Below are 288,358 nucleotides of genomic sequence, written 5' to 3'. Positions count from 1 at the left end.
TGGCATATAAAAATGCAACTGATTTCTGGATATTAATTTTGTATACTGCTACTTTCCTGAATTCACTTACCAATTCTAATAGTTTCTTGGTGGAATCTTTGGGGTTCTCTATGAACAGTTTGATGTCATCTGTAAAGAAAGACAGTTTTACTTCTTTTTTTTTTACAATTTGGACGCCTTTTATTTCTTCTTTTTGTCTAATTGCTGTGGCTAAGACTTCCAGTACTATGTTGAACAAGAGAAGTGAAAACAGACATCCCTGTCTTGATACCAATCTTAAAAGAAACACTTGTAGTTTTTGTTCATTGAGTATGATGTTGGCAGTGGGCTTGTCATAAAAGGTCTTTATTATTTTTAGGTATGTTTCCTCTATTCCCACTTTACTGAGAGTTTTTATCATAAATCAGTGTTGGATTTTATCAAATGCCTTTTCTGCTTCTATTGATATGATCATGTGGGTTTTATCCTTCATTTTATTTATGTGGTGAATCACATTGACTTTTGAATAGTGTACCAAACTTGCATGCCCGGAATTAATCTCGCTTGATCATGCTGTATGATCTTTTGGTTGCAGTGCTGTATTTGGTTTGCTAGCTAGCATAGTGTTGAGGATTTTAGTGTCTATGTTCATCATGGATATTGGTCTATAATTTTCATTTTTTTGTAGTGTCTTTAATCTGGTTTTGGAATTAGGATAGTGCTGGCCTCATAAAATGAGTTTGGGAGACTTCCTTTCTCTTGAATTTTTTGAAATAGTTTGAGAAGAGATGTGTTAGTTCTTGGAATGTTTGGTAAAATTCACCTGTGAAGCCATCCAGTCCAGGGCTTTTGTTTGTTTGTTGTTGTTGTTGTTGTTTTATTACTGCTTCAACTTCACTCGATCTAATCTGTCTATTCAGATTCTCTGACTCTTTCTGATTCAGTTCTGGAAGATTGTATGTTTCTAGGAATTTATCCATTTTGTCCAGGTTCTCCAGATTGTTGGCATATAGTTGTTCACAATATTTTCTTACAATCCTTTGTATTTCTTTGGTGTCAGTTATTTCTCCTTTTTCATTTCTGATTTTATTTATTTGGGTTCTCTCTCTTTTTTCTTGATGAGTCTGGTTAAAGATTTGTCAATCTTGTGTATCTTTTCATAGAACCAGCTCTTGGATTTATTGATCTTTTGTATGATTTTTTCCTTCCTTCTACTCACTTCAGGCTTTGTTTTTTGTTTTGTTTTGTTTTGTTTTTCAAGATCCTTTAAGTGTATAGTAAGATTGTTTATTTGAGCTTTTTATCGTGGGTGTTTTTTTTTGAGATAGATCTGTAATGCTATGATCTTCCCTCATAGGATTGCTTTCTTGGTGTCCTACAGATATTAGTGTGTTGTGTTCTCATTTCCATTTGTTTCAAGGTGTCTTTTGATTTCTTCCTCGATCTCTTTTTTGACACATTCATTGTTTAATAACGTGTTATTTGGCTTTCATGTCTTTGTGTATTTTCAGTGTTCTTTTTGTGCTTGATTTCTAGTTTCATAGCATTGTGGTCAGGGAAAATGCCTGATGTGATTTCAGTCTTCTTAAATTTATTGAGACTCATTTTCTGTCCTAGCATGTGGTCTACCCCAGAAAACATCCCATGTGTACTTGAAAAGTATGTATATTACTCTGTGTTGGGGTGAAATGTTCTAAAGATATCAATTAAATCCATTTGATCTAGTGTGTCATTTAAGACTGATGTCTCCTTGTTGATTTTCTGTCTGGAAGATCTATCCATTGAAGTCAATGGTGTGTTAAAATCTCCCACTATGATTGTATTTCTGTAGATCTCTCCCTTTACGTCCATCAAGATTTGCTTCTCCCATGATTTTCCTTAGCTGGCCACCAGGGAAGGGGGTTGCACAATGTTAATTTATTATAATGCTATTATAATGAAGCAGAAATCCTGTAGGATCTTCTGTGAAGACGCATTCATGATTCACCACAATTCAATGCTTTTCCAGAAAGCGGGACCAAACTGTCTTAGAGCAGGGTCTCTGTCCTGTCTCAATGTCCTTTATCTTATTCCTAGGGTACCTCCAGAGTTTCTTCCTTCCTGACTATCTCCTGCCTCATGATTGCAAAAACTAAAAATGGATGCAAGGTAACTTAAGAAGAAAATTAACTTAATGGGAGAATATCTGGTGGTTTTTAAATTGATAGAAAAGCTCAGTATCCAAGTTCAACAATCTGTCAGGAGCCAGTGGAGGCTGGGGAACTGAAGACCCAGCGATACTCACGTCTCAGGAGCAGTCTGATTGCATGTAGACACTGGCTCTATCATCACTGGGACTTGTGGCCACTGCAACTCCACTCTCATCATATAACGGGGTAACAAGTAATGTGTGTGGAACAACATTCAGAATGGGGTATAAAATGAAAAGTCCTCTAGGAGTATAGAAAAAAAATCCCAAAGCTTCCACAGCTGTGGCTGGGGGCTGAGGAAGCAGAGGGACTGGTTAAGATGTACTTTGCATATCAATAACAGCTGGCTAGCTTCATAGCCATGCTAAATAGTTTGCCTGCCTGCTTGGGGTGAGAGAGATGGGTGTGAATTGAACCCATGATGTAGCCCGGAGGCAGTTCCCCAATTGTTGGGCCTGTGCCTTGCATGAGAGCAGGAAGGTGTTCGCTCCTTGTCATGGGACCATGCCTGCCCAGACTAACAATGGCAGCCAGAAAAATGCAGAAGAGACCAGGGAACGGGCAGATGTGGTTGATTGTGGGAGGGGTTGGAAATGGGGTTATGGAAGAGGCACTGGGATTTAAACTTGGCAAGGGAGTCATTTCTCATGTTTGGCCATGTGGCTTGGAAGGGGAAGAGAGTAAGAGTACCATGAGAGGTTCTCTCTCTCTTGGGTGCTTGGCCATGTGGGGGGTAATAGTGAGGGAGGAGACATGCTGTCTATAGTCAGGGATTTTTGCCATGTGGTTTGAAAGAGCAGTGAGAAGAGAGAATCTGGATTTTACCTGGACTTTAAAGACCTGTGCCTTTCTTGAATTTCACCACAATCCAGAGTAACACGGTGCATGCTTTTTTGGACTGTTATAGGGAGGCTGATGGCAGTATATTCCAGATTCTGCACAGATAAGGACATGAGAAATTTCTGGGGATGCTTTTGGCTAGTAGCCTGATGGGGAGCATGGGAAGTGCTGGCTCTTGTGGGGAAGGAGGGATCTGAGCTAAAGTGCTCTGAGCCCCTGCAAGGTTGGAATGTTGTAAATAAAGATCTGCTCCTGCCAGCATTGCTTATTGGGTCATTCGCCAAGGCACCATACATACGGCCCCGGTCTGCTTGGTAACAATCCCTGCTGCTGCCACCAACAATTGACTTTGAGCCTTTGTATTACTCTCTGCTGAGTCAAAACCCCAGGTAAGTGCTATTGACCAACTGAAGTCACATATTCCAACCGTGGTACCAAGGGCAGAACTAGGGCATGCATGCCCTAGTTTCAGCTTTTAAAGTGGAGATGGGGGTGCCACCATCAAGACTTACACTTCGAATGGTAAGAGTGCTTATTTAAAAAGCAGTCAATGTCAGCAAATACCTATAAATGGATCTACCTGCATAAGCCTGGGTTCTCCAGAGAAACAGAATATATATTGACCCTTGAACACAGAGGTCAGGGGCACTGACCATACCCTGCAGTCAAAAATCTGCATATAACTCTTGACTCCTCAAAACCTAACTAGTAATAGCCTACTGTTGACAAGAATCCTTACTGATAACATAAAAGAGTCAATTAACACACATTTGTATATTATATGTATTATATATTGTATTCTTATAATATGGTAAGCTAGAGAAATGAAAATGTTATTAAGAAAATTATAAGGTGGAGAAATATATTTACAATATTTATTGAGAAAAATCCATGTGTAAATGGACTACACATTTCAAACCTGTGTTGCTCAACTACACACACACAGAGGGAGAGAGAGACAGAGATGGATGGAGAGGGGCAAATTTATTATAAGGAATTGTTTCAAGTGATTATGGAGGCTGAGAAGACCCAAGATCTGCAGTTGGCAAGCTGGAGACCCACGAGACCTGGTGGTATAAGTTCTAGTTCTGAAGGCCTGAGAACCAGGAGATCTGATGGTGTAAGCTCCAGTCTGAAAGCTGGAACACTGGAAACCCAAGAAGAGTCAGTTTTTCAGTTCGAGTCTGAACTCAGGAAAAGACCACTGTCACACTTTAAACAGTCATGCAGGAGGAGTTTCCTCTTAATCAGCCTTCTGTTCTATTCAGGTCTTCAGTTGATTGGATGAGGCTCAACTATTTGAGGGAGGGCAACCTGCTTTATCCAATCTACTGATTCAAGTGTTAATCTCACCCAGAGACACCCTCACAGATACACCCAGAATGTCTGGGCATTGACCCATTAAATTATCCATCACACCAATATTGTGGCTACACAAGATTTATATACATTATCTTCTTATTATATTTTCATTAAACTTCTCTCTGCTGGAAAATATTTGGCTACCATTATATGACTATCCTCCTATGCATAAATCAAAAGCACTAGCTTTTTCCCTAAAGGGAAATAGTTCAGGGTCTTACCAGTTACCACAACAGATCTTGGTCCAGGATCTCTGGGTCCTTGTATTTCATCTCTGATTTTCACCACCCCATCTCTACATTCTGTAAACTATAGAGGCATACTGACACCAGCTTGTACTAGGGCTTTTGGAACCTGGTTATTAAACACAGCCATTATTCAAAATTAAGTTACACACACTTACAACAAAATTAATTATATTAGAAATAAAAATAGTAAATACCCCAAACTAATTATTATATGATAACCTATGCTCTTGAGGTCATTCACCTCTGTGTTGTACCTGTGTGGTAGAAATACTGTAACATGTTCTACTGAGCACCTCTTCTCAACTCTGTTCAATAATATCCTATTAGAAGAATAAACTCAGACACAGTGCAAGTATTTATACAACAAAAATGAGCAAATACTATAAACCAAGGCTTTTTTGAGGTGATTTAATAAAAATGAGGACAAATGCCAATAATAGTGATTAAACTTCAGGATGCATCAGGTCTACACCTGTTTACTGTGAGTAGTACAAAAATTGAGGAAATATTCTCCCAGTATTTGAAAACTATTATTTGATTCAGTGGAGGAGTTTTCATGCCATTAACCAATGAGTGGAGTCTGACATAGATCTTCATTGATTACTTCCACCTTATATGTTAATATAAATGAAAATATCAAACAACATTTATGTCAAAACTACTTCAACTCCATCATCTTTAATCAGAGATTAGCAACAGATACAGGAGTTTGACAAAACTCAATAAAAGCATTCTCTGGTGAGTCAATGTGTATACTGAATTTACATAAAAATCATTGCATATTTATTGTTATTTGTAAATTGTGTGAGATCATTTTTAACTCACTAAAATTAACAATAAACTTATATATGCTGTGATATTGTGGTTTATGATAAGAAATATATAATATTTGGTCTTAGTCCTGTTTCTGGTGCAGAACCAAAACCCTTAGAATTTCTTACAGGATGAAATCAACAAAGGTGTCTTTTGTTATATTAATGAGATGAGTTTTGGCCTCAACAAGGCTTAGGGGTGTTACCAGGAAAACCAATCTGTGATTTTAGAGAGTTGGACCTTTTTGTCCCACCAACTGCCCACCTGACATTGGGGGAGGAAAGACAGCCTAGAGGTTGACTCCATCACCAGTGACCAATAATTTAATCAAGTGTGCATGTGTAATGAAATCTCCATAAAACCCCAAGGGACAGGGTTCAGAGAGCTTCCAGGTTGGTGAACACCTGGAAATTCAGGGAGAGTGGTGCACTCGGAGAGGGCCCTCCTCACATACCGTGTCCTATGTATCTCTCCCAACTGGCTGTTCCTGAGTTATATTCTTTTCTAGTAAACCAGTAATCTGTTAAGTAAAATATTTTTTTGAATTCTGTGAGCCTCTCTAGCAAATTCATTGAACACAAAAAGGGGATCATAAGAACCTCTGACTCATGGCCATTCAGTCAGAAACACAAGTGAGAACCTAGACTTGCAATTGGCATCTAAAGTGGAAGGGGGCAGATTTGTAGGACTGAGCCCCTAATCCATAATCCAACATAGCGGTCATTGGGCCCTCTGATCTATAGCTTAGATTGGAAGGCCAAATCTATAGTTAGTTAGAAGCATAGGTGAGAACCTGGGCTTTCAATTAGTATGTGAAGCACAGGGAAGTCTTGTGGCACTGAGCCCATAACCTACGGAATCTGATGCTAACTCTTGGTCAACAGTGTCAGAATTGAGTTGAATAGTAGGACAGCGGCTGCTGTTGGAGAATTGCTTGGTGAGGAGGGAACCCCTCCTACATCTGAACTGGTGACCAGAACCTATTTATTACATATATTTTGTGTTCTAGAAAGCTGGTTGTTGAAAATTTGCCAGGACACTAATGTCTGTGGATTAAATGATGTTAACTACCATTAACACATCAATATGAATGGGTCTTTCTCAATATAGGAGTAACTGAAAAGATAAACCCCAAAAGAGTAAATACAAGATGACAGTCTTTTTATAAAGTTAAAAATATTTTTAAAACATTTTTGAAAGAAAACATAAACTAATATAGTAAACTAATGTCTATTTATATCCTTTAGTCATTTTTATTTTTTTAATTGTTGAGTTGTAAGAGTTCTTTATATATTGAGGATACTAGATCTTTACCTGATTTGCAAATATTTTCTTCCATCCTGGGTTGCATTTTTATTTCCTTGACTGCTGCATACTTGCTTTATCCTTTTTGAAACTTGGCTAAGAGTCTCCCTGAAGGGAGATTTGCTCTAAAGTCCAAGTTTCAGAGGTCAAGGAAGTCCAGAGTCTTAGAAGAGAGAAAACAGTTAACCAGTTTGTCTAAGGGAAGAAGCAGTTTTCAGGTGGATGATAATTAATTAAACAAAAGTTCAGAATTCAATCAGGTGCCAATTTTGGCATCTCTGGAGATTCAATTAGCCATGATTAAAGCCACGGACTGGAAATGTGGTGCCTCTGCACATTAATGCCCCAGAGTGGTGTCTGGAGTGCCTGGTGTGGGTGGGAGCCTGTCCAGCAGCATAGGCCAAGTAGCAGGTGCAGCAGGAGCAGCAGGAGCCCTAATGTGCAGTGACCATGCTGTGGGCTGTATTTTCACCTTGGAAAGGGGGCCACCTTGCTCTGCTCATGCCTAGATAAGTCTCTGAAAGAACTGTGGCCAAGGCTTTTTCTGTAGTTTGCCTAAGGAGCTTTCCTGCTAAGTGGAATCAATCTACCTCCCTCGGGAAGATGGTGTTTTAATACCAGATGTCCTAGGCAGGCAGCAGTTTCAGGAGGGCCATTTCCTAAGAGATATCTTGAAAACACCCAGAAATTGCTGCCAGAAGGGTGGGATTTTTCAGACAGCTCTAAATGGGGAGCTAGAATGCCTTTTCTATGGCAATGCTTCTGTCGTTTTACATATGCATTGAACACCATGTGCCATGGCACCTCCTAGACACATATTTACTGAACAAATGAATGGTCACTATTATAGTCTTCATTTTATGTATGAGCAAACTGAGGCTCAGAAAGGTTAAAACCACATAAATACTAGGACTAGGAGGAGCTAGGACTGTCTGAAATCAGATCCTGAGGTTTTTTCTTTTTTTCATAAAACAAGCCTTATTTTGAAATAGCTTCTGTAAGGGAAGTCTGATCTTTCTCTGTTGCCTTGGAATACCTTCTCCTTATCTTTTACCACCTACCCTTTTGTCCATCTCACCCTGCCCCCCTTCTCCCTGTATCAAAACAAAGCTTTTAAAAGCAGCTAAAACATTGTCTCCTCCAGACAGTCTTCCCAGATTGAGCCTCTTAAACTCCCCTGTCCCTCAGCTGCCTGTCAATCTTGCCATTCATGTTGTTGACCTGTAATGTAGGCATTACAGTCTCTGTTATATGCACTCCCTACCATGCACATCAAAACTTGAATATTCATAGCAGAATTGTTCATAATAAGCAAAATGTAGAAACAACCCACATATCCACCAGCTGGTGAAAAGATAAACAAAATCAGCATATCTATATAATGGAATATTATTCAGCCATTAAAAGGAATGAAGTACTAATTCATGTGTGGAAGTCTTGTATTTGTCCCTGCCACAGGTGCCCCACGAGCAGGGCTTAAGACTTCTTCTGTGTTTCCCTTCTCTTCCCAGTTCTGCTGCCCATGGACTCTGGGGAACAAGAGCCAGCTACCAGGGAGGTCTCTCCAGACTTGGCCACCTGCAAGGTCAACCACAATATGGTGGATACAGGAAAAAAGGAATTTCTCCTAAAACAGAACACTGATCCTCAAAGGATTTAGTCCACAAAATAACACAGGATGGGAAAGCCCTGAGCCAGCTTGAGTAGGACACCTTCCTCACCATTCCCTCCTCGCAGATAAATGTTGAACCAAGGGTCAAGGCAATTTCCATACATTTTATTGGTCCTCTTTCTTCTCCCCACTTCTTTTGCCCCCTGGTGAACATCCAATTATGATGGGGTTCCTGAAAACCAGTGACTCACAAGAAGCAGCATGTATATGGAGGGAACACTGAACAAGGAGCTTGACTACCTGGGCTCTGCTTTCCACTCTGACACTTCTCAGTTGTATGTCCTTGGGCAAGGAACTTCAATTTCCTCACCTACAAAGTACTAGAGTATAAGATCCTTCGGGGCCTGTCTTGCATACTTTATGAACTCCACAGCACTTAACACAGTGCCTGAATACAGCAGGTGAACAGCATGTTCTCGCTCATTTAAATGGTGCGTAAAACTGACCTCACCTGCCTTACAGGGTTCTTTTGAATATCTAATGAGGTCATGCAAGTGAAAGGCCTTGAAAGGCTTTACAGTTGTCATGGATGGAAGAGGCTAGCCCTGACCTGGTCAAGCAGTAGTCAAACACTGGCCTGCTTTTATACCCTCTGTCAGATGTTCGTAGCAGCTTTATGTGTCTTTTATATTTTTGCAGTTGCCAAAAATTTGAAGCAACCCAAATGGCCATTGAAAGGTGGACGAATAAACAAATTGTGGTGTGTCCATATAATGGACTGCTATGCAGTAAGAACAAGAATAAACTACTGATGCAGAGTACATACTGTATAGTTTCATTCATATGAAATTCTAGAAAAAACAAACTAATCTATAGTGACAGAAAGTACATAAGTGCTTGCCTAAAGATGGGGGTAGAGGGAAGGGTGGATTACAAAGGGGCACAACGAAATTTTTGGGTATGATGGAAATGTTTGCTGTCTTGATTATGGTGATGGTTCAGTGGTGCATGCATATGTCAAAATTCATCAAGTTGTGCACTTTAATTTTGTGCAGTATCTTACACTTTAATTAGAGCTCAATAAAGCTGTTAAAAAGAAAGATAAGTCAGGGATGATTTTCCTCCTGGGGCTGTCTCTCCCCCTCTCCTTCTCCCCTTCAAGAGAAAAGGTTCTGAGAGATAGGCATATGGTTATCCTTTTTGGGGGGTGAAAAGGGTGGGGAAAACTCTCTTGTAGAGTTTCAATCTGTTTCTTCCTTAAGTTTTTTTGCTAGACAACTGCAAGGAAACAAGCTCATTTCTAATTTACTGTTCTCTCTTCTTTCTCCCTTCTGAAGGTTTTAGTTGATTGCCTTGGTATATTTTTGGATGGAGGACAAGATTATATGGTGGCTGCATTCCAAGCGAGTCTTGGATATGACCTTTATGACCATAAATCATCTATCACCCAGTCATCCAATTCTCCTACACACCAGCCTGACTTTATCATCTGCATCTCATGCAAGGTGGCCATCATGGAGAATATGGCATCTTAATGACAATTTTCTCTGAAAACATGGCACTGCAATGATAAGTTTCATCAGAGACTAATCCAAATAAAATATCTAGCTTCTCCAAAAACTTCAGGCTCTTTGGGAATGGGAACTAGAGAAGAGTAGATGTTATAAAATCTCTTGGCTCTAGAGACTGCTCTGCTAACCCAGAGTCAATCTCTGGGGCCTAACAACCAATTTCAATTTCATTTAATACCTGCTGAGTTTCTCTAGCCCACGAGTGCCTGAATCCTTTCTCAGCCTGCTGCTTGGTTTTGCTAGTGTTCTTCTGATTTACCAACCATGCATTCCTGCAGAGAGTAATTACACAACAGTTTCAACAACCTTCATCACTTGCAGAAATAATGCCATGCTTACTCTCACACCAAGCTAAGAAGGCAGGGATGAGTACCTCATTTAGCAGATGAGGACAGACAGTCAAGGGACTCAGTCCTTTTTATGAAGAAAGACAGCATGAGCATTTATATCACTTATCTTCCTGGTTGGGGCTTTTCTCCTCTAGTCTAGTCCCTTTTGCTGCACATATGGGCCTGGGAGAAGGCTAGTGGTAATGAGGCCTCTGCTCATTAGTGTGAGTACCATAAGATAAGTTGGAGGCCACACTTCCTTTATCAGCCTAGTTCAACATCTGAAGCCTCAGGATGGACAACCTGTCTGCTGCAAATTCCACTTCAGCTTCCAGGAGATGATCTGCACTTCTAAACAAGAAGGCTGATTTTCTGAATTCTTTTATCTGTAGACCCCTCTCTACCCCACTACAGCTCCCTGAGGAGCTCTGGAGCTTTCTGGATAAAGAGCAGGATAAGATAAATAAAGGGGAAGGGGGGCTGACATAACAGCAACTGTATTAGGACTGTGAGTTTGTAAATCCTAGCTCATCTCTCAACCACACTGGATCTTCAGCAAGTTATTCTCTTCAGAAAGGCACTCTGTACTTGCCTGTTGGGACTACCATAACAAATAGCTTAGACTGGGGGTTTAAACAAAAAAATTTTTTTCTCACAGTTCTGAAGCCTGGAAGTCCAAGATCAAAGTGTTGACAGGACTGGTTTCTTCAGGGCCCTCCCTCCTTGCCTGCGGTCTTCCCACTGTGTCCTTGCTTGACCCTCTCCCTATGTATACAAATGTCTTGTATTTGTCTGTGTCTTAATATTTTCTTATAAGGACACTAGCCATATCGGATTATGGTCTACCCTAACAACCCCATTTTAACTTAGCTCTTTAAAGGCACTATCCCCAAATATAGTCACATTCTGAGGTACCAGGGGTTCGGGCTTCAACATACATCCTTTGGAGAAACACAATTCAGCCCATAATAGTCACAAAGTCCCAGCTGGGTGGAAGGATGTCTAGCTTCCTACACTGGATAACTTACTGCCCTAGGTGAGATCACATTTCCCAGACCCTGGCCCTACACTCAGAGTGACAGCTGAGATCACCAGTGAGTATTGGTAGGAGGCACCCTAACCTGCCCAGGCTGCCCAGAGGCTTGCCTCAGGCAGATTCTGGCCCACTGTTGCACATAGGCCCTACCTCTGGCCTTTTATTCATTTTTTCCTCTCTTTTTACAAAACCCTCAGATAACACTAAAATAATAATATAATGGCTAACGTTTATTGATGCTTACTCTGTGTTAAACATTATGCTTATATAAATATCGAACTCTATTATTATATCCATTATACAGATGAGAAAACTGAGACTTGGAGAGTCATTTGTCAAAAGCCACACAGCTAGTTTACAGGATCTTGGAAATTATATCCTTCACTACATAGATGAGGAAATTTGGAGCCCAAAGGGCCTGTCAGAGAGAGTCTGACCCCATTTTGGACAAAGGAATTTTGGATGCTGATGGGGGGGCTCTAGAAGAGAATGGGGGGTTTAAAGACCCCTGACTGTCCCATAGAAATTGCCTGTGCAGATCTTAGTGTGGTGAGTGAGCTTAATCAAGGAATGACTAGTTCTAGGGCTCAGGGTTCGGAGGGCAGAGAGAGTGAGAGGGATTAATTGCAAGCTTTCTTCCGGACTAGGGAGACTAATTAAAATTCAGAGCACTACACCCTAAAAAGACATCCCAAAGGTAGAAAAGAGGTGGGAAAAGGTCTTGAAGATGACTCAGAGATGAAGAGGGTCATGTGTTAGAACTGAGCCTGAGATGGTGGAGCTTTGACATGAGGTCTGGAAGGCACCTTTTTAAGTTCAACAGAGGAATAGAAGAGGAAATGCTGTTTTATACAGTGGTTCAAAGCAAGTGCAACTTGCTTTGTCATTGAGTTTGTGCAATCTGAAAATATAGTCAAAGCCCTAGAATTTTAAACTTATATAGGCCTTTGAGATAGAACTTAATAAGAGTTCAGATGAATTATTCATGGGAGATGTTTTTGAGCAGCAAGTGTCCAAATGGGATGGCAGGGGAAGGACCCAACGTATTCGACAATAATGACCAGATCTAGTTTCTAGAACCTGCTCTGTTGTTAACTAGTTGTGTGTTCTCTGACCAGTAGTCTAAATCTCTCTAGGTGTCCGTTTGCTTCTGTGCAAACTGAGGTGTCAACCACATAACGTTTAAGGGCCCTCCCAACTCCAAGACTCTAAGATTCTGTGGTCTGTGGGCAGGGAGAGGCAATCAGAGTGGCCAGGATTGTTGATAAAGGAGGTGGGCGGTGCTCAAAGCAACCTCCATGGGTTTTGCTTAGAGAATGCCTTCCATGAGAGCACTTTCTCCAAAGAATAACCATTGGGTGATGATCAGAGACCTGAAACCATTTGGGAGGGACTACGGTATGACCCAGTAGGCAGCCCTTTATAGACCTATTTAGTGGTATAAACTGGAAGGCAAAAATGGATGGCCACCCGGTGGGATAAACAAATTTTAGAGCATGGCAAACCTGGGTTTGAATCCCAGGTTTGTCATTTACTCATGCTGTATCTTTGAGCAAATTATGTAACTTTTCTGTGCTCAAATTTCTCACCAGTACAATTGGGATAATAATACATTCCTCCCAGAGCTGATGGTAGAAATAAATTGGATAATGTATATAAACACTCAACACAATTCCCGGTAAGTTGTAAATTCTCATTACATGGTTATTTCATATTATTATTATTAGTTCACAGCAAATACAGTGGAAAGACGAGACAGTCCAATTTAGCTAGGATGGGCTGTGTAACATTCCTTCTCTAGGCTGGGCCTGTCTCCTTGGATGATGTTGCAGATTTCCATGAAACTAGAATCTGAGGCCTGTCAAGTAGCATGTCAAGTAGCAAGATGGTTATTTAGTTAATTAAGGGTCTAAGAAAGAACTGAGAAGCTGAGATAGGCATTCCAGAATAGAACTTCTCGACTAATGCAAATAAATCCACAGGGCAACTGAAGTGTAATTATATTTTTTTTACTGCAATATTTATGGAAATCTTTTATTCTTCAGTAGACATACATTCAAACTCAAATGACTTTAAAGGAACAGTTGGGAGAAAATTAAATGTTCTAACTAATTAAATAATGAAACTAATTCTAATTATGCCATTGATATCCACTGAGCTACAGAAGATGTTGCTTATGGAAAAAAAATACCCTAGCAATTGATGTGATAAGTGCTGATGCCATTTCTGATTTCCTTAATAGAGTCAGACTATTTGTAAGAAGTAAATGAATAGTAAGTGAATATCAATAACAATAAACAATCTTCTTGTCTGAGTGAAAACTAGCTCAGAAAAATATTGAAAGCTGTTGCCATTGTACATCCTGGAGGTTTTATTTGTGTCTCTGGAAAGAGGAGTTTCATTGCTAAGAAACTGCCTAAAGAATTTAACCATTGGCCTCCTTCTCTGTTGAATAACTTAATATCCCCTCGTATGTCTCCAGCATTGGTTTGGAAAGTGATGTTGGCTGTGTTGCTGGAGAACAGGTCCACTGGCTTGGAGCTCATGAAGAATATAGCACAGGAGCTCCTAATGCAAACTGGGGACCTGCTTAAGTGTTCTTGATATTCAGAAGAAAACCACCTGGTGGATTAGCCAATATGGACATGGCATTTATTACTCACATTACAAGGGAAGGCACTGACGGTGGCAGGTCAGTGTGAGAGACTGTACCTTGTCCAGTCTGAGGCTTGTTACAAGGGGTCCCAGACAAAGGAGGCATGTGTCTCTAAAATGCATACTTCAGTGTGTAAAAGGGTCAAGAAGCAGTCACATAGGGCAAGAAGGTACTCCCAAAAGGAGATAAGGAGGGAGTTGTTAGGTTGGAGTCACTCAAGAAGCCAGATGGATGCAGCAAGCTAAGGAGCAGGGTTTATTAGCAGGGAACAAGAGGGAAAAGTGGGGTCAACCTAGGGAGGTTAGGACTCTCTCGGTTGTTCTTAGTGGAGGGTTTTTAAGCCCAAAAACCCATGAAGGGTAACTGGTTGGGGTGTCAGAGTCTGATTGGCTAAAGCTGGTTGCTGGGTGCCATTTCTGCTGACCATTGTTCTTAATACATCTTGTCAGGCTTAAATTAAGTTAAAGCTGCATCCTGTTATGCTGGATAGGCTGACCCCAGACCCCAATCTTAGCTGGGCTTCTGTTTGTCCTGGGTAGGGTCAGCAGGCAGTTTCCCAGGCAGGCATTTTCCCAGGCTACAGTTCCCCATGGTACAGTTTTCCCGCCTGGTGATTTTCCATTCCTCCTAGGCCTACCTAGGTCTGTCAGGAGTTACAATCCTTTCCCGAAACAATGCACATTCCTTAGGGCCAGCTGTGTCATGGGAGGGGGAAGGGCATGTCCATTGACTCCGCAAAGAACTTGAACAGAGCATGAAAGACACTGGTGACAGCAGAGACAGGCCGGGGCTCCTGATTCCAGCATAGAACTTGGTAATGAATTAAAAGGGGGGAAAAGACAGAATCAACTGCATGCTACTGCTTAAAGTGTAAAAGTAGGTTGCTAAAAGACAAATACCAGTTCTCAATGCAAAATGTCTGGGGCTCAGTTGTCCCACTATCCTATAACCCCTCCCATTTCTCCTGGCTTCTGGTTGTGTCTCTGTTCCAGGCTGTCCTTTGTTGTTATCTTGCAAACTTTTTGAGCTGACCTTGCAAAATTTTTAGCTTTGGGACCAGGTTCTCCCTTCCTTACCACATAGACATTCCTTCTTACACAAAGGATGCATCCTGTGTGAAGCTATGTGCTCCTGGGCTCCAGGAGCAAGATATGGAGGAAGTCCCTCACTCCCAGGGAGACATAGTCTGGAGTTGGCCACCACTAGATGGGCAGGAGAAAGTCTGAGGAAAACTGCAGTCATAACAGCATGCCAATCAAATTTTTAAAGACCATGGCCTGTGATTTATATACTGGGAGGTGATATATCTTATGGATAAAAGCATAGATTTTAATTCAAACTCCACCTTGAATTCTGCTGTTCAGATTACTTTAACTCTCTGAGGCTCAGTTTCTTCATTTGTAACATGAAGATAATAATACCTTCTTCTGTGATCGTGGGAGGAGATAATGGGATAATCTATATACAGTTCCTGGCTCATTGTAAGTGCCCTACAAAGGGTGCTGATGGTTCTCATTATTCACCTAATTTACCTGGTATCTTGCATGGTGCCTGGCACACAATATTTGTCAAATGTATTTGTTTGACTGTCCCTGGGATCCAGGAGGCTCATGGGGACAAGGCTGGTGAGACATGGGCATCCAGGTAATGGGGAAGAAGCAGGCTCCCTGCACAGCTGAGAGGTCCAGCTGAAGCTGCTGGATGGATGCTGCTGGCAGTTTTAATGGATCTACTGAGAAAACAGTATGTTATAGCTAGATGGGAGTTTATCAGCATCCTGCTTAGTTTATAACTGAGAAAATGAAGGCTCTGAGAGGGCCCTTAGTGATTCACTGTCACATAACAAGGATACAGTGATTTCAGATCCAGATTCCTGCTCAACCCATTGCTCATGGTGTGCACAGCTCATTAAGGTGTGTGGCAGCCTTTCACTGTGACAGGTCTGACATCTCCAACTATTCCTCTAACCCAAACTGGACAGGGCCACCCACCTGTGAGGCTGACTGCCTCAGTCCCAAAAACCTCCCGAAGAGTCCAGCAACTCTTCCCAGCATATCCTAGAAGCCTGTGAGGCATACAGTCTTGTTTAGCTGTGACAGAACCTTCCATGCTGTGGACCTGGAGGAGTGCAAGGCCATGGGTGCAGCTTCCTGGGATGAGCTCCCTTGCCCTTCCAGCCTCCCCATTTGGGCTGTCTGTCCTACCATGTCTCACTGAAGGTGTGAAGTGCTACTGAGACTGTGATGTGAGTTCTTTAAAGTTCACTTTTTAAATAAGGACATGAAGTTACCTGGAATGTTGGGTTCTCAGCTTGCTGAGCTCTGCAGCTCTTTGTGAGACTGGCTGCTGCTTTCAACAAGAATAGAGCCATCATTCTGCAGGAAGGTTTAATAAACCTTTAGATGGTAATTGGGTTTTTGCCTCTCAGGAATTGGAAAGGTGCTAATCTAGTGACTCATGAGCTGCATATAAGAAAAAAACCCACCCCGGAAGTGAAACTGCATCATGTTTTCTGAGTGCCTCATCTTATTTCTGTAGAGAGGGCAGGCTGTGGCTTAGCTGTGCAGGGTAGAGCCCCAGTTGTCCTGGCAACCCTGTTGGAGTGATCATGTACCTCTGCCTCCCCTCTAAATAATGCAGTGTGTAGAAACAAAAAGGGATGGACACCAACCACATGTCTGGGGCAGCAAACCCCATCCAGACTACTGGGAAGGGGAGCTGGCCTGTGAATGGGTTTACAAAGGAGACAGTCATGCCAAAATCAGGGTTAGAACTGCCCAAGGTTGGGTGAGTGTGCAAGTGCGAGGGCACATGTGTGCCTGTGTGCTTTCGAGTTTGGGTGTGTGTGCTCATGTGGGTTGGTTGAACTATGTGGGCCGTAGTGAGCATGTGAGCGAGCATGTGTGCATGCACACACATGCTCCCTGATGTGTCCAGGCCTGCAGGTTTTCTTTTGGCTTGGGCTGTAATTATTTCTGCTTTCTCCATCCATGGCATATTTTTTTAACTTTTAGGGACTTGAGATAAATCCGGAGATCTGGCTTTTGTGTCTCAGTACCTAGGGCAGAGGGCTGAGCTCAGTCTTGCTAATAGGGAGGAGTTGGAGTGTCAGTTGGGCCCCTTTTGGAGAAATGCAATCCCTTTATCTACCCATAAAGGGCAGACAGTGGGATTCAGACCTCACCGGGAGGGTTAGGATCTGAGACTGCCCACCACCCAGATGCCCTCAAAAAGCCTCCTCTGTACCCCACTCCCCCTGCTTGCAGCTCCTTTGTCACCTTGCTGCCTTCCCTTTGCTTGGGCCCATCTTCCTCCTACTCCTGACCCCTGGCTTCTTCTCGTGGTATCCTGCCCTCTATAGAGTCCCCAACTTTGGTGTATCCCTAGGACCTCTGGAGCTGAGGAGGGCAGAGATTCCTTTCCACCAAGATTCTCCAAGTTCTCCTCCTCCACCCCTGCTGCTCCTAGCCTGAGTCACAGTCCCCCCCAGGCTCTCCTCTCCTTCCCCTCCCACTCCTTTCATTAACTTCAATGAAGCTAATAATCCTGCTGGCAATTCCATTGTCTCCTCTTAATTCCAATTTCCTTTTGTCTCAAGAGGCAAATTAGCAGAGTGAAATGGTGACACAGCCTCCCATGTATTAATTAGGGGAATATTATGAGGTGATATAAACACACCTTCAGCATTAGGGTGCTACTCCTACCTCCCTTTACCTTTTCCCCTCCAAAAATCCAGCCTGGTATGATGGTTATTCCAGGGTTAGAACCTGCTAGTTGTCTCACTTCCCCTTGCTCCTTCACCCTCTTATCAAATCAGTCACAGTCACACACTTGCCTCCTGACTATGCCTCAAATCTTCCACAATTCTCCCCTTCCCACAATCACTTCTCAGTCCACATCATCATCTGCTCACACTGGGTCCTGGTGACAGCCTCATATTTGGCCTGCCTGCCTCTGGCTTGCTCTTGTCAAGTACTTTCTTCATCATACAACCAGATGCAGGACAAGATGCTCCTTCTGGGTACTTGTCCTGAGTGGGTACCACACAGCCATCGCTGGCACATCCTCCTTGTCACCTGCGGAGCTCCCTCTTCCCCTCTAGTTTCTTGGGCACCTTTCCTCTAAGAGACCCTCTCTGACCTGCAGGACTGGGCTGGGGAGCGTTCTGTGTTCCCATAGCAGTGTGGGATGATCCCTAACATCCTTTGGCTATGCTAGATTACAGCTGCGCCATCGGCCTGCATTCCAGGTGAGTGAGGCTTTTGGAGTTGGGGTGTGGTTTAGGGATGACAGCTACAAATTGGGAAATAACCAGAAGAGTTGGCTAGGTTCTTTATTATTATTAGGCCTTTCTTTATTATTATTAGGTTTTTTATTGTTAATGAAACTGGACTGAAGAGAATGACTTGGCCTCAAAACATAATAAACTCTCTACTCCTTCCCTTCAGGGCTGAGTTTGCCCTCCAGTCACAGCAGCACTGCATGACATGTGCAGGCCTCAGGTGTGGGCAGTCCCCTCAGAGGTCGTACTGAGAGGAGGAAGGAGGGGTGTGCCTGAATCACCATAGGAAACTCCAAACACACACAGATCTGCCAGACTGCTTTCCCAGTCTGAACAATCAGATAGTCACTGCTTCTGAGGACAGAATAAGGGAGAGGAGGTGGGGAGCAAGTTCCTGTTCATTGTTAAAAGATAAACTGAGGAATATTAAAAAGTTTGAGTTTATTTGAGCAAAAGTTGTTTGGAATTGGGTAGTCAGAAGTGGTTAGGACTGCTCCACCAATGAGAACATTGGGCAAGACTTTTTATAGAGAAGAGGTGGAAGCAAAGCAAGGAAATAATTTGGTTGGCTATAGCTTAAGTGGTTGCATTATAGTTGGCTGTTTGTGATTGGTGGTTCTTAGTTTTGATTTCTTAACCTTGAGGCATTATAGATCTAGATTTTAGTTTGCTTAGAAGTTCTAAAGAACAAAAATTAAATTTAAAGATCTAATTGTCTTTATTGAGCAATTCATGAATTGGACAGCATCCTATCTAGTAAGTAGAGAGGAGCCCTGAGATACTGCACTGTACGGAAGGCTTCTATAGGAAGAAACTGAGTGGGACAAGAACGTTATTAATAAAAGAAAAGAAATGATTATTTCAGGTAAGGATATCTTCCCTTAGGAAAAGGCGAGGGTCTTGTAAGGTAGATTGTCTCAGCTTCCTCTGGGGGATGGAGAGTATTCTGGTGACAGACTACCTACCTCACTGATACTGACCAGATAATTCCAGATTGACCTATTAAGATTACATTCTTGGAGAATGTTGAAACTGCTGTTAGGTCAGGTATTAACTCTAGGTTCTGTATCACGGGTTTAGCACAAGTGACTCCATTTTGGGCCTGTAATTTTTCTCCTTAACAGTAGGCTACTAAGGCATTAAAGCCACCTCACTCTAATGGCCTCCTTGTTTAATTAATTCAACACCAGTACTTATAAGGATATATAGCTTCCTTTTTTAGGGGTTGGCAGGAGTGTGGTATAGGAGAGATAAAGGATGTTTCTCCCTTCTTGCACCATCTCTGGTTTACATCAAATCCCAGCACCCAGCCCAGAGTCAGGCACATTGTGTATGATTGATAAAAGTGTGTCAAGTGTAGGGGAAGTCTTACATTTGTTGGCTTCATCAAACCTTACAGCTAGAAAGAATCTTCATGATGAGGAAACCGAGTCCTGAGAACCAAACTGACCAACCAAAGTCACAGAGATAATCAGTACCCCTTTCAGCCTTCTTACTATAGGATTCCACTTCCTGGTCCAGCTCCAGTTGAGGGCTGAGGTCAGTAGGTGGGTTGGCCATGGGAGTGCTGCACATAGAGGGAGCTTGGGCTGTAGTAGGATACAATATCCCAAGTGCACTATGTCGAAACCCATGTGTGGGATGATGTGGGGTTTGAGATGGGGGCTGGTCAGGAGGAAAGAGGACTTGAAGCCAGAGCTGTAGGAAGAGGGTCTGGTTAGACTGGAGAAAGAGTGCATTTTTGGAAGGGCTGCTGAAGGAAAGAAGAAGTATGTCCTGGATATTCCCAGCAGATGGAGCATAGACCAATGAGGAACATATTTTGTTTAGTACACTGAATCCCACAGATAATCCTAGACACTGGGTTATATGCACAATGGTGAACTGGTTTCTTTCTTTTTTTTTAAAAGATTTTATTTATTTATTTTTAGAAAGGGAAGGGAGGGAGAGAGAGAGAGAGATAGAGAAACATCAATGTGCAGTTGCTGGGGGCCATGGCCTGCAACCCAGGCATGTGCCTTGACTGGGAATTGAACCTGCGATGCTTTGATTTGCAGCCCATGCTCAATCCACTGAGCTATGCCAGCCAGGGTGGTTTCTAGTGTTGAGAAGTACAAGCAATACCATGTCAGAAATACCCAGTGCTAGTATTCACTGTGGGGTAGGAAAGCACTGAAGAGGACTCTTTGACTCTGTCTGGGGCCAGGTGAAGGGTGGGGTGGTCAGAGAAAGTTCAAGGAGTTTTGGTTCAATAGAGAATTTTCTAATAAGTAGTGCTAACCAAAAGGGAAAGGGCTAATCAAGTGACAGATCCCTTCCAACTCTGCCTGCTTTGGTTCTCAGCATGGAAGTAGAGATAAGTGATATTTAGGTCTGACCAGCCCAGGCCCTGCTCACTCAGCAGATAAGATGCTTCCAGGAGCTCATTTGCATCTGTTGCTTTATTTGATCCAATACTGCAAAGCCATTCAGTCTCTTCCTTTCTAAATTCTCCAGTGGTCCATTTTTATCCTCATCCCTGCCCTGCCCTCATTTTGTTCTCTCATAAGAGATTGCCATCCAAGACCAGTTCTTCTCCTGGGAACAGGACACATGACTTGTCCCCAGAAGCTAACATGTCCACCTTTAAGATGCTAGAATTCAGAGAGGAAAGCGATGCTCTTGCTTTCTAGATACCAAAGCCCAGGAGACCATGCCAGACCCACTTGTCACCAGATCTGCCTGCCTCCTCATTCCTGCCACCTCTGCCCTGGCCCTACCCCACTGAATACACCCACCCAGATTGAATGCCCTATTGAATTTCATTGGCTAAATCTTTGACAACAAACCTTTCTTTGCACATGATAATAGCCACCCATATTGTGGTGCTTTCAAGTGTATTTCTTCCAGTTATTTTAACAACTTCTAGGTAGGAAGAGAAAGTTCTGTTATTCCCTTTCACAGAGGAAAAAACTGAGGCTTCTTGAGTTTATAAACTTAGAAGCCATGCAAAGGCTTGATCCAGATATGATTGCTTCAAGGAGAGGTTTAGGCTGATTCAACCTTTTGAAATCTTCAGATTATATTTTAGGTCCCTACCTCACTTCTTTAGAGTCTCAAATAATTTATACAGCTGTTCCAGAAGGGCTCCTTTTACAAGATCCCATATTTGGTGGTTAAAAAAAATGACCACACAAAATTCTGTATATGCATACTTATAGCAGCTTTATTCATAATTGTTGAAACTTTTAAGTTGCCAAGGTATTTTTCAGTAGGTGAATGGATAAATAAACTCTGGTACACCCAGACAACAGAATATTATTCAGTACTAAAAAGAAATGAGCTATCAAGCCATGAAAAGACATGAAGGAACCCTAAATGCAAATTAATGAGTGAAAGAAACCAATCTGAAAAAGCTACATTCTGTATGAGTCCAACTATATAACATTCTGGAAAAGGCAAAACTATGGAGACAGTTAGATTAGGAGGTAGGGAGGGGAAGGATGAATAGGTGGAGCACAGAGGATTTTAGGGCCATGAAACTACTCTGTATAGTACTGTAATGGTGGATACATATTAAAGTGAACCCTAATGTAAACTATGACTTTGGGTGATTATGATCTGTCAATATAGGTTTATCACTGGTAACTTACATACTACTCTGGGGAAGGATGTTGTTAATCAGGGGAGAGGCTACACATATGTGAGGCAAGGGGCATATAGGAAATCCCTGTATATGCCCATCAATGTTGCTGTGAACCTAAAACTGCTCTAGAAAAAAAATAAAGTCTAAATAAATGACTCAATTTCTTAACCACTCCTTCCATTGAGAGGTGGAGTCCATGCTCCCTCCCCTTGAATCTGTGTGTGATGGTTGGTGACTGCTCTGGCCCATAGAATAACAGAGGCAGAGATGTTATGAGGCTTTTGAGGCCATAAAAGGGCACGTAGCTGCTGCTTGGTTCCTTGGAACAGTTACTCCTTGGATGTTTTCTCTGGGGGTACTGTTTCTTGGAACCCAGCTAATAGGCTGTTTGAAGCCCAAGCCAGATGGAGAAGTCCCATGTAGGCACCTGGTTGGAAGTCCCAGCTGAGTCCAGCCTTCAAGTCTTCCCAGTCCAGGTACTGGACACAGAGTGAAGAAGCCTCCAGCATTCAGTCCCGAGCTGTTTACATCCACCACAACTGTTTGAGTTTCTTAGATAAGGCCCCAGATTTCATAGAGCAGAGATAATCCATTCTTGCTCTTCCCTGTCCAAATTCCTGACCCACAGAATCTCTGAGCATAATAACATAATTTCTGTTTTATGCCACTTAGTTTAGAGTGGTTTGTTACATAGCAACGGATCACCTGGACATCATGGCAGACCAAAAGGGTATGGGAACTTGCTTTTTCAGACTCCAGTAAAGTTTTTCCTTTTATCCACCTTGAATTTATTTTTGTGTATGGTATAAGTTGGTGCGTGAGTTTCATTTTTTTGCATGTGGCTGTCCAGTTCTCCCAACAGCATTTGTTGAAGAGGATTTTTTTTACTCTATTTTATGTTGCTGCCCCCTTTGTCAAATATTAATTGACCATAGAGACTTGGGTTTATTTCTGGGCTCTCTGTTCTGTTCCATTGGTCCATGTGCCTGTTTTTATGCCAGGCTGACAGTGACCAGAGGAGAGAGGGGAGGAAATTTCAGGGGAGAATGGGAAGGGTTTACAAGAACAAATATAAAGGACATGTGGACATGAGGCGGGTGGAAATGGAAGGGAGGTGGGGAGGGATGGGTGGGTGGGCTGGGATTGGAGTAAAGGACAGAAAACTGTATTTGAACAATGATTAAAATAAAAAAATGTTTTTCCTCACTTGCAGGCAAGGTGTGGGCTGCTGGGGAGCAGACACAAACGGGTCCTTGGCATTGATTGTCAGGCCTGGGTGCAGTGGCCTGGGCATTTTATCTTTCCTTCCTGCCAATCACTTGGCTAAAATGGGGAGTAAATGGTGTCATTAATTGCCCTTTACCCTCTGTCTGTCAGAAGATGGCTGCTCACTGGTTTCAGAGCTTAGCCTTGCACAGAATGGCCTAATCAATATCTGCCTCTGAGCCAGCTCTTAGGGGCTCTTAGTGTGTCATTTATTGTTGAAAATGACTGTATTGAAGATAATTGCAAGTGACAAATGTCCACTTTGACATTCAGCTTTCTCTAGGGCAGGCAGGGAACTGTGCCTCTTGTGTGGGTGTGGATGTGGTGTGAATTGGTGTGGGGAGGGATTGGGCAGGACACACAGTCTGGGACCGAATGCAGAGGATGTTAGGAGTGTGTGTGTGTGTGTGTGTGAGAGAGAGAGAGAGAGAGAGAGAGAGAGAGAGAGAGAGAGAGAGAGAGAAGAAAAGAGTTGGAGAAGGGCTATGACCTACTCAGTCATCCCACTTCTAATTCCTGTGTGGCATCAGACCAGGCTGTGAAATATGAAAGGGTCAGGGCTGCTTTGGGGTGTTGCTTTTTTTCCCCTCATTTATTTTTTTTCGTGGGGCCTAGGGACAATGGAACTACTTCCTTCCCAGTTCCTTTCTTTAACCACCTCCCCAAAAACCGGGTAAGAAGAAAATGCATGGTCAGTGCTGATGACACACACAAGGGAATGAGAAGGAGAAAAAAAACACTGACCTAATGGGGCAAGAGTAGAATCTGAGTGAGCAATTAGGTCACTGATTAGGTTGTGGCTGCATTACACATTTTGAAAATCACATTTTTTTCTCATGCCAGTGGTAACATATCACAATGTTGTTCTGCTCCATGGGCTTTTTTTGTTTTTCACTTTACAGTGTATCTTTACATAGACTGTTCTATGTTGGTACATAGAAAGAGGTCCATTTTCAATGAGTGTACGTAAAATTTCATTTTAAGGATATACTACCATTTATTCATTCAGTCAGCTTCCTATTGGTGGATATTTAGACACATGTTTCTCAAACTTTACAGTGCACATGCATCTCTGGTGATGTTGAAATGCAGGTTCTGATTCAGTAGGTCCAGGGTGGCACCTGACATTCTGTATTTTGACAAGCTCTTCTGGTCCATTGACCACCCTTTGAGAAGGGAGGATTGAGCCCATTTTCCATATTTTGCCATTATAAACAATGCTGCAATAAATATTTTTGTAGGTCTCTTTTATGACGTGCAATACTATCTTAGGCTAAATGCATAGAAATAGAATTTCCAGGCCAAAATGTACATGCCCTGGTAATTTGATGGGTTTTGCAAACTGCCCTTCCTAAAATGTCCACTCTGCCAGTACTATATAAGAGAGCTTGTCTCTCACACCCCTGTCAACAGAGTGTGTTATTAAATAAATGTGTTTTCATTTCTCCTTAATATTTTTATTTTCTTTTTATTAATTTAGAGGAAGGGGTGGGGGAGGGGAGGGAGGGGGAGAGAGAGAGAGAGAGAGAGAGAGAGAGAGAGAGAGAGAGAGAGAGAGAAATTACTTCATTAATTTATGTGTTTTTTGGTTCCTTCTTGTATGTGCCTTGACTAGGGACCAAACCTGCAACCTTGGCATATCAGGATGACACGCTACCCAGCCACAGCTAGATGTTATATTATTGGTGCACAGATATTTGGGGCTATTAGATCTTCATGGTGAGTTGTACCCTTTATATAAAGTGTGTTTTTTTGTTCTGTTTAACACTCCTGCCTGTATGCCAGCTTTAAATCTGCATTTGCCTGGTGTGCCTTTACCCATGCTTTCCTTTATAATCCTGTATATATTTATTTAGGATTTTTCAAACATAAAGTTAATTTATCAATTAGTTCACTTACATATACATATTCAAAGTCACATATTATATAAAAATCTTAATTTAGACCTACAGTTTCTTCTACCCTTACTATTGCATGAAATCATTTTGTTCAAGTTCTTCACATGCATTTTCAAGATTATGGTTTTCTTCTCCATTACTAGATAGTGCTCTGAGTCACTTACCCCAATTTTTCCAAGCACATCATCTTCACCCCCTTCTAAAAGTTACAATACTACAAGTTTTGTATTCATATGTGCTGTCACTACGAAAGTCCTCCCAAGCTATGAACCCTTGTTCCTTAATACTCAGTTGTTCCATCATTTGTCCTGTAGCTGTCTTTTTTATGAGTTCCTCAGTAGAGCTACTTACAGTGCTGCTTTTCCCCTTTCATTAAATTTATATTTTTTTACCCCACACATTGGAATAGATTCAAATGACAAGCATTCTATGAGGCTTGTATTCTAAAATATTGAAAGAAAAATGCTTCAGTCCTTTTCATCAATAGCTTTTGCTCTCAGACTATTTTGAATTCTTTTAGCATTTTAGACATTTTCTCTATATTTCCAAATAACACATTCATTGCTATTTTTTAATGTTTTAAAGTTTTAGATACTATCGTTTGACTTCCTATGATAGAATATGTGAGTTTGGTTCTTCCACTCTTCTCTTCCCTATTTTATCCTAATATAGATATATTACAATTTTTTGGATGAAATAAACATCAATGTTTATATTATTGTGATTCTATAAATATTATTTAGAGTCAAGCCATTGGTATATCATAGTTAAGTTTTCTTTCTGCACAAATTTCTGTTTTTTCTATAGTTACTGACTTTCTTTTTCTTTTTTTGTTTGTTTCGCTTCCTCTGTGTTTATCATTAATTTGCCCCCAACTTTCTGATAGAAGCATCATTCTTGTCTCAGTATGTTCCAAATTTCAGTAAGAGCTCTTCTTAGAGGCCCCTGGCTTCTTACTGCAATCCAGATGGGTCAAAGCATTAGCCTGCTACCCAGAAAGTCATCTGGACACTCATTTCACCTTCCTCAGGGACCCCCTTGTCTCTCAGTGTGTTGTATCTGCTATCTTCTGGCTTTTTGTTGTTGTTGTTGTTGTTGTTTATTGTTTTGGTGGAGCCATCTTCCATGAGCTTTCAGAGAGGAAAAGTTTGAAAATCCTCAAACTTTGGAGGGTTTGTATCTCAGAAAGTATTCTTATTATACTTGCATGGCTGATTGATAGTTTAGCTAGATATAGAATCCTGAGTTTGATATAATTTTCCCTTAGAATTTGAAGACCCATTGTCACCTAGCTTCAAGTATTGCCTAAAAATTGCTCTGATACTGGGTCCTTTGGATGTGACCCCAATCTCCCTGTCACCCTTTGTGCCAGTGCATCATTTGTCTGGATGCTTCTAGACCACCTTTCTATACCTAGTGTTCTGAGATTTTATAAAGTCTATCTGGAAAAAGTCTAGCCATTGTTACTGTAATGAGAACGGTTTGTACAACATCAATGTAAACTTGCAGCCAAGGAGAGTGGACTGGAATGCATATGTGTGAACAATGATAACTTCACTGCACTAGTCAGTGGGGAGGTAGATACTGTTGAGTGAGCATGTGTAGCCATTGCATTCAAAATGACTGAGCGAGTAGAGCAATTAATTTGCATTAAATTTTGCATTAAACTTGAACATTCCTCTGCAAAAACTATTGAGATCATTCAGAAAGCTGTGACTCTGGGCAACTGGTGATTGGCTGCTTCATCATGACAATGCACTTACTCATGTACCTCATCTTGTGCAGAATTTTTGGCAAAACATCAAGTCATCCAAATGACTCAGCCCCCCAGATTTGATGCCCAGAGACTTCTGGCTTTTCCCAAAACTAAAATCACCTTTGAAAAGGAAAAGATTTCATACAGTCAATGAGATTCAGGAAAATATGATGGGGATTCTGATGGTGATTGGGAGAACTGTGTGAGGTCCTAAGGTGTCTACTTTGAAGGGAACTGAGGCATCATTGTCCTACGTATAATGTTACTTGTATCTCGTGTCTTCAATAAAGGTCTCTTTTTTCATATTACATGGCTGGACACCTTCTGAACAGACCTCATAGCATAATGTGCTTGGATATCTATTTTCTTGCATTTTATTGAGTTCTCAGTGATTTATTTTTTATTTTGACAGAATTTTAAGGTTTTATTAACACAAATACAATGTGTACAGAATTTGTCTATTTACTTTCTTCACTGTGCAGAATGGCATTAGGATAGGTGATGTGATGGCAGCTGGGCTACTCTTTCCACATTGGCTTTGCAGTTCTTTAAGGAGACATTGTAAGCAATCTCAGCGCAGTAAGATGTGTGGCACATCAGCAGCACTTCAAGCTCCTTGACATTGTGGACCAGGAACTTTTGAAAACCACTGGGCAGCATGTGCTTTGTTTTCTTGTTGCTCCCATAACCAATGTTGGGCATCAATATCTGGCTCTTGCATCTTCTGTGCACCCTATTGTCGATGCCTCTGGGTTTCCACCAGTTCCACTTAATTTTGACATAACAATCTGATTGGTGCTGAATGAACTTCTTGGTCCTCTTTTTGACAATCCTGGGTTTCATGAGGGGTCTGAGGGCAGCCATGGTGCTGAGTGAGGGATGGTTGCCACCTCCATAGGTAGCACCGAAGAAAAGAAAGGAAGCTGATGTGTGAGGAGTGTGTGACTTGACCTCTTCAGTGATGTTTTTAAATAACAAGCCTGATCTGATCTTTGGCTTAAACTCAAGGTTGCTAAAGTTTTTTAGGATGCAAGCTGGGTCTTCAACACAGCTTGAAGACTTGTATGACCTGCCTCCTCCCTTGCCTCCCCCAAGACAGTGCTCCCTGAACTTACTCTCTTCCAGCCATGCTGGATTTTGAATATGCTGTTTTCCCCTCTGCCTAAGTATTCTTCCCTCAACTGCCACCCACCTAGTTTACCTGTGTCGTCCTTCACTGCTTATCTCTAATCCCTTGCTTCTAGGCCAGGTCAGGTTTCCTATCACACTTTACAGTAGCTCTCTGCACATAAATTTAGTGTCCTCCACTAAAGTGTAAGCTCCTAGTGTTTAGCTTGGAGGTGGGGTGGGTAGAGCTAGGTTCTGTGCAGCCAGGGAGTACGTGTCTTCTTTAGTGTTGTGTCCCCATAGCCTAGCACAGTACTTGCACAGAAAGACTACTCGAAATATAACTGTAGGGTGAATGAATGACTGAATGAATGAGTATGCCTTTAGGCCATAGAGGTTGCCTGGCTCAATATCTAATTGTTATGGATGAACACACTGAGACTCATCAACATAAGGGGAAGCACCCCCAAACATGCACACATACATTTAAAAAATGTAATGCAAATAACATTTCTCTGAGATGGTTTCTGTCAGTCTCATTTTACAGAGGAGGAAATTGAAATTCAGAGAATTAAAATAACTTGCTTAATATCACACAGCAAAGCAACAGAACTGGGATCAGTGCTCAGGTCTCTCTGCCTGCAGAGCCCATCAATTTCTACACTTCATGATGCCCTGAACAGTAACATTCAGATCATACTCAGACCTGCCAGAAATCACGAAAGTGAGCATATGCATTAGTGTCTGCCATTGTAACAATTCCTAAACCTCATGGCTTACAACATTAACATTTCATTCTCACTTATGGGTCTGTAGGTTGGCTGTGGCTCTGCTGGCCCTGGCTGTGCTTGATTGAGGGTCAAGTTCAGGCCTGCTCCATATGTGTTCTCATTCCAGGACTAAGCTGAAGAATCCTCCATGCTCTGGGGCATTTTGTTCTCATGGTAGAAAGCAGAAGCTCAAAGAGGGCTGCCCTAAATATTTGCCCCTTCTAGAGTTTTGGACTTGGATGCAACATCCACCCACATCCATTGAGCCAAAGTAAGTCACAAGGCCAAGCCCAACATCCAAGGTGTGTCAAGCAACTCCTCCCATGGGTGTGGGAGCTCTAGAGAATGAACAGTTGCTGAACAATAATACAGTTTAGCACAGTGAGAGACATGGTGATCTCCATGGACAATAACAACATTGGAACCCATTTTTGTAGGGGCTTTATACCCTGACAGTGATACCTCCGGCAACTCTTCAATGCCGCCCACATATTAAGGATGTACCATGATTAAATGCACACTTGCTGTTAGAGGCACCCAAACCTCACTGTGGAAGAGACACTTAATGATAGAGTAGGCATCTGTTTGAATTGGTTCTGTGCCCATGTAATTGTGAAGTATTTTAAGTACCACCCCTGAATATTTGTAAATACAAATTGCACATTTAACCTCTTTTCTAACCTGACACTTTACCCTCTTCTATAGGACTGAATAGTTTGGTAACCAGGATCTTCCATACCCGTCAGGGATCCCAAAGGCAGAATGTGTTGAAATAAAAGCAGTAGACCTTAGTTAAACTCAACGAAGAACATCCTGTCTGCCTATGTGACAGATTACAAGAGGAAGTTCCTTTATTTATTCATTTAACAAGCATTTTTTAGATCCCTTTAACTGCTGGGTACTCTGTAGCTACCTGGGATGGGGGTGAGGGGTGTCACATTGCACAACCAATGGCAGGGCTTGAAAGAGCCTGGTTTCTATCCAATGAAATGTCACAGCTGGAGGGGGCCTTAGAGGCTTGAGGACCAACACTTTCAGACAGAGCAAATGTCATTTCACCAAGCTAGTGCAGTGGCAGGGCTTTACTGTCTTCAGAAAATACAGAAAATCCATGTTGAGAAAGAAGTCTTGGGCAGTAAGAGGGTAGATGTTTGGTGGCTGCTCTGGAGGGTAGCATTATCTGTCTGTGGTCAATTTTGTACGAGCTGGCTTCCCTGGGGCTCAGAGGTGGCTTGAACTCCAATGCCTTGGGCAGAGGCTGGACCCACCTCCACCGCCCTTGATGAGCCTAGGGGTGGGGAGGGGATGCCACCTTTGCAGCTGATTTAATCACACTAGGATATGAGAGTGAGAACACACATTCCTTCTATCTGCTTAATCCAAACCATATGAAAAATAAAACTCTCTTGGGGCCTCTGTTAATAATAAGTGGCTTATGCTGCCGCCTCAGGTGGCGGGGTTTGTTCACCTTTCATTCATTCCTCATCCTTATTCATCTTCCCTTCCTCCAGTGCCTGTGGATGGCAGGAGGAGAAAATAGAAAGGTGGTGAATATATGTTGAAATTGATGGTTAAAATAAGGATTTGTTTAAGAATTTATTGCCTGGATTTCCTTATGACCATCGTCCTGGAGTCTAGGCATCTAAGCTCTGACCCCACCTGCCTGGGCACCACAGGGAGGAGAAGGGGTTGGTGGCCAGGTGAGCAGTTCATGGTGGGAGGATTAGAGCACCTTGGCTGGGGGAATCCAGTGTACCAGGATCCTGGGCTCTGGTGTACAAATTCCACCACCACAGGGCACTGCTCTGGAGGCTTGGCATGAGAGAGAGCACTGGAGAAGGTGCCCTGATTCTGCCAGATTTTGTCATTTAAATTTAGGTAAATCATGTCATCTCTGGGCCTCCATTTTCTTAGCTGCACAACACGAACATGGATTTGTCCTCACAGGACGGTATGAGGGTTAGAAAAGATAAAGGCAGGGAAAGCACTTGAAATTGCTAAACTGGGAACTGGTGTTGGGGATGGGGATTATCATTATTACTGCCAGCCCTGCTCCTCTAACATGAAGGTGGGGACAGGGGTAGGAAGGGGACCCCTCCTTTTTTCCATGTGGGCTAATGTGGGGTCCTGAATTGGAGGGGACCAGGACCCTGCAGGTGAGGTTGCCAGTGACTCCTATGTCTGAGGCCCTAGGCTTCTAGTGGTGCAGGGCCCTGAGCTGCCACCTGCAGGCCTCTCCAGCTAGAGCATATTAGTAAAATCTCTGCATGGTGTTAGCTGTCTCTGTGGGGCCCTTGATTGCAGGCTTTCTCTTGGGGACAGGAACACAAATGGCTGGTACAAAGAGCTGCACCTATGCTCTCAGGGCAGGTGAGGTCAGCCTCTCCCCACGTGTAAAGCTAGGGACAGCTCTGTCACCTGCCTTAGCCATGCTGGTCTGGACTTCTGAATCACCTGCTTCCAGATACCCTCCTTTGGATGGAATTGAAGATATGTCCCCTTCCATCCCAACCCAAGAAATGTATCTTTCCTACCTGGCTCCTTCTTTTCTCTGCTCTGGACATGAAGAAGAAGATTCAGATAACTTGTAGCTTTCCTCAGCTTCACAAACCCCTATCACTCCCCTCCACGACACTGAAGTTTAGAAGGAAGACAAGACCTGGCCCGCCCAGTCCCTGGCCCCAGCCCTCAGCCTACCACCAGCCTCCTGTCATAAGCTTTGAAACCGGGTGGAGTGTTTCAGAGCCTACGTTTAGAGAGGAGAAACTCATGACCCTAGAATAGAAACACTACATTGAAGTAGGTTAAACTTCAGCCCTGACTTTTAATTAGCCCTTTTTTCAGCTCCCACACTTGAAGAGTACCTGCTATTTCTTTTCTTTCACTCACAATACACTGTAAGCCAGGAGCATTTTTCTGAGCTCCCAAACCTCTCATCAGAAGTCAATCACTTTGGAAGCATGATAAATACTTCTACGAGCCTGACAGGGATGTGGCTCGGAAGTGAGGAGCTTTCCTAGAGATGATGAGGAGACAATGGTGAGGGCAGGGGCTTCACACAACCTCCAAGCTTTTAGTCAGCCTGTGCCCCTTCTCGTCACCCTGAACACAATCACCTCTCCAAGTGAGGACAGGCATCTAATGAATCCCTAGACCATGTGCCTCTGGAAACAGCAAAGAGGGAGCGAATGGAATGCTGCTGCCCTGCCTGCTGGGCTATGTTGGGAGCTGCTTAGAGCAGAGTGGTAAAGTGGACAGTGTGGGCATGGCTGGAGGGATAACACCCCACCCACACATAAATACCAAGTGCAGTGGCAACAAGTACCGTGAAGGAGGGTGTAAAGCTGGGACTCATAACCTCGGGAGCTCAGAGAAGGCAGATATCATGAGGGTAGGTAGGATGAGGCAGGGTGAGGTATGGGTGGGAGGTTCCAGGCAGAGAAAACGGCCCCGAGCTAATGCCCTGAAGCAAAAGAGAGCTGGGAGCCCCCAAGGAATGGAACAAAGTATTTCTAACATCTGTCCTTTCCTCTCTGTTCTGCCTCAGGCCTGGCCACAGCATTAGCCTCTTACTGACCTTCTTGACTCCTTCCCTTACTTCCTTCCAAACCACTTTATTGATCATCACCAGGTTAATCTCTGGAAAACAGAGTTTTGATCATAATACCCACTTATCCACAAGCAGTGGTATGTCCCAGTGGCCCACTGAGACAAAGCCCTGTGTACTCCGGTTCTCATCATTCCCTTGCTTTACCATCATTTTCCTGCTTGTGACCTCAATTTAACCACACCAAGTCACTTCTGCTCCTGCAAATATATCCTGTGCTTTCCTTCCCCCAACACCTATACCCTTGCCTGAAATTGTCCCCTGCATTTCCATGAAGGCTTCTAAACCTCCTATCCACACTCAGACTCCTTCCCAAATGCTGCTCTTCCATGTGAGACAGGATATTAAGAAGCTAGGGGAATTCCTTGGCAAGTGGGATAGGGAAACTGAGCCAGATAGCTGAACACAGTGGCTGAGCAATTTACAGTGAGATACAGAAGGTCACCTTCCTTCTAGGCCTCAGTTGTGTTTCAGCTCCAGGCCCATAAAAGAAGCAAAATCAGATGGCTGATGCCAGGACCAACTGCAATGACTAAGGAGCCCCTGCTCTGTCACTGACCAATCAGAGGAGACACTGACCCTGAGAGGGCACTGGTGGAGAACTGATGAATATTCTGCTGAAACCCTCCCCTGAGACTTGTCCCAGGCTAATCCTCTGAACCTGTCCCCAAAACTCCCTTTTCCCTGACTTCCCAGTGAGCTAAGGCAGCCCAGTCTAGGCTCTACTGTTGCTTCTTCTATGCTAAGCCCTTCCTTGTTTCACTGTCCCCAGCTTTAATAAATGGATCCTCATAGTCACCTGCACTTGTGTTGTGAAATCTTTCCTATATGGAGTCAAGAACCCACACACTATAGCTGGCCCTAGGCAGACTCACTCAGGGCCAGGCCCCTGCCCAGTAACACATGTAACCTTTTGACACAGATGCCCCAGCCTACCAGAATGTGGATCCACCTGAGGCACTGCCACTGCACAGCTTTTGTAACTGATGTGCTGTGGCTGCAATGATGAAAGCCAAGAGTGGCTTAGGTTAGAGGTGGGGGAATGAGGGTAGGCCCCTTCCAGGTCTAAGAAGACCAGTGTATTCATTTTGCCTTTGCTTTCCACAGTATAAGCCCTGAAGATCTTCATCCTACACCATCCTGACCTGTCTCCCAAGCTTCTGAGTGAGGTCTAGGGTTGCTCTTCTTCTTTGAGCTGAGTGCCTGGAAGGCCTTAGTGCAACTGCTGCCACATTCACCTCTTTTATCTTGAATTTTTGGGTCCTTTATGTTGAGGCTTCTCTCCCTCTCTCTCTCTCTCTCTCTCTCTCTCTCTCACAGTTGGGAATCTTAGGGGAGGTCTCAGGGGAGGGTTTCACCAGAATAGTCATGAGTTCTCCAGGTTTGCCCTTTCAGGGTCATGGTCTCCACTGATTGGTCAGTGACAGGCAGGGGGTCCATAGTCATTCATTGTAGTTGGTCCTGGCTTTGCCCACTGGTTTTGCTTCTTTCCTGGGCCAGAAGCTGAAACATAGCTGAGGCCTAGATGTCGTCTCCAGGAAGGAAAGACCAGGGGAGGAAAGGTTACCTTGGAATGAGGTCCTTGCCAGTTTTGCTCCCTGTCAGGCACTGTGGGCTTCTGCCATGGTCACAATATGTATCTGGCTATAAATTGCTCAACTACTATGTTCAGCTGTCTGTCTCAGTTTCCCTATCCTACTTGTCAAGGGATTTTCCTAACTTCTCACTATCCTGTCTCAATATGTGCAATATGATATTATGGGAAGAACATGGACTTGGGGTTCAGAGAGACCTGGGTTGAAATCTAACTCTGTTGTCTGTAGATGTCTATTCTTATTCACATTATTTAACCTTTCTGAGCCTCTATTTCCAGAGAGACATAAGACCTCCCTTTTAGGTATGTTGTAAAGTTAAATGAGATAAATGAGATCATGTAATGGGCTAAAAGCATAGTAGTTAACTTGTTCTAGGATCTGCCAAGCTAGAGGTGGTGTTCCTCTCTGGAATAAGCCTTAATTTGATTTTTTAAAATGGTACTGGGTGGAAGTTTGGTACTCTAAGGGATAGAGCCCTGGCATTCTCCCCTACTCCCCTGCTCCTTTATTCCCTGTCCAAGACAATTAAGCAGTAGTTAAGCATTACTCACACTTTTCCCCTGCTAACGGTGGGGTTGTATCATGTTTGACCCATTCCTGCATTGTAAGTTGGTGTAGCTCACCTGTAGAATGGGCAGACCCTGAGGGCTGTGCCCATCACTCGTATCCAGCCTCTGTCATCCACCTTGAAGAGAAAAAGCACATTGCCCCTTTAATGATGCACCTGGGGCAGAACTGTGGAGATTGAGTAGCATCCCTCACTAAAGTATGTGAAATTTCTGAGAAAAGTCTCTTTTTGTTTCAGAAATTATGCTTGATGTTCGATGTTCTGGGGTCAGACAGGCCTGCATACAAATTCTAACCCTATGATTTATTAACTGTGAAAACTTGGGCCAGTTACTTAATCTCTAAATCTTTGTTTTCTTTTCAGTAAAGCAGGGATAGTTATTATATACAAAAATGTATTTAAAACAGTTAGGATATTGCCTGGTCCACTGAAATATCCATTTATTCACCCCGCATATTTGTTGTGGGTACCTACTGCACATCAAAAGCTGTTCTAGGCGTGGGGACTCATGGACAATAATTTCTGCTCTGTGATGCTTACATTCCAATAGAAGTGGGAGATGGACTACAGGCAACAGCAGGGTAAGGGGAACTGGGGTGCTGGCAGAGGTGGGCTGCAATTTAAATGGAGTGGCCTGTCTATCATCCATCCATCCATCCATCCATCCATACATCCATCCATACATCCAATCTCTGAATCTTCTTTCAGTTGTATTCTTTACTATTTACCCTAAGACTCTGCCTCGTTTTAAAAAATGTAAACTGGAATGTCTTTTCAAATATATATTTTGCCTCATTTACTATCACACCAGATGTATCAAATATACATGTGCAATCTTTTAGAGTTTGTTTACTTAGGGTAAAAGATCTGACTTCCCTGTTAAGCCCAAAATACTTCCTAGAAACCAGCACATGTGGGGAAGCTCGGCTGGTCCTCATGGATGAAGAACTCATGTAATCGAGGCCTTAGGAACTGAGGCTTAGTCCTTAGCTTCAAGCTGGTGGTCAATCCCATTCATTTCTTTCTGCACAACAGTGTTGAGTAAATGATAAAACAAACAGACAAACAAACAAACAAGCAAACAAGAACAAAGACTGCATGTAAAATTCTGAGTCTGAGATCTTATTTCCCTAAGACTTAGTGAGGGCAGCCAGAAGGATAGCCAGTCTCTGCTCTCTGCACCTTTTTCGCCTCTCTCTATGTCTCCCTGGGGACAGCCACACCAAGACAACCAATTCCTTTGTATGCCAAATCTCTCTACTTGGGTTAAATGTGTTTTTAGAAAGTTATGCTCTATGAGAAGGGACATGCTCTTCTGAAAGAACTGCAGTCTTTATCAGAGCAGTCTATAGCAGTCTTTATCAGTCTTGCTATAGCTTTTGGAGTTTAATGAGTAAACTTAAAGGCTGGATGCAAATTAGGCATAATATTAACTCTAGCTTCCAAGAGCACAGAGCACAGGAGAGAGTTTAATAGCAGTGAGGCTTTCTGCTGACCAGAGGAGCCTATTGCCAGCCTACAGACACAATGTGGTAGCTTTTTGATGGCTTCTACCAAGCCCCGTGGAAGTAAAGGCACATATCGTGCAGAGACAGGAGCTCTTCTCGTGCAGACCTGAGGCAGATCACCAAGATCTATCTATCCAAGAGACCTGCTCTATGCAGTACCCCATGTTCTCAGGCTGGGCTAGACAGTGAGTGGCCTCAGGCAGCAGACAGGCAGCGTGAATTCTTGATAAGTTGCTCAGCTCCCACCTGCCTGCTATAATCCTACTCCTCAGACTGCACTTGACCTCCCAGGTCCCAAATTCCACTAGCAGTGGAGAGTAATATTTCATACCTGCCTCTGTAATCATCCTCCTCCTGCCAGCAGATTAATTAAAATGCACATGCAAATACATTTGTTACAAATACAGCATTATTCTCCCCATGCAAGTGCAATCAATAGATAAGAAAATGATTTGCATGATGGCAAACAATAAAGGAATTCTTCATCATGTGGCTTTTGGGGTGAAAAGTTCAAAACCTCATGAGTGTCATATGTAATCTAAACTTGTCTGGGGGTCTGACACAGTGCATTCTTAGTTATGCTCCTCCACACACAATTGCTCTGAGATGCAGGACATTCCCCCCACAAAGCCCTTCTTGTTCAATACCACCCCATATTCTCTGCCCCCTTACTCCCACTCCTCAGTACACATACCCCATGTTAGGGCTAGGTCACTGTCTTGCCTTAGTCTGCACTTTGCTTTGAGAGTGCTTCCCTTGTAAGCTTGAGGATTGAAAAGCTCCCTGTCCCCCTCATGCCCACCCATGCTTAGCTGATTAGAAGCTCAACACTGAAAGGGGTCTCTGGGACCACCTAATGATACCGCCTCACTGTTTGGTTGGGGAGACTGAGATCCTGAGGGGAAGGATGCATTGTCCAATATGCCACCAATATTAGTCAGTGGTAGAGTTGGACCCAGCCCCCAAAGAAACAGCCAGAAGAGTTGTAAGGTGATCAGTGAGGTGTATTTCTTTCCCTCGAGTCATCACTGTTGTACTCTTCACTTGGCCTCAAAATGCTCTGAGTCTCTTGACAGATCCTTGGTATTAAACAATTGCTATTTGCAGGGGCTGGAGAATTACAGAACTCAGAGAATGCACGACTCCTACCCTAAGGGATTCTATATTGGAGATTGCTAACACTTCCTGTTTATAAGAACCCTTCAACATCAGAAAAAAAATTGGGGGTCTTCTCTTCCCCCAATTTTAAGTACATATTAATCAAGAAGATAGAAAATAATAGAGTGCTCTGAATCCAGTAGCAGTACATACATTTTAAAAATGGCTTGGAGATCTGCTCATGTACTGATATGCCAAGGACTTAGAGAAAGCAGCCCAGGAGTTCTGGCCATGATAGAGACATAGGTAGAACACTCCACTTCCTCCCACAATTGAAAAGAAAGACAACAACAAATTTAAAAACAAAAAACAACCAGAATGCCAGATATTCAAACTTCATGGAAGTCTGACAACCAACAAGTTAAAGAAACATTTATCCAGACTGGTAGGAGGGGTGGAGACAGGCAGCCAAGGTGGAGAGGACACACAGCCAAATAGATGGCTGGTGGAGCAGTTGGTGCTACATTGGTGGGCCCATAAGCTGGGAAGAACAACTGGGAAGTGAGACAGATTGCAGAACCCAGGGTTTCAGCATGGGAAACTAAAGACTCAAAACCTCTGGATTTAAAAATCTGTGGGAGTTGTATCAGTGGAAGAAGCTCTCAAACCAAAGGAGAGCCTGTGGGAGAGGCCCACGGGGTTCTAGAATGTACACAAATACACCCATCTGTGAATCAGCATCTGAAAGGGCACAATCTGCTTGTGGGAAGTGAGCGAAGTGACCAAAAGTAGGGCTAGAGCAGAGCCAGCAAGTGACATTGTTTTCTCTCTCACCCCTCCCCCACAGACAGTGCCACAATGCAGCCCAGACCTGGTGAATACCAAAGACTCTGCCCCTTACAACATAACAGGCATGCCAAGATAAAGAAATATGGCCCAAATGAAAGAACAGGTCAAAACTCCAAGTGACAAGGAGATAGCCAACCTATCTGATGTAGAGTTCAAAACACTGGTAATCAGGATGCTCACAGAAATTATTGAGCTTGGTCACAAAATTAAGGAAGAAATGAAGGCTATACAAAGTGAAATTAAGGAAAATATACAGGGAATTAAAAGCAAAGGGAAGGAAACAGGAACTCAAACCAAGGATTTGAAACAAAATAAAGAAATAAACATCCAACAGAACAGAATGAAGAAACAAGAATTCAAAAAAATGAGGAGAGGCTGAAAAAGCTCTGGGACAACTTTAAATGCTCCAACATAGGAATCATAGGGGTGCCAGAAGGAGAAGAACAAGAGCAAGAAGTTGAAAACTTATTAGAACAAATAATGAAGGAGAACTTCCCCAGTCTGGCAAAGGAAATAGACTTCCAGGAAGTCCAGGAAGCTCAGAGAGTCACAAAGAAGGTGGGCTCAAGGAGGAACACACCAAGACATATTATAACTACATTACCCATGATTAAAGATAAGAAGAGAATCTGGGAGACTTCCAGCCAAGATGGAGGCATAGGTATATATACTGTGTCTCCTCACACAACCAAAATAAGAACAACAACAATTTAGAAATAAAATAACAACCAGAACTGATAAAAAAATTGAACTGTATGGAAGTCCGACAACGAAAGAGTTAGAATAGACATATTCATCCAGATTGGTAGGTGGGGTGGAGTCAGATGGCTGGATGGAGAGGGGTCATGGCACAAAAAGTGGGGACACCAGGTTCGCCAGGCAGCAGCTGACAAACCCCAGGCGTGCAAGACAGCAACAGGTGTAGCCTGGGAGTGCAGGTGGCGGCTGGCAGACCCCAGGCACAGGGTGGCAGTGAGCAGACCCAGAGAGGTGGCAGATTGTGGAGTGGGGCTGGGCACGCAAGGTGGCTGACTGACCAGGTGGTCCAACATTTGAGCACAGATAAACCAGGTGAAACTGGGGAGAGAGACAGACCACACAACCCAAAGTCCCAGTGCCAATAAAGCCTCAAAACATTGATTGAAAACACCTGTTAGGATTGAGGCACAGGGAGAGACTCCCAGCCTTACACGAGAGTTTGTTGGAAAGACCCACAGGGTCCTAGAACATACATAAGCCCACCCACACGGAATCAGCACCAGAAAGGCACAGTTTGCTTGGGGGAAGCAGGGGAAGGAACTGAAATCCAACAGAGAGTGGAGCAAGCACCATTGCTCCCTCTCAGACCCCAAACCCACATACAGCATTACAACCCAGCTACTGGGTTGCCCCACCCTGGTGAACACCTAAGGCTCTGCCCCTCATACTTAACAGGCATGACAGGACCAAAAAAATTTCCCAAATGGAAGAACAGATCAAAGTTTCAGAGAAAATACAACTAAGCAACAGGAGATAGCCAACCTATCAGATGCACAGTTCAAAGCACTGGTGATCAGGATGCTCACAGAATTGGGTGAATTTGGTTGCAAATTAGATGAAAAAGTGAAGGCTATGCTAAGTGAAATGAAAAAAAATGCACAAGGAACCAATAGTGATGAGAACAAGACTGGACTCAAATCAGTGGAGTGGATCAGGAAGAAGAAACATTCAACCAGAAAAGAATGAAGAAACAAGAATTCAAAAAAATGAAGAGGAGCTTTGGAACCTCCAGGACATCTTTAAACATGCCAACATACAAATTATAGGGGTACCAGAAGGGGAAGAGGAAGAGCAACAAGTGGAAAAGTTACTAGAACAAATAATGAAGGAGAACTTCCCCACTCTGGCAAAGGAAATAGACTTCCAGGATGTCCAGGAAGCTCAAGAGAGTCCCAAAGAAGTTGGACCCAAGGAGGAACACACCAAGGCACACCATAATTACATTAGCCAAGATTAAAATGAAGGAGATAATCCTAGAAGCAGCAAGAGATAACGATACAGTAACCTACAAAGGAGTTCCCATCAGACTGTAAGCTGATTTCTCAAAAGAGACCTTAAAGGCAAGAAGGGACTAGAAAGAAGTATTCCAAGTCATGAAAGGCAAGGACCTACATCCAAGATTGCTCTATCCAGCAAAGCTTTCATTTAGAATGGAAGGACAGATAAAGTGCTCAGATAAGGTCAAGTTAAAGGACTTCATCATCATCAAGCCCTTATTATATGAAATGTTAAAGGGACTTATCTAAGAAAAAGAAGATAAAAAGCATGTATAGTAAAATGACAGCAAACTCACAATTATTAACAGCCACACCTAAAACAAAAGCAAAAAGAAACTAAGCAAACAACTAGAACAGGAACAGAACCACAGAAATGGAGATCACATGGAGGGTTATCAACAGGGGAGTGGGAGGAGGAGAGAGGGGGAAAAGGTACAGAGAATAAGTAGCATAGATGGTAGGTAGAAAATAGACAGGGGAGGACCAGAATAGTATGGGAAATGTAGAAGCTAAAGAACTTATAAGTATGACACATGGGCATGAACTGAAGGGGGGAAAGTGCGTGGGAGATGGTGTGTAGGGTGGAGGGAATGAAGGGGGCTAATGGACAACTGTAACAGCATAATCAATAAAATAAAAAAGAAAAAAGTATATGAAAAAAAGATAAGGAGAGAATCTTAAAAGCAGCAAGAGAAAAGGAGACAGTTACCTACAAAGGAGTGCCCATAAGACCATCAGGTGATTTCTCAAAAGAGACCTTACAGGCAAGAAGTGGCTGGAAAGAAGTATTTGAAGTCATGAAAGGTGAGGAACTACACCTAAGATTTTCTACCCAGCAAAGCTATCATTTAGAATGGAAGGGCAGATAAAGTACTTCCAGATAAGGCCAAGTTAAAGGAGTTCATCATCACCAAGCCCTTATTATATGAAATGTTAAAGGGACTTATCTAAGAAAAAGAAGATGATAAAAAATATGAACAGTAAAATGACAGTAAACTCACAACTATCAACAACTGAACCTAAAAAACACAAACAAAAACTAAGCAAACAACTAGAACAGGAATAGAATCACAGAAATGGAAATCACATGTAGTATTATCAGTAGGGAGGAGGAGGAGGGAAGGAGTGGGGGAAAGGTACAAGGAATAAGAAGCATAAGTGGTAGGCACAAAGTAGACAGGGGGAGGTTAAGAATAGTATAGGAAATGGAGAAGCCAAAGAACTTATATATACAACCAATGAACATGAACTAAGTGGTGGTGGGGGGAAGATGCAGTAGGGTGGTAAGGTACAGAGAGGAAGGGGATAAAGGGGATAACAAAACAGGGACATTACCCAAGTAGTAGCATAAGCAATAAAATATACCTCAAAAAATAAAAATAAAAGTTCAGTGATTATTTTAACCACAAAAAAATAATAAAATAAAAATGGCTTGTATATGTAACAACATATTTTTTCAGCCCAGAGTCAGTGCTTGGAGTGTCTTTGGATTTGTGGATTCTTCAATGACTCTGCTGTCCCTGGGACTGTATCGTTTAGAACTCCTTGGGTAGAGGAATCTTTCATTTTAGAATCTATAGTCCCTGGAGTAGAGCTTGTTGTCTGGTTTCTTCAGGTAGCTGAGACAGGTGGTAAGCAGCCAATACCCTCTTTATTCCAGTTGTCCTGAAACAAACTTCCTGTAGGTGAGTCTTGAGGGAGATGGGGTTTGGAGAGACATGGGAGGGGAGATTTCCAAAACATCAAGTCATTTCTCAGAAGGATATGAATCTTGACTCCAGAGCATTATGCAAGTGGCTTATAATAATAGTTACAAGCTGCCATTTATTAAGTAGCTACTAAGTGGTAGAAACTGAGTAAAAGGAGATCAGATAGGTATAGACATGGATAAGGATATGCATATGGATATAGTTCTAGATATAGATAGATATAGATATGTGTCCTTCATATAAATCCCAGGGTCTCATGTTCATTAGTTCCTGTGTTGGGTCATGTTTTAAGAAGCAAATTCTAACAGCCAACAGTAAGTAAACAGGAATTCTAATCTTTATTGGCCCCTCTCAAACAGCATTGAAATGAGAATGTAGATGAGTAAAATCTTTCAGAATTCCCTTTCCTTTTCCCTTCTCCCACACTCTCAGCCCACTTCAGAAGCTCTTACTTGGCAGATATTCCAGCATGCTCTCTGGTTCTCAGCTTCAGTGGTTTTGCTGCTGCTTTTTTCCTTCCTGAGGTCTCCACCAGGCAGAGAGAGTGAACGTCTCTCACACTAGGTTTGGTTTCTCCTCTACTTGTCCACTGTGCAGATGGTCCACACCTGAGGCTGCCCCATGAGGAAGAATCTGTCTTCCTGCCTCTTACCTCAGTAGAGCTGTCTTTCTCCCCCTTTATTTGTCCAAAGCTAGACAATGGTGACCATTGAGAGAACTCTTCTGAGAGATTAGGGAAGGGAAGAGCTGAGCAAAGTTCCCCACAGCAGAATGGGGTGGGGTGGCGTGAGGATGAGGAGATGGAGAAAGAAGGATGGAGACTGGGAATATTGACAAATTTACACATTGATAAATCTGCTTCTGGTTACATACATCTTATGATTTAGTCTTCACCAAACCCCACTAGGGAAGTGGAGTGAGCCTTCTGTTACAAAGGAGGAAGTGAGGTGCAGAGAGGTTAACTAGGTTGCTAAGAGATTAAGGAGACAACATGCCAAGTTGCTGCTGCAGTGACCCTTAGGCAAGTTCTCTACTCTCCTCTCCAAGCCTCTGCAGCACTTTGATTGCAGGAATCCTGTTTCAAACAATTCTGTGGTTCCCTGATATGGTCTTGAGCATTTAATGATAATCCCTTGACCATTTTTCCAGTCCAGGTCAAGTTTTATTCCAGACATGTGGTTTTCCTAGGACATGGATTTTCATGCTATGGACTCATGCTATGGTGGGTTGTTCTAGAGAGAAAATACCATTTTTCTTCAGGTAGTCTGTATACACTCTGGCCATACCAGCTCGTTCTCCATTTTGAAATGTGACCTTGTTACTTACCCTGCCCTAGAAGGTACTCACAGCTCTGCACCTGCATCCTGTTCCAAATCTGCTGGGTAGGATGGCAGGTGGTTAATGATGGTCATGTTGCTGGACCCATACAGGAGAGAGGAAAAAAGTGGGTGCCTAGTATAGGCTGAAGTTCATGTGTTGAAATCCTTACCCACAGAATGTGACTGTATTTCGAGACAGGGTCTTTAAAGAGGTAATTAAGTTAAAATGAGGCCACTATTATAGGCCTGAGTCCAATTTGACTAGTGTCCTTATGAGGAGAGAAGAGTAGAGTGCAGATATGGTAACAGCGGGAAAGTGGCCATCTGCAAGCTGAGGTTCAGAGAAAACCAATGGTGCACATGCTTCAATCTCAGACTTCCAGTCTTCAGAACTTCGAGGAAATGAATTTCTGTTCCTGAGCCACCCAGGCAGTGCTACCTTGTTATGGTGGCCCTAGCAAACAAATACAGGACCATTCCTTGAATTCGGCAGAGGGCCCTGTCTTAGAATTGATTCCATGGGAGTCTGAATGGGCTAAGAACAGCCCTAGGGCCTGCAGGTGCCCTAGGCCACTGAGCAGCACACCTAAAGCTCACTACCTGGAGGGCATTTTCCTCCTGGCTACAGCAATATCTATGAGAAAGCTTGGCTCAGAGGGGGCTGCCAGCCTTGTGAAGAGCCTGAGGAGGATCTCATAGACCAATTAAATTATGGTCCACAGACAGCAGCATAGTTTCCTGGGAGTGTGGTAGAACTGGACAATCTCCCTATTCCAAATCTCCTGAATCTTAAAAGGAACCTCATGGGATTACTGTGCATTCAGGTTTGAGTGGCACTGCCTCTGATCCACAGACCCTTGGATCTCAAGACAGCTCAAGTCATACCAACCTATGTTCCCCTGTGTATCCTCTACACACCTGGAGAGTACTCTGGGCTGCATCAGGATGGCTCAGGTCAGAGGAGCTAAGGCCCTGATGCTCAGTTTGGCTACACATTGGAATCTCTTGGGGGAGCCTTTAAGACCCTTGGTGTTGAAGTTTCATTCTAGGCCAAATAAATGAGAAGTTCCATAGGAAGTAATCTATTGACTTATAAAAAACAGCCCCCAAATGTAGTGGCTTAGAATAATAGCCATTTCTTTAGCTCACAATTCTGTAGGTTAGTGCTTTGGGCTGGGATCTGCTCAGCATTTCTTCTGGTTGCTGCTGGGCTCACTCCTGTGTCTTTAATTGGTCAAAGATCAGAAGAGAAGCTCTGTTTCTGGGGCATGTTGCTGGGATGAGGGGCAAGGGTGAGACTGTGGCATATTTGTTTTGCCATCCATTCACATGGCAGTGTGGTAGGGGGAGAGAGAGAGATCAGTCTAGACTCAGACTGGCACCATGTCACTGCCACCATTTTCTATTGGGTAAAGCTAGTCATAAAGCCAGCCCAATTTTAAAGGATGAGGCAATAGATCCCACCTCTTGATGGAAACTGCTGCAGAGTCACACTACAAATGGTGCAGATACTGAAAGGGGAGGAGAACTGTGGCCATTTTTGTAGTCTACCACATTGGACTGACAAGGCTTGCTGCTTGACCAAACTTTGGTCAGGCTCCTCTGAGCTCTCTTTTCAATAGGCCTTGTCCTTGGCTCTGTCCTTGGCCTGCCAAGCAAGAATCCTGCAAAGCCACTTCAGGGGGAAATCCCCCATCCTTTATATCCAATCAAACTCCTCTTTCCCCATTCCTGAAACCTAGTCAGGAATGGGGAATGGGGAATGAGGAATTTTTCCATTCTCTCCCTCACCCTGCCAGTTGGCTATAAATACCCAGCTACTACTATTTTATTCAGAATTGAGTTGAATCCTCTTCACTATTGCAGTTGTCTTGAATAAAGTCTTTCTCACCATGTTTAAGAAGTGTGCAGTGCAATTTCTCTTTATCAGGACTACTGAGGTGAGTCCTCCTTCCTTCCTCCTCTGCACTCTCATACAGCTGCTCTGACTTGTCCTGAGCCCCCTCCAGCTTTGGATGGTGAAGTTGCCCTTTTAGAAAAACAGATTAAGGCAGTTTGCTGAATGGAGCATCATGGCAACTTGTGTTGAAATCCCAGAGATCTATTTGTGATCTGAAACCAAAAGAGTGTTCCTTGGACCTCTCTTAAACTGAAATATCTCATCTTATAATGAGCATAATAATAACTACCTAGCCAGGTTGCAGAGCCTGAGTAAAATAGCTGTGAAAGCATTTAGCTCATAGGTGATCAGTCAATTGTGTTTTCTTTTCTTGTAGACAAAACTCTCTAATTAGGATTCAGTAGGGAAAAGGTCAATCTGAATAAACACAAAGTCTAACTGTAGATCTTCCCCCTCAAAAGTAGCTGTATTCTCTGAACCACTGAGTAACCATACTACATATTCTCTGCCAGAGGGAGCTCCTTAGAGGTCTGTAAGAACAGAGTGTCACAGCAATTGGTGGTAAATGGAGATTTTAATTGTCTGCAAGTAGTTGTTTTTTCCCTTCAATCCTGCATATATTTTGTTGCCTATTGCAACAAGTAGGCTTTTAACATGTTTGGTGAAATGGGAATATTAGTGCAATCCCTTTTCTCATAGGTAATACTGGTAATACTTCAATAATGCCAGCTGCCATTCACTGAGGGCTTACCAGGTTCCAGGTTCTTACTTATACTTCCTCACTTAATGCTCAATTCAACCCCAGGAGATGGGAATTATCCACCTTTTAAAGGTAAGAAAATTTGGGCTCAAAATTTTATGTGACATCCTGAGGCCTATAAATGAAGCCGTGAAGAATCTGGGTGCTGAGTTTAGACACCTCTCCTGGGTAGTTCTGCAGGACTTGCTAGCTGCACTTCTGTCTGAACTCCCAATATGGCTAACCAGGGGCTCCAAATGATGACAGTCACTGTGAGTATGACAGGAGATGGTAATAGCCTGCTCCCAAAAGCCTCTTTGTGTGCAGAAGAGGGGTGCATCTTATTATTAAGGTAGGTTTTGGAATGTAGGGAGGGTTCTCAGGTCTGCCCATTGGGATCTCTGCAATATTGTCAAGGGACCTGTCATCTTGAGTCCTGCCTCTCTCCCTCACCAGTCCTGGTGTGTCCTGCCTCTGACTTAGCTTTCTCCCTATGTGCTGCCAACACCTCTCAGCTTACAGAGATTTCTCATAAACAGGGCCTGACATTTTGAAAGTCTGTGGTTGGTAATAGGGCTTTTTGTTAGGGTGGCCAGTGCTGTGGGCTGTGAAAGAATTCACAAAGAGAAGAAAATGCGGGGAGGGCTGTGAAAAATTTACAAGGAGAAGAAAATGCAAAGAGTAAAGTTTTATTCACTTTCCAAGAGAGGAAAGGGGTATGAAGAGATACACCAGGAGCAAGAAGTTGGGGCCGTGAGTTTTGACTGGGTGATAAAGGGGGATGCGGCTGGGTAGTCATGGCAATTAGTTGTAAAACAGGAGGCTGTTTTGTAAAACAGGCTGATTGTGCATGCTTCAGTTTGTCCTGCTGTTACCTTTGGGTTCAGGGTCTAAGTGTTTGGGTCTGTCTTGTTGGTATAAGTTTCTAAAACACCTATGTGGGGGATGCTTTTGGTAATCTCTCCAGTCCTGAGAGTAGTGTCTCAAACAAAAGTTGATTATGCCTGGAAGGGTCAAGGAGAGAGGTAATGAGCTCTGGTAAAGAGGGCCTGAAAGGGGCCCTTTTTTGGTCCTTTCACTTTTGTTCTGCTGGACACAGGCTGTGCTGAGGTGCATTTCTCCTCAGCTTGATTATTTCTGCCCAAATCCCAGGCTCCTCCAGACTGTGGGCCTGCTGTTAATTTGTATCTGAAGTTACCACAGGGATGGCAAGACCCCCTCAGAAACCAATGCTTCCCAGCAGGGGCTACTTCTGGGGCACTGCCAATGAGTTGGTTGCGGGCAGTGGGAAATTCTCAGAATTGAGGTTCCCAATGGGAGTGCATGGACTTTCTTGTTGGGGGTTGTGGGGTTGTGGATGGGCTTCACAAGATTCCCAAATCTCTTAAAATTGAACATAAATGTTTGCTGGTGAACTTTTCAGTGGAGAGGTTCTGAAATTTTCATTGGAACTCAAGAATCACTCGTTTGAAAAACAAGGATTAGAAAACTGGGAACAGTTAGAGGCAACAAGAGTGCTGATTCCAGAGAAGAACAAGAGGATGAAATAGATCTTTAGCAACTCCAAAGTTTTGTCTTTGTAATAAATCTTTCCTTAACAATGCCATTTCTTGAGACAAATAGTGTGCCTTGTGCTCCACAGGTACTGTTTGAACCCTTGTCATGGCCCTTCAAGGAAAGATGAACTTTCTCCAAATGGTTGTCTCTATGCTGAGAAATGGTGAAAGGATTCTAAAGTTTTATTACTTCTACAGTCTTCAACAATCCTATTTTATAATGCTTAAGACTTTTTGTAAGAAAAGTACTATTGTGTACATTACTTTTATGGCCTTCCCAGCCCCCTGTAAATTGTAGAGGGTACATGTTAGTTCCTGCATGGTAGAGCCACATAGACTTGCCAGTAGCAGCAGCCCCAGGCTGTCCAGCTTGGCCTGCCAGGCTCCCTGTGCTCAGGCTCAGCCCATGATGCCTCAGCGAAGCAATGCCTGGCTGGAGGTGGCAGCTCTGCTAGAGGACCTCTGGACAGCTCTTCTGGTTCAAGATTTCTGTAATTCTAAAAAAATGGTGTGGTCACTGGGGAGTTTCAGCAATCAGTGATGTCTGTTATTTTGTTTTGTATTTTCTTCCTAAAGTCCTTCTCTTTCCTTCCTCCCCCCCTCCTTTGAAAAAAAAACAAGCTTATTTCACTTTATTTGTCTTGTATAAAATTATGTGGTGGTCACAGCTGGAGCCTTGGTCTTCTGCACAGAAATTCTAGTGTGGGTCTTTAGAAGATGTTCAGTTAATTCCTGACAGGAAGACTTGGTGAACACAGTCTCTGTTCACAGGTTGGGAGTGAGATGTCTGTAGCTCTTACAGATGGCATTGAAGGTGGCCTTGGTGAAGTTGCCCAGGGTGGCAGTGCAGTCCCTGGTTGAAGTATAGAAGTTGTTGATACCAGCCATTATCATCAGCAGCTTCTTGGGCACAGGAGCTGAGATGATGCCAGTACCACTGGGAGCAGAGGTGAGGTGCACCAGTACAGAGCCACCACACCTTGTCACCTTGCAAGGGATGGTGTGGGGCTTGCCGAACTTGTTCACCCAGTAGCCTCACTGCACAGACACAATAGAGAGCTTAGCCAGGATGATGGCCCCATAAATGGCAGTGACTAGTTCCTTTGATCACTTAACACCCAAACCAACATGTCCATTGTAGTCCCCAATGGTGATAGATGTCTTGAAATGGGTCTTCTAACCTTCGTGTGTCTGGTTTTGCAGGGGCATAAGCTTCAAAACTTCATCCTTGAGGGATGTCCCTAAGAAAAAGTTAATGATCTCAGCTTCCTTGATGGGCAGGGAAAAGAGATAGATCTCCAGCCTGGCTGGTGTAGCTCAGCAGATTGAGTGCTGGCCTGTGAACCAAAGGGTCTCCAGTTTGATTCCCAATCAGGGCACATGCCTGGGTTGCCAGCCAGGTCCCCAGTAGAGGGTGTACGAGAAGGCAACCACACATGGATGTTTCTCTCCTTCCCTTCCCCTCTGTCTAAAGAAATAAAATCTTTTTTTTTTCAGAGAGATAGGTCCCCTACAGGGACTTGATCTTCATGTCTTTGACCAGACAGCCCAACTTGGTGACTGCTACCTCAAGCCCTAAATACCAAATCCTGTACGGAAGCCACTGGGGTCTCCCATTTCAAGGTCCCTGGAACCGCCAAGCCCTGCTTGCAGCATGGGCATCATCAGCCATTTGGTGTTTCCTGAGGAAAGAAGCCCTTTTTTCCCTGAAAGACTGAAAAAGAGAGTATCATGAAATAAAAATAGAACATGTCTTTGTTACAGCCCAAGTATCATAAAAGCATACACTCTGATCCAACATTAGAAAGATACAGATAGAGGTGACAAACATCAGCAAACACTGGCTGGGCAATGCCACCACCATCCATTGGCAAAAGCTACTACTGCATGCCCAGTAGGTTGATAGTTCAGTTGATATGTTCATCTCAGGTCTCGTTTGGAAAGTTTGAGGAGCTAGTAGGCAAGGTGCAACATTTTCCAACTGCTGATTTCTGGGAAGGTTGAGTTGCAGTCTGTGTGTGTGTGCACTAGGTGTTAGTGAGAGGAGTGAAGTGGGTAGGATGTGAAACAGAAGAATGCCCACACTCTCAGGGCTGTGCAGGGGTCTGCCAGCCCTGAGAGTGGGGGCCTCCTTCTGATTTGTCCCCTAGAAGCCTCACTTATCTCACCTTGTACATGGGCATGTAGGATGGGGCTTGGCATCCTTATTAAAGGTCTCTATCTCCATTTTTGGCTCACAACACTTAACAAACAGAATGATTATTTAAACATCCTTCTCCTAGAAGGAGCAGTTGGAGCACAGGGTGCATATTGAGTGAGCGTACGCAGTGGTCTGTCCTTCAGCTAAAGACTGCTCACTGCTCTGGTGGCTGTGAACACTCCACACAGATGTCACCGTTCCTACAATTAGCCATATTTTGTTTAATTTTTACTCCTAATGGACTGCTAGTTGAAGGCCAGAAACATAAGGAACACTCGTGTCTGAACTCAAAACAACATGAGAATTATTTGCCTTACAGTCATCTTGATCAAATCAGCAAGCTGCATTTAGCTAATCAAAATTCTGATATAGCACCTTGAAGCCTCTCTAGTACTTAAAAAACCAATATGAAAAAAATGCATTTCATTTTGGCTTTTTATTTGTTGGGAATACATATTATTCATGAAGGCTTTGTTTGCAGAGATATGCTTGAAAGTAGCAGCCAGAAATCTTCTATCCTACCTTGTTTAGAAACAAAATATAAAACACTTGAGAAATAAGCCAGTTTAATTTTTAAAGTGTAAAATGTAGTAATTTCATCCATCAGGTCATTAAAACAGTTTTTCATGCTGCAATACCAAGTTAAAATTTAATCAGCATTTTAATACACAGTCAGGTCCCAAACCAAACACGTTAGACTAAGATGATGTTTTAAATTCTGGAGGGGATTCCTGAGTCACCTTACTGTGAAATGACAAAGGAAACACTTCTGTGAAAAGAAGTCATTGGAGATAGACAAGCCTAACTTGGATGTCCTTCTGGGTTGCTCTATGAGCACGCCTGTCAGCCTCAGTTTTCCCATCTGGAACAACAGGGCTATGAAGATTAAATGAATGTTTATGTAAAGAGGGTGCTTCTTTGATGTGATCTTTCCATGGATGGCAACTTATTGTCAGGTAGGTTTTGGTTCAACTGTCTTCCTCGACAATCAGTTTCATTGCTCTTTCCTCACCCTGGTGCCCAAAACTGCCCCAACACATTATCCTGCTTCATTGCCTTCATAGCATTTATTGCTGTCTGGCATGATCTCATCCATTTATGTGTTCCACTGTCTGCTGCCTGTATTAGAATGTACAGTCTGAGAGAACAGGAATCTCTTCTGTTTTCTCCATCTTTGTCTGTCCTGTATTTAAAGTAGTTTGATTTTCAGGAACTACTGTATAGGACATATGGACAAAACCAAGGGGGAGGATAGAAGCAAGGGAGGGAGGTGGGTTTGGCTGGGGTGGTGGGGAGTGGCGGCGGGGAGTGGCGGGGGGGGTGGCGGGGAAATGCAAACACCTGTAATTGAACAACAATTAAAAAAATTTTAAAAAGTAGTTTGATGTGCAACACATGCCAAATAAACACTTGTTGAATGATTGCTGAATGACTTTCTAACTCTTCCCTCTTTTGTAACTGGCTATGAAAGTCACTTCAACTCTCTTTCTTAATTTCTTCATTTGTCACAGAAGCACATTGATCTAGATCAGCAGTTGGCAACTGCAGCCTGTGTGCCATGCCTGGCCCACCACCAGTTTTTGTGAATAAAGTTTTATGGGAACACAGTTTCCTCACTTGTCTGCATATTGTCTGTGGTTGTTTTTGTGCACCAATAGCAGAGTGGAGTAGTTGCAGAAACAGTATAGCTTTCAAGCCTGAAATAGTTACTATCTGGCCCTTTATAAAAAAGTTTGCTAATTTCTGGTCTAGTTGAACTATGTGAAGATCTTTGTACCCCTGATGCCCTTACTCTTCTGTGAAACATCTGCACAACGTTCACTGCTCTGTTTGATTACAAATAGGTGGTTTACTTTCTGGAGCTTCTTTGAAGTTTCATATTAGGTTGTGAATTGACTTTGGTTGTGGAGTTTAAGTAATAATTTGTTCATTTCTCCATTACACTCTAGCTTTCTCCCCAAACAGATTTGAACCGTGAATGTTATAATGGCAACTACCTTGAGATTTGCTGTAACTTCTTATCATCACGAACTTCAGTTCTAAAATGTGATAGTCTTGATACTGTGCTTCAGGCTACTGAGCATGCTTGGCCTTGGAATCGAGAAATGTTTCTAGCTCATATTGCCCCAGCTTCAATGCACAAAATATCAGCTGAGACCTGGAGGTGGAGAAGGAGGGTGGCAGGTTCTTATTTCTCTGTGGAGACTCTTCCATTTTTAAGTTCCCTGCCCACGCAGTTCCACAAAGGACTTTGTTTCAGAAGTAAGGCAACGTGGTATACTTGGAAGAACACGGGGTTGGGCTTCAGAGAAATTTTTGTTCACATTCTATATTTGCCATTTGCTATTTACATGATTTTGGACTGGTAATGTAATCTTTCTGCACCCTAATTTCCTCATCTGTGAAGTGGAAGTAAGTTGATTACAATCTCATAAAAGAGAGTGAAAAACAGCGGTCATTTAAGAAACATTATTTGAGCACCTGCCATATATCAGGCAGCAGTAAGCAAAGCACATGGTGCCTGTGCTCTTGCGGCTCTCAGGTCCTATTGGAGGGAGGGAGACAAACAAATATTCAATATAATGGTGAACACAATGAAGAAAAACAAAGCAAGGTAAAGGGATGGAAAGTAATGGGAGGGTCTTATTTTACTTAATAAAACAGTCAGGGAAGCCCTCTTCCAGGAGGTGACATTTGTGTATAGAGACCTGAAGGGAGGGAAGGAGACTCAGGAATACCTTGAGGAATGGCATGGGGCCAAAGAGGGCACATGCAGAGGCCTGGTGTTCAGAGAAGAGCACACAGGCCTGGGTGGTGGGGCGCAGGGAGGGACAGAGGAGAGAGGTGGTCAGACGTGAGGCTGGAGGAGCAGCCAGGATTTGGATCGTTCAGGGCCCGGCAGGTCCTGGAGAGGATTCTAACCTAAAGGCTGTGGGAAGCCCCAGGAGGGTTTTGAGCAGTGTTGTGACATGATCTGACTCATGTGTTAAAACAGCTCTGGCTGTTGTGTGGAGAGTAAACACTGAACTGTTTTATAAGTCCCTATTTTAATTTCTTGCACATAGAGGATGCACAATAAATTGTTGTATACCTGCTATGGTACAACCTGTCTAGAGGGAATTATCTATAGTTGTAGAGAGAGAGTGTGAGGTCAGTTGGGAAAGAGGTCTGACTGCCGAAGGGTGACAGAAAGAGAGCAACTGTCTTTTGGGAAAGTGATTCCCACCCCAGCAGGCTTGGGGGTAGGAAGTGGGAGATGGCTACTCTTACCTCTGGCCTGCACTTTATCTCCTGGCTGATGAAACTATCCAGTTGTCCTCCTTGTCGGCCTCAGAGGCAATTAGAGGAACTTGGCTAGGCTGCACTATTCACCATGTTTAAATTGCTTCATAAAATGGGAGATGATTGCAAGTGCCTTAGAAAGATCATCATCATTAGTCTCTCAGATCTGCCCTCTGGAAAGCCTTCTTGGAGCCACTTGGAGACACATAGGCAGCACTTTGGGCAGGAGGAGGTTTCTTGCTGGGAGAGCTGTGGGGGTTCACAGAGTATCATGTAAGACTGAAATCATTACGTGAGCTTAAAAAAATCAAAACCTAAGGACAAGCAGCCCTGTGCCCTCAGCTACAGCAGCACCCAAGGGGTATGGGGCTGGGGCTAGGGCTGAGGTGGGGTGGGGTGGTTATGACTCTGGCCACAAACTCACTCTCCTATGGGTTCAGCTCTGTTGGCCAAAGTCCAAGAGGAGCCAATGCCCAACCCCTGCCCAGAGAGGATTGCCTACACTCAGCCTCCTGCCTCCTTGCAGGTCTCATTTCTATGTCTGACTTCAGAAGGCTAGAACATATAGGTGGGAGTTTGCTATGTCTCCTGCCCATGCAGTTCTTGCTGGAGTGAGTGGGGAGGAATTCTAGGAGGGTGGCTGAAATTTCTGATTTGTCTGGGACTGGGGGACTTTCCCAAATGTGAGAATTTCAGTGCTAAAACTGGGGAAGTCTTGGACAAACCAGGACAACTTGGTCACTCTAGAGGGCTGCCTAAATAGACTAAGGGCTTATTGAGAGTAAGAATTGCATCCCGTGGTTGTTTTTATAATCACTTCATTGAGATATAAAGGACAATGGACAATTTCAGGTTCAGTGGCTTTTATTCACAGTTGTGCAACCATCATTACAATCAATTTTAGAACATTTTCATCATCCCCAAAAGAAACCCATACCCATTTGTACTCGCCCCCCATTTCTGCCCCACTCTACCCTCTGCCTCAGCCTTGGGTCAGCATTAATCTGCTTTCTGTCTATAGATCTTTCTCTTCTGGATATTTATATAAGTGGAACCATACAATATATGGTCTTTCATGTGTGGCTTCTTTCACTTAGCAGAATGTTTTCAAGGTCTGTTTGTGTTGTAACACATATCAATGCTTCATTCCATTTTTACAGCTGAATAATGTTCCATTGTATGGATATACCACATTCATCAGTTTTTGAATGTTTGTATTGTTTCTACTTTTTGGTTGTCAAGAATAATACTGCTATAAACATTCATGTCAAGTGTTTGTGGGGACTTGTAGTTTCAATTTTCTTGGGTAGATATCCAGGAGTAGGATTGCTGAGTCACATGGTAACTCTGTTTAATCATTTGAGGACCTTCCAGAGTGTTTTTCAAAGCATAGTCATCATTTTACATTCTCACAGAAGTTTATGAAGGCTTTGATTTTTCCACATTTTCACCAACACTTGCTTTATGTCTTTTTTATTATAACCATCCTAGAGTGTGTGAAGTGATATTTTATTGTGTTTTGATTTGCATTTCACTGATGGCTAATAAGAGGGGTAATGTTTTATTCATGCTTATATCTGAGCACTTGGTACATTGCCTGGGGCATAATTAGTGCTTAACAACTGATGGTTGAGTTTTAAGTACTAGAATTAATCACACCAGACTTCCATAGCTAGAGGGAGCTTGGGTATACACAGAGTGGGTGGGTCTTAATTGGTTTTGAGAAAGAGCCAAAGGAATACATATTCAGGATCAAGACCGAGACAAGGGGGCCTTTCTCACTGGTATGTGACACAGTTTTGTTATCTAAAGACCATGTGCTTTGATGTCACACAGATGTGAGTTCAAATCTCTCTGCCCAGGCCTCAGTTCTCAGTCTGTGTGGAAAAAGCAGCAAAACAGGTACTTTTTAAGCTAGAAAGACACAAAAAGGCCAGATTATGGAGAAACTTGTGTGATAAACTCAATTTAGGTTTTATCTTGATAGCCCTTGTGAAACACTTCAGGTCCTATAGGTAGGGCAGTGATTCGGGTGGGTTTGCATTTTAGAAAGAGTATCTGGCAGCAGCATGGAGAGTCAGCATGAAATGTGCACAGGTGTTGTAAGAATGAAGATAATACGTGATGAAGTCTGGACAGAGGCAGTGAGAGAGGAGAGGGGGTCATGGAGTGGTGGTGGGTTAGACATTTCTGGAAAGTGACTCTTAACACTCTGAGGGTCATGGACCCCTTGCAAAACTGATGAAACCCAAAGACCTCTTCTGCAGGAATAAAGTGCACAAGATTTAGCATGCAGGCTTCAAGGTGCCAAGAACACTATTCAGAACCCAAGACTGTCCTCATCTCAGCTTCACCTGCCTTGCTGGTAGCTGCCCACGAATCACTTTTCCTCTCCCAGTTTTGCCTTACCTGATGTGGAAGTTGCCTTATCCACAACTTCTTCCCTTGTCCTGAGGGTCTTTGCCTCCTAGTAGTACTCAGGAACATTCCCCAGGGTTAGGACCCAGGTCTGGGAAACTTCCACCCAGGTGAGGATGCAGGGAAGTGAGTCAGTATGTGACGTGAGCTGGCTGGTGTCAGGAAACTGAAAATTAGAAACTGCATTGTTTGGCTTGTGGTTTTTATAGAATGTCTGTGAAGAAAAAATACAAAAATGTATTTTTTACCTTATAAGTAATGCATGTGATAGAGGTGGTCTGGAGAATTATTGCCTACTATCTGGCTTTGTATTTGTTTATAACTTTCTCAAGAGTTTGAATTATTTCAGAACTCAGATCCAAGCATTTTGCTAAAAAATTTGGTTTGGTTTATAGGCATCATATCTCTCCAGAAGTAATTATTCTCAACATGCTTCCTTGGTTGTCCCTGCTGCTCATTGCTACCCACACTAAGGCTGGGATGAATGAGATTTCCCCAACATCCTGAGACACTCATTTCTGCCAAGAGTGGGGTGGAGTTCAGGGGACAATAAGTGGTCATGTGGAAACAGCATCTGGATCCCTGCTGTTGTCTGAGACTAACCAGGGTGACCTAAAATGCTTTAGGCAAAGCAATTGCCCTTTCAGAGGTAAAACCACTCAGAAAAGATAATAGTGGAATACATTTTTATAATATAAGGGGACTTTTCTCCAGGTTGTATTTGTTACTTATAGACAATGATTCTCCAAACTGACCATCAGACCAAGCAGGGCTGGCTAATAATCACCTGGGAGCTTATTAAAAATACAAATAGCAGGCCTCCAGAAATTGTAATTTATGGGGGTCTGGGATAGGACATGGGAAATGTATCCTTATTTCTTTTTTTTAACTCATTTACTTTTTAAAAATCTGTTTTCAAATAATTTTTATTTATGTTTTTGTTCCCCACTCCCCCCTCACCCCCCAGCTAATTTACTAAGGTGATTCTAATGTATTTCCAGGTTTGGAATCCATACTTTCAGGTAAACATTAGTGTATTTCAATTCAATTTAATAAATGTTGATGAAGAATTTAGTATGTTTAGGTGTTTTACCCAATAAAATGAAAAAGATGCAATTTCTGCTTTGTTTTATAGTCTGGTAGTGGAGAAAGACAGGTAAAAACTAATTATACTCTAGTTTGAGAGATGCTATAATGAACATACATACCAGATTCAGAGGAGGGAGTAATTAAAGTGGGCTGGAAGTGACCAGACAGGAGACAGAGCCAAAGAGGACTTCATCTGGTCACAGAATTCTCTTCATCTCAAAGCTTGGTTCTGAATTATAGCTGATATCCCATTAAGCAATGACCCAAAGAGTGACTGTAGTCATTCTAATGAAAATCAGGGTGACACAAGAATCACTGATTGAGCATGGTTCTGGAAATTCTTGCCAATGTACTGTGCATGACTAAGATTAGGTACTATAAATGAAGAAAGGAGGAAATGCATTGTTACTATATATGGAGGATCTGTTTGTGTAGTACAAAACTCAAAAGGATAAGTTGAAAAACTACGAAAAGTAATACAATTTGGTAGCTAAAAATGCATACTGTACAAAAATCTATTGTGACCAAAAGCAGATTAGTTGTTGCCTGGGAATGAGGTGGAAGTGTTAGGAGGGAGAGATTACAAAAGGCCATGAAGAAATTTGGGGGGTATTAGATATGGTCACTGTCTCAGTTGTGGTGATGGTTTCATGAGTATGGGAAAATATCAAATGTATCAAATTCTCATCTTAAATATGTGCAGTTTATTTTAATTCAATTATATCTCAATACAGCTGTAAAAATGCAGTTCCAAATATCAATAACAACTACTTAGAAAGTGTAGGGGAACATCCCATTTATTATAGCCAAAACCCATAAAATATCTTGAATAACTATAACAAAAAGGTGAGAATTTATGTAAAGAAAAGTACAAAACTTTACCAAGAGTCATAAAAGAAGACTTGAATAAATGGAGAGGTACACCCTGATTGAATAAAAAGACTGTCTTAAAGATGTCCTTCTTCCTAAATTGCCACATAAATTTAATACAATGTTGCCCTGGCTGGCGTAGCTCAGTGGATTGAGTGTGGGCTGTGAACCAAAGTGTCGCAGGTTCGATTCCCAGCCAGGGTACATGCCTGGGTTGCAGGCCATAACCCTCAGCAACCGCACATTGATATTTCTCTCTCTCTCTCTATATATATATATCCCTCCCTTCCCTCTTTAAAAATAAATAAATAAAATCTTTAAAAAAAATTTAATACAATGTCAATCAGACTTCCAGCCAAGATGGAGGAGTAGGTAGGCACACTGTGCCTCCTCCCACAATCAAAGGAAGGACAACAACAAATCTAAAAACAAAAAACAACCAGAACTGCCAGATAATTGAACTGTATGGAAGTTAAACAACCAAGGAGTTAAATAAGAAACATTCATCCAGACTGGTAGGAGGGGCAGAGATGGGCAGCTGGGGTGAAGAGGACACTTGGCAAGGCAGAAGCTGGAGGACTGGGGTGAGTAAGGTGGCCACTGGTAGAGCAGGAAGTCCCACATTTATGTGCAGATAAACAGAGAAGAACAACTACAGAACAAGACAGATGGTGCAACCCAGGTTTCCAGCTTGGGAAAAGAAAGCCCTAAAACTTCTGACTGAAAAGACCTGTGAGGGTTGTGGTACTGGGAGAAACTCCCAGACTCACAGGAGTGTTATCCGGAGAGACCCACAGGGTCCTATACACAAACCCACTCACCAAGGAATCAGCACCAGAAGGGCAAAATTTGCTTGTGGGAAGTGGGGAAGTGACTGAAAGCTGAGAGCCCATCATGTGGCATTGTTCCCTTTTAGACCCCTCCCTAACAAACAACATGACAGTGCAGTGATGAGGGTTGCCCCACCCTGATGAATGCCTAAGGACTTACTATGTAATAGGCGCACCAAAACACACAAAAAAAGGCCCAAATGAAAACAGATCAAAGCTCAAAAAAAAAAATTACAATTAAGTGATGAAGAGATAGCCATCTATCAGGTGCAGAGTTCAAAACACTGGTAATCAGGATGCTCACAAAAATGGTTGAGTATGGATGGTCACACAATAAAGGAAAGAGTGAAGGCTATGAAAAAATGAAATAAAAGAAAATGTACAGGGAACCAACAGTGCAGGGAAAAAAACTGGGACACAAATCAATGATTCAGAGCAGAAGGATGAAATAAACATTCAACCAAAACAGAATGAAGAAACAAGAATTCAAAAATATGAGGAGAGGATTAGGAACCTATGGGACTACTTTAAACATTCAAGCATCTGAATCATAGGGGTGCCAGAAGGAGAAGAACAACAGCAAGAAATTGAAAACTTATTTGAACAAATAATGAAGGAAAACTCCCTCAATCTGGCAGAGGAAATAGACTTCCAAAACATATAGGAAGCCCAGAGAGTCCCAAAGAAGTTGGAACCAAAGAGGAACACACCAAGGCACATCATCATCATTAAGTTACTCAAGATTAAGGATAAGGAGAGAATCTTAAAAGCAGCAAGAGAAAAGGAGACAGTTACCTACAAAGGAGTGCCCATAAGACCATCAGGTGATTTCTCAAAAGAAATCTTACAGGCAAGAAGGGGCTGGAAGGAAGTATTTGAAGTCATGAAAGGTGAGGACCTACACCTAAGATTCTCTACCTAGCAAAGCTATCATTTAGAATGGAAGGGCAGATAAAGTACTCCCCAGATAAGGCCAAGTTAAAGGAGTTCATTATCACCAAGCCCTTATTATATGAAATGTTAAAGGTATTACCTAAGGAAAAGAAGATAAAAAACTATGAACAGTGAAATGACAACAAACTCACAACTATCAAAACCAAACCTAAAAGACAAACAAACAAAAACAAACTAAGCAAACAACTAGAACAGGAACAAAATCACAGAAATGGAGATCACATGTAGGGTTATCAGTGGGGAGGGGAAGGGGGTACAATGGGGGAAAAGGTACAGGAATAAGAAGGATAAATAGTAGGCACAAAATAGACAGGAGTGTGTTAAGAACAGCATAGGAAATGTAGAAGCCAAAGAACTTATATGTACGACCCATGAACTAAGGTCGGGGGGAATTCAGGTGAGAGGTGGGGTACAACATGGAGGGGAAAATGGGGGGAAATGGGACAAGTGTAATAGCATAGTCAATAAAATATATTTATAAAAAATTAAAAAATAATAAAACAATGTCTAACAAAAGGACAAAAAGTTATTTTCTCCTTAAGGGTTGGGAGAAGGAGTGGGGAACTTGACCAAATAAGACAACTGTGTGCATTAGTCACATCTTTTATTTTCTGTGTTCTGATGTTTTTACATCTGGGGTTCACTGGCTCTGGAGGGATGTCCTCTTCCAGGATTAGCCAATTCCTGGATGTTGTCTATGAATATATCTTTCCAGTGCAAACCAACCAATCTAATGCTTTACTACAATGCATTGTAGTAAACTCCCAATCACCTCCTTTATTTGAACTCTCATCTTATCCACCACTCTCCCACTATTCTTTTTCTTGATCACCCCAGGGCCAGGTACTAGATAACTAGGGACAGCCCCTATGTCCTAGAGCCTTATGAAATTATTCACACTAGCCAATCCTAAGCCTGCTTACCTTGCCTTGCCCAATCCTTCCCATGGAAACCACAATGAAGGCTCTTGCCTGTAGGTCCTCCTCTCTCCTTCTGCCACCTGACTGACCCCAGTGCTTCCCTGTGAGGTCCTCCATGGTGTGGTCTGCCCTAGGCCTTGGGATCTCTGAATATAATAAAGTATCTTCTCAATGGCAGTTGTTTCCTAATATTTTTAATTTAACCATGCCTAAATAATAACAAAATATAAATTAAAAGGCTATGGTTGGCAGAATTCTAACAACAGCTCCCAGTACCAAGATACTTGCCTTTGGTTATTCAACCAAACACTAACCTTCTGCTGTGAAGTGACTTCACAGATGTTAATAAAGTTCCAAATCAGTAGACCTTAAAACAGAAATTAATTGAGTGGCCTGAACCAATCAGGGGAGCCCTTTAAAAAAAAAGGTTTCCCTCTCTGGTGGTAGAAGACAGTCATAGAGAGATATGTTTCTGCTGACTTTGAGGAAGAAGCAGCAGCTGCTATGCTGTGTGGGAGACAAGGGGCCACATACTGACCCATGGAGGGACCCAAACTCAGAGACTGAAAGTAACAACAAGGGATGGTCTAAAATTAAAACTTTTTACCTAAAAGGGAGTCGTAGTAGGTAGTCATGTTCTAAGGTGGTATTTTTCCTTAGCAACAGTCAATCTTCACCTTAACTAAACCTGTCTGTTGTCTTTTTAGTATCTAGGGTAACATACCTGAAAAACACACCTTTGCAATAACAAAGTAATTTCCTTTTTTTCCAGGTCCCTCAAAGCACAGTCACCTCTCCAGAGCAGAGACCACAAATCCCCCCATAGTTATGATTGTGTTAATTGTTGACTGTTAAATATCTGGTATAGCAGAAAAAGCATTTGATAAGGTACAGCACCCCTTTATGATAAAAACACTCAGCAAAGTGGGAATAGAGGGAGAATTCTTCAACATAATAAAGGCCATATATGAGAGACCTACAGCCAACATCATAGTCAATGGGAAAAAATTAAAATCTTTTCCACTAAGATCAGGAACAAGACAAGAGTGTCCACTCTCACCAGTTCTATTCAGTATAGTACTGGAAGTTTTAGCTACAGTGATCAGACAAGAAGAAGAAATAAAAGGCATCCAAATCAGAAAGGAGGAAACAAAACTGTCACTATTTGCAGATGGCATGATAGTGTAAAGAGAAAATCCTATAGAATCGGCTAAAAAACTGCTTGACCTAATAAATGATTTTGGAAATACAGTGGGATACAAAGTCAATATCCAGAAATCAAAGGCATTTTTGTACACCAGCAATGAAACAGCAGAAGCTGAAATCAAGAAAAAAAATCCCAATCGATATAACAAAAAGAAAAAGAAAAAGAAAATATTTAGGAATAAACCTAACCAAAGAGGTAAAAGATCTGTATTCAGAAAACTACATAACACTAAAGAATGAAATCAAGAAAGATAAAAACAAATGGAAACATATATCGTGTTCATGGATTGGAAGAATTAATATCATCAAAATGTCCATACTACCCAAAGCAATTTACACATTCAATGCAATTCCTATTAAAGTACCAATGGCATATTTCACAGACATAGAACAAACACTTCAAAAATTTATATGGAACCATAAATGACCCCGAATAGCTGCTGCAATTTTGGGAAAGAAGAGTAAAGTAGGAGGGATCACAATACCTGATTAGTATCAGGTATCAGGTACTATATTACAAGGCCACAGTAATCAAAACAGCCTGGTACTGGCATAAAAACAGGCACATGGACCAATGGAACAGAACAGAGAGCCTAGAAATAAACCCAAGTCTCTATGGTCAATTAATATTTGACAAAGGGAGCAGCAGCATAAAATGGAGTAAAAATAGCCTCTTCAACAAATGGTGTTGGGAGAACTGGACAGCTACGTGCAAAAAAAATGAAACTCGAGCACCAACTTACACCAAACACAAAAATAAATTCAAAGTGGATAAAAGGCTTAGATATAAACCGTGGCACCATAAAAATCCTAGAGGAGAACACAGGCAGGAAAATCTCAGATATTTCACGCAGCAACATTTTTACTGACGTGTCCCCTAGAGCAAGGGAAATAAAGGAAAGAATAAACAAATGGGATCTCATCAAAATAAAAAGCTTCTGCACAGCTAAAGAAAACAGTATTAAAATAAAAAGAGAACCTACTATATAGGAAAACATATTTGCCAATGATACCTCAGAGAAGGGTTTAATCTCCAAAATATATAAAGAATTTACATGACTTCACTCTAAGAAGACAAGCAACCCAATTAAAAAATGGGCAAAGGACTTGAATGGACATTTCTCCAAGGAGGACATACAGATGATCCAGGGACCCATGAAAAGATGCTCAATATCGCTAGCTATCAGAGAGATACAAATGAAAACCATGATGAGATAGTACTTCATGCCAGTCAGAACGGCCATCATAAACAAAGCAACAATCAACAAATGTTGGAGAGGATGTGGAGAAAAGGGAACCCTAGTGCACTGTTGGTGGGATTGCAGACTGGTACAACCACTATGGAAAACAGTATGGAACTTCCTCAGAAAACCAAAAATGGATCTACCTTTTGACCCAGCAATTCCACTGCTGGGACTATATCCTAAGAACCCTGAAACACCAGTCCAAAAGAACCTTTGCACCCCAATGTTCATAGCAGCACAATTTACAATAGCCAAGTGTTGGAAATAACCTAGGTGCCCATCAGTAAATGAATAGATCAAAAAACGATGGTACATTTACACAATGGAATTCTATGCAGCAGAAAGAAAGAAGGAGCTCCTACCCTTTGTGACAGCATGGACGGAACTGGAAAACATTATGCTAAGCAAAATAAGCCAAGCGGTGAAAGACAAATACCATATGATCTCACCTTTAACAGGAACCTAAACAACAAAACAAAAAAACAAGCAAAGTATAGTCAAAGACACTGAAATAGAGGACAGGCTGACCGTGACCAGAGGGGAGAGAGGAGGGAATTTTAAGGAAGAATGGGAAGGGTTTACAGGAACACATATAAAGGACACATGGACAAAAACTAGGGGGAGTGGAAATGGGAGGGAAGTGGGGAGGGATGGGTGGGTGGGCTGGAATGGGAGTAAAGGACAGAAAACTGTACTTAAACAATGATTAAAATAAAATTTAAATTTTTTTTTAAAAATCTGGTATAAATATCCATCTGTGTAACAGGTATGTGTCATTTTACTTTTCATCTAATCCCAGAGGTTTCTCTGCTATGCTTTCTCCTGCCTCCCTAGTCTATCACCAGTAGATTTCATGCAACCCCCTTATACCTTCTTTGATTGTAATGTATAAAGTCAGGTACAAAACTGCCATTTTCCGGAGCATTTTTCAGTCCATTGAGATTTTTCTCCCCAGCAATTGTTGTCAGTTTGGCTCAAATAAACTCACAAAAATTCTCTACGGGTTTGAGTGTTTCTTATACTGACATTTACTCAGTGTAGTCAGCAGGATTCCAGAGAAGCTCACCCAGGACCACCTGCAGACCCGGACCTGGTGCCAGGATCCAGTAAAGGGCCTGTTGAAGCCTGCAGGCTCCCTGACAGAGCTTTGTTGGAAGTGTATTTCCTAAAGTGAGAGTGTGTTTGCCAAGAAGAGCCTATATTTCTTTTTTAAAAAGACTATTTATTTATTTTTAGAGAAGGGGAAGGAGTGAAAAAATATCAATGGATTGAAATATCAGGTAAACTTAGGTGAATCATCTCTTGGATCTAGGACCTTCCCTTGCTTGTGGTAGTGGGCCTGACTTTATTTAAGCTGTCTTTAGAAATTCCTTGAGGTGGAACTAAGGTTAAGGACTGAGAGAACCCAGGGTAAGGTGGGACTGGAGAAAAAACTGGGTGGCTGGTTTTAAGTTTGGCTTTTTGACTGGAATTATTTAACTGCAAGTCTGAACAAAGCCTTTGCTGAAATGAGAGCTTGAAAGCATTCAGCTCTGAAGATAAGGTGCACTTCCTGCCTCCAGCCCAAATCTTGGGTGTCGTTGGGCTCTAAGAATCTTTCTGGAGGTGTCAGGAGGCATCCCATGCAATGTGCAAGAAACCCATGGGAATTTCATCTCAACTGTAATTAAATAATTGACTCATCCAGGGATGTGCATATAAAAGTTGGTCACATAGTGGATGTATTAGACAACCTGGAAGAGAACCTGAGGCACAGAAGAGGGTTGATGCCACTCGAGGAGTGAGAGCCTTGTGGAGCTCAACCCATAAGCAGTACACTTTGACCCACTACACAAAATCCCTAGAAATTTTTTTTTCAAATTGCAGATATCTGAAGGACTAAAATTAAAATGGTAAAATGTGCATCCAAGTCTGGAAACCCCCAGACCCTGGCCCTCATTAATACTCCTGGTAGGAAAGCTATACTTGCATGTACTTTACAGAAATGGGAAGATTTAACAAAAAAATGATATCAACTTAAAATGGTCAAAATACGGTTTTCTTTCAGCACCTAAAGTAATATTTTTGCATGCAAAATTAGAAAAATGCTGGCTCTGAATGAAATTGGATGAATGGGGAGAATATTTGATTTGGAAATTAGAAGCTTCTGAAAGAAACACAGATAAATCCCTTTAAAAATAAGAAGTTATTAAGAAATTTTAGAGACTGTCTCTGAACTAAAGACAGTTTTTGAAGCTAAAGTCTGTCTTTGAAATGACAATTCCTCATCTCTAAGAACTCTTATCTGAGATATCTCTTAAATGAAAATTTTCTGAAATGTAAAATGTTATAAAAAGTTTTGAAAAACAGCCATATCTGAGCAAATTGGTAAATTCTATAGTAGTTATTGACTATCTAGATACTTTGAAATAACGTGAAGTCCTGAAACATTGCTATGGGAGTCTTGAGTTTGCCTGCTTTTGGCTTTTGTTGCAGAAAGGTTATAGAGTAAATTTAGGGCTCTTAAGGAATGTCTTGTGCTTTGTTGGAAGTGTATTTCCTAAAGTGAGAGTGTGTTTGCCAAGAGGAGCCTATATTTCTTTTTTTAAAAGACTTTATTTAGTTATTTTTAGAGAAGGGAAAGGAGTGAGAAAAATATCAATTGGTTGCCTCTCGCACAACCCACAAGGGACCCAGCCCACAACCCATGTAACAACCCCTGGGTTCTATTGCCTGCCACTGGAAAAACTGTGGCTCTCTATGCCAGAGGTTGGCAAAAAGGAAAGCAATTGTATTTTTAAAAGATATACAGATTAGGGAGTTCTGGCCAAGATGGAGGTATAAGTAGAAACCCTTTGCTTCCTCGCACAACCAAAAGGAGGATAATAACCAATCTAAAGTCAATAAACAACCAGAAATGCCAGAAAATCAAAGTGCATGGAACTCTGACAACCAAGGAATTAAAGAAACAGTCAACCAGACCAACCAGACTGGTAAGATGGGCAGACGGAGAGAACCTGCAGCATGGCAGCAGACCTCGAGGGCAGGGCTGGCTGAAAGGACCCACATTGAGGCAATATACCCTCCAGGCAGGGCTGACTGAACAGGAAACTGAGACTCAGAGCTGTCTGTAGACTTCAGCAGGGGTTGTAATGGTGGGAGAAACTCCCAGTCTCACATAAGAGTTCATTGGAAAGTGGAGCTAGAGCCAAGCAAGAGAGCTGCATTGTTTTCTCTCTGACCCCTCCCCCACAGACAGTGCCACAATGCAGCACAGAGGGTTGCCCCACTCTGGTGAGTACCTAAGGCCCTGATCCCTTACAACTTAACAGGTATACAGAAGCAAATAAATATGGCCCAAAACAAAGAACAGAGCAAATCTCCAGAAAAACCTGAGTGATGAGGAGATAGCTAACCTATCTGATAGAAAGTTCAAAGCCCTAGTAATCAAAATGATCACAGATCTGATTGAGCTTGGTTGAAAAATGAAAGAACAAATGAAGGATATCCAAAGTGAAATAAAGCAAAATATTCAGGTAACCAACAGTAATATAAAGGAAATCAGGACTAAATAAATGATTTGGAACAAAAGGAAGAAATAAACAACCAACCAAAACAGAAAGAAGAAATGAGAACTCAAAAAAATGAAGAGAAACTTAGGAACCTCTGGGACAACTTTAAACATTCCAGTATTTGAATTATAGGGATGTCAGAAGGAGAGGAACAACAGCAAGAAATTGAAAACTTATTTGAACAAATAATGAAGGAAAACTTCCTCAATCTGGCAGAGGAAATAGACTTCCAAAACATATAGGAAGCCCAGAGAGTCCCAAAGAAGTTGGAACCAAAGAGGAACGCACCAAGGCACATCATCATTAAGTTACTCAAGATTAAGGATAAGGAGAGAATCTTAAAAGCAGCAAGAGAAAAAGAGACAGTTACCTACAAAGGGGTGCCCATAAGACCATCAGGTGATTTCTCAAAAGAAATCTTACAGGCAAGAAGGGGCTGGAAGGAAGTATTTGAAGTCATGAAAGGTGAAGACCTACCTCCAAGATTGCTCTATCCAGCAAAGCTTTCATTTAGAATGGAAGGGCAGATAAAGTGCTCCCCAGATAAGGCCAAGTTAAAGGAGTTCATTATCACCAAGCCCTTATTATATGAAATGTTAAAGGTATTACCTAAGGAAAAGAAGATAAAAAAACTATGAACAGTGAAATGACAACAAACTCACAACTATCAACAACCAAACCTAAAAGACAAACAAACAAAAACAAACTAAGCAAACAACTAGAACAGGAACAAAATCACAGAAATGGAGATCACATGTAGGGTTATCAGTGGGGAATGGGAGAAGGAGGAGAGGGGGAAAAGGTATGGAGAATAAGTAGCATAGATGGTAGGTAGAAAATAGACAGAGGGAGGGTAAGAGTAGTATGAGAAATGTAGAAGCTAAAGAACATATGACACATGGACATGAACTAAAGGGGGGAAATGTGGGTGGGAAAGGCTGTGCAGGGTGGAGGGGAATGAAGGGGGGAAAATGGGACAACTGTAATAGTATAATCAATAAAATATATTTAAAAAAAGAAATGCTGGTTACTTTTTGATTATCATTGGAAATTGAAGTTTTTTAAGAGATAGAAATTTTAATTAATTTGGAAAGAAATTGTATGGTTTTGGTAGTAGAAGTCATAAAGTATGAAGATAAATTTTGAAGGACATGGGACAAAGTGATTTGTTCTAAAGATGGTTATTTCTGAATGGGTAAGAAGGTTTGTGAAAATGTGAAAGTTATAAAAAGGTGTGTAGAAGGTTGTAGAAGTCTGTGAAAATTTTGAGTTTATAACCTTAAATGAAAGCCTTTTCATTTCATTGGCTAAAGCTGCTCTTTCCTTCTCTACAAAAAATTAGGAATGCATATTACATGAATGTTCTTGATGTGCATGGTTTTGATGTAAGGTGTGTGTGCATTACATGTGGTGTGTTTTTTTTCTGCTTCTAGCTGGCATAACTAGGGTGTAATATTTTATTGGCCTAAAGAAATTAAATACTGATAGAAATTAAGAGGGATCCTGTAGTCTGGATAAATATTTGACATTAAAACTGGTTTAAGTTTGATTGATGACTTTTAAAGTTATTACCATAAAATATATGTTTTTTTAACCAGGATTTACAAAAAGTTTGTTATGATCTTTTGGTTAAGTACATTTGACAAACCTTCCCAAAGTTTAAATATTAAGAGACTTTTTTTAACCAAGAGATGACTTGGGGTTATTTCAGTAGGCCTAAGAATACTTCATGCATTTATTTTCTGTCCTTACAAAAGTTTTAAAATTTATTAGACCTATTTAAGATGCTTAAAATTAGATGGGAAGCTTTGCCATTATAGTAACAACAACAACAACAACAACAATAATAACTATATTCATTTTGTTATTAAAACAAATCTCTTTGCTTTTGCCTGGGAAAATTAGAGATTTACTTGGACAGTAATGCCCTAGGGATATACAGAGAGTCTCTCCCACCTATTATCTTAGGTACTAAAAGCTGATTTGAATGAAATTCCACTCTAATTCAACATGGGGATGATTTAGTTTATGCTCTAGGAAATTACTGGACTCTCAAAAGGACACAACAGAACAGCAAAGGACAAGGTCTGATTCTGTCTACACCAGGTAGAATACTTTGCTTATCTGCTATGTAAAGATGGGCTCTGAATTAACCCTGAACGACTCAGAGGAATCTTATCTTTTCCTCTTTCAAAAACAAGAAAGCAGCTTAGAGGATTCCTGAGTTTGACTGGATATTGTGTAATTGGATTCCAAATTTTTATTAATGGCCCAGCCTCTATATGTCTCATTAAAATAAAATTAACCTGACCACCTTCTTGTTCCTAGGAATGGTTTATAGGAAACTCCTAGATAATCCTGACTTAATTTGGTATACAGATGGATATTTGGAAGATAAACAGGAATGTCACTGAGCTGAATATGCAATAACTTCCATGGTGGACATAACTGAATGCCCTTACTTACCTGAATAAGATCTGCCCAACTAGCCTAATTACTCCTTTTCTAACTAGGACTTGTCAATTGGCCAAAGATCAAATAGCCAATATTTACACTGATAACAGCTATGCCTTTGGTGTAGCTCACAACTTTAGAATGTTGTTGAAGCAGTGAGGCTTCGTAATTTTCTCAGGGCAGCCCGTAAAGAATGGATAGTAGATTGTAAAATTCTTACATGTCATACAAACAGCTATATGTGGTGGCGGGGGCCACATGCCATGGAACCAGTGAGCTTGGAAGAGGACTTCAGCCTTGGGTGAGGGTTGCAGCTCCACCAATGCCATGATTTCAGCCTCTGACACCTGAGCAGAGAATACAGCTAAGCTGCACCCTAGACTCCTAATCCATGGAACTGTGAGATAATAAATGTGTGTTTTATTGCTGCTGCCCAGTACGTGGTGATTTGTGTGGCAGCATACAATGGTGGTTCAGAGGATGGCCTCTGGGCCTCGGAAGTCAGACTGGGTGCAAATATCAGCTCTGCCACTTATTGGCTGTGTGACTTTGAGGAAACTGCTTATTTTTCAGATCTCTCAATTGGAAAGCAGAGAGAAGTATAGTGCCTCGTAGGTTAGTTGTAAAGACTATATGAGTTAGTGCATGAAAAGTGCTTAGAATATGTCTGGCACAGAGTAAATGTCTTTAATGGTTGCAATTTTTATGCCTCTAAATTTAGATGGAGGAATAATTAGTCAAACATAACCAAGGATAAAAAATGTGAAAGATTAGTAAGAGGGCTAACTCTATCAGATATTAACAAAAACTTATGAAACTACAACAGTTAAATCAGTAGGGTAATGGTTTAAGACTAGACCATTGTTCAACAGAAAGAACTGATAACCAGATATACACAAGTATCCATTCATTAAACAAATGTTTATTGAGGGGGTGCTTGTGGGGGGGCTGTGCTGGCAGAGCCACGGATGAGAATAAGTCTACCAAGTCATGATCTGCTTGGGGAGGTAAGGTAGCCAACCTCTCAAAGGAGAAGGGCCAGGAGCCTTTTCCTCAATGGGCTTTTATTGGGTTCAATTTATACAGGAATACAGGTAAAGCCCATCAATCATTGTCAGGCAGTAAGGATCAAACAATAGATAACACGCAAAGAAATATGAAGGCTTACTCTGAGTCAGGGTCAAATAGCCAAATGGCCATAAAACATTGGGGAAACAAGCTCATTTTATGCTTGAACCCTTATCAGAAAATTGAGGGCATTCTTAGCAAAGCAGTTTTCACAGGATTTTATGCATTCTTTCTTAGACCTGATCACCCTGGGGAACCACTCGTTTCTGTCCATGGCTGCAGCACCCTCTGGCATTATTTCAGGCTTAAGTCAGGTGGGGGGTGGGGCGGGGAGTAAGGCAGCCAAGAGATTAGGAGACTTCTTACAGACAGAATGAGGACTCAGGCTATGTCAAAGCCAAGGGGTGAGGGTCTATCACCCCCTTTTTCTATAATCCCCCAAATGGCCCCCATTGCTACCATGCCATCAGTTCCCTGATGGCCCCATTGCAAACTGTGCCTGTCTTAGGTCATCTCTCTCTTGAGGAATCTTACCCAGCATTGGCTAACCAGTCATCTGCCTGGAGCCAAGCAGGATGAAGTAAAAGGGGGCAGAGGCAGCACCCCTGTCAGGAAAATAAGCTTTGTCTCCTTAGTGGCTTATGGTCCCAAGGTCTTTTTACTCAGCCTTAGCCATGGGGGATTACAATTTATGAAACCAGGCAGGGCAGTTCCCAGCAGGTGCTGTTCTAAACACTGGGGATGTATCAATAAAACAAAGAAACAAAATAAGCCAAAATAAAACAGATAAAGTCCTTGTTCTCAGGGATCTCAGATGGAGCCAAACAATAAACAAATACATAAACTTATGTGGGGGATAAGCACTGAAGGAAAGAGGGATGAAGGAGATGGAGAGTGTTATTTCAGGTAGGGAGTCTGGGGAGGCCTCTTGCTAAGTGAATAAGGAGTCACTCAGAAAATGCGATGAGTGTCCAGGAAGAGGGAGAAATGAGTGCTGAGCCTCTATGGCAGGTGCAGGTGACCTGTTGAAGCTTGGTATGTTTGGAACAGAATGAGAGTAAAAGTGAAGCCAGAAAAGGCCTTCTGTGAATTTTAACTAGAGGGTTGCCTGATAAAATACAATAGTTATGTTTTAATTTCAGAGACACAATGAATAATATTTCAGTATAAGTATGTCCTATGCATTATTTGGGAAATACTCTTAATAAGAGGTTATTTGTTGTGTCTCTGAAATTCAACTTTAACTAGATGTCCTGAATTTTTTCTTCCTGTCTGAGGAAGATTTGTTATGACATAATGTTAAATTTAAAAATCAGTGTTATGAACTGAAAGTGTATGGTTCCCCTCCCCAAATTCATATGTTAAAATTCTTACCCCCAATGTAATGATATTTGGAGGTGAGGCCTTTAGGATGTGATTAGGTCAAGAGGCTGAAGCTTCATGAATGGGATTAATGCCCTTATAGAAGAGACCCCAGAGTGTAACCCTGCCCCTTCTGCCACATGAGGACACAGCAATAAGATCAGAAAAAAAAACTTTTTAAAAAAATATATTTTATTTATTTATTTTTAGAGAGGGGAAGAGAGGGAGAAAGAAAGGGAGAGAAACATTAATCTGTGGTTGCCTCTTGTGCACCCCCTACTGGGGAACTGGTCTGCAACCTAGGCATGTGCCCTGACTGGTAATCCAACCAGTGACCCTTGGTTCACAGGCAGGCACTCAATCCACTGAGCCATATCAGCCAGGGCAAAAAGTTCTTATTAGACAACAAATCTACCAGCACCTTGATCATGGACTTACCAGCCACCAGAACTATGAGAAATAAATGTTTGTTGTTTGAGGGATATCAGTCCAAATAGACTAAGACAATCATGATTCAAAATTATGTTTACAACAAATTCTCAAACAAATTTAAAATATATAGAAAAATGTTTGGCAACTAATGCATTACAATGTTAACCCCCTTGCTCCTAGATTATTGTCTAATGAAAAAGTAATATTTTAATTTCTTTCTTCTTTATAGGTTTCTATAAATTCTGTGTGCCCAATTTGTTTAAATCAGTATTCCAAGTTCCTAGAATAACACCATCGGTTGACACAGAATAAATAATGGTGATTATTGAATTACTGAATTAGTTGTATGTGTTACTTTGAAATCAGGAAATCTTTGGTTAACTGTGGGGAACAGAGCTATAGATAAATTCGCTCAGAAATGTATGGGTGAAATACATGGCACCCAGAAAGAGGTTGGAGGAGAGAGTTTCGGGGGGGAACCCTGGGTGCTGTCTGCCATGTTAATCCCAGGAGGAAGAGGTTGGGTCCTTCTGTTTGAGGCTTGCATATAGTGGGTACAGGTTCTGCAGTGCTGGCTGGATGGTACGATTGTGGAACCTGAGACCACTCTAAGGGACCTGAGACACTGTAAAGGATTCTAAGCTGAAAGGGACCATGAGGGAGAGGAATAAATGACTGTAGACCCTGTTTGGGGTTTAATGACCCGTAAAACTGGGGGCGTCCCTTTGAGTTTGCTTAAGTAGGTAGGCTGGTAGCTGCAGGAGGCCTGCCTGGGGCTCCATGTTGCTTTGTTGCTTTGAAAATGGGCTGAGCTAGTTTCATTCTCCCCTTGCCCTGGGTTAAGTATTTGGGAGAAATGGGGCCTTTCTATTCTTTCAAGAGCATTTTAATGGATTCCAGGTTAGTCCCTGAAAAGTATTTGGCTTGAATGACTTGTACACCCCAGATATTCAGAGCGTATTGTTAACAAGCATAACGCTTCAGTAATTCATCCTTTTGTAGGCAACCACAAGTCTCCAGAGTTCCACACTTTAAAGTCTGTGTGTTCTGGCCCATGTAAAAAACAGACAGAAGAACAAGGAGCAGGAGAGGAGGGAAATCCACACTGATGTCCTGCTCTGAGGCTTTAAGGGAGATGACCCCTACACATTTATTGGTCAGCCAGACAGTGCTGATGGGGCTTTTGGTTTCTGTTTTTGTGGTTGTCTTCTACTCCAGGCTGCTCCTCATTCTTCCTCAAATTCCAGAGCCAGTCCAGTGCCTGGAACCTTGCAGGCTGGGACCACACACATTTGTCAATCCCAACTGAACCCTCCAGTTCAGTCCTGGCACTGTGCAATTGGGAACAAAGCTGGAAAAGTCCTCTTCTTAAAAACTAGATCCTCTGCACAACAGAGCCAACTGTCACCAGCATCAATAGTCCAGAAGGCCCTATGCCCTGTCTGATTCTTTGGGAGTAAACTCAGGCATGTACCCACAGCTCAAAAGGGTCTTATCTTTTTAAAGAAGATGCGGAATTGCGTTTCAGAGACAGACCAAAACCACAAGTCATGCAGCCACATGCAGCTGAAGTGTGCACAGAGAACTTTGACCTCCAGGTGCACGGGGGACAAAATTCTTGCCTGGCCCCTCCCCTACAAGTGAAAGGAAAGGAGCAAAACCTGACATTGAACACCAGGATGCTTTCAAAAGTGAACGGTCCTTGTCCAGGTAGATCTGGTGCTGATGCCCCTTCACCATAAATGCCCAGCTCCAAGGCCCTCCAGTAAAAACTTGTCCACCAGCGCTTCTACATACCTGTTCCCCTTAAACCCTTAACCCTGTCCCCACCAACCCTGGATTGAGGAGTTCGGATTTTTCTAGCACAACCTTCCATTCTCCATTGAGTAGCACTATACAATAAATGCCGCTTTCTTTTACTGCACCCCATGTCGATGTAATTGGCTATAAGCAGTGCCAAACGGGAGAAGCTCCAGGCCTTGAAGTGCCTGGGTGCCAGAGGTATCATTTTGGGGAAGAGAGCCGGCAGGTGGTTTAAGTTAGAACTGTCCATTTTTCCACTCAGGAGTTGTTGTCAGCATCCCAGAAGCACTTTTATTCTGCTAAGCGGGACTGAAATCAGCTTTATGGCCCCCCAACTCAGAGTCCCTCATTTGGGTCTGTCTCTTTTTACTTTAGTGATTGATCCTTGACAGCAGGACCACATGGGTGACCTGGAGAGTTGGAGAAGGTTCTGTATGGGCAAGCTACCAGCCATCACTTTCTTCTTCCTTGGTCCTTTCATCACTCATTAATTCAGGTATTCTCTCATCTATTTGCTTATTCAGCAAATGTTTATTAAGCACCTTTTCTGTGCCAAGAGCTCAGCCAGGCACTGGGGAAGAGATGTGGTCCCTTGGGGCTCACCTTACCAACTGTACCTGCCTGTTTCTTTGCCCTCATTTCATATCCATCCCCTGCCCCCGTGTTTACTAGGTGCCAACACACTTACCTTCTGACTGTTCCTCCAGGACACCAAACTTGGGCCTATATCAGGGCTTCTGTGTTTGCAGCTTGACAAGACTGGCTTCTTCTCTTTATGCAGCTCAGAGATACCTCATTACCTCCTTAAAGAGGTGCCTGCAACCATCCTTGGAGGACCTTATTCCTCCGAATTCACTTTATAGTATTTGTTTAGCACTAGATTGTTTGCTTGCCTCCCTTTGAATGTTAGCTGGGTGAGAGAGAGCAGGAGCCCTTTCTGCTTTGCTTACAGTGGTTTCTCCCTCCTGCATGGAATGGGGCTTGGCAAACAGTAGGTGCTGAAAAAATGTTGGTTGAACCAACTGGTAAGCAGGTTTTCATTACCTCACCTGGCCTCTAGGGGTGCTCTGCTCACCCAGAGGGACACACTTTTTAACTTGAGCTTGGCCCATACATGTGAACAAGGTTGGGAAGGAAAACTATGAAGCAAAGAGAAAACCTGGTATATTCAAAAACTGACAAATTAATTAAATGTGTATCCTAAAGTAACCTAAAGCCTCATGGGCACCTTTGCCAACACTGATCCTGCTTCATTCTGCTGGCAGGGTGTTAGATGAGCTGCCCCTGCTCCCACCACATTCAGAAGGACTTACAAGCCCTGTCCAAGCCTGTTGCCCAGCCTCCTCACTAGGTGAGGGTCCAGGACATGCTTTCTGGCCCCTGGTGGCCATATGTATCTCTCTGCAGGAGTCCTGGACTCTAGAGTGGACCCAGGCTTTTGCTGTGAGCATAGCAGCTTTATAAGAATAAATCCTGCGCAGAACAGCAGATATGTCCACTGCTTATTCTAGAGGAGTCCTTCCCTCTGGCCCTTCTGTTCTCCTTGCACATCTGGAGCATGTCCACTAGCTGAGCTTATGGATGTTTATTTCTTCTTTTCCTTTGGATGAAGGCTGACTTTTTTCCCCACCTGGTCCAAGCCGGTGCCTGGCCTGGCTGCACCTGAGGCCTCATGGCCCTGAAATGAAAGATGTCAAATTCCTATGTAGAATCTTGGAATGTTTTCTGAGTTTCACTTTACTCCTCTGTAAAATGGAGGTGATAACATCTGTCTCAGTAAAGTTTTGTGAGGTCCAAAGAGATACTGTGCAGCACCTGGCAAAAAGTGGGGAAAAGGCAGATATGGATATTGTTATGAAACCTTGGGGTCTTCAGCCCCATTACCTTGTGCTCCTGACCTGGTTGGTAGGGGGTTCTGGATTCTCATAATAGCAAGTGTGTTTCTGTCCACCCTTGGGGAAGGCACTACCAGGTGCCATCCTAGGCAGGCAGCATGGTATGAAGCAAGGACATTAGACTGGGCGTCAGAACCTGGGTTTGAGCCCGATGCTGGGTGACCTTAGCCAAGTATTCCCCTATGTGATCAAGTGTTTCCCTTTTCAGCTCTGCTGTGCCATATTTTGCAGTCTGTGTGGTCTGAAAAATACAGGAAGCTGGAGAACTGCTTTCAAGGAGTAAGAAATGAGATATCCAGCCTTGCTTAGTGAGTGAGGGCTGCAAGCAATGCATGCACTGACCCAAAGGTGATTTTAGTAATGAGCAGATAGAGGGTTTACTCCATCTATGGAAATACCTTCAAGAAATCTCTGAGACTAAATCCCTATTGACAGCATTATCCACACTGTTTTACAAAGCTCCTGAGAACATGAAGGGGGTTCTTTGATTTGGTTATGAAAAAAACATCAGCCTCAGCAACCCTAATGGGGAGACAGCTATGGAATGTCCCATACGCATGAGGGAGAGAGGCCAGGCTGGTTTGCTGGGTGGGCGGGGTGCAGGCTCTCTTGTGTCCATCTGCTATCATGAGCAATGAGCACCCTTCTCTGGCTGGTTCCTACAGCTGTCCTGGTCTTCAGGAAGCAGAGTGTAAGCAAGAGGGTTAAACATCAATTAAAGCCAGGTGCTGTTGGTGACAGGGTGGGATACCCTGGGAAAACACCTAGCCTCCAAGCCCCACTCCCTTCTTCCTTCTGTGAGCTGGAGATAAGGGTGGTGTGGTCATCCTTGCCTTGCCCGAATATGGCCAGTTAGTGCGATCAAGAAGGTAACCTCCTCATTCAGGAAAAAGATCTGTAATGACTGGTGTAACTCCTGACCAAATGACACCCACAATGGTTGCAGGGAGAAGGGACCTGAGAGACTCACTGACTTAGTTACTATTTATGTATGTATGTATGTATTTTTCACACTTTGTCACAGCTTTGCAAGCATTTTTTGCCTTTTATGCTTGATTATGCAAAAATGAATAGAATGTGGCTTCTGCCCCCTAGGACTCACATTATAAGTCCCCATTTGATTAAGTCTCCTCTTAGTGTAACAATTCCAGTTCTGCTTACCATCCTTCATGTGAAAGGTTCTGAGTCCTCTGAGCATGTGGCTTGCCTTGCAGTCTCCTAGGCATGCTGTGTGTTTCATCTCACTTAGTCCTCATAATGACACCCTCTGGAGTTGGCATTTGAAGCATCATCATTGGGTAAGGAAGCTCCGAGATGTCTCTGATGGGGGTGGAGCCTGTGCAAGTATGAGGATGAGGCAGTGCACCGCCAGAGGACCTGGAAGGCTTCACAGTAGGCATGTCACCTGCCCGGATGTTCATGGACGAGTTGAAGGTCACTGGAGGCACAAGAGGCCATTGGTATTTCAGGTAGAGGGAAAAGTTTGCTCAAAAGCTTGGAGGTGGGGAACAGCCTCCACTGCTATGGAAATAACATGTAGTTGTAGTTGCAGTTTAGAGAAATCAGGATGGCCCTTCTGTATGTACCTGGCTAAGGAGCTGAGACTTCATGGTGGGTGGCACCGAGTGTGTGTGTACGTGTGTGTGCAGTGGAACTTTTCACTGAAGCCTTGCTATGTATTATACCAGCATGTCTTTTGTCCCTTTCCTCATTCCATGGGCTTCTTCCATCAGTGAGTCCACACTCTGCATGGTGTCCTCAAACCATGGAACACAGTTCTTCTGGTCAAAAGGCTTGACCTCATTTTCACAATCCATGTGCTGCCTGCAGTCATCAGTTCTCCTTATCAATGTTCACTCTAGGTGTTGTAATCTGAGGAGCACTGTCCTTGACTGGAAGATGGAAGTGATAAAGGAGCTGAAGAATGCTGCTTTTTGTTAATTTTAAACCATTAGCTCTAGGGCCACAGGAGGTAAGTGACAGCTAACAGTTTTTGAGTGCTAAGATATTTGTTTGGTTGTTTTTAATGTATCATCCCATGTAGTCCTCCCAACAAACCCACAGTGTAAGAAATATTACTCCCATTTTAAGGATAGGAAACAGGTTCAGAGTGGTTAGGAAAATTGCCCAAGTTTGTATAGCCGGTGCTTAAGAGGTGGATCCAGCCCTTCTCTGTTCCTGTGTAAAAAACCAGGAAGAGTTCACTCTGACTACATCCAGGAAGGCCTTTTGTGTCCCGTCTGCAGCTCATCAGGCTTCAGCCTTCCTGACACTGCGCATAAAGGTCTGTGTCACTCCTTTGTCCTCCTTCTGTGCAACCAGGCTTCTTCTGCATCAGAGTCATTTGCAATTGTATTGTCAGAAGTTCGTTTTTGAAAGTCATCCTTCCAGAGCTGTCTTCCTTGAGAGGATAAGGTCGTGAGATTTGCCTATCTTTTTTCTGAAGGTGTTGCGATCTGCATTTATAAAGACTAAGGTACCTGTCAGACCAAGCCCAGCTTTCCCCTCCGTGAAGAGCATAAACTTTGAGATGACTTGGCTATTATTTCTCAGGGTTTCTCATCCCCTTCCTTCTCCAAGCACTATGTCTTGTTGGAGCAGCATTAGGTTTAAAATAGATAACTCACCCTTTCCCCCAACCTCTGCTTTCTGAAAGTAAATTGCTGAGGTGAATCACGAATGTTTTGAATGTTCACTGCTTTTACCTGCAGTGATAGTTCCTGTAATGAAAGGTATTTGTAAATAAAATTGGTTAGGTGACTAGGCTGGAAAAAAAATTCTGTATTTTTTTAATCCTCACCTAAGGACATGCTTATTGATTTTAGAGAGAGGGGAAGGGAGGGAAAAAGAGAGGGAGAGAAACATGGATCAGTTGCCTCTCATATGCGCCCTGACTGAAAACCAAATCCGCAACCTAGGCATGTGCCCTGACCAGGGATCAAACCTGCGGCCTTTTTGTTTATGGGATGATGCTCCAACCAGCTGAGCCAAAAGGGTCAGAGCTCTGGTGGGTTTTAAATAGGAATGCCTCTGTGACAGGTTGCAGGGACTTATTTGGATCTTTATCTGTGTGCACTTATGGAATATTAATATGTGTTGCTCTAAGAAGAGGTATGTTGGAATGTATGTGCAGTTTTATGTAAAACAACATTAAGTGACTTTATGTGAGGTAGACAATATAGAGGAGTGGCTAAAATAAGAGCATTTATGTTTAGAGACAGACATGGATTTGGGTGCTTTTTCAACATTTCATTAGCTCTGAAACATGGATAGATATCTAATGCCTTTAAGGTTTAGTTTTCTTATGTGTAAACTGATGGTGATGTGGTACCTACATCAATGTCATAAGGGTGTGTGAAGACTAAATGAGATAATGTTCGAAATGTTTGGCACAAAGTAAAATACTCAGTTAACTATAGATATTATTGTGACTAACAACATCTGTTCTTATGGGAAATTGTTTTGGTTTGTGCCACCTGTGTGTGTGGATCCGAATGTGAAAATCTGAGTGCGTGCCTCTGGAATGTTTTAGTCTTACAGATACACTGTAGTGTGTCCTGAGGACAGGGAGGCCTTAAGAGGTAGGAGACTGGAATCCTTCTAAATCAGGGCTCAGATCTGGGGAGTATTTCAGCTGGAGAAGAGAGCTGGCCTCGGAAGTGCAGGGGACAGAACACAAAAGAGTCCTTTCGTGAAGGACGGCAAGAAGGCTGAGGCTTCTCGTGTGCTTTCTCCAAGGGGCTGAACGAAGACCAGTAATAGGTGAAGGCAGTTTTCAATTCAAGGAGAGAAAGGTGGAGGTCTGACTGCTGACTGCCCAGGCTGGCTGTGGGATGGGCCTTCTCCCCTGGGAAGTGCTCACTGTGACATGGCTGGGAGCCATCCTCCCCCCAGCACCTGGTCAAAGGAGATCTTCAAGGTATTTTCCTATCTGTGCTTCATAGGAAAGAGCAGCAGCCTGCAGGTTGTATTTCTCAACTCAAACTCCAACTTTGATTTCCAGGCAGTGTGAGGTGCCTTGTTTTTAGAGGGAAAAAAAAAAACCAGCCAGCTCAGAGGTGACGAGGTTGACAGGGTTACAATTATCACCTGCTCCTCAGCACCTAATGTATTGTGGGAAAGGCACTGACAGCTCTGATCCCTCTTTGTGTGGGGAGCTGAAAACCCCAACCTCTGCTCAGAACTTTTGACACAGACAGACAGCTGTGGGACCCGTGTGGGGTGGGGTGGGGGTGGAGGGGGCTGTCACCTCCTCCCCTTCTCCTTATGCTGAGGGTGTGGGCTGAGAGGCCCTCCACGTGTTTCCATTCTTGGACAGATTTTTATACTACTCAGCTAGACTTTACATAGGAGTCTCCTCCGAATCCAGACCTTATAAAAAAGGGAAAGAAATCAGTAAGATTTGAGATTAACTGACCTATGTAAGGGGGCAGGATGGAGAAGTGACCTCCAGAGGGCGCCAGAGGAACTCAATGTTAAGTACTGTTAAAGAAGTCAGTGCAAACAGTGGGAAGAGGTAGGGCTTTGGAGTCAGAAACTCAGGTTAAAAACCTGATTCTGCTCCTTATATGACATGTGGACAACTCAACCTCTTAGAACTTCCACTTCCTAATCTGCAAAATGGGGTAGCAATACCTGCCTTGAAGGGCTTTTATGAAGACTAAAATGAAGATTAAATGAGATAACGCAGAGCAAGGTGGGAGGGGGCCAAAGAACTATTGCCGAAGATCTGCGTCTCCACTGGCACATCGAACCCACGACCACACACTGAACTTATGCTTCCCACTCATACACTCTTCAGCCATGCTTTCTTATGTATTCAATGCATTGGTGCTGTTACAATAAATAAATGAGAACCAAGGAAAAGCAACCAGAATCCCTGGTAGACTTTGTGATGATGATTTTTTTTATCAGCAGGCACTAAGCACTGCACTCTCACGTGGGGTATGCAGATGTGTTTGCCATGAGATGAGGGTCCTCAGAAGCCTCTAGGAAGGTCGGGGCCTACAGAGGTAATGCATGTAAAGAGCTTAATCCCACCCCCCCACCACCACCCACCCCAGCCCAGAGGAGAAGGATGGCCCTTCTGACCTGGGTAGGGCTCTGATTTCTCTCCTCTGAAGCTTCTGGGTCACAAAAAAATATACCACACGCCCACTGATAGGCCCTGGCAGCCTTGACTGAACTCCTTGATAAGTCTGGTGTTGGTTTTTCTCTTCCTTTCCTACCATACTAGCTCCAAATTAGGAGAATTACTTAGGGAGGAAAAACACACGTCACTTGCCCTCCTATGATCAGTGTTCTTCTCCACTGCCCTGTAGTACTGGGGTGAGCAATAGAGGCTAGTAGCTGGAAAAATGTGCCCTTTAGGCACCAATCCTTACAGCAACTCCCCCAGGAGAAGACTCCCCTGCTCCTTCTTACCTCTACCACCCTTGGCCTGTAAGGAGGTGCCCTAGAGCTGCTGGGGTCAGGTAGCACCACCTACTGGCCAGGGGGATGGTTCACCAAAGCACCTGAACAATTATCACACTCTCTGCTCCTCCCTACTTCAGTGAACACTCCCAGGGCTGCCCATGGCTCTCTCTGCACTCATCCCACAGCTGGTGCTGTGGGCTCTGGCTCCTTAAGGACTGCTCCCTGGGTCAGCAGCAGCCGGTCACCTGACTGCTTGTTTTAAAAGTAAAATCTCTGCTCTCCCCTTCTCCAAACATACTGAATTAGAATCTGCATATTAACTAGATCCCCAGGTGATTCGTAAGCACATAAAAGTCTGAGAAACGTGTCTAGCTCAGCTATGAGCTCCCTTCACTAGCCAGGTACTTCATGGTAAGGAAAATGCAAAGGATTAGATTAATCCTACACATCTTCTCTTCAAGGCAGGATGTTATCTCCATATAAGGAGGAGCAAATTGAGGACTGAAGAGGTTTGAAACTAACTCACCATTCCAGAGCTAGTGAGAAGGCCGTGCACCAGATAGACAAGGAGAGAAAGGGAATTCTGATCACAGTTACAGCCCATATGGAGTCATTGTGATGAGAGACAGCAACATTGGCTTCATTGTTAAGAAACCCCACCTGCATTGTGCTGGGCTGGTTATTCATTCATTTGCTCCTTCCTTCACTTCACAGCTCCTTCCTGAGTACCTACTATGTGCTATGCTCTGGGCAAAGTAGTTGCAATGTGGAATAAGACAGACATAGTTTCTACTCTTGGAGATCTGTCTTTTTACTGGGGAAGAAAGATTCACTAAATATGAGTTCATTATCATTGAAATAAGAGCCACAAGGCATTAAAAAAAGGGATCTAGCTTAGTGTTGGAGGAGAGAATACTATATATGAATCAAGATAAATATACCCTTTCCTTAAGGGCCTGCTGGCCTCTCAGGGCTCCCAGTGCTGCTGTCTTTTCTCTGGGCTGGCGGTTAATCTCTTTTTGTCCAGAAGCTGAAATCATGCTTTTGTGTACAAGCCAGAGTGCCAGAGTGCTAGACAGAGGGAGCAGGATTGTGGGCCTCACCTTGCTGGAGAAGGAGACCAGAGCACTGAATTTTCCTTGGATCTTCATGTATAGGTAGTGGTGCTAAACATGATTTTATTTTTTCTAACATCAAAAGCCCTGGGAGACTGGAGTTTCCTGTGATTCTGCTGCTATAGGTGTGCTTTTGAGGAAGCTCCAGAGAAAGGCAGCACCGAAGTGTGCAAGGCATAGCAAGATAGGTAAGACATTATCCCTGCTCCGGCTGAGCTATCAGATCCTCAGTTACAGACACACAAGTAGGCCATACTATAGCATGTGTCTGTACTGGGATTTAGTTTTGCCTTCAATCATATAGAGTCAAAGAGGAAAAGGATTTAAATCAGACTGAGGGTCAGAGGAAGCTGCCCTAGGGAAGGAATACTTGAGCTGAGCTTTGAAACAACAATGGGAGTTGGTCGGGTGGGTTTGCAGTTGGGCATTTCAAACATAGGAGATAGTGCGTGTGAAGGCATAGGAATGAGAAATGTCTGGAAACCACCAGCAAATTGGATGTAGTTCCTGGTTCCATGTGTCTAGAAAGAAGAGGTTATATGGGGGATGAGCCAAAAAACAGCTGGAGTGTGAAGGTTCTTATACTTTGTCACGCCAATTCTTTGAAATCAAGGGCGAGCATTAGAAAGGCTTCTTCTTTTTACATAATAGCATTTAAATTGTTTCCTATAATAAGCATGTTTACTTGTATAGGATGTAATATAAATGGGACAATATTACTCTGGCCATCACCTACTGAATGAGAAGGCTTATGCCAAAACGTAGTTACGATCAGATGGCAGTCTGAACTGAGTCAAAGGCAGCTGGAATGACAAAAAAGGGAGGCATAGAAGAGTCCCTTAGGAGGTTATAAATGTAAGATTTGGTGCAGAGGGAATATGAGGGCTAAAAAGAATATAAAGATAATGCCTTCTCCTGCCGCCCGCTTCCGAATCCATATACCTGTCTCCAGGGGTCGCAGAAAGTCCAGTGCCAACCAAGTGCTTGTCAGGCTGGGTGCCCTGACAGGGTGTGCCTCTGAGAGGAAGGGCCTCTCGGAGGGGACAGGGCTGATCCATATTACTACACTGACCCCTTGTAGGCACTCTGCAAATAGACATAATTCAACCAGTATATCAGAGTGGTGAACAGCTGGGGCTCCCCAGTACACCAGGTAGAACCACCAGCATTCAGTTCTGGCTCTGTTGCTGAGTGCTTTCTAGCTCTGTGATTTTAGACCTAAACTCTCAGTGCCTCTTTACTCTGGTCTCCTTCCTCTGTTCCAGTGATCTGAGGGTTGATTCATATGCTATATCAAAATTTTGTAGCTTTCTTTTTTAATCTTCACCTGAATATATGTTTTTATTGATTTTTAGAGAGAGAAGAAGTGAGGGTGGGGGAAAAGGGCAGAGAGAGAGAAGTATCGATGTGAGAGAAATATCAGTTGGTTGCCTCCTGTACACTCCCTGACTAGGGGATCGAACCCAAAACCTAGGTATGTGCCCTGATCAAGAATCGAACCCTCAGCCTTTTGGTACATAGGGTGATGCTCCAATCAGTTGAGCCACTCAGCCAGAGCCAATTTTTTAGCTTTATAATACATTTACATATACAGAAAGACTAGTGTCTCCTGATTACTATTTTTCGTAATATTCTAACTATTTTGTTTGTTCATTTTTCCACATGAACCTTCAAACAGCTGGTTAGTACCTTTTACATTAATTTATAGATGAGGAGAATTTACAACTTTACAATGTTGAGTGTTGCCAAGACTATGGCATACCTTTTCATTCATTTTCATAAAGTTTTCAAACTTTTCATGAAGTTTTCTTTTATATTTTTTGAGATTTTTAATATCAATTTTGCACATGCATCATTAATTTTTATTACTTGGCATTTTGTCTTTATTTCTACATGTATTTGTTGCTGTTGTAAATGAGGTCTTTTCTTCCAAATATTATGCCTTCAAATTGGCTGTTTTTTGCAATGTATAGGCTCCTAAGCTCCGTATTCTACTGTTGTAGGCAGCCAACTTAGTGAATTCTCTTGCTGCTTATGGTAGTTTATTTGATGTTGTTTTTCTTCTTGTTGGATTTTTGGGGTTTCACAAATGAAAATAGTGATAATGTTGTTTCCTTTTTTTCAATGTTTATAACTCTAATTTCTTTTGATGTCTAATTTCATTGGTATTTCTAGAACAATGTTAATACTGAAGATAGTGGACATTTTTTCCTACATTCTTAACATTGGTGGAAATGTTTCTGATGTTTTCTTATTAAACTTTGGATTCAGAGAGGTTTATTTGATTTCATTGAGAGCATATCATACATTCTTACTTACCTATGAGGTTTTAATAAATGAATGTGGCTAAAGAAGTAAACTGTATGATTCCATTTATACGAAAATTCATGAACAGACAAAACCTAATCTATGGTAACAAAAGTGAGGACAATGGTTATTTTAGCAGAGGAATTATTGACTGGGAAGGTACATGAGTGGATCTCCTGGAGAGCTGGTAATATTCTGTATGTGGACCTGGGTGGTAGGTTGGATTTTTGGGTCGGTGTTATACTTACCTCATTCACAAGAATTTGGAAGAATTCATCCTTTTTCTACACTCTAACAAAGTTTAAGGTTCATTAGAAATCATTATTTTTCTTTTATTTGTTTTAAAAATAGGCTTAGAAGGCCAAGAATATGGTGACAGAAGATGATTTGACTCTGGATGGTGGGCACACATTACAATGCAATCATGTTTCATGCTGATGTTCTCTTGAAACCTATATGATTTTGTTGACAAATGTCACCCCAAGACATTTAATAAAAAATTAGGCTTAGAAAATTACTTTGTAAAAATTTCTGGCATGTAGTGTTATAGAAAGAAAGTTTGCCATCCTTTTCTGCTTATTCTTTCATAATTGGTCTGTTTAGATTTTCTATCTTTTGTAGAGTCAGTTTAGAAAATTATATGACTTATGAAATTTATTCCCTTGAAAATTTCAAATGAATTTCATAGAGTTGAGGAAAGTAACATTTTACTTTCCTTTATATTTTGGTTTCCTCCCCTAGATGCCTTATTTGGTAGAGTTTTGCTTTCTCTCTCATTAACTAGATTACTTACGTATTTTCCTAAAAGTCAGCTCTTGGACTTATTCTAACACTTTCCTTTTTGAATTAATATATTTATTTCTGCTCTTAGCTAATGAATCCTTCCCTTTGCTTTCCTAAGCATTTTTTATTTTATAGCATCTAAAATTGAATGTTTAACTCATTTATTTTATATACTCTTGATTATTAGTATTTAATAAATTTCTTTCTTGATATTAGTGTATCCCATAGAATTTATATATATATATTGCCTTAATTATCATGTTCTAACTATTTTTTCATATCTATTTGCATTTCTTTTTTGACCTAAGAGTTGTTTTAAAAATGCTTTAAACATTTTTCCAGTTGCAAGAATTTTTTAGATTCTATTATTCATTTCTAGTTTTAGTGTGATATGACCAGAGAATGAATTTTGTACTTTTTTACTGTAGTGAATTTCAACTGAAGATGTTTCCTTTGCTTTAAGAGTACAGAGTTTGAAATATACACATTAGATGTACTTATTAAGCTATATTATTTTGGTCTTCTGCAGACTTAATTTTTATCCACTCAATACTTGATAATAGAGAGTTGAATGAGAGCCTTTAACTATTGATGTGCCTTTGGCATTTTCTTCCTGAATCTTGTTTCATATTTGCTTTGTACAAGTAAATATTGATGTTATCCATTTATGCCAACATAGCCAGAACTCTTCATTTCACGATGAATTGTTTCTTTTAGCATCATAAAGTGTCATTCTCTGTCTCAGTGAGTGCTTTTCATCCCAGTTCAGCCTATCTGATAATTAGATCCTAAACTGTCCATTTTTCTGTGCATGTATATGGCACCATTGTCCATTCTTTTTTTTCCCCCAATCCTTTAAACCCTTTTGTTTTAGGTGAATTTTATGTGCAGCAAGATTGGTTTTGCTTGGTGATAAAGTCAGAAGTCTTTTTCTTTTAATAAGTGAATTTAGCTTATTAAAATGGATTTATATGACATAAGTTTGGTCTTAGTTCTGGCATTATTTTTATGTTATGCTTCTGATTTAAAAAAATGTTAATTAATTTATCTTTAGAGAGAGAAGGGAGGAAGAAAGAGGGAGAGAAACACTGATGTGTTGTTGCCTCTCACATGCCCCCAACAGGGGACCTAGCCTGCAACCCAGGCATATGCCCTGGCTTGGAATCAAACATTTGGTTCACAGGCTGGCACTCAATATACTGAGCTGTTATAGAGTACAAGGGGGTGCCAAGGGCAATATACTATTACCGAAAGGAACCCCCCAGATTCATTATGTCTGCCACCTTATAAGAAAGACATCTCTCAATGTCAGAGATTCGTGAAAAGGAAAGGAAATGTTTATTTAATGTTATACAGACTTAAAGTAGTGACCTAATGTCTTCATCAAAATCCCAAAGTCCCTTAAAACACCCACAAACACACACAGTCCTTTCTTCCCCCCTTTGCCCAGTCTGGGGTACCGTATCTCAGGAAAAGAAATAGAAGTCTGTGGCTCAGGCAGCCCCCAGTTCTTCCCAGTAATCCATCTCAGCTGGTAGGCCTCCCTCAGTTCCCGGCACCATCAGCTGTGTCACCGGGATCTCTGCTAAAACCAGGTGGTGGTCCTCCCTTCTAAAGCTGTGGTGGTCCCCACTCTGACAAAGCCACGTGGTTCTCCCTCTATTGCCACAGCCGTGTGGTCCTCTCTGCACAATGGCCATGGGAGTCCCCATTCTGGCAAAGCCATGTGGTTCTCTATCCTCAATGGCTGCCCAGTCTGGGTTTAAATCCCCCTGCCAATCTTCCTCTGCAGCCCCATTTCCGACTCCTCTCAAAATCAGCTACACTTGCCAGCACTCTCACATCCTTCCAGCTTTACTGGGCTGCCATAGCGAGTCTGTGCAGGCATGGCCCCATGTCGTGGAGCCAATCACCTCCAAGCTCTCACACAGGCGCTGTAACTTGGGGGACCTGCCCCCCAGTTACGTCTTGGTGGGGAAGTAACTTCCATTCCCCTGGCTCAGAGCATGGCCACAGCTATTTAACATATCTATGCAACCAGTTAAAGGTTATAGATATGTTAAATGACCACACTTTGCAGAGGTTAGCTGCAAAGCTGTTGCTATGCAAAACAGCTCTCAATGGCCCTGTTCCATTTGTCCCTTCCCCCGACCTTCTCCCACACCTGCAGTGGGGAGTGGTAAGGACATTCTAATATTTCCTGGACACCTTGAGTTCTGGACCCTATTCCAAATCCCTATTTGCCATGCCTTCCCCCCGCTCCCCGCACCTTGGCTGCACCCTGTTACAGAGCCACACCAGCCAGGGCTATGTTATGCTTCTGATTTTTAATTTACAAAACATTCCTTATGTGGACTCCCCCTGCTCTTTGCCTTATGTATGTAATTTGGAAGGTTTGTATTTTTTGGGCACCTACTTCCATAACTATAACTTTATATAACATGCTTAATCCGCTATTTTTAAAGAATCTATTAATTCTCTTTATAATACATCCCACCCTTTATTTCTTTAGATAATAGGTAGTAATTTCTTTTACATCTTTGTTCAGTGTTTTTGCTTCACCAAGATAATTGCCTTATTACTCTCTTTTTAAAATCATGGCAAAATATTTAGTCACAGTTTATTCAACTCTGTGGAAACATTTTCCTGTTGATTCTTCTTCATCTGCTTTTTGGTTTTCCTATTTATTTACTTCTTTCCTCTTGCTTTCTTTGTATGCACCTCTGCTGTTTCCTCACTTTTGCAAGAGGGGAGACTTTCCTGAACCAGCTATCTGCTTGATTTGTGTGTGGGCTGGGCTGCCTTCTGGGTTACCAGAACTTCTCCTTAGGACTCAGGTTCTGTATCTAGTTGTGTAGGCTTTACTTCTCTCCAGCCAGAGAGGACAGGCAGCTCTGGGCTGACTCACTGGCTCAGCCTCTCTTCACCTCACTGTCACAAAGATAGCCCGTCCCTGTGGGACACTCGGGCTTGCTCCACCTTCTTTGCTTCTTGGAATTGGGCCCAGAGACTCTCCTAGTACCACCTCATTTGTTTCACTCCTGCTTTTGAAATCACAGAGTTTAGGTTCTACATCTCAAGGAGGGCTTCTCACCTTCCAGAAATTTTGCAAATTTTTGTGCACATTTTTTCTGAGCCCTGCTGCTGGCACTTCCTCTCTTCACTTCTTCCAACTGGATCTTCATTACTGGGATAGCATTTCCAACGATCTTGTGGCTCCAAATTTCAGGTCTCTCCCACTTTGCAAAGATGGAGTTTGTGTTCCTGCCTTGCATTTGCCTTGTTGCTCAGAGGTATTTCTGAGAGGAGAAGAAAGAAATGCCAGCTTGATGTTGTTCTAGTCTCCCTGGAAGTTGACCTTCTTAGCTGATATTATTATATGACTACAACTCTGCTGCAGGGCAGTGGGTCATAGTATGGAGTGGCCATGTGTGGAGACAGGGGAATGGCTCCTAGGAAGCTCTGCCAGGTTTCAGGAGGGTCTGAGTCTTCAGGCTTATAGAAAAGGGGACCAGGTGAGGATGAAAATGATCTCCCTCACAATGGGTCCTCAGCTCCTGATAGCCACCCAATAGGGGCAGGACCTGAGGGCACAGATGTAGCTCTGCCTCCTAAGGACCCAGAATCAGCTCTGTGCATGGTGCGGCTCCATGACCTCCATGTTCAGTGCACAAAGGAGCCAAAGTGTTCATCTTGCATTTCCAGATAGAGCAACCAAGGGTAAGAGGGGAAATGAGTATCCCAGCAGGTGAGCCTTCTGACTTGTAGCTATGTGATGCAGACACCGGCCCGCAGTGTTCGAGTCTTTATGGATGAAATGAGACATTCACACAGACTACCAAGCCCAGTGAAGAAAAGGGATAGCATTGCTTTTCTCTCAAGGGGAGCAAAAGCCGTGGCCTCTGCCATGAGTGGCCTTTATTAGGTTTCTCCGCTCAATACATGATGGTCCTCATTTACTATGTAAGAGTTCCCTTTAGGTGGTTACCTTTTACAGAAAACAAAGGAGCCAATGCTGATAATCACATCACAGAAAAGGGATATTTTCAAATGAAAAGGCAAAAGTGGTTGAACCAGTTACAGTCATCCTTGGAAGGTTTAGCATGGATTTTAGGGAGTTACTTTGTAGTAAATGTCCTTAGTTCAGGGTGAGGGAGTTTTTAGCAAGAGCAAGACTCAAAGCAGCCTAGGCACATTGCAGGCCAGATTCCCCATGGGAGAACCTATCCGTGGGTGTGCATCTCTGAGTGGGAACTGGGCCCACTCCACACAGAACCATCTCCTACAGCTATGAACTCTCTCTTTTGAAAGTTCTGCTTCACAAATCATCGTAGGAGACTGTGGTCTTAAGCACAAGCTCCTAGGAAGAGAACACCTGGACTGCCCTGAAGGTGAAGGCTGTCTGCAGGTTCAGCCCATAGGTCTTGTCCTTCTATCTCTGCATGCGGGCTTCTCCTCCCACCAGCTGCATTCCCACCCCTGGCCAGGCACGTTCCCCTTGCACATCCCTCAGCAGTCAGTCCTCCTTGACCCTTCTCCATTCTCTTTTGCACTGACTATTTAGGTACCTGGCCTTTAGCTTCTTTTGTATCTCTTACTTACTCCATTATATTGAAAGACTCTGCTTGTTTCTTTGCCTGTACTCTTTCCTATGCATGAACTCTCTTTCCCCTCAGTTTTCATTGTTTATTCCCTCTTCCTACTTATGTTCCTGCTCAAAAGTCATCTGCCTGTGGCTGCCCCTGACCACCCCCAATAAAATAGCACCCCCAATTACTCTCTACCAGAGGTGTCCAACCTGTGGCCCATGGGCTGCATGTGGCCCAGGATGGCTATGAATGTGGCCCACAAAATTGTAAATTTACTTAAAACCATTTTTTGCTCATCAGTTTTTGTCAATGTTTGTGTGTTTAATGTGTGTCCCAAGACAACTCTTCTTGTTCTAGTGTGACCCAGAGATACCAAAAATATGGGCACCCTGTGGCCAATTTACTTTCATTCATAGCAAATTATTCACAGATGTTTTTGTTGGTTAATTGTCTATCTTCAGCCACCAGAATGCAAGTTTCATGAGAGCAAGGATTTTATTTGTTATATGTGGCACTATATACTCAGCAGTTAGAAAAGTGATGCTATGTGATAAGCACTATATTTTACAGGAAGGAAAGAAGGAAACAAGGAGAGGAGGGAGGGAGGGAGTGTGGAGGAAGGATCACTGTATTCACACATCACACTGAACTAGCATTTATTTATATTTTAGTTGTCTGTTTCATCCTTTAATTGCCACATTTTTGTGCCTTGGACCAAGGCTGCCTTTGCATAGTAGAGCTCAATATATGTTTTTTGAATTGAATCAAACACAGCATCTCTACCCTCAAATGAATCTCAGCGTGATTCACTTAAAGAAGTTTATGTTCAGAAACCTTAGGGAAGAGGGAAAATCTCTTCTGGCACTCCCTATCCCGCTTCTACTGCTAGGCATTCTTTATTTTCAAAAGCAGCAGTTCTGATATGTAGAACTTTTTTAGAAACAATAATTTCATTTGATAGAAACCAGACATGTTTCTAGGAGGGCTAGCTAAAGCATACCCTCAGCCCTCTGTCCTAAGTGAGTGGAGGTGGCTGGGGTTGGCTCCACCCGTCAGCTTGTCCACCGACTGATTACTTCTTGCTCACCCAATACACACAGAGGACTCGGGAAAGAGAAGTGCCCAGTAATGGTGAGAGCTCTGGGAGTTCACTGACAGTTGGAGACAACGGAAGGAATGGGCTCACTGGGCCAGCAGTCCCTTGTTTTTTTCTACTTCTTAGAGGAAATTGTTTGGTTCCTCTCTGGGTCCCTTCACTTTGTCTCAGCTCCCAAAAGAGAAATTACTACTCAGAACAATGTTTTTTTCTGAGAGTGTTTCCATATGGAGGATCCATTGGGTGTTATCCAGCCATGATCCCTCTAGGAGCTGCTGTGCCCAAAACCCCGATTGTTCAGGCTCAAGTAATTAATTGTAATGTTTGCTTTAAATGCAAAAGTAAAATTTCTGAACATGTCAAGCAATTTGCCAAAAAAGGGAGAGGAATCCTCAGTGCTGTGGAAACAGGTCCCATGCACAACACCGTGGCCTGCCCATGTACTGGAGCTGGTGACTTGGGACAGGCCCTCAGAGGCCGTCTGGCCTGGAAGACCCTGGGAGCTGTGCTAGTGTGTCTCAGGTTAAGAGCATTGCTACAGGGATCTCTGCAGTTTGAACTTCTTGGTGGCAGATCCCTTCACATGCTTGACTTGTCCATCTGGCCCCTGCTTGAAAACTGCCAGTGCGATGGCCTTCACAGTCTCAGACAACAGCTTGATTTGGCAGAAAGCCCTTATGGTTATTGAACTGTCTGTGGTTTCTAGCTGCAGCCTTTGTTTTCCCTCCTAGAGAGAGAGGTCCTGCCCTACAAGCTGCTGAAAGCAGAGGCTGTGCTTCGTTGCCACCATCATGTCTGTGTAACACCAGCTCTTGCTTTTTGTGGCAGCTATGGGAAACTGCATCTGCATGTCCAGACAGAAGTGCCTGGAGATTCACGGCTGCCCAGAGGCAGCCGTAACCAATGACTGATGCATGCAGGGGTCCCTTGTTCCTTAGCAGGGATAATTCTGAGGCATGTATGTTGTACCATTTCCAATTTTCCTGCAGGATTCAGCAGCAGTCCCCTAGAGAAACAGTTTACTAGTGCACCCTTTATTGGCTACCTTCCTCCCCTGTATCACTTTTCCCTGAATTCCTTGTACCTTTCAATAAACTTGGCTCTTGAACCCTTGGCTCAGAGGTTGCTTCTGGGGGAACCCAGGCTAAAGAAACTGAGCTACAAAGATACAAGAAAACTGGAGAAAACTGTATTAAAACAAACAAATGGAGACATGTAACAATTTGGTGATGTAAAGACTCTGCACTATAAAAGTACCCTTTCTCCCCAGTTCATCTTTATGTTTGGTGTAATTGTAATCAGGCTCTCTGCAGGACATTTCAGAAATTTGACAAAATGATCCCAAAAGTCACATGGTGGAATCAAGGGCACAAATATCTAAAACAATTCTGAGAGAGATCAGAAAAGGGAACCTGGCTTGGCACAGGTTCAACACAAATTCACAGAATGGGCAGGCAGGCAGACCATGGACAGAGGCCACTGGAGCCAGAGATGTGGAGTGGGGAGAAGTGGCATCACCATCTGGGGAAAAGCGAGGCCTTGGCAGTGGAGGGCCACAGGCTCCCCTTCATTTCTACAGAGACCCACAAAGGAAATGGGCTTGACCTCAAGCAGAAGGGAGCAGTTTAGGTAAAAGTGAGAGGGTCAGGTGCAAGGCCAGATGACTGAGACAAATAGGCATTTCTCATTGGAGAACTAGGAGCCTCTGTTTTGAGAACATCCAGGCTTATCCAGCTGTGTTTTGTGTTCACTGAGTAAGAGATAATTCTCCAGCCGACTGCCTTGGTATTTTATCTACATCACTTCTTCTTTGTTCTTCAACAGCCAGCTTTTGGGTTTGAACTGCAGTATTGGCTTACTGGGGTCTGTAGCCTGCAGGTCCATCTCGCAGAGTTTGGACTTTCCAGTACCCATTATCATGTGAGTCAATTCCTTGTAACAAATCTTTTTACGTTCTATTAGTTCTTTTTCTCTGGACAACTCTGACTAACACACACACACACACACACACACACACACACACACACACAGAGTTTGCCCCTAAGGCTGTAGTGCAGAATAGGATTTGGCAGCATAACTCTCTGCCTCCCTCCATCCTCTGATTTCATTCCTCCACCTCACACCTACCCACAAATCCCAAGGATGAATAGGGATAGAGGTAAGAACTCCAGATCCAACATTTTAAGAGCATCCCTGGGGCTGACTCTGGGAGATCCATCTGGAGAAATTGGGCCCCCACTCCACACCTGGAGTTCTTCAGCCTTACCTAGACCTTGTGGGATGTTGCCAGAGTGTACTGCAGAAAGGGGACAATAGGGCCTTAATAAGCTCTGGTTCCTCTAGCTGGTCTTCTTCTCCACTCTGCCTCCCCTCTCCCTCCCTTCTTTTTTCCACTCCTCATATGCCAGAGCCATGTACTCACTGTCATTCTCAAATCCTTAGGAAATAGACCCCTGGTCTCAGTAAGACGAGGGAGGTGTAAAAAGGGGAGCCTGGAGCAGAAGTCAGAAAACAGTTTCCTGAGGCTCACTTCACCACTTCCCAGTCCAGTGTCCTAGTGCTGGTCACCAAACAACATCCTTTTCCTAGCCTGTGAGAGGAGGAGGGGGGTAAGATGGTCTCCAAGGATGGGCATTTGGGTAGCCAATCCTGTGTCCCAGCTGGAGTATAATGGAGAGAATGCTGGGTGTGCCCGGCACCTGATGGGGGCTCAGTGAATACTTGCTCTATGACATTGAAGGATGGAATGACAGAAGACCTAGATTTGTGACTCAGTAGTGTGACTTTTGCCAAATTGCCAGTCTTTCTTAAATCTCAATTTCAGCAACAATGAGTGTCTCGACATGCCCATCCTGGGAGAATATACCTATGAAAAAGATCATTCCCCCTCAAGGTGGTCTAATTCCCTACTTTAGACACAATCCTTCTACAAGAACTTATATACTTAGGGTGTATTTTCTCAAGCATCCCTGACATTTTCTGAGAGTCAGGCATTGTATTAGACTCATAGCCACTACATTTGATCATCTCAGCAATTATATGCAAGGCTTTTTGTTATCAATGTTTCAAAGATGTCAAAGGACTCAGGTGGTGAAGTGATCCTTCCAAAGTCAGAGCTAGAAAGTGACTGAGCTGAGACCCAAAGTTTTGTTTGTTCATTCATTTGTTTATTTGTTTATTCACAATTCCTCCAGGCTCTGTGCTTGACACTAGGCACACACATGGGCTCTTGTTCCCATGGAGCTTAGATTTTCCAGAGTCCTTAGAGCTCAGAGCTCTTTCATTTTTTCCCTTGTCAGGTGGTTTAGAATACACCAGTCCCAGCATTCTTGTTTTACGTCCTACGATGGCTCTTGGTCTGACACCACTGCCCTCTACCTTGGGCCAGTGGCTCCCTTTGCTGGAAAATTAAATTAAAGAACCAGCCCCCTAGATGGCTTACAAGGAGCTTCAGATAACCCCTGCCCATCCAAGTCACCCCCAGACTAGGTTAGGAGGCCATGCTTTGGGTGAATCTATCCCAGCAAATTTTATTCTAAATATCAGGTTGTACATCTGTCTTCAACAGTCACCAGATTCTGGGGGCTCCAGAACACAGACCTCGAGGCTATGGGACAAGTGTCTTTCACACAGTTGGTATTTAAGAAGTATTTGCTGAGTGAATGAATGAATGCAGAGTTGAGTGAACATTCCGCAGGGAGCTGAGTGTCAGCCCTGGATGCTGGGCCCAGAGTAATATGCTCCTTATTCTCGCTACCCCTTCCAGAATTCCCCAGCTTGGGCACACAGCTTTCCCTCCCTTTCACAGTCCATAATTAATGTGGCATCCTTAGTAATAAACATGCACCCTGTGGGCTCCAATCTTTCTCATTAGAGGCCCAGGCAGATTGCTTTTCTCCATTTTCCTGGTGCTAATAAATGAATCACATTGCCCAGCAGATGACCCTGTGCTGTCCTGGGGTAAAGGCACTCCATCTTTTCAAGATCTGGTGCTGGTATCCAACACAGAGCCTCCACATTGGATGGACATAGGCCCAGGTTTGGTGTCTATTAGTGGAAAGTGGTCCAGGTAGTGGCCCAGCCCTAATGGGCTTCAGGATAAAGCCTCAGCATTCAGTGTGACTCTCAGGCTTGGTCTCTACCTGCTCCTTGGATCTTCTGTTCTGTACACTCCTTCCTGTGGCAGGCTCCTTTCTTCCCCAGTAGTTTATTCATGCACCTCCCCTTTGTTGACTCCTCTTCCTTATGGGTTTCTCTGGAGCTTAGTCTCTGTGACAAAACCCATAAAAGTGGCTCTTCCTTCCTGAAGCCTTCCTTGGTCAGCCCCAGTACAGAATCCCCGTGTCCTGCTTTCACACTCAGCATAGAATCTCTTCTAGCCCGAGCTCTGTCACTGTGTGTTACTTTCCTTACCTGTGTCTCAGATTCCTTGTCTTTAAAGAAAAGGAAATCCCTTCACAAACTTTTCATGAAATTTAAATGACCTTCATTTATTGAACATTTATAAACATTTATTCTGTATTTAGTTCAAAACACACAGAACTAGGTGCACAGAACAAGAAGATGAATAAAAATACAGCTTTACTCTCAAGCAGCTTGTAGTTCACTTCACATTTATGCTTCCCAGGGCACATTGGGCTAAGCACTTTACATACAGACAAAGGTAAAGGAGATTATAATACCAAGTAATAAGGTGCTTTGAAACTAGATGGAGTTGCAAAGCAATTAAAGATGATCTCATTGTTACTGCTCGTCTTTAGATGGCTGCCTGTCTTGGCTCCCCATCTAGGCTGTGAGCTCTGTGAGTCAGAACAGGAATCATTCTCCTTTGTGACCTCCACTGAGCTCTCAGCAAAGTATGTCTCAATCCATGGTTTGGTGATTAGTTAACCTCCTTCCAGAACCAAGAAGGCAAAGAAAGGGCTGCCTGGTCAGAAGTGAACAGCACTGGGCACCTGGCCAACAGGACCTTACAGAGGTCGCCTTGCCCAGCTCCTGCCATCAGCCAAACCAGCAGGCGAGGACCAGCTATCACTCCTGAAGGGCTTCAGGGCAGGAGCATGTGATTTTCCCAGGAGGTCCTGAATTTCTGACTTTTGTTCTCTGAAAATTCTATTGGAACTGCTCTCTTCTCCTAGATCATGTCTCCTAAATGTCCCTGACTAAAATGGTTTGTGGCCTGTGAGGAAGGCCAACCTGAGAAAAGAGCAGTGGCCTTCATGTCCCTCCTAGTCAGCAGCATCTCCTCCCTCCCAGCTTCCAGCCAGTGCAAGTTCTGCATGGTGAGAGACTCGTGTGCAGTGCATTGGTGGGAAAGCAGAGCTGGGCCGATCTCAGTTCTGGAACTGCCCCTCCTCCCTGCCCCAGTTCTGCCTCTGTAGCTATGAGGAATATCTCCTGTCCTTCCTCACTTACAAGGTCATTAAGAGAATCAAATAAGACAGGTGTTAATGGACTTTCCCACCTGGCTTATATGAAACAAAGCTGAGGGGTCTTTTTTTACCTACATTTCAAAGAGAAACTCTTAGGTTTGAGTTTTAAAATGGCTTTACTAAACCAAGGATGAATGCAGGTTCAGAACAAGAAGCCCATGGGAAGGAAAGGAATATGAAGACACCAGGGTTGCCCAGATCCTATCAAGGGACACCATACAAGTAGAGACAAGTCTGCAGTCAGTCTGGCTCCCTTCCTGTTAGTCAGGGAAGGCTCTCCAGGATGATGGAGAAGGGCAGGGTGAAGGCTGCCATGCTAGGTAGAGAAAGGGCAGGTGGGAGATCACTGGTCAGGGCAGGATGCTCTTTGGGGCCCACACAGCCTCTAGGTCACTTCACAAAAGGTCAGCGCATCTGCACAGAGAATTTTCCAGCTTTTAATGAAGCCACCAGGTAGTGCGTAGGTCAAGTTTAGCCTCTAATCCCCAATTAAGGTGCTAGACCTTAGCTGTATCCGGCATCTGGTTGCTGATGGCTATGGTAATTGTGTTTCTCACCCTCTCTGTCTCTCTCTCACCTTCCAGTACAATTTCTAGTAGGAGGGCATACTTCCCTTAGGCTCCTGACGGCCAGAAACCTCTCCGCAGGTGATATCCCAGAGTGCGAGCATGGAAATTTGTGTTCAGCTCAGCTTCCAGCTCCCCTGTGCCCTGGAGTACCTCCCCTGCTCCCTCAGAGTCCCCACCCAAGCCTCTTGTGGCCTTAGGCCATTTATTAAGAACCTACTCTGTGTCAGGTACTTTGCATATGCAATCATTGAATTCTCAAAGCAAGCTGTGGAGGAAGAGTGACCCTCCCCTCACCAGTGGGGGAAATGAGGGTCTTGGAAGGCATGGCCTGCCCCCAGGTGGGGAAGTAAGAGCCCCGATTCACTGTGGGCCTGTGTGACCCTGGGTGCTTCGCCACTCTGGCTCCCACTCCCCTGCTATACGACACGGGCTCTGCGGGGGCCTGTGCCTGAGGACAAGGATGACCAGATTGCCATAAAATAACTTAATATAATAATGATGGCTGCCATTTCTGAGCCAGTGGCCTAGCATTTAGTAGATGCTGAGTATTCAGTTTTTACAGGAAAAGAGCATGTTCAGATACCATCTGGGCACATTACAATATATCTCGTTTAGCTTCACAACAATTCTGCCAGATAAATAACTTTACCCCCATTTCACAGATGAATAAACTGAGACATAAAGAGATTAAATTTATCTATAGATTGAAATATATGAAATTTCTGCATCTGTAGGTAGAAAATGGTAAAATATCATCAGCTTTATATTTCTCTACCTAATTATAAATAAAATAGCTAATGTTTGAACCTAGTTCTTTCTTAATCCCAAAATTCCTGCCCCTAGAGATAGCATAGCCTTCCTTTGGCAGTTTTTTGAAACCATATGATAAAATAGAAGGGAATTGATGCTAACCTTCTCCTTTGACTGCAAGGCCCCTTTCCTGCTCCAGAAAGCATTGGCCTGGTGAGACTTTCTTGAACAGAGGCCATTTCTAAGGACTGCTGGTCAGAAGCACACAGACTAGACTTCTGTCTTGGAACAACCACAATATAGACAAATAAACAACTCTTTAAGAAGAAATGCATAGGCAGTGCCCAAGTAGATAGAGGTTCTCCCATAGCATTGTTCCTGAGCTGAGGCAGACTGGAGACAGAGGCCCCTAGGGAGAGATAGGGAATGGGCTGGGGACTTGCCACATGCTTACTCCAGGCTCAGCAGAATGCATACCTTTCATCACAGCCAAATTCCTGGCTGTAGACATGCAACTGGAGTTTACTTTTATTTCTAAAATTGGATAGTTGGGCCAGCTTTGGAACACCAAAAAGTATATGCATTATTTACCAGCCACTAGAAAAGTCAGCTCAGAAGGCAAAGAACATCTTTCCATTTTAACCCCCACTACAGTGTCATAGAAACATGAAAAACATTAGAGTCTTTCAGAACCTCAGAGATTTCCTTTCATTATCCCCTTAATTGATAGCTAAAAATACTGAGGCCCAGCATGTGCCCAAGAATATGTGCTCACTGAGGGTTGGGACGAGGGTTTCATTTCTAAGCTCCCAGTGCAGGCAGAGTGCCTAAGTCATGGTAGGTGCTCAAAAAATGTTAAAAAACAACAACAAAAACAAACAAGCAAACAAAAAATCATGGACAAAAATGTTGACAAATGAGTAAAAATAATTGAATGAAATGAGAGATGCCTGCCCCTGGCCGTGTCGTACAGCCATTCCCACTAGAAATGGTGGTGTCTCCGTGAGCACAGGAGCACCTTGCTTCAAAGCAGGTGTTCTGTTGTTCTTGGGGAAAGCCATTTCAGCTTCCAGTTTGTGGTCTGCCCAACTTGAGGAATGGAGGTGGGGTTGCTTCTTCTTTGGGACAGCACCGAGACCTATACATCCTTTGAACTCTTCCCTGGATCATTTCTCTCCACCTTCTCTGCATTACTAATCCCTGTCTGATGAAGGATGCTGAAGATACTTAGCTGGTTAGCATGTGTGCTGTGACTGCATCCATCTATAGGGAAATTTCGTTGATCTCCTCAAAAAGGCTAAGCGAGAACCCCCACCCTCCCAATCCATGCTTTCATAGGAAACTTTCACTCTCAAATCAAAATATTGAAATTATGTGTAACACTTTAAAGGTGCTCATACCTGGATCCCACCCCGAAGAGATTCTTATTTAGTTATTTACCTGGAGCACTGCCCGAACATCCAGATTTTCAAAAGTTCTCCAGATTTTTATTGTGCAAACAAGTCTAAGAACCTCTGCATAAGGTCCATTGTGTCCCCATCACCTAATACAGTCCTTGCATTCAAGGACTGTTTGTTGAATGGATGAATGAATGATGAAGGAATGAGTGAATGCAGGGCTTTATTCCCAGAAGCAAGCAACAGCATATCCTGTGAATGTTTTCGAGACATATGAGACTGGGCCCAATGCCCCTTCCACTCTCCATGTCCCTCCACCCCCCTCCCCATTCTCCACTAACTCAGATTCAGTTTTGTCTGCCTATAGTTTGGGTTTGTGTGCTTCCAAAAGAAAAAAAAAACACAGAAAAAAAACCCCCAAAAACTCTCCAGGTGATTCAGATGTGCAGGTTTGGTTAAGAAAATTGAGTTGAGTGAGTGAATGACTGAGAGGGTTTTAGTTGAGACTAAGAAACTGCAGAAGCAAGAACAGATGAGCATTCTATATGGTTTAGGAAATTGGTGGGTTTGATCTCCCACTAGCCTTGTTTCCTTTCACTTCATTGACAAAATAAACAACACTTTTTGGGGAAGCAAGAAGTAATCCTTTCCTTCTTCCTTCTAGGGGAAGCCAGTAATTGCCTGGAAACATGAGTCTGGTCTCTTCTTTTTGGATTTTGATTTGCAGCTTGCTGAGATTGCTGCCTTATTGTTAGTACATATATTGGGTTGGAAATTGAGGTCATGGTATAGAAGAATAAACCATGACAGAGAAAGAGAGATGAGTCAATTTGGAACTTGGTGATTAATCCCTGTGCTCAGCTCAACTCAGTAGGACCTTGGAGCCTGAAGAGCTGTTCTAGCCATTTAACCTTCAGTCACCAGGGCCACTGTGGAATAACAGAGGAAGTCAGAGATGATGATGAGGAAAGACACCAGCAAGTCAGCCCTTGCAGGCAGCGTGGCATCTCCTCTTTCTACTTCCCTGCTGCTCCAGTAGGAGGCACAGTGGCAGCTCTCCAGGGACACACAACCTCTCCTCCACCTGCAGAGTGTTCAGGCAAGGACAGATGTGATGCTATCCCCATGCCCACGGATCTGCAAACTGCCCAAAGCTGGGCTGACAGCTATTTTCAGTAGAAACAGTAAGCCAAACATATAAAGAGCAACAAAACTACAGAAGTGGGCCTTTTACTATCAATGTCTGGTGATATTTTGTGCTGTCCAGTATGGCAGCCACTGTCTTACAAGTCACACTTGGAGTGTAACTAGTAGAGGGAACTGACTTTTCAATTTTGTATCATGTCAATGAACTTAAATTAAAATAGCCAGGATAGTGGCTACCATATGGGATGGTGCAGGTCTGTATGGTGGGGTGAGTGGAGGAAGAAGAGCATGAATCTTGGGTGAGTAGAAAAAGGGAAACACTGGCACAGCTCCACATAACAGGCAAAAATTTCAAGGCCCCATTGTGTGGGTGGAATATTTTAACACTTTTGAAATGTTTTCCCTTGTAGTGAGAGCCAGGCTCTCTTAGCTGTGGCTTCTTGGGATCTTGAGCTGATGCAGAGTTCTTGTTCTCATGGCACCTCCCACAGCTGGGAGAGAGACTCCCTGTGAATCCTGCTACCTCAAGGGAGCAATGACTCGGTTCTTCCATTGCAACCATTCTCGAAGCCCTCTCCACGGAGGAGACTCTAAAGCACAAGCCTCTCCTGCTGGGCTGAGTGCTCAGAGCTGTCCTGCTCCAGAGTGCCCAGAACCTCGGCAATGTGCAGTTGCCTCTCAAATTGGGAGGCAAGACTTCCTTGGGTCAGATTCTGTTACTAACTTACTGAGTGGTGTTGAGAAAATCACGTACTTTCCCTGGGCCCTCTTGTAAAATAAGGGGATTGACAGCCTCTGAAATGCCCAAAGTTTGGGCTTACATGAACATATGGTTTCTAAGGATTTAAAATTAATTAATTGCCTTGCTAGACAAAAATTGAAGTCAAATGGGCAGTGGAATGGTTTCTTTCTCATGGCAGCGAGCTTTTATTTCAACCCTAATTACCCTCAACATTAGCTTTTTTATTTATTAATACTATAAGTACTATTAGAACAGCTTCTATTTTCTGCTGCTTAGCCTGGATCAGTCCCAGGAAAATCATTGTCAGCTTCAGCCAGGCCTGAGCCAGCAACAGCCCAGAAACTCACAGTCCGGCTCCAGCCTCAGTGAATAGGGTTCACATAGCAAGCACTTGTTATCATCGCTGCCTTTCTCTGCCCACTATTCCTTCCTTGCTTGTATCACTCTTCCTCCTCTTTTCTCTTTCCATTTCCTCTTTCTTCCCCCACTCTTTCCTCTAGCTTCCTTTCCGCACCCCCGACTTTCCTTTCTCCTATCCCTCACCCTCCTATCCCTATCCCTCACAAGGATAGGTTTCCACCTATCCTTGTACTCTTGTCTTCTCTTAAGTCCCAGGAACCCTGGCCGACCTGGTTTTATGCTCTTCCCAAGTTACAGAGCTAAGCCACACTTTGGTGGGTGGGAGGGGCAGAAGGTGGCTGCAAGGGCTGGGGACACAACCTTCAGTGCTGTTCAGATGAGCTTCTCTGCTCAAACAAAATGAGAGAGAGCCTGGCTATGGGAGCAACTCCTGTTGCTAATGGGAAGAAAAAGAAAATAAAAACCCTTCCAGTCTTTTGTGGCTGAATGCTTGTATCCTCCCCAAATTCAGCATTGAAATGAATGCCACCTAATGTGATATTAGAAGGTTGGGTGTTGGGGAAGCAATTAGGATCAGATGCAGTCATGAGGGTAGAGCCCTCCTGGATGGGATTGGTGCCTTTGCAAGTGTCAGGAAAACTGGCCTTCTCTCTCTTTTTGCCACTTGAGGTCAGAAGGAGAAGTTGTCTGCCTAAAATGTGTAAGTAAGCTCGCACCAGAACTCATCCACACTGGCACTATGATCTGGATCACGTAGCCTCTGGGACTGTGAGAAATAAAGTTCTGTTGTTGATAAGCCACCCAGTCTGTGGTATTTTGTCATAACAGCTTGAACTAAGGCACTGCCAAACCTACCCCCAAATCCAAATGTTCCATAGGCATCAGAAGTGATATTTGGGAGCTGGGAATCAAAATGGAGGAGGTTGCCCCCTATTTTCCAGCTCAGAAAGTGGGACCTGCTCCCCAAAACTAGAGAGGCCCATCTCACAGAGAGAGGCAGACAAAGGATAGGTAGAGTCCCAGGGGCATCCAGCAGCTTCTCCAAGGAAGCCCTGCAGTCTTCCACCTGTGACTCAGGCTCCTGAGCTTGGCTACCTCTCTGTGTGGAAGACCTCAACAGGGAAGCTGCAGCTTGGCCTCCAGACCAGTGAGTCTGCATTTCACATGTACCTCTATTCTCCTTCCCCATGTAGGGTAGTGAAAGAAAAGTCCTGGCTTACAGGGACTGTGCTCTCAACAAAGTCTTGAGGACTTTTTGCTAGCTCAAATCAGTCATTACTTTTCACACACACACGCCCATCTGCCCAGTTTCCCCAATTCTACGAAGAACCGTGCTCCACAAAGGTAAGATTTGGGACTCTGGTTGGTTTCTGGGATCAAAGACCCCCTTTCAAGCTCTATTTCTATTTGTCATTGGTAGCTGAAAAGCAGAGGAAGGCAAGATGACCTTGAACTGTCTTCTTTAAGTCTGCAAGGACAGTCTGGAGGAATGAAATTAGTCCTAATTCTAGGTTCCTAGCCAGTGCACCACTTAGTACACGTATGTTCATTTTAAGACTTATTTTTAAAATCTGTGAAATGGGAATGGAACACTTTGTTCACTGGGGGATCTTATGAGAATTGAGGGGATAATAGATGTCCCCTTTTCTTGGACAGTTGATGGATAGATGGTTTGGTTAGCCTGGAAGTTGGAAAAGGATAGACCCAATGACCTCTTCAGGTTACTGCATTGCTTGACAGTCTAAAACTCTAGGGAAACTTAAATGAATCCATAAATGACCATGCAATTGGCAGAGGCAGGTAAAGCTTAATAGCTCATTACTTGCACAGCTGTCAAAGCAACAGGCCCTCAGCAATACTGGAACAATCAAGAGAAGGTACCCATAATGGGCATTTCTTTTGCATCTAGAGCAAGTTTCTCAGGCATCACACGTCAGTTTCCTGTGGGGCCCTGCTGATTTGGTTTTTGTGGTGGTGTGGCGTGGAAAAGCTGATGATGATGTGTTGGGAGGAGAACAAAGGGAGTATTGTCGCATTTGAGTCATGTTGACACTCAGGCAGGAACAAAAGATCTTGTTATGCAATAGACATATTCAGAAGGACCAACCCAGGGCAGCATCTTTGAATTGTAGAGCTGTGAAGTGACGAATTCTCCAAAGGACAGAAAACCAAACCAACTTCAGCCTCCAGCCTTGGGTAATGGGAGCCACAAGTGGCTAAACCTAAAGAGCTGGCCAACTTTCAAGAAGAGGAGATGTTCTCAATGACCACCCCTCAGGGCCACTGTGGCTGGTGACACAGACTTAAAGAGGATAGGTGATGACAATACATGGCTATAAAGAAAAGGTGAGTGACAAGCTGGCAAATAATGTCTTCAGGAAACCAGGTGAGACTAAAGAATCAGTAAGTTTTAAAGACCAACACTGATGTGAACACCGGGAGAATCACAGCTCTCTGCACCAGTGAACAGAGGCACGTCCCCAAACTCGAATCCTGCAGCAGAGGTTGTCTGTTGTCCCCTCCTCTCATCTCTGCAGTGTTAGCGGATCCAAGGGTGGAGAATGGCTGGCAGACAGGACTGCATGGCATGCTTGTCATCAGAGCAGAGCTGTTAAGTGCTCTTTGAGGTTGGAACTTTTACATGGAAGACAGAAAAAGTGCCCTGCATTCCCGTGAGGACTGCTTTATTCAAAGGGTGGCTTCTTGTTTTCTGTTCCTATGAAGGAAAGAGAGTTTAACAGAGCAGTAAAATGGCCAGTGAATTTTAGGGGAGAGTTTTCTGACCATAAAGACTGTGAGCATGTGAGCAAGAAAGTTGGGGGATTTGTTTCCTTTTGAAAGAGACAGGGTAGCAAGCAGTATAGAAGGGGTTTCAAGGGTCCTTAAAATACAGGCCTTCTTGCCTGGGATGTTTAGGGATGACCGTCCTGTTGGGTAGGGGATCCAGAAATAACCACTCTGATTCGTAGGTTCTACAAGTCTCCTGTGCCTCCCCTGCTGCCTCACTCATCCAACCAGATCAGCCTCTATGATACACGTGGATGACTTATCAGCCATACAAATTTTCAGAGCAGGTCATGTCCTATCTAAATGGCTCCAGAACAGAGCTACATAAACGTGAGAATATCACTTTGATTTTCATGACTAACCTTTTGAATATTTTGATATTGCCTCCTTCTTCACTCTGTTCATGTGTGAAACAAGTCAGCCTTTTTATCTTTCTTTGAGTGCATCTTTATATCTCCTTCTTTATATCTTTCTTTGAGTATTTTATTAGATGCAAATTTTACATTTAATATCTTTATATCTTTCTTTGAATATTTTGTTAGATGCAAATTTTACATTTAAAAAGCTATAAACAAATATAGAAACAATACATTTCTGTTGTTCAAGCCACCTGGTCTGCGGTGCTTTGCTAAAACAGCCCTGGGAAACTAACACAGTTGGATTGATGGGTAGTCGGAGGTTTAGATAGATAGACGGGTACATGATGAAACAAGTATAGTAAAATGTTAATGATAGGTAGAATCAAGGGGCTGAGTTTATGGGTGTTCACTGAAAAACTCTTTCAACTTTGTTGTATGTTTGAAATTTTGAAAGATTTTGGAGGGGAAGAGAACATTGCAATAATATTCTCTTAGAACAAAGGAAAGTTAACTTCGTTACAGATAGTAGCTCCATTCCTAGAAGTTCAATGACTATACATTCCCACAGAAAAGATCAATGGAGCAAGCTTCACAATAACAATGACATTTCTCTCTCTCTCTCTCTCTCTCTCTCTCTCACACACACACACACACACACACACTGCATCCCTACGTGTTGACTTGTAAATTCCTCTTTGGAGATACTCTCTTAAGAGAAAAATAATACCAGTGTGTAAATATATATTTGCTTATTTCATAATTGGTTGTAATGACAAAAAACCCCTGGAACACACCTGACTGTCCATTATAAGGGAATGGTCAACTAAATGATAATTCATCTAGGGAATACTATGTTGCTTTTATTTGAATGATGTAAATCTATATTGTTTTCTCCTGTCCTTAATCTCTGCCCCATATAGTATCTCCATAAAACCTATATTACAAACAGTATTTTTACTTTTGTAAGAAAGGACTAATAACAATATAGCTTTAAAAGGTGAAAAGAACAGGTTATCCCTCTGCAGAGACTCTTACTATGGGCAGGTTGCCTTACCTCTCAGTGACATTCCTATACCTCCAGTAAATTACAAAAAGGGGGGCCAGAACCCAGGGCTGGCTGGGATTTCTTGCTCTGAGATTAGGTGATTGAAACAAGAAAGGAGCAGGCTTCTGGTCAAAATGTCAGCCCAGGTAAACGTGGTACTCTTATACTCCCACAGCAACATCCAAATTACAACTAAACTACATAACGCCACCATTCAGAACTGCCTGAAATCTAGCTGAACTGAAGTCCTACAAGCAGGGATATAAAATATAAAGAAGCAGCAGCATCAAGAGTGGTAGAGGGATTAGAGCGTTGAAATGGCCGGTCCCACACACACATGTGGCAGATAAAAATTGGGAGGATATGTCAGCTGCTGAGGTCCTCACTGAGGATCGAGGGGTTCCAGCCCCACACGAGGCCCCCCAACCTAGGGTTCCAGTGTCAGGAGGAGAAGTACTCATAACTTCTGGCTGTAAAAACCATCAGGGATTGTGGCTGAGGGAGACAGAGGGCTTCTGGAATTCCAGCCAGTTCTTCTTAAAGGGCCCATGCATGGACTTACTTAGACCCACTCACTCTGAGCTCCAGAGCTGGGGCAGCCGCTCAAAAGGCATCAGGGATGTAGGGGGCAGGAACAGAGTTGTCTGGCATCAGAGCGAGAGCTGGGGGGCAGCTTTCTCCCAGACAGAAGTGCTTTCAGAGGCCATTATTCCTTTGCTGTGCCCTCTCCAACATTGCTGGCAGGTGGGCACCATGTTTGAGTCTCCATCAACCTGGCTATCACTGTTTGCCCTAGCCTAGTGATTCCCTGAGACCCTGTCCATCCAACTTGCAGGCCCATCCAAGCCTTTTTCAGTGGCTTTTCCATACCAATGGCCTGTCTTGGTTCAGGCTTTAAACGTTCCTAAAATCTCTCAAACAAGCAGCATGTGGTGTTGGTGAACCTTTTATCTTTTGGTAAGTAGCCCCAGGCCCAAGTACAAGTGGAAGCCAGCCTTGGTTCATAACTTGGCCTCTGCTGGTCACTCCCAAGCCCTGCACAAGCAGCAGCCATCTATAGAACACATTGTAGCTCATGCTGGGTGGCCCCCAGGCAGAACATAGGTGGTAGCTGACCTTGGCTTATACTTCCTGGGAGGACCCAGAGGCAGGACACCCAGTGGACATCTTCAGACCATGCTGGAGCAGTATTCAACCATCTTCGTGAGTGACACACTTCATGAGTGACACACATGCACCAGAGCCCCACTGAAGTAAGTCCTGCTACATAGGGTGATCGTAGCCAGTACTTTCAGCTGACAGACCAGGGGTAATAGCAATCAAGGCTTAACTGCAACAGAAGAGTGTACACAGCCCTCATGGTGGGATAGGGAGGTGAGGCTGCAGCTCTACCTAATACGTATAAACAAACACAAAGAAGTTGCTAAAATGAGCAGGCGAAGACGTATGTCCCAAATGAAAGAACAGAACAAAACTCCAGAAAAAGAACTAAACAAAACTGAGACAAGCAATCGGCCAGATGCAGAGTTCAAAACACTGACTCTAAAGATGCCCAGTGAACTTAGGGGAAGAGTTGATGAACTTAATGAGAACTTCAACAAAGAGATAGGAAACATAGAAACAGAACTAGAGAATATTAAAAAGAACCAGTCAGAAATAAAAAATACTTTAACCAAAATGAAGAGTATATTATAAGAAATCAATAGTGGAGTAGATAAAGCAGAGGATAAAATCAGTAATTTGGAAGATAATGAAGCAGAAAATACCCACTCAGAACAACAACAACCAAAATGAATTTAAAAAGTGAAGATAGTTTAAGGAACCTCTGAGACAAGTTCAAGCAGACCAATATTCACATCATAGTGGTGTCAGAAGGAGAAGAGAGAGAACAAGGAATTGAAAACCTTTGCAAAAAAAATAATGACAGAAAACTTCCCTAACCTAGTGAAGGAAACAAACATACAAGTTCAGGAAGTGTGGAGAGTCCCAAACAAGATGAACCCAAAGAGGCCCACATCAAGAGATCATAATTAAAATGCCAAAGGTTAAAAACAAAGAGAGACCCTTAAATCACCAATAGAAAAGTGGTTAGTTATCTACAGGGGAGCTCCCATAAGACTGTCAGTTGATTTCTCAAAAGAGAATTGGCAGGCCAGAAGTGAGTGGCAAGAAATATTCACCATGATGTAAGCCTTGGCTGGCATAGCTCAGTGGATTGAGCGCGGGCTGCGAACCAAAGTGTCCCAGGTTCGATTCCCAGTCAGGACACATGCCTGGGTTGCAGGCCACGACCCCCAGCAACCGCACATTGATTTCTCTCTCTCTTTCTCTTTCTTCTTCCCTTCCCTCTCTAAAAAAATAAATAAATAAAATCTTAAAAAAGAGAGAAATATTCACAGTGATGTAAAGCAAGGTCCTACAACCAAGATTATTATACTCACGAAGCTATCATTTAGAGTCAAAAGAGATATTAAAGAGCTTCCTAGACAAGAAAAATCTAAAGGAGTTCATTACCACCAAACTGGTATAACATGAAATGTTAAAGGGTCAAGAAGAAGAAAAAAAAGAAGGAGGGGGAGGAGAAGAAGAATTTAAAAATATAAATAATAAAAGGACAATATATACAGATTTATCAACAACTGAATCTTAAAGAAAAACAGGATAAATGAACAAGTAGAACAGAAACAAACTCATAGTTAACAGAGAATATTTTGATGGTTGCCAGATGGGAGGCTTGCGGGTGGGTGGATGAAAAAAGTGAAGGAATTAAGAGGTACAAACTGGTAGTTACAGAATAGTATGGGGATGTAAAGTACAACATAGGGAATATAGTCAATAATATTGTGATAACCATATATGGTGTCTGATGGGTATGAGATTTACCGAGATGATTAATTGGTGAGTTATATAGTGTCTAATCACTGGGTTGTACACCTGAAACTAATATACTTTATGTCAACTGTAATAAAAAATAAAGTAATAATTTAAAGTCAAAAACATAAAAGAAAGAAACAAGGAAAGAGCCTAGAGTCATCCAGGAAGGCAAGCTGAACAGATGAAATGTGCTGACTAGTTTCTCTTGACAGCTGACCAATGGTGAAAATGAGAACAGAGCTGGGGTTCAGGTCTGGTGAAGAGACTGGGATTTGTTCATTAAAATCCCTGATCTTAGAGGGCCAGTAGAACAAGGAGGTGGGTTAGGTAGTATGAAGATTTCAGAGGCAGAAAAACCTGAGTTTGAAAATTCTGGCTGTTTCACTAACTGTGAGGGTGGGCAGATGCTTCATTCTATCATGTCTTCTGCAAAATGGGAGTAATGATATTTACCTTGTAGGTTTTATGAAAGGAGTAAATGAATGATACTTCAATGTGTCCATTCAGTGTACCTGCTCAGCAGTGGTGACCACCACCATCATTATCGCCGTGTTTTCCTAGTCTTCCCTGCAGATGAAAAGAGAGGGAGAAGCTTGCTTCTGCTCTCCTTGCTTTCTGCTCCACAACCCTGGAACATCTTCTGTTTCTTTCTTTTTTTTTATTGTTTCTGTATGCAGCTGAGGAATGTAGCCCTTAGACAGCTCAAATGGGAAGAAGTCCAGGGAAGAACCCATCACAATAGTGTCCTGAAAATAACTAGTCTTGATTCACTTAGGCTTATGACTCATGTGTGCTCTGTGCCAACTGGATCTGGGGACCAAGTTTTAGTATCTGGTCCAGGGTTAGGTTGCAGTTAGTTTGTATGTGTATATGTGTGAGAAATGTCATTGTTACTGTGGAGCTTGCTCCATTGATCTTTTCTGTGGGAATGTGTAGTTATTGAACTTCTAGGAATGGAGCTACTATCTGTAACGAGGTTAACTTTTCTTTGTTCTAAGAGAATATTATTGCAATGTTCTCTTCCCCTCCAAAATTTTTCAAAATTTCAAACATACAGCAAAGCTAAAAGAGTTTTTCAGTGAACACCCATAAACTCAGCTTCTCGATTCTACCTATCATTAACATTTTACTATACTTGTTTCATCATGTACCTATCTATCTAAACCTCTCACCACCCATCAATCCAACTGTGTTAGTTTCCTAGGGCTGCTTTAGCACAGAAATGTACTTTCTCACTGTTCTGGTGGCCAGAAGTCTGAGATCAAGGTGTCAGCAAGGTTGGCTCCTTCAGAGGGCTGCAGGGAAGAAACTGTTCCAGGCCTCTCTCCATGGCTTGTAGATGACTGTCTTCTCCTTGTTGCTATTCACACTGTCATCCCTCTACATGTCTTTGTCCAAATTTCCCCTTTTTACAAGGATACCAGTCATATTGGATTGTGCCCACCCTAATGACCTGATTTTAATTGTTTGACTTCTCTAGTGACTCTGTCTCCAAATAAGGTCATTTTGGTGGTACTGTTGGGTAGGACTTTAACCTATGGATTTTGGTGATATGCAATTCAATCCATAATTCCTACATTTCAAAGTAAATCTCAGACATTAGCTCACACCCTGCTGTATACTCAGTGATCTTATCATTAAGTAGATCCCCAGATAGGGCAGGCTGTTGGAGTCTCTACTAGTGGTATCACATCAACAATTGGTGGAGCACACAATAATTTCTGCTTTTGGAAGAGAGGTGATTGAATTCACAATTATTATCCATCTGTTAAGGCTTGAGGAAGATATTTCCCTGTTTCGAGGTCTACCACAGAAGGTGCTTTGGGAAATTCTACCAGCATAGATCCCAGAACTTCTGGACCTCTAGAAGTTTGGAGATAAGGCAGATCCACCTTTTAAACCTATGCAAAGCAGGCAGTTATAGCCCTTCTCCAAGAAGGTCCGAGGCCTGCTAGCTAAGCTCCCTCTGCCTCTCTGAAAACCAGAAAAGTCTCCAACTTCTCCCTAGGACCAACGAGATGAAAATCTGGTCCTCTGTTGCTGGAACCTTGGCTCTTGCCTGGACTGGGGGTGAATAAAGCCCATTCTCTCTCCTCACAGTCCCTGAGCTCTCATATGTACCCTCCACCTGACACCAGTGTGGGTGCCTTGGTTGTGGTATTATTGCATACTGTTTCATGTAGCTATAGGTGTTTCATTTTGATTGCTATACACTATTCTATCAATGAGTGTATTTTCTGATTCATTTTACAGTTGAAGGACTTGGGTTATTTTTAATTTGCAACTACTCTTTGAAATAGTAGTAGTCTCTATATTTGCAATGCTCTGCAAATATTTTTATATAGACATTTAGTGATGCCTGTGGGCATGCTTTTTCTATAGCAGGGTAGTCTGTTACTCCTAGGAATCTCTAAGACCTTTATGGGATTTCATGAGGTCACAACGTTTTATAAGACATTATTTGCTTTTTTTCACTGAGTTTACATTTGCACTGATAGTGCAAAAGCAATAGTGGTGAAACTACCAGTGTGTTCACATGAGTCTGGGCAGTGGAGCCGGACTGTTCTAGCAGTCACTGCAGTGCTCACCACAATGTGCCACAGTATAAAAATGCCAGTTCCATTTAACAGCATCCTTCATTAATCAGGAAGAATTATTAATTGTATAAAATCATGAAGTTTGAGTACATGTCTTTTTAATATTCTGTGTAACATAAAAAGATATCAAGTACCTAGATCTAAGAAGAGCATGATTTCTGCAAGTAAATCTCTGTAATTTTATTAAAGTGAATAAGACAAATAGATGAAAGATGTGCTGAATTCATAGATTAAAAGACTCACTATTATAAAGATTTTAATTCCTTCAAGTTTTACTTGAAGATTCAATGCACAAAGATTGCTGTACATTTACATTTTTACAAAACTCTTTAATGTCTAGCTTAATGCAAAAAATCTGAATTCCTAGGTACTTGATATTTTTGGAAGCTATTATAAAATATCTTTCATAAAATTTATTTTGTTAGTGGCTGACATAAAAAATATAATTTAAGAAATATTAGCTTTGCATTCAACAAACTTACTAAAGACCAAACTGCCATAAATTACCCTAGAAATTACCTTCTCAGTATAGAAGATGGAGAGACTGTAGAGTTGGATGTTGTTGAAGGAGAAAAAGGTGCAGAGGCAGCAAAGGTTGCAGTTCATGGTAGAGTTCTGCTGCAAGGCATTCAGTAAGCAGCAGAAGGTAACCATTATAGATGCTACATGTATGGTAGGGGTCCTCCACATGATTACCAGAAGAATGACCAGAACAGTGAGAACGAGGACAAGAATGAGGATAGGAGAGTACTCCCAAAGGCAGATCTAATAGCTCTGGCCTTACTGTAGGCCACGGTGTCAGCTTTACTGCATGTGGAGAGCCTGTGGGCATCATCACAATATTTCAATCCTCTTGTGCAAGAAGGGATGGAAGGTACTGACAACCAGGGTGCATTCATGTAGCTATAGGTGAGCAGTGTAGACCACTGAGATAGAATATGTATCAGGGTTACAGACTATCATCCTTTAGGGACCCCCTTGCTGAAGGCAGCCTAGAGAGGATGTCAGTACAGAAGATAAGGAAAATCAAGGAGAGGAGACCCAAGGTCAGCAGCCACTTCAAAGTTAGTGCCATTGCAGATGCCCAGAGAACCCTAAACCACAGATGGGCAAAGACAAAAGCGACTCATCCACCACCTCAGAATTGGTCTTTTCCCAAGGCTAAGCAGGGCAAGGCTGGGTAAATGCTGGTTTACCATCTCTACTATCATCTAATTTAGTTATCCAACAAGAGTAAATTAATATAAAATTCCAGCAATACAAAATGAACAAAAGATTAAAGTTGAAGACCTTAAGTGCTTTTTTGCCTATCAGCCAGATAACTATAACTATCTGCTATATCTATACAGCTTGGGTTTTTTAATTATTTTTATCTAAAGACATCTCTTTTTGGTAACAAGAAACTGTTGTTATTTTTGTTCTTTTTGCCCACTCTTTCTCAGTATATCCTTAAAGGTTTTAAATAGTTTCATTGGGTTGGCCAAAATGTTCATTTAGTTTTTTCCATATGATGGCTGTAGTAGTGCTTGGTTGTTTTTAACTTCATTCAGAATAATTTTGTTACATTATATTGTGACAGCTGTCAAATCAGCATGTATTTAAAGAGAAAAACTATCAAAATTGGTGAGTTTTTGTGCAGCCATTTTAATATTGAGGATGGAAGAAAACATGCAACATTTGTGGTATATTGTGTTTTATTATTTCAAAGAAGGTATAAACACAACTTAAATGCACAAAAAGATTTATTCCATTTATGGAGAAGGTGCTGCAACTGATCCAACATGTCAAAAGTGGTTTGTGAAGTTTCTTGGTACTATTAACATTTTGGCCAAATAATTCTTTTCTGTGAGACCTGCTTATGCATTGGAAGATGTTTAGCAGCACTCCTGGCCTCTACCCACCAGAAACCAATAGTGGAAGATAGCTGACATACTCAAAATATCCACATCAATAAAGTTGTTCATGAAAATGAAAAATGTGTCTTTTATTTTAGGCAAAACACTAAATAGACTTTTTGGCCAACCCAGTGTATATGGTCAAGTTGAGACTTTTTTCCAGATTTTTACTTATTTATTTTTAGAGAGAAAGGAAGGGAGGGAGAGAAGGGGAGAAACATCAGTGTGAGGGAGAACAATTGGTCAGTTGCCTCCCGTTTGACCCCTGACTGGCAACCAAGCCTGCAAACCAGGCAAGTGCCCTGACTGGTGATGGAACCTACGGCCTTTGGCTTTGTGGGACAACACTCGAGTGACTAAACCACACCAGTCAGGGCAAGTTGGGATTTTTAAGAATTTCATTTTAAATTTGTAATAAAAGTTTACAACACAAGTTTTTTAAAAAGCCAGTAAGTCACAAACACCTATTAATAAAGTTCTTAAATAGTAAAACATCTTTACTTCTATTCAGCTAAGTGATTCTTCCTTAAAAAAACTATAAATGAATGTTGTGTTTTTTTGAAAGATTTTACACATCTATTGTGATTGTCATGATTTTTCTCCTTATCCCATTAATAAAGTAAATTACTCTGATTGACTTTTTTCTTTTTCTTTTTTTAAAACTTTATTTTAATCAATGTTCAAGTGCAGTTTTCTGCCTTTTACTCCCATTCCAGCTGATTGACTTTTCTAATGTTGATTCAGCCTTGCATTTCTGCATTAAACACCATTTAATTGTGTTATATATCTTTCTATAAGTTTAGATTTGGTTTCTAGCATTTTTTGAAAAATGTTTGCATCTGCATTCAAGAGTGGAATTTGCTCAGTTTCCCTTTCTTCTAATATTTCTGTCAGGTTTTGGTATCAAGGGTATACTTAAGTTGGGAAGGGTTCTCTTATTTCTTTATTCCTCATGAAATTTTATATAAAGATTTAAGTATTTCTTCCATAAATTTCTCATAGATCCCCCAGTGAGACTCTCTGGATTTGGAGTTTTACATGTAGAAATATGGGGTTTTTGTTACTACTAGTTAAATTTCTTTAATGCTTACAAGGAATTATTCAGCTTTTCTCCATAATTTATTTAATTGGACCTTATTAGTGGAAATGTTAAATGTCTTCCAGTTTCACTATTACTAAGGATGCTGCAATGAACAGATTTATACAAATATTTGGCAAATTTGTGACTCTACACTTAAAAATATTTTTATAAGATAAATTCTGAAAAGAGAAATTGCTGGGTCACAAAATATAAACATTTTTAGCTGTCTTGGTCGTGACATCAGACCATCCCTTTCCCGAAGAAGCAGCATTGGAAAGAGAAGTGCTCTCCACACTCATGATTTATTGTGGGTAACAAATTACCTAAGAACCCAATGGCTTACAACCATCATAAACACTATGATCTATCCTCACAGTTTCTTTAAGACGGAAACGTGGGAGGGACTTAGTTGGATGGTTCTGACTTGGAATTTCTCATGAGATGGTCCTCAAGATGTCAGTCAGGCTGCATGATCTGAAGGCTTGTCTGAAGGCAGAGGAGCCACTTCCAAGATGACACATTCCTGTGGCTGCCAAGTTGGCACCAGTCCTTGATAGAAGGCTAGTTTCTCTTTCAGTGTGGACTCTGCACAGGCTGCGTGGGTATCAGACAGCTTGGTGGTCAGGTTCCCCATAGCAGCGATGAGAGAGAGAGCGGGGGTGGGGGGAGAGAGAGAGAGAGAGAGAGAGAGAGAGAGAGAGAGAGAGAGAGAGAGAGAGAGAGAGAGAGAGGGAGAGAGACAGTGCGAGAGCACAAGCATTATAACCTAGCTCTGGAACTCACATATCATCACTTCTGCTACATTTTATTCCTTAAAAGTAAGAAATTGTGAGTGCATTTAAAAACCATTACAGCCTCTCTATAAGCCTAGTTTAAGTGGGTTGATCTTCTTGGCATGTTCCTTTAAAAATGTTTCTAAGGAGAAGTTCTCAGCCAACTGAAGTCACCAAGATAAATGGGACCAGCTGGTGAGAGTGTGGAACTGTAGCTATAAGCTTTCAAGCACCTACTGCCCTTAGTTTCCAGTGTCCTTAGTGTCCTGGCTACTATCCAGGCTTGAGATTTCTGTCTTAATTATGTAAATAGAGTGATTATGCCTTCAGGGGTTCTGGTAAGCTAATTACTAAACAAAGAAATCAATGCCCCTGAAGTTGAGACTAATGAATCCCAAGGCTCCTAACACTGACTGTAATTGCAATAGTGAAGATCTTATTTTCACAGACCATGTGAGAAGAGCATGGAGGGAGAAGGCCCTTCTCACTGTGACTGATTCCCTGAGACCCTGTCCAAACTTCCTTTTCGCATGGATTCTGGGGGCTGGAAACCATCCCTGGCTCACCTCTCCCACTGCATGGACACCTCTGCACTTTCCTAATCAGCCTGTGACTGCTCAGGCTCTGGGAAATACCCATGTAGACTATTACAGCCAGTGCCAGCGGGAGGAAGGAGCTTCAGCCAAAGCATCAGCTCAATTAGATGTGACATTTGCATTTGGAGGACTGAGGGAGGTTGAGAGGGTTTCACTGGGGTCCCTTTCTTCCCAACTGTCTACTTTTCATGATATGTCTGATTGCCCTGACAATGGACAAGACTGAACAGAGAGGTCTCCTGACCCTAAAGGCCCCTGGAGGCACAAGAATGCTTACTCTCCTCATTGTCCACCCTTCACCCTCCTCCACTCCCACGTCACAGGGCTCTGGGCTCTGGCTCTCTTGCTTTATGTCACTATTTTCCCTTTAATTTCAAAATGCCCGGTCTTGCCCTCCACTTTTATCCAGTGTTGCTACAAGAAATAACCATGTGCAATCTAGTTCCACAATTATTAAAAAATACTTTTGAGAACTATTTCTGGGTACATCTGCAACAATGTGATGATGGGGATAAGGCTGGTGTCCCAGGATTATGTCCAAGGTCAAAACCAAAGCAGTGGCACCAAGGAGCCCCTCATTCTAAAGAGAGCTGCCCAGGAGCAGAGCCAATGCATCCTGGCAACATGACTATGTGGTTTCAAAACCACAGATTGCAGAATTAGCCTGCCACCTTCAACCCACATTCCATCCTAACCCCTGTTCCCCTACTTTTGTTAATAGGAGAGGACTGGGGGATGTGGAGAGACAGCACCACAGCTGCCCACCTTACAGTGTTAGAGGTACGAGGCAATTCCTTTTTCTCATCATGGGAAGACATATGTGATCCCATTGGAGAACACAAAGAAAGTCTACAGCCTTTCCTGTGGTTCCACCAAAAGGAGCATGGAACGAGGAGGCTCAGGAGCTGTGGGCTGTTCAGACAGTTACCACAACCAGTGGGGAGAGCCTCTATCCACAGAAGGTTGGGGGTCATAGCCCAGATTGAAGGGGGACTTTGCCACCTCTTCTCTGAGTGGGTCCTCGTATGAGGGGAGACCAGGTTGAGTTGAGCACTGCTCCAACACCAAACCCCATCTTCCACATGGAGATTGCCACTTCAGCAGGGTCCACTAGTGTCATGTGGGACCAGACGGAACCAGGCCAAGATCTGGGATGCCTCTTTAGCACCATGGGCCTTCAGCCATGCTGAGATGCCTCTTGCCTCCCCATTCCTCCTTCCTTCCCCAAAGTCTGGAAAGCTAGACTCAGAAGAGGAAGGAGGAGGAGGAGCAGAAGTGGAAGAAGAGACCACGCTGCCCCTTCCACCTCCAGTCCCTAGAGCCATAATCTTCCTGAGCCTTTGGGGAAGGAAGAATTTTGAATCAGATACAAATTTGGAGTTTTAAGTTGACTGGACTGAGATTTTTAATAACTGAAGGTGACAGGAACATTCACTTTCTGCCCAAAATGTCATTAAGTGATGGGGGAAAGGGATTCAACAGAACACAGCAGAAAGCAGTGACTGGAAAAAATTAACTTTTATGTTTATACCCCACTGAGCTGAGACTCTTCAATAACCCAGTGCACATCATTCCAGTCAATGCTCCCTAAATAAAGCCCCATGGATGGACCTCTCAAAAGTCTTTGCAAGTCTATCCAGGACATGAAGGAATGAGTATGCTCACACACTATGGGAGGAGAGGTAAATTGGGAAGGCCTTTGGAGGGAGCAATTTGGCAATATACACAAAGCCTTAAAAAGTCCATGCCATTGACCCAACAGTTTTCTTCTTAGGAATACATTTATTTATTTTTCAATAGATTTTTATGGAGCACCAATTATGGGCTGGGCACTGTTCCAGGTACGTTAACCAAGGCAGACATGATTCTTATCCCTCTGGACATTACAACTTGATTTAGGATGGAGACAGGGAAGCAGAATACTACACTGCAGCCTGATTCCTGCTGTAGTAGGATGAAGGGTGGGCAGCAGTGGCCACCCTAAGATGGACAGGGCTTAGCTGTGGTGAAAATAGTGATAGTGGGGTGTCAGGGGAGGTTCATCTGAGACAGTGATGTGTGAAAGATGAGTAGGGATTAGCTAGGCATGAGACGGTAGGTTGAGGAAGAATGTTCCAGGCAGTGAGAAGAATGTGTACAAAAAAACAAGGGCAGAGAGAGCATGGTGTGCTCAAGGAACCCAAAGAAGTTCATTTTGGCCAGAGAGGCATGAGTGAGAAGATGGTAAGAGGGGAGGCAAGACAGGGGAGGCAAGGGGCCCTAAGGAAATAGTTCAGGATACAAAGACCAAAGTATCATTGATAAGTATGATATCTGGGGTTTGGAGACCACTTAGATATCAAACAACAGGTTTTCAATGGCACCAATAAAATAGAACACTGCATGGCTATGAATGATGCTGTTGAAGAATATTTATTGACACAAAGAGATGTTCAATGTTATATTATCAAATAAAAATCAGGATATAAAATAGTATGTAAAGTATGGTATTATTTTTATTTAAAAAATTTATACAAAGATTCTGGAAAAATATATGCCAATAAGTTAAAAATACTTTTCTGTGGGTGCCAGAGTTGCAGATGAATTTTATCCTTTGCTTTTTGATCAGCTGTAGTTTCTACTATTGTTTATCTATGTACTGGATAGTAAAGAAGTGAAAATTATAAAACATAAAATCTCTGAAATGTAAGTTTAAACAATTTAGTACCAGGAAAATCTTGGTTAAATAGAAACTTGGTCAAACAGGAAGAAATTATTCAAAATTGAGAAAGGGAAGTCAGTATAAATGCTACTGACATAGAATACCAATTTTAATGTGTCTGGGCTTCAGCAAACTCTGCATGCTCATTCAGACTGTCCATTGTGCAAAGGTAAGAGTGGCTGGCCCCTGGCAGCACCAGCTTCTCACAGATGTCTCCATTTCTGGTGCTTGTATAATAAAGCTGTGTTCCCTAGTTTCATCTCAGATATTTCTTTTTATTTTTAAATAGTTTTACTGGAGTACAATTCCTATACAAAAACACTGCAGATATTGTACTTAATGCATATAAGTTGATGAGTTTGGACATAGAGGGACCCAAAAAACCAGAATTATCTTCTGGAGGGTGGACCACTTGTAGTACAGGCTTCCCCCACTAGATGAGTGCTCTAGGAACCCATCTGTATCAGTGTACCATTTGGCATTGTTGTGAGAGGCTGCATGTGGCCTCAGTGAATTATTTTTGAAGACTCTTTCAACATGTTCAGCCATTTCATGATGGGTGATTTATGAACACACCTTCCTATACCACACTGAGTGTTCAGCAGTTTTTGACCAAAAATAGTTTTTGACCCCCATGCCTCATCCTCCCTATTCATCAGATCTCACCCTGAGCAACTCTTTTTTGTTTCCCTGAATGAAAAAGTCCTCAAAGGGAAATGTCTTTCCCACATGAAAGAGATGAAGCAAAAAAATGGCAGAAGCACTGAAAGGCATCAAAATCAATGAGTTAAAAAACTGTTTTGAGCAGTGGAGAAAACGTCTTGATAGGTGTATTACATCAAATGGAGAGTACTTTGAAACTGACTGAAGTTTAAACATGTAAGAATAAAGAAACAATTTTTATAAATAAATTCTGGCTTTTGGGGTATCCCGCCTCATATGCATATACCCATAAAACTGTCAAGGTAATAGACATAGTCATCAGCTCCAGAAGTTTTCTAGTGCCTCTTTGTGGTTTATTTGTGTGTGTGTTAATGGCACTTAACAAGAAATCTACTCTCTTATCAAAATTTTAAGTGCACAAGGCATTATTGCGATTTATAGGCACTATGTTGTGTAGAAGAGCTCTAGAACTTAGTCATCTTGCATAACTGAGACGTCATACCCATTGAAAGATTTGTGAGCAGATAAGCTTACAACCTGACACTAAAGTTCATTCAAGGCCATATGAATTCCAGTGGTTCACACAACTTTGTCTAGGAAACAGTCAGCTTTTGCTAGTCCTACTAGGGTGGCCCACTTTGGGAATTGTACACACATCTAGCATTATAAATATATGCCGATGTCTTATGGAGGCTTGTAGTGTTGAGGACAGAGTGGCTTGATGTACTTTCTTCTCTTTGATGGTAATCCTTATGTTAGTGATTATGTTTCCTTTTTGCCCTGGATGTGTGTAATAAGAAACTCTTTGATGCTCAAATATTAGGGTTGAAGCAGAGTTATTCAGAGTCAACACTTTTAGTTCAGTCTGATCCTTGGATATGGTGCTCCACTAGCCCCTTTGTCTAAAGCACACCAATCTCCATTCTGTCCTTTTAAAGAAGCACGTTGTCCTCTTTTGCACCCCTGTGTTCATGCGTGTCCTCTCACCAAGAATTCTTTCTCTGAGCTGCTTTTGGTTTGCTTACTTGCCACTGTGCAGTGCTGAGTCCTCCCCTGTGTCAAGGCCTCCCCCGGGTACAACTTACACGTATCTGGCCTGTATGTGTTTCAAGAAAAGAGCATGGATGGACTTGGTCGCTGGAGGCCCTGATATCCAATTATTACCTCATGATTCACTAGTCAAGTGATCTTGGGGACTTTACTTAGCCTCTAAGAAATTCATTGTTTTTTTATTTAGATGTTGTGAACATTACAAAATACTATAATGTAAGTTACTTAAATTACCAAACATATGTGTATTCAACAAGCATTTATTAAGCACCAACCATGCAATCAACATTAAACTGGACATTGTAGTAATCCTAGTTTTGTTACAACACTCAATACTTGATAGTAGCTCTAGGGAATTTAGCAAACTTTGTGCTTCTTATGTTTCACCTATGAATGTTTTGTTAATTCCTTTGTATTACCAAATATTTATTAAATTTCTACTGTGAACCTTATGGGGATAAAATGGTGACAATGACCTGCCCTCTGTGGCTGCATTGACCCAAAAGGGAACTTTTGAAGGCTTTAAGCAAGGCAGTTATTTGATGACATTTGAGTCTTTAAAAATATTTTTCCCCAATTAGTTGAATCTGTGCTATTCCCTTTTGGCCTGACCAAGTCCTCCCATTCTTTATTTTGAAAATTTGATGTGACTTCCTTGAGAGATACTTCCTTGACCTCCAAGCCTGGGCCTTGTCCCTTCCCTCATGCCCTCTTCATATCCCATGCAGCTCTCAGTACACTGGGCTGCAGTTGCCCCATTACTTGTCTGTGTGCCCCCGGACTATGAGCTGCCCATCTTTTCATATTTGCACACCAGCGTCCAGCCAGAGACAGAGCTGGTGCTCAGTAAGCATTTGTGAAAAATGGTGACTCCGGCAAGAGCACTTTCAGGGAAGAAGTGGGAACAGAGCCAGATGACAGGAAGATGAAGCAAGAATGAGAGGCGAGTCCTGGAGACAGAGAGAAGAGATATGTCTTCAACAATCTTACTTGAGAAGAGTATGGCTGACAAGGGCAATAGCTAGAAGAGGATGCAGGTGAGACTGAGTGTTCATTTTGTAAGATGGGAGAGACTTAAACATATTTAAATGTTGAAGGGAAATATCTAGGAGAAAGGAGATTAAGGAGCCTATATTAGTCAAGTGTGGTTGCAATAATGTTGCATAAGAAGCAAACCCCAATTTCAGTGGCTTACAGTAAGAACAGACATTTATTTGATTCAGTCATATGTCTGGAGGTTGGCTGTGCAACATGTTGCAGGTCTGCATACCTCAGTCTACTCTGCATGCTTTTTATCCTCCTTGGGCCCGTGAGTTAGCTGTAGCATTTTCCCTTTGTAGTGTTGGCACAGGCTGAAGATACATGTAAGGTCTCTTAAGGCCTTGGCTCAGAACAGGCATGTTGTCACTTCTACCCACATTTCATTATCTAAAACAAGTCACATGGCGATCTCAATTTTAACATTGGTAGGTCAGGGAAAATATACTCTGCCCACAGAGAGCCGTGGCAAAGATGGGGAGCAAGAAAGAGTTGTGAGCTAACAATAGAGAAGTATGCACCTGTGCACATGCACGCTGGTGCACATACACACGGAATATGGAAATAACTGATGAGGTGCGTAACTTGAAAATTGAGGATGGCAAAGGAATAAAGTATTGGCAATGAAACAGTGCAAATGATAAATCATGGAATCCAGGCTAGACAGGGAAGAATGGAAAGGAAGTGGAGGCTGATAGGTGAGTGAGTACAGGGAACAAGAGGTGCTGATGAGGCCGGAGATGAAATGAGGCACAAGCAGCTCAGTAAGAGATGGTAAGATAAGAGGTCAAAGTCAGTCCTTTGAAATTAAAATCTGTGCTGTGGAGAAATTGAACCTGCTGGCCAGACTCAGGCCATGGCCAGGAGTGGCTGAAGTTGAGAGGAGGAGATGGTGAGTAAAGCTAAGGTGGTGGAAGCGCTGGGAGGCCCAGGGCTTGGATGGGCAGTTTGTGCAAATAACAAGGTCACCCAGTGTTATAGCAGAGCAGAGCAGCAGGGTGAGGATGAATGTCATGGGTTACCTGGAGAAAGCAGGGACCAGGAGAGAGGACATGAGCCTCAATGAGGTGGGGCCATGCATGGAATTAGAGGCAAACTTTCTGAAAGCAGTATGATGGAGCATGGAGAAAGTCACCTCTCACTTCTGAGAGATATTTCTGGGTTGTGGAAGAAAGAGCAATTCCTAGTTGATAAGTCTGGAGGGGAAGCAACAATTCTGGGGAAGAGCCAACCAAGTTTCAGTTAGCTAGATAGAGAAGAGCTATTTAGTTGAAGAGTCTGAGGGAAAGGAAAGTTTGTTTACTAAAGAGTTGGTTCTACAACAAACCACGGTATCTCTCATTGCAGTGGAGGGAGCCCAGGCAAGGGGAGAGGAGAGATATGCCAGATAAGTCACAGGGTGTGAGGCATGCTGGGCCCCTTGGGGAAAGCAGGTGCCAGTTGTTTCTGGAAAGAGGGAATGTACAGTCAGGAGAGTTAGTTGCTAGGACTCTCACCATGTGGGGAAAACAATAGATGTCCTTGGAGGATGAGGCCATCCTAACTCACTAGAAAACTACAAAGCCCTTAAGAAATGCTTAATAAAAAGAATTATGTCTGAAGAAAATACTGGCTCCATGAGCTGCCTTCTCCTCTGTTGGAAAGGGCTACAGCTCTTATTTTCTGGTCCAGGTCAGGGAACAGGTCAGTAGCTGGCTATGCCACAATAATCTGACCCCCATTGCTTCCAAAGCTTGGGAATTAACTGCCCAGAAATTTCAAAACCTTTGGTTCTGAATTTTGGTTTCTTATTGACCTTTATGGGACTTAACCTTGGTAACAAAATAACACATATTATTCACCAGGTCATCTTTTCTAATTAAGATGATAATTAACTTCCATGTTCCACCACGTATTTATTAGCACCTCTGTGAGAAAGAGCTTAATGAAAAAATCCAGAAATGTAATCACATTAACAAGGGGCGCCCCTGGGGAGGATTTGAAATATCTAACAGGAGAGTGGAGCATTCATGGTAAACGCAGAACCAGTACTGACTATCACTGATTCCAGGGCACTTGAAGAGACTACGAGCTACTGGGGAGACTGGGCACTTTTCCCTGGCAGGTCATAGAAACAGAAAGTTAGTGTGTACAACAGTATGGGCGATAGGCATTGACAGAATGATGGTCTGCAACAACAATGTTCACTGCTACTAAGGTTTATCAGATAATTTCTGTGTATAAAGCATCATACCAGGAACTCTACAAACATAATGCCAATTCATACTTACCAAAACCTTTGGGGTGAAGTATTACACTCAGCTACATCTTACTGACAAGGAATTTGAGGCTCAAAGAGGTGCAGTAACTTGCCTAAGATCATATGCTACTAAGTAGCAAAGTGTGGCTTGAATCCTGATTGAGAAGAGACAGGTTCCTCCATGTGGCAGGAGACTGATGCAAAGTAGGGAGGTTCTGGCCACAGTGGTGCCTGCTGCTAAGATTGTGCGGCTGCCACAAAAATGGCTTGGACCAAGGGCAGCAAATACATGACATACATACTGCCGGTTACTCCCGCTGGTTGTCGCCATGCCAGACATCTCTAATTTACCATGACACTCTCTCCAGCTGGGCACAGATATAGCCTCATACTCCTCACCACAGCACTCCAGGCCACCCCTGAGTTGATCAGAACTGACACGTGAGATGAAATGCCTTTGCTATCCTGGTGTAGGTGTTGCATGAACATACAAATGACAAAGAACTGGGATTGGAGTTTGAGGGACCCAGGTTTGAATCCTCATACTCCCTCTTTGACAGTTCCTAAGCCCATTTCACCAGCTGTGATATCTGAAGCATTCTGAGAATTAAGTTAAATGTCAAAGTGCAAACCACAGTGCTAATAGTAGAGCAAGTCCCGGGCAATTGTTTGTGTCCTTCTTTTATAAAGTGATCAACATGTTTAGACTTGGGTCAGGGGCAAGAGTAGGTTTCTCAATGTCTTAGAAACAATGTCATGGTGGAGAAAGGCAAGGATGAAAGAGCCTGGATCCCAGGCAAAGCATGAAGAGTTTCAAGGTACAGGGGTCAGGACCTGCAGTGATGAGAATGACTGGCATTGAAAAGCAGTCCTGCCAGGTTTGGAGGGTGGCCCCATAGAAGAGAGGCCAGGAAGCCACTTCTGGCAGCAATTAAGAATCCCTGGATCAGGCCCAAACTGGATTCAAATCCAAACCTATACCAGCCAAGGTTATCCAGCCAACGTAACCTGAAGTGAGGCTTTAGTAGCTCAGAAATAAAGAACATGTAGTAGACAAACAGAATGTGTTTTTGCTTGGCCATTTCATTATTTTCCATTTAGGCTGTGTTGGGTTTTGTTTTCTTTGAGTTTTCTAAAGTTGAAAAATACCAATTTATTCTGTATTGATCTGATGGGAGGGGGGCTGTCCATACCAAAAAGGAGATGGGAGTTCAGAGTGGCCTAGATGCCATGGGTCTTGAGGGCAATGGCCATCTTGGGGGAGAATGGAGAAGAGCCACAGAGCTGGAGGGACAGTTCAGGGGTGTGGAAGGAAGGTGACCAGGGAAGGAGTCAGCAGGAGCTACAAGGTCTCCTCCTGCCTTTGGTTTCAGTCTCCTGTTAGATTTAAGTAGACCATTTCATGTCTCTCTTGAGTTCTAGTGTCCTGTTATCTCATTTACCCTTTCCAGGTCTTGACCTTGAGTTGATGGAAGTGCGGGAGGTTTAGGAAGAGCCCCTAGTGATAGAGGTTAGTAAGGCAGGGGTCTCAGCTTAGAACACCATGTCTGGGAAGCAGGGTAGAGCCTGGGTCTTAGAGAGAAGGAAGGTAACCACTGTCCAGAACTAGGTCCAAGTTCAGGGTGGGTATATTAGGCTCTTCTGATGGAAAGGATTGGAGGTTTTCTTGGATCACCTCAAGTCACTATAGGCATGTATTTTTGGTGAGGAAACAAGTATTATAAGGAAGAACATGGAAATAAAGCAGTTAGAAGACTCAAACACATAGGCCTCATTGGTACCAAGTAAGGTTTAACAACCAGGCCCTGAAGAAGAATTGAAGTTTCACTGGATTTTGTGGACATCAAGTCTGGAAGACTGGACCAAACCCAAGTAGCTCTAGTGATCAGGACAGATTGTCACCCTCACCAGTTCTCATTTCACTGAAGTGTTTTCTGCTCTACACATCTGCTTCTTTGTGTGTATTTACTTCTCAGGCTGTGGACCAACACCCTCACTCTACTCATGCCTTTGGCTTACTTACTTTACTCATAAATGTCACTTATGTATGGTTGCTCATGGTCCCTGCCTCCCTCTGTCTCTCCTTTCATCAGTTTCTGTGCCTGATGCCAACTGAAATATTCTCTCTAAAGAATCTCATAGTTCAAATTCCTAATAGAGAAAATCTAATTGGTCCAGCTCATCATAATCATCTCTGTTGAGAAATAATTTGTAAGTCAGATGACCTAATAGATTGCCTGCCCTGGGTTATCCAACTATGAGAGAGTTTCCCATTAAAGGTAGCCCATGACTGCAACTGTGCACCTGCTCTGCAGCCTCTCTCTGTCTAGACTGAAAGCTCCCAAAAGGCAAGGCCTGGACATGGAGACTTTGTTACTCCCTCCTGTACCCATCACGGATGTTCCTGAGGACTATGTGAGAGATGAGTCTACCGGCCTCAGAGGTCAAGCACATTATTAACAAGAGTCAATGCCAGTTATGTAGCACTTCCTATGGCCAGGCATTCTTTCTCAATGCATTCCCATAGACAGGATCACATATAATCCTCACAAGAACTTTGAAAAATAAATTGCTATATCCATTTTACAGATGAGGAAACTAAGACTTAGTTAAGCACCTGTTTAAGGTCACAAAGTCAAGCAATCACATATGACTTTTGGAGCCCTTCATGGTTTTGGCCATCGCAGCACATACCCCTGCAGCAACTATGTGATTGCACTGGGGGAGGGGGAGTCAGGTAGGAAAGCCAGTCTCCTGACTGTGGGAAGGCCAGGAATGTGGACAAGGAAGTTTCTGCTCCTGGTCTTGTGTGTCCTTCTCCTGTAGCCCAAGCTGACTGGGAACTCAGTCAGGGCTGGATGACTGGTGGGGTGGTTCCTTTCTGTACTGTATCTTTGAGGAGGAGAAGGGGTTTTACTCAGAGCAAGAGTATGTAAAAATACAAAGAGGGACCAGTTATGTCTGGTCTCATCACCCTTCTCCTCCTCGTCCTCTTCCTCCTCCTTCTCCTCTTCCTCCTCCTTCTCCTTTTTCTTTCTTTCTTTCTTTCTTTCTTTCTTTCTTTCTTTCTTTCTTTCTTTCTTTCTTTCTTTCTTTCTTTCTTTCTTTCTTTTTTTCTTTTTTTCTTCTGCTTCTGCCTCTTCCTGTATCTTGGTGCCTTCTGTCAAGATGTCTAACAACACCCAGCTATTCTCTCAAAAGCCTTGAGATAGTTGGGCCCACCCAACTGGACACAACCTGTCCAGATTCTGGATATCAGGACCTCTCTCTTCCCCTGCCCACAACTCTCCCCATCCCTCTCCCCAGCAAAACTTCTACAGTCCCAGAGCCTCTCAGCTAGGAAACTGGAAATCAATCAAAATAAACCAACTCACACTAAGTTATATATAAACCAAATAGATTAGTAATTGGGGAGATTTCTTTTAGTAAACATTAGTTGAGAGTCTACCCTGTGATGGGGTAAATACTAGGGGTTGGAGAAGGGGAAAGTGAACCAGACAATAACAACTTTTTAGTCAAAAAGTCAGATAAGAATACAAATAATGAGGCCATGAATGTCAAAGAGGTGCATGACTTTATGAATACTGGACAGGAGCATTATGTCTGGGCCAGGTGTAGGAGGTCAGGAAAGGGCTAAGGAACACAATGGTTTGAGGTGGGTTTTAAAAGACTGGTGGGGATCAGACATATAGAGGTGTGGGGGGGCGGGGGTCAGGCATTTCAGACAAAGGGAGCAATGTGGGCATAACCCTGGAAGAGGGCCTGCAACATGTATCCAGAGTACAACGGGCCATTCCAATGTGTGACAGAAATACTTCTGTGAAATTAGGGAGAGAAAGGGGTTTCTTTAAATCCCAGTGCTCAGTTTGTTCCTGCAGTGGAAGGACCTGGGTCCTTCTCCAATTTCTTTTCCTCCCTCTTCCTATGGTTCTGTACCCAATTCAGTCCCTCCCTCACTGGAAGAAGGGGCTGGGTGTGGCTTTGTCTTTCTCCAGTTGTATCTAAGGGCTCCTAGCAACCCAAATTGCACCTGACTCCCCAAACCTGTGGGCAGAGCCACCTGTCCTAAGATCTGTTGAAGCCCAGCTGACAGATTTGAAGGCCCTCTGTGGGGCCTCAAAGCAGCACCCCAATCTTTTCCAGTGGCTCCTCTCCTCCTTTCAAGTTGACCCCCGAATACTTGGTTTCTATAACTATAATAATAGTTCTCCCACTGGATAACTTGCCCACTATCTATGCCTAATTACCATGTGGAACAATGAGGATGTGAATAGCACTAAATGTGTCAGATTCACTTTGCTTAAAGTTTCCTGTCATTACAACACCAAACTTGATTTACATACATTGAGTTTTTAACTTCTCTGGCCTTGGCTCCATGTATGTAAAATGAGGGGTGCGGATTAAATTAGTGCTTCCCCACCTGGCTGGTGCTCAGAACCACTGCTTGGCTTTTAGAAATAGAGAACTCTATCTCCTGCCCCTGATATTCTGATCTAGTAGATCTGATTTTAGGCTCCCAATTCTGCATTTTTTTTTCTTAGTTTCCAAGGTGTTAACATTGCGTCCAAGGCAAGGACTGGCATTTGGGAGACTCTGGAGTAGATCTTCTCTGGGACCCTTCCCCAAACCCATTTATTCATTCATTGATTCATTCACTGCAGAAGGGATGCTAGCAGAGATGATGAGGCTGGGAGAGGAAAGAGACAGATGTGGCAGACATTTAATCCATTTTAACAAGATTGGAATCTATCTCAAAAGCAACAGAAAGATTTTGGAGGGTTTTAAGTAGGGAAGACACCATCAGATTTTATATTAGAAACATTCTTGTACAGTGTGGAAGCTGGGCTGGAGGTGGGAGAGGAGGGAAAGGCTCACTAATCTGCCTGAGATACTGATGGTGACCTCGATTGGAGTAGGGGCGGTGAGCGGACAGATTGGTGGCACTCAGACAATAGAATGGGCAGGACTGAATTATTTTTTTTTCCTTTGGATCTGGATATAGCGGATTATTGTTGTTTCCCCTCACTGTGTGGTTCTTCCTTGGTCGGTTCAGTGAGAGGCAGATACCTCAAACTTCTACTCAAGCACTGGTGAGTCAGAGAAGCAGGGACGGCAGAGCATCCATTCTAGAGGCAGCACAAGCAGCCACAATGTTCAGTTTCCAGAAGTAGTGCAACAGAGGTCCAGGAGGATGCCAGAGTCTGGTGCCAGCAGTGGTGGCCACGCCCGCCACTGGGGCCCTGTGTTTGCCTGCAGTAATGAAGTTTTTGCTGGACTGCTGCATGGGCTTCCTTTGGTTGAAGTCCTCACAGCATCTAGCACTTTGCCCCCGCCTGTTTACCACCCTGGTTCTCTAATCTCCCCTGTGATTCTGTAAACTACTCTCTGAACTACTCTCAATGAATTACTTCTCTGCTCACACTGCCTGAATTGTTTCTTACATCCATGATTCCTCACTGATACTTAGTGTTGGAGGCAACAAGGCTGTGAGCAGCGGGGAACAGTCCTCACCTATAGGGAACACGTGCAGACAAACAGGTTGTGAGGAAAACACTCCCAGATGCTGCTGGTTGGCTTATGAGCTCAGCTCCTGATTTGCTTACTGCTCCCCCACCCACATAAAAAAAGCTTAATTTGAGCATTTCTTCATCATTGAGAGCTTTCTCCAACCTGCACAAGTCCATTCAAACCTGAGTGGTTGCATGGTCCTGCATTGGCAGACTATTGGAAAAATCCCAGTTCCATTGCTTGTTTCCATCTTCTGGAAGAGGAAGTCCTTTAATAGTCTTCCTAGTGCTCTCCAAAATTAATGATATTATCGACATTCCTGGGCTATTGGAAGTAAATGAGACTTAGTAAAAGAGTGCTTTATTACCTATAGAAAGGGCTGAAAAAATCTTAGGCCATACATACAGATTGTACAAGTGGGGGGGCCCACAAAACCCAAAATTTATTTATAAAAAGTTATGTATTTATTCTTACATGTTTAAACTTCAGTCACCTTCAAAGTACTCTCCATATGATGCAATACACCTATTGAGACGTTTTCTCCAGTACTCAAAGCAGTTTTTGAACTCATCAATTTTGATGCCTTTCAGTGCTGCTGTGCTTCTGCTGTTTTTTGTTTGACCTCTTCCACATCGGCAAAATGTTTCCCTTTCAAGACATTTTCCATCTGGGGAAACAAAAAAAAAGTCACTCAGGGCAAGACTGGGTGAATAGGGAAGGTGGGGCATGGGAGTCAAAAAAAGGGTTTTTTTGGTCAAAAACTGCTAAACACTCAGTATAGTGTGGACAGGTGTGCCCATAAATCACGCATCACAAAATGGGCAAATGCACTGAAAGAGTCTTCAAAAATAATTCACTGAGGCCAAACACAGCCTCTCACAACAGCAGCAGCTGCTACGCTGGTACAGATGGGTTCCTGAAACACTCACCCAGTGGGGGAAGCAGGTACTGCAAGAGGCCCACCCTCCAGAAGATCATGCCAGTTTTGGGGGGTTCCCACTTGTACTTCCCTAAATACAACTCCAGAAGTTATATATAAATCTATTGTTTTCTAAATTCAATCACTTTTCCACCTACTTACCCAATAATTTCCAAGATGTTTTATTTTGTTTTTACATATATCACAACTGCAGTGGCCACTGAAATCAAGGCTTATATATTTTTTGTTGTAATAAAATACACATAATTTACCACCTTAACCCTTTCTAAGTGTACAGTTAAGTGGTATTAAGCACACCCACATTTGTTGTACAACCTTCACCATCCTCCATCTCCAAAGCCTTTTCATTTTCCCAAACAAAAACTCTATACTTTCTAAATGCTGACTCCCTATTCATCCCTCCCTCCAGCCCCTGGTAACCCCACTCCACTCCACTCTCTGACTGCTCTGGGGACTTCATGTAGGTGGAATCATGCAGTATTTGTCCTTTTGTGACTGGATTATTTCACTTAGCATAAGGTCTTCAAGGTTCGTCCAGCTCACAGCATGTGACAGATTTCATTCCTTTTTAAAGCTAAATAATATTCCATTTATGTATATACCACATTTTGTTTATCCATTTATTCATCAGTGGAGACTTTGAGTGCTTCTACTTTGGCTATTATCAATAATGCTGCTATTAACATGGGTGTATAAAAAAAGGAAAAGTATATATTTTTATGATCTCTTCTGATCATGCAGTTAAATAAATTTGCAAAACTGAGCTTTATCTGGTTTGCAACTCTGAAAAATTGTATAATGGAATCTCATAAAGTGTGTCACACCTGTACTCTTTATTGTTTCAAGCTAGGAGGGTGCAAAGAACATCTACAGATGTCGATTTCACACTGACATAGAAAAGCACGCTATAGTTCACCAGTGAGGAAATCATTCTTTAAAGGCGAATTGCATGTGCAGATGTCAAAACTCTCTCCTATCTTAGTCAGAGAGAGTGCTTGATCCTCTGCCCTTTAATTAAAAGGACCCTCTCCTTCCCCACTCCTCCTTTGGGAGGACGAGCCTCACCTACCTTCAGTCCCTTTGCTAGATTATTCTGGCATGGGGTTGTGGCTCTCTTAGCAACACCAGTAACCAGAAATTCTGCAGCTCTCTAAGTCATTCTATACTCTGAGAGAAATAATAAAGTATCAAAGGACATGTTTATTTGCTTTTGCTCCACACCTCCTCTGGCTCAGGATTGCCACCTTAGGCATTCTCAGAGTTGTTTGCAAATGGGATAAGAACAAAATGCCAAAAGACAGAGGAAGATGAGAAAAGAAAAAATTCCCAGAACTTGAAAACAGGGGCTCAGTTTCCAACTGCAAAGTAGGTTTAGAAATACGGAGTTGCAACACCACATAGAGGGTGTCTGCATTTCCTTCAGCACTTCTCCGACTGACATTTTCTGTAAGAGAGGAAAATGTGCAAAATGTCTTGAGCACCAGTATGTGTTATTTGTTGTTCACACTTTAACTTCCTGATAACCCTGCTATTTGGGTCCCTATTCATAAGTTACAACTGAGGAAACTGAGGCTCAGAGACATTTGGAACTGTCTCCAGGCTGTGGAGTTTGGACTTGAACAGAGCCCTGCATGACTCCAGTGGTGCTGCTTCCCTCATGCTGCTCTGCTCCCGACCCCTCCAGTGAGGGCATGTCCCTTATATTCTGTGGAATGACTTTCAGCAGTCTGTGTCTCTCCCTCTGTGGGTGCATCAGATTTTGACAGAGGTGTGACAGGGACCCTCACACCTGTCCATGCCCCAGCCGTGCCCCACTCTCCAGCTTGGAGGCAGTTAAAGGAAGTTCTAGAATTCAGGGGTGTCCGACCCACGGCCCGTGGGCCACACGTGGCTCAGGATGTTTATGAATGCTGCCCAACACAAAATTTTAAATTTACTCAAAACATTATGAGATTTTTTTGAGATTATGTGTCACAATGTAGTTAATGTGTGGCCCAAGACAACTCTTCTTCTTCCACTGTGGCCCAGAGATGCCAAAAGTTTGGATACCCCTGTAAGATATTCCTTATTTTCTGCTGGCTCTGTTCTTTTTTTCCCTCATTTCCATGGACCAACAAAAGCCCCACCTTCCTCGACCCATCTTCTTCCCTTAACATCTATTACTAACCACTTTCAACTATAAAAAGGGTAGTAATAAAAATTTAGGTTGAGCACCAGGAAGAACTTCCTGACTCTGATGCTCTGGAACATAGAAATGAGAAACTCAAAAAGGCCCTGTGTACTCCTTTCCAGGAAAGCTCTAAGGAAAAGTCTCACCCTGCCCCCACGGAGCCTTCTTGGACCCAGTACAGCTCTGCCTGGAGTCTGGGGGAGGCACCAAATGACCTCTAGAGGGCCTTGCCAGCCCTGGAAGCAGGCGCCTCCTCTGCAGTCACCCACTGGCCACAGATGTTCCCTGTCATCAATCAGTCAGTGCATCTGTTTGCTGTGCTGCTTGTTTAAAAAGCGAGGCATTTGTTAATTGAAAACTAAAAGATCTCTTTGTTTCACTTACAGCCAGCATGAAATCCACTCAGTTATGCAAGATCAGGGTAAAAAAGGCAGTGCAGAGCCACAGTGTCCTTGGGTTGGTACACCCCATGGAGGCTGCATCTTGCTCTCTCTTCTGCCCCTTGAGTGAGCAAGGTATCTTCTTCACCTCAGAGCAGCCAGGTTACAATTTGTGTAAAACATCCTCATTTGTGATCATCAATGCAGCCAGAGAGAAGGGTATTTTTGGACCCAATTTGAAGATGGGGAATCTGAGATTAAACAATTTAGCTGAGGTCACACAACTGTTAGGTAACAGAGGCAGGATACCCATCCAAGTGCTCTGACTAGCTGGGAGAGGGGTGGCCTATCCACTGGGGGACTCTGTCCCTGGACCCATGTAGAGTTGCCGAACTGAAGGCACCAAGTCCATAAGTAGATTAAACTTTGGAAAGAATGGCCCTGGGGTAGACATAGAGGAGCCCTGGGATTTCCACTATAACTATAATGTTTTATAGCTTTAGAAGCAAATATGTCAAAATGTTAGGATTCCTAATTGTTGTAATAACTTCCTATGAAGCTTGCTGGGGGATGGGAAACAGTCCAGATCCACACAATAGTACCAAAGGCAAGGAGCAGGGGAAGAGGCATGCCAAGTCTACTTACTCCTTCTCCAGTTGCCTCCAAAAGACGGCTGTATTTGAGAGAAGTGCTGGCCTGTACAAGGGCAAATGGGGGACTGTCCAGTGCTGGATCTCTGTGGAATCTGGAAAGTCATTCCAATTCTCTGGGCCTTGGTCCCCCTTGTAGAGCAATGAAAGTGGGGATTAGATGAGTGCTAAGGTCCTCTTCAACTCTAGTTTTCTATAATTGTGTGGGTTATTGGAGGAAATACAAACTTAATCTTTGTGGCCAGGAGTGGCTTGACTCCAGCCATGATGGACAGAGTCCCTGCCAGGCAAGGTCAGTCATTTGACCTTGTATTCCCTCTGCCTGGGATGCTGTGCCACCTTCTCCCTGTGGAACTAGGCTTCTTATGACCAGCCCCTGTGAGGTCTCTTGTTTGTGCTCCACAGCATCTGTTAAAGCCACAGGTGCTGTGGTATGTTACACTATTTCCTGGAGGTCTCCATTCTGGATTGTCAGGACAAGTGCAAGGGCCTGGTTTTATTCTTCTCTGGACCCCAGAATCTGACATACAGTCCAGCAAATGGAAGAGAGTCAATAACTAATTCTTAGAGAAGGAAGGGAAGGAGAGAGGAGGGTAAGGGGAGAGAAAGATTTCTCTGCAGCTCAAAGGACCCTGGGACCCCAGCAGAGGACCCCAGCAGAAAAACCCTCACCACCGCCTCCTTCCCCCCACCCACCTCAGTTTGGAATCAAAGGTGAGCTGGAACCCCAGAAGCCCCTTTTTGAATTTTTATTTCAGGTCAAGTCCAAGCAGACTTTCCCCTGAAAGAGTCGAGCAAGAAAAGGGGGTTGATCACAGGGTTTCCAAGAGCAGAGGTCAGAAAACGGACCTTGGACTTCTCTCTCCTCCTTACCAGACTCTCTGGAGGGTGGTGGCCTCCCCTCACCCAATCCTTGTTCTCTGACTTCTCAAAGGAGGGCTCGGACAACGGTGAGATGAAGACACCTGTCAAGACATCGCTGCATAAACAAGGTGTTACTTTGAGGGTCTGGGGCGGGGGGTGGAGCCCAATGTGTAGTCCACCATTCAGTTCCCGCCTCGGATCCGACCTGCCTCAAAGCCTAGGAGGGCGGCACACTCCACCTCCACGTCGCTCCCCCAGGCTCAGACGCGCGCGGCCCTCACCCCCGCGCACAGTGGGACGAGGCGGGGCTTGCCCCAGGGGCGGGACCGCGGCGCCCCGCGGCCAGGGCGGCCCCGCCCCCCGCCCCCCCCCCTCCCCGGAGCTCCGGGCGCCGCGGTGCGGCGGAGCTGTCCAGGCTCAGAACCGGAGCCCGCCGCCCCGCTGCCGCACCGCGCCGCACGCCCGTCCCGCCGCCCGCCCCGCCCCGCCGCGGCCGACCACTGCTTCCCGCGGGCCGGAGCCGGCCGGGCGGCTGCCCGCCGGGGCTCCGAACGGCGCGGCGGGGCCGGGAGCCAGGGACCCGCCGAGGAAAGGGGCGGCCCGGACGGCTGCCGGAGGGGCGGCCGCACGTGGATGCGGCGGGTGCCGGGAGCCTCGAGCAGCCCGCGCCGTCTCCGCCCCCGGGCACCCTATGGCTTGAAGGTAAGCGCCGGCGGGACGGGGCGACGGGCGGCCGCGGGCCGAGTCAGGTCGCGGGGAGAGGAGGAGGGAGCTGGGAGGCCGGAGCTGCCCGGCCAGAAGTTTGGCCCCTCGGGCGCCGTCTGCCGGGCCGCTCCGCCGGCGGTGCGGCTCTCCGCCGCCTTTCCGTCGGGCCGCTCGCCGGGCGGGGCGGGGGGCCGCCGGGGGGGGGGACTGCGCTGCCCGGGCGGGACTCCGCGCTGCGGGCGGGCGGGCGGGCAGCCTCCCCTCGGAGCGCGGAGAGCGAGCCCCGCGGAGCCGTAGCTTCGGGGGGCGGCCCGCCCCCGGCGATCTCGGGAGGGCCCTTTCTGCCCGGCAGCAGAGCCCGGGACCCCAGGGCGCGCCGTCAGAGGTTCCGACCGCCCCGCAGGGAGAAAGGTTGTTTTTGGCAACTCTGCATTGGTGCGACCTGTGGCTTGTCCGTTTCTAAGGACCGAAGAAGCCGTGGCTTTCCTCTCCCACTTTCTAACGTGCCGCTGTCATTGGTACTGAATTTCCGTTCTCCGCCTGCACCTGTCTCCCTGTTTGAGATCCAGCCCAGGAGGGAGGCTGGGGTTTACGAAGGTGGGGGCGCTGTGGGAGAGTGGCTGTCCGGCTCTGGGTGGACCGACAGCCCCAGCAGGGCGGGGTGCTGAGGCAAGAGGCAGCTCTGAGCGCCAGACCCAGCGTGTCTGAGGCCGGCAGCCGGTGTGCGGTTCCTCTGGAAGAGCGGAGGTGAAAGGCTGTGTGTGCGTGTACACAACAGGCTTCGCCATGGACACAAGCCACAGCACAGAAAGCTCCGCGGGGACAGGTCTGTGCTCTCAGCCACAGGGAAGCTGTCTGACCGAGTCACTGTTGTGCCACCTGGCACCCCACTATTTTTTTGTGTGCCGGGGGCCCCTGAGATTGGTGAGGTACAAGACACTTTGTGGATCCCTTTCCAGTTTCTTCTGGGTCCAATCACTTCTGAATTTTTGACCAGGCCACAAACCTTTCAGGCTAATCTTCCCCAGGAGCTAGATTTTTGGATGCAAATACTGTGTATATCCCTGATTCATCCTACAGAATTAGGACCGCTTGAAAAAGAATCATTCTTCTTATCTTTCCCCCTGTTGCTGCTGTTTGATGAGGGTGGGCAGAGAGAGAGACCAGGGTAAATGTGATCAATTACAAGAGAATCAGTCAGTCGTTTGCTGGGCCCCAGCCTCCTGCCATTGACTTCTCTGCTTAGTGTTTAAAATTCCTGTATGATTGAGAGTTCATGTTATCTCTGAAATAAAACATCTGACAAGGAAGAGGTTTGAGAAGGATAAACCTAGAGCCAAGTGAGGGCAATGATGGCCCCAGCCTCTCTCTCCCCCCCCACCCATCTCTTTAAAAGATTTTATTTACTTTTAGGGAGAGGGGAAGGGAGGGAGAAAGAGAGAGAGAGAGAATCACTGATGTGAGAAACATCAATTGGTTGCCCCTTGTGTGTGCTCTGACCAGGGACACAACCCACAACCCAGGCATGTGCCCTGACTGGGAGTCCAACCAGACACCTTTCATTTTGTGGGACAATGCCCAACACACTGAGCCACACTGATCAGGGCCAGCCTTGTTCTCTCGAAGAACATCCTGAGTTCCTTCTACCTTCCCTGCACAGTCTGGGGAGGAAAGGTGTCTGTAAAATGGGGGATTCTGATTTATCGTAGAGGTCTAGGGCATTTCTTCAAGATCATTTTTTGTTTTAATCAACTCCCATCCAGATCACCGGGGAATCTGGTTAACATGCATATTTTTGGTTCTTCCCAGAACTGCTCAATGAAGATCTCAAACTGAGGCCCAGGATGTACTGTGTATTTTAATTATATTTTTGGGGTGATTCATATGTACACAGGGTTAAGAAATCACCTCTCATGAAAGTTCTGACTCCTTTGACTAGAAGGAACATGATTAAGGTCTTTCATCTACCTCCTCCTGCCTCCTGAAGTTATACATATTAAATTTTTCAGGTGTGGTACTGTTGTTGATGGAGGGACCATTCCCTGATTAAGTTCCTTTGTGGTGATAAAGTGTGCAGCTTGTTCTCCTCTCCCCCGGCATCATACTGGACATTTCTTCTTTCTGAAACAAATTTTTGACTTCTCTGAGAATCCCCAATATGACTTCAGGTTGACCTGGGTAAACACTAACTGCCCCCCTCTGGAGGGCCAACCCAGTATGTCCCTCCTACTCTCCCCTTCGGAGGGAACTGTTGGCTTTCATTTTGCATGTGCTGTGATCTGCTAACCCAACTGCTCCTGAAATACCAAGGAGTGATTAGTTCAGCTTACTAGCACATCATGTTCCCCAAGGCTGGTAGCCACTCGTGCCCTGCTGACAGTGACATATTGACTGCATTGATTTGGTCTTTGTGCTCTGTAAGCTAGGAAGCTTGTGGGGGTGAGTAAGTCTAGTAATGATGCTTGTGGGCTAGTCAGTCGTCTACCTTCATGTGCCAGGTTAAATTATTTTTGTTTAGAATATGCAATAATGCAGGCAAATCTGAATTTGAGAGAAACCATTCTGTTTTTCCTTCTATACCGGGGGAAACAAAGGGAGCTCAGGGACTTATAAAAAACATGGTCCCATATATACCTGAGATTGATCTGCTGAATTTAGACTGGTCTGAGGTCACTGTTCTCTGGGTAAACATGTGGAAGGGGAAGGCATGGGGACTTGGCCTGGAAACAGCTGTCTCCATCTCCCCTACAAAGGAAAGCCTCATTTTGGTGTTTAGGAAGCGTGACTGTGAAGAAAGCATGGACAGGGGGAGGTAGAGAATGAGAATGCTGAGACTCCCTTGAGCCACCCCTCCCAGTGACTCATATTTTCTGACTTGCTGCCCTCCATTTCTTTCTCCCTTGGAGCTTACTGTCTATGAATCTCCAGTAGTGAAAGTGTTTCAGCACCTAGGAAGGGAAAGAAGAATCAAAGTTGGGGTTTTATAATGCCAGGACCCAAAGTACCAGGTTGCATATCACAGGTCACAGTAACCTAAGATTTGAGGTCTTGAAAATAACATTGAATGGCTGCCCAGTCAGTCTCATTTCCTCTGGACATCTTTGTTACCTTAGATTATTGGGTTCCTCAGAGGACATTCTAGATACCCCAGACTCAAAACTGGAAAGCTTTTCCTTTAGTTCAGAAATAAGGTAGTCTCTCTCCTGTTGTTAAAGTTTTCCCAGAAAAGGAGTAGTGTAAGCTGTCTGGTTCTAGCACCAGGATTGGGCTGAACAATCAAAGCTTCTCTATCTCTAGGAGCTCTGCTCAGCAAGAGTTTTCTGCATCTAGGAAGTGCTTAGAAAGCACATACAGCAGGAAGGGCACAGTTTGGTTCAGCTTCTCAGCAGACAGCCTCCTCTGGGTGTGGTCACTCATTTACCTGAACCCCAGCATGACATTTCTCTCCCTTCCCCTCATTAGGGCATCTAATGGCCCTAGGAGGACTCAGTGATCTGGTTTTGGTATTATGTATAAACCCTCCAGCTCTCCAGGATACTATGTGGAGCCACTAAAGGTGTGCAAGTTGCTTATTTACCAATTCTGGGTGGTAGATGGACATCTCCAGCCTTTTAAATTACTCTAAAAATGTTGGAATCCAGTATTAATACACCCTGCCTCTCACCTGTCGCCATTGCCATCATCAATGTAATTGAAGATTTAAAAAAATTTTAAACAATAGAATCACACCATGTAAATGCACAGGCTTGGAAAATAGCTCGATTATAGTGTCAGTAATGTGGGTGAAGGAGCAGAACTACAAGATTTAGCTTTTTGGTTTGTTTCTGTTTTGGTCCAGAAAAAGGAGAGAAACTTGTCCTTCTGGTCTGCACGTATTCCCTCTCTTTCTCCTTTCACCTTGATTTGGTAAATGGGTTAAATCCACACCCTTGACAGCTGGGATGTCCCCTGGGAGGGCACACAGCCTCCTCTCTTCCTGATAGATATGGAAATATTTCTCTGTGGAGGAGCAGAAGCCCCTGCTGGCTCCAGTGTACAGGAAAGAGCCAGAGGTGACACACTGAGGACTCCCCCAGCCCCTGGATGGAAGAGGCTGCACTAGGGCAGTGTCCCAAAGTCTGAAACCTGGAGTCACCTGGGGCATCTGGGAGAGTGTAGGGCAGTGTATGGGGGTGGGAACTGAAGAAAGGTGGACTCAGGGAGGTCCTCAGAAGAGGCTGATGTTAGAGATGCACATGTAAGGCATTGGCTTAGTGCAGTTTGGGTTATTTTGTCATAATCTGATGGTGTCTGTAGGGATCTTTACTTTTTCCAGGAGGAGATGGGGAAGTCTTTGCTGTCTGCTGTGGTAGGGAGGGGATGGAGGGAGGACCCTGACTTTCCTGGGAGCCCTCTTAATGATGTCAGCCTGCTTCCAGATACAGGATGGTGAGTGAAGTCAGGCAGTGTCAGCCCCCAGGGCTCTGTCAATAGGCCCACACCAGCCTGGCAGACATGCACTCTAGGGCACTGGAACTCAGTATGCAGCTCAAATGTGCAGAACAGCAGCCACAGCCCCAAGGACACTCCTCTGTGCAGGTCTGGGAGCCAAAGTGAGCTCTGGGCCTGTCCATTGGTCACTGGGTTCCTTTCCTACATGCCTGCCCTTCTCACCTCCACCCTGCCTTGTTTGGATTCCAAGTGGCCCAGGAAAGAAAAGGCATTAGAAATGAAATTTTTTTGTTACATGCTGTATAATTATCTCCTCTTCTTCCTGTTATCTCAGGCAGCAACATCACTTAGCAATTCCCTAGGAACCCTTGGTCTGGGAGAGTGGCTCACTCGTAGACTTTCGAAGAAGGTCTGCTTTTGACAAGTGGTCCTGCTCATCATTCCCTCCATCACTGGTCTCATCATCTCAACAACCAACATTTGTCATGTACTTACTGTGTGTAAGGTACTGTGCTGAGCACTTGACATGTGTTCTTTTATTTAACTCCCAACCTGCAACAACTCTATGAATTAGGCACCATTATTATCCCCATTTTGCACAGGAAGAAGCATGGGCTTAGAGAGGTAAGTGGACTGCACTAGGTCACAGGACTTAACATGCAGGGTGAGATTTAAAGTGAAACACGCTAAAGCAGTAACTCTCTCTGGCCAATGTAAGTGGCATGCAGAATAAGAAATGAAGGAGAATAGGGATGAGAAGGTACAGTTTTTGATACACTGAAGTGACAGTGAACTTTGCATATTATACCAAGAAAGCAGGGGACAGTGGAGGGGGATTCTTAAAGTTGAAGACCAACAAGGAAGTGTTGTTCTGTATCTGGATTTGGGCCCCTTTGAAATGCACTGGGAATGAACCTCAGTAAGCAGTGGGTCCAAGGGAAGGAGGCAGGAACAGAAGGGAGGCAGGGACAACTAAGGTCCAGGACTCCCAACCTCACTATGAGTTTTACAAATGACATTTACCAGCATTTGGTCCCTTATTTAAACTGTTTAAAAACAACACAGGATGATCGTTAAGCCTGTCGGCTTGGAATTAGATGGCCAGAATTTGAATCACAACTTTAATATTTACTAGTTGTGTTACCTTAAGTAAGTTGGTTAACCTCTGTCATCTTGTGCTTCTCACTTACAAGGTCTGTATGGGAAAAATCCAGTCATTGTTAATATAACAAGAATGTTTGCATGACATCCACATAATCTGGCAGCCAAGGAAAGTGGACTGGAATGTGCATGCATCAACAATGATAAATTCACAGTACTAGTCAGTGGGGGCAATAGACACCTCTGAATGAGCATGTATACTGTGTAGATGTGGCGTTCAAAATGACTGACTGAGTAGAGCAATGAATCTGAATCAAATTTTGCATCAAACATTCCTCCCCAGAAACTATTCAGATGATTTAGAAGGCCACAACTATGGGCAACTGGTGACTGGCAGCTTCATCACGACAATGCACCTACTCATGCATCATGTCTCTTGCAGAGTTTTCTGGCGAAACATCAAATCACCCAGGTGACTCAGTCCCCCACCACCCTGCAACTCCTGGCTTTTCCCCAAACTAAAATTACTTTGAAAGGAAAGAGATTTCAGAACATTCACGAGATTCAGGAAAATACAACAGAGCAGCTGATGGCAACTGGGAGAACTATGTGAGGTCCCAAGGTGTCTACTTTGAAGGGGACTGTGGTGTCATTGTCCTATGCACAGTGTTTCTTGTATCTGTTATTTTCTTCAGTAAATGTCTCTATTTTTCAAATTACAAGGCTGGGTACCTTCTGGATAGACCTTGTATAAGTGGGGATGGTAATCCTGACCTCATTGTCTTATAGTGTTTAAGCCAGTAGACACAAGAGATTTGAAAGAGTCCTTGGTAAAGCACCCCATAAATATTAACTATATATAATGATTGTTATTGTTAAGCAATCCAAGAGGGAACATTTAAGCTGTTTTCTTTGGCACTAGTTTAGCACCTGACTTTACATCTCTGAAATTAAGCACATTTCTAAAACTTTTACAAAATGCAAGCTTACATTTTTTCCTACACTCTCCCCTTATCTGTACCACAGTTCTTTGACACTTACCTGTCAGAAGCTCTTACTCATCTTGGGTGAGAGGGATTCAGGTTGCTTGTCATCTCTTTGGATAGATTCAGCTGAACTCCCATTTTACCACATGCAAGCCAGGAAAAGACATTGGACTCCACAAAGATGCCTTTGAACAGATTCATGTTTCTTCCTGGCTTTCCAGGTCCTTCTTCTGCTTCCTCATGGTTGGAGCCTTCTTGATTGGTCACATGGAGTGATGCACTCTGGCACAGGCCACTTTTTATTTAAAATGAAAAGTAAGGAGAATATACGGGTGCACAGAGATAAAGGGACTTCTTTCTTTTCCTCCTGTTAAGAGGGCTAAAGAACCTCACACTGAGAAGATCTTCAAAGCTGGCAGAAATACATTTTTTGGGGTCATTAATGGGAGGGATGAATGCCACCCAGTTTTGGGGTAAAGTATGGTCCTGCCTGAGAGAGGGGTGTAACTCAATAGTTTCCAGGACTCTCCTGCCCTGAAAGCTATTCCCTGACTTTGGCTTTTTTCTTTTTCTGTGAATCCTTCCTTGGCGAGGACTCTTTCCTAATCGATGCAACTACTACTGACCACTTAAAAAGGCTTACTGTTCAGTGAAGGTAGGAGATTTCTGAGGGCATGGTAAGTGTTCCATTTCCTGGTCATCTTCCTCAGGTCATGTGGTCATTCCTTTCTTGGACTCTGAGCTCCCTCACCTCTTACATTCATGTATAGCAGAGTCAACAAGAGAAGTGTATGGGAAGAAGAAACTAGCATCCAGGGTCCCAGGAAGAAGATGTCAGGCTCCCTAAAGAAACAGAGATACATCTTCCCTTGGATAATGTATACAGTGGAAGGTCCGGTCACTGTGGATGATTAATGGCACAAAGTCTTCTCTGGTGAGCTAGAGGGAGTTGGTGGGAAGTGATGGCTACTTTCTGTAGATCTGTGTTGCTCTCCACACATTATGAATTCTTCCTTAGTTACATTCTGTGTTGGCCAACCTCCAAGATGGCCCTCAATAACTTCCTGCCCCCTAGCATTCATGTTTCTGTGTAATCCCTCCTACATTAAATAGGGAAGACCTGTATACCAACAGCATCATGCCTAAATGACAGATTGTGGCTTCTGAAGACCAGTCATAGATGGTATCATGACTTCTACCCTGTTTTCTCTTGGATCACATTCTGGGGGAGGCCAGCTGCCATGTCAGAAGGGCACTCAAACAGTTTTATAGAAAGGTCTATGCAGCAATACCTGAGGCCTCCTGCCAATAGCCACATGAATGGACCATCTTAGAAGCATACCTTTCCTCCCTGGACCAGCTTTCCAATGATTGTGGCCACTGCTGAGGTCTTAACTACAACCTTGTGAGAGACTGTGAGCTAGAACCACCAAACTGAGCTGCTTGAATTCCTAACCCACAGAAACAGTGAGATAATAAATTTTTGTTGTTTTAAGTTGCTAGGTCTTGGGATAATTTATTATGCAATAGTAGATAACTAATATATGCTCTGAAATTATTCTTCATGAAGTTATTCAAACTTGTCTTCTACAATGACATAGATCCTCTTCCCTGTCGGTGTGGAAAGTTAGGTTCCTCTTACTGGACTGACACTGTCACTGTGAGCTTCAAGGGATGCCCTCTCTGTTAGTTATTGTGAGATTTGAAAGTGTTCATGTTTTACACACTATGATCATGAGCCTCTCAGCCATCATGTTACCAGACCAGACTACTGATTTCTGTATTCTTCCTTCCTATACTCACTTCTTTGGAGGTATTCTGGTATGGTAACCATTCAATATGCATTTTGCTTTTAATTATTTCATTGAATAACTATTATGGAGCATCTGCTAAGTACTAGGCATTTGTCTTGGTTGAAAATACTTCAGTCATCAAAACAAAGATCCCTGCCCTCTTGGAACTTGCATTCTAGTGGGAAGAGAAAAATGATAAAAGTAAATTGCTGAGTATATTAGCAGGCAATACATACTTGTGAAAAGAAAAATCTATTAGCATTAGATGATGTGGAATGCTGAGGGGTGAAATGAGAAGGAAGTGTGCATTGTTAAATAGAGTAAGCAGGATGGACCACACTGAGAAAGTGACACTTGAGAAAAGACTTAGTGGATGTCTGAGAGTGAGCTATACAGAGATATCCAATGGAAGAGCACTCAAGGCAGGGGGCATCATTACCTGAATGCATTTTTAAGCATTTTAACAGTTGTCTTATTCCATACAGAACAATAATAATACTCTGCCTTTGGAACTCCCTTTTAATTTTCAAAACCTTTGAGACAATAGTAATCTCTTTGATTTGTAAATCACTTTTACATATACAACCCCTATTGGCCATCACAATAGCTATTATAACCCCTATTTTGCAGGTGTGGCTGCTAAGACTCCAAGAGTTTAAGGAAACTTGCTCAGGCTCACACAGCTAGGAAGTACTATAGTTACTGCCTTCTGAAAACTCTGTGCTCCTTTCTTATATGACCATCTTAATGCTTAATGTGAATCTTGCAACTGTGCATGTCTGTCTTTCTCACTAGATGTACATCCTCTTGATACAGTCTGTTTCATATTTCTCCAGAACCTATTATAACCTAATATGATGCTAAACACTTGGTAGCCACTTAGATTGTTGAGAAGGTGGGTGAGTGAGTGGGAGGGTGAGTGAGGAGGTGAGTGATGGCTTATTTCTCCATGGCTGCATGCACTTGAAGCCCAAGAACAGTGTCTGGAAGTGGCTGGAGCACCCTCTACATGTCCAGTGGGTCAGCAAGATGCTCCAGACCTTCCCTTTCATCTTCAGTTAGCACTTTCTGGTTACCTGCATTATTGTTTGGCTGGAAATTCTTCACAGTTGTCATAGAGCATGGAAGTCAGGGGATATTGAACAGTTAGAGCCTGCTTCAGTCACACACGCCCTTAAAGAAGAAAGTACTGGGAACGAGTATCATGGAAACATATATAGATGTATTGGTACAGGTCAGCCCAGGGACCTGAAGACAAATAGGATGGAGCAATTGTTGAGGGTTGTCTTTGGAGCCCTGGGTGATTTGTTTTGAATCTGGGATTTAAAGTTTGGAGAACTGGGCTGATCCTTAGTTTAAAAGGTACAGATAAGCATTATTTACCTAAGACCCTTCAAAAGCAGTAACACTTTGAACCTGTCTTTCCCAAAATCATTTCTTAAAAAATGTGATACCCATCCTCTGTGTAGCTAGCTGTTCGGCATAACCAAGTAATTCAGAGGATGAACTTGAAAGCCAGACTGATATAGGCTCAGGTCTGCACTCTGCCAGTAACCAGCTCTGTGACCTCAATCAAGCTATAATAATCCCTTTGAAATTCAGGTTTTTTTCCTTCATAAAATAGAGATAAAGATAACCATGGCAATTACTTCATTGGATTTTGCATGTAAAATGTTTAGCCTAATAACTGGCACATGGTAAGCTCTAAATAAACATTCACCATCATTATTCTCATTATAATCAGTGGGAGGCATTGAAATGTCTACAGATGCTTCCCAAATTTTGTCTGCTCTCTTCTGGTGTTTGCCACACTGCTTGGTCTCAGATAGCTTTACCAAAATTCTCCCAATTTAACCAGATCTTAAAATCATCCTCCTGTCCCTTCTTCCCATTCATTACTTAGCCATACTCTATTGCCTGGGAAATATAGATGAATACAGATAAAGTGAAGTGTAGAGTAGGACCAGGTTGGTTCTGATATATTTTGAGGGACTCACAACTTAGAGTAAAACCATCAACATTCCCATTTCTGGCAGAGAAGCTGAGTGTAGGCAAGTCAGTGCTCAGTATAGTAATGACATGCAAAAGCCCTCTAGATGCTGTGTATTGCTACTAATAATAACATCATAAGGTGTACTGATAACTCATCAGTCAGGTCTGAGCACAGGGCAGCAAGGAGGGGATTGGAAAAGGAGTGGTCCCCCTGCCCTGCACTGAGCACACGCATGGCAGGTGGGAGGCTGTCAGTAAATAATTGCTCGAAAGCTGATGCATCACATCTTAATGGATCTGTGTTCTGCCATTCTGAAGGGACTGAATGGCAGGCAGTCATCCTGGCGAAAGCAAATGTCCATTGCCTTCTTTTCTAAGCACGTCTGCTTGGCTCCTAAATGTGATAGTACAAGTGTGTGGAGCAGAATGGCTGTAAAACTGTGCAGATTCCATGAACTCCAGGGCATCAGTCTCTTGAGGGAGAGAGGAAGGGGGCAGACCTCTCTGCAGAGCTCACAACTGTTTGCCTTAAACATTGTAAGAATAATGTAAATACGAAGAATGTATTAGTTTCCTAGGGCAGCTGTAACAAAGTAGCACAAACCGAGTGGCTTAAAACAACAGAAACTTATTGTCCCTCAGTTCTGGAGGCTAGAGGTCTGAAATCAGGTGCCAGCAGGGCTGTGTTCTCTCCAAAGGCTCTAGACTCTCTCTTGCCTCTTTCAGCTTCTCATGGCTCCTGGCGCTCCTTGGCTTGTGATGGTATAATGCCAACCTCCACCTCCATCCTCACATGGACTCCGTCTCCCTGTGTCTCTGTCTCCTTTCCTCTTCCCTCTCCTCTTCTTTTCAGGGTACTAGGTATTGGACTTAGGATCCACACTAATCCAATGTGATCCCATCTCAATCCTTAACTATTTAATAATTATCCTTAATTATGTCTGCAAATACCCTATTTCCAAATAATGTCACATTTTGACTTTCTGAGTGGACATGAATTTGACAAGGAGGACACTGTTCAATCTGCTGTGGGGATCTTCCTGCCTTGCTGGTCCCTGTAGACATCGTTGGCCACTTCCAAGGTGGGACCATTTTCTTCCCAGTCACCTGTTCTTGGAGCAGCTGCCCACTTATCTAACTGAAGCCTCATCTCCTGAGTTAGAAGACACATAAGGACAAGAAAGGAAACAATTAGTATGACTGGGAGCTCAGGATTAAAGGGGATTCACTGGCATGCTGGCACCATGGCTGGGAAGAGGGAAGGTAAGGGGAGTTTGGAGAAAGAGAGGGGATGGAAGGGGATCCTTTCAGTGTTCCAGAAAGGGGTGGCTTGTGGGGACCGGGGTTTCTGCAGTACTTGGGCTCAGACCCAAGGAGGCTGGGTGCTGATAAAAAAGTGCCTTATATACTTGTTAGGAACTCAAGGATTTGGAGTTTTTCACCCAACATTCTTTCTGCCAACATTTATTAAATGCCTCCTATGTGTCAGTTCCTCAGTCTAATGCTCTTGTTTCACAAATGAGAACTCTGAGACTCCAGGTGGCCAAGAGAATTGTTCAAGGTCTCTGAGCTGCAGAGTCAGGACCAGAATCCAAATCTTCTGACTCTCAAGGTACCCGCCCCCGACCCCCGCAGCAATGTTCTCTCGTATTCTCCAGTCTGCCATGAGGACCCATGGTCCCACCAGGTAAGAGCAATGCCAATAACAACCCCTGCATCTGGGCAGGACTTGACTTTGCATAGGATGTATCCCCAGAAGTCATTTACTGCTGCTCCCTGATGTGGAGGGGCAGAGGCAGAATTAGGGGGCTTCACAACTCCAGGCCCTGAGTACAACTTTGCTGGGGGTGGAGGGAGGGAGGTGTGGGCTTTCCTTGTAAAGAAGGGGAAGAGCTGGGACCTCACACACAGAAGTGCACAGGGACTGACTGTCACAAACCCCAAGGGAGTCCCATCATAAATTTGCCCAGTTGGCCAGTCCTTGAGGACACAGAAGATGCTGAAGGTGCTGGAACTTCCTGGACCCTCGGCATGGATCACGTGCCTGCAGGTGCAGAACCCACAGCCTTGCAGAGCCACCTTCCTGTGGTTCAGCAGCCAACACGGCAATACCTGGAGCTGCCTAGAGCTCCTGTGGGGCTGGGCTGTCAGAGCCTGCCCTCCTGGGCTTTCCAGTGTGGATGCTGATCTGCAACAATCTGGTCCTTAGTGGGCACTCAGGAATTACATGTTAAATGACTTGAGTGATCCCAGAGAGAAAAATGTACCCCCTCACTGTAACAGGTTGGGGTGTCAGGGAAGCGGGTGCAGAGGATTTTCAGGAGCTGTTCTCTCAGCCCAGCTTTGGGATGTGAGGCCTTTGAGGCTCAATCTGGGACCTGGTTTGAGGCCCATACCAGCTCCCTGAGAACCCAGAATGTCAGGCCTCCCAGCCTCCCTGGCTTTTATCTTTATCCCTGGGCAGTTACCTGCCTTCCACAGCATCTTCCTACTCTGTTTCCATGGTAATGTCATAGCCCCAGGAGTCCATGGTCCTGTTAGAGGGGAGAGGAGGAAAAGGGCGAGGACAGAAGCAAATGTGACCAGCAGTGTCCATGTGCCTGTTCTGAGCAGTGAAGCTCAACAGACCAGGGAGGGTGCCCCCACCAAAGGCTGGCAGTGAGGACAGGGTTGGGGGTGGGGGCATTGCTGAAGGTTCTTGGACATCCTTCAGTTCAGAAAAGGAACCAAGAGCTCTTGAGCAGCAGGTGGAGTCTCTGTTCTTAGGGGGCTTTTGGAGGCTGCAGCTCAGTGATCTCCTTAGGTGGGAATCATAGACAGTTCAGCTTGGGGCAGAACTCAGGTTGTGTGCCCCAGGGAAACCCACCCAGCTGGGTATCCTGTCCCACCTTCGTTTTACCAGACAGTGGACCACTCTTCTTCCATTCAAGTGTCTGCCTGTGATAGTTACATGCTCTGTGGGGCTGAGCAAGGGCCTGGAGGGGGCAGGGGGCACCAGGGCTAGCTATGTGGGTATGGGGCCCTCAGCAAACAGTGCCGGCTGCCTCAGCCCTGGGAGAGCCTGGCTGGGTGAACTGTAGTGATGGCCACAATGAGCAACTGGTCTGGACAGTCAATTTGACGGTGCCTCTAAGCATGGCCTCTGGTTTTAGTCCCCCAGACAGGAGACCCAAGGAAACCTGAGAGAATGGACACAAAGAGTGAAGAAATAAAACAGAAAGCCAGAATCCGGGATGTTTTTGCCAGAGCATGGCACTGCTCCTGGGAGCCCACTGCCCAGTTTTCTGGGAGATTTAGCACTCTGCTATTTTTTTCCCCTCTATGCAGACTAGACCCACATGGGCCATTACAGGGGTCAAGAAGTCAGGAGACGTGGATTTCAGCCTCAGCACCATCACTCTGTTAAAAACTAAAATTCTTTCACTTGTTAGAACAAACACTAAGGAAAACTTATTTAGGACTATTAAGATAAGTGTTAAGACTATTGCAATAGGGGAGAGAGATTGCCTCTACTTTGAATGCACAGAGACAGCTGGAGGTTTATAACCAGTGAGCAGAATGAAGGGGCAGTGGATGGAAAATGACTGAGAAGAAGCATCAAGGGTTAGATGATTCTTGCTAAATGGACTTCAACGGGTTCTTGCTGAAGGCAGGCCCATGGGGTCAGGTATCAAGGGTGAAGTTCTCTCTAAATTCGTTTAATGGGATTCTTGCTAAAACAGTCTGGGCAGGTCCAAGACAAGGCCCAAAGATGAGGCCTCGCTGTAAAGAGTGCTCAGGGGAGCCTGACTAAAGTGCGTTCAACCCTAACTGGGTGGTCTGGGGAAATGTAACCTCTCCTGCCCTCTGATTCGTATTTCTAAGACAATGGGATTGGACTGAAGGGGGTCCCTTCTGGTGGGAACAAACTATGACCACCAACACCTGCTTTTGTTCTGTATTTGAAAGTACAAATGTTGCTTTAAAACATTCTCTATGAAGGTGCTAATTTTATAGTCATATGCTTTCTTGCCTGTAGTATTTAGTATTCAGTGTATCCAAGCAAATATCTACTATTTTAAAATACTATACTATATTAAAGATGGTGTATATCATCTTTAATTCCTGTGTCTGCCGTAAAAGATAGGGCTTCTTCCTGTTCTTGGTGTTTAGTGCATAGCAGACCCTGAGCATTTGTGGAGGGACTGGATAGATGAAGAAATGTGTATGTTACAAAACTTTAGAAGTTAGATAAGTTGGAGACTGCTTTTAAAAACTTAAACATTGTCCACAGTGCTATGCATGATGTTGGGCATTCAATAAATGCTAATCCACACATGTGCATGCACACACACAAATAAGTAATCAGTGCTTGTTTATGGTGGTATACACACAACATAGGTTGTGAGGGACTAGTACTTTTTTCGAGATCATAGCTGATGAATGTCCTTTCAAATACATTAGTGTGTCAGTCTTGGCTGATGCACTTGGAGGCAGCAATAAACCCGTGCCAGGGTGATTCCTGTGGCCATTTCATCAGAAACCATAAAGGGCTATTTCCACATTAGAAGCATGGAGTGAGAAGCAGTAAACACAACATTTTTCTCATTTTTTTTCTGGTGATGTGTGCAGACCTACAGCTGGCATTTTGTGCTGCTAATGTGGGCCGAAGATTACAAAAGCAGGAAGGAGAGTCTAGGCATGGAAATAAGGAAATCGGTGAGAGAAGCATTTATCAAAATAGAAGACCTGGAAAAATCATTTCCTAATTAAATGAACAATACAATAATGTGTGTATTACAGAGATGTGTGTGTTTATGTATAAAAATTGCTAAATGCCCAGGTTAGACACCATTTAACCTGCTGAGCTATGGCCTCAGGCAGTTGTTTTTCTAATTGCAGATCTTGGCTGTGTCACCAGTTAGCTGGGACCCCCAAGGGTTGCTAAGAAAATTCTGCCTTTTGATTTGCCTTTTAAATCCCCTTTATATGGTCTTGCCTCTGGGCCACCAGCCCCTCACCCGGGTCCAATAGCACAGAGGTCTTTGGTGTCCCTCCCTAACCTGGGCTGGGCCTAGCCTGCCCTGCCCTGGAAACCAAAGGCTGCTGTTAGAAACCAGGGCTGGGGCAGTAATTGGCCCAGGCTCTAATGAGCAGGACCAAGGTGACAAAGCCCAATAGGCACTTAGAACTGCTACCTGCAGAGGAACCAGGACCAACATCAAACCAGCAGCCTGAAGAGCAGCCCCTTGGACAACATATAATTTACAAATTAGCTGTTTCTGAGGCCTGGATTAGCAGTGCAGACAGACGTCAGAGGCAGCTCTAGCAGAAGCTGCAGAAAAATGGAAGTCTTACAGGGAACCAGATTTCATTCATAGTCAACTGGGTCCTGGGCTCCCCGCCCCCTTTTCATTTAGATGCAGATGCAGATTTCGTTCCAGGGAAGTCCCATTGCTGTGGTCCTGGATCTGGGGGAGGTGGTGATGATGGGGGATTCCAGCTGCTTCTGTCTAGGGGGAGTCAGTTATATCAGAGCCTTGGGGAGGGACAGAGGTGTTGGAGCCAAGGAAGCTATAGGTGCTAAGAGCCAGTTCAGTTGTACTCTTTCTTTTTCTTTTTATTGAATTTATTGGGGTGACATCGATTAACAAAATTATACAAGTTTCAGATGCACAATTCTATAACACATCATCTGTATACTGTATTGCGTATTGTGTGCTCACCACCCCAAGTCAAGTTTGCATCCGTCACCATTTATTGCCCCCATACCCTCTTCCATCTCTTTTCATGCCCTTCCCCCTGCCCCCCTCCTCTGCAATCATCACACTGTTGTCCCATGTCCATGAATCCTTTTCTTTTTTTTTTCTTTTTCACTCAATCCCTACCACCCCCATCCAGTCCCCACCCCTTGGAGAGCTGTCAGCCTACTTTCTACCTATGAGTCTGTCACTATTTTGTTAGTCCATTTTGTTCATTAGATTCCATGTATGAGTAAAATCATATGGTATTTGTCTTTCTCTGACTGGCTTATTTTACTTAGCGTAATGCTCTCTAGGTCTATCCATGCTGTCAAAAAGGGTAAGATTTCCTTTGTTCTTTTATGGCCAAGTCGTACTGCATTTTGTAAATGTACCATGGCTTTTTCATCCACTCCTCTACTGATGGGCACTTGGGCTGCTTCCAAATCTTGGCTATTGTAAATAATACTGCAGTGAATATAGAGGTGCATAGATTCTTTTGAATTAGTGTTTTGTATACCTTCAGATAAATTCCCAGAAGTGACATTGCTGGGTCATAAGGTAGTTTCATTTTTAATATTTTGAGGTATCTCCATACTGCTTTCCACAGTGGCTGCACCAATCTGCATTCCCACCAATGGTGCACAAAGGTTCCCCTTTCTCCACATTCTCTCCAGCACTTGTTGTTTGTTGATGTATTCATGATGGCCATTCTGCCAGGTGTGAGGTGATATCTCATTGTAGTTTTAATTTTCATTTCTCTGACAATTAGTGACATTAAGCATCTTTTCATATGTCTGTTGTCCATCTGTATGTCCTTTTTGGAGAAGATCCTTTGTGCAGTTTTTAATTAGATCATTTGGGTTTTTTTTTGGTGTTGAATTTTATAAGTTCTTTATAAATTTTGGATATTAACTCCTATCAGATGTATCATTGAATATGTTCTCCCATTCAGTGGGTTGTCTTTTCATTTTGTTGATGGTCACCTTTGCTGTGCAAAAACTTCTTAGTTTGATGTAGTCCCATTTGTTTATTTTTTCTTTTGTTTCCCTTGTCTAAGGAGATATAGTGAAAAAATAGAATCATGTTACTTGGTATCAAACTATAGTACAAAGTCATAGTAATCAAAACAGCATAGTACTGGCATAAAAACTGACATATAGATCAACTGAGTGGAATAGAGAGCCCAGAAATAAACCCACACATGTATAGTCAAATGATATTCGATGAAGGAGGCAAAAACATAAAATAGGGTAAAGATAGTCTATTCAGTAAATGGTGTTGGTAAAATTGGATAGATATGTGTAAAAAAATGAAACCAGACCACTCTCTTACACCATATACAAGAATAAACTCAAGATGGATCAAAGACTTAAATGTTAGACTTGAAACCATAAAATCCCAGAAGAAAACATAGGCAGTAAAATCTCAGACATTTCTTTTCTCTTTTATTAAAAATATTTTTTTATTTATTTTTAGAAAGAGGGGAAGGGAGGGAGAAAGAGAGGGAGAGAAACATTGATGTGATAGAGAAACACTGATTGTTTGCTTCTTGTATGTGCACCAAACCCACAACCCAGGTCTGTGCCCTGACTGGGCACCAAACAGGCGACCTTTCACTTTAAGGGACAGTGCCCAGCCAGCTGAGCTGTACCACTCAGAGCAAAATCTCAGACATTTCTATTGTATTTTTTTCATCTTGGTGAAAGCAGAAGTATTATCAACTCTGTGGATTAACCTCAAGTTCCCAGCCTAGAAATAGAAACATCCAGTCCAAGAAGTGCTGTACAAGAGAGCAGGGTCATTGTTTTATCGCTGAGAGTTCCCCTCCTTTCTGTTGACTTACAGCTTTCTATGAGTGAATGAATAAATGAATGTTCATTGAATAAAGTTATTTACCTTACTAAGCATATATCCTTTACTCACTGAGGGAAAAGATACCATCTGTATTTTATGGATGTGGTCACTGAGCCTCACAGAGGAAGAGTGCTAGTCCAAGGAAGGCATACAGTTGGGATTCGAGGGCAGCTCCACCTGACCTTTCCAGCAGCTCCCTTGTACTCATCTGCCCCTCCCCATTCATGTATAAGCTTTGACAAGAAATGTGTTTTATCTTTATATCACCCCATGAGGTCTAGCGATGAGCTTTGCACACAGTGGATGCAGATGCATATTTGTTAAATAAATGCATTTGTTTTAAGAATTATTATAAAACTTCTTGGCCCTGCCTTAATTAGCCATGGAGGCTTGGGCACATTACTGATATTTTGTGTGCTCAGTTTTCTTCAGGGGAGAATCTTAGAAGACAGCCATCTCTGGGACTGGGTGAGTCCTCTGAGGTTAGTCCCCTGGCCCAGTGGCTTCAGTGGAGATGGTTGCCTCACACAGGCCCACAGTGACCTCTGTGGTTTAATTGTTCTTTTTAGACAGAATGAGAGAGAATAAGGTAAATTCCATTTGGGACCACCATTAATGTCTTTTTCTTTTTTTACTGACCATTTTAATTAACCATTTGGGAGCATACAGGTCAATAGTGTATTCACATTGTTGTGTGACAGCTCTCCAGAACTCTCTCATTTTGCAACACTGAAACTGTATACCCATCAAACACTAACTCCCCATTCTCTCCCCCTCCCCCAGTCCCTAGGAACCACCACTTCACTTCCTGTTTCTCTGGGTTTGAATACTTGAGATACCTCAGTAAGTTCATCATCTCATATTTGTCTTTTTGCAACTGGCTTATTTCACTTAGTATAATGTTTTCAAGGTTCATTCATATTATAGCATGTGTGAAAATTTTCTGCCTTTTTAAAAAATATTTTATCTATTTATTTTCAGACAGAGGGGAAGGGAGGGAGAAAGGGAGAACATCAGTGTGTGGTTGCCTCTCATGTACTGCCCACTGGGGGCCTGACCCACAATCCAGGCATGTGCCCTGACTGGAAATCGAACTGGCGACCCTTTGGTTTGCAGGTCGGCACTCAATCCACTAAGCCACACCAGCCAGGGAATGACTTTTTAAGGTTGAATAATATTCTATTATATGTATATACTGCATTTTGTTTATCCATTCATCCATTGACGGAAACTTGGGTTGCTTTTACCTCTTGGCTATTGTGAACAATACTACTATAAACATGAATGTGCAAATATCTCTTTGAGATCTGCTTTCAGTTCTTTTGGATATATAACCAGAAGTAGGATTGCTGGATCAGATGGTAACTTTATTTTTAATTTTCTTGAGGCAACTCCATATTGTTTCCCATAGGGATTCCAACATTTTACATCCCCACTAACAGTGCACAAAGGTCCCAATTTCTCCAAATGCTACCAGCACTTGTCATTGTCTGTTTTTTAAAAGTGGCCATTGTATAAATTTATACTCTTACTTCATGCTTTATACAAAAATTAAAAAGGATCATAGACTGAAGTGTAAGAGCTAAAAACTAAAACTTTTACAGGAAGACACAGGGGTTAATCTTCATGACTTTGGATTAGGTAGTGGTTTCTTAGATGTGACACAAAAAGCACAAGCAACAAAAGGAAACATACATAAGTGAGGTTTCATCAAAATGTAAAATGCTTGTGCTTTAAAGGACACCATAAGGAAAGTGAAGAGATTGATAAGGGACTAGTATCCAGAATATGTAAAGAACTCTTACAACTCAATAATAAGAGAAATAACCCAATTATAAAATGGGAAAAGGATATGAATAGCTATTTCGCCAAAGAAATTCTTAAAATAAATACATACATACATATATATATATATACAACTAGTGGTCATCCTAATGGTATAAATTGATATCTCACTGTGTAGTTTTGATTTGCATTTTTTCTCATGACTAGTGATGTTGAACATCTTTCCATAGGAAAGGTTATTCATTGTTGATAGAACTGAACAAGGATTCTCAATGAGGATTATAAAGTAGGTAGATGTCAAGGGCTTCCTACAGATTTTGGACTGGACCTGGGGAGCCCTGATGTCTGAAGAGACTAAGTACCATAGAAAGTGAAGCTTTTCTGCTTTCCCCTTCAGCCAGAGCAAGATACAGAGGATGCACTAATTCGTTACTGACCAGGCCCACTGGTGTCTGACAGGGAAGGGTCCCAAGTTACAGAGGGAAAAACCAGGGCCTTAGAGTGAGTTAGACAAATTCTAACCCTAAGTCTGCCTTCTAGAATTGTGTGACTTGGAGAAAATTATTTAACCTATCTGAATCTTAGTTTTCTTACCTGGGTAATAGATTATTGTGGGAGATCCCTACAGTTGTGTGCTGATAAATGGTTTAACAACCAGCTCTTAAAGAAAAAAAATAATGTTCTGATTTGTAGCATTTGCAATTTCATTGTGTAAACACTCAAACTGGGACTGATAGCAAGCTGCTAACTTGACATGGTTATGACATCACTGAATGCAGAATTGGGAAGTATGTACAAGTAGCTCTAGTATATCACTGTAAAATGCCTTTCTTAGTATTTGGGATGTGTCGGGTTCTCCATTAATGTTAGTTCCCTTTCTCTCCTCCCCCTATCAGAGGGACTCTGGGTGACCTAGGTAATAAGAGAGGTTGCTTAATTTTTCATGTTTATTCAACAAATATATATTGGGCTTCTGTTAGGTCCAAGACCCTATCCTAGAAACAGAGTATAGGGCGTGAAGTACAGGGAGGAGATTTTTTTTAAGTCTGTGATCTAGCGTTGCCTTCAGAGACTCTAGCTTGGTTAGGTGACTCCCATGCACTGTCACCTCTATCATGTCACATTTTAATCACCTTTCACTTGTCTTTTTCACTGAGCTGTGATCTTGAAGACAATGACCATGTCTTACTTATTTTGATATCCATATTGCTGAGCACTTTGAAAGTATTCAATAAATATTTGTTAAAGGTTTTGACTTCTGGTCAAGGTGGAGGTATAGGTAGACATACTTCACCTCTTTGCACAAGAAGAATCACAACTAACCTAAAAAAAAAACCCCACAAAAAACACACTCAGAACTGCCAGGAAATTGAACTGTCTGGAAGTCCGACAACCAAGGATTTTAAGAAGCCATATTCATCTAGATGGGAAGGAGGGCCAGAGAGGACACAGTGTGGTGTGGAGAGGTGGTGGCAGTGGCAGTGGTGGTGGCATTGGTGGTCTCACATTCTCGTGTGGTGGATACAAATTGGGAGGGAGGCCTTGGAAGGAGTGATCCCAGCTCCAGGCCAGACTGTGCAGCTCACGTTTCCAATGCTGGGAAGATAAAGCCTCCCAGTTTCTGACTGTAAAAACCAGTGGGGGTTGAAAGAGCAGAAGAAACTGTCAGTTTTTCAGGAGAGTCTGTTAAAAGGGCCTTCTTAGACTAAGAAGTTTGCAAACCTACCCACTCTAAGAATCATCACCAGGGCAAGAGCTAGAGGGGTGCCAGTCTCATACAAGAAGTGGGTGAATTGACTGGAAATGGAGTGAGTGCTGGGCAAGCCTCCAGAAGCCAAGGAGCAGTATTGTCCCCTCTCTGACCCCTTCTCCCCACACACAGAGCCACAAAGTGGTGAAGCAGGTTGCCCTGCCATGGTGAATACCTAAGGCTCTGCCCCATACAACTTAACAGGTGTACTAAGACAGGGAGTCAAAACAGCTCTACCTAAAATACAGAAACAAACACAGGGAGGCTGTCAAATTGAGGAGACAAAGAAATATGGTCCAAATGAAAGAACAGATCAAAACTCCAGAAAAAAGAACTAAATGAAATGGAGATAGTCAACCTATCAGATGTATAATTCAAAACACTGGTGATAGGTTGCTCAGAGAACTAATTGAGTGTGCCAAAAAAATAAGGGAAGAAATGAAAGCTACACTAAGTGAAATAAAGAAAAGTCCACAGGGGACCAACACTGAAAAGAAGGAAGCTGGGATTCAAATCAATGATTTAGAACATAAGGAAAAAATAAACATTCACCCAGAACAGAATGAAAAAACAAAAATTCAAAAAATGAGGAAAGTATAAGAAGATTCTGGACATCTCCAAAAGTGCCAGCATACAAATCATAGGGATGCCAGAAGGAGAAGAGGAAGAGCAATAAATTGAAAACTTATTTGAAAAAATAATGAGGGTGAACTTCCCCAAATTGGCAAAGGAAATGGATTTCCAGGAAGTCCAGGAAGCTCAGAGAGTCTCAAAGAAGCTGAATGGAGCGGAGGAGCACACCAAGGCACATCATAATTACATTACTCAAGATTAAAGATAGCCCTGGCTGGCCTAGCTCAGTGGATTGAGCATGGGCTGCAAACCAGTCATTGCAGGTTCGATTCCCAGTCAGGGCACATGCCTAGGTTGCAGGCCACGGCCCCTAGCAACTGCACATTGATGTTTCTCTCTCTCTCTTTACCTTCCCTCTCTAAAAATAAATAAATAAAATCTTTAAAAAAGATTAAAGATAAGGAGAGAATCTTAAAAGCAGCAAGAAAAACACAGAGAGTTACCTACAAAGGAGTTCCCATAAGACTATCAGGTGATTCCTCAAAAGAAACTTTGCAGGCAAGGAGGGACTGTCAAGAAGTATTCAAAGTGGTAAAAAGCAAGGATGTACAACCAAAATTACTGTATCCAGCAAAGCTATCATTTAGAATGGAAGGGCAGATAAAGTGCTTCCTAGACAAGGTCTTTAAAAGCTAAAGGAGTTCATCAACACCAAGCCATTATTACATGAAATGTTACAAGGACTTAGTTAAGAAAAAGAAGGTCAAAACTATGAACATTAAAATGACAACAAATTTACAACTATCAACAACTGAATCTAAAAAACAAAAACAAAAACTAAGCAAAAACTAGAATAGGAACAAAATCATAGATATCGAGATCATTTGGAGGGATATCACCTGGGAGGGGGAGGAGGGAGAATGGGGGAAAAGATACAGGGATTAATAAACATAATTGGTAGGTACAAAATAGATGGGGGTGGGTGGGTGTTAAAAATAGCATAGGAAATGGAGAAGCCAAAGAACTTATGCACAATCCATGGACTTGAGCTAAGGGTTGCTGGAGGAAAGGGGAGTACCAGGTAGAGAGGGCCAGAGGGGGAAAATTGGGACAACTATAACAGCTTAATCAATAAAATATACCTAAAAATAATTTTAAAAATAAAGCATTCATAAGCTTGAAATCTGCCTGAAGAGGCACAACTAACACATCTGAAACATTTAGAGAATAATGCAAGATAATGGTCAATCATAAAAAAAACTTGTCATTTGATAAGAGTCCTATTGCTTCAAAGCATTTTCAGTTGAAATACTTAACACTTTTGAATGCTAGGCATCAGTATAATCACTCAGCACATTATCTCATTTAATCTTTGCAACAACCCAGTGAAGGAAGTATTGTAATTATCATCATCGCCATTTCATATATGAGTAAAATGAGCAACAGCAGTTGATTTCCCAAAATTTTATTGTTGATGTTGTTATGTATAGAGCCAAGATGTGAACCTAAGACTTGATTCTTCTTACTGCCTCAGAAGTAGAGAAAGGTGTTGTTATGCTCATTTTATAGTTGAGAAAACTGGCTGTAAGAGGGAGAAAGAGATTAAGTGACTTGCTCAAAGTCACACAGCTAACAGCATACAGAACCAGGACTGAGACCTAGGTCTTCCAATGGCCTAATCAAGTACAATGTAAGGTTCTATATACAACAAAGTCCCTTTCAGAGAAGGACAGCACCACTGGATGTCACATGATCATGGAAGCCTTTTAGAAAACGTAGGGTTTGAGCTGTCCCCTGGGAAGCTGGGGTTGACCTGGATTAGCAGATGTCATCCCTGTGTTCTCAACATGCATGCATGCACACACCTCCACACACACACCAGTGATCCTGCCTCCTGATCCCCAGAGTGGAAAGCAAGGGTAACTTTTAGACAAGCTCACCCCACCTCATGGGGACCAAGAAGTGCTTGGCGGCTGCTACTGCTTTTCCTGTGTGTTTATTTGTTATTTACATAAAGGATCCATGGCCCCTAAGCTGCCCAGATGGCACTGGCCTTTCTCCTGGTCTTCATCTCTGACTCCTGGAAAAGTTGTATGCTTTCGATTACTTGGAAAGCACCTTTATCCAACAGGTAGTCTGGAGTCAACCACCTCACATTTTGAGGGCAGTGGTGTAACCACAATGGCCAAGCCTGAAGCCATGAATCACGGTAAGATGAGGAAGTGTGTAGCTTGTCCTGCAGGCAGGCTGGTGTGAGCCGAGTGCACTGGGCTGACTGGGAGCCACAGAGGGGAGAAGAAATGAGACAGTGGAGTTCATGCAGCCTCTTGACCCATCTGGCTGCTGGATTTTCTTGGGAGTGCTTTTTTTTTTGAGTCATGTACACTGTTAAGGTAATAATTTTTAAAAGGTTAAAAATGTATTTCTCAAACAATTATATGTCAAAGATTTATTTAATTCGTTCATGAAAGAACCAGTGAGATGACAAAGCTAGGTTCAAAAGAGGATACTGAATATGGAAGAAAGGAAGAAAGCTAGAGTAAGACTGCTAAACTAGATATAAAATTCATTGATCTCTTACAGGACAATAAAGTCATAAAGTTTGGTATTATCCTCTCTACTGGATAGAAGTCATTCACAGCATATTACTAAGGCTCTCCCTGTTAACATCTCTCTTATGGGTGAGCCCCTTTTGGATAGGAGACAGTAAGTAAACTAAGTGCCCTCCCCTAGAGAGTCAGATGGGCCTTAGGTGGCCTTGCCCCACTTCTAGGTTTTGGATCCATGTTCTTAACAACTCAAAGGAATCTACCTACTAGTCCTGTGCTCTGGGAGATTCTGCCAGTTGTTGGGATGCCTAGGTTAATTATGCATTCCAGAACTCAGGAAATAACCAATAAATGGGTTCAGGGACCCAATGCACCCACCGTGAGAAGAACCGAGCTGAAAACCACACTGATTACCTCTTGAGCCCCTACTAAGACTGTTGGATTGCAGTAATGTTTGGGGTCCCCTGAAATTAGTGCCAGTTCAGAGCCAGCATCTAGTTATTCCTGAAAAACCAGAAAAAGAAAAATCATTTCTTTTTCTCCAGTGCACAGTCACACTGGTAAAATGCCATAGATCCCTTTGAGGAAGTCTGGGAGAAATATTAACAATATAAATTTTTGTCAGTATGTTCTTCCTTAAGGGGATCTGGGCTCCCCTTTATTCAAGGGATTCTGGCTCTATAAATTAGCTCAAGTCTGGGAATGGATTCAGGGGTATGACTCTCAATTTTGGTAAATTAAATTAGACTTCTGTTTACTTCACCTAGAACTCTTCCACTTGTACAGATCAAGTAAGATCAACTAGCTGGTGCCATAGGGCTCTGGGTCAGACTATTCAGACTCTGACTCTGCTGTTCATTAGGGCCTGGAGACCCTGTAATTTTGGAAGGTCAAAGGTAGAAAGCAAAGAACTTCCACTTTGTCCTTTAGGGAAGTCATTGAAGGTTGCTTTGAGCAAGGCAATGACGCGAGCCTAGAGCCATGACTTTGGGAGGTAGACTTGGTGGCTCATGTGGGATGGTTAGGAAGTGAGGGTGTAGGCAGGAGGGGAGGAGAAGCTCCGGGTTCCAGTCCCCCTGACTCCTTACCTCTGTGCTGTCCAGGCTTCTGGCCTTCAGGCCTGGTCTTACCACGCAGACCAAGCTGGGCACAGCTCCTTTGGAAGTGGCCAGGGGAGGCTACCCTGCTCCTTGTCAACCCTTCTCACCTCAGGAGAACCTGAACGAATTCTGAGCCCAGGCCTCTCTGGTAAGTGAGACCAGTTTAAAGAAGGCACAAGGCAGACTGTTTTGCCCTTGCCATCAGGTGAGCATCAGGTCAGCACCACCAGGCCCCTCTGGTCCTGCCTTCCAAGGCTTCTTCTCTCGTGACTGGGCTGGGACTGGGGGAGGTGATTCCTGCTGCTGTAACTGCTGGGACCCAGCTCTTTCAGAGGGAAAACATTGTGGCAGGGACTCCTGGGCTACTTAGAGTGGGGAGTAGCTCTGAGAGGAGTCTGTGTTTCCAGGAGTAGGCAGGGAGTTCCCCAGGACAGTGGCGTGGTTACCAGCCACAGCTCACCTGGTCTGCAGTGGGTGCTGGAAACACAGTTACTAGTTGGTTGCCCCCAAGGCCGGGCCACCCAGGTTGAAGCTGGACACTGCCCATTGCTCTGGGCTACCTTTAAGGCTCGTGTGCTCCCCAGGCCTCAGGACCAGAGATCTCAGCAGGATGTGACAAGGGTGTCAAAACATGTTTGAGTCTTTCTGTCTTGAAGCTCCTTATCCCTGGTCACTCACCCACCAACTCCTCGTCATCTGGCTCCATTTCAGAGAGCCGTGAAGACTTACTTCTCAGCCTGAAGGTCCTCTGATATGCTCTCTGTTGCTAGGCCCCACCCTCTGAAACCCCTCAGGGTCCATTTGTGGGGGCTTATCCTCACCACAACCACAGCCATCTACTTTCATGGGCAGTAACCATGTGCAGATGACTGTTCCCAGACTGAGTCGGGAGAATGCCCTGGGCACTCTGAGCACCCTTCTTCCTGCCTGTGCTGAGAGGTCACATCATGGCAGGGTGGGAGGACACTGGGAGGATGAGGGCTTGGGGGTCTTGTAGTGGCCACACATATTTGCTAGAAAAGGAAAATGAGGCTCAGAGGAGAAAGTGACTTGCTTGAGGTCACACAGCTAGAAGTTTGGGCAGAGCTGAGCTAGCCCTCAGGGGCCAACTGCTGGTCGAGGGCTCTTTCCCTAGGCACCCTGTGCCTGTCCTCGTTTCCTGTGCACACACAGTCCCAGAGCTCTGCCTTCATTCCCTGCTGCCCAGTGAGCCTGCTTGCTCTTGCTTGTTTGCAAGGTGGATAGCGGCTACACTGACTGACTAGAGAGCTACGTGAGTGCTGGAACAAGTAGCACCTTCTTTTCTTTCTTCCTTTTTTTTTCCTTTTTATTTTCTTCAGAGGGTGGTATGAAAGCTTTATAAATGGTAAAATTTTCTTTTTCTTGTTTTCTCAGCTGCTTCCATCCACCCATGCCAGGCATTCTGTGTAACAGGGATGTGCCAGAAATCTCAAATTCAATAGGAAACCCAAGGGAGCAGGCCAGGAAAGGTGCAAGAGTGGGAGAAGATTTTATGATTTTTAAAAACATTTCAGAGGCTGTGCAATTTGCCAGCACAGCGACAGCGAGGACAGACATGGGTGCAGTGGAACGAAATGTGGCCTGCAAGGCAGTGGTCTCCCGATCTCATCCCAAGCTTCCTTCAGTCCAGACCCAGAGTGGGTGGGGGCTGCTGCCTCTGGAAGCTGAGCAGAACTGGGGCAGGTTTGGACTTCCAAGGGCCGTGATATGCACTGGATCTGTCCCCAAATGCCCTGGGGACTTCGACACAGATCTGTACCTGCTCGGTGTCTGTGCAGCAGTCTCCTCAGCCCAGTTCCAGCCCTACTTAAGTCAAGGCTGCAGACAAGATCAGAGGTGGCACATCAGTGTCTGTTCCACCAGCCTGTCGGCACTTGTGGCAGGTGGGCAGGCTGATGGGAAAGTATGGCTGGTTCCATGCAAACTCCTCCCACTTTGGAAACAGAGAATGTGCCTTACTGTAGGTGAAACATAATCTTCATCTGCCACAGACACCTGGTTCCTAAATGCTGCCAGTATGACTTCATGTGTGGATAGGACTTCTTTCTGTTTGATTATACATTACCAGGAGGCCAAGGCCAGTGAACCTGGCTTTGATGACGGCAGCAAGAACATGGGTTTTGGAGAGCCAGAGGGGCTTGGGTTAGCACCCCAGATCTGCCGACTGGCTGTGTGGTCACAAAGTTTTTCTGTGGAATTACAGGTGGGAACAAGCACCTTATTCCACAGAAGACAGCATATGTCTTCACTCATTGGCATGATAAATGCTATCAGTTTTTTTTTCTTGTGTTCACAACTATGTGCATCAACCTATATTGTAAAATAGGGTCATTGTACTGACAGGAGACTGAGCAGATTGTGTGAGGCTCAGCAGTGATGGGGTAAAGTATCTAAGAGAGTATCTTGCAATCTTAGTACCTTAGTAGGGGTTTCCCAGACCAGTGGAGAGAGAGTTTGGCAGTTGGACACATCCAGGCCTCAGCCCTCCCCTGCGCTTACAGCTGGACTGGGTTATGAACTGTTTTAGCCTCACCTGCTTCATCTGTAGTAAAGGATTAATAATATTTACCTTTATTAAGTCTTCAATTTTAAACCCTTTATTTAAGGCTTATTTTAAGAATAAGAAAGAAGGTATTTACAGTATGCAACAATGTCCCATACACAGCAAATGGTCAATAACAGTAGCTATTATTACTAATACTGTTGTGTGGGTAAGAGCCAGTTTTCTCGAGCACTGGCAGCAGCCCTGTGCCTGACTTAATGGCAGGGGGTAGAAACTGGTCTTCTCAGCAGAAATGACTGTAAGGAAAACTTGGGTGCCTGAGTATTTAGGGGTGGGACCCATGGACCTCGGGCTCAGGAAGCAGCTCTGCCGTCATGCCGCAAGGAGCACCCCTGGAAAGTGAGTCAGCAGGAGGAGCCCAGAACCCCCATCTGCTTCACATGCATGAATCATGGTCCATGTTCCCAGCAGAAGTGATGCAGGCCCCCACGGTCTGACAGGAAGCCACAGGAGGAGGTGCATACCTAGGTCAGACCTAGAGACAAACATCCTAGACAGGGATAATGAACAGTTCACTGGAACTCACAGAATCTGCCTGGAAATGTACCAGAACTGTGGCTGGGGAGAGCCTCCCAGGCCGGTCACTCTCTGCATCTCTGTATCCAGCACTGGCTCTGGGGACAGGCTCCCCTTGCTTAGAGCCCTGTTGCTGCCACCTATCAGCTGGGGCTGCAGATACATACTTGAGCCTCTCTGGCCTCAGTCACCTGCAAACGGGGGGCATTGTGAGAATTAAAGGAGCATAAGGAGAATACCTATATAAGGACTGTCACTGTGCCTGGAATATGGTAGGTAATTAAAATGACCAGTTTTAAAAATTGATCAGTTGGTAGATATTAATTTCCCTCTTTATCCTCTGCCTTCTGCCCCTTGCAGCAGAAGCTTGACTCACACCTGACACTCTGCCTACCTATGGCTGAGTGGGTAGAAAACTTCTCTTATTCTAGGAGGACTTCCAGCACCCTTGCCTGCAGGTGGGAGCTGTGGCCCAGCCCCTTCACACAGACACCTGGGTGCCTCCCACCTGACCATTCAGTGTGCCACCGTGGGATGCCTATTTTCTGTGTGAGATAATTTTAGACGTACAGAAGAATTGCAAAAGTAGTACAGAGAGTTCCCATACACCCTTCACCTAGCTTCCCCTAATGTTCGAGCCTACCTATGGTGCAATTATCAAAACTGAGAAAGCAAAGTGTATTCAATACTATTAACTAAATGACAGGTTTTATTTGGATTTCCCCAGTTCTTCTGCTAATGTCCTTTTCTGTTTCAGGATCTAATCCAGGTCTCCATCTTGCATTTAGTTGTCGTGTCTCCTTAGTCTCCTCCAATATGTGACAGTCCCTTACTGTTCCCCTGTCTTTCAGGACCTTGACACTTTTTAAAACTATTTTTTTAATTCTCACCTGAGGATATGTATTTCTTGACTGTAGAGAGAAAGGGAGATGGGTTGGGGGAGAAGAGGGGTGGGGAGAGAGAGAGAAATATTGATCAGTTGCCTCCTGTTCACGTCTCAACCAGGGATCAAACCCTCAGCTTGGGTTATGTGCCCTTAGCAGGGATCAAACCCACAAATTTTTGGTGTACAGAACAATGCTCCAACCAACTGGGACACACTGGCCAGGGCAAGACTTTTGAAGGGTACTAGTAAGGAACTTGCAGATTGTGGGATGCCTATTTTAAACACCTGTGATGAAGCAGGCAACACAGTGTTTCTCTAGTCTTGCTTTCATAATATTTTACTTATATTTCTCTAGATTCCCAGAGCCTTTGCTTCTGCCAAAAATCTTCCCAGTAGAGTGAAAGATCCCATTCAGCTACTAAGTGGTAGAAAGTTAACCTGTTTAGTGTGCCACATTAGCCACACCGCCTTCCCTCTGTAAAGATGTGTCCTCTCTCTGACTCACACTGTCCAGCTGTGCTCACATCTGAGCCTTAGCTGGGGAGCCAGCTTCTCTGTCTAAATTGTAGATGCCATGAGAATGGGGGCATGACTCTGGTTCAGTGCTGTATACCCAGCTCCTAGTCGGCAGCTCCTGCATGTAACAGGAGCTCCACGGATGTGCTGAATAGATAAGCAATCACCATCACCATCAAGTACCATTTACAACAGGTGGCCCATGGAGTGCAAGGGGCAAGCATGCAGGTTATAGACACATAAGGGACATACAGCCCTAGGGAGATCAAAAACATACCAAAAAGGCTCCAGACACTACAGTGGAAGCCCTCTTGGCCAGTGTGGTTGACAGATCAGTAGAAGTAGTTTACTAAAGAGGAGATGCATTTAAAAACAATACTTCAAACATTTCATTTGACCTTAGAACATTTATTTAATAAGCTTTTCTTGTATATCTTGGGTCTTTTCTTTGAGTTTGAGTCTACCAGTTGGAGTTTTGCCTCATCTTGTTTGCATTTGTTTCCATAGTGCTGTGTATACAATGTCAAGTATTTTTACCTTTGGTTTTTAAAGTGGAGCAAAGATTTAAACGTATTAAACAGTACAAATATAGGCTGCTAGATTATCAGAATTTTTAGAGTTATCTCACTCATGTATAACTGGTCAGGATTTTTGTTTGTTTCTAGTAATTTTTTTAAATAAAAATATGTCCCCAATGCATTCAACTTAGTTTGTGTGAAATTCATATTTCAATTTGGTATTCATATTTTTGTTGTTCATGAAATTGTGGACTAGATTCATGGCAGTGATGAGGACCATTGTGAGCAGGTTTGGGAGCAGGTCTAGCTGACTGGTAAGCACACAGCTCCCTAGGAGTGCTGGGAAGTGTGCAGGGCACAGCTCCCAGGGCAAGCATGCTTGTGCCCTGGGTATCGGTCAGCATCCCTTCCTGAGAGAATGATCAGACAGCAGTGATTAATCCAATGTGCCAACAACCTGGAGGGCACTGAAGTGCTTTTAAAGTATGTGATCCTTCATTTCAATTTAGTTGTCATTTGCTGAGCTCCCACTCTCTGCCTAGCATTTACCAGGTACTGGAAGAGCAAAAGAGGAAAAAGACACTGACCTTGCCATGAAACAGCACAGGAGATGGGAAGAGACACACTTGCAGGTTTTGACACCACAAGCACCACAAGCACCACAGGCAAATAGTGTGCTATGAAATTGAAGAGAATAAACAAGTGCTTCTCCCTGGAGGAGATCATGTAAGGCTTCTTGGAGGAGGTGACAGTAACGACCATAAGTGAGAAGGGAATTTGGAAGAGGCAGAGGCCACTGAGCATCATCCTCTCAAAAGTCAAGACATTGATATTGTACTCTCTGAAATAGAAGCAAGAGGTACCAGCAGCAGCTGGGTCCACCTGTTTACTGTCATCACCATCCATCCCAGTGGGGACAGGAGTCTTGGGCCTCTGCTCCATTAAGTTCACCCTGGTGTATTTGTCAGAACTATAGATAAGGAAAGCGTGAGGGGACAGCAGAACCAGCCTTCCTGCAGGGAGCCCAGCCACTGTGCAGAGTGTGGAGGCAGTGAACATAATCCACAGGGCACCTCTCCCAGGTTGTGGCAGCCCTGCCTCTCAGGCCGGTGCGTGTAGTAAACTCCAGACCTCAGGTTTCTCCTGCCATGAAGATGGGATGTTTTGTTTCAACCTATGGCACACACCCCAGTTGCTGAAGAGATTACCACTTCCTGAGCCACAAATGTAATTAATTAGATGATCAGTCATAGAAAGTCTAAAAGCAAAGGCAGCTTTTGGAGAGAGAGATTTGTTTTTACTGCGTCAATTTGACTATCAGCTGGGCGTAAAAGGCTGCAAGGGAGCCTCAGCTTCATAAACAGTAGGACAGGGGCTGCCAGAGAGAAGACTGAAGTCTCCAGACAGGGCTGGGGAGCGGTAGAAAAACCTTTTCTTTGCCTCAAAGACACCTGTGTTTCCTAAAGCCCCCCCCCCCCCAGCCTGTGGGTGCCATCTTCCTGCCACCACCAGCCTTCATGGGGAGAATCAGGTAAGAGGGTGTTAGGGCCTCATTCAGACACAGCCTTGGTAGGTCAGGAGCATATAGCAACTCTGTTACCACTGGCCCTGTTATAAAACAGGGGACTCAAACTTAAATATATTCTGGGGCCTGGCAGTAAATGTAATTTAAGTGAAACCAACTGGATGTAGGACTCTAAGGACTGGTGGGGACTATGGTAAACTTGAGGGCATTGCACCCTAATTGGCTGCGGCAGGATGGGTGACAGGAGGAAGGGGACTAATGCCTTGGGGCGTTAATCTTTTCAAACTGAGGCACCCAGGGAGGATGTAAAGGTTGGGAACACAGGGTAGAGCTGTAGCTCCTCCTTCCATCTTCCCTTTCTTCCTCCTTGGAGTGCATACACAGCCTCTTCCCCGTAAGCTGGGCACTCCTTGGTTCAGGGAGGGCCTCTGCCCTCTGTGATCACTGTGTTTCCGTGTAAAGAGAGCTGCCTCGACTTGACCCCAGCTTGTCGTGGCCTTGCGAGAATGCTGACCCAGTGTTTTCAAAACTTTGTGATTCTTTTTATAAGAGAAGCTAGAGATCTGCATTTTAATATAAAATCTTCAAATTTTAAATACTGGTGATAAATTGTGATTTTTCAACAATGCTGTGTGAACCCAACAAAACATAACTGCAAGATAACTGTGGCCCGTAGGCTCCCAGTTTGCAGCCTCTGGTATGCAAGGGATTAGCTAACCAGCACTGAGTTTCCATTGCTGGCGTGGTGAGGACTCTGCCTAAGCAGTGGGAAGCCTTGCAAGTAAGAATTTTACCAGCCTGCCATGGCCAGCTCTCATTTCCCCATGCAGTAAAATGGGTTGATTCCATGCTTTGGCCTGCCCAAAGTTGTTACTACCTTGGGGAGTATGGCATGAGCCTCATTATAGGGAGATAGCAAGCTGTTTGTCAGGTACACATTGGCTTAAGCTTCTTGGATGGTGGTGACTGCATGTGGGAGGGCACAAGCTGCAAGTGAAAGCCAAGGAGCATTGGCATCGGTGGTGGGTTCTTCGCACAAACTTTGCAGCTCCACCTGATCCCGGGGAAGAGCTTCCCCTCCCTCCTGCCAGAGCCATCAAAGCTCTCGTCAGCCTGTGCCTCGGGGAGCTGTCACAGCCTCATTACTGCTAATTCATCTTCACTTAGTACATCAAAGGCAGATTTATCAAACTGGGTAGGCGCAGAGGAAGTTTGATTAGTGACATTATGTTGTTTGCCACGATGAGCTCAGAAAACTTAGCTCATCTGTGTCCCAGGAGTCCCAAGATGCGACCGAAGTACTGCCTCAGAATTTCTCAGGATTGAAAGCCAGTGTGGCAGCTCCAGCCACAGAGGCTTCCTTAGTGATGATCTGAAGGACACCTGTCTCCCTCCTGACCTCCCTTGCCCTCTCTCACACTCCACAGGTGGGAGAGCCAAAGGCCAAGGAGGGCATAGTTATCAAAAGAGAGCCTCAAGGGAGGCTCTCTTGTGGCTGAGCTGCTAGCTCTCCTGCCTGGGAATTCCCTGTGGTCTTCGCAGGTAATGAAGTCCTCCCGGATCCGCATTTTTTGCTTCTGCTGTTGACTTCGTGACTGACTATGTTGCGCTGCTGAACAGCACATCCTGAGGTTCGGCCCTTCCCTTAGGCTCCCGGGGAAGAATGGGTCAGAAAAGCTCCCGAAGAAATTAGCTCAAGAAGCAAAAATTCTATGAAGAAATCCACCAGGCCCATGGTCCTGGACTACACCCTGAACGTCTGGCCACCACTCCAGAGCACATAACCCTCAGTGTGCATGGCTCCGCCAGTATCCAGAGGAAAGTGGGAGAAGCGTCAGGCTTTCAAAGCAGCCCGTAGAAAGAAAGGGTTAAAAGCAAAGGGTTATTGCCAGGAAGGGGGATTGTATACCAGCAGTTTCCAAATGCCCACTGTTGCCCATCTCTGGAAGGACAGGAATGGAGGAGATGAGTGTATGTAAGAAGTTAAATAAATTTAAGTTAGACTCAGGAGAGATACCCATGGAACCTCCAGAATCATTCTTCTTCAGCTGATGTAATATGTTTGAAAATATAGATGATGATAATAATAAGAGTGACCATGTTGGAAGCTATACTGCCATTTATCGAGTCCTTTCTATGAGCCAGAGGAGAGACATATAGGGTAAAGCAGGGGACCCATCTTAGAGACATTAACTGCAGTTCTGGTAGCAAATGGCCCTGTGAACTTGGGTGAGTCCTTTCATTTTTTGGGTCTTGGTGTTTAATCTATAAAATAAAGAGGTTAGATGAGATCTTTCCTAAGGTTTCTTCCCAGAATAAAATAGAATATTCTACATTTTTCCAGGTTACCGCTCAAGAGACTATGAACAGCTGAGTGCATTGTCTGGGCCAGAGACTAGGCTAAAGGCTTAATGTATCTCATTAACCTTCAAAGTAACCCCATGAGGAAGGCAGTCTCACCTGTTTTAGAGTTATGCAAAGCAGCACTGTTGCTACCAGTGTCCACCGGCACCACCAACACTCGGAAACATTTGTCAAACTAGTAGCCTTCCCACTACATGCTAAGGATATACAGCATGTTTAAGACAACCTCTGCCCATCAGACACATCAGAGAGAGAGATGGGCCAGACACAGGAGCAGTAAGTACGAGAGAGCATGTGCAGACAGCAGTCGAATAGTGCAGCCACTGTCGCTGGCTGACGGCTCCTGTAGACGTGGTCAGTTTGGAAATGGCCAAAGGGAGGTCTCAAGTTCTAACATTTTTATCAGGCTTAAGAGGTCACAAGTACTTTGAAATATATCATTTTATTTGATTTTCTTCCACTCTGAAATTTGGTATGACTGCTTTCATTATTAAGGTATTGCTAATTATTAATTATTAAATTGCTAATTGGAAAAGTGGCTCATTCTAGGGAACTGGATTATCCTTCTGCATGTCAGACAGCCACTGGCACACACTGGATTATTAGATGAAAGAATCCAGTGCTGACATCACTCCGTCCCTCACAGAGTCCTCCAGGTCTCAGTGTGGGCCTGGCCTAGCTCTGCCTTCAAGAAGAGAAACTCTCATAGCTGGTATATTGTTAGAATTTACCAGGAAGGCTACAGATGAAGCAGGACTTCTTTTCCTTGAAGATTTAGAGAGAACACACAAGGTTGCTACAAATCTTCATGGAGACTCACCAAGGTCACCTGCCGGGTGCCCCCAACATCTCAGGGCTTGAGCTCAGGGCTGGGTGGTGGGAACTTCATACGTGTTGGACGTGGCTCATTCCCTCTCGAGTGTGCAGAGGACCGAGGCCTCAGAAAAATAGGGGGTCTGTTTCTCTCAGGGCTCCTCACGCAGCTCAGCTCCATCTCTCTGGCAGTGGTGGCATCCCTCTTAATGATATTAGCTGACAGTTACTGAGCATCTACCATGTCCTGGCTCCTTCATTTGCATTTTCTGAGTTAATTTTATAACCACTCCAGTGAAGAGGGAGTCGATGTCTCCCTTTTACAGATGGAAAGACAGAGGCCCAGAGTGATCCTATTGTCAAGGCCACACTGCTTGCAAGTATTGGAGGTGAGACTGAAATACAGGGTGCCTGTCTGATAAAAAAAAATGCCCCATTGACTTCTCTCCTTCAGTTCTCAGGATAGAAGGAAGCTGCTCCCCTTTATATTCTGGACATTGAGGCCTAGAAAAACCTCAAATGTTGGAGGCAGGGCTGCGCAGGTGAGAGAGTATGCCACACCAGTGGGCACACAGCTATCGGGACTGCCCATCGCTGTGGTTGCCCTTCTGACCTACTGTCACCATGTGGGAGAGGAAGTCAGGGGCTCTGTCCCTGCCTCCAGCCTGTCCTGGGGCAGGGAAGAGGCTCCCTGCTCCCTTCTGAGGCTATGCCCATGTTGCTTCTCCTCTGAATGAGGTAGCAGGAGCTCAGGCAGGCAAGAGGCCCAGGCCTGTAGTGCCACCCCTGTGGGTGGGCCCAGACTCCATGGAAAGAAAGGAAACACAGCAGCGGCAGGAAGAACTTGGGCTGAACTGGGCTAAAGGGAAGAGCCCACAGGCAGCCCCTGGGCTCAGACAGGGTCAGGTGAGACCCCAGTTCTTGCTCACACTCCTCTGCTCTACCCCAAATCCAGCATGCCCTGTCCTCAGAGCTCACTTTACCCAAGCAGCCTGATGCCCCGGAGTCTCCAAGAACATCACTTTTTGTAAAACATCCCACTGCCCAGTGGCACTCAGGACTCTGAGGAAACTGGGGTGTGCCCTGGACTCTGGTGTCCCTCTTTATAAGGCGGTAAGGGGTTCCACTGGGGGCCTTTGTGTACACCAGTCTGAGACCCAACAGCCTGGTGGGCTGAGGCCCTGGACACGCTTTTGAAGGCACCGTGTTTGTAGTTCAGATAAAGACATCTGACCTTTAGATGGGTTGCAGACCTGGACTCTAAGAATTTACCGCCTCCTACTCCCAGATCCTCATTAAACCCAGACTCAACTGCTGGTATAAGGACAGAGTCTGGGTTCTGGAGGCAGGTAGACATGTGTTCATAACCCACTGCACTTGGGTTAACTTGGGCAAGTTATTCACCCTCTTTGTTCCTGTTTCTTCCTCTTTAACATGGAAGTAATATCTCACAGGGCTGTTGTGCAGATTAAATTAAATAATATATGTGCAGTTCTTCACACCCTGACTGGGATAGAATAGGAGCTCAGCAGGTGTTCCTTTTGTCATTAGAGTAGATGTCTACCCCCGCTTATCCCCCCTTCCCCCCCGCCCCCACCTCCTGTCTCTACCACCATCCTCTGTGAAAGAAGGGAGGTGGCCCATTAGACCAAAGCTGTCCTGTCTTTGAGAAAGGGTCCCAGAAGTCCAGTTGTACTGCATAGAAGCAAAGGGGTGATGGGGACAGAGGGAGAGTCTGTCAGGCCTGATGGGCAAGAAAGGAAGCCAGCACTTACAGTAAGACAACAGGGTCAGCAAGGGGCCCCAAGTCTGGTTTGCACCCATATGTGGGGAGGGAGGCTGTGGAGGTTAAATAGCGGATCAGACTTTTTAAAAAAAAGCAATTTGTTATAGAAAATTTCAAGCATATACATCAAAAAGAATAATACAATGAACCTCAGTGTGTCACCACTCAGCTTCAGCCACAATCAACTTATGGCAAATTTTGTTTCGTTTATATGTCCCTAGATGTTCTTTCAAAAAAATCACAGAATTCATGTAACTGTATCTGTAAATATTTCAATGGGTATGTCTAAAAAATAAGGATTCTTAAAAAGTTAACTGGAATGTCACTGCCACATCTAAACATTATTATCAATAATTCCTTAATATTAAAAATCTACTCTTCAAATTTTTAATTGTCTCATAAATGTTAAAGATCTTTAAAAACCTGGTTTCTTTGAATTAAGATGCAAATAATGTCCACACTTTGCAATTGACTGATGGCTTTTAAGTTGCTTTTATTACAGAATCCTCCCCCTCCATCTCTTTTTTTGTTTCTGTGCAATTTATTTTTGGAAGAAACCAGGTCATTTGTCCTGAAGCCTTTTTCACAATCTGGATTTTGCTGATTGCATTTCTGTGAAGTTTTACCTTCATTTTGTCTTTGAGGTACCACACCAAATAGTTATTAGTGGGCATCAGTTTAAATGTTGCCCCCGCCTTTCATCTTTGTGGAAAAAGATCCCCAGTGCCAGCTTGCCGGAGCTGGAGGATAGGGTGACAATGGGAGAGGGTCCCCAGCAGTGGGATGTTGGCTGTTATTTGGACTGGACCCTCTTTTTATGAACAGGGATGTGTTTTCATAAAGTAGAGCAATTTTCTGCCAAATAGTGAGGATTGTTTTTCCTTCTTCTAGAGCAATAAGTTTCAGGATTTGTCTCCCTCTTGACTTTCAAGAGCATGTTTTCTCAGTTCTTTCCTGAAATTAAAGTAAAGGTCAAGGAGGCTGGTCTGAGACCGAACCCTCCCTCCTCCCCTGGCTCCTGCTGGCGAGTCTGGTCTAGTCGGGCAGTTCAGTGAGCCAGCCTCCCAGGCTCCTATGACCTGGCCTGGCCTCAGGGCAAAGCAAGCTCAACTCCCCAGTTCTTTTCTTCCTGGGGGAAAACTGAGGAGGGAGGGTAAGAGAGAAAAAGGATAAAAGAAAGCAGTGCCAGCTGTGGGCTCTGTTCTGAATTTAGATCTGAGCAATTTCTAGTTACTTCCTTCTGCGCATTGTGTTCCCTTCCTCTGAAAGGGGGCCCTGGGCCCCACGCCCTCCACCCTGCTTCCCAGCAGCCAAGTTTCTGCTCCGCATGCATGTGAGCTGCCCCAGTGATCTGCTCCTCCGCTCTTACGATGTTGAGAAGCTAGGATTTCTAATCAAAAGGCAGTGCACACAGAGAACAGTACTGCCACCGCCCTGCTCAGCATTACCCGAGCAGTACTCCCCCACCCCCTCCCCACTGAGTCACTCTAGCTAACAGTTGATTAATTTGTGACACTTTGACAGTTTGCAAGGAGACGTTTTTATGGAGCCATCAAAATCCACAGGGATGGGCCTGTCAGGCAGATATCCCTTCTTGGATTCACTGTGTCCCTGGACCCTGCCTCGCCCCACGGTATACCCCAGGGGCCCCTGGCCCAGAAATGAGAGCATACATTTCTGAAGTCCTTGGCAGTCCACCCTTCCAGGGACACCTGGCCACCTTTGGGAGAAGCAGAAACAGTGGGTGTGCTGGATGGGAGCATCAGAGATGAGAAGGCTCCCATAATGCTCACCTCTGGTCTCTCTGGGGCCACCTTTCCACAGTTGGAGGAGGAACTATGTGTGCTCCCACCTCTCCCTGGGAGACCCCCATCTTACCCTGCAGCTCCTTTGATGAGCTGTGAGTCTCAGCAGCGCTTAGGGTGCTCACTGTACATGCTTTGTAGTTGCCGATTAGTGCTGAGTGAGAAACGGGCTCCGGGCCACCTTGGCCTGTGTGTAATGTCACACCCATACTGGATGCTGCTAATCTAAATGCTGTGAAACCCCATCCCCCAGGCTTTCCAGGAGCCCAGAACTATCCCCACCAGATCTGTACTTCCCCTTTCCACAGATCTGTACTTCTCCTTTCCCCAGAACTCTGGTTATTTCCCCACCTCCATGCATACTTATACCCCTCTTCACCCACGAGCATTCTCTTTTTCTTCCAATGCCTATAACCCCACGTGCCCCAGTTATGGCCCAGCTGGAGAGCTCCTAGATGGACCCCAACCAGCAGGGCATTCAACCCCAGCTATCACCGTGACTGGGACCTCGTGGTCCATGTTCAGACCTCAGAGAAGGCTACTGGTACCCCTTGAGAAGGATCCAGAGAGAGAAAACAACAACCAGGGTAGAAAGAGACCCTGGGACCAGCTCCTCCACATTTGGAAAAGATATTAGCACCCAGAAATACCTCTCATTTATTGAGCACCTACCACTTTCAGGTGCTGTGCTGAGAAGTGAGAAGATCATAATAAGGCAAGATAATTATGATTCTTTTTTTAAAATTGGAGTAACATTGATTAATAATATTATGTAGGTTTCAAGTGTACAATTCCATACTACATCATCTGTGTATTGTATTGTGTGTTCACCACCCAAAGTCAGGTCTCCTTCTGTCACCATATATCCCCCTTTACCCTCTTCTTCCTCCCCCCACCCCCTTTCCCTCTGGTAATCACCATACTGTTGTCTGTATGTATGAGTTTGTTGGGATGTTTTTTGCTTAATTCCTTCACCTTTTGCACCCAGCCCCTGCAAACACCATCCCCTCTAACAATTGTCAGTTTGTCCTTTCTATCTATGAGTCAGTTTCTATTTTGTTTGTTAGTTTATTTTGTTCATTAGATCTCACATATGACTGAAATCATATGACATTTGTCTTTCTCTGACTGGTTTAATTCACTTAGCATAATACTCTCCAGGTCCATCCTTGCTATCACAAAAGGTATGATTTCCTCCTTTTTTATGGCTGAGCGTATTCCATTGTGGGAGTGTATCATGGCTTTTTTACCCTCTTATCTACTGATGAGCACTTGGGCTGCTTCCAAATCTTGGCTATTCTGAATGCAATGAACATAGGGGTGCATATATTCTTTTGAATTAGTGTTTTGGTTTTCTTTGGATATATTCCCAGAAGTGGAATCACTGGGTCATAAGGGAGTTTCATTTTTAATTTTTTGAGGTAACTCAATATTGCTTTTCACAGTGGCTACACCAATCTGCATTCCCACCAACAGTTCACGAGGGTTCCCTTTTCTCCACACCCTCACCAGCACTTGTTATTTGTTGATTTATTGATGATAGCCATTCTGACTGGTGTGAGGTAGTATCCCATCATGGTTTAAATTTGCATTTCTCTGACGATTAGCGATGAGCATCTTTTCATATGTTTGGATGCATGTGCATCCAGTTATTTATATTTCCAATTTTTTCTTCAGAGTCTTATAATTCTCCAAGTACAGGCCTTTAACATCCTTGGTTAAATTTATTTCTAGGTGTTTTTTTTTTTTGACAAAATTGTAAATGGGATTGTTTTCTTAGTATGCCTTTGTGATAGTTCATTATTAGTATATATAAATGCAGCTGATTTTTTAGATATTTTTATTTTTCCTCTACTGAATCCATTTATCCATTCTTATAGTTTTTTGGTGAAGTCTTTAGGGTTCTTTATATATAGTATCATGTCATCTGCAAATAGTGGCAGTTTTACTTCTTTCTTTCCAATGTGGATACCTTTTATTTCTGCTTTTTTTCTGATCACTGTGGCTAGGACTTCTGGTACAATGTTGAATAAGGAGGTGAATGTGCACATCCCTGTCTTGTTCCCAGTCTTAAGGGAAACACTTTTCATTTTTGCCCATTGAGTATGGTATGGGCTGTGGGTTTGTCATATACAGCTTTTTAAATTATGTTTAGGTATGTTTCTTTAATTCCCACTTAGCTAAGTATTTTTATCATAAATGGGTGCTGGATTTTATCAAATGTTTTTTCTGCATCTATTGATATGATCATGTGATTTTTATCCTTCATTTTGTTTATGTGATGTATCACATTCATTGATTTGTGGATATTGTACCAACTTTGCATCCCTGGAATAAATCCCACTTGGTCATGGTGTATGATCTTTTTCATATATTGCTGCATCCAGTTTGCTAATACTTTGTTGAGGATTTCAGCATCTATGTTCGTCTGGGATATTGGCCTATAATTTTCTTTTTTTATAGTATCTTTATCTGGTTTTGGAATTAGGGTAATGCTGGCATTCTTAAATGAGCTTGGGAGTCTTCTTCCCTCATGAATTTTTTGGAATAATTTGAGAAAGATAGATGCTAGTTCTTCTTTGAATATTTGATAAAATTCATCTGTGAAGCCATCTAGTCAGGGCTTTGTTTGTTGGGAGTTTTTTGATTACTGCTTCAATTACATTACTTATCTCTTACTATAGCTTTAGTTTTAAAGTCTATTTAGCCAGATATAAGTATTGCTACCCCAGTTTTTTTAGATTTCCATTTGCATGAAATTTCTTTCTCCATCCTTTTATTTTTAGTCTGTGTGTACCTTTTGTTCCAGGGTGGGTCTTTTGGAAGAAGTGTGTATGTGTGTGTGTGTGTCTTGTTTTCTTATCCATTCGGCCACCCTATGTCTTTTGATAGAAGCATTTAAGCCATTTACATTTAAAGTGATTATTGATAGATGTGTATTTATTGCCATTTTATTCTTTATAACTATGTTCCTCTTGTCTTTTTCCTTCTTCTTCTTCTTAAAGAAGACCCTTTAAAATTTCTCGTAATACCGGTTTGGTGTTTATTAGCTTTTTCTTTTCTGGGAAGCTCTTTATTTTTCCTTCGATTTTAAATGGTAGCCTTGCTGAGTAAAATAGTCTTGGTTCTAGGTCCTTGCTTCTCATCATTTTGAATATTTCTTGCCAATCCCTCCTGGCCTGAAATGTTTCTGTTGAGAAATTAGCCAACAGTCTTATTGGAACTCCCTTGTAGATAACTAACTGTCTTTCTCTTGTTGCTTTTAAGATTCTCTCTTTGTCTTTAACCTTTGGCATTTTAATTATTATGTGTCTCAGTGTAGGCCTCTTTGGGTCCATGCTGTTTGGGACTCTGCACTTCCTGGACTTGTGTGTCTTTTCTTCACCAGGCTAGGGAAATTTTTGCCATTAATTCTTCAAATACGTTCTCAATCCCTTCTTCTCCTTCCTCCTTCTGGTACCGCTATGATGCTGATGTTGTTACGCTTCATGTTGTCCCAAAGGTGCCTTAAACTATCCTCATGTTTTTTTGGATTTTTTTTTTCTGCTTCTCTGATTGGGTGTTTTCTCCTACCTTATCTTCCAAATTGCTGATTCAGTGCTCTTCATCCAACCTACTGTTTATTCCTTCTAGTGTATTCTTCATGTTAGATATTGTATTCTGCATTTCTGACTGGTTCCTTTTCATGGTTTATATGTCCTTTTTCAAGCTGTTAAAGTTCTCACTAAGTTTCTTGAACTTCTCACTAAGTTCTTTGAACATCCTTATAATCATTCTTTTGAACTCTATATCTGGTGAATTACTTGCTGCCATTTCATTTAGCTCTTTTTCAGGGGATTTCTCTGTTTTTTATTTGGAGCATGTTTGTCTCCCTATTTTGGCTGACTTTTTGTGTTTGTTTCTATGTATCAGATAGAGCTGCTATTCCTCCCAGTCTTAAGAGGGTGGCCTAACGTAGTAGGTGGGGCCTAGTGGTCTCCTTGTTCACTTGAGCTGCATAATCTAGTAATGACCCTTGTGTTGGTTATGTGAGCCCTCCTGTTATAATTGAGCCTTGAGTATTATTGGCCTGTTCATGCGTGGGGTTGACCCTCAGGCTGGCTGACTGGGAGAATCAACCCCTACCTCGGTGTATGAGCTGCTGTGCAGGTGCTGACACACACAGTGAGATTCGCCTTAGCCGGGTCTGGTGCCTGCCAAGATCTCCCTTTGGATGTGCCACTTGTGAAGCCAATGGGATCCTGCTGTGATGTTGTCTAAAGTTGGCCACTGGGTGTGTTGGTTTTGGGGCCTCTTGTGAGGGACTGTGGTTCATGTCAATGCCAGACGCTGCCTGTGACTGGCCCTGGACAACCTGTTTGGAGCTACCAGGCAATTTGCAGTTTGTGGCTGCCTCTGCTGGGCCTGGATGTGCATGGGAAGGACCAAGCTGCACACCAAGGCCAGCTTTCACCATTACTGAGCCCAGGTAATGTCTCAAGGTACCCGGAGATCCACCTCCATCTGACTCTGCCTCCTGGGTGTCTGTTAGGCTCAGTCAGTGAAAGAGCTCCTGGTGGTACTCAAGTTACATGAAGTAGGTTCTCAGTGAGTCACCAGGTAGGGGTGAGTGGTCCTCACCAGACTGATACAGGTTTAAACTTGGTGCCAGTGCTGGGCCTGAGCCACTCAGCAAAAGTCCCAGGGTACACCAAGTCTAGCTGCCCCCTGCTGGGAGTCCACAAGCCTTTGTGGTGAGGCAGGGTCTCAAGGAGTCATCGGGGTGAGGCCAGCATTGTTGACTAGGCCCCAGCAGACCCAGACTTGGCCATGTGAAGGGGAGGGCTCCACACCAGTCGGGCATGCAAGGGGAAAAATGGCCCCTGTCCTAGAGCCACACCACTCAGTCTCCAGGTATGATTCTTAAGCTGGTGTAGTTCACAGTTTGGCAAGAGAACAGACACTAAACAAATAATTAAACACATAATGATGTAATTACACCTGTGATGTGTGCCAGTGAGGAGCACATGTGCTGAGAGCACTGAGTAAGAGGATGGCTCTGAGCTAGAGTATCAGGAAGGCTTTCCTGGTGAAAGAGCTGACCTGAAGGGTGAGCAGGAGGAGGGCACTAGCCAGGACTGAATCCCGAGCCGTGGTGGAAGGACGGAGCCTAGTCTGGAGTTGGGACATTGGGGCCCAAGGGGAGGGAGCAGGAGTAGTGTATGTTTGTGGCTTTTGTGACAAGAAGTTGAATGAGTGTCCGAGGAGAGCTTCTCTTTGCTTGGAGGTGGGAGGCAAGGGGGACTGTCTATGTTCAACTTCAGTGAGTGCAGGTTGCTGGTGGGGGGACATTTGAGCAGGTGACCATATTATAAACCTCAGGCTGGGCCACTGAGGGCCCTCAAGACTATGCCTACCCTCCTGGCTCCAGCTGAGTAGGGTCAGACATAGCCAGAGAGCAAGAATGGGAGAGATTCATCCAAGGTGTTCCACACTTTCTGAAGAAATCAAGACAATTTCCCCAACTGCTACTCAGCTGCCCTGCAGAACTCCAGGTTGCACTAGGGACGCTCACCATGCCTGGAGGGGGCACAAAGTGGGGATGGTGTCAGTGGGTGGCATTCCTTCCCACCCCCCGCACTCCCCCATCCCAGCCACTAGAGGGCAGGTTTCACCACTAGCCTAGGTCTAGTTCACATCTGTCCCCCTTCAGCAGTGAGGGGGTGGGTAAGAATACCATTCTCAGCATTCCCCTGAACTTTTAGAGCCAAAGTATTTCTGGGAACGTACCTTGCCTGTGTCTGGGAGGGGAGGGTGTCCCTCTCCTTAAATAGAAACCTCCAGAGTGAATACTGGTGCCTGAGCCAGGCCCCCAGCCTCACCACCATACTCCCCTACATGCCTGGCTTGGGACTCTGGGAAAGATGTTGAGGGTGGTGGGAGGGGGTGTCCTGGGAGTGACAGCATCCAGTGCCCCTCCCTCGCTCACATTACCAGCTGCAGGTCTGCCGCCTGCCGCTACGAAAGCCAAGACTCAAGAGGCAGGTGCTGATATAAAGTGGTTTATTTTCAGGTGCTGGCTGGCCACCTGGAAAATGGGAGACTCGTGTCTCAAAGCCCATGTCCACACCTCAGTGCAGGCAGAGGTTTTCTAAGGAGGGAGAGGGGAACAGAACAAAGAGACCAAGGGAAAGGATTGAAAAGTTTTCTACGTGCAGAAGAGTACAGTCCATTCTGATAAGGCAGGTGACAGACGCGTGTGTGTCATCCTGGTTTAGTCATGCTGGCTCCACAGTCAAAGGTCAGCGAATCTTGCGGAGCTGAGATGCTTGATGGTTGGGGTCTGCATCTTCTGAAGTCAGTTCCTAGCCTCCTTATACAAATATGCTGTCCATCTACAACCTGCACATTAGTCAGAGTCAGCACTCAAAGACACGCTCTCAAAAGAATGGTGGGGTGGATTACAATTCCCCACTGTTACAATCTTCCTCTGTTCTACTCAGACTTTCCTGTTCTCCATTGCAACATTCCTCTCCTTTCCTCCTCCTCCACCCTTGCCCACAGACCCTTCCCCATCATCCTTCCCATCCTGACCCCAGGGCTTGCAGGCCCTTCCATGGAGATAAGATGGAGCTATGCCTTCCACCCGCACAGGGGCCTTCCCAAGGTCTGGCCCAGAAGGCCCTCTCAGGCGCTCTGTGACTGCCTGGCCCAGGGCTGTGGGAGCCTGAGGTCCTGGCTCCTGGGATCCTGGTTCCTCTGTGCCCTGCTGAGGCAGCCCTTGTGGGCAGTAAGCAAGGCATTATTTGATGACTCTTCCCTCTGGAATAGGAAGGAATGCAGATGTTTCCTTCCCTTTTTTCCTTTCCACCCTTTCTTCCTGCAGCTACAGGGAGATCTGGGGAAGGGCCCACCCCCAAGACACAGCCTAGATCTTTGACTGGAGGAGCAAGTGTGGCTCCAATTGTGGGGTCTGAGGGGGAGCCCTTACCCACTCACTCTCAATTCCCATCCAGCTGAAGTCACTCCAACAAACTGCTTTTGAAATGCAAATGCAAAGTGCCCCCTCCTTTTTTCAGTGAAATGTTTCAAGTCTTAGAAAAGAGGAAAAAAATGATGTGTTTAAGACAGCTAGTGTCTCACCCGCCACGAGCCTGATAAGGGATTGTTAAATTTTAATTAGACAATTTGACTCCTTCAAATGCCAAACTTGCAGAAGAGGCAGCATAAGGGAACAGGGTTGCTTGAGTTTAGACTGCACCCAGGGTTTCTCAGCTACCCCTCTGCGCCCTGGGCCCTGGAGTTTTGCTGGAGGGTGGAATCAAATTAAAACCAGAGAAAACGAATCATCTCCTCTCTCCTCTGGGACCAGCCAGCTGTTCTCCAGGCTTCCAGGCTGCCCTAAGATATTGACCCCACCCAAGGGTGAAAATAGCCTCCAAATTTTTCCTGAGAGAAAGTGCCAGTGTTAGGAGACACACTCAAACTGTGGAGATTTAAAGGCCCATCCACCTGTCCCCCAACCCCAGCATACTTGTCAGAAGCTGTTTCTATTTGCAGCCTGGGTGTGAGCCCACCTCCTTGAAACCAGAAAAGCCAGGATTCATGCTGCCTGTCACCTACCAGACCCAATAAGCAGAGACAGGGATTGAATTTTTATGGGCACTTTATTCAGATGGCCGGAGATCTGAGGAGATGGCGGGTTTGTACCCTAACAGACTGTCCTACATTTCCTTTTAAGCCATGTTTTTTATAAGGGGCAGAAGTTCAGGTAAGGGGTTTGGACTTCAAGGGAACAAAGTGTAGGTAAGGGATTTGGGACTCAGGAAAGAGGCTCATTAGATAAAAGCTTCAGTCCAGCAATTTCCCAGACAACCTTTCATCCACTGACTAGTGATTTTCCTTATTTGTGTCCTGTGTCCTGTGTCCTGTGTCCTGTGTCCTGTGTCCTGTGTCCTGGGTGATTTTGTTTATCTGTGTTCTGGGCGGTGGACTGTCTGTCCCTGGAAGACAATGGCTCGGACACCGCCTCGACTGTTCATGGTCTCTTCTGGAGCACAAAGGTCAATCACTTGAGGTCTCCTAGAGTCAGGGTGGACCGTACCTGCAGTTCCTGAAACAACAGCTTTTTACATACATTTATTATTAGCTTATTAGCTATTAGCTGAAACTAAAATGTTCCAACCCTTGAGTCCCCCATCATCCTCACCACAACAACTGCTCCACTCCTGTCCCCACTCCCGTCCCCACTCCCTATCCCTGCCCCAGAGCTAGCAAGTTTTTAAATTAGGGCATACACAGAAAATTGTACTATTTGTAAGGCACCAAATATAAATGGCAGAGGGGCTTAATGCTGGAAAGGTGAACTCTCCATTCCTCTTGCCCAGGTAATGCACACACCTCAATTCATCCCCTGTGTCTTATTGGAAAGCCCCTATGTACCTCTGAAGACGGCAAAAATTGCAGCAGGCTGTGGTGGGCTAGATGCTAGGGAGAACCTGATGGGTAGTTCTGGGAGATCTTTCATTAGACCTTTGCCCTTCTGAGCTGGGGTGGGGCAACGAGTGCTGGAGGCAGAAGAGGGCCAGTGATTTCTGGCACGTGATGGCTGAAGCTTGCAGGCTACCCACAGAGGAGCTTCCCCTATACCTGGCTCCCTCCTCTTTCCCACACTCCAGGGAAGCTGAGAAAGAAAAGCCTGCAGCCCATCAGGGGAGGGTGGGGTGGGGAGCAGCAGTGCACTGCTTTGCTGCACAGGGAAGATAAAGATGGTGTTTTGGGGGAGAGATAGCCCTGTGCTTGTGTGAGGCCTGGTATCTGCGGCATCTGTGTCAGCTCTGGCTGCCGTGACCAAATACCATAGACTGGGTGCTTCAACAACAGAAGTGAATGTTGCAACAGTTCAGAGCCTAGGGTCCGAGAGTGGGTGCCAGCTCGGTCGGGTCCTAGTGAGGCCTCCTGGGTTGCAGACAGCTGCCTCTCACTGTGTGCTCACAGGGCAGCAGAGGGGGCCAGAGCAAGCTCCCTGGTGTCTCTGCTCATAGTGACACTCATCTCATCACGAGATCCAAACCCTGGTGACCTCCTCTAGACCTACTTACCTCCCAGAGGCCACCTCCAAATACCATCATGTTGGAAGGGAGAGGGATAGAGCTTCAAAAGATGAATTTTGGGGTGTCCTCAGCAGTAAGGTCAGATCATCCATTTCTCTCCCAGGAGATAGGACTATGTAGCTAAACCACTAAATGGGAAGAAATGGCAGTGACCATGTATGTATTGGGTACTTGCTAAATGCTCAGTGACTGGGGACTGTGATTTGGAACTTTTACACCTGAAGCAGGAACCACTTGAGGTGAGTCATGTATGGAGGTTGGCGAACAAGTTGATAGTATTTTCATAACTCCAAATCAAAATGCTTACTCTGACAACAGAAAAAAGAACATTAAAATAATGTGATCTTGTGTATCTGAAAGGTCTTCTAACTGTTAAGAATAATTCACCTTGGGTTATACATTTAGCCAATCTCCATTTCAAAACAAAACAAAACAAAACAAAAAACACAAGACATTTAGACCATCCCTGCAGGGCCAAAGTGCTGGCTGCTGTGTGTGCTTGGCGTCCCCCATGACACCAGGGGGGCACCGACCTCACCTGGCTTCTCTGGGGCCAGGACAGGCCAAGTGACTTGGTGCTCACCCTCCTCACAGGCAAAAGACAACCTGGATGGAGAAGCTTGGAGGGTAGGAATCTGAGGGGCCTCCCAGATGTCCCTGGAGGGAGAAAGACCACAGCCTGGCCTCTCCCTGCTCCATCTTCCCACGGGTAGCAGGAAAAGAGGAAGGGTTGGTGCCAGAGCAGGATCAGGGGACCCCTGGGGGCCGGCAGGGTTTCTCAAGCCTCCTGAGAAAATGCAGGTAGGGAAATGCCAGGAGGGTGTTGTATTTTATTCATCCTAATAGGATGAATAAAATACACCCCACCAACATTTTAATGTCTCTGAAATCAGAATTCATTTTACAATTGACCCCTTCTTAGAGCTTATTGGGGTTTGATGGCACTTTTTCCCTTAGGAGTACATGAAGCAAAGGGGCATCTTACACTGAATTCTGTCTCAGGGCCGAGGAAATACAACTGCTGTGACAGTTGCTGACTATACAGCAGGTGGGCTGGGAGGGCTGGGTCTGCCAGGCCAGCTGCTACCCCATCCCAGGGGTTGCTCACATATACCCTGCAACCATGGCTCAGGAACACACATTGCCTTTTGTTTTCCTTTTCATTCTTTTGCTTGGTTTGGTTTTTAGTTAACTAACATTCCTCAAGGGTTTACTTGTGCTGGCCACACATGTGTCATCTTACTTAATCCTCACAATGATAATTGCTGTCTCCCTTTTGTAGATGAGAAAACTGGGGCTCAGGAAAGCCAAATAGCTGAGGTCCCAGAGCTGGTAAGGGTACAAGTTGGGGTTTGAACCCAGGTTGTTTGGCCTTCAGCCCCTATGTTATACGAGTACCTCCGGTGCTACAGGCTTTATCTGTGGGAGTGGATTTGCTGTGTCTGAATTCCTGCTTGGCTTCGTACTGAATGAGAGCTGCCAGGCAGCCCCTGCTGGTGAGAAGTGTCAGCCCCAGGCAGGAAGGGTGCTGAGGACACAGAAGACAACCCTGTACCAAGATGTTAATAAGGTCTATGGGCATTTAGACATTTTCCAGGATCTCCCTTTTTTTCTATAATATGAACATATTACTTTTGTTTCAGCAAAAATCAGTAAGAATGAGAATAAATACTAGTTAGAAAATTAAATGCAACAGTGAATCCTTGTCCAGCCTTGGGTGAAGGGACTCACCCTTTCCCTGAGGAATGAGTGTTCACCCTGGGCCCTCCCTGACCTACAATGTTCACATTTGCCATCTAAATTGTACCCACAATTTCAAGTCCCAGTTTAAGTTTACCCCTTCCAGGAAGCCTTCCATGAACACCCCAGCCAAACCCATGTGCATCCATGTTCTCTCTGATTTCTGAACATCCACTGTAGTGGGTGCTGTAGAGTGCCACCCAGATCCCTTGTACAAAGAATGTGCTCCTTCCCTGACTACTGGGAGTGTTGACAAATGGCAGTTCACAGTTGGGTCCACCTTCTTGGCGATTGCCCACTGCTAAAGAGAGATGCCTTTCTGAAGTCCACACCCTTTCTCTGCGACAGCCCATGACTTATGAGAAGGGACAAAGGCCTGGCCATGTTGCCTTAATTCAGGCAACCAGGCAACTCTTCAAGGCTCCTTGGGGAGGACACATGAGGCCTGTGGTGTAACTGTAAAACAGCTTGACTTCTCTGCCCAGTACTGCTTCCTTCACTTCCCTGCAAGTCTTGAGCCTGAGAGCATCCACAATAAATTTCCCACACACTAATTTCCTCCTCAGCCTGCTTCTTGGGGATGCAACATGCAATACCCATGATACTCAGGCTCTTGCATTACTCTTGCCACTTATTCATCAGGTGGCCTATGTTAATAGTTACTTTCAAGTATGTGTGTGGGGTTCTTCCCAGGTGCACTCACAGAGACTTTGATTCAGTTCAGCAAACCTCCGTGGATCATTACTGCCTGCCAATTACAGGGTTAGGAGTTGGATGAGAAGAATGAGCTAGTTTGCTCTTTTGATTATTCCACGAAGAAGATGAGGCATAAGCAACACATGGTGTTATCTTGAGATGCCAACCCCCCAGTGAAAACAACAGACTCACAAATGGGGTGTGTTCCAAAGCAAAATCATGAAGCAATGCTGTAGAAGCCTTGAGGAAGGAGGAAGAAGATCCAGCTAGGAATACTTGGGACAGGCCCTAGGGCAGGAGGATTCTGGGCAAGTTTGCCATGAAGAATATGTAGGGACTGTGACTGGAGAAAAAGGAAATGAAGATTTCTAGACACTTTTCTGATTTGTATGGTGACAAGCCTCAAAGGTTGTTTTGAGGATAAGTGAGATAGTATATTAAAAATAGAAAAGAACTTGGCAAACTGTCAAATTTTCTACAAGTAGACGAAGCCATCCTCATAGTCAGGCTCAGGATGGTGTTGCAGGAACGTAAGTCTGGTTGGGTGTAGAGAATGGGTTGGGTGGGGATGACAGAGACCTGAGAGGCCCCATCAGATGCCACAGGCCCTACCCGGAGAGGGACTGAGGGAATGGGAGGAAGGGCAGAGAGGCACCATCAGGATACTGGGTAAGTGCCTGTGCCTTCCAGGTCTCCAGGCCTCCAACACTCCCTGGCTCCATGCTTTCTGCCCAGCAGGCTCAATGGATGCCGAGTAAATGACTGGCAGTGGTAGCCCCTGTTGCCTGTTCAATACACACATCCAGGTCTCCTGCTGTGTGCTCCACATGGGAAGAGGGCCCACTCGGCTTGCAGAGGATACCATCAATAGGACACAGTGCTTTCCTACCTTGAGTGGGAGGTCTTGTTGCATGGGTGGCATCCCATGGTATCCAGCATGGAATTAGGCATTTTGCTTTCCCCAGAGACTCCAGAGTGGTTGTGCTGGGTAGGCTATCATTCATGTTCCTCTGCTGAGAGCTGGCAGAGCAGGTATGTCAGAGAGGGATGAAGGCGTAGAGGGGAGTAGACCCTTCTTCCAGGTCAGAGGTCCCTTCTGACCTGTTGTGGCTGGTGTGACCTCTGCCATGATTTGGACACATGTTCATCCTGAATGGCATAAATCAGTGCATTTCAAACTTACATGGGTACCACAGCACCTGAAAATCATGGTGTTTTATGCAGAATGCCTTGAAAACTGATAAATTTAATTCCAGTGTGTGAAGTAGGAACACTTTTGTTAACAGGAAAGCCAACTCTATTATATGTGCATTATGTTTCAATCACAACCAAAACACAGGCTGTCAAGCGCATCAATGCCTCTCAAGCCTGCCTCTGAGCCCCCTGCTCCCTTTTCTCAGTCAGCAGCACTACCAGCCTCCCAGAACCCAATGCAGAAATTCAGTTATCCTCAACATCTTCTCTCCCTGTTTGTCCCCAGTGCTCCACCTGCCTCACATTCATGCAATGACCAAATTCCATGAACCTGAATTCCAGGTTAGCTACTGACTCTGAACACTTCTCTGCATTCTCATCCCCATTACTTTCATCTAGGCAACCACCATCTGTTACCTGAATTACAGCCGCACCTCACTTCCCCCCAAGGTTCCCTCTACACTGTAGCAGCCAGTGACCTCTCTAAAACACCAGTCCAATGGAGTCAGTCCTCTGCACCCAACCTTTCAGGAGCTCCCAAGCTTACAAAGCCCCATCTGGCCCATGAATGGCCCTCCAGCTTAATTTTCCCCATTGTCACCATCATGCCCTATACTTTTTGACTAACAGAACTATTTGCTGTTTGGGACTGTGTTGTGTTCTCTCTGGCTGGAACATCTCCTCCTACCCCCTTGGTTGCTTGGCTAACTCCTCCTCCTTCATCTCAGATGACACCTCTTTCAGGATGTTTTCCCCCCATGGAATGGGATGCACATTCCACAGGGCTCTCAGTGCACATGTGCAGACCTCACCATCTCTCTCTGGGGTTCTTGCAACAGCCTCCCAGTTGGTGTGCTGCCATCTTGCTGGGCTCCACCCTTTCATTCTCTACACAACAGTCAGAATCTTTCTCTGAGAGGCGAATCTGACTGTGGTGTTCCCACTGCCATTAGGCTCAAGTCTAAACTGCTGGTATGACTTGTAAGGCCCTCTGTGATCCTCTATAGTCTCAGCTATTGTAGCCTCCCTGATTTAACTCATTCCAAGTCCCTCCATGCTTCAGCTAGCCCAGATCTCCTTCTGCCTCCACCGTGGCACCTGCTCTCTGGCTCTGTCTTCCGCATATACTGATTCCCATGTCTAGAACCTCCCCTGGCTCCCAACTCTTTACCTGGCTAATTCCTACACATCCTTCAGGCACCTGCTGACCATCACTTCCTCTGGAAAGCCTGCTTTAAATCTCTAAGCTAGGTTATGTGTCTCTCTACCCCTTCCATTTCCTAGTGCCTACCACGCACAGATTTAATTGCTTGATTAATTGGCTATTGTTGATTTTAGATTGTGAGTTGGAAAATCATGTGTATTTCATTCCTGCCTGTGTTTCTAGAGCTATGAGAATAGTGCTTAATAAATATTTGTAGAAGCAAGAATAAGTGAATGCATATTTCTATTCCGACCATTAGAAGCTGGACCTCCTCATGAACTTAAGTATGTGGTGAATGGAATGTGCTTAATAAATGTTTGTTGAATAAATGAAAGAATGAATGGTCAGCTCTTCTCAAGCTCATTTACTTTATTTTACTTCTTAAAAATTATACTTCCTCATTTGTTTTACCATCTGTAAGAACTTGCTAGCAAAATAGTGGCAGTAGACCTCAATGTTTTAGGAAAATTTTTAGATGCAAAGCTTAACATTCTGAGGCTGGAGAATTCTATTAACTTCTAGTGGCTGGTGTTAGCTCCAGAGTCCTCCATGGGAGGCAGCATGCTTTAGGAGGTCCTCCTGCTCACTCCCTGTGTCCATTTCTCCTGGCCAGAGCCTGGCCATTCAGTGGCCCTACTACCCCAATGGATCCACTGAACCTGTCCTGGTACGATGACGATCCGGAGAGCCAGAACTGGAGCCGGCCCTTCAATGGGTCTGAAGGGAAGGCTGACAAGCCCCACTACAACTACTATGCCATGCTGCTCACCCTGCTCATCTTCATCATCGTCTTCGGCAATGTGCTAGTGTGCATGGCTGTGTCCCGTGAGAAGGCGCTGCAGACCACCACCAACTACCTGATCGTCAGCCTCGCTGTCGCAGACCTCCTTGTAGCCACGCTTGTCATGCCCTGGGTTGTCTACCTGGAGGTAGGTCTGGGCCCTACCATACTCAGTACCTTCTCCAGAGGACGTAGTGCTGGAGTCTTGAGTCCAGGCTCCTCAGTGCTTCCCACCCACACGTTGCCTGGTGCTTTCTCAGATGGTCTCTTCCTCCACTGTGGGCTCAGCTTTTCTCCTTATAAAATGGGTAAATTGTCCCCTTAGCAATCCCAGCTACCAGTGGTAGAGTCCTTACTAGGTTCCAGGCCTTGTGTTAAGTCCTTTACATAGAGCCTTTTCCAATTGAGTTCTCCCAGCAGCCCTGAGAAACCGATGTTGTTATCACCATTTCACAGAAGTTAGGTGACTCCTCCAGCAACACACAGCTGCCAGGTCTGAGCTGACGCATTGTCTGGCCCCCGAGTTGGTTCATTAGGTCCTGCTGGAATGGGAATAATTGATGGGGACCCCCAAGGATGGGAGATGTTCCTGCTTCCAGGCCTGAATTCTTCATTCTCTTTCCCTGCTTCAAAAATGTGGGTTGCTGTTCTGTGCTCTCCTTCTCCCTCTCCTCTCCCCCAGTTTGTTCTAGTGCCTGTGTTTGGGACACAGTTAGAGGTCTCTGTGAACTGTGCTGCAACCCCTTCCTCAGGAAGGACCAGAGTGTCACTGTTGCTTGACCCAGGACAGAGCCCAGCTCTGTGCTTCAGAATAGTGAGTAGGCAACCCCTGCTATGGGCCAGGCACAGTGCCAGGCACTTTTCAGACACAGACTCAGCAAACCCTCATGCTAATCCTGGGGGTTGATACTACTTTTCTCACTTTACAGAAGAGGAAACCGAAACTTGGAGAACTTGCCTGTCTCCACCCAGATCACATAACAGAGGGAGAAGCCACTAATACAAGTCCCTAAGTGAACCCACCTACAGCTGGATGCTTTTCAGAGCTGCTAGGCGGATGTGGAAGGGCCTGGGGATGTGAGTGAGCACAGCTGGATACTGCCCCTTTCTCTGCCCAGGATTCTGGGGTGGAGTCTGGCTGCACAGGAACCTGACTGGGCGTTCAGGGAAGAATCAATGCTAAGGTCATCAAGATCACTGGGCTGTTTCCTTCCTGCCCTGGGCTAGAGAGGAGTTTACCCGTGCCATGGTGGCAAGCCTTTCTTTTAAAAGAAAACATGAAACCTTTGTAAGTTGGTGTAGAGAAATCCTCAAGGAGAAGAAGCTGCAGTGGGGAGGGGAAGCTGGTCAACAGTGGCCCTTTCCCCTGTCCCCTCTCCCCACGGGGGCCCCTGCACTTCCTGTTGCCACCACTACATGGTCCTCTAGGAGCTCTGGGCCATCACTCTGGTTTCCTTTAGCACAGCTGAAACAGGCTGGGACTTCCAAAATGACCTGACTGAATCTTAAGGAAGAACTAAAAGGAAACAAACAAGAGATACAAAACAACATAAAACATACAGGTGCCACAGCCAGGGGTTCACTTCCTCTGTGACTGCAATGTTTATGCAGCCCCTAGGCTCTGCCAGGCCCAGGTGCTGTCTGAGGCCTCTCCCTGAGCAGCCCCTTCTTAATTCAAGGTCCCTTCCTGCTCGCTTTTAAGCAGGGTCCAGGCCTCAGACCATCAGGAAAAAAGACCTCTCTCTGTATCTGTTTCCTTATCTATCTCATAGCATTGTTTGAAAATTGAATGAATGACTACATAAACATGCTTGAAATGGACCCAGGCACATAATAAGCACTATGTAAAAGTGTCGCACCTGTACACCCATAGAAAGAGGACCCTCCCATACCCAGGTGAAGAAGCTCCCTCTCCCCAGAGTGAGGTGTGCTCTGCCCAGGACTGTGGGCACGGGCTCTGGGGGCTGTCAGACCCACTGCCCCTACCCAGACTCCCTGTGGCAGGGTCAAAGCTGTACATGGACTGTGCTGGGGCTCCTACTGATCTCTGAGTCCTTTGGACATATTTTTTTAAATTTATTTTATTTTAATTGTTGTCAAGTACAGTTTTCTGTCCTTTACTCCCATCCCAGCCTACCCCCTAGCCCTCCCTACCTCCCTCCCATTTCCACTGGCCTCCCTAAATTTTGTCCATGTGTCCTTTATACTCGTTCCTGTAAACCCTCTTCCTTTTCACCTGAAATTCCCTCCCCTCTCTCCTCTGGTCACTGTCAGCCTGTCCTCTATTTCAGTGTTTTTGGTTATATTTTGGTTTTTGTTTCTTTTATTGTTTAGGTTCCTGGTAAAGGTGAAATCATATGGTATTTGTCTTTCACCACCTGGCTTATTTCGCTTAGCATAATGCTTTCCAGCTCCATCCATGATGTTGCAAAGGGTAGGAGCTCCTTCTTTCTTACTGCTGCATAGAATTCCATTGTGTAAATGTACCATAGTTTTTTGATCCATTCACTTACTGGTGGGCACATAGGTTGCTTCCAACACTTGGCTATTGTAAATTGTGCTGCTATGAACATTGGGGTGCATAGATTCTTTTGGATTGGTGTTTCAGGGTTCTTAGGATATAATCCTAGCAGTGGAACTGCTGGGTCAATTTTAAACTTACCTTTGTTTTAGAGGGAAAGCTCAGTGTTCAGAGGGCAGGGTGGAGAATGGCATTTCAGAGGGCTATGCTCAAACTCTCCCATAGTCTCCCACCCCAACAAGAGCTGGACATGGGCCCTATCCCAGAACATAGTCTCGGCTATTTATTGTCCCTAGAGAATGTTCCAAGTGGAGTCTCACTTGATCCCAACATTCTGTCAAAGTATTCTTGCAACCATCTGCTGTGTCTAGAGTCTTCCATCTTGTTCCTGCAGTGATATTAAGTGCTTCCAATAGCCTGCCATGTCAGCGCCTGTCTAATGTGGAACTGGACATGCATTACTCATATTCATTCCACTCAGTATTTGGAAAGTACACTGCTTTTGGAGTGGGAGGGTGGGGTTCAGTCCCCAGCTTGACCACTTTCCATCTGGAGAAGCTCCTAGAGAAGAGAGCAGTGGGCCACTTGTTTGTAGGTACCATGCCATTTCGACTTCCCAGCCCTTTGAGGGGCAGTTTTACTGTGTGCATTTTCCAGATAAAGAGATGAAATTGAAATGTGAACAGACTAAGATCTCAGAGTTATGTATTCACTCATTTGACATGTATTAAGCAATTCTATGTCCTACACCCTCCTTGAGGTCTAAAGCACTGGTCTGCCATCAATGAGGTGACTACTGCTGGAGGTGACAGTGGAGAGTCCCCACAGGAGATGCGGGCATACACAGGGGGCATGGGACTTGGCATGTAGGGACAAGGAAGTCATGCAGGAAGAAGTGATGTTCTCAGAAGAGTTATCCAGGGGAGGGAACCTGCCTTCTAGGCAGGGAAACAAAGTGTGTGAAGCTACAGAGCAGGAAAGGTAAAGCTTGAGGTTTTGAGGTGTGGCATCCATTTTATTAGCTTCAGAGGCTTGCTGTCACATTCCACAGATATCAGTGTGCGTGTTTAGAACAGTACCTGACACATAAGTGCTTAATATGTTCTAGTTATTATTAGGACTTAACTAGCTAACTCAAGGCCCATCCTGCTAGTCTCAGCTTCATGTGAGCAAGAATGTCAATGTGCCCTGGTTGGTGTGGCTTCACTAGTTGGAGCACTGTCCTATAAACCAAAGTTTTCGGGTTCAATTCCAGTTGAGGCATATGCCTAGGTTGAGGGTTCAGTCCCCAGTCAGGGTGCAAATGAGAGGCAACTGGTCGATGTTTCTTTCTGACATCAGTGTTTCTTTCCCACTCTTTTTCCCTCCCTTTCACTCTCTCTAAAGTCAATAAGCATGTCCTCAGGTGAGGATAAGAAAAGAAAGAAAAAGAAAGGAAAGGAAAGGAAAAGAAAAGAAAAAAGAAAAGAAAAGAAAAGAAAAGAAAAGAAAAGAAAAGAAAAGAAAAGAAAAAGGAATGTCAATGTATGGTGTCCAAAGGTGCAGAGAAAAACCTGGGGTCTGTTTCTTTCTCTGCTACTAAACCGCCAGGTGATGCTAGGCAAGTCCATTTTCCAATTTGACCTCAAATTTGTCCACCCTAGCAATTATAATCTTTCTTTTCACACTTCATTTATTTAGTACTTTTTATATAATTATTTCCTTTTTAACAGGCCTGATGGACCTTCTCAAGATAGCTTAGGAGAGAGTGTAGGTTGTGCTGCCCAGAACTTGCCTCAGATTCCAGCCCTGCTGCCCGCTAGCTGGGTGCACCCTCTGAGCTCCGTTCTCCCGTCTGCGACCGGACACAAGCAGTGCCTTTTGTGTGAGCATTAAGAACAGTAAATGAGATAAAGTACATGCCCACAGTAGGTGTTCTAGAAACAGTGGCCACCAACATATTCTCTTGTGTCGCTGAGTCAGCTCCCTAGCTGTGTCCCAGAAGAACTGCTCCTGAAACCGTGGAGGAAAGCCGCCCTTATTCTCGCTCCAGAGAAACCTTTGGGAAAGGGGATTGAGAGCTCCCCGAGGCAGGAACTTGTCAGTCCTGCTCATCCCTGTTCTCTAGAGTCTAGGGCAGAGCCCGGCACATACCAAGGGCCTATAGGAAACAGGGATAGTCTCAGACCTAAATCCCTAGGGACAGGAAAGAAGCTCTGAAGATCTAGTCTAAGGGCGGCTTCAAAGGGGGAGTGGGCCAGGTGGGCCCAGAACTCTCCCAGTGGTGCCAAAAGGTAGACTTTGGTTTTTCCGAGGAAGCACTTCTGCCCCACCGCCTCCCAGCCCCTAAGACGTTCAGTTGCTGCCCACATGGTCAGTGATGCACTGAGGTGCAGGGGCCCCTGTGCTGCAACGTGGGAGGGGACCAGAGAAGGCAGCGCTGTGAGAGGCCCCCTGTCTTCCAGGAGGAGCTGCTGTTTTCTCCATACTGGACAACAGCAGCAGCAGGGCCCATCACTGAGCATAAATGCCAACATTTGTCTTCATGCCCCAGAGCAGAAAAGAGGGCAGCGCTGAGGATGAGCAAGGTTATGCGAAGGCCTACTGCTGTGCTGTGGGTCCTGCCCTGCTCAGTCACCAGGAGAGGCCTGTCCAGCTCCTCTTTTCTCCTGTTGGCAGAAGCCCAAGGTGCATTTATCTCCCTGTCCTGACTGCTCGAGGATGGGGCTGCTCCAGACTTCCACAGTTGCCAGGACTAGCCTGCTTTGTGAGTGTGAATGCCTGTGTGTAAACAGAGGTGTGGGGTGCAGATGTGCGTGGGGGTGGGTACAGTGTGTGTGTGTGTGTGTTTAAGGGGGTAGGGGTGTGTGTGGTGGGGTGGGGGAGGGATGTAAAATGCCTGTGTTGGCAGCTGGACTTCTCATATCCCATCGTTCCATGGCTGCATCGTTGCAGCCCCCACCCCAGCCCACGCTGGTGTTCCTAAAGCCCTAGGCCAGACTGTCCTTCTTTCCTTCTCCAGGCATAACAAGGAGAAGTGCCTTCCCTGTTTCACAGGGCCATTGTCTTCACCATTGTTCTTAACAGTACTTATTGGGCCCCTAACCTGTACCATGCAACATGCTGAGCACTGAAGGAGCTGCCTGGTTTCCCTGGAAACCTGGGCCAGAGCAGGACCTGACACAGCTCAGTGGCGGGGCAAGTCACTGGACTTTTCTGAGGCTTGGTTTCCTTATTGGTAAAATGAGGGTCTCAAGGTGATCACACAAAAGTTGGTCATCTTTCTTCTAGCACAGTTCTGGGCACAAGGTGGCCTTATGTGCCTAGGAGGAAAGGGACTAGGGACAAAGGCCTCAGACCCCATGGGCATGACCCCCATTGTGGCCCCTCTTCTCCCCCAGACCCCAGGTGGAGACCCACAAGACCCTCACAGCTGCCCTCTGACCTCTTGGCCTGATCTCCCCCAGGAGAGCCGAGCTACCAGTCCTGAGCTCATCTCCCCTCTACCTTCCACCTATTGTGTTGCTTTGTCTCCAGGTGGTGGGCGAGTGGAAATTCAGCAGGATTCACTGTGACATCTTTGTCACTCTGGATGTCATGATGTGCACAGCGAGCATCCTAAACCTGTGTGCCATCAGCATTGACAGGTGAGCCCAGGCAGAGTGGGAGTGGCGATCCCGGCCATTTCCCTTTTAGACTGCCCCACCTTTCCTTTAGGGTCAGGCTCTGTCTGTGATGCTGTGTGGCTGGCTTTGTGCCTATGAGCCCATGTGTATGTGGCTGGCTTTGTGCCTATGAGCACAATGCACACATGTGCATTGTGCCCATGCACATGTGTGTAGGGGCATGTATGTCTGGCTGGGAAAGTACCATCCTATGGACAATGATGCTACCAAGCATACCCAGGCTGGTATAGAGAAAAAGCACTTGATTCTGACTGATGCCCTGGTTCTATCACTTTATACTTTGGTGACCTTGGGCAGATTATGGAAGTTCTCAGAACCCTAGTTTCATCGTCTAGAAACCAAGGATGATGACAGCTGCCCATTTTGAGTTATATTGTCTGGTTATATGGTTTATGTCCAGCACAGGACATGTGGCCAAGGGGGACCAGGCCGTGCTCACCTTCCTAAGACATATCCTTAGAGCCTTTCACTAATTCGTACATACAGGTGAGAGGTGCTTGTCCTATTCTCCTTGTAGGATTCTTGGAAGATAAAACCAACTAATGTATGAGAAGTGCTAGGCAGAGGGATGTGAGGGATTATACACAATTTTCATTGTTATTATTTTCTGCTTTTGGGGGCTTAGCTCTTGCTCTCAGCTACCAATCCATCGATAGGCACTTCCACATTCCATGGCTCAGCTCAGGTGTAGAAGGTGCAGTTTCCAAGGCACAGAGATCCAGGCCATGGCCCCTCACAAAGCCTAATGTCCAAGTGGGGGAGTCTGGAGTAAAAGATATGGCCCAGGATTAATCATAGCCAGTTAGTCCTTAAGTAGTTAGTTGGGCAGCACCACAGTACCAACTGTCCTCATTGTTTGAGTTGTGGATAGACAGGAGGGGTGATTTAGAGTAGACAGGCTAGTTTCATAAAGGTGGACCAACTCTCCCCCCACTCCCGAAGAGTGGGGTGTCTCGTTGTGCATGTTGTAGAGGGGCCCCCACTCCATATCCTTGCAGGTACACGGCTGTGGCCATGCCCATGCTCTACAACACGCGCTACAGCTCCAAGCGCCGTGTCACCGTCATGATCGCCATCGTCTGGGTCCTCTCCTTCACCATCTCCTGCCCACTGCTCTTTGGACTTAACAACACAGGTGAGTCCTGCCGCTGTCTGCTGAGGGCTCAGCTGGCCTCTGTGCAGGGTCCTGGGGAGCTGAGCCTTGGTGCAGACATGCTGGAGACCCATTGGGGGCCTGATTGCCACCCTGGACTGCGGCCAGGGGGTCTCCTGGGCCAAGCCCAACTCCATGTTGTACCTGGTTGGGCCAGAGAGGAACAATGACCTGGGGCACAGTGGAGTTGGGTGAGGGGTAGGGATTATGATTCAGCAGGAGGTCTGGCCATTTTCAACCTTGTTTATTAGACTGAAGCAGGCCAAATAGCCTCACATACTACATGTATGTGCCTGTTATATGTGTGCATGCACACATGGGGGAGGCTCCCGGGCCTCCATCACCCTGGCACTGGCATTTGTGTAATGAGGCTGCAGCCCTAGGGCCAGCTGAGCTCAGGCCAGGCCTCAGCCACTTGGAGTAGAAAAGGCAGAAACAAGTAGGAGGCTAGCACATCATGGCCTGCCCTGTGGGAGGCAGTCGGAGTATCTCAGACAGAAGAGGCATCATAGCCACCTGCTGCTGTGGTGTCGAGATTACTCTAGAGGGAAGCGAGAGCAACGCAGGTGTGTCTCTGGAGACCATTCCAGGTCTATAGTACACAGTGAGGCCGTGAAAGTGTGTGGTACCAAATCTAACTCTTGTGGGAATAGCAAGAAGTGGGAAAAGGCCTAAATATGCTCAGATTAATCTGGAAAAGCTCTGAAATAGAGACCAGACATCCACTAGACCTGGAAGGGAGGTTGGAAACACAGTGGAACACAGGTGAGTTCAGCAAACAGGACCCAGTTACCTCTAAAATTAAAAGGTGACAGACCTCTCCCCAGTATACAGGAAAGGCTAAAATAATGACTTATGCTCTTAAAATAATTTTCTTGAGGCATTTTTTCTGTACACCCTGACTCCACTTATGTGCTCATAGGTGACAGAACTAATGGCGTCTAATGAGAAAATATTAATGGAAAAACTTGGAAGCAGTTGATCACAGCTTAGCTTTTTACTCACAGTTGTATTTTTAATACTCTGACTTGCTCTGTGCGTTTATTTGCAATAACATTTCCAGGCAGCCTTAGACATCTAATCTAGACTCCGTAACCTTGTCCTCACTTGTTTGGTGGAGGAGATAAGGCCTCTCTGCAGGCGGTGGGCCACCGGGCCAGCTGACCTACCCACCTGACACTCTTCCTCCTCCAGAACAGAGTGAGTGCATCATCGCCAACCCTGCCTTCGTGGTTTACTCCTCTGTTGTCTCCTTCTACGTGCCCTTTATCGTCACCCTGCTGGTCTACATCAAGATCTACATTGTCCTCCGGAGGCGCCGGAAGCGGGTCAACACCAAGCGCAGTAGCCGAGCTTTCAGGGCCAACCTGAAGGCCCCACTCAAGGTCCCAAGATCCCCCTCCCCTCCAGCACCCCTCCTTAACCATCACCGAGTTGAGTTGGGTCATCCAATGGTCAGTGGGGACCTGGGACACCACAGCAGGAGGGAGTGTGGGCTGGGGGAACTCCATTCAGCTGGGCAGGGCAGATTTCATTCAAAGGCTTGGACCTCAGTGGAGGGACTTGTATTTCCAGGAATGGGAGGTGGGAAGGGTGGTGGAGGCAAGCTGGGAAGAGAAGCCTTTGCTAGAGATCTCTGTCTGAATGCAGCAGCCCTTGGCACCCTCCTGGACTCCTCTCCTTCTCTTTGCTTCACTTCTTCCCTCATTCTGATCCCTCTATCTCCCTTTCCCTCCTCCTGAGGCCTCCATCCCATCTCCTTTTCCTTTACAATCTCCCTCCTCCCCTCTGTGCACACCTCCTCCTTCCTCCCCTGTTCTTTCCCACTTCTTTACTCTGCCCCTCTTCCATTCACCCCCCTTATGTCTTGTGAATTCTCCCCTCTGCTCAGCCCTCCCTCAAGAAGATAGTATATGGGCCTGGAAGGATCAAGAGCTTTGAGGTTAGACACATCAGGTTCAAATCCTGGCACTGACACTTTTTTGCTGAGTGACCTTGGGCAACTTGCTTAACTTCTCTGAGCCTATTTCCTCACCTGTTAATGGGAGTCATAATACTGACTTCACATGGTGGTTTTCAGGATTCAATATGAGAGGGCTGTGAGCCTGCCTAGCATGGTGCCAGAACCTCTGCAGGTATTCCATAAGTCAGAGCTCAATTATCCATCCTCCTGTCCACCTCTTCTTATCACAGTACTGGCCTTCTCCCTTACCTCAACTGCCTCCTCAGGCCCCCACTCTGCTATTCCCTGCCCTTCTCTGAGCTCCTATGCCTAGTCTGACTATACAGCATGGGGTTTCTGTCCCCATCTCCTCCCTGCCATAACCAGTGTGCTGGCTCACTCCACAGGGCAGCTGTACTCACCCTGAGGACATGAAACTCTGCACCGTTATCATGAAGTCTAATGGCAGTTTCCCTGTGAACAGGCGGAGATTGGTAAGTGTTTAGGTCAGGGACCCACAGCCAGGTCTTAATTCCCCTAGGGAAACCCACCTGCCATGATTCTCAGAAACCTCACCAACTGGTCAAAGGGTGAGGCACCTCCTGAGATCCCCCACTTTTGCCTCAGTTGAGGCCCAACTCACCATGTACACCTCGCTACAGGTATGGAGCAAGAGCTCAGTTCTACAAGGCACAGAGAGGTACCCCTAGCACAAGACAATGGTTGGGAGAAAGGACTATAAGAATGGCTATTACAACTAATGAACACCTACCATGTTTCTATTATCAAATCCTCACAGCAACCCTGGGGGGTATGTCTTATTGATCATAACCATCTTCATTTTACAGGAAGCAGGCTCAGAGAGATTAGGTAATGCACCCAAGGCTAAATAGTTGGTGAGAGAGCACATCTTTGAGCCCAGGCTTGGGTGTCTCTGAAACCCATGCCTCTGCTGTGCTCTCCACTTGAATGTGCTGCCTTTTTGCAGACAGGTTCTGGGGCTGCAGGCTGGCACTGGGGAGGGAGCAGGGCAGCCTCTGAGTAGAGCCCAGAGGTACAGAGCCACAGCAGACTCCAGGCTTAGCCAAGTAGGAGTTGCACCAGGGTCCAAGCAGGAGGTGTCCCATTCTGCAGGTGGGCCAGGAAACTCACCGAGAGCCACACATGAAGTCCAAGTCAGGTTTCCTCAGGAAGCAGGGCCTTTGCCATTCACCTGCACAGCCAGAGCAGAACACAAAGGAGCCAGTTAGAAGATAGGTGCTCAAACAGGGATTCAGGAATGGGGCCAAGGTAACGTTCCAGTTCTACCACCTGGGCATACAGTATGGCTGCATTTTAGCAGCTCGGGCGGAGACCCTGAGGCCTGGAATGAGGGAACCTGAGGGAGAACCTGGGAGGCCATGGGTGGATCCATGGCAGGGCTCTCCAGCCCAGCCCAGCAGGGAGAGTTGGGGCCCAGGGGCCTTGCCCTTTGGCCCCTGGATCAGTCTAGCAGGAGAAATGGAGCCTGCGTGTGAGTGCTGCTACAGGTGCTCCAGGCCAGCCTGGCAGGAGAGCAGGGGTGCCTTCTGTGCAGTTTGAAGGGGAGCTCCTGGAGGCGGGTGCTGAACGTCAACCGGTAACATCCCAGCAGCCAGTTTGGCACCTGGCACTTAGCTGCCACTTAGTGTTGCTCAGTTCATAAAAGAGAAGTACATGGGTAGCAAGCTCCCCTAAAATGATGTGGGGTTACTGAGGATGCATAAGGATTGCTCTGGGAAGGGGGCCAGATAACCCTGTAGGCAGGGGTTGCCGTGGGTCTTAGGTCCTGTACCCAGACAGTCCCTGCCTCCGAGTGATCATCCTCCTTGCCTCTCTGACAGAGTGACGTGTGGCATTTTCAGGAGTCTGAAGAGGGAGATAGGGAAGAGCCAGGTGGGGCCTTGTGAGGCCAGGTGTGGTCAGACAGTCCAGGTGTGTTCAGGTGAGGCTGGGTGGCGACTGCCTGAGAACTTGCCTGGCTTTACCCAGAGCTCTCTGCCTCGTGCAGGAGGCTGCCCGCCGAGCCCAGGAGCTGGAGATGGAGATGCTGTCCAGCACCAGCCCACCTGAGAGGACCCGGTACAGCCCCATCCCACCCAGCCACCACCAGCTGACCCTCCCGGACCCATCCCACCATGGCCTCCACAGCTCTCCTGACAGCCCTGCCAAACCCGAGAAGAATGGGCATGCCAAAGACCACCCCAAGATTGCCAAGATCTTTGAGATTCAGTCCATGCCCAATGGCAAAACTCGGACTTCGCTTAAGACCCTGAGCCGCAGGAAGCTCTCGCAGCAGAAGGAGAAGAAAGCCACCCAGATGCTCGCCATTGTCCTTGGTGAGTCGGCCGTGGCTGCTGGCCATGGCCCAGCTCTGCCCAACCCTGGCTGAGGGAAGGGCCCCTCACTGCAGGTTCTGTTACCTGCCATCCTCTTCTTAACCGTGGTTGGTGGGTCAGGGGACTGGCACTTTCTCAGGCCCAGGCCAAGCCTATTGATGCATCCTATTAGGCAGATTCTATAATTATGACCAGTTTACTGATGGGCCAACTGGGGTTTGGATGGTCCTAGAACATGACCAAGGAGGACCCATAATTTAACTTAGGTAGTCTGATTTGAGAGTATGTGAACTTGACCAGGCTACCATAATGAGCCCCAGAACTTCATGACCCTGGGCAAGTCACTTTCTCTCTCTAGTCCCATCAGTAGAGTAAATTACTTCTGAAGGTTGTTGTGGTCTTCAAATAGCAGATGGTGGTGAAATTATTTTATAAACTGCTAAGTGGTGCACATACCTGTTAACCATTATGGTCTTTGTTAATATTGCTATTGCTAAGGAATTGGGAAAATCAGTTCCCCTGAGAGTAACTAAGCCCCTGTGTGACCAGAGCTGCAAAACATTGTAAAAGGCTGTGAGAGAGAGCTTGATCTCAATGAGGGCAGGGCCCTGGCATCAGGGCCCTGCCAGTGAAGCAAGGCTTTCAAATATAGTCCCCAGGGAAACCAGATAATGAAAGTCAAAAAGCAAGGGCTGGACTGATATAGGTGGTTGGGAACAGGAGCCACTGATGTGGCCCTGACTTCCTTGTAGCACCCAAGGTAGTATGTGACACCTTCCACACCCACCATCCCCTTTAATCTCCTGGTAGCCCTGTAATGGGTGAGTGGGGCAGGTGTAACTATCATCATCTTACAAATGAGCATGCACAGTCACAGCAGGTTAAGGGCCTGATCATTGATCATAACACCAGGAGTGACGGAACACGGTTCAAGCCAGACCCTCTTCTCCAGTCCACAGGGTCTCTGCTCCACAGCCCTGCCCTCCTTAGGGACCCCTCCGTCCCCAGACACTCCCAGGGTGCCTAAGCAGCACTGTGTGCACTCGATGCCTTGAGACCAAGGGTCCCAGCCACACAGGTGGTCCTGAGTTTGGCAGAGTGAGTGGGTGGGACGGACACCAGTCTGGGTGAAGGTGCATGTTCCAAGGCCTGGGCTGGGGCCTGCAGCCACGATCCAAGGGCCCATTGAATGCGGGCCCTCCCAGCACAGCTCCTCCCCAGCCCTGGGGCCAGCCTGACCACTGCCCTCTCCCCTAGGCGTGTTCATCATCTGCTGGCTGCCCTTCTTCATCACACACATCCTGAACATTCACTGTGATTGCAACATCCCACCTGTCCTGTACAGCGCCTTCACGTGGCTGGGCTATGTCAACAGTGCCGTGAACCCCATCATCTACACGACCTTCAACATTGAGTTCCGCAAGGCCTTCATGAAGATCCTCCACTGCTGACCCTGCTGCCCACCCGAACAGCAGCCTGCCGCCCACCTCCCTGCCCGGGCCGGCCTGGCCCGGCCCAGCCTCAGTCCCTGGGAGCCGTGGGCAGGAGGGTGTGCAGTGGACTTCTCTCTGCCTGGCAGGCCCTGCAGTGTTAGCTTGGCACCATGCCCCTCACTACCCAACCACCCTCACTCTGCCAGGGTAGGTAGAGAGCCTGGCATGGTGCCAGCCCTTGGGCTGGACCCCATGGCTCAGGGGCAGCTCACAGAGACACCTGCCCTCTTCAGACCCCTTGTCTTTGGCACCAAAGATGCAGCCACCTTCTCTGACCCTTCTCTGGAGCTCTGGTGTTGGTGGGGCCAGAGTCAGGGCTCAGAGGCTGTGCCCTCTGTTGGGCTCAGCCTGGCCTTCACAGATTTGTGCTGGAGTGGGCGGTAGGGAGGGATGGCCAGTTCACAGCACCCAAGGTCCACACCAGAAAAGGCAGAGCTCTTCCCAAGGCCCCGAGTCACTTCAGTCTGGGAGACCCATGTACATACCAGGCTAGAGAATGAAACCCAGGAAAGCCCAAGCCAAAAATCTTTATTCCCTTCCCTGCCCAGTAGGAGCTTCTGCTTCCCACAGCAGTGGGTCCTGACATTGCCCACCCTCTCCACACCCACTGCGGGGAGGGCCCCAGGAGGGTCTGTGGGGAGAGGAATCCCCCACCCCTAATAAACCCACTCTGCTGCCTCCTGATGGACTTGGGTGCACCCCTTCCTGGAGCAGGTGTCAGGCCAGCCTGGGGCAGGTGGAGGAGGGGGTGTGTGACTGCCCGGGGCCTAGGCTGAGGTGTCTGAGGTTCTTTGGGGGGCTGCCTCCTGCCATACTATGCCACAAAACCACTTTCTTTTTCCTTTTGCCTCTTTTCTTTCCCACTCCCCTTCCCTTCCACTGCCTTGACCTTACAGGAGCCCATGGCTACCATTTGGCCTGGCCTGGCCCTGCCCCGAGGGAGGAGGGAAAGCTGTAGCTTGGGGGAGCCCCCAGGCCCCAGACTCTGTAACATCACTACACATGCTCCAAACTAATAAAACATTGACAAGAGTCACATGGGCGGCCCCTCGTGGGGAAGGGCGTGGCGCCAGCTGTGTCTTCCCCACCAGGTGCAGCAAAGCCCTAGTGTCTGTGCTGGGGATGGAGTTGGAGAGACACTCTGCAGACCATCCAGAAAAGGGTGGCCCTGGCCACAGCTATCAGGGTGAGCAGGACTTTGGAGGAAAGGAGAACAGAAGCTGCTCCAGTAGGACCAAGGAGAAGATGGGTGTGCCTGAGAGTTTCTCCCTTGTCCCCATCTTCTCCTCTCAAGCTGCCATGAGTTCTCTCAGTCCTGCTGTTGTCTTCCTTCCCTCTTGAAGGGGAAGGGGGAGCATTTCCAGTGGCAATCCCAAGCATGCCTAGAGCTCCCCTAATAACCAGAGCACCAGGGGCTGGCCAGAGGGAAGCCAGGCTGACCCCACGTGCTACCTCCTCCTCTCTAGGTCCCAGCACCTCTGGAGAACCAGTCCTTAGCCCTTTGCCCACCAGGGTAGCGAAGGCTCCACGGAGGAGATGGCCTTCAAGTTGCTGCTGTGCTGTGTCCACGCCTGCCCCTTGCCTGTCTTCTGTACCACCCCTGGACCCTGCCAGGGCTGGCTAAGGAGGTGGGGCGGTCCTGAGTGACTTGGCCTGGCCCTCCCTGCTCTACTCCTCCTGGCTAGTAATAGCTCCAAGCCTTCTGGGGCCACAACTCAGCACTGACCTGACCACAGAAATTTGGCTTTTTAAAAGTGCAATATAAGTCAACCTGATGAAGGAGGAATATTTTTACCACCTTGAGAATAACAGCAGTGATGACAAACAAGGTGCCGGCACCCACGGGCTCAGGCTCTGGGGAGCTGTCAGGGCATAATTTGCATGCTAAATACAATATTTTTAGCACCAAAGTTTGGAGCACTTCACTTGCCCTGAACACTTAATTATGGACTTTGATCTTCTCCTTGAACCTGAATGTAGCCCTGAGTTGTGGGAGAGGCCCTGTCCCGAGACACCGAGATTCCAGAAGATGGGCAAAGCAGGTCCTTTATCTAGTTCAGGGGTCAACACACCAGTGGCCTCCTTCTGAGGAAAGCACCAGACCCCCAAGGGGGCTAGAAGCCCCAGGTACTCTCAGCTGCTGACACCCACCCCATAACCAACACACGCACATCCACATGGCCCCATCCACACCGCACACTCAGCCTATGAAAGAACTTGACCTGGACAGGAACTTAAAAGCTCACCTTGTCATTAGAAATCTTATGAGATCACATGGGCTTATCAGGTGTGGGAATTGGAAGAGATGACAAAGGGAGGGAAAGAGAAAAACAGGAAGGAAGGAAGGATAGATGGATGGATAGATGGATGGATGGACAAAGGGTGGGAGAGAAGGAGGAAAGGAACAAGAGAAAGAGAGGGAAGGAAGACAACCTCAGTGCAGTTTGGGAAGGGCTGTGGCAGGGAGAAGAGGGGAATAGGGCAGGCATGGGCGGGAGGCGGGATCGGGGAAAGTTGCCTACAGCTGTCATGAAATTTCAAGTCTTTCTGCCAGATAGCAGATTGACAGCTAGAGTGGGCAGGGGGAGGGCTGGGCTCCACCCCCTCCCCCCTCAGTACTTCAGGGGCAAAGGAATGAGTGTGGGACCCAGGAACACCAAGGTGGAAGGGCGTGGCCCAGGTTCTGACTCTTTCCCAAGAGGCCCTGACTGTGGCCTCTTTGCCTTGACAGCAAGAGTAGGAAGAGGCAGATGGAGGCTGGGCAGGCCATAGCCCTCTGACGTTCTCTTCTCTCTGCTTTTCCCTGTGCCTGCCTTTTTCATAGAATGCCTTTTAATCAAAGGATCATTCATCTGCCTTTATATCAGGTGCAGTCCTCCCATCCCCCAAGAGCAGAGCAAGGAAGCACCCTATAAGGAGTGTTTCTGGCCAGGCACTGCTGGGCACTTTGCATTTGTCCTCTCAGATGTCCTCACATGACTGCAAGACTTCAGAGTTTCAGGACCTTATTCTTCCCCTAGTGAATTCTGGAGGAGTCTGCAGTGGCTGTGGACTGGGAGATGTCCTGGGAACTGAGAAGGCAAGTAGTGCAGGAGACACTGCATCACTCCATCCATCCATCCACCCACCCACCTGTTATCTCAGGGGATATTTATTGAGCAACCTTTGTGCCCCAGTCCCTGAGCAAGGCGCTGAGAACATAATGGGAAAATGGTGGACACAGTGCCTGCCTTCATGCAGTTCACAGTACAATGGACGATGGGTGTTAATCACACAGGAACTGTACCAGCTCCACAGCCCATGGCAGAGCCCTGGCTGGGTGTGGAAACCCCTGCCACAGGTATGGGCTGCCCAGCTCCAGGGCATCACTTACCTACATGATGACAATGACATGGGATGCAGCAGCCCTGGTGTGCCTTGGCTGGGAACAAGTAGGTCAGGAATTGGTGAGAACAAGAAGCATGCTTGGAGGACTTCCTGAATGGCAGATCAGAAGGTCCCCAAAAAGAAGCCACTATTGATCCTGCTTCCTTGGTGGTCTCAGGACAGGGGCAGCCAGTTGGCAACAACCAGGAACATTGAGGACTGGCTGTCTTGGGGTATTTCCAGTGTGCCCACCTATCTGGGATCCCTTTCCACTCCAACCCTGCACTGGGGATGCACATGGCCCAGCCCTGGTCCCCACCACCTCTCTGCCCTTCCAGACCCAGGACCCAGGCTGTGCCTGTGGTGTTAGCTCCCATTTAGGCAGGGCCATGGGTGGTCTCTTGTCCTCATAGTCCCCAGGGGTCAGCCATATGATCCACTGTTACAGAGGAGAAGCTGTTCCCACACGGAGATTGGTTGCCTGGATGGCAGGGTCAGACTTTGAATCCAGGTCTTCTGACTTAGCAGGCACAACCCACAGTGGGGCTCCCCCCTGGCCCACAGCTTTAGGCTGTCCCAAGAGGTATGTGTCACACACACCAAGGCACCATAGGAGGGTTGCCCCTTCCTCCCCTGGATGAGCCAACAAAGGAAAATAGGCACCTTTATGAGCATCCTGCCAGAAGGCTCTCTGAGACTGGCTTGTCTGTGCCCCTTCCAAGAGAAGAATCCCTCTGATTTTGGAGAAACTGCAAGAAACTAATGTGTTGCACACTTATTAACTGCTTTGCTTTCTGACCCACAAGGCATCTGATTCAGTCATCACCACTAGTCTATGAGATAAGCATTATGGCTGTGAGATGATGCACATGAGGCTAAAAAAGCTTCAGCACCCTAAGGTCACATATTAGTGGATGGCACAGCAGGATTTGCATCCAGGTCAATCTGTCTGGTCTACCTGGACTGTTTTCAAAGCCAGTGTCTTTTTGCTTTCCAGCACCCCAGAGCTTCCCGCTGCCCCTGTCTCAGCCCAGCCCAGCAACTACCCTCTGTCCCTCACTTTACAGCAGCAACCCTGCTGCCATGCTCGGATTCAGTGAGCCAGGATGGCATTCCGAGAGAGGACTGCAAGGAATGCAGAAATAAGCAGACGTAGTGATGCAGTGACGCAGGGATGTGGCTCATCCTGAGCAGGGTAGGCGCTCTCTGAGCCCCACCACAGTGGGTGTGATGCAGAGTGACCCTCTCCAGCCAGGAAATCAGAGAAGGCTTCATGGATGGGGGTAGGCACGTTGGATCTTGAGGAGTATAATAGCACTGTGGCTGCTTACATCTAACTTACTGAAATTGAACACTTATCTCTTTGGGTACACAAGCCACATTTCAAGTGCTCAACAGTGCATGGACCTGGTGGCTATCTTTTTGAACAGGTATGGGTAGAGAAGGTTTCCATCCTTCCAGAAAGTTCTGTTGGACAGGCTGGTCTGGAACAACTCCTAGGTTAAGAGTTTGGGTGTCTTCAACTAACACGAGGGGGAAAGGGTGAGGAGCAGGCGAATGCCTAGCTGGGACACATTGAATTTAAAAGGTCGATAGGACCTCCGAGTAGAAAAGCGCAGTAGGAAATTGAGGAGTTCCTATCCTCCTCAACCCCAATCTCCCTTAAACAGGGTTTGAAATTTAACTAGACACCTTTTTGTGGAATTTTCAGGGCCTCATTACAATCCAATTCTAAACACCCCTAGAGACGGCTAGAAGAAAGCTGTTTAAATGGAGTCCAAGGTAGGTGCCGACTGTGTCTGGAAAGGGTGGCTTTAAAGGCATGGGAAGGTGCTAGTAGGCAGTGAAGGGCTGTGTTGGCCAGAACTGGCCTAAAACCCTACCTCAGTTTCTCTTGGAGAAAGGAAACAGAGAAAGCTGGGGTCTTAGGATCTCATCCCGGACCCTGGGATCTTCAGAGCTGAAATGAGTCCTAAAGCTACTCTTGTCCAAGTCCCCACAGGATCCCTGCCATTCATAGGGCAATAGGTGCCAAAGGATCACCTCACTTCTCTAGCTCCTTTCTTCAAGGTCTTCCTCTGTGGTTCACTCCTGACCATTCCCAGGGATTGACCTGGGCTCACCTGGCCGTGAATATGGGGCCCACATCCCTTCTCTGGTTCATTCCCAACCCTAGACTTGGAGCCAGACCCAGACCTCTCAGGGTGCAAGAAGCAAACAGCACTGTGCCCCTCATCTTCCCTCTTCCAATCCAACATGTTCTAGGAAAGACAGAACTGCCAGGAATATTTTTAAGTGTAAGCCTAGCTTAAGGCTTAGTGTCAGGGAGACAAGAAGAATGGGCCAGGTATTTTGAAAGGAGGAGGAGGATGGGCAGTCTGCTGAATGCCCTGCTCCCCCCAGTCCTCAGGACTTACTACTCATGAAACCAGGAGAGAAAAAGGCCACCATCCTGGGCTGCTGGCCAGTGACTGTCTTCCTGCATACACTAAAGAATGGCACACAGAGAAACCACGGGCCGCCCCCTGGTGGATGTTCTCAGCCCTAGCTGCTCTTCTGCTAACTCGAGGTTCTGGTTTAACTGGTCAAGGGTAGCACCAGATATTTAATAAGCCCCTCTACCCCCACCACCGAACACACACACACACACACACACCCCTCACCCAGAAGATTCTAATTTGCAGGCTTGATTTATAAGCACAACCCAGCTCAGTGCTGTTCCTAAGGGTCTCTGGTGGCCATAGGCTGCAGCATAATGGGGTGAAATGTCCAAGCCCATGAGGCTGGCACTACAATCCAGAGACCAGAGGATGGGAGACACAATGTGGCCTGCTCTGCCAAAAGTGGTTCATGAAATTGGCGTGTATGTGGGGACGACAGGTTTCCTCTGCTTTGTCTTTCCCATCCCACATTGATATGAGGCTGCCAACAAGTAGCCCTGAACCCAGCCCAGGAGGGTGGCACACAAGGTGGGCTTGCTGGCTGGCCGGCGGTTAGACCTGAACATTAGCTGGGGCAGATTTCTTTTCTCTGATAATTACAAAACATCCTTGAGTTGGAGGGCTGCTCCCGCAGTGTGGAAAGGTAGAGGAGGAGGAGAGGACCCCTAGGCTACCTGGCCTGCCCCCACACACAGCCCCACTCCACCCTCTCCCAGTAGCTGTGGGCCCTGGCAGCCCAGCGAGGGAGCAGGTGCCAGCTGGCCGCTGAGCCAGGGCTCAGTCACACAAGGCTAGTGTGGGCAGCCCCAGCCCTGTCTTGACCTGCCCCATAACCAGCAGGACGGATGAGCCAGGCCAGCTGATGGGTGGCCAGGGTGTGGTCACAGGACAGAGCTCTAGGCTGCTGCTGGCAGGGAGCTCCACATGGAGCCCAGGAAACCTCTTCTTCGCCATCACTGCCCCTCCTACTGCCCACATCTGCCCCCCGCGTGAGCTCACACACACATATGCCCTGTGCTAACACCACTGGCCCCTATATACAACCTTGCTCCACATGCCAGTTCATCCCTAAAGGGGGGCTCAAATCCACGGTTTTATTAACTCTGGGGTTTGGACTTAGACATATAACTGGGCACAGCAAAGGGTGGGTCAGGGAGACCAGGGACTGCGCATCCAACGCAGGATCACCCGTGGGCAGTGGGAGCACCACCTTCCTTCCCCTCCAAGAGACAGTGCGGGAGGCCCAGGCTCTGGGACCAGGGCTACCAGGAAGGTGCAGTCACTGCAGCAACAGGGGACTGGCTGGGGCTTTAAATGATAAGCAGAATTTCCTGTGAACTTTTAGCTCCTGCCCCTTGTGCAAAGCACAGGAGCCTGGTGCTCCGGGCCCCACCCTGGAAGGGATCGGCTCACACAGACCTGAGCTGGGAGGAAGCACTCCCGTCTCCTCTGTGCCTCCGTTTGTCTTCAGCAATGGTTTCAAGGATGCAAAGGGTCCTATGAGCCCAGAGCAACTGGCAAAGGTGGCAGAAGTCTTGGGAATGAAAAAGCAATTCACTTTGGGGCCTTGAGTTCAGGTACAGGAGGAGGAGGCCAGGGGTCTGTGGGAGATGTGCCAAGAGAGGCTGTTGCAAGACCTCTCCAAGACGGCTTTTCCCCAGCTCCAGGCTCAGTGTGCTTCTCCTTGTCCCTCCCCCACCCAGGGGACCAGGTTCCTGTTTCTTCTTGAGGGCAAAGGGGCAGATGGCAAGTACAGGAAGACCCTGCCAGGAGCCCAGCTTTACCTCCCCCAACTGCTTTTCCTCATGGTAGGGAGACCCCAGGTCATCTACACTTCTGTTTGTTCTCCAGGCTCAGCACTGCCCAGAACAGCCAGTGAGGGTTCCTTGCCCTCTAGAAAGGCGATAATGCTCTGCTTTTGGCTCTGGAGGGCCAGCTGCAAGGGTGTGCAGCCCTCTGCATTCTGGATGTCCAGCTGGGCACCGGCTTTGACCAGCACTTTGAGGATGGCCACGTTGCCCTTCAGGGCAGCCAGGTGGACGGGTGTCCAGCCCACTTTGTTGCAGGCATGGACATCTGCATGGTGCTCCAGGAGGTTGATGACGCTCAGGAAGGCACCCCTCTGGACCGCCAGGTGGAGGGGTGTCCAGCCTGACTGCTCGGCAGCATTGGGGTCAGCTCCACATTGCAGCAGCGCTGCCACTACTGCCTCCTCCCTGTGGCGGGCAGCCAGATGCAGGGGTGTCCAGTTCATGCCACCGGGAGCCCCTAAGTCTGCATGGCTCTCAGCCAGCAGATGGATGATCTCCAGGTGGCCCTTATAGGCTGCTAGATGCAGGGGTGTCCAGCCCTGCTGGGTTGGCAGCTCCAGGCTGGCCCCATACCTAAGTAGCATCTTGCATATAAGGTATCTGCCCCTAGCGGCCGCAGTATGCAGTGGACTATAGCCATTCTGGTCAAGGGCATCGGGGGTTGCGCCAGTCTTCAACAGGTGTTGGATGGCCCTCACTTTGCCTCGCTCCACTGCCAGGTGCAGTGGTGTCCTCAGGTTTCTCTGCTGAGCATCTAATTTGGCCCCCTGCCCTGTCAGCAGCTTGACCAGGCCAACGTGGCCAAAGTAAGCAGCCAGGTGGAGAGGGGTCTTTCCCTCAGCCTCACTCAGGTTGAGGTCAGCTTGACGGGAGACCAGAAGTCGTGCCACATTCTCAAAGTTGTTCTGAGCAGCCAGGTGGAATGGGGTCCACCCCTCATGCTCCTGCACATCCACACAGGCCCCATGATCCAGGAGCAGGCGGGCGGTTCGGTCGTCCCCGTTCTGAGCTGCAAAGTGCAATGGGGCCCAGCCATCCTCATCTGCCAGGTTGGAGTCGGCACCATGCTCCAGGAGCAGAGCGCAGAGGTCAGGCTGCTGGTCCTGGGCAGCGATGAGGAGGGGCGTGTAGCCACAGGCTGTTTGACAGTCCACGTCGACCTCATGGGCCAGCAGCAGCCTCACCTGCTCCACGCTGCCCCGTGCCACCAGGAAATGGAGGGGCGTGACCTTGTTCTCACAGATGCACAGCTCCTCATTGCTGGCCACAAGACTTTCACTGTCCAAGAGCTGCAGAACCCGTTTCAAGTGGTCTCCTGAGTCTGCTGAGAGAGAGGGGGGGTTGAAAAAGGACCTCTGGCCTGTCCAGAGGTCATCTCAGCCATCCCCCTGCCTCCTGGAAGTACCATCTAAGAACAGAAACCATAGCAGGGTCTTTCCTGATTATCACAGATCCCTGTGCAGGACTCCCTGTCCGAGAGATCTGACTCTGACAGCTCTCCCCTTATGAACGAGACAGAAAGAGGCCTTAGTGCAAGTCTGGACCCCACCCCTCAGCATCATATGACCTAGTCAACCCTCTGACTCTTTGAGCCCCACATTCTGATCCTTAAAGGGGGCACAAATAATGCCCACCTTGTACTACCATTGTGAGGACAAATTATGTAGGTGAGAACTTTCAGAGGAATGCTTGGCACAAATAAATGCAAGTTGAAAATAAATTTGTGGGGCTCTATGATCTGAACTCCTGATGCCATTAGGACTTGCCTTCCTCCTGCTCTGCCCAGTGGCATATTAGAACTAAAAGCAACAACTTCTTTAAAAAAATTACTGTCAGACCAACATCCCCCGGAGATTCTGATTTAATTAGTTTAGAGTGGCCAAGACATGAGTTTGCTTTTTTAATTCTCTAGTTCCTAGGCCAGGGAAGCTGGAGAAAGGGTATGGTTGGATTCTACTTTCTCCTCCACCATGAATTCTCTTCGAGCTGTGGCACTCTGGACTCACCACTGTCGGTTAGCTCCTGGCTGACCTCCTCACTGACCTGGGGAGGGAGAACCAGAAGACACAGGGCGGATCAGCAGGGCAGTTCTGGTCCATGCCATCTTCCACTCCTCCCCTCTCTCCAGTGCTCTCCACCACTGTTAGGACTCACATCCACCCTGTCCTAGGAGACCCCCTCCTACGCCATTCCTACCAACAGCTGTGTCTAGAGGAAAACCCTGAGCAGAGGAGACCCTGCCTGAAAGGGGTGGCCTGGGCCTTGACTTCCCCTTGGGCTGTATGGAAAGCAGAGTGGCTGCCTGGGCTGAGCCAGGAGCCCCCCAGTAATCATGCAGGTCCCCGTGTTAGGGAATGGACAGCCAGAACAGAGTGATGGTGTTGGTGCCCATGGTGGGAAAGCCTGGGAGAGCCAAGGGCTCCCTCTGTAAGAACTGGGCTCTGCTTTACTTCACACATTTGAGAGAAGCTGAATCTTTCTCAGGGGCTGAGTCACGGCCACTACCAGCCCTTGGAGAGCCTTTGTACAACTTAGGAAAAGGTTGTCCCCAGGGGGGCTGCTTGGCTTGGCCTGCAGATGGTGGGCTGCATCCCCACTTCCCCCTCAGCAGCATGGCCTTGTGAAGGCCACTCTGATTCATGCACTCAGTGCTGCCACCTGCCGGAGACCATGCCCAGCCCACCACACTCACCTCCCAGGGCCGGCGGAGAGATGGTTTGCAGGACACCTTCCTGGCCGGGGCCTCACTCTCAGGGTCTGCCACAGGACTCTGGAGCAGGGAGAGCAGCATGTCGGTCTCAACTGTGATGTCTGCTCCACAAAGGAGAGAGAGGGGAAAAGAAGCAACACGCTGACTAGCAGTCCCTTCCCCATCTGGGAGACTCTACATTTCCTGTGTCCCCCCATTCCTGGGCACACACACATCCACACACGGGCACCAGGACGCAGAAAAGATGGGCCCCAGCCTTGGCTCCACAGGGCCACCTTTGGCAAGTCACTGGGACTCAGGGTCAGTCCTTTCCCATAAAAAGAGGAGAAGGACCAGGTGCTCTCTGAGATGCGCACGCTCACACCGATGTGCATGTTTTCATAGTTCCTAAGGACTGGGTAACTTCGAGGTCTGCCCGTGCTGGTGACCAAACTGGGAGCATCTCACACGTGAGCACTCAGTAGCACCAGAGCCAGGCCCAGCTGCCTTCGGGCAACAAGGGCTGCTCCTCGCCTCCCACAGAGGCGCACATCAACTCCCAGCACAGCCCTCTGCTGCCCGCCCCCCACCCCCTGCCACCCTCCCAGCTCTGAGGCCCAGGTTCTGCCCCCATACCCTGCAGGCCTCTCTCTGCAGAGCCCTCGGGAGTGGCCTGAGGCTTCCACCATCTCCTCTCCTGGCCCCCTTGCACCCCAGCCTCACCCCACTGCCCAGTCCCCCAGCAGGTCAGGCTGGATGAGAACCTGGAAAGCAGGGCCTCTTCTTGGGGTCCTGGTCCCAACAGCACCTCATCAGGTCCACTATCTGCTGGGCCTCCCCTGGCCACTTGTCGGAGACAAAGTGTAGGGAGGGCCTCAGGCCTGCAGCCACTCGGACGATGATGTTCATCATGTTGAGGCCTGTGAGAGGAGGGCCAGCTGTGCAAGTTGGGGCAGCTGGGAAGGAGGCTGGGCAGGAGGTGGGGCTCTGGAGGGCCCCGTGGGGTGGTGCAGCCAGCAGGGCCTCCACAAATGCATGGAGAGTGAATAGATTGCAGGCTACTTTAGGTTCTAAGTCTCTGGTCCAGCTCCAGCCACCTCCCAAGCCAAGACCAGACATAACCCCACCCTATAGACCTTTGCTGTCCAAAGACAGCAGGGCTGGCCAACAGGCCTCGCTACAAACTTGACTTTCAACCTTGTTACTTGAATTATTCCAGTCTCCTGACTGTGTATATAACTGGCATGCCAGGCAGCAGGGGTGGGAGTGGGTGATGCAGGAAAGATCACATTGAAAGCAGAGGAACTACAGCCAGAAAGATGGCCTGGGCTGATGTTTGCCCTGCCTTTTACTGTAAGATGAGAAAGAGAGAAAGTAGGCAGAGGAAGGAAAGTGGGTGCAGATGGGAATCTCTGAAGAGAAGATAGTTCTGGCAACACAAGCCTGCCACTGGTTTGTATTGGGGGGAACCCTCAGCCCCCCACAACACCTTCTAGGACTCCATCTGAAGGGATCACTGCCATCTGCTACCTGAATATGGTTTCTTCTGAGTGAGTATCTCCCAGATGACAATCCCGAAGCTGCAGACGGGGGAAAGTACTGTCTGAGTGGCCTGGGCCGGGGGAGCCCCACGGACCACACAGCCCCAGGCAAATCCTCTCCGACCAGTCCCTCTCACACTCCCCCTCCCACGTGTGCAGGGAGGGCCAGACCTCAACCCTGTCCTGCCTGCCCTTTGGGCCACGGGGTCAAGCAGGGTGGTTGACAACAAGCTTCTTCCTGTGTATGGAGCTGGAGCCCAGCTTCCTTCTCACCTGTACACATCGTATTTGGGCCCTGGGGCCTTGTTACTCTCCAGAAACATCTCAGGGGGGATGTAGCTGAGGGTGCCCCGCAGAGCCGACCTCTCAATGTACTGCATCCGGGTTGACTGTTCCATCCACTTGGATAAGCCGAAGTCTGAGATCTGGGAGGAAGACAGAGGTGGGGACAGGGGGAATAGTTTTGCCTCCAGAAAACAGCCTTGGTTTCTCAGCCCTTTTCCAGTACAGCGTGGTGATTAAGGACATGCGCTGTTTCCTAGCTCTGCCACATAATACCTGGATGGTCTTGGACAAGTTACTTATCTCTTCAGAGCCTCGGTTTCCTCATCTATAAAACTGAACTAGTAGAAGTACTTAACTAACAGTGCTATTATGAACATTAAATGAACAAATATGCAAAAAACACTTAGAGAAATGCCTAACACATAGTAAGTACTTGATAGGTGCTGCATTCATCCAGAGGGGCTATGGATAAAGTTGCTGTCTTTGGTGAGTGTCTGTGCATCCACCTCCACAGGCCCTGAAGCATTTACACTGTGAATATTTGTCCCTCTTTGCTTCCTCCCATTGATTCATTCATACACCAACTGCTGATTCAGTGAGTGGCAACCAAGCTGGGTACTGAGGACCAGACAGAAGATAGAAAAGATGAGAACCCTCACACCCATTACTGTCCTAAGTGGTTATTCAGAAATGGAGTATAGTCCCTAATGAAACAGTTTCACATGTGATTATATACTTACAGGTAGGGTTAACAGTATGAAGAGACAGAGGTACAATAAGGGTATACAACGGGGGCCGGTGGGGTCGATCAGGGAAAACCTGCCTGAGGAGGTGATTTTTAAGCTGAGAGCCGAAAGATGAGTAGTCCTTCACTAGAGGAAGAGAGGAGTGGGGGAGCACCATTCCTGACAGTGGGAACAGAATGTGCAGAAGTCCTGGAGCAGAACACGAGTGTGGCATGTTTTAGGAACAGACAAAAATGGCCACCGTGGCTCTTTATAGGGCCAACTCATTTACACACATCCTCACTGAAGCACAGAATGAGAAGGACAGAGGTTCTTCTACCCACATGAGAAACGGAAGACCGAGGCCCAAGGAGGTTTATTGCAGGCATCCTGACACGCTGCTTCATGTGCCAAATTTCACTGCTCATCTACCTCTGTTTTAGCTGTGATTTTTGCCTTCAGTATCTGACCATGAAGGAAGCTACTCAAACCTCCTGACAGGCCATTCAGACAGGTAGATAACCCTGCTTACTTGGAGGGGACTCCAAAGTAAAAGGGGAGCAGGGGTTGACCAGGGCCCTTACCTTGACATGCATGTGGCTGTCCAGGAGGATATTGCCTGGCTTGAGGTCAAGGTGGAGCAGAGGTGGCTTAATGCTGTGGAGGAAGTTCATAGCCAGGCTGGTCTCATGGATGATGCGGAATTTGAGCTGCCAGCAGAGGCTGTGGGTGGGCAGCATCTTCTCCAGGGAGCCATTGGCCATGAACTCCATCACAATGCCCAGGGGCTGCTTGCACACCCCATAGATGGACACAATGTGCTGAAACTTGATCTTCTCCATTTTGGTTGCTTCTTCAATGAGGCAATTCACATCAGAGCTATGGAGGGGGAGCAGTGAGAGATGGAAGGAATGACCCACTAGTACAGGAGCAACTAGCTGAACACACACACTAGACTTGATGCCAGGCTGTGCAGACCTAGAGAAGCCTCAGGAGCTTGTGAGTTCGAAGAGGAGGAAAGAGAGACAAGCAACAATGCCCAGTAAGATGCATGGATTAGGATCTAGATGGCTAGCAGGAAAAAAAAAAAACAGGAAGTAAGGAGTTTACAAATTTAGGAGCAAGTTCATTCTAATAGAAGTAGCCACAAAAAGCCTGTCATTTATTCTGGCTGCTTTTCTATATCTCCCCCAGTGTATTGCAAGCCCTAGAAGACCAATATTGTGCCTCCTGCCTCTGTTTTAAAATATTACTTTTGCCATTTTGATTATGAAAGCAATACACATACTTCATAGAAACTCTAAGGAATAGAGGAAGTTTTTTTTTTTGTTAAGACTTTATTTATTTATTTTTAGAGAGGGTAGGGAGGGAGAAAGACAAAGAGAGAGAGAGAAACATCAATGTGCGGTTGCTGGGGGCCATGGCCTGCAACCCAGGCATGTGCCCTGACTGGGAATCGAACCTGCAATGCTTTGGTTCGCAGCCCGTGCTCAATCCACTGAGCTACGCCAGCCAGGGTGGAATAGAGGAAGTTATAAAGAAAAAAGAATTGTCGTAATCTAACCTTACAGAGTTGGCCTCTGTTAATAGTTCAGTATATTCTTTTGCAATACATTTCCAAGGTCTCTGTCTCCCTTTCTTCCTCCTTTTCACTCCTGCCTCCTCTCTCTCCCTTTCTGTCACACAGTGTGGGCTGGTCTGAGATCTGCTTTTCCCTGTGGTGTAGCCCGAGCACTTTCCTACATTGTTACTGTTCTAAAGTAAGAACTGTAACAGCCATATGGTATCCTGTTTATACACTATAACCATTCCTCTAGCTACTCCCCACAGCACATTACCATGCACAGCATAATACACCTTTGTTGACACTAACAGAAGTAAAGACTTAAGGGAAGGCTTTAGAAAATAAGCATGTGCAAACCCTCTGGCTCTTTTCACTGAATGTATCCACAGAGCAGTAAAACATGCAAATAGTTACAGATTGGGGATGGTGGGATGAAGATTAGGGAGAAAGGACATTTAAAATAAAATGGCTACATAGAAAAATGAAATGAAATGAAATAATAAATAAAATAAAATATAAAATAAAATAAAATATAAACTATAAAATAAAATAAATAAATAAAATAAAATTAAATTAAATAAAATTAAATTAAATTAAAAAATCACAGTGTTTGCAAAGCTGTGTTGTCACCACAGTCATATGCTGCTGGGAACGTGCTCACACAGACTCCTTGGGAAGCCAGCCAGACCCTCCTGAACCCAGGAAAGCCAGCTGCTCTTCCTCAAGTCTGGGCAGGCTGGCTAGTCCAGGTTCTGTTCTTGTCTCTGCTTCTCTGCTGTTCCAGAGAGTTCCCCTCCACCTCTGTGATATATTTTTACTCATCTCCTTGCGTTCTTTTGAGGTCACAGGAACTGAGACACCTGTCATGAAGTGGAAAGAAATCAAGGGAGCTGAGGGCACTTGGCCCTGATTTCAAACCCCAGTTTCACCACTTACTCTCTGCATGACCTTGAGCAGGTAAACTCTCTGCACCTCAGTTTCTTAACTGTGAGCTGGGACAACAGTGATGGCACGGTCCCCTTGACATCCAGACTTCCTGAATGCACATGCCATGCCTGTTGTCTCGCTCTTCTCCTCCCCTCCCACCACCCTTTCATCTGCTTTCTGGTCTCAGTACTTCACAGAACAGCTGTTGCTGAAGTTACCAATGCCCCCAAGTTGTTCTAGCCTGTGAACGATCTTCAGTTCTTGGCTCATAGGTCAGATCTCTCATTCCTTTATGTCGAAACATTCACTGACCTCAGCCATGTGCCCACATTCTCCAGGATTTCTCCCTCTCCTTCTGGCCACTTCCTCGCAGTTCCCCTCGCAGGCTCCTGTCCTGTTACTTGACCACGAGGCCCAGTCCCGAGCCCTTTCCCTTCATCCTCTCACTCTGTGCTCTGCTTCTAGGTGATGTGAGCCTCTCCAGTTAATGTGTCTAGAGATGAACTCTTGATTCTTCCCTAAAACCTGCTCTTCCTCAGCCTTCCTCATTTCAGTGAATGGGGTCTCCACCTCCCAGTCCTCAAAGGTCTTCATGTCATCCTGAACCCTCTCGTCCTCTCCTTCCCACACGCTGTCCCTCAGCACATCCTGTCAGCTCTACCTTTAAAGTATAGTAAGAACCTGGCCATTTCTCACCACCTCTCCCACTGGCATCTTGGCCCAAGCCTCTTAAATGGCCTCTCTGCTTCTCTGCCTTCCCCTCCACCATCTACTCTCAACCCCGCAGCCTGCGTGATACTGTCCATATGCCAGTCAGAGCATGTCACTACTCCACTCAGAACCTCCCAGGGGCTCTCTTCTCAGCCACAGTAAAAGCCCAGGTTCTTCTAATGGCCTACAAAGTCCTACATGATCTGCCTCCAGACACAGCAACATGATCTTAACTCCTGCTGATCACTTCCTGCCTCTGTTCTTGCCAAATCGGCCTCTTGCTGCTACTCCACCGTGTCAAGCGTGTTCCCATCCCAGGACCTTTGCACTTGCTTTTCTGTCTCCCTGAGGGCCACATGGCTTGCTCTTTCCTTGCTTCAAATCTCCACTCAGAGATACCTAATTAGTAAGGTACCGAGTCTACATAAAATAGCAACCCTGCCCCAACTCTGGCAATCCTCATCCCCCCATACACAGAAGGCCAACAAATTAATATTTCTAGATCAAATATGTTCTTAGAAGATTAAACAACTCAACTCTTCTTAGGTATTTTAATCAAGAAAATATCAGGTGGTTGTAAGTGCTATAGATAAAATTATTTATTTGTCTGTTTGTTTACTTATTTACTTATTTATCATCTTCCTCCATTAGATGAGAAACTCCGTGGAGGGAGAGATTTTGGTTTCTTCACTTGGTGCTTAAAACGAATGAATACTATCCATGCTCTAGCTTCAGTGACAGATAACAAACGAGTCACAAATTTTATGTTGTTAGCTCAGACCTTCACTCTGAAGTCTACTTGGCAATTCTCAACATGTACAGCACTGAGCCCATGATCTTCCTCCTCACACCTGGGCCTCTTTTCATGTTTCGTTTGTTATCTGTCAACAAATATTTACTGAACATCAACTGTGTGCCCGGCACTGGAGCCACAGCAGTGAACAAAACAAACAGACTCTGCTCTCACAGAATAGACGTTCTAGTGGACCCCTGTTCTTCAGGCAAGCCAGACATCGAGTTAGCTTTGACACTCCCTTCCTCGTTGTGGCCCCCATAGCCAACCCAGCACCAAACTGAGTGGGTTTTACCTCCTAAATATTGCATGATCTATCCCTTTCACTCAATTGCCAACACGCCAGTCCAGACTCTGAGAGTCTGAATGATGACAACAGTCTCCTAACTGGCGCAGCATCCATCTGCCCTGCCAATCCATTCTCCATACTGCGATTCTGATCAATTCCTCCCTGTCACCACCACCCCCCGCCTGACTGCAAATCCTTCAGAGCTTTCCACTGCTCCCCTTCTCTCAACTCCAATCACAACAGCCATTCCCACCTTTACTCAGTATTCCCCTCCTGCCACACGCCCTTTGCACATTCTGTTGCCTCTTCCTGGAGAGTTTTCTCCTCTTCACCTACTTAACTCATACCCATCCTTTGCATATCAGCTCAAGCATAACTTACTCAGGAAAGCCTTTTTCTGATTTCAGTCAAGCTCTATTAATAAGTTGTCACAGATCTGCATATCTCTCCTTTCTTGTAATACTTCTCACAGTAGCATATTTACATTCACATGTGGGTTAGCTGATCAATGTCTTTCTCCCCCCAGGCTGGAAGCTCCAGGAAAACAGGGCCATATCTGTTGCATCCATCATTATACTTCGGGGTCTAGCACAGCGCCTGACATACAGTAGAAGGGCAATAAGCATCTGTCAAGTGGATGAATGAATGAGGAGATGGAAGGAGGATCTGCTGAAAGAATATATGTAAAACTCCTAGTATAGTACTCGACACATAGCAGGTATTAATTACTGTTAAGTACCTGAGCCCCTTCCACTCAGGGAGCGCCTGGGACATAGAAAGGAAAGTGGCAGAAGTTCCTGTCAGTGTCCAACAGGGTAGTCTTGTCAATGCCATCTGTCTCCTTTAGTTCTCTACCAAAAAGGCACACATCCTAGAATAATCAATCTGTCTCTACTCTAAAGCAACAGGAGGAAGTTAAGGAAGGAAGTACGTGAGTCTGGGACTCTCTCACTTTGCCTTATTCTAGAAGCAGGTGGGAGTCTGGGAATTGGAGAAGGAACAAGCTTGAGTGTGTCAAAGCTGTGTCCTGGGAACTTGCATGGTAGACTCAGAGAACATGACAAAGAACATCTAAAATAGGATGCCAATAGGAGGTGCTCCCTCCCAGGCTCTCCAGTTGAAGGCCCAGGAGCCTTGGGAGAAAGACATGGTTTTTGCATTCAAATTTCACATCATGGCTGTCAAAGGAGCAAGCTCATGGCCAGCCAGGACCGGCAAATCTGGTGGGCATGACACTGGAGTCTGTCTCCATGAAAAGACAGACAGGTGGAAACAGTGGGTAAGAGGTGCTCATGGTGAGAGTGGGGGAGGGGTCAGGGGCAAAAAGAAAGAAATTGCAACAGTCCAGGCTTGACCTCCCAGCAGGAACTACCTGAGAGCAGCAGGTGGCCTGGACAGGATCTCCATCCCCTCAGACCCCTCCCCCCAGCACTGCCTGGGCAGGGCCCCCTCAGATGGCCATGGAAAGGAGACAAGGTTCCCCACAGGTCACAGCATCACTGAGCCAAGTGCCACCGTGTCTCAACCAGCCCAGCCCTGCCTGCACTGAGATTTGGAGGGTGGATAGGAGGGTGGCAGAGAGCCACCAAGAGCAGTCCTCACTGCCCTGACACCCAGAAGGAAGAAGGCACTAGAACGAAGGAGGCAGGACCAGTTTGGGAGGTCAGGTGAGACAAAGGCGTCCAGGAGGGTAGTTCCTGCTCACCTGTGACCTCTGTGGATTCCACAAACAGGTGTGGTGTGCCAAATGCATTTCTACAATGCATTGGACTACAGAAACAAAGACGCGCTGAGCCTGGGGAACTCAGGCCAAGGGCAGAATTTAGAAACGCTGAGGGGCAGTCCTCAGCCTCAACCCTGCGGGGCCCCAACCTGGGGAGCTCTTGGCGCTCAGTTTCTCCGCGGTGAGAGGAGAGGGGCTGGCGGGCAGACAGACCTGGTAGCGTCTGGCAGAAGGCAGGGGGAGCACTTGATCGCGTACTCGGTCCGCCAACGCCTGTGCCGTGCCTGAAACACCTGGCTGAAGCCGCCGCTGGCCACCCGGCGCCAGTCGCCCTCGAAGTCGTCGCGGGTGAAGAGGGCGAGGCTGCCCAGACGCTGCTCTACACCCACCGCCATGGGGACGCGCGGCCCCTCCAGGCCCGGCGCACCACCGCAGTGGCCAGAGCGGGAGGCTGCGAATGGGGAGGAGAGCCGGCCCCCCCTCCTTCCACACGAGGAGGAGCCGAGCCTGGGCTGCAAGGGCGGGGTGCTGCAAACCCAAACCTGAGCCCTGAGGCCCCAGGGACCGGGCCTGGGACCTGAGCATGTCCCTCCGAAGCAGCCCTAAGAGGCCGTCTTCCAGCCCCGCATCCTCCCTCAGTCTCAGCCTGTGACTTTTACCCCCTCTTTCACCCCTTGAGCTAGAGATGGTGCGGGGAGGGGAAGTTGTCCTGAAGTTGGAAGCAGGAGTCTGGCAAGAAGTTGGCCCTATTTAATTTAGACTCGGCTCTAAGGCAAGGTTGATTTATTTATTCATGTAGCTCATGTACTGAGAGTTTATGAAGGGTTCAGGACAGTGCTAAGGATCTCCATTGTTGAGTGTGAGGGCCTCTGACAGAACCCCTCCCACCCTGCCCCAGCAAGTACAAAATAGAAAATGGGGGATTTTCTGGTCTGAATCTGTTGGCCTGACTGGCTTAATTCTCCTTTTGTTGTTGTTGGGTTTTATTTGTTTGTTTAGCACAGTCTTGGTGTGCTAAGGGTCACCAAGGACAGTGGTGAGAGGCAGGGTGCCTGTCTGCAGGGAGCATTCCCCCTCCCCACCCAGGCACAGCCCTGCCCTCCCGCAGCCCCACCCTCAGAGGGATGGGTGCCTGGTCTGGGCTTGACGGCAGGGAAGGTAGACTGGTTGGCCCAGGCAGTGGGGGTGGCTTGTTGCCAGGGACCAGAGGTGAGGTTCAGGACACAGCTGGAGCATGATTCCTACCAGGCTCCCAGGGAACAGAGTGGGTGTGATAGCGAACTCCAGGTGGAGGCTGGAGATCTTGCTCTTCCCATAACAATGTCCATGCCACCTCCAAGATGTATTCTGGCAAGCAGAGTAAGGGCCAGAGGTTGGCCTGAGATTATTGTCAAAGGGACCAATGACAGCCACTACTGAGCATTAACTTTTCCCAGAATCAGTAGCTACTTTGCCTATGGTACATACTTTACAGATGTGACCTTGTTTAAATCCACAGTGATGTTATAAGACCAACACCTCTGTATTTACACATGTGGGAACTGGGCTTGCAAAATGTTAAGTAGTGAATGGCCACATAGCTAGTAAGTGGTCGTTGAGAGTCAAACCCAGGTATGTCTGGTTCCTATAGAACAGGTTAGGCAGAGGAGGAGCACAGGGCAGCCTTTTGAGAATATGGGGTGGGGATGGAGAATGGAGTCATGCTCCCTGAAAGAAGTTGCAGCAGGTGATGAAACCTGAATCTGGAGTTTGGAGACATACCCCACAGACAGTATCAGAGGGAGGCCCCAGCTTGCTTTGGCTGCAGCAAGTCAGAGCAGGGGAACTTACTGCTCAGCAGCCCTGCCAGCCCTGCCAATCCCACCCTCCGGCTCTCCCTTGGAAGCTTGGAAGGTGATAGAGGACATTGCTGTCAGGGAGATCAGGAGGTCTGCTAGGTGGGTGAGTGTGGAGATTGGGAAGGTGAACTCCACAAGGGTAGAGGTGGGAGGACTGACAGGACCCAGGTGTGTTACTGTTGGCTCACCTGTTAAAACAGACAAGGTATGGATTCAGACAACCCTGAGGCTTCTGAATAATCTGGTAAAACAGATATATGCATATACCCATAGTAATGGGAGCCATTAGACTAAGCTCATTCTTTTCTCTCTGTCTCTCCTAAGTGGGCTCGGACAAAAGTCTGGTACTCTTTGGACAAACTCTGGGAGAATTGTAGGGAGAAGGGACTTTCCCAAGTGTAAGGTCACAGAGGCAAAGGACTCCTAGATCCCTTGTTAATAAGTGGGGTGATGCTTAGAGATTTGGGAAAGAGCAAGATCAACCTAGAGACTGCTAATTTTTTCCCAGTGGTCTGAGTGCAGAAGTTTCTAGGTCCTACCTATTTGTGAAGTCTGCAGTCAGTGAGTAGAGAGGAGAAAGCTGGAGAGGCAAGCTTTACCTTCAACTGCTACTCCTGCCCACAAGTGGGAATGGATATGAATGAATGGGAGTGGGTATGGATGAATGGGAATAAACGAGGTGGTTCTACTCTGACCATGACCCAAACCCGCTAAAAGAGGCAAGAAACATATTCTAGCTATAGAGATTTTTGCCCAAGATGCTCTGAGACTTTCCCATTGACCTTTATCAATGCATTTTGGCAGTCAGGGGTGGAGATTTTCTGGACTTGGACTTAATAAATGAATTGTGTGTGTATGTGTGCGTGATTGTTTGTGGGGAGCCTAGAACTTTCAGCCTGCTACCCCCAAACCAGGGTGCTGGTAAAGCACTCTGGAAGGTGCTGAAACCCCATGTGAGACTTTCACTAAACCTGAACGACAAACTCTTTGCATACAGGGGAATTTCCCAATTTGTCCCATTCTCCACTCTGCGAACATGTCACAGGACACCTGGACAAGTTCTGGCAGGTTCCAGCCTCTGGTCTGTGTGCTATGGTGAAGGCAAGGTTGGTCATAATGAAGGAATGTGTGCTGAAAACTGGAACATCTGCCCAGGAGGCAAGACTCTGGCAGAGAGAAAGGGATGGCAGGAGGCAGTAGAGGCAGGGCCTAAATGCAAAGCATGTGAGTCAGGTAGGCCTGCATTCAAACCTGGTCTTTCCCTACTGCCTATTAACTGTTGAGCCTGGTCAGGTTGCCAAATCTCTCTGGATTTCTTCACCTGTAAAATGGGATGATAATATAATAACCATTGCAAAAGATTTCTGTAAGGGTAAACCTTTAAAAATACATTTAAAATGAACACTCATAAACAACAATGACAAACAATAAAGCAACCTAAACTTCACATACTATCCAAAAATTAACTCAAATCTTGGACTTAAATGCAAAATGTAGAACGATAAAACTTTTAGGGGGGAAAAAAGAAAATCTGGATCTAGTGTTAGGAAAAATTTCTTAGGCTTAACACCAAAAGCACAATTCATAGAATAAAAAAATAGATAAATTTGATGAACTCATTCACTCTGTGAAAGATCCTGTGAAGAGGATGAAAAGTCAAACTACAGGCACAGAGAAAATATTTGCAAACCACATATTTGACAATGCTTATTTTCTAGAATATAAAAAAACATGTCAAATGAATGATAAAAAATAATTAGAAAAGACATGAGCAGACTTTTCACTGAAGAGGATATACAAACGGTAAATAAAAGCAAGAAAAGGTGTTAAATAGCACCAGCTGTCAAGGAAATGTGAACTGAAACCACCATGAGACATCACTATACATCCACCAGAATGGCTAGGGGAAAAAAGTGACAACACCAAATGCTGGTGAGGACACAGAGAAACGGGTCACTCATGTATGGCTGGTGGGAATGTAAAATGGCACAGCCACTCTAGAAAACAGTTTGGCTATTTCTTATAAAACCAAACATCAATTACTGGACAACCCAGTGATTGCACTCTTAGGCATCATCCTAGAGAAATGGATACCTGTGTTCACACAGAAACCTTAACTCCAATGTTCATAGCAACTTTATTTGTAATAACTAAAATCTGGAAACAGTAGATGTCTTTAACAGGTGAACAGTTAAACTGCAGTATATGTATATTATGGAACACTACTCAGCAGTAAAGAAGATTGAACTATAGATACATGTAACAACTTGACTGAATCTCCAGGAAATTATATTGAGTGAAAAAAAAAAGCCAATCTCAAAAGGCTATGTACCATGTGACTTCATTTCTATTACATTCTTGAAATGACAAGTTTATAAAGTTAAAGAACACCTAGTGCTTATCAGAGGTGGGGGGAGGTGGCTGTGGCTATAAAAGGGATCCTTGTGATGAAATGTTCTGCATCTTGATGGTGACAGAGGTCACAAGAATTTACACATGTGGTAAAATTTCACAGAACTAAATGCACACAAATGAGTGCATGTGAAATTGGAGAAATGTGAATAAAGTCCACAGACTGTATTACTGTCAATTTCCTGGCTGTGATATCATGATATACTTATATAAGATGTTACCATTGGGGAGAAACTGGGTGAGGAGTATAGGGGTCTCTGTATTACTTCTTACAAGGGCATGTTTATTATAATTACCTCAAACCAAAAGTGTTTGTAAAATACATGCAAAGCTCTCTTTCTCCTCTTTTAATTTTCTTCTCACCTTCTCTTTCCTTCTCCTCTTTTTCCTCCTCCTCTTCTTCCTCTTCTCTTCTTCCTTCTCTACCTCCTAATTCTCCTTCTTCTTCTTTTTCCCCTGTCTCCTTGTTTTTCGTTATTTCCAGGAAATATTACATTATTTTTTTTAAAAGATTTTATTTATTTATTTTTTTAGAGAGGGAAGGGACGGAGAAAGAGAGAGAGAGAAACATCAATGTGTGGTTGCTGGAGGCCGTGGCCTGCAACCCAGGAATGTGCCCTGACTGGGAATTGAACCTGCGACATTTTGGTTCACAGCCCGAGGTCAATCCACTGAGCTACACCAGCCAGGGCTAAAATATTAGATTCTTAGAAGCAAAATCTCTGCATAACAGGAGAAAGGGAGTAATCTCACCTGTCATGCAAAAAGCCTTGAGGAGAATGCCAGGTCCTTGTAGACATGGAGAAACCTTGAGGAAGGAGAGAAAGGGTCACTGTTTATGTGTCTGAGGCAGGGGGACTCTCACTAGTTCCCTTCAAGACTCTATGTAGTTTGGTCAGATTAGCTGGTACACACTGATAAAACCAGAATTACGTCTGATTAACCAAATTTGAAATAGTCATTCAGAGAAAGCCAGAGAAAAGATCAACTTGACACTATTGGAATCATTTTCAGGGTGCCTCACCAAGGCTTATGGGATGGCATTCTGGCAGTTGAGATGTGCAGACATGCAGGTATGGGCTGGGCTGCAAAGCCCAGGGTGCCAGGTGTGGCTCCACTTGGCAACAGGATATCCCTGAAGAGCCTGCTGCTAGTCTGATGCTCCCAGGTGGTGAGTGCCTGGCATAGTCATTTATTTCTACCGAGGCAGATGGACTTGGCCCTGAATACTCCAGAAAAATAATCCCTTTCAGGGTCAAGGTGGGGTGAAAATGGAGTATATCAAGAATGGAGTAAGAACATTTCTGAATTTGACAAGTTATTGATTGTTTCCCTCAGATATGGAGCACTGGCTCCCCTTTGAAGGGTTTTGATGAAAACTATCTTAAGTGTCAAGAAACCAGAAATGGAGGCCCTGTGTTTCAGGAAAGACAGTTATTGTCACAATTATGACCACAGGTCTTTTGTAGACTTGGATGCTTGTGATCCTGAATTGGGTCCATAGCAAAATAAGAATCAAGTGTCCCAAAAATTCTCTCATTTCAAGCAGCTTAGAAAAAATGCTTGGCCATGGCTAGGGCTTTAGAGAACCTCCGTCTTACATTGGGTCTCATCAAGCTTAGAGCCCATCAATGAACCCAAGAGGTCATGGTCAATACCTTCTCCAGAAGTTACAAAGGGACTGCAAATTTAAATATTACCCTTTGAATTTAATAACAGATTAGGTAGAGAGATGTGAAAAAATACCTTTTAGTGAGGTATTTCTCCCTTTAGCGGGGACTCTGGCAAAAAAATAACCCCCATGTGTCAACCTTGTGAATGGTCAGAGCTGTGTATCTGGGGGCAAGCCAGCCTCCCATTTCCTCTGGGCCCTTCCTGGATGGGCGTGAGCCACGACGACGAGCTGGAACGAGGGAAGGACTGAAAGATTAAAAGGCAGTTTTCTCGGGTTGTGCAACAGGAGGCGTTGGAAGCTTGGTAGCTGTGTGAAAAAACAAAGGAACTTTTAAGATATGACTGATATCATGCTTCTTGTATTGTTAGTAAACTTCTTTCTTCCTTCTTTTCTATTTTTTTTTTAGGGGTGGGAATCAGACTACTTTGGGCACAGTAAAAGAAACCAAAAAAGATTTTGCCTGTTTCTTTGGTTTTTCACCATCTCGTAGTTGTGAAGTACACAGTTTTTTCCCTTTTTCTTTTTTAATCAATGTTGATTGATTAAAACCTAGATTAGTTAAGTTCCTGGGAATGTGGCCCAGGCATCAGCATAGAACTCTTAAAAGTCAAAAAACCTCAAATAGACTAGTAGAATGTGGGCTTCTGGACAGGAATTGTAGGCTGTGGTGTTCATTGCTGTATCCTCAGCACTTGACAGGTAGGAGGGAGCTCACATCATATTGATAATGACTGGCTGACTGAATGAATGAATGGGAAGGTGAAACTCAGTGGGTAGAGGCTGACTTTTGGCAGTCCCTCCCACCTTTCTGCAGGGTCTTCTTTAGTCTCAATGAGTTTCTCTCTTCCCTTACTGTGCCCACTTCTGCCCACACCTCAGAGCCAGGCTGCTAAGACCTGTAGGCAGTTAAGCTTCCTATAAGTTAAGTTTCTGGGACTTCTAAGGACTCCTTTTCCTTGGGGGAGATGTCCATCACCACTGACCTCCTCCAGTTAGATTCCTTGTGATTGTTTACAATGCTTTGTGCATTTTATATAAATATGATTTTCTAAGAGAAGGACTTTTCTGATGAATAAGAAGAAATTGATGGTGAGCTTTTGGAACCAAAGCAATAATAAAACCTGTTATTTACTGAGTCTTTGCTTTGTGCCACTCCATCTGCAGTAATCAACCTGCATTATCTCATTCAATCCAAACCTCTGAGGTAGGCAGTATGATTGTTCCCATTTTTAATGGACTTAGCAGAGCTAAGTAACTTGGCTGGTCACTAAGTGATCCAGGATTTGAACCTGGTTTGCCTCTTGTGAAAGCACATAGTCTTAACACCATAATATAGTCAGAAGGGCCTTGATAAAATAAAACATGGACCCTCAGACTGTGAGGTTTATCCAGGTGTAGTGGTAGTAGGGTCATGGGCCTCAAAACTGGGAGGAAGCAAGAGGCTCACCAGCTGTAGGTGGTCAGTGACACCACTATCCTCCGTCACCCCTGCAGGTGAGTGTGAGCATGGGTGGGCTGGGACTGAAAGCGGAACTTTGACCAATATTACACTCATCAGGACTTTGCCTGAGGCTGAAAGGTATCTTTGGAAGTTGTGCCTGTGGAGAAGTCTGTATTAGCTCAATCAAATTTGACTTCCGGAGAAAAGTTCGGGATTACTTAGTCACAGTGGACATGACTCTTTGTCTTTGCTTTTTTGCCTGGAAAGTATTCATTGTGTCTCTGTACTGTCAAAAGCCCTTTTCACAAGAGGGAAACTATATATATGCTGGTAACTTTGCATCTGAGTGTGGAAACTTGACACATAAGGTGTCAAGAAGATGGAGCTTTGGGCCAGGAAAAGAGATCTCTTTAGATTTCATCCAGCTCTGAATTATTGACTCTCTCCAGAATGAGTTACTCAGGGATGACGTTGAAGAGGAAGGAGTGGTGGTTGGTCCTGGGCACTGAATCGGAAGCAATTTGTAGTGGAGGAAGTGAGTTACTGAGGACGAGACCTGAAGCTCTGTCTCCTTTCCAGTGACACAGTGCTGGTGGGCATGGAGGACAAGGGCTGGCTTTTCATAGAAAAAAGACTGATTTGGACAAGTGCCTATGGGTATTTCCAGATGATGGCATTGAGTGATGTGGAAACAGGGAAGCAAAGGATTCTGTGAATCTTTTTTTCCCTTGAAATGAGATAGAGAGAGAAAGAGAGAGAGAGAACATGTACTGGCCTTGTGTAGGAGAGAATCTCATCTGGTCACAGAGAATGGAACTGTCTTCAGGTCAGTCCAGACAAAAAAAGTGAAGGAGGGAATCAGAGCACCTTTTCCTGCCCCAGCCTTTGGTGTAGTCTGAGTTTCAATCACTTCTCCTCATCTTCTCTCCCTACCCACAGCCCATGCTCATCTCACCATGCCTTCTTTTGAACTTGGGGAAGGGATGGCTCAGATATCAGCCCTTCCAGGAAGCATCTCTGACCTGTGTCCCTTGATGGGCTAGAGGTCCTATCTCTGTGTTGCAAACATTGCACAAACATAGGCCCAATGATAAGTGATTCTCCATGTGTCTGCCCCTCTATCCTGATCAGGTATGCTTTGAAAGAAGAGACTCTTCTCTGCATGCCTGGCACTTATCCCGGTGTCCGGCACACAGTGGGCACTTAATAAATGGAAGCTGTTACATATTGTATTTTTCACTATTACCATTGGGGAGTGGGGGCAGGACATGGAGAGTTTAAAATTGGTGAGAGTAAACAGACTTCACTCTAGGCTGGAGCTCTTCAAACTCTCCTAATGCCTTTCTTTTCTAAATTTTAATCATTTAAACAACAAGTATTTATTGAGCACCTATTATGTATTGGCACTTTTCTAGGTACTTGGTCACATCAGTGATCAGGATGACCAAAAATCATGGAGTTCACATTTTGGTGCAAACCATAAACAATATCTTCTGATTTCTGTTACACAATATAATTATATGTTAGAATGATGTTACGTCGTGGAAAGAGAGGAGCTGGGGGAAATAGGGCAGGAGCACTTAACATTTACACTGTTACTTTTGGGGTAAGTAAAACTAAAACAACATAAAGGGGACAAGGGTGGAGAGTATTGACAAGGACTCTTTTGGTAGTAGTGACATCTTACATAACTGGAAGCCTAGTGACAGCCTGAGTCACAGTTGTCTGGTGGATCAGCGATTTCAGGGCTCTCTTTAATTCCATTTATTGGTTTTGTTTTCTCCATTTTGACTCTATTCTCAGTGAAGCTCTCCTCAAAGAGGGTAAAATCGCCAGAATAACTTAAAATTTGTGTCCCGTCCTCTGAACAACCTCAGTTTTAAAAAAAAGTCTTCTCCTTTGCTCCGGCACAAGGCTGGGCTGAGCTCTGATTGGCACTCTTCAGGTCACATGACCACCTTTAAACCAATCACCAAGGTAAGAGGGTTGTACATGCTGTGATTGGTAGGACTTGGATTCCATGCTCCTTTCTGGAACGAAGGGTAGAACCAGCTGCACCTGAATAATGTGGTTCAATCATGGGGGATGAGTGCTTCCCCAAGAAAAACTGAAGTGTCATTACCAGAACAGGGGGAATGGGTGATGGCACCCAAGTCTACAAGAAAATAGAAGTCAAAGGCCCATACCAGGAGAAGTGAGCTGATCAGTTGGAGGTTGTAGCCTGGCTAGGGAAGAGCTGGGATTCCAGTTCTTGGTCCAGGCTGGTTGAAGAATGCCCCTCAGAAAGAATCCACTGGAACCACATCATCTAGCCTGCTGTTGGTGAAGAAACTACATTTTCCATCAGCCCTGCAGATAGTAATTTCTGTCCTTTGTGACTGTGGTTATAGCAGCAAAACAGCCCAGCTATCTGCGAAGTCCTTATTTCAAAAACACCATTCCTGCTGCAGTTCCTCATCTGAATTTCTCATGACTTCGCTGTTTTTGAGAGGCCAAATAAATACATAAAGGCACGTGTTCCTTTATTGCTTTTTTAAACACAATACTCATCATTGTAATCATTTTTCAATGATTACAGTGATGAATGGCTTGAATCATTCCCAGTGCTGTGTTGCCATCACCATTATCTGTACCTAATATTTTTTCATTATTCCCAACAAACTCTGTACCCATTAAACAATAACATCTCTTTCCCTTCACCTCCCAGGTCCCCATAACCTCTATTTTGCTTTCTGTTTCTGCAAATGTACATATTCTAGGTACCTCAGATAAGGGAAATCACACTGTATTTGTCCTTCTCTGTCTGTGTTGTTTCACTAAGCATGTTTTCAAGGTCTACCATGTTATAATATATATCAAAATTTCATTTCTTTTTTATTTTTACCATATTTTCCTCTTTATTGTTTTTCTAAATGATCCAGAGCCTCAGATGTGTTGTTCACCCAGGACTAAGGACCCTTCTCTGATAGCACTTTAATGAAGGAAGGTGTCCCCAGCAAACGTCTGAGGGACAGATAAGACCAGGTCTAACTCCGCTTGTCAGAAATTAGGCACTGATGCTCTGAGGAGTTACTGCTTCTGCTGACTGGACGAACAGGGCAGATCAAACTTCAGATGTACTTCCAAACTGCCCTTGGAAAATATCTCACAGCTGAATTCAGTAGAAATAAAGAGTGCATAATGAGGCTCTGTTTCATCAGACATGACCCCTCACATATAAACTGCTGTAATACTGACAGTTCACCATGAAGACTTCTAAATGCTTCCCTTTGCTTGCAGGACACCAGGCACCCTGCATACCTGGACTTTAAAGTGATAGCCCCCATAATCTAAGGGCTGGGGTTCCAAGGACCTCTGGTCTCTGTGGATGCTCCTTGAATCCCTGATGTGGGGTGCATAGGTCAGGGGCCAAGACCATGTTAGCTCCAAGTGGAAGTTTTGCTGGTGTCTGATTTGTTTTTCACCTTGATAATGTCCCACTACTATTATAATAGAAATGGGGAAGGAAGTATTATTCATTTACCCAAAGTCACTTTACATATTCTAACACAGTACTTGGCACATACTAGGTGCTTGATAAATATTTACTGAATGAATAAGGAACTTTTAAGGATCAAGTTGTCATTTAAATGACTGGCTGAGGAGCTGTTTGAGGTAACAAGAGACCCTGGGCTAGCCTTTCTCCCTCACCCCCATCTGAGGGAGGACAACAGTGGCTGGAAATCGAGCACCTCTGTTTTCACAGAGAAAGTGGCCTGGCATCTGCACACGCACGTCTGTCCCAAGCCTGGATTCATGTGTCTTGTATGGGAAGGTAACCCTCTGCAGCAGAGAGATTTAGCTGCTATCTAACAGACTGTTGATGGATTAGCAAGGCTTTCAGATGTAACGCCTTAGAGGGGTTATAGTTTCATTTTTCTCTTTATGCTCAGGGAGCAAGTGAGAAGAACTGGCTACTTCACTGTGAATTGGTTGGGCCAGAATATTAATGGCAGGAGAGAAAAGGCTGGGCGGTGGGCAGTGGAGTTCATGGGAAGCCTGGGCTCTGGTCCTGGCTCAACCATGATTTCCTTGGGAAATTGTGGACAAAACATTGAATCTGTGATGGGAGATAGTAGTAATTACCTGATAAGACGTCATGCACAGGAACTGGAAGCAGTGACATGAGAGCCCTTTGAAGAAGTTAAAAGAAGTTTGCTGCGTGAGGCTATTATTATCTTGCATAGGTGACAGGCTGCCAGGCAGAGCGCTGTGCCTGAAACACCGGGATTCTCTGTGTGGGGCCTTTGGGTGAGACTCTTTGGCCTATATTCACTCAGAACAAACCTGAAGGGGGACCATCCTATTCCACGTCCTGTGGACATGATGAGGGAAAATTGTGGCAGCAATCATATACTTTTCTGAGGATGGGGGCCCAGTGCTTGGGTGACAGATAATTCCGTGACTGAGAGGGATGCGTCATCATTAATGGTGACTCATCCACAGGCTCCTGAGGACACCACCAAGCACAGACCAGAGGATGTGCCCTCCCGAATGACCTGCCCTTGGAGTAAGGTCAATAAACACCTTCTGTGTACACCTACTTCTCTTTTGTTGTCCATAAGAGTTCTCACAGAAGAAGCCTTCCAGGTCCTCCAACTAGAACTTAAATTCTAGGTGAAGAGAAGAAAACACACCAAAATGAATGTTTGAAGGTCCAGGGCACCACGGCAGGGTGTCTGAGAACCAACGGACAGTGCGGGCCAAAGAGGGTGTCCCGCAGAGTACACGACTGTCTGGAGGGAGTTGGTGCAGGTCTTCCAACAGTCACTTCGCCCCTCCTCGCCTCAGTTTCCTCGCCTGTAAAGGGAGTATAATAATAGTGCCCACTTCATGAGGAAGGATCTGAAACCTACTAAGTATTTAACCAAAGGCACTAGCCGCAGTTTCTGTGCCGGGCTTTGAGGATGTGTAGGATTTAGAGGGGGGAGAGAAGTGGGGGGCACAGCAGGGGCTGGAGCCCCAGGATGGGAGTGAGCAGAATGAATGCAGACATGGGGGAGCTGGCCTGAGGAAAGAGCACTCAGTGGGGGCCACCATTCACAAGTAGGCCTTGGGCTTCTGCGAGGTGCTGAAGCACTGCAGTGACCCACAAGGACATGGGGGCCTTGGTCTGTACCGATGAGTGGCCAGCTTAGGTGGGGCCAGAATATGACTCGAAAACCAAGCCGACTTAAAGGTAAGCCTCAGGAGATCCCACTGGGTGGCAATGTGCAAAGGCATGTGTGGTTTTATTAATATTTGAGGGGTAATAATAGATATGTTCATTTTAAATTATACCTAAAACTTACGAAGCATAGCTCTTACTCCTACTCAGTGTGCAAGGAATGTATATAATTCTTATGGTAGTTTAAGATAATGTGAGTACCTTATCAGCCAAATTTCAGAAAATGATTAAGCGCTGTGCTCTCACTATGACTTTACCCACCTACACCACACACACACCCACACATACATGCACACACGATACACCCACATACACACACACCAGCAGAGGGGTTTGCCCTTTATTCTGTTGGCAGTTGTGAGAAGGTGGCTGAGAAGGGGTGAGACAAAGTGAAAGTGGGGTATAAGAGGATTATTCTGGCTTCACTGTGCAGGGCGGCTTAGAATATGGAGTGAGACAGGAAGACCTGCCCAAAGGCTATTAAAGTAAGGCAAATTAACCTAATCCGATGCCTGTCTTTTTCTTATTTTCCCTGATATTGATAATGTAGGGCCAAGTCCAGCAAAGTCTAATCCCACTGAATATGGGTCTTAACCCTTCATGCTTTTGTGTGCACTCCCACCAGCCACCCTTCCCAGCCCGGCCCTCCATTTCTGCTGGCCAGGCTGCATCCTGGATAACACTGAACCTGGAAGCCCGTTTCTCTATCCCCCACCCTCTGGCAAAGTCAGGCCCTTCCAATTCTGATTTTAAAAATCTTCATATTTAAGAACTCAGGAAAAGAGTGCACATGAATGGCCAGCCAGGGGCACCTATGGGAGCAATGGACTCCAGTATAATGACAACAACAGAGGCTATATTTCCTGAGGGCTACTGTGTGCCGAGAAGAATGCTGAGAGGTCTACAGAAATCATCTCGTTGAATCCCTATGCCACACTCATGAAGTAGGTGCTATACTTCCCACCCCACCCCCACTTATGTAGGCAGGGGAATTGCCGGGCTCTGTGAGACAGGAGGTAAAGCTAGGCTGTGAGCCCAGGCATCAGGACATCTGCCCGCAGTTCTGTCACTGTAGTTTCTGCTTCCCAGTGGCTGCCTTGAGTCCCAGTCTTCTTCTCTGCCCCCTTGGTCCAGAGGGTTTTGCCACAGGAAGGACAGCTCACCTGCCCTTTCAGAGTTTTGATTTCCTTATTCATAAATTGGAGGGGGAGGGTGCATGGGCTACATATTTTTGAGCATTGCATTATATTTAGCAAATAAAATCAGATGGATTCCAATAACACAGATGCTGAATTAGATGGTTCCTAAATTATTTTCATTTTGGACATTCTAGAAGCCTTTCTCCTCACCACCTGTTCCAATATTTCTCATTATCTTGCCGTGCCTTGATCTGGCCTGAATCCTCATGGTGCGCGAACTCACCCATTTTTGTGTTGAAATTCACCTCTCGGCTGCAGAGAGATGAAGCCTGCAAGTGCATGTGTATGTCTGTGTGGACTCGTGGCTCGAGTGAGGATCTAAAACAGATGGAGCTGCTGAAGATTAAAAGTGCAAATGTGAACTGGAGACACACATGTAACAGGGGAGTGTGCTCAGGCTGAGCTGAACTGGCGCATCTGGCAGACAGCCATACTCACACGGATACATCCTTTTAACCCAAGGCGAGGGGAGCCCAGTTCCGACCTGGGCAGACCTGGGTCAGGGGGTGACTGTCACAGAAGTTAGCAGTCTTCTCTCACTGCTGGGCTGGCCCCTCTCTACTCCCGACCAGAACTGAGCCTGAGAGCATCCAGAAGAATCTGATCTTGGCCCCAGGGCAAAATCAGACCCAGGGAGAACCAATTCTTTATTTTGCTGTTTTGAAATTGAGATCAAATTTGAGGTCTTTTTTAAAAAAAGTCATCTGGCAGGCTTCAGATCACAGAAGCCCAGCGCTTTCCTGGCACACAGCAGCAGGACTGGGGGCACCCGAGGTGATGCGGTACAGGTCAGCTGTCAGTCTTGCTGTTTGTTACCCATGCCTCCTTTCCAGGCCGCTGGCGCTGGCGGGAGGAGGACCTCCTGCCCCTGGAGTGTGATGAGAAAAGGAGTAAAGATATGATGTATGTGTACTTGGAGATGCAGTCCTTGGAATCAACAGGTTTTCCTGATTTTAAATTGAGGACAAGTAGCAAATGACAGGGCAACATCTGTTTGGGGAGGGGACTTTGGGGCATTGATCTTAGCAACTATGGACCTTCCTGTGTCTGGGCTCCCAGTCCACTGCACATTAGGTCTTGCTGATGTAAAGGCAGCACCTGAGCCCCCATGGTTCCTGGCCAGGAGCACTGCCACCCACTGGTGAGCCCTGGGTGTGCTCAGAACCTCAACCCGCCAGGCCCGGCACCTTGGAGGGAATGTGAGAAGACAGGACGCTGGCGGGCGGCTGTGTCTTAAAACTTCATGATCGCCACCAGGCACAGGAGAGAGGAAAAGGCAAACAGAACAGGCAAATAACTGCTTGTCTTCATAAAGATGAAGTAAGTACATGAGAGGATAGGCAGATCTGTGAGGGTGGGAGGGCATAGGTAATGAGTTCATGGTAATTTCTTGCCTAACAATAATAGTCACTACTGAGTAAATGCCTATGTTTTCAGTCACCTATGCCAGAAGCTTTATATAGGTTATATCCAACCCACGGAACTCCATAGGTAGGGAGTATTGGCTTCCACTACGTAAGAGGGAACTGAGGCTCAGCAAAATTAGGTAACTTTTCTTCATGACACTCTTAGTAAGTGGAAGAATGTTTTACATGCAGAAGTTACAAACACAGGCTGGGGTCAAATTCTGGCTTTGCTACGTATAGGCTATGAGACCCTGGATAAGAAGTATATATCGTCTTTATGTCTTAGTTTCCTTGCCTGTAAAGTGGAGATGATGCTTCACAAGGTCGTTGTGAAGAGTGAGCAGGACTTCTCTCTGCAGGCCCTTTTTGGCAGGCCTATGTGGAAGGACATGAACCACGTACAAAAGTAAATTACTGAGCCCTCTGGAGAGTCTCTACTTTCATGGTATTCAGAAAATGGGACGTTTTGCTAAAAAAGCAAAAATTAAAAAAAGTTGTGGAGGATTAAATGTCATCTGGCCTCACTACCAGGTAGTGCTATTCTTCATGCAGTTCGCTGAGCCAGGCTGTCCTCAGAAATCCTTGGGGAAGTGCTTACAGCAGCATCCTGACCTCATGTAGCATGTCCTGCCCCTTCCTGGTATTTTCTCCCAACACTTACCCTTGGTCCTGCCTTGCTGCCCTCTAGAACCACCATCATCACATTGTCTAGGACAGCTGGTTACCATCATGACCCAACACTTCTGCAATTGGTTAAGTTCCATGTGGTCACATCCTCCTTGGGATGGGCAATCCCAACTCCCTTGCTTGTAGAACCAGAGAGGGTGGGAAGGATGGTGCTAGTGGCTCCTGGCACGAAGAGGGGAGCCCAGTGTTCAACCTGTAAATGGGTGTCTTCTGCGCTGCCTGGGAGCCCTGTGTGGTAGTACATGTTAGAGGTGACAAGATTCAGGAGGGCTGGCTCTGCACTGGTGACGAGATCGGGGTGTAAAACATGTCTTTCTACCTGCGAGAGGAGGGGGCTCCTCAGGTGCAGCCAGACTCTCCTCCAAAGCGGAGATCACTGCTCTCAGCAGGTGCTCTGAAGCAGAGATAATGGTATAATTTGACATTCCCCTTTCTTTGGAGAAGAGATCTCAGGTATAATAGCCATTTTCAAAAGTCAGGGAGGCGGAGTGTAGCCAAAGATGGGAGGAGGAGGGGCCTGAACTTCAACTCAGAGGAGACGAGCCTGCTGGTTATATACACAAGCAGCCTTTCCCATTTTTAAAGCTCCACTGAATTCTCTCTCTGAAAACAGCCAATTTTGCAGCCTCTAATTTTCTTCTCTGTGCTCTGCTTAGCATCAAGCCATCTCCCTTTGCAATTAAATAACCTCTTGAGGTGTGTTTGTTGTATGATGGGACTAAGTGTGCAGGTCTTGGCCTCTTCACTGTGGCCGGTCATTTGCCTGCTACCCAGGGACAGTGTAATGACAGCACCATCACAAAGTACTCCAGCGACCTTACTGCGGCCCCACGTGGTGCACGGGTCCCACAGCCAGAGTCTTGGGGCTGCTGCTCACCCCAGCTCCCCAAAGCTATGATTATCTATCTTGGTTTCAGGAGCAAAAGTGCTTAATATAACCTAAGAGCTACCTCACTTGTGAAACATCATTTCTTTGGGTGTGATGGACAAAACCTCCGAGGAGGATTTCCTTTCTTACATGGTCCAGAAATTGTCTACTTCTGATTCCTTAAAGAACATCTGTTTTATCCCTTCTCAGGTTGCTCAGATTTAACCCACCTGACATTAGTCAACTCCCTCAAGATGGAGCCTGGTGATATACTTGTGTAGCGCCTTGTAATTCCCAAAGCATCTCTACCTCTAAAATGTCATTTAATCTTCATAGCAATGTAGGAAAATAGGTTGGGCCAGTACTCTTCTAGCTTTCCCAGAAGCAGCTACCAAAGCTCAAAGAGATTAGGTGACTTGCCCAAAGTCACAGAGCTGCCAGGAAGTAGGGTAGGACCATAAGTCTTTGGAACCTTGGTCTGGGACTCTTGGCATTCACTGTACCGTACAGGTCCTGCCTCCTCCCTTAAAATGGTCAGGTGTAAGTGTAGGGTCAGGTATGAGAAGTGGAAGAGTCATATCACTTACTGGACTTTTCACTTAGGGATTTGGTGTCCAGAGGTGGCCCTGACAGTTTGAGAATGGACCTGGGGGAGTGCAAGGGAGTTTTTTGGGCATGAGAGAAATGCAAGGTGGACAAGGGAAATGTCTGTATTTGTGAGAGTTCAGAGTAGAAACAGATCCCCCTCACACGCAGAATGGGAGATCACAACCTCATTCGATGGGCTGGAGAGCACCAGGTGACGCTCCCAGGACTGATTCCCTGGACTGTACAGAACTCCCTGCTGGGGGGCCACCACCCACTGCGGGACGCACTGAAGTCAAGAGCTCGTGCCACGGGACCAGGCCTCACCCAGGAGGCTGCCGCCATGGATGCCGCTGCAGCTGCCTCTGACACTCCAGGGCTGGAAAACAGTTGCTGAAATGCCACAGTTGAAAGCCTGATGCTTCTAGCATGTCGCCAGCAGAAAGCAGCAAAAGGGGAAGGAAGGGATGGCAGAACACAGTTCCCTTCTAGAAGCGTTGCTTACAAGGGAGTCTGGGACACATGGCCTTAAGCTTGCTAGAGTCCAGCCACTGCAGATGAGAAGGGACATCACAAGGAGAGTGTGATGAATGCTGAGCGGGCCAGCGCAATTCCCACCATGGGAGCTGCCTGACACCCACTCTCTCCTTACCAATGAAAACCAGCTACAGGTCAGCACTCTGAAAACCAGTATTCAGTTAGAGTGGATATTTTAAAAAGTCTTTATTAGCACAGGAACAACCAGAGCATATAGTCACTTGTTTGCACAGACACCATGACTCTCAAGAATCCTTGATGTGCTTCACGGTTGAGTTGAGAATTTCCATCCCATGAAGCTCTCTCAGTTGAACAGCAAACCTGTCAGAATCAGAAAACAAGCTCCAGGACATACGTGTGCAGACCTGGTGGCCACAGCAGTCCGCCCTCAGGTAGATCTGGCTGGAGGGTGGAAAGGGGCCAGGCTGTGGCCTCGGAAGCCCTCAGGGAGGCCCACAAGACACTGCTATCACTCTTGCTGTGAGTGGCAGATACGACAAGCTGACCTGATGGCACCTTGCTCATGGAAACTTCTCAGTAGGTTGCCACTTTGAGCTCATGCTAGCCAAAGTGCCTTGCTATCTGTGGAAGACAGATTTCATCCATTCCTTCCATTGGAACAATCAGACAGAACTTGAAAGGACTTTAGATGTCATCCACGCCAACCCTCTCATTCAACAGAGAAGGATTCAGAGGCACAAGGCTGTGAAGGAAAGAACAAGACAGGCCAAAGACCCTCTCTGTCGAGGAAGCCACCCCATCTGTGCTGGGGCCCCATTGTGCAGCCACAGAGGGGCGCCTTGCGGGGCATAAATGACTCAGTGTTTCAGTGTGTCAGAACAGGACCCAAGCAGAACCGAAGGGTGAACCAAAGAGAAGCAATGTACACAGTTAAGGCAAAGGTCTCTTGCCCTGGCTTGTCCACCTCATTTTAGTTTTCTCCAGCACAAGAATGTTACCTTCCCTGGAAATTTTCCAATAGGCTTAGGCCCTGGGCAAACAAAAATGAAGTGAGAGATTTAACTTTTTATGGAAAAGTAGAGGAGGGAGAGAGCAGAGGTGGTGTGGGAGGGGAGGAAGTGAAAGAGGAGGAGAGCAGGATGGAGAGTGAGGAAGTGGAATGGAGAGGAGACAATGGCAGTGAGCACACGGAGCAAACCCGACAGATAAAAAAAGGCTTCCTTCTCAGATGGAGCACAAAGGCTCCCCAGTACCCTCAGGGAAGTAGGCTTCTTCCTGAGAGGCACTGCTGGGACCCAACACCTGTCTCTGTGGAAGGCAGCAGGACTCCCGGGCTGCCCACAGGGTTCTGTGGGGCAGAGTGCCGGCCACAGCACGACCCCCTGGCTGGCCCTGGCCTGCTCGTTCTGAAATGCAACCAACAAGGCCACCCCAGCATACCTCGGCTCGGCCGTGCACAGCTTCCCCAAAGCGATCCCTGCATTCAGCTGCACGGCTGTCTTCTGCGCATCACCTCCCGCAAGCTTCAACAAGACCTGCACTATGTCCGTCTTCAGCAGGGTGGACGCCACCTGTGGCACCTCCATGCAATTCCCCAGGCAGAGGGCGGCATTGCCCACCAGAACCTCATCCTCCGAGCTGAGCAGTGTCATCAGAACACTGAACTCTGCAGGGAGGGAGAACATGCATTGGTCCCTCCAAATTCCAAACAGGAGGCTGGCAAAGGGACATGAGAAACGCAAGGAGGTGTCAGTGAACACTGAGCTACCCCAGGAATTATGAGAAAGGGCATGACACTCCCTCATTCAGCAAAAATTTATTGAGTGCTACCAGCTCCCTGCTGTGTCTGACTTAACTCAGAGGCTGGGCAGTGCCTCTGATGCTGTGTGGATGAAATGCTATGTGGAAGGAGGTCTTCTTTATAGTCCCTGGTCTTAACCTCTACTCTCCACCTGAGAGCCCCTGAGTGCCAGGGCATGGGCCTGCACTTTGGACTGCAGGGCAAGCAGTGGGGCTCAGAAGACTCCTGCCTGCACGGAGGGCCCCACTCAGTTCCCTTCCCATGCATTCCAGATGGGGTGTTACGGAGAACATCAGCAGGCTGCCTGGGCTGGGAACTCTGCCACTGATGATTGTAGCCAATTTTAGTTACAAGACTAAAGCTAGGCTCAGAATATGATTATTCTCCTTGTTCACTGAAAGCTGAAGCTGTTTCTGCTCCTTCCCCAGGTGAAAGAAGAGAACTCATGTTAGGTCAGTTGAAGCAGATGTTTTAGAAACAACTTCAATTTAACCTGATGAGAGGAAGTAGCTCCCAGCTTCGACCCTGTTACCTGGGAACTGCTCTGCAGCCAGGTCTCCAGCCTGGGCCCACTACCTGTGAGCAGTGGAAGGCTAACCGAATGCTTTCAGAACCGGAGATGAAATGACATCTTACACGGTAAACACTGCCAAAGTCTGGGCCAAGTTCGTGGCATTATGCTAAGTCTCTCCTCTTTGCTCACCTGCAGTTCCCTTTGCAGCTTTAAGGATGGCTTAACCTCTGCGATGTGGGCTCTGTTCAATGAAAGTGTCACTTACTTTTATCTAGTCTTATCACTTCCTCCCGTGCTTCGTGATAACTATTCGTGCAGATGGCTAGTGTCTTCACAGCATAACGTGATGCGGTCTGGCCTCCTGCCTAAATTTGTGAATGAAATTAGAAAAATACAATCAATCCTAGGACTGTTCTTGGCCAGAAACCACACTGAGCAGCTGGGATTGTGCTCATGGCTCCCAGAACTTCCAAAGCACAGTCCCACTGAGAGTGGTGTGCAACTCCTGCCCAGCAGGCTGGGTCCCTGCTGGAGGGAGAGTCACCCACACCCTCTCTAACACAGCCCACACCCAGCATGCAGGCCTGTCATGCATACCTGAGTATTACCTGTGGAAGGCTTTATCAAAGGGGCTGAGAAGAGAAAGATGCTGTCGACTGACAGATCTACCAAAAAGTATGGGAAGGCCCTTAGTTCATTTCACCATTTGAGAATGAGGGCTGACTGCCAAGGCCATCAGGCCATTAGGCCTGCACGGAGAACATCATGACCCTAGATAATTTTAAGAGGTGATGACTGGCAAATCATAACCCTAAAGTCACCCCATGCCAAGTCTTTAAAGTGCATGTGTGTGTGCACGCACGCAGCAGCCTCCGGCAGCTTGGCGCAAGTTACACAGCACGAACGGCAGTCACCATCTCAGGAGCAGCTCAGACTCAGGCTCACTGTCCTGCCCACTCCATATTGCCTGTGACCCAGCAGCAGCCACAGCCCACAACAGAGCATGCTTCCTGGCCCCACACAGCTTGGAGTTCTATAAGTAAGTCTTCCATGATGTCACCACCTAACACAGGTGAGCCAGCTCATTGGGCATCTATACCACAGGCAGTAAGTCACTGCACCCCTTCATAGGAGTCTAGTTAACTGTTGTACCTGCTTGATTAGATTCATTGCATTCATTGCAGGGAAAATTTGAACACCCTTCTCTCACATGGTAATTGCACCCTGCATATCCCCCAAGTGGAGTTACAGCCACTCCATATTAAGAGGTGATGCAGAGAGCCAACACTCTGCAGATAACCAGATAAAGCATCGAGAGCAGGAAAATGAGCAGGCTAAGAGGCCTGAGAAACCTGGTTGGAAGTCACTCAGACCATCTTTTTCAGGCCAGAGGCCATACATTTTTAAGTTAGGCTTAAACAGTAAGCAGTTTTTATGAATGTGTCTAATGAACAGTTTATTTATTTATTCAATAACCTTTTGTTGGTGTTCAGAGCACAGTTTGGGTGGACAGACAGAAGAGAACCCCCATTCAAGTCTAAAATCTAACAGGGGTGAAATAGTAACACCTCAATCCTGGTTCCCAGATAAAGTGTTTCTGGAAATCCCAGAGGTTGTATGTAATCAATGGTGTTATTTTACCCTCAGGAATTTAATCATCTTCTTCACCACTCCTGCTCTTAGGGCCTCCTCGACAATCTTCAGAGAGGAAGAAAGGGTGCGGCTGAGAACACCTGCAGCTCTCTGAGGGAAGCAGAAAGTAAAGGATGATTGTCTTCTCAGATATGTTCAAGACCTCTAAAAGTTAACAAGGGTGAGGTAAAAACAATCATTAATATTGGGAGTAAAATATGCGGCTTGATTTTAAGAATATGTAATGGCCAAGTAATAGACAGCAAGCACTATCGTTTTCAGCACAGTTGCACGGCAGGCAACCCAAAGGCTTCAAACATGGCCCTCGTCACCCAGAGGCCCAGCTCACTTCAGCTTTCCCCAGGGCCTGCCCGGCCACCTCCGGGGAAGAAGCGCCACCTTGGGAGTGTCTCGGGGCTGACATCGGGCCAACTTCCTGGTTTGATCCTCTGGGTCTTCTAGCTTTTCCTTTCTCTGTCCTGAATCTTTGTCTTTTTGTTCTATTTTCTGGGAGACTTCCAGTTCTCATTTTTTTTTAACAGCAAGCTGTTACTACAGTTTGACTACAATACTACTTTGACTTTTTCTAAGGATATAAATAATATTTATTATTTTTTTCCTATTTCCTAAATCATCTACTTTGTTAAGAGTTGATTTTTCTGTTTATCTTGGCTTTTCTGTTTACGTGTTTGGCTTTCCTGAAATGTCTGGTGACCATCAGCTGCCCAGGCTCATTTATGAAAAAAGCAATAAAACACATTTCAGCATGCTGTGTTCACAGGGGGTCTGTCAGCGAGCAGGTGGAAAGGTGGCACTCCCAAATACTAGACAGCAAACATTTCCTTTCTGGTCTTTCAGTTCCTTTGAAGAAAAGTGCTCGCATTTTACTGCTGAGGGACAGATGCCTGGATGCTGCCTGCAGTTCCCTCATCTCTCACTTCTGCCCTGTTGTACCTGGTATTTTGAAGTTTCGATTTTCTCCGGGGTGCTGCAAGGCAAGCCTGCTATATGCCCAGCTGTGTTCCCCTCAATCTGTGCTCTATGCTAAGGTTCCTCCAGCTCTCATTAATTCCCACTCTTGCAGCACATTTCCATCTTCCATAAACTACTTACCCACTGGTGTCCTCTTACCTGTTCACTTCATCAATGTGGGGTCCTACTCCCCCCCACCATTTGCCTTTAGTTTCATTTTAATAAGGTCTCCAGAGGGAGAAGACATAAACTTTTGTATTAGCATATGATCAATCTTGTTTCCCTAATCTGCTTCCCACAGGTGCCAGTACAGCTCCCTTTCAGGCCCAAGACAGTGGGGAGAGCACCCTAAGGAACGATCTAATTCCCCTCAGAAGCTGCTGCGCTGTTTGACATGCTGGCCAGCACCCAGCTGTGCACATGCAGAGTCCTGGGAAAGTCTGGCCAAGAGAGCCCTTGAAGAGTTAGCAAATAACTAGTATTGGCCTAGCTGTAGGTTAAGACCATCCAGAAAAGCCCCGACTACCCAATGGTGGTCATCACTTTTAGGATCACAGATCTTTTCTGAGGATCTGATAAAAGCTATACTGCCCCTCACCCATGTAAATACACATGCACTAAGAATTTTCTACACAATCGCAGGGGTTTCCAGGGAACTGAAGACCTACCACATATCCCTGGAGCCCAGGTTAAAAACCCTCATTCTATAATGTCTGGACAGACTTCAGGAGAGTTAGGCATGCTGGCTCCAAACAGGACATACTGGATCCACTCAGAACCTTTACTATAACCCTATGACCACTGAAGGGCTGGTTTCCCAGACCTGCCCTGGATGTGACCTTAATTGTTTTTCTAGGCTTTAGGGTCCTGCCCTAATATGTAGAAAAGTTGAGGTGATTCCTGATGTGAGTTTTAACACAGCCTAGGATGATGGCAAATAGCTTCTTGAACCATATTAATGTTTTCCTGATGCACTGTGCTAACCATTGGCCTTCTCAGTCTTATCCAGATGTCAGAAATAGACATTAACAAAGCCATTCCAGCATGTATCTCCAAGGGGGCTAAAACCATCATGTGTAAACAACCCCTGGGATCACGGGCTTGAAAGACTGAGTTTGGTTTTGTGGATTATGGAAAAAGAGAGTCTACATAAAATCACTTGGCCTGCTCCATTTGCACAAGGATGTGCTGAAATAGGACAAATCAGACAGGACACAATATATTTCCAGACCAGACAGGAAAGGGCTCTGGACTCCAGGGGGCTTTACAGATAAGAATGGGTGGGGGTTACCAAGTCCCATGAAGCTGTAGGCAAACTTGATGTTTATATTGATTATAGGCGTCATTCTGAGGAGGATGTCGTCCTGTACCTCATAGTGTTGGCAGAATCTCAAAGGTAAGACAACTTCGAAAGAGTAAGATGACTTAATATTAAAATGAAACAGAAGGAAAACGAGAGAAACTGCTTCTGGATTTCTCTGGGAGAATCTTACTGTCAGGATTCCTCCATCCTGGCTGTTCAGTAGAGACATGCACCTCCTGCTCACTTCCGTGGCCCAAACCTGCAACAGTGGGGACAGGGAGGAGGAGATTTGAATGCTCGGTCTCTGGATCTTCTACGGAGCGCCCAGAGAGCCCTCGAATACAACTGGCCACTCCACCTGTTCCCCAGCGTTCTTATTTGTTGTGGTGTATGTCTCCTCTAACTACAGGGCAATACCTTGAGGGTGGGATTACATTTTATTTGACTTTGGAAATACAGGACCTAGCACTGTGTTTGGCATGTCCTGCACACTCAGCACTCAGTTTTCTGAATGAATATCTGACCTAGTGACTCATCTGTCCCTCAGTGAAGCTAAGTGACAGAGCATCCACCCAGCTTTCCCTGCTCCCACGGCCAGTGTCAGAGTCCGTGGGCTTCTACCGATCTGTGAGAATGAGAAAGTTCTATGCCACAGAATGTGTTTAGGTTGTTCCAGGTTCCAGGTAGGGAGAAAAGAATATTATACCTCAGAGACAAAGGGGGACTGAAGACACAAGTTCATTAGGAGTCCCAGGAGCATATACATGATGTCTCTAAACAGGTCCACATCCTCCTCACACCGGGCCTTTGGAAACAAGACAAGGTAACTCATGACCTTTCTGCCTTGCAGCTTTTAAGTCATCTCTTCCCCTTGGCAATGGTCTCAGCATTGCTCAAACTCCCTAATTGTCCATGTCATGAACCTAAGTGATGGTGGAAGATTGGAGACCAGTCTGAGTTAGTGTTAGTCGAGGAGACTCTCAAGGAGTCCCTTGTGCCTCTGCCATGTGACTATGGTTCAGCCTGGGCCTGTGTTTAAACAGTATAGTGAGCTGCTCAAACAGGTGGTCAGGCCAACGCCACCAGAAAACCCTTGCACCCTCTGCAGACTGAATAAGCCCTGATGAGGAGGACTTGTTAAGGCCAGCTACCCATAAAACTTGTGGTTACAGAAGGCATAAGCCACTGGGTCCAGCACCATCAAACAGAGTTTTTGGAAAAGCTAGCTAATTAAGAAGCCAACACTCCTACAGCAGGTAAAAAAAAAATCAGCTAAAATACCATGAGGCCCAAGCAGGCATCTCCAAATTCTTCAGAGGCTGACATCTGTCTTCGGGTGGCAGCCTCAGCACTGAGGTTTCCCATGATGGCAATACACTGGCTGAGAGCTGAGGTGTTGGTTACCGTGGGGTCTCTTTTCTAAAAGTGAATCAAGAGAAAGCACATGTGCAGAGAGCAGGCACACGGTGCCAGCATAATCTCAGGGGCATCCCTCGTTTACCAAATTGCCCGGGAACCAGAGAGTGCAATGTCCCACGGGGGCATCGGTGCGGTTGTGCTGGCACAAGGGTGGAGGCACACAGGGGAGACCCCAAAGCACCTTAGTCTGGAACAGAGAGGCCTTGGGCTCAATCGTGGGGTTACCACCAACCAGCTTGGAGAACACGGGCAGTCCCATCCATTCCCAGAGCTTCTATTTCTACATCTGAAACACTGGGCTGTGGACATGCAAAGGGCCCTGAAACGTCAGTGGCTCACTAGGGAGAGGGAGAGTTGAAGCACACTCTCCTGTACACTCCCATCCCCTTGCTGTGTTCTGCCTCATCAGCTCAATCCCCGTACTTGCCCTCCTGACCAGATGACTTCTATTCAGGGGACAGGGGTGCACATGGCATTTGGATGAGACTTAGGGTCAGAGGGGGACTGATGAACACTGACACACTCTCTCCACCTTCATCTAAGATGCAGAGTCCACTTTCAGCTTTTTCTGCCCTGCAATAAGCCCTGTCCATCTGCCTTCTCCACCTGTCCCAACTATGGTCGTTTTAAAAACTAAGAATTGTGTACATTGAAGCTGTGAATAAACAACAAATCTGAGAGACAATAGGAGTTCTGGAGTACAAATTGTGTTTCAATGACTCTGCCCATGCTTCTGAGAGTCTGTCATAGAGGATAAAAATGGGGACTTGCTCACCAGAACGCCTGTGAGTGCCGGGAGAACATCTGGAAGGTTGGCCTGGAACCAGACTTGGAATCTGTTGAGAAAACATCAGCCATGGCTTATTTCTACATTGTACAAACTATAAGATAAATACAGTGTCTCAGGTAATGGGATGAAGATTCGTAAGCTCTGGGTCCCTTTGATTTGCAGTGTGCCTGGGTTTCATTCTGAAACAAGAGAATGTCCTTAGGTAGATAACGTGACTTCGACTTCTCTGACACTGAAGGATTGCCTCGGACGTTAAATGACAGACCTCAGACCTCAGAAGGCAGCACTCGTGCAGAAATTGCTGGAATCCATAGGCTTCTGCCATGCTGACCTGCCCCGGCCCCCACCCTCCGCTGCCTCTGAGTCTACACTCTGAGCTGCACAACAGGAAACACAGTGCAAGCTGTTTCCTTGTCACAGCCAGGAGGAGGCCCAGACACATACACGTCTGTAGATGCTACAGCAGCTAGTACATTCCCAGCCGGTGCCAAGGGCTGTCTAGGAGCACAAGCAGCTCTCTTTATGATCATTTCTAAGCAAGATGTCCTAAAATTGGTGAGGAAATTAAAAACAAACAAACAAACAAACAAACAAACAAAATGCACTGGAAAAAAACCACTTAAGAAATATGAAAAATGTAAGACCTTTACTGTGTTCCCTAGCAACTAACCAAAAAAGGCGGGTTTGGTTACCCATAATGCCACTGGTAACCCAAGGCGAGCCTATGTTTTACTGGGCATTCTCTCTCTTTCTCACTCACATTTACTCAGTACACATTTGCTAGGCAGTTCCCATTCGGTGCTGATTAAGGGGAAGAAGCTTCTCCAACACACAGTAGACTTGCTTACTGTGAGAGGTACTGTTTTAAGTGAGTTACTGCCTCCAACCCCATTGTGGACTGGGTCCCTCTGCCCCTAGAGGGATGGGAACAGCTCCTAAGGGCAGCCCTGACCACAGCCCCCTGGAAGGCATCAGCCCTCTTACTCAGTGAATCTTGCGGTGCTTCAACAAAGGTTGAAGAAGAAATGTCAATTTCTGTAAATAAAAATTACCCTTCTTCCAGAGCCAAGTCTGTGAGCAGTCCCATGGCTGAGTCGGCCTTCTTATCGGAGAATTCAAGAAATGACACCAGGGCTCCCAACAATCTGCAAGAAACCCATACCAACCTCACAGTGGCTGTCCTCCAATTGACAGTGTTTCCAGCAAGGAGGCCTTGCAAGAGGCCAGGAAGCAGTCAGGTGAAATAGGCCGAAGGAGTGGCCTCGCCATGCCCTCTGAGGGAGCCCAGCTCCTCGCCCACCCCAACGAGACAGACACTCTCCTACTAGAATGGCTCTACCACCTAACGGGAAGTCCCGGGCGTTGAACAGCTTTAACCAAAGTTCACTGATTATCAGATGACAACTTGGAAGGAATCTCTGGTGCTTCTCCATGTAACTCTGGCTTGGCCAAGTTCAATCACATAAATGACATCTAAATGGCATGCTTACTAATCTGCTGATGATTAAAGTAGAAGGGCCCCTAATGAGGAGGTGATGAAATAAAAGATTTCACAAGATTTTGACAGGCTGCTGAATATATTAGATGAAATTTAATACAGTTACACTCAAACTCCTCCACTCAGAGCTGGAAACTCTGTGTAAATCACAGCATGGGAAGACCTGCTTTATAACTGGTTCATATGAAAAAGACTGAAGGGTTATTAGGCAATTACAAGTTCATTATCAGCAAGTAGTTGGTGGAGCTGCCAAAAAAAAAAAAAGCTAGTGCAATCTCAGGATGCACTAGCAGACGAGCCCCAGGATGAAGTCAGAGGCATCTGTCCACCCAGCAGACCTGTACTAGCACCCACAGTGCACTGAGTGCTGTGCTCAGTGCTGGGACACAGCACTAAGCACCTGGTCCCCTACAGCGACATATGTGTGAGGTGATATGTTAGAAATGGACTCATGTAAAGTGGGCACAAAGTCTACCTGGTGGGAGGTGTGGGAGAATGGAGATGAAGATGGCTTCAAAGAGCAGACGACATTTCAGCTGTCACTTGAGAGTGTACTGTTGAGTCAACACCACTTACTGAGCACTACGTGCCAGGCAATGTAGTAGGTTCTCAGGTTACCATGATGAAAAAAGACACTATCCAGCTCCAAGGAGCTTGCTGGCCAGTGTCAGGCACATGGAGATAAGAGTGGAGCATTTCAGGCACAGCGCACAGCAGTCACAAAGGTGACAAGGTGTGAAAGAGCAGAGCGTACTTGGGGACTGCTAGCAGTTCCTGACAGCTAGTGCTTATGGTGTGAGGACAGGATAGGGAACAGTGAGCTGGACAGAGCCAGCTGGGTCATGGTGGGCCTTCTGTGGCCTGCTGGATAGTTTGTAGGACTTTACCCTGCAGGACTACCCATCCTTTACCCTGCAGGACTACCCGTCCTTTACCCTGCAGGACTATGTGTCCCCAGTGTGGTTGGTAGAAAACTTACTTGGCAGTGGTGTGTGTGAGTGTGTGTGTGTGTGTGTGTGTGTGTGTGTGTAGGGGGAGGCAGGTTCTTGAGCCCATTTCAGTTTCTGAGAGGAAGGAGGCTGTATTTAAACAAAGTCCCAGATGATTGCTGGGCACTACATTTCTCAGTAGCTGGAGAACCAGTCTTATAGGCAGTAGTCATTTTAGCATTTTAAGTAGGAAAATCACAGAACAGATATGCACGTTAGATCCATTTGGTGGTACAGCAGAGGCTGGATTGGAGCAGGTAGTGTTGGAGGCAGGAAATTCATTGGGAGAAAATGGGGATTGTCAAGATTAAAGGTTAAGAGACTGAACCAAGGTGGAGGCAGAAGAAGAGGTACAGTGGACAAAGGTGCTCACAAGGATCTAGAAGGAATGCTGGGAAATGTTGGAAAGGAGCCAGAAGGAAAGGAATGCAGGAGATGCTGAGGAGCTAGGACTGACAACATATCATCATCTTACAGATGCAGGGGGAGACATCCAGGGGAGCTCTCAGGATTCAGGCTTAGGCAACTGGCTGGATTGAAATGCTACCTATGAGGTCACAAAATTCAGGCAGAGGGTCTGGTTTCAAAAACCAGTTTGGAATTAGTAAGTCTATGGTACTTGTGCTGTTGAGATGGAGATGTCCAGTGGCAGAGCGTGTTTCCTTCTAGCACTTTTAAGAAAGAGAGATGCTTATAGGCGATAAGTAAGGCCATGGATGACAGAAGGGCCAAGGGCAAGGTCCTGGGATCCCTGGCTTAGCAGGGTGACAACACAAAGGGGACTCAATAAGGAAACCAAGAAGGAAACACCCAGTCAGGGGTAGGAAAAGGGCAAGGAAGAATGACATCAAGAGGATCGAATGCCATCAGGCAGGAACGGGAAAAACAGGCAGAAAAGAGCCCATGAGATAGGGCTCTTGTATTCAGGAGTGCAGGCTCCTGTATTCAGGAGTGTGGGCTCCAGTCACCTACATCTGTGCTACTGGATTACTTAGCAGCTTTTTCCAGGAGGGTTCTGGGAGTCAAATCGCCTGAGGAAAACCAGGATGCCTTTCCTGGAAAAGACCAGGTTACCTCAAGCATGGGAAAGTGGGAGAGTTGATGCATTCTGTAGGCCTTCAATAGACACAACTAAGGCCTCAGTATCGAGAGGCAGAATGGTTTCAGACTGCAATGGGGCAGGCAGTTTGTATTCAGTGAAAGGAGATAATTTTTCATCAATAAAACCCTCCTGGATGGGAGGAACTGCCTTGGGAGGTGAGAACTGCATCCTTTCCTTAGCTGGGGAAAGACGCCCCCGCCCCCCAGTCCATTAGCTACTAGAGTGCCCACCCCAATCAAATTGAGAGAAATATAATGAAAATGCTGGAATCTTTCCTGGAGGCATCATGCACACCATGCAAATATGTGCTGGGATGCCCAAGAGGGGACATGGGTGCTAGGTGGGGCTGGAATGGATTGTTCATAGGTCCCAGGTAACTTCAAGCTTCTGCAAATCCCCATCCCGCTTGCGATTGTATTCCAGTGTTCTTGCTGTCATAAATCACTTATTTTACAGTTAGTTCAGATTCTTCCTTCACCGATTTAAATCTGTTGTCCTCATTCTCAAAGGTGAATGCTAATGAATCTGAATAGCACAGAAGAGGAGCTGGCAGTTTAAGGTCACCCTGGCTTTTGTCCTGGGAGACATAAACAACCAGCCTTCCTAATCCTGTGACAAAATGCACACACTACCTGGACTAAAGAGAACAGGGGGTTCCGTCCTACTCCTCATCTCCTCGTTTGTTAGTATACTTTCTGCTTTGCTCACAAGCTGCTGTTGCAGAAGATGGACCACACATCAGAAAATGATCTACTGTAACCAATAAATGCACTTTTGTGTCAGTTTAGGACCCTGAACAAAAGACCTTGAAGAGAGAAAATGAATATAAAAGTTACTGAATCCACACCATGTGTCAGGCACAACACTAGCTGCTTTTTTAATTTTTACTGTGCTGTGTGCTATTTGCTGGCCAACCCCACAGAAACCCTAGAGATGCCAGAACAATTTTGCCAATCAGAGGTGGCATGGGACACAATTCTGACCAAAGGGAAACAAAAGCAGTGGTCTCTCTTGATAAAGGGGACAGATCTGGCTGGTGTTCACCTGTCCTAAAGAGGAGGTGGTGCTTGGAGTTGCAGCAGCCTGTGTGGTCATGAGGGAAGGGTCAAAAGGAGGACAGAAACCTTGATTCTGACATCTTTGCGCCACTCAACCAGCTGTTGCCATCTTTAGTCTCCTCTGCTATATGAAGAAAACAAGACCAGCTTGTCTGGGTCGAGCCTTCTGTAGACTGCAACAGGAAGATGTTTAACTGGCATGCATGCCTTTCTCCTCTAAGCTTCTTCATAAGCCTGTTAGAGACAAGCAGAGGATCTGGGCTCAAGACTGCTTGCATCTAAAAACCTAGTTTTTTCCATGAAGCAACACTGGCCCTTGCTTGGTCCTGCCGATGTACACTTTGTCCTTCAACAAATGATACAGAGGAAAGCGTTCTCGGAGGAATGTGGTGTGTGTGCCTCTCTATGAGGTAATGGAACCTGTGTGCATCCCTGTCCTGCTTAAAACCATCTCATTTCACTTCAGAGAACACATTCCATCTCTTTCTGGTTTAACCGAGGACAGACATTAATGAGAATAGCAGCCATTAAGGTAATAAGCTAATGTTTTTTTTGACTGTCTAAAGAGAGTAGGTAGGACTTCACAGGATGATCATAAATGCCACTCTCCAAGACACTGGAAAAATTTAAATTGAAACTCAAGCAATTCAAAGATAGCTTAGGGGGGGAAAAGCTTCGGATAACTATAGCTACATTTACTCAGACACCAAAACCAATAAAAAACACATGATGAAGGTACTGAGGAAATGACTGCAGAATCATCTGAATGTGGAATGTGCTTTTGACGATTTGACTCTGCAAATGATTCACTTGACTGTGCAGGCCGAGCTTCAGGGGGTTGCCCCCACCTTTTATAAGAGCCACTAGGGCTTGTGACTAGGTCACAAGCTGGGGGCTTAACAAGCACCCATCCTTAGCACACAGCAGGACTCCCCACCTACGTGGGACAGGTGCTGGAGGTCCCACGGACAGTTTCAGATTTGGCCATTTGTCTTACTGGGAACAGAGTGTGGGAGCCTTTAAAGCCTGGAGACAGCTGGTGAGATACCCTCTGTTACCAGCTGCAGTCTCTCCTGCCCTGGTGTGAAATGGAGCAGTAACACTTATCTTGTCTACAGAGATTAAATGAGATAATAATGAAAAGAATCAGAGGCCAAATTCTGTTTTTGGATTATGTAAGAAGCACTTACAATGCAAGCTATAATTATTGCTACTGTTTCTATTAGGTTGAATAAATTACATGAAATTGCCAATATGCACTTTTGATATAAAAAATGGAAATTTCACATGTTCAAACTAGTAATATTTAGGCTGCAGAGCAATGGGCAGAATCACTTTGGTTCAGTGATTTTTTTTCTGCTCTGTTCTGCAGGAACAGAGTGGAGCGTGGACTAAGTTGAAAGGGTAGAATTAAATGGCCTATTTGAAAGTTGGTTCCCAATCTGGTTTTGGGAGTGCTGGCCTTACATGGTCTGCAGGACCTGTGAGATGGAAGCATGCTCAGGAAAAGTGACACTGTCCAGGTACTAGGTTCAGACAGGAGTCTTCCTGCAGGTCCCTATCAGGGAGTGTACCTTTCAAAGGCTCTGTCTGTTATTGGTCCTTAACTAAGTCTGACGCCACTTCTTGTGCCAGAGATATGAGAAGGGAGACAGGCCAGTCTCAACTTGGCAAGTGAGTCTCTGAGATGCTCAGGGAAGATCCCACCAGCAGAGCCTTACCGGGTCAGGTCCAGGTGGCTGATGATCAGGCTCCGGCCATTCTCCGTCTGGGCGAGCTGCAGTAGCAGGGCCAGGCTCTGCTCCTGGATGGTCAGGACCCCCGAGGCCAAGAGGGAGGGCAGCAGCCTGCCTGAGTCAGGGTGTGTCACAAGCAGGCGCTGGTTTTCCTCTGTCAAACACAGGGATCATTCACCTTGTGCACATCATGACAGCAATTAAACCAACTCAATTCTTCTCTACTCATCTGAGAGGCAGGGCAATGAAATGTAAAGACATAACTCTCTGGAACCAAACTTCTAGGTCTGAATGATAAGGCAAATGACCTTAGCCTATCTAACTCCTGTGTGCTTCCATTTCCTTATCAGTGAAATGGGGAAGGTGACCAACCTAACAGAGCTGTCCTGAGGATTAAACGAGTGACCATAGGGTGTGCTTACAGAAGGGACTGGCGCAAATACATTAGCTACTATTATTCTTGTCAAAGGCTCCTTGGTATATGTATCTGGAAATGCAAGGAAATGAAAAGAAATCAGCTGAACTGTGGAATATCTTTAGATCATCAACTTTCCTATAATGGCCAAAGCAATCATTGAGTTCTTTCTGCAAAATCAGACTGTTCCCCAAGAACATTCATTACTAAAGCCTGCCCCCTCCCAGACTATAAGCTGTTTCCAGGGGAGTGGCATTGGATTTACCCCCTCACCTGGGTCCAAGTGTGTGAATTGTTTGAGGGCAGGCAGGGGAACAGCTGGAGTGTGAGGCTAAGCTATGAAACAGAGCAGAGTCTACATAGTTTTTTCTTATACTGGAAAACAACTGAAATAACGGAAGGAGAATAAATCTGAAAATAAAAGTCCCTGTCTTTGTGCCCCCTCCAGGTAAGCTCATCCTGAGAGGAGCTATTGCTCACCCCTTGAATGAACAATGTTAAAAAGGTTACAGTCACTGGATGGAAGGGGAGGCACTGGATGAAAATGATGAAGGGACTACCCAAAGAACATTCATGCATGACCCATGGACACAGACAGTGATGTGGGGATTGACTGAGGAAGAGGAGATGGTGGGGCTGGGTAGAAGAGTACAAAGGGAGAAAAAGTGGGGACAGCTGTAATAGCATAAACAAAAAAAAGAGAATACATTGCTGAAAAAAAATGATACATCCTACACTGTACCTGGCTTCTCTCTCCCACTCAACAACATACCATGGACATATTTCTATGTCCTTACTTTTAAGCGGTCCCTTGTCCTTTTTAAAAACTGCTTTGTACTTATTGAACTGAACATACCAAAATGTCATTGATCTGAGATGGAGCATTTACATCACAGGTTATACCTGACAATATATTTTCAGATATTAAAGAAAAAAGTGACCCCAAGGTTCACAGAAAGCAAAGTAGGATGCTGAAGAAAGTCGGGGTTATACAGAAGGACAGTATGTCCTGTTCACATCATGACAAAGCCCTATCCTCCCACTCCCCTGTAGGAGGGTTTGCAAAATCACAACCCGGGCATTACAGCATCCTATAGAGTAACAGGGCACCTTGGTAATGATATTAGTCTGAGCATAATTCCCTTTAGGGAAGAAGCTTCTGATTCTCTGGTTTTCTAGAACTCAAGATGATTCCTCCATTTTACTAAATCAAGAAAAAAAATTTATTATCTTATATTTAGCATTTTCTAGTTTACAAACTACATCCACAAGCTCTACCACTGGTTTCTCACAGGAGCCCTGTGAAAAGGAGACACAGCCATCATTATTCTCATTTTCAGTGTTTAGTGTCCAATGTCAGATATTTTCCTATAAAAATAGTTTAAAAAAAAATAAGGGAAATAGGGCAACTTTTTATTACACCGAGGTCACAAAAGTGATCAGATTCTGTAAAAACTTAGTAAACCCCAGCCCTGGCAAGTGTGGTTCAGTTGGTTGGAGAGTTGTTCCATGACCCGAAAGGTTGAGGGTTCAATTCCCAGTCAGGGTGCATATGAGAGGCAACTGATCAATGTTTCTTGCAGTGATGTTTCCTTTCCTGTCTATCTCTCTCCCTTCACCTCTCTGTAGAGTCAGCGGGCATGTCGTCAGGTGAAGATAGAAGCAACAACAAAAACTTAGTAAACCCCAGAAGATGCTAATACGTAAAAAGCTAAAAGTTAACAAGGTAAATAAAATCTCTATAACATTTTACTGTTCTAATATTACACACTAATCAGTGTCACAAGATGCTGGCAGAGATGACTGAAAAGCTCATGATGCTAAAATGGGTAATGCAGTCAGCAAAAAAATAAAATAATTAATAATAATAACATAAAAAATTATAAAACAGTATTTTTAGGCAGACAGGAAAGGAAAAACTCTGACACCGCACTGCTAACACATGAGCAGATGTCATGAGTCTGCAGAGAGCAGAGCAAATGCCCAGGTGGTGAGACCACTCATTATGCTAACAGTGACCTTGGCCATGGTGAAGGCAGCTATAAGGATGCCAGAGACATAACTGTAGTGCAGGCCTTGTTTCTGATCCATATGCTTTTTCTCTGGGGAAACAACCATGCCTGCCCATGGAGGTCCCATGTTAATAGGTATTAATGATGGTGAACTGGATCTGGGCTTACCGTTCCCGCTGCACACTGCTTGCCAGAGCCTGAGAACGGACACACACACAGTCTCTTCCACAGTATCTTTTCCTGCTGTGGAAAAGCACCTAGAATGGAGAAGAGAGAACAATATTAAAACTGGAAATCAGTCTTGATCTTTTCATTTCATTTTATTTTTACCAACAGAGTCCTATAATGTGGGGTTGAGAAAGTAATTTTATAATTCAGAGCTGTAGGTCACCAGGACCAAAAAACCACTAAGCACTGAACTGAGAGCTGCAGGACAAGGCTGCAGGCTGAGGAAGTCCGGGCTGCATGCTGGGTGGGTGGTGAGCCAGGGCCTGGGGGCACTGGTCACACCAGGACCACTGAATGCTGGGCTAGCACCCCACTTAGGGTTCATGGTCCTCAGCACTCATGCAAACATGGGCTGGTGGTTCAAACCCAGAGCAGTGTTCTGAGCCTCAGAAACTACAGCAGAATAACTGAAATACAACATAAAATAATTTCAGCAAACAACTTCCTGTCATATGCGTCTTTCTTAAGATGAATTTTAAATAGGATCAGTCAAGATCCAGCTGATCTCATGTATGGAAATGATCAGCAAATTCCAAAAGAGGAGAAGAACAAATAGCAATCTTGTAACTGGTGGGACACCAGCAAAAATGGCCATTTCTCTGACTTTGAAGTGCTTGGAGAAACCTTGAGAAGCTTCGCTAACCTTTTCTCACTGCAGTTAACTGTGGCACAGTGCAAACTACCTGAGGCTCAAAGTTCAAGGGGTGTTCACATAGCATCCCTGCACTCTTCAAGGAGCCACTAATGTTGACTGATGGTGGTATCATCCAGTGGAGTCTCTGCCTGTGTGATCAGTGTCTGATTTCATGACAAATGGTTCTTTCCCTTGCTTTCGTGCTGGCTATCTCTACAAACATCCCTACCTTTTTATGACTTCATTCCCACTGATTATACTGAATCCGTTATGTGTTCTGAATAAAGTTCGTTCTGTGCCTGAAACAGATTCAGAGGAAACCCTGTCAGACTCCTGAACTGTCCGGCTGATGGCTAGCTGTAACAGAGCTAGCGGATAATAAGGAGCCCGATATGAAATGTCAATTCACCAAATTACAGTTTGGGCAGAAACAAATACCTTTACATTCTGAAACCTACAGCTGTCACCTGCCATCCAGGGCCCCAGTGGGAGGGACATCCTGTTCAGAGAGAGAGCTGAGACTGGTGGCCCTGTGGGGCCATATCTGACAACTCATCATCCTGAAATCTCCAGGAGCTGCTCAACCTCCAGGAAGGACTGGCATACCTATCTGTTCTTCAACATTTATTCTGAAGCTGTTTCCATGCTCTATGGAGACGTTTATAATTCCCAAGGAACTATAGGAGGGAGTATGTGAGCACCCCCATTATACAATAACAGGAAGTCAGAGACTCCATCTAGTTGTACCAACAACATCCTGTCACTGAGTCACAAAACGGTTTAAGCCCTCGTATCAATATTTACAAGACCTGGTAACAGCAGTATGGCTCTCATTAGCAGGAGGAGCTGGTGTTTGCTCTGAAACTGTTTACACCTCCTAAGCAACCATTAAATGTAACTGGGGAGAACCTTACAGTTGTTTATCCTACAAAAATTCCACCTTCCACATCCCTATGGTTGGGGGTTTGTAGGGGAAGTGCAGGGTGTTTGGGTGTATATGCAGAGTATGCAAAGGGTGCGTGGCTATGTTCAGGATATGTGGAACAGAATGGGGGGTGAATATGTGCAGTACATGATATGGTGTGATGTGTTATATATACACTATGGGTGTGTGAATGTGGTATATGTGATATAAGTAGATATGATGTGAGTGCATGTTCTGTGTGTATGTGATGTAAGTATACATGGAATGAGTACATGCTATGTATTTGTTGTGTTACATTGCACATATGTGCATGTGTGTTTATGGCATATATGTTGAGCACATGCATTCCCTGAGGAGAGGATGTAGCTGGGGTGGGGGTATTTTTCTTATGCACTCCCTTTACCACCTACATTATGTTTTCCATTAATGTTTGTGGAAGGAAGGGAGTCTTTGTCATGAGGGCAGACCTTTACACTCTGCCCCTTTACACCAACAACACGCTCACACACATCTCTGGCTTACAGTCCTTCATCATTTCGGTCAGGATTTCAATGCCCCCCGCATAGAACAAGGCATTCTGATCAGGCTTAGAAAGAGTCTCCAAGAGATTCTTGGTTGTTACGGCTGTGTTTTTTCCTGCACCCAGCAATTCATGGGCTTCCTTCTCTTGAAGGTCTGCTTTCTCCCGAAGATCTACTTGATTCAGGTAACCTGGCAAAACAGGGAGGGAAACAAAAAACCAACCCTTACATCAACATTACCATACAAGGAATAACCTTTTTGAAGATGGGACATTGAGAGGCATAAGGCATTAAAACAATTCAAGCTCATCTTCAGCAAGGAAGATTTTAGAAATAGTGTAGTCTGCACTCAGAACCTTAAAACAACTTGGGGGTGCAAGAATAACATTATTCCCTGTCTAGATGGCTCTAAGAGAGGATGGTGTAGAAAAGAGAAAGACAAAGATTTGAGTCACAAGGCAGCCTATTAACAGAGCACTGGTTGGCAGGCATGGCTGTGGCTTTGCAGCCAGGCGCAGAGAAGGTATGGAAGGCAGCCAGAGGCCAGAGCACAAAGGGAAAGTGGAATTCAGGTGAAGGATATTGAACATTCTCACCTTTCACCTGTGTCTGCAGCTGGGGGTTTATTTCTAACATCTTCTGAAAACACTCTCTGGACTAGGGAAAAAAAAAACACAAGACCTTGACAAGTGGTTAGGGGGCAAAGGTGATGATAAGAAAGACACTGGGTATCACAGGGCTCGGCTTCTTCCTTATTTCCTCCCCGCCTCCTTCTGCTCCCAGCATAGGAGGTAGGCACGGGAACACAGCACGTACTTGACAGTTTGTTTAGGCTTCTCTGGTTCAGTGAGGCAACAGGTATTATTTCAAGATTTATTTTTAAAAATAGTGTTGTCATATAGCCTGTGGTAAAAAATATCCAGTCCTAAATTCTTGGGGGTCATGTCTGGCTGGGATAGGAATAATCATAAGGTAGATACAATATTTGCACTGAGAGAACAGGAGGCTACCTGTCAGATGTGCCTATAGGGAGTAAAGAAATAAATAAAGTTCAAGACATTGTTGACAGAGGCTTGGGAACAGGTAATAGGAGTGCCCACTTAAAGGTACAGGGTTGCAAAGAGAGCTGATCATATAAGAAAGGGTCAGCTAGAAAACTTGAGAATGAGGGGCTCTCACTGGGGAAATTGTTAGACAGTAAGTTTCTGGAAAAAGAAAGTTTAGTTCATGGCACATGATGCTGGGTTTAGGGGAGTACTGTCCTCAGGGATGTCTAGAACTGCTCAGAGTGTAATATAACCAGGCACCAAGAGAAAAAGCCAGGAAAAAACAAAAACAAAACAGTTCTGAGCTATTGTGTTAGGCTGGTCTAGAAGGTTAGGATTAAGAAGTAAACTGAAGAAAAACATTGCATTGATCAGAGAACAGTGCCTCTGGGCAGAAGATGCATATCAAATATGGTAACTGCTAGAGACTAAATGTTTGTGTCCCCTCAAAATTCCTATGTTGAAACCCAAACCCCAAGGTGATATATTAGACGGTGGGGCCTTTGGGAGGTAATTAGGTCATGAGGATGGAGCTCTCATGAATGAGAGTAATACCTCTATGAAAGAGACCCCAGAAGGCTCACTCACTCTTCTGGTTGTTTATGAAACGGGAAGCAGGTCCTTACCAGACACCCAATCTGCAGTGTCTTCACCTTGGACTTCCCACACTCCAGAACTGTGAGAAACAAATGTTTGTGGCTTAAGCCCCCTGGTTTATTGTATAGCAGCCCAAAAGGACTAAGACAGTGACCTTATATCAAACTTCTTTTAACTCTAGATCTAATCTACCAGCAATTCCTGTTGGCTTCACTGTTGGTATATATACAGAATCTCATCACTCCATCATCACCACACTGGTCCAAATTATCATCTCCTCACTCGGATAATTTGTTGCAATAGCCTTACAACTAGTTCTCTGTTCTTTTACTGCCATGCCAAAATATATTCTCAATATAGCAGAGTAAGCCATTAAAACATGAGGCAGATCATTTCACTCCTTCACTCAAAACCTTCTAACGACTCTCAGCTAACTCCAAGTAAAATCCAAGGTCCTCCCAAAGCCGGCAAGGTCCTTGGGGTTCAGTCCCCCACACACCCCATCACCTGCCTGACCTCTTCTCTTATCATTCTCCTCATTGCTTGCTCCATTCTAGCCATCTCTTCATCTGGACCACTCCACCATTATATATCCACATATTTTTTTTACCTCACTACCTCCTTTGCTTTAAAAAGGTCCTCCCTGACCACTCTATACCTTCACTGCTTCCTGATTTAGTTTTTCCAATAACACTAACACTAAACAACATATGACACATCAATTTAATTTGATATCTGTCTCCTAGCCACCCCTACACCCAAGAATATGAGTTCAATTAAGTTTGTTCATTACGGTATTCCTGTTGCCTAGGGCAGTGCCTGGAACATAGAAAACATGCAATACATATATACTGAGTGAAATAATTGCATGAATAAATGAGTGAATAGAATTTGGCAGAGAGGGGAAGATGGACTTTTTTTACTTCTCTATTATTGATCTTATTACAATAAAACTGCATTACTTTTAGAATTAAAATCCAATGAAGAAAATAATTTAAAAATGTATAATAGGAGGCAACATTTAAAAAAATTGTTTAAATTTATTGATTGTTGAGAGGGGAAGGAGAAAGAAAGGGGGAGAGAGAAAACATCTATTTGTTATTCCACTTATATATGCATTCACTGGTTGATTCTTGTATGATGAGTCCTGATTAGGGACTGAACTTGCAACCTTGGCATATCAGGATGATGCCCTAACCAAATGAACTACCCAGCCAGGGCAAACGTAGTTTCTTTTTAAAAATATAATATCATGTAAATTGAAAGACATTCCATGCTCATGGATTGAAAGACTTAACATTGTTATGATGGCAATACTCCCCAAATTGATCTACAGATTCAATGTAATCTCCATCAAAATTCCATTTGGCTTCTTTGTGGAAATTGACAAGCTGATCCTGGATTTGTATGGTAACCAAGAAACCCAGAATAACTAAAACAATCTTGAAAAGACAGAGTAAACTTAGAACACTGTTTCCCAGTTCAATATTGACTGACTGCAAAGCTGTAAGAATCAAGACAATGTGGTATGAGTGTAAGAACAGACATATAGATCAATGGAACAAAACCGAGGGTCCAGAAATAAACTCATGCGTTTATGACCAACTGATCTCTGACAAGGGTGCCAAAATCAATCAGTGGGAGACAGAAAGTCTTTTGAAGAAAAGGTGATAGGTGACTGGATATCCACATATAAAAGTGGGAAGCTGGATCCCTTTCTTATGCCATACACAAAAATTAACTCAAAGTGGATCAGAGATCTAAATTTAAGAGCTAAAACCATAAAATTTTTAGAAGAAAATGGAAGTAGATCTTAGATTAGCAATGATACCAAAAGCATAAGCATCCAAAGAAAAACATAGGTAAATTTAGACTTCATCAATATTAAAAATTTTGTCCTACTACAAATGACATCATCAAGAAAGTGAAAAGACAACACAAAGAGTAGTAGAAATATTTGCAAGTCATTTATGCAATAAGGGACTTGTATCCATAATACAAATATGGCAAAGGATCTGGAGAGACAATTCTCCAAAGAACATATGCAAATGGCCAATAAGCACATGAAAAAATGCTCAACATCATTAGCAAGTAGGGAAATGCAAATCAAACCAACAATGAGATACCACTCACACCCACTAGGATGGCTATAATCAAAAAGACAGATAATAACAAGTACTGTTATTTCTCCAGGATGTGGAGAAACTGGAACCATACACTGCTGGTAGGAATATAAAACCATACACTGCAGTTTCCGTAGGAAACTGGAACCATCCACCTTGGAAAACACTGGGCAGTTCCTCAAAAGGCTAAACATAGAGTTACCATGTGACTCAGCAGATCTACTCCTAGGTATTGTAAATGTCCACATAAAAACTTGTACGTGGTTGTTCATAATAGCCCAAAGTGGAAACAACCCAATTGCTCATCAGCTGATGGATAAACATGTGGTCTCTCCATACAATGGAACATTATTCAGCAATAAAAGGAATGAAGTGCTGTGCCACAACATGGATGAACCTTGCAAACATTACGCTATGTGAAAGAGGCCAGCCACAAAAACCCATACACTGTATAATTCTATTTAGATGAAAAGTCTAGAATAGGCAAATGTATAGAGACAAAAGCACATTAGTGGTTGTCTAGGGTTGAGGCTGGGGTGGAGGGATGAGGAGTGACTGCTAATGGGTATAGGGCTTTTGGGGGGAGTGACAAAAATGTTCTAAAATTGATTGTAGTGATGGTTTCACAACTCTGTGAATATACTAAAAACTGGTAAATTGTATATTTTACAGAGAAAAATTATTTGGCATGTGAATTGTATTTCAATAAAGCTGCTGTTAACAATATATAATACCTTGGTGTGAATATATACCTGCACGATTGCTTTTGGGTGATGAGATTACAAGTAAATTTTGTTTTCATTTTTTTGCTTTGCCTTTTCTCTTAAGAAATGCTTCTCCCAGGGCTCTGTGAACACTGGCAGATACTGCAGAGTGGTTTCTACAGCAGGTGGGCTGTACTAGATGACCCTTAACATCCTTCCCAACTCTAAGATCTAAAGATTTACCCTGGAAAATACTACAAGGTGGATTAATATCTAATCAACTTGGAGGAGAGACAATCTGAAGCAGAGCTCTGTGATCGATCAAACATGCCACTTACATTCCTTTACGAACTTACCACACTGTAGTTCTTTAGAGCCAGGTGAGCTTTTCCCATGTGGAAATATGCTTTGGTGCATTTTTCATCACACTGCATAAAAGAGAGTGACTAATTAGATGTTTCAGATGATTTGGAGTCACCAGCACTTCCCTGCCTAGTTAATTGAGTGAAGGACAAGCTTTGTTCTCAGGATAGCTCCTACAGTTGACGACTAAGACTTTTCCATGCATCTGTGACCAGGCTGTCTGCAAGGAGCCTGGATACACAAGAAGGCTCTCTATCAAGCTGACTAATGATACTTGTCAGTTTTCCTTTCCATTTAATGACAGTCAGGAAACCAGAAACCCTTAGTTTAGAAGACCTCTTGACCTTAGTGGGACATAAGAATTACCTGAGATGCTTATAAAGCTTCTGACAGCCAGGCTGAACCCCACACCAATTAAACTGTACTATGGGGTAGGGCCCAGGCATCAATATTTTTTTAACTCTCCAGGTGATTTAAATATGCAGCCAAGTTTGAGAACCACTGCTTTATTAGAAGACAGTACAATTTATTCTGGGTAAATACTATTACATCTCATTAGGCCTGGGAAGTCCCTCCCCTGAAATAAACTACAACATATATACCGGAAGCTTGTACTCTTATCATGTAAGGTCAGGAGGGGTGCCTTCAAAGGGGAGGATGGAAACCTAGGGCCAAGGCTGAACCATGTGCATGGGGGCTCTGCACCTGCCTGCTTCTAACTATTATAACTCCAGAGGGAACAACTAGCCCAGAAATACAAACTGTCATTTAAAACATCCAATTAAGTAACTGAATCCCTTTTAGGTGCAAGGCATCACACTGAGTCAGGTGCCCTTCAGAGGTTTCGATCTAAGGAGGTTACGCGTGAAGCTCAGGAGTCTAAAAAGCCCTGGACGAACTCCTGGCGTGCCTCTCACCGGAAGTGGGATGCCGGCCAGGCTGCCTGACTCTCCTGATGCTTATATTCTTCAAAGGAATAATTATCTTCAGTGGCAAGTGAAGATAATTATAGTGTCTCTCTCCCTCTCAGGCTGTTGTGAGGAAGAAACACTTGTAAAACATTAGTGCAGTGTCGGTAATATGCTATCAATGGCTGTTGCTGCAGTTACAATAGCAATCCATTTCAGAACCAAAAACAATGTAAAGAAAAGCTAAATAACAATAGAAGTAATAGCAATAATTGTTATAGGAGAGCCCTTTATAGATGAATGAATTTTTATAAATATCATTTCTTGATTTGTTACTAAGTGAATGGCAGTATAATAGTAATGATGGTGCGTTAGTGTTTAGTCTTTCCCATAGGGTTCAAATACATTACTTCATACAAACCTTATAAGAACTCTACAAAGTACAGTTATTATGCCCATTTTACAGATGAGGAAACTAAAGATTGAAGAAGTTCAAGGTCACATAGATGCTAAGTGAAAGAGCTAGGATTTAAAATCTGGCCATTTGATTCCAGGCCCCAAAGGCTTAAAAATTACACAAAAAACTCCTTCAGAAATGTGCTACAGCAGTTCAGTAGAAGGAAGTACACTCCAAAAAAATATAGCCTAACAAAGAGCATGCAAAGAGGAGGGATCAGAGCTGGATCTTGAATGATATGGAGGTGAAGAAAGAAGGATGAAGGGACAATGGAGTGAGCAAGGTCCAGAGGTCGAAGAGGACAAGGGGCTTCAGTGGACAGTCCAGAACAAGGAGCAGGTGTGAGGCAGAGGGAAGAGCGGGCTGGAAGGGGTGAGCTAGAGAGTGTGCCCACGTGGGGGCCTTGAATACCAGGCTAGAGGAGGATGTGATCCGTGGCCGTGAGCAGGAAAACTGGTCTGGAGGCAGTGTGCAGAACTGACTAGAGGAGGAAAAGGCAGAGAGATAAGGGAGGAGACCAAAAAATCACTTCAAATGAGGGGCTAACAAGTGATGTCCCAGTGACAGTGGGAGTCAAAGTGCAGATGCCAGAGCTATGTCAAAGAAAGAATTGAGCAGCATCAACTAACAATAAATGATAGGGGTAAAGGAGAATGTCAAGTTAAAAGTTCAGAGTTCAGATGCCTGGAAGACATCATGTGCCATCAGCAGAAAGAGGTAGGTCAGTCCAGGTTGGGTGGGAAAATGAAGAGGTTGTTTCAGATGATGCCCAAACACACAGATGAAAACCTGCAGCCCTGGGAGATCAGGTCTGAGAGCCATTTGCAGAGATGAGAGTTGAACCCATGAGAGGAAACAAGAGTTTTGAGGGAGAAACTGCAGAGTGAAGAAAGGCAGGGAGCCAAGAACTGAACCCTGGAGACTTCTCAGAGTGGGGAATAGAGGAAGCAGGAAAGGCATGGTCAAGGGAAAACAGAGGACTGTAGTACTGCTCACGAGAGCCCATGTTTGCAGAACCAGGTCACAGTGAGGAAAAGCAGGCCCCTGAGCCCGGTCCTGCCTTCTGTGGGTCTATGCAATGAGGGGTCGTTGGGACTACCTTCCTCAGGCACTGAGGCAGAGGGCTGCTAATGGATTTTCCCCTTTTCTTCTCTGATTATGTGTTGACCGGCACCAGGATTATCTCAGGTGAATCCCATCCCCCCTTAAAAGGAATCCTGCCTCCAGAAGATGTGTTTTATTGTGCAGGAAGTGTTGTGCTGAGAAAGCAACTGACCCCAGTGGAAACCAGCTTTGCTGCCTTATCTTCCCTGACAAGGAACATCAGTCTTGAAATTCCATTACATGGGTTTGTCTCTGCCAATTCCCAAGTGTCAAAAATCTTAAATTGGTATGGAGGTACTAATACTATTAATAATGGAGTGCCACGGACACTCACTATTGATATATTACTTTTAAAGAGAGTGAAACCTTTTAATCGATAGCTCTGATGTAAAGCCAACCAATATCAGCTTTTAGAACTCCTTATACATTTTTTCCATTCCTCCAAGTGTTTACCCAAACATCTTCAAATGGGAGTCTCGCTGGGCATTTAATAAGGTTGGCTGCTGAGTGTCAGCATTTTTAATGTCAGCTCTGTTGGGCCTGCTTTTCCTGGGTTTCACTATTAATTACATTGTGTTTCCATTAACATGTGGGAACAGAGCAGTGTGCTATCCTGAATCAGCACGATGGTGTGATTTCCTCTTTGGTCCTTTTCAGATTGGAAAAGATACCCCTGGAAGCTCCAGGAGGTGATTTCATTTCTCCTCAGAAAGGAATGAGACCACCAGCCAGGGGTTGTGGGGGTTTAAGGTTTCAGTGAAGAGGCTGTTTTAGTAGATGGTTCAGAGCACCAGCTTACTGTTAGACCAACATTAGCCATGTGTGTGATCCTGCACAGGTTACTTAATTAACCTCCGAGTCTAGGTTTCCATGTCAGATAAATAAAGATAACAGTGGTATTGAACATAATACAACAGAACAATGTGAGGCTCAAATGAGACAGTACATGGCCAGCAAGCAGCAAATGGTGGTCTCTGCTGTTATTGCTGGAGCCACTGAGGAAAATGTCATTGTCCCTCTCTTCTCTTACAGAGAGATGGTTGAAAAACAAAGCATGACCCAATGAAGTGACAAAGCAGGTTAGTGGATCTATGCTAGAGCTGTGAAGACCCCATGTCTTCAGCTTTGGGCAGTTCCTGCAACATAAAGACTGCGACAATACCACAGGACAGGATTTGCTGCCATACATTCTAAGGGATAAAGAAATCAAGCATGCCAGATGGCAGCTTTGGAGGATCTTAGTGTTTCACAACCATTATTAGCAAAGGTGAGTTTCTAATTCACTCCTGTTTCCCTGGCTTACCCTTGTAATAAAAAATAAGGAAGTGGGTGTGGCCAATATGCTCCTGTCAGAATGTGGTCCAGTCTCGAGCCATGCGCTCCTTTGGCTGGGGTAGGTGTGCCACACTGGGGAGTCAAGTCATAAGAGAAATCTGGTACATTCTCCTGGTACTTCAGTTTTGCTTGATTATATTATTTAAAATAATATGAATATATTAAGACAAGCAGATAAATTTTATAGAGCGCAATGCAAAATTCACACAAAGTTTTAAGATAAAACACATGTCTAAAAAGAAATCTCATGCTCTCTGCTTCTACACCCTCCAGGGGTTCATGCTTGTGCTGTTAAGAGCTCTTTGGTGAGGAAGTATAAGAAGCACTGCTTTTTTTTCCCCAGTTAAAGTCCCTATGACAGAGTAATTTAGGCAGCATGGATTGAGGGCTATTTAAATATTTAGGCATCTGAAATAATGTCCCTAAGAAGTGATCTTAGGGACATTTCTTTTAAAAAAACTCTTCTAATATTTCTACCAACAGTTCTTATTTGTCCCTACCTTTAAATGTCTAATTTGGTAAATTTCAGACACTATGGTAAATACCAAGCACAATATTATGCTATCTGCCTGAGGCCTGACTAGTATCCAGGCTGACCAATAGGAATTCTTTTTACTACAAGAATTTTGTAGCATCCTCTACAAATAGAGGATGCTATACCACATCTCCAAGTTATTAGAGCTGGAGGGAAAAAAGCACAAACTGATGAGAAAGAATGACTTTGCAGAAATATGCTCCCATTGGCTCTAGAAAGAGGAGGCATTACCATTGTCACATGAAGCAAAGTTCTGATAATACAATAGCAAAGGATAAGCTGTCGCAACATAAGCCATGAAAAACCAATATTAACAGCGGCTTCTCTGGAGTACTGACTAAGCAGCATATATTTTACGTGTATTATCATAACCCTCAAACAATTCTATTCTATTTTATAGATGAAGAATTGAGGCTCTGCATGCAGCGCTTATACCCTTTCCCACCATGATACATCAGCAGCTCCTCTCTATTCACTTCAGGACTGAAGCATCTGGCCCGAGCAAGCCCAGCTCCATCATGTGGAAGAGAAAATACCTTCTTACCTTCAGAGCCCAATCACAATCCACCACTGCCTTCTGGTAGTCCCCAAGTTTTATGTAGGCCTGTAATGACACAAACAGCTGATATGCACATACAACTCAGTAGCAAGCAGTCTTTATTTAACACAGATAGAGCAGTCCTATAGTGATGAGAAGTAACTGGTCCATACCAGTATCAGTCAGGGTCCCAGCAGGTCACAGATAGCATACTCATGCTCAGGTAATGAGGAAAGTTTAATAAAGGGACTATTTACAAGGTGAGGGCAGGGCTTAGGACTTAGGACAGCAGGAATGTGCCAGAACCCTAGGGCTAGCAACAGTGAACAGCCATCACCATTGCTAGAACTGCAGGGGCAGAAGGAGGAGCAACGAACAAAATAGAAGAGGGCAGCTTTGTGAAAAGCGCTGCCTAATGGGAGCTGCAGCTTTTATTATAGCCAAAGCTGGGAGAAGAAATACCCCAACGTCACTGTCCTCCTTCCGTCTGACCTCATTGGCTGAACCCAAATGGAAGCTATAAGGCAGGGAAGTTAAGGGGCCAGTCCACAAAGTTCATTCCTCAGGGCACAGAGCAGAGCGGAGCAGGATCTGGAGCAGTAAAAGATAATACACAGCACACTGAACACATCTGCAAAGGAAGAGCTAGCTTCTAGAGTCTACACCCCTGTGAATAGTCTAGGAGGAAACCAAATGATAAAGGGAACAAAAATATAATAATAAGTATTGGCGATAATGTAAGAAAACTGGAGCCCTCATACACAGCTACTGGGAATGTTAAGATGATACAACCATTTTGGAAGGCACCAGTTCCTCTAGACTAAAGGTTACCTACTGTACCAGTTAGGTGCAGTAACCATATGATCTAGCAGTGCTCCTCCTGGGTATGTACCCAAGAGGAATGTAAACATATGTTCACAAAAAAAACTTGTACACCAGTGTTCATAGCAGTATTAATCAAGAAGTTGAAATAATCCAAATACCCATCAACTGATGAATGGATAAAATGTGGTATATCCAATACAATAGTATATTATTCAGAAATAAAAAGGAATGAAGTACTGATACACATTACAACATGGATGAACCTTGAAAAGATTATGTTAAATAAAAGAAGCCAGACACAATAGGTAAACTAGTATGTGATTTCACTTACATAAAATGCCCACAATTCGCAGATGTGCAGGGATAGAAGGTATAGCCAGTCTTCAAATAACATAATTTTGTTCAGTGCCACTTTGTTATATTGGTGAGATGCCATAGGAACTTAAGTTATTTATATCAATTACCCTAGGGTAAATTGGTTTCATCATACATCATTTTGCTTAAAGTTGCAGAAACTGGACATACCATAGATTAGTTGCCTAGGGCTAGGAGTTGGGTTCGGGGGGAACTACTTAAAGGGTTTCTTCCTGGGATGATGAAAATGTTGAGTGTGGTGATGGCTGCACAACTCTATGAACATACTAAACACAAGTGAACTGTATATTTTAAATGGGCGAACTGTATGATGACTATATTTCAATAAGGATGTTACCAAAAAAAGGTAAAGTTCGTCTTTCCTCATAAACACAGCAAGAAGAAAGAGATATAAGAAAGGAGCTGACATTTAAGAGTTAGACCATCACAATGAGTCCTTGGTACTCTCTTGAGACCTCCTAGAATTGGGGAAAATCTAGAAAATCAAAAATTAACTCAGAATTCAGTGATCCACTCAAACTAAACCAAATTTAGTTCACTTGGAGTTTCAAAGAATTAGTAGCGTGTAAACAGATGAAAGGTTGTCTAACAGCAAGCAAAATGGCTATTGTGCCCTCTATATTAATTACTGGACACAACAGGTGATCAATAAATTCTTATCAAGTTTCACTAAGTAGACTTTAAGTGCTCTTCTTTTGGAAAGTTCTTCACAAGCAGCAGTGATCACCCCATTATGTTACAAGAAAGGAAAGCCAGGCACCAGGAGAAAAAGTGCTCTTCCACAGTCCTGTCAGTCACCATGGTAGGAGTTCATTCTGCAAGCCAGGGGCCCAGCTCCCACTCGGAGATGCACAGGACCCACACCCACAGATAGGTTCTCCCATGGGGAATCAGGCCTGCCATGTGCCTAGGCCGCTTTGAGTCTTGCTCTTGCTAAAAAACTCCCTCACCCTGAATTGAGGACATTTATCGCAAAGTAACTTCCTAAAATCCATGCTAAACCTTCCAAGGATGAGTATAACCAGTTCAACCACTTTGCCTTTTCATTTGCAAATATCCCTCTTCTGTGATGTGATTCGCAGCATTGGCTCCTTTGTTTTCTATAAAAGGTAACCACTTACAGTGAACCTGTGCATGGTAAATGAGGACCATCATGTAATGTGCTGAGAAACCCAATAAAGGCCAGTCACAGGAAGGGCCAAGACTTTTGCTCCCCTTGAGAGAAAAGCCATGCTGTCCCTTTTCCTCCACTGGACTCAGTAGTCCGTGTGAATGTCTCATTTCGTCCATAAAGACTCAGACACTGCAGGCCAGTGTCTGCATCAACCACTAGTTCAGCCCATACTCCAAGTAGGTATGCCCATAATCAGAACTGTCCCTGGGCACTGTCACATTCTTATCAATAAATCTGATGAGGTATTTCCATGGTCAAGCCATTTATGGAGTCAGTGTTATAACTCATACGGAATGCCAGCATTCAACCGAAATAAGGAGGGAACAGGCAATAGACAGCTAATGAATTCCTGCAGTGCACCTCCTTGCATCACTAGAAAAGAAGCTGCTATGTAATGCTTTCATTAACTTGGATTCTGTACTAATTGAAGTGGACAACTTTGAGCTTTCTGTTCTATAAGGAACCATCCTTTCCTCCTGGGATGAGGGTTGCATTTGAAAGTCAGAGGACGTGAGAGGTAAGCTAGCATCCTTCTAGACAACTGTAGCCATGATTTCATGACATTGCTGTTTGGGAAACATACAGACTCTGAAAAGGTTTAAATGGGCTTAAACAATTTCTCTACCACCTTTTTCTTTTCTTTTTTTCTTCTGCTCTTTTTAAAGCCTGAATTCAACACTCTGTAACTTCCCCATTCTTTTGCTTTTCCACATTTTAAGAACTACTTTTTCCAAGTGATTTATCTAAATTACACCAGCAATCTATTGATCATAACATTAGCTCCAGGGGAAAAACAAAGTGACGAAAGGGCAGGTTTTCTCTCCAGCAAGAAGAAACACTCTATTCACAGGGTCCTCATTAAGTGTTTCTGAACACTGCACGCAAACAGGGAGGCATTTTAAAAATAGTCAATGATTTAAATGACTTGTAACACCAGGCAGCACATTTTGCATTTGTCTCCAAATAAGCTTTCTCTGGGGAAGCCGAGAGGAACTGTTTCCCCAGAGCTTTTATTGCTTTTACTTATTTTTTATCTACAGTCATTCTTGATGTGGTTCTCCAGAACTAATCAAAGTGCTGTTTAAACTTGAGCACAGTAAAAATTTAACTAATTTAGGTAAACCAGGGTATAGACCATTTGAATTAGATATGTCTGAATTATGTAATATTTGAAAAGCAATTCAATTTTACTGCTTTCAAATAACTTTAGAGTAACAAGACTGAACAAGAATCAGTAGGTAAATGTTTCAGTGATGAAGTGGAACTTTATTATTGATGCATTTAGTGATAAATAGAAAGGAACTATAATTATTATATTAATTGTTTGTGTTTAAGTGTTTCTTTTGAAGTGTCAACAGAAACTTAATTCCCAAATGGACTTCCTGTGCATCCAGTGTTACAAAATTTAACAGGGATTTATGGAACAGCTGCTATCCAACAAGCATTAGGGGACAAGCATATGGCAGTTTTTGCTCTCAGAAAGTTTATGATCTTGTTAGGGTGGTAAAGTGTACACTGCTAAATCAATCTTTGGCCATTTTGTTTACCAGCTGCTTCTTTATAACAATTTTTCTCCACAAATGGGCTGCGGTTAAGTGACATCTCAACTCTAGTCTAACTCCAGCTGCCAAACTAATAAGGTAATACCATGCTTGGGTGCATCTATCATTAAATTGCAGTCACTTCCCAAACTTTTTGGCTTCCTAAGGTCTCAACATACCACAGCAGGACATTCTTAACCTTGAATCACAAAAACTGGGAATGACGAGGGCTCTTCCTCTTGCAAATGGCCCTCTCACACAGGTCCTGCTGACAGATACTGACCACCAGATAATCACGTCCACGAATCCATCAGTTTTCCAGGTCTGAGCAACAGAGTTCTACCACACACAAACTCAAGTACTCGTCAAAGGTAACGCCACAGGTGACATTTTTGTTTCAACTGAGAATTATCAACCTTGTACCTTCAATTAAGTAGTAGATAATAAACATCTGGGTGATAGTTTTTACCTCACATTTCAGGAAACTGAGCTCACCTGTGATAAAATAAACTGAGGCATCAGGGATTTTAGAAACTCATAATTGGCTCTAGGCTATCAGTTACCCAGTCTACCCCAGTTGCAGAATCTTAATCCAAGAGGGATTGAGACAATGAGTAAGAAGCTAGCAGAAGAGGAGCCCTCAGGAGTTTAGATTACCATGACAAAAGAGGCTGGACAAATCCAGTGGTGGCAGAGTCTCAAGGTCTCATAGGTCATTTCATTCTACTAGTTTTCTCCTTTAAACTCATGGAAAAGTACCTGGTTACCATCAGTGATGCACTGGAGCTGACTTACACTAAGGAGAGAACTGATTATATATAGCTTTTACCAAGTCCTCCTTCAAAGATTTCAAGTTGGTAACTTGAAATTGGACCATGGTGAGACTATTTACACCATGGAAATTGGTGTAAAAAGCATGGCAAAAGCTCCATACAAATCAGGTTCCCCCACACTGAACCAGAGCCAGTTATTGTCACACCACTGGTACCTTCTAGTCTCATCGTTCTCTGTTTCACAAGTTTAGTGGCTCTGTTCCCTGAGAAAACCCTGTGGACACATTCTTGGCACACTGACCTGGGCTCGGTTGGTGTACAGCACTTTCATGTCCTTCAGCTTCTCCAAACCCTCACTGTAGCAGAGGATGGCTGTCTCATAATTGCCTCTGACAAAGGCTTCATTCCCTTTTTCTTTTAGGGCTATGAGAATAAGAGTTACACAGATGAGCTCTCCCCACACAGTAGAAAATTCAAACTTTATTCCCCTGATTTTCCAACCCTACTTTGAAGGCCACAGCTTGCATCAACCCAGATGGGACTTATCACTCGTTTCTCTCTTCAGATATGTCAGGGTTGGTTACTTTTGGGATTTTTTTCTCCAAATTCACCCCAAGTCTTCTAAGCTGCTTCTCAGAAAAAGTAAATGTTATCTGCCTGAAGGCTGAGAACCACTCCAAGTTTGCCACAGAGACCAAGTCTACAGAGTCAATATTTTATAAAAAGCGTCAAACAACTAATTTTCTAGCAAATATGGTATCATTCAGATCTGCAGCTCACATGCCCCTGGATAGTTTAAAAGTCAATGCTGAAAGCCTTCTCTGCCATGTGTGCCCCTGCCACATACACAACCTGTCTTTCTTTTCATCTCTCCTTTCCCTTCTCACATCTTTGTTTTCTTGATTCCTTTTTCTTTTTCACTTCTTCATCTATGCCTCAGGCTAGGCAGCAGTACCTCATTCCCGTCCCTCCCTAAGCTCCAAATATTGTTTGGTACTGCTCAATCTGACCTGCTCAATCTGACCTGAGGCTGGACTCTAGAGGCTGACTGACAGCTCTGCTCTGTGCCCTTTTCATTATATCAATGATCAGTGACAGGTGGTTCCTACCTGGCCAGGTCCCACTGCCTAGGCCCACCATGAACCCACCCATGGGAATCTTGAAGTCCTCAAACATCTGCAGAAAGGCTCATGTGCTCATTCTAGCACCAATCATCCCAGCTGCTGAAAAGTGAAGACTGACAATTACCATCTGCTAAGACTCTGTTTTCCCTTCTTCTCTTGGCACGTTCCTTTGCATCCTTCTCCATGGATGCCAAGAAGGCCTCTGCAAGCAGAGTAATTTCAAATATCAAAAAGAAAAATCCAATACTAAAATCAGTTCTTTGTGTCATATTCAGAAGAAAGCTACTTTAAAGCTTTAGAGCCACACTGCTCATGCACACATGCAGGTACACTACATACACACACGCACACCTGAAATGGCATCTTAATTCGACATGATGGTCTGTGTGATATTATTATATATGATGGCTATGTCTATGTTTTAAATTTGAATTATACTTTTAAAAAGAGTTTTTTCCCTGAAGACAGATTTCTTGTTCCATTTAGCACAATGAGCTTTTGAACCGAACAACATAGAAACTATCTGGATCCCTTGAGCAGCTAAGAGTACACTGGAAGATTCAGAATAACTGACCTGAGTTTACATAAAAGATTGGCCAGGAGAAAACAGAGAAAACCTCGGAGGGCTGTTGTCTCTGACAGCCAGTAACAGAACTGTGTCATCAGTAGGTTTTTGTTCATGGGTTGTTGTAAACCCAGAGGCTATAATCTGAGGGTCTGGGCTAAACACTGATCCTGCCCAGGCCAGGTAGCTCAGCTGGTCAGAGCGTCGTCCTGATACACCAAGGCTGTGGGTCTGATCATCAGTCGGGGCACATTAAAGAAGCAACCAAGGAATGCATGAATGGGTGGAGCAAATCAACCTCTCTCTCGCTCTCAAATCAGTAAGTTAAAACAAACAAACACTGATCCTAAAAAATGATGCACTTTGGGAAGAGAGATGCTGTCCTTACCTGAGTTTACTTCATCTGCATTCTGCAGGGTGCACAGGTTATCATAAAAACAAAGAAACAAATTTCAGAAACAACTCTGACTTATAAGTATACAAACCAAGAAGGCATTGATTACATGTGGGGAGTAGAATTGTTTCTTTAACCATCACTACTGAAGGGCCTAAAATTCAGGGAAACTGCTTCAAGTTGGGAGATCTGATTATGGGCACCATTGGCGTGGGACTAAGTCTGCGCCACTGGGCGTGACACTGTGTCACTGGGGTGACACAGACCGTGGCTGCGGCTGTATGAGTTGAACATATAAGTTAGTAGAATATACCCTAACAGTATAACTTAAATATGGTCACAAGCTTAGGGGGTTAGAGAGGTCAAACTGTCATTAAAACAAACTCAAATAGTTGTTTAAAGATGACCCAGAGGATCAAGGGAAAAAAATCAGAGTTTATACTTCCTTGTGGAAAATAAATCTAGTTAATTTAAAAAAAATCAAAAGTATTTCAGCTTCACCGGACAGTTTGAGATTAAACTACCACTTCCTCTGCTTTCAGGGCAGACCCCCTCACTATATCTATTTATGTAAGTTGACAATAGGAAAAGGGAACCTTCGCAGGAGCTTGTGGAGGACTGATCATGGTCTTGTTCAAGGTGGTTCTGCATCCATCCTCCTCTTGGTCTTCCTCTGTGAGCAGCAGTCTCTTTTCTGTCTTGAGGATAGCTTTCTCTTGTACAACTGGGTCATCAGAATTCATCTCTTGGATTAAAGCAGCTACAGAACAAATCAGATATGATCATTCAAAGTCTTCAATAGGAAAGACTGTTCACCAGAAAGAACTTGTACAGCATACATAGGAAAGAACTTTTATTTTTCCATTTTTATTGAGATATAATTGACATGTAACAGTAAGTTTAAGGTGTACACTGTACAACAATGATTTGATATATATTGGGAGATGATTCCCACAATAAGGTTAGTTAATATACCCATATGCTCAAATAATTACTGTGTGTATGTATGGTGAGAACATTTGCAATCTACTCTCGTAGTAAGTTTCAACTCCATCATACAGTATTGTTAACTGCTGTACATTAGACCCCCAGAACATACTTACCTTATAACTGAAAATTTATATCCTTTAACCAGCATCTCTCTGTTTCTTAAAGAAGGTTTTGAATAGAAAACAAAAATTAGAGCAACGAGAACCAATGAGAAAAAATTAAGAACAGGATTTGTTTTGCCTGGAAAAAGCTCCAGGAGAATTTAACCATGACTTCCAAGGAACAGAATTTTAAGCCACTTATTTAATTCAACAACATTTATGTAGAACTCATTATGAGTTAGGTATTATGCAGAATGCTATAACAATGATGAATAAAAAAGATTCTTATTTTTAAAGAGCTTACAGTCTTATGTGGGAGACAACAGGTAAATAAAGGCAGCTCTGAGACCATAAAACAACAGCTCTTAATTCTACCCTCATCTGTCTTTACTTTACTGTGCGCCCAGCTTGGATCCCACAGTGCATCACTTGGCTACTGTCCTACCTGCCAGACAAAACTCCAGCTCTAAATAAATCACACTCTCCACGTCTCTAGACCTTTTTTAGGGGTGCTGAGGATGGATAGAGAAAGACAGACAGATGCCTAGGGAAAGTGGTCCTAACTCAACTGGACTGTCAATGATGCTCAGCAATCCTATGTTATCCCAGTATAATTCTGACACCAATTTCCTTGTGTGTTTTTCCCACACCACCAAGCAATTCTCTGACACCAGCTGGATATCCTACAATTCAACTCAATTCTGACACTACTTAACTGGAGACAGCAGCAGATTCCACAGATTAAGGACTTAGGCCTATAGGACTGTAATGGAAAGATCAGGCCAAATCTCTGGAGAAGGCAGGAGGCAAGGAGAAAAGCCCAAGGTAGAACTGAAGATTAAAAGCAGCTTGCCCTCCCAATGAGGGAGGAGGGAGAGGAGAGGAGGGAGACTCCTTAGGCAGCAGGGCAGCTCGTGACATGGCAGAGGGGAGCTTGTACAGAGTATGTGCGACTGGAGACTCTGCCCCTTTATGCAACAAGGCAGCCAGAAGAGGGGCAAAAGCAATTAAGGCCAACACTGGCCCACAGTATCGGAAAGCTGAACACTCTCACTGGCTGCTGGAGCACATAGGATTCTGGGAGAGGACTTTTAAACAGAAGGCGGATGGAAGCTTCTCTCTTGCTTTGCCCCACACAGGCAGGAGCGCCACACACTGGGACTGCTCAGGGCTTAGGCCCTACATGATTGGAAGCCAGCTCCGGGAGGCAGGGTCCCACCGTGGGATGCACGCCTCATGAGGCTCCAGCCTTTGGGATGCTAATGACCCAGTGCAGCACAGCACACAGGTCCTGGACTGCTTCCATTCTCTCGCCCTGAGAGCAGCACATGGAAGCATGAGCTGGGAAGTTCTTTGCAGATGGATCTTCCCCTGCACGACCACCTAGAGTGATTTGGCAGCGCACCCCAGAGCCCGAGACAGAGAGGAAGAGGCTGCAAGACGATGGTGACTGTGGCACCAGAGAGACAAAGAGCCTGGAACTGGAGAGACAGAGACCCATTTGAGTAACAACCTTGGACTACAAATAAGCAATAATGGGGAACTTCTGGACATGGATTTCGACTTTAAGCCCCTTGAGGGGGTGGCTGGTTTTCTGTCCTTTGCAGGAGAGGTTGTCTCAGTCATCTCAGAACAGGAATGTTCCCCGTCCTCTAAAATTAGGAACGCTGTTAATAAAAACCTATTTCCTTCCCCATAAATCTTTCTGTTGTACTTGGCAACAAGTGGCCAGACCCCATGCTGCCTGATTACAGGACTTCCATGTCCCTCTACCCCTGCACTTTAGAGGCCAGTCAAGAGCCCAGGTTGTCACCTGTGCTTCTGAACAAATAGCTATAGTTGGAAGTTCCCACACCTCCTCCTCTTGTTTGATTAATTTGCTAGAGTGACTTACAGAAGTCAGAGAAACATTTCACTTACTAGATTACCAGGAACAGCCAGATGGAAGAGATTCATAGGGCAAGAGATTCATGTGGTAGGAGTGTACAGAGCTTCCAAGCCCTGAGCACTCCACTAGTCCCCAGTCTCCAGGTGTTTACATCTTAAAGGTCTCCAAACCTTGCCCTTTTGGTTTTTATGGAAGTGTTACTAAATAGACATGATTGATCAAATCATTGGCCATTAGAAATCAATTCAACCTCCAGTCCTTCTCCCCTCCTCACAGGGTGGAACTTAAAGTTCAACTCTCCGATCCCAGGGTTGGTTCCCCTGGCAACCAGCCCCACCCTTAGGATCAAAAAATCACTTACTAACATAAGTTCAGGTGTGGATACATGGGGTTTGTTATGAATATCAAGATACCTTTATCTGTCTTATAACTTAGGAAATTACAAGGGTTTTAGGAGCTCTGTGCCAGGAACAGGGATGAAGAACAAACATGTATTTCTTATCACAAATCACAATATCAAACAGGCAAGTCATCCTAGCATTCTCCCAGACTTTCAAAATTGTCTCCAAATTAGACCTGGCCTTTTCAAACAGATGATCTTGCTTATTAATGTAGGGAGGAAAGAGATGCCATCAGAAAGCAACTCCAACTTCCTGCCAGCAAAACTACAAGTTGCCTGTATCCACATCCATTCTCTTTCCTGCTATAAGGAAAAAGTATCCCTCCTGCCTATGACGTTAACCTCTCATCCTATGCTCACCATACCATTACACTGCTTTGCATGGCCAGGAACCTTGCATCACCAATTAATTATGCCCTTCCCACAATACGTTCAACCTCTCCCATTCTACCAGTGTCTTCCCATCGGTATTTATACACTTTCAATGACTCCCAAGGCCTTATCTCCTCCCCTTCACAACTAAACCATTTAAAGGCATTTTCCTGTTCTTATTTCTTCATTTTCCACTGGCTCATCAAGGTAATTTTTCATATATTTTAGTTGTCAAATATGTCAAACAGAAAATAGTGAGACATTTTTGTTTCCATACCATCTGTAAGTTAGTAAGTATCCTTCTCTAGCATGTTTTGCTTTTTTTCAGCATGTTTAACACTTAATATATTTTGTGTCATTTAGCTTTTGCTGCATAACACACCAACCCAAAACTCAGTGCTTAAAGCAACTATCATTTATTTAGCTTTACTTACTTCCCAATTCTCTAAGACTGCAGTTTGGGCTGACCTTAGCTGGCCAGTTCTGCTTTCGGCTGGGCTCAGACATGCTCATGGCCAGCTATCAGTTATCTGAGTGGCTCTATCCTAAAAGCTGGCTGGCTGTTGGCTCCAGCAATGGAAGCAATGAGGTAAAGTGGGTTTCACCTTCTGGCAGGGGTGTACAAGAGTGTCAAGAAAGCAAGCCCTATTGCACACATACTTTTCAAACTTCAACCTGTCTCATGTTTATCAACATCCCTTTGGCAAGTCACATTGCCAACCCAGATTCAAAAGATGTAGAAACAGACTCTACTCCTGATGGAAGAAAGGAATCTGTGACCATTGTTGCAGTGTACTAGGGTATTTGCATATGTGTGTTACTGACACCAATAGACAGACTGTCTGAACAGCTGGGAGTGGGCTGAGGGCAGGAAATAGGAAGGGCCACCAGGGGAGATGGAGCTAGGCAACGGGGATAAAACCTGGGCTCCTTGAGGCACTGAGGGTGAGATGTGCAGCTAGACAATACCTTTGCAAGCTGCCCAGGCCCACCACAAGCACGTTGAACTTTGTGGCACTTCCACACTGCACTGAGCATGCTCCCCTGCCCCCAGCAAGATGGAAGCAGGAGGAAGTTCTTACACCAAGCACATTAAAGACTAGCAAGATAACTGAATAAGAGGGGAAAAGGCCTTCCTTCCCCTCTTCAAGTACCAGATTGGGGGAGGATCTGGGGAAAGCAGGCACATGTACAATAGAGGTTAAATGGCAGTGGGGGATGGTTCTGGAACAAATAGTCCTGTCAGTCTAGCCAGAGGAAAGAAGGGATTGGTGGGGAGGTGGACCCACCCAAAGCATGTGAAAGTCTGGAAAGTTAGTTGGTTATTCTGAGAAAGCACCTGGTCTGTCCCATGCCATAAACTCAGGAAAACAAAGAAATCTCTTTCTTGCTCCTGGCTCACTGTTCAGGACCTGCATTCAGGTAGTGTGCTGACCTGTTGTCTCCATTGGCCATGTGACCTTGGCAGCTGCATGACCCACAGCCTTCAGGTGGGAGTCTTACCATCTTGCTGACCTGGTGGAACATTTGCTGATGCCTTTGTACACTCTCTGGCCCTAGAAGCTGTGTGGACAATGGTGGTGCTGGCTCCACATGAAGCCTCCAGGGGGAAGCCTGAAGGCAGACAGAAGCTGGGAACAAGCTAAGCTACCTGGATGACCACTTAGCAGCCACCTTGGGTTCTAAAGGACACTTCTTTAAAGATAAGAACAGGAATTCTGGGCACTGCCTTTGGTTTGGTCTTGCTTAAGACAGCTGGGTTTTGTGGAGATCAGCTTTGAGACAGGGAGTTCCCCATTCTCCCAGATCATTCAGCATTAGAATAAAACCCCTTTCCCTTTTTCACCAGCCTCTGCCTCTAGAATTTGCCTTTTGGTGGTAACAGGCAGCCAAACCCCACTTTGGTTAGGTAATATTACTGGTTCAAAAGTTCATGTACCTGACACTTGCAAAGGCCAATATTCAAAATCTCAGAGTTTGAAGTAAGAAAAGGTTTACTGATCGAAAAGATACCCAGTTGAGAATATAGCGGCCTTACAGGTTCCTTAAATCCTACTTCCCCAAGCCCAAAGTTCAGGCTTCTTTTAAATCAAGGGAAGAAACACATGGGAGACACAAAAGGTGATCGATGATCCCGGACATCTGGGCACACGCAGCACAGGATCCAAACAAGAGCACACAATCTCTAAATCTCTTTGTCCCCTGATGGTCTGAGTCCAGCCTTGAGACTCCTGCAAATCTTGGATAAACAGACATTATTTTGTACATATTTCCCCACCTCTTTAGGAGAAGTACTTTCTGACAGGGACTATTCTTCCAAAAACTCAAGCCTCAGGCAGAATTCCTCCAACAACTAGCACCTCTATAGCAAGAGCTGTTTGCTAGGCCATGGGTACAATGCAGGCTAGAATTAAGAAAGAGTCAGAGACTGAGCATTTCACTGTTACATACATGTGAGTATTTAATCATCTTAAATAAATGGTTTTATAAAGTGTGCATTCTTTTGTAAGCTACAGATACTTCTAGTTGATTCATATATAGTAAATCATTGTATATACCATAGGTAGTCCATTCTCTTACTGATGGACATCCAGTTTTTTTGTAATTTAAATTTTTGGTATAGGAAATAAATGGTAAATTGAATGTCTGTATACATATTTCCTTTTGCTCATATGTGACACATTCTTAGGATATGGCTGTATCAATTTTTACCCCTATAAGCAGTCTATAAGAATTCCCACTGCTCCAGATGCTTTCTTACATTTGCTATTGTCCAGCTTCCAAATTGTTTCCACTCTCATGGATGGGAATATCTCACTGTTTTCCTTTGCATTTTCCAAAATATGATTGGGACTGAGCATCTTTTTATCTGTCTGTAGGCCATCTGGATTTCCTTTTCTGTGAACTGCCTATCCTATTGTTGGCCAATTTTCTATTGGGTTGTCTTTTTCTTATTATTTCTTTACATATTCTAAACGGATTATATGTATTTGCAAACATCTTGGCCTTGGGTATGCTTTGTCTTTTTGTTTTTCTTTAAGAATTGTTGAAGAGAATTTCTTTTTATTTCAATGTGTTAAGTGCACCAATGTTGTCCTTCATAATGTATGATGTTTGTGTATTTTAAGGTTACAAATGTACTATGTCGTGCTGACTTCTAAAAGTTTTAAAGTTTTGTTTTTCTCATTAAGGTATTTAATCCACCTGGAGTTGACTTTTGTGTAGGGCACCAGCACCATTCGTCGAGGATCCCTTGCCTTCCCCACTGATATGTCATGCCATCCCTGTTACATGCATGAATCTACATGTATGAATCTGCTCTAGTCTCTTCATTCCACTCTACTAGACTACTCACATTTTCCAATACTAAACTTCCATGCATATTTACTATTGCCTTATAATAAGCCTTGACTATTGGTAGAAAGAGCTATCTCACCTTCTTATTATTCTACAAAATTATCTTATTTTTTTATTTATATCTTGATTATCCTCAGCTCTTTGCTCTTCTGTGTGAATTCTGAAATCAGTTTGTTAAATTCTAAACAAGACACTTTTAGGATTTTGATCTAAATTTTACTGAATGTAAAGAATAATGTGAAGAGAACCTTGATCTTGAATTTCTAGCTTCCAGAACTGTAAGAGAATATGTTGTAGAGCAGCCCAAACAGACTAATACACCCTTCTAGACTGAGTTAAAGTTTCTCGCACTTTGCAAGTCTCTCTTTGTATTGAACATCACACTTGAAATTACTTGTTTAGTGTCTGTTTTCCCACTGGATGTAGATACCATGAACACAGGTAATTCTTGTTTATTATTACCATGCTCTCCAGTGCTTAGCAATATTCAATACCTCACAAAAACCCAAGAAATGGATGTACAGAATCCATACACATAATTAAGTGAATTATAAATGAAATAAAATTAGAAATTCAGTCCCTAAGTAGCACCAGCCACATTTCAAATGCTCAGTTGCCACATGTGGCTACCAGTTGCCACAGTGAACAGGGTAGGTTATTTATATAACAGTTCTGTCATCACGGAAAGATCTATTGGGCAGTACCTGAAGGAACTCTGAGTATGAACGAAAGTTAGGCAAAGGACAATGGGGAGGCAGGGGGAATAATAAACACATCTTGCAGAGTATGAACCATCAGGATATGCTTATTCGAGAACTAAAAGCATTTTGTTGCTGCATGAGTGTGACTTAGAGAGCAGTGAGAGGTAAAGAAAGGTCACAGGAGGACTTAAGTCCTGATGAGAGCTTGAAAAGTATTGTGACTGTGGAGAGAATCCAAGCAGAGAAGTGTCTGGGTCAGATTTGCATTTTAGATACATTACTCTGTGGGGAGTATAAACCTGGAGGTAGGAAAAACAATCAGAGGGTTGCTTAAAGATTCTGAGTAGGAGGACCAGAACAAAGGGAGGGCTGGGGAGGAGGATGGAGCTGGAGAAAGAAGCCCAACTTGATGGCTGAATGACTCTACAACTGAGAGATGGGAGGAGTCCATTGTGACTTGTAAATTTCTGGATGGTGGAGCCACCTACTGAGGCCAAAGTGAAGGTGAAAGTAGGAGAAGCAGGCTTCATTTGCGACGACAGAGGGGGAAGAAGAAACTCAATTTTGGAAGCATTAAGTTTACAGTGTTTGTGGGGGGGGGGATACAGTGGACATGGCAGTCAGCTCAGAAAAGAGGGCTGGGTGGCAACTGAGATGTAAGTGTCATCAACGAATGGGTTAAAACCATATGCTATGATGAGAACACCTGAAAAGAAAGATGAGCAGTAGGTCATGGCCAGAACTCCACAGAACAACATTTAGGGATAGGGAGAGTAGAGGACCATGATAAAAACAAAGAACCATTAACCATTATAAATATACCATTTATCAAGTTACCCAAACTATTTTTTAAAACTTTTTATTCTCTGGACCCATAGAACCTGTGAGAAGCAGCAATTTCAACATACGTCTACTGGATTTGTAAGTTGGTTTTTTTGCTTGTTTCTATCCTCAGACAAGCTCCCTTAAGTTTAAATAGGAATCGATTGCTTAGGAATCTCCTGAATGTGGTCTGTGAGATCAGAGTATGTCCTCTGAGATCCCACTGTCTTAGCTGAGGAAGGGGGTCTTCTTGTCTACAGAAAGAGAGATGGGTATGCTAACCATGAGACATCAATGTAATTCCATCAATCCCGAAGGAAAGACAATTGATTTTGCCTTAGCAGCTCAAACACAGAAATGTTTTTACTCTAAACCAAGAGGGATCCGAGACTGATCAACAGGGCACCTGAGTAATCTCAAAGGGGACAGGTAGGCTCATTAGCTATGGGGAAATAGAAGGTCCTTTTAACCTGATTCTACAAGGAAGGTGACAAAATATGGCAAAGGCAAAAATATGGCTGTCAGCCTGAACTCCAATAGAATGTTAACAACTTCTCTGATACTGATTAACAGCCAGAAAATACTACCCCCAGGCTCTAATAATACTTGTTTCTCAATACCATTTCTGTTTAATTTCGACTATATTTTTTTTCTTAAGAGTTATAAACCTGTCAAGGCAAACCAGGAAATAACTTAATGTAAAGTAGAATTTAATTTGCTTATGATTCACTGGTACTTACTGATTTCATCCACATTTTTAAGAAATTTCTGCAAGTCTTTCTCTTGATTGTCAGCCATTGTGAACCAGAATCCCTGAAGGAGACAGCATAAATGATGAAACTTAATAATAATGAAACACTAAACAGAATTTCTCAGGCTCATTAGCCTTCTAAGACTAAGAACCAAGTGACTATTTTTAAGAAGGATTTGTTTTTACAGATGTCATGCACAATGACAGCAGGGTGATCTATTTTACTGCTATTAAGGCCAAGAACACTCATATTTTGTGGTGATACCTCCAGAAAGCTGCCAGTTGTCCCTCCACTGGGGAAACCACTCTGCAAAATGGTCCTCCAAAGCCAACAAGAGCTGCTGTGTTTCAGGAACCTGGTGGGAAGGAGACCAGGAGGAGAGCAGTTGACAGGCCTCTACAGGTACAGAAGGATGCTAACGCTTGATTTTGATCATGACAGACTCACTTAGCCAGAAGCTTGGGCCTGGCTGTGTAACAGGTAAACAGAGAGAGGACAATTTGTATCTAAATGTCCAAAACCGGTGTGAAACATGACCTGGCTTGTTTCTGAGGAGAGGAACTACAAATTGGCCGAAGGGATTGGAACTTGTGGCACCATGCAACAGTGTCTCTTATCTTCTCCAGGTAGTTTAGATTTATTACCTCCCAGTTGTTTCAGTGAAAAAGTGCATGGTGTACCCAATGTTTCTCAAATGTTCACCTGCAAACCATAAAAATCATGCAAAAACTTGTTAAATATAGATTCCTCAGCCTTGGCTCCAGAGCTCCTTGGTCAGTGAAATAGTACTCAGAAATATATCATTGTAAACACTCTCCAGGTGATTCTGATTTACAAGACGGTTTAGTAGTTGTATAATGCACCTGTAACTGGGAATTTGCAATCTGCCACAAACAAGATGTGAGTTACTTTATCTCTGAGATTCCACCAATTACAAGCTATGAGACCTCAGCTAGAGGGGCTAAAGATGCCAGCCCCTCTGCTCCCAGAGCAGGGATCGAAGGGCACACACTGCCTGAACAACGAACCCACTACAGCACGAGGCCACGGCAAGGTGACGTGTCTGGCGCTCCAAGTTTTACTGTAGCGGAGGCCAAGGAAAGCTGTGCCGAAGAGAACCCGGCACCTACGAGCTTCCAGAAACACCTCCCGCCCAGCGCGGGGGGGCGGGGCCGACGGCAACGTTGCTCGGCAACCTCTCCAAAGCGTCGAGGAGTACCGCTGCCAGCCTCGGAGGTCACAGGCCGCAGCCGGTATCGTCCCCTCTGCTGGGGCCCAAACCAGCGTTCTCTCTTAGGCTCTGACAGTCAGATCAGGACCAGGTCCCAGGGAAGACCCCGGGCCACCCCGCTGCACTAACCTGAAGCGGTCAGGGTTAGACGGCAAATGGCGGCTGTGCGCGGTCGTAGGTCGTCACCGGCCGGGGCTGAGCGTGGCCAGGAAGGAGGGGCCAGGGGAGGGCGTGGCCAGGGAGCTTGAGGCTGGGGAGGGCGTGGCCCCGCCCTCAGCTTGGCTACCCTGGCACTTTATTTCAGGTGTGTGCGGCTAAATTCAAGGCGAGCTGCAGAGAGGGCCAGGGTGCCCTGTGGGTACTCTGGAAAGGGGAGAAAGAAAAGGAGGCTTTGAGTAACCACCCCCCCCCCCAGACCCTAATCCGCGCCAGGTTTTCGCCTCTTTTTCTTACAAGAAGTGGAGGTGAGTCTCTCTCTCCCTCCAATTAGCTTAATATATCCCTGGCTGCCCCAAATCGCCAGAGTATTGGTTGAGAGAGGTTTGGTGACAATCCAGTTTTTCTTATTAGTAAATGTGAGACTTTCGGAGAGTTATGTAACCTCTCTGATCTTTAGTTTTCTCATCCGTATCCAGGGAATCATAGGATTTAGAGCAGAATGAAATGTTAAATGCCTTCACACTTGGAATACATGCACCCATCCTTAAAGAGATTCCAGTCTATTTTTTTAAAACAAAAATTAAGTATTATGCGCTGGATTAAAAGGAGAGGAAAGTAGGTTTAGGGAAAAGTCTCAGTATGAGCTTAAGCTGATGTTAAGAAACACTTGGGACTTCTCGAAAATTTGTGAGTGCTTTATAGAAACCTGCTTGGAGTGACCCAGGAGTCCCTGGGGATAGAACTAACGGTGAGGGGAGAGGAGGCCAGGCATGGGACCCCTCTAGATCCAACTAGCTGAACTAGGACGTCCTAGATCCAACACTTATTTTAAGTATAGCTTGCTGACTCTGTCATGTGGCCTAGGCCCTGTAGACAAAGGAGCCCTGTGGAGAACAGGGCCTGTTGACTGAAACCTCTACAAGGCATTGGTACACATGTAGTCCTGTCTGGGTATTTGGACTTCTGACATTTTAAAGTGGTCAATCTGTCAAGTAGGTGGGTGGATGAGTAGATTAAAAAAACCGTGATACATTTGCACAATGGACTACTTATACACAGCAGTGAAAAAAAAAGGAATTCTTATTTTTTTGATAGCATGGATGGAACTGGAGACTATTAGGCTAAGTGAAATAAGCCAGTCAGTGAAAGACAAATACCATATGATCTCACTTATAAGTGAAATCTAATGAACAAAATAAACTAATGAGTAAAATAGAACCAGAGGCACAGAAACATGGAACAGACTGACACTATAAGAGGGGAGGAGGGAGGTGGGGACTATTTGAAGGAAGGTGAAGGTATCAGTCAAAGAACATATGTGCATGACCCACGGACATGAATAACAATGTGGGGATTACTGTGGGAGAGGGTGTGCAGGGTGGAGGGTGGCAAAGGGGGAAAAATTGGGACAACTGTAATAGCATAAACAACAAAATATTTAAATTAAAAAAAAAGTCAGAATTCCTAGTAAGCCCTCGGTAGTCACTGGGTCATCTGCAAAGATTTCAGTTTTCCTATTTTAAAGTACAAGGTAAAATCTCACTTCCCTGTGGCCAGGTGACTTGCTATGTTCACTGCTGTGTGGGAAGAAGTGAAGTAGGCAGTCTTTAAGAAACAGTGTGTGACTCACAGTACAAGCTAACCCTTTCCATTGCCCTAACAGCCAGATGGTGGAGGCTGTGTCAGAGTCCCCAGGTAAAGGGACATGCGCCAGAGGTACTTGTCTACCTTTGATGGACATGCAGCATGATTGAGCAATAGACCTTTCTTGCTATAATTCACAACAATTTTTGGACTTGTTTGTTACACAGCATGACATAGCCCTTCATGTGTAATATGGCCTTTCAGACCCTTGTTCCGCACTCGCTACAGTGACCAAACCTAGGGACCTTGTGTATAAGTATACATAGATTGTGGTCATTGTGATTTACATTTTAAATGTGTCTGCATTTTCACATTCAAACACATAGAGGAAAACAGACTTTTAAAATGCATTAAACCATGCATTTCAAACATATTTCTCCTAGAAAAGCTTAATAAATTATACTTTCACAACTGCTACTTCCACCAACCCAAATCCCTTGCATGGTACTTAAGTTTTACTTTTTTATTATGTCCTCAATAAAAAATGAAGAACACTTGGTCACCTTCCGCTGTATAGTAAATCTGAGACTTGGAGATTATTATAAGCTATCTCTCCTCTCTTTTACTCAGCTCTACCTTTTTTCCATTTTGTTTGTTTGTTTTTCTTCATGTATGTGTGTATGTTTTCTTTGTTCTGCTCTCCCTTTTGTGTAAACAATCCTAGCACTTTGCCTTTTGTCATCACTCATATTTTATAAGCTTAGGAGACAAAGGAGAAAATTTTTCTGAGGGCAACTGCATGAGGAACAAAGGGATCCAACGTTTGCTTGCTGGAAGGTCCACCTGGAGCCAGGAGCCACCCAGACTGTGGAGATGGCCTGTTGGACAAAGCCCCTCACCATGGATGCTGGGACTGCAATTCATTGGATAACCTTGGCTTCAAGATTTAGAAGAGGAGAAGGCTGAAGGAATTTGGTTGCTATTTCCTCCCTCCCTAAAGAGAATTCAAAAATTGCATGTAATTCCCCACCCCCTGAAACATTTCTTTTATTTAATAAAAGCCAGCAGCTAAAATTCTTGCTTCTTGGACACACCCTTTGCCCTTTTAGTTCTCACTTTATTATGGATGAAGAAATAATTTCAGGAAATAGTTACAGATTTAGTCCTTGTGTCCATAGGGAGCAAGGGGCTTCCTTGGAATCTCTGTACAGTCATAACACCATGATCATTAAGAACAGCAACAATAACAAGAGTGATAGTAACATTCTCTGAGCTGCTAGGTACCAGGCATCACACTAAATCCTTTATAAACTTTATCACAATGAAGTCTCAACCAGCCCTACAAGGTTCTATTCCCATTTCAGCCATAAATAAATAAGTAAACAAACTAACAAAAAAATAAGAAAAATAAAAAAAGAAAGCAATGCAACCAGGGAGGTTATGGAACTTGCCTGGGGCTGAGCCATGATGTGAACCCTGGTCTGATGGCCTCCTAGATCATACTGTCCCCTCTCATCACACTGCCCCCCATGTGCCACCCTTCCCTGAGAGTTCTGTTTTCAACTCCAACTATCAGTGACTGCCCCAGGGGCCTAGGGCTTTACTTTGGCCTCGTGGATGTATGAACTCCTATACAGGGAGTCTGATCCAAACCTCCAAAGGTGATGGATGCATCTTTCCTATAGCCAGAGGGCCATGTCCCTCACTCCATTAAGGAAGATAGGATGATTCCAATAACGTCTTCCTTTGGAAGCTTTCTATGGATCACAGGACTTCTCTGTCTGAAGAGGAAAGGGGAGTCGGGCATTTAGTGCCAGGTGGAAACTGTGCCCTGAGTCCCACCTCTACCTGGTGTGGAGTAATACTGCCACCACGTGGCAAGCTAGCTACACTTGGACAACTGTGGTGGGAGAGCAGTCAGCTCGCTTGGTGTTCAGGCATTTATTTAATGCTTGTTGAGCACCTACTGTTGCCACATACCTGGCTAGTCTCCTGCTGCTGCTGCTGTTCCTTCTTAGTGAGTGAAATGATGTCAGGGATTTAGGCACTAGTGAATGTTCAACATTCATACATCATTTATTTGGGTCACTTTCATCTAGGGGTGATTCACACTACTCAGAAATTATAATGATGCATCAGCTTTGTGCAGTGGGTGTCTTTTTTTTTGTCTCCATGGTTTTTGGGACAAGAGGATACACAAAGAAATAGAAAACTCCAGAGTTACTTACTGTCCTGATGTGGGCTCCATCTCAATTGTTAGGAAAGAATGGGGATATGTGTTTCTTGTAAATGCCTTTGCTTCTTTTAGTACTAATAGTTTAATAATATATTAAAACATATCATAGAAACTTAGAAAATAGAGAAAAACAAAAAATCATTTATGACTTCTTTACCTTGACACCACCATTATTAACACTTTGCTGTATTTTCCTTCTGGTTTTTTTTCTGGACTTTTTTTTTTTTTTGTAATGATGTAATGATGCTGGGAAACTGTTGCATACCCACATATGGGCTTTGGAAGAAAAGTTTGGGATGGAGATAAAGGTGTAAGATTATCAGCACATTTCTAGCATCCTGCAGCAATAGAATACATATAGGCATCCATACACACATGCATGACTGTTTCTCTTAAGCCAACTTTAATTGTGAGAGTAGAGAGTACTGGGCTTAGAGTCAGATCTGTATTCAAATCCCACTTATGCCATTTAACACCTGTTCAGGGTTCTCCAGAAAAATAAAACCACCAGGAGATTGATATATAGTATAGATGTAGATGAGACTATAAATACGGAGAGAGAGAAAAAGAGTTTTATTTTAAGGAACTGGCTCATACAGTTGTGTGAGGGGTCTGCAAGTCCAGGATCAGCAGGGCAGGTGAGCAGGCTGGAAATTCACAAAACCTCAGTTTTTGCTCAAAGGCCTTCAGCTGATTGGATGAGGATACTATACTTAAAGTCAACTGATTGTACATATTTACCAGAAGGGGCTGACATAGAATATTCAAAGTGACAAAAAGCAAGGACCTACAACCAAGATTAGTCTACCTAGCAAGGCCCTCATTTAAAATTAAAAGACAGATAGACAGTTTCCCAGACAAGAAAAAACTAGAGTCCATCACCACCCAACTAGTATTAAAAGAAATGTTAAAGGATCTTCTTTAATAGGAAGATGAAAATAA

At 44.8% G+C, this 288,358-nt stretch overlaps 4 protein-coding genes, 1 long non-coding RNA gene and 1 pseudogene across 15 annotated transcripts; 1 reads left to right on the top strand and 5 right to left on the bottom strand.

Annotated features, from left to right (window-relative positions):
• Nucleotides 1-27,256: 27,256 nt before the first annotated feature.
• LOC123819550 (60S ribosomal protein L32-like) lies at nucleotides 27,257-27,631 on the bottom strand. The gene has a single exon (XM_045839952.1). The coding sequence runs from the start codon at nucleotides 27,629-27,631 to the stop codon at nucleotides 27,257-27,259; it is 375 nt and encodes a 124-aa protein (XP_045695908.1).
• Nucleotides 27,632-47,779: 20,148 nt separating this feature from the next.
• LOC123818955 lies at nucleotides 47,780-48,689 on the bottom strand (annotated as a pseudogene).
• Nucleotides 48,690-128,224: 79,535 nt separating this feature from the next.
• Nucleotides 128,225-132,919, bottom strand: LOC123819826. Of its 2 annotated transcripts, none has more exons than XR_006785860.1 (4): nucleotides 132,826-132,919; nucleotides 132,630-132,721; nucleotides 131,752-131,888; nucleotides 128,225-128,283 (listed from the first exon to the last, which is right to left on the bottom strand). It is a non-coding gene; the product is annotated as an uncharacterized LOC123819826 (long non-coding RNA). The 2 variants fall into 2 exon arrangements; XR_006785859.1 differs by lacking the exon at nucleotides 128,225-128,283 and adding an exon at nucleotides 131,117-131,357.
• On the top strand, nucleotides 132,638-200,797 carry DRD2 (dopamine receptor D2). 4 transcript variants are annotated; one of them, XM_045840444.1, is made up of 9 exons: nucleotides 132,669-132,748; nucleotides 138,091-138,261; nucleotides 186,815-187,130; nucleotides 193,020-193,129; nucleotides 194,167-194,303; nucleotides 195,516-195,706; nucleotides 196,671-196,757; nucleotides 198,293-198,620; nucleotides 199,878-200,797. In XM_045840444.1, the coding sequence occupies exons 2-9, from the start codon at nucleotides 138,242-138,244 to the stop codon at nucleotides 200,069-200,071; spliced, it is 1,383 nt and encodes a 460-aa protein (XP_045696400.1). In that variant the 5' UTR covers nucleotides 132,669-132,748; nucleotides 138,091-138,241; the 3' UTR covers nucleotides 200,072-200,797. The 4 variants fall into 4 exon arrangements, with proteins under 4 accessions (XP_045696408.1, XP_045696400.1, XP_045696390.1 ...); XM_045840434.1 differs by lacking the exon at nucleotides 132,669-132,748 and adding an exon at nucleotides 133,005-133,322; XM_045840452.1 differs by lacking the exon at nucleotides 138,091-138,261 and having other exon boundaries at nucleotides 132,638-132,748.
• A 6,208-nt stretch (nucleotides 200,798-207,005) lies between these two features.
• On the bottom strand, nucleotides 207,006-219,471 carry ANKK1 (ankyrin repeat and kinase domain containing 1). Of its 5 annotated transcripts, none has more exons than XM_045836616.1 (10): nucleotides 219,192-219,276; nucleotides 217,637-217,852; nucleotides 215,197-215,395; nucleotides 213,556-213,850; nucleotides 212,235-212,386; nucleotides 211,951-212,000; nucleotides 211,185-211,340; nucleotides 210,424-210,542; nucleotides 209,738-209,774; nucleotides 207,006-209,055 (listed from the first exon to the last, which is right to left on the bottom strand). In XM_045836616.1, exons 3-10 carry the CDS (start codon nucleotides 215,355-215,357, stop codon nucleotides 207,749-207,751), a joined length of 2,277 nt encoding a protein of 758 aa, XP_045692572.1. In that variant the 5' UTR covers nucleotides 215,358-215,395; nucleotides 217,637-217,852; nucleotides 219,192-219,276; the 3' UTR covers nucleotides 207,006-207,748. The 5 variants fall into 5 exon arrangements, with proteins under 5 accessions (XP_045692572.1, XP_045692580.1, XP_045692589.1 ...); XM_045836624.1 differs by having other exon boundaries at nucleotides 217,740-217,852; XM_045836633.1 differs by lacking the exons at nucleotides 215,197-215,395; nucleotides 217,637-217,852 and having other exon boundaries at nucleotides 213,556-213,628; nucleotides 219,192-219,471.
• A 17,554-nt stretch (nucleotides 219,472-237,025) lies between these two features.
• On the bottom strand, nucleotides 237,026-283,641 carry TTC12 (tetratricopeptide repeat domain 12). Of its 3 annotated transcripts, none has more exons than XM_045836392.1 (23): nucleotides 283,567-283,641; nucleotides 282,471-282,561; nucleotides 282,195-282,267; nucleotides 273,420-273,583; nucleotides 272,818-272,839; nucleotides 271,989-272,066; nucleotides 271,042-271,163; nucleotides 266,059-266,118; nucleotides 261,169-261,240; nucleotides 256,939-256,999; nucleotides 256,344-256,532; nucleotides 255,126-255,195; nucleotides 254,203-254,291; nucleotides 251,593-251,761; nucleotides 246,277-246,369; nucleotides 245,210-245,270; nucleotides 244,297-244,434; nucleotides 243,722-243,820; nucleotides 243,206-243,274; nucleotides 240,750-240,851; nucleotides 239,374-239,473; nucleotides 238,234-238,459; nucleotides 237,026-237,153 (listed from the first exon to the last, which is right to left on the bottom strand). In XM_045836392.1, the coding sequence occupies exons 3-23, from the start codon at nucleotides 282,250-282,252 to the stop codon at nucleotides 237,078-237,080; spliced, it is 2,118 nt and encodes a 705-aa protein (XP_045692348.1). In that variant the 5' UTR covers nucleotides 282,253-282,267; nucleotides 282,471-282,561; nucleotides 283,567-283,641; the 3' UTR covers nucleotides 237,026-237,077. The 3 variants fall into 3 exon arrangements, with proteins under 3 accessions (XP_045692348.1, XP_045692358.1, XP_045692340.1); XM_045836402.1 differs by having other exon boundaries at nucleotides 237,085-237,535; XM_045836384.1 differs by lacking the exons at nucleotides 237,026-237,153; nucleotides 282,471-282,561 and having other exon boundaries at nucleotides 237,549-238,459; nucleotides 283,567-283,637.
• Between the last annotated feature and the right edge of the window lie 4,717 nt (nucleotides 283,642-288,358).

Source organism: Phyllostomus hastatus, unplaced genomic scaffold (genome assembly GCF_019186645.2).
Source record: "Phyllostomus hastatus isolate PE091 unplaced genomic scaffold, TTU_PhHast_1.1 phas_contig_113, whole genome shotgun sequence".
In the NCBI taxonomy this organism is placed as follows: Eukaryota; Metazoa; Chordata; class Mammalia; order Chiroptera; family Phyllostomidae; genus Phyllostomus; species Phyllostomus hastatus.
The sequence above is the reverse complement of the archived record's forward strand: the minus strand, read 5'-3'. Positions and strand labels throughout refer to the sequence as shown.

What these genes read in the sequence shown, in the direction of transcription:
- TTC12 (XM_045836384.1), bottom strand. Translation starts at nt 282,252, where the DNA reads ATGGCTGACAATCAAGAGAAAGACTTGCAGAAATTTCTTAAAAATGTG. An exon ending in CTCCACAAGCTCCTGCGAAG is followed by an intron (nt 272,840 to 273,419) that starts GTTCCCTTTTCC and finishes TGCACCCTGCAG; the next exon opens with AATGCAGATGAAGTAAACTC. An exon ending in ATGCCTGCTTGGGCCTCATG is followed by an intron (nt 243,821 to 244,296) that starts GTATTTTAGCTG and finishes TTGTTTCCAAAG; the next exon opens with GCCCGGTGTGAGGAGGATGT.
- DRD2 (XM_045840444.1), top strand. Translation starts at nt 138,242, where the DNA reads ATGTACTTACTGTGTGTAAG. An exon ending in TGTGCCATCAGCATTGACAG is followed by an intron (nt 193,130 to 194,166) that starts GTGAGCCCAGGC and finishes ATATCCTTGCAG; the next exon opens with GTACACGGCTGTGGCCATGC. An exon ending in ACCTGAAGGCCCCACTCAAG is followed by an intron (nt 195,707 to 196,670) that starts GTCCCAAGATCC and finishes CTCACTCCACAG; the next exon opens with GGCAGCTGTACTCACCCTGA.
- LOC123819550 (XM_045839952.1), bottom strand. Translation starts at nt 27,631, where the DNA reads ATGGCTGCCCTCAGACCCCTCATGAAACCCAGGATTGTCAAAAAGAGG.
- ANKK1 (XM_045836596.1), bottom strand. Translation starts at nt 219,373, where the DNA reads ATGGCGGTGGGTGTAGAGCAGCGTCTGGGCAGCCTCGCCCTCTTCACC. An exon ending in CTTCTGCCAGACGCTACCAG is followed by an intron (nt 213,851 to 219,191) that starts GTCTGTCTGCCC and finishes CCCCCTCCATAG; the next exon opens with CTCTGATGTGAATTGCCTCA. An exon ending in GAAGAGGCCCTGCTTTCCAG is followed by an intron (nt 210,543 to 211,184) that starts GTTCTCATCCAG and finishes TTTGTGGAGCAG; the next exon opens with ACATCACAGTTGAGACCGAC.